This window comes from Heteronotia binoei, chromosome 8 (assembly GCF_032191835.1).
Source record: "Heteronotia binoei isolate CCM8104 ecotype False Entrance Well chromosome 8, APGP_CSIRO_Hbin_v1, whole genome shotgun sequence".
NCBI classification, from domain to species: domain Eukaryota; kingdom Metazoa; phylum Chordata; class Lepidosauria; order Squamata; family Gekkonidae; genus Heteronotia; species Heteronotia binoei.
In genome coordinates this window covers 10748459-11036816 of record NC_083230.1, presented here as the reverse complement: position 1 = coordinate 11036816, position 288358 = coordinate 10748459, and the positions used below count along the sequence as shown (strand labels likewise).

The following is a 288358-nucleotide window of genomic DNA, read 5'->3' as shown; positions in this document are numbered from 1 at the left end:
CTATAAGAAGCATCTGCCACTCAGCCTCTACGAAACAACTAACAGGAACATATATTTATATTGGGATTTATACCCCGCCCTTCGCACCGAAGTGTCTCAGGGCGGCTGTTTCTCCCCCTTTTGTTTACGGTTTGTAATATGTGCTGCAATACAAAAAAGGGACAAAGAAGAAGAAAAGAAAAATCAGAAAACATATTTAAAAACCTCCTCAGTGTATAACATACAGTGCAATCCATTGCAGAGTTAGTTCAGTCTGAGGTTATTAGTGAATCTGGGCTATACTTTTGTGCTGGACACTTGGCACAATTGGGTTTCTATGGTCGTTTTCGCACTCACCTCCAGCCGGCGCGACCCCCCTCTTCACCGCGCAGGATCTGCGCGGATTTCCCACTAAATGCCACGGAGCAGCCTTTTGCGCCGGAAACTCCCGGCGCAAAAGCCGCTCAAACGTAAACCTCCAAAAAGCAGTTTCCGGCGCAAAAGGCTGCTCCGCGGCATTTAGTGGGAAATCCGCGCAGATCCTGCGCGGTGAAGAGGGGGGTCGCGCCGGCTGGAGGTGAGTGCGAAAACGACCTATGTGAAAAAAATTTGCCAAGTTTGCATTCTGTTTTTCCAAAATAGTGCTTTAATTCCAGGCACATCACATTTTCTAAGTACTCAAGCATGGTTTCTAAGTACTCAAGGAAATGCAATATATCCCCCCATATGTGTATTTGCTTTTATTATAATGGTTATTTGGAATGGCGATGAACAAGTGATTTGGTTACCACAAAGATATTTTGCCTGTGACATATTTTGCCTGTGAAATTTAAAGCCTTATATGGCCGAGGACCTACCTACCTGAGGGACCGTCTCTCCCCGTATGAACCCCAGAGGGCACTGAGATCAGTTGGGAAAAATCTAATGACCATCCCCGGGCCGAGGGAGACTAAATATCAGAATACTAGGGTACGGGCATTTTCAGTCGCGGCCCCTACCCTATGGAACCGACTCCCCGAGGAGGTGCGGGCCCTGCGGAACCTTGACCAGTTCCGCGGGGCCTGCAAGACCGCCCTTTTTAAACTCGCATACCTGGACTGTTAAGAAGATCGGCAATTAAGCACCCGCCAATGCGGTTAAGACCACACCGCTGAATAACTGCACTTACTGGATTGTTTTAATGTTATTAAGTTAATATTTACTGTTTTATATTGTTAAATGTAAAAGTTTTAACCATTGTATGTTTTTATGAAATGTTGTTAACCGCCCTGAGCCTGCCGAGGTGGGGAGGGCGGGATAGAAATAAAATTTATTATTATTATTATTATTATTAGTCCCCAGAATGATAATTCTGGTTTGGTCCCCAGAATGATAATATTTGAAATGCAAATGCATTCATTTCTAAATAATATGGCAGCTTATTGATCACATTGGCATCCCACCTCTAAACAGCAACCCGTTTTATCCTCACAACAGCTCTTGCCATTTCCTTGGTGGGGTGGGGAATGCCTTGCACCCATCTCATGTTGCCCACTGCTCTGAGCAGAGGGAGAAGTAGGAGGAAAACTAGAAATAACAACAAAACATTGGTGTTTTTTGTGCTGTTTCATCACTTCTGGGAGAAACCTAAAAGTGACTTAGGGTGGCTTTAGGAATCTCTAGGAACTTTATGGTACACAACCATAGTTTTTCCTATGATTCCTAGTGCTATCCGGTCCAGGTTTTTCCTGGAAGTGATATAGTGGTGCACAGGATGTTACCCTCCCATTTCTTCACCCACAACCTTCCCACTGGTTTCCAAGCACTGCCTGGCAACCCCCAAGGCTGGTCCAAGATTGCCCAGTGAGCCAATCAAAGTCCAGCACTCTAGCCATCTCACCAGCTCTTGAATATGCATCTTCCTCTTCAAGGAGATTGTTTGGCAATTCAGTGGAGAATAGCTACTCTGAGGCTGATTACAGACCGACACTTTGGATCAACTCAGAGAAACCTCTGAAGTCGACCCAAAAAATCTGTACAGATGGCAACATCTGCTGGCTGTCCTCCTTCCGTCCTCACCCCATCCTCCAGGCTCCTGAGACTGACTCAAAAAGCTACCACTTTCAAAGTGGCAGCAAATCTTTGAGCTGACTGCCAGTTGCCTCTTCGCTGTCTGGAGGGGGAAGGGTGCAAGTGAGGCGACTTGGCAGTGTGGAACTGTCAAGCCGCACCAAGCTGTTCCTGGTTTTTTCCTTCAATAAACCATTCAGAGCGCTGGAGCACTTGTGTGCATTAGCGCTCCCCCCCCCCCCGGGGGGGGGGAAAGGGAATCTGGCTTCTGGGTTGCCTTCCCATGCGGAGGCTCCCAGCCACCTCACAGACGAGTTGCGGGCAGCATGTGGGTGAGTGTGTGAAGGCTCTGGGATGGCTCTTTTTGAGCCGTCCCAATTCGGGACACCTCCAAGCCGCCCCAGAATGTCCATCTCTTCCCAGCCTTACAGAGGAACAGCCTTTTAGACCCTTTCAAGAATAGGGACCAGATTCACACTTATTCAGGCATTCACACAACTGCTCTTATTAGTTCAGGATAGCTCAACACGTAGAGAGCAGAAGGTTGCATTTGTTAGATTTTAAATCACTATGCAGCTACACTCGAAAGATTTCTTAAACTATTTTACATTTAACCCATGTAAAAGAAGAGTAGTATTTTTAGTGCCTAATTTTCAGGCATTCTTTCTCTTCATTCATCCACCCAAATTAGGGACAATGGCTTGCAATTACGTTACAACCTCTCTGTCAAAGAAATCTCCATGTGTGTGACAGAACCAAGTGGTCTGTTTACAATCTCTATTCGCAGTCTCTGTGTTATTTAATCTTCTTCCTCTATAACAATAGAGAAACCTCTATCTGCTTATCTTACTCTGTGGACAACAGCTTTTTCTACTTCTTCATTTAAACAGCGAATACTAAGCACAATTTACTAAAATGTGTAAATAGATCTAAAGAACTATAATTAAAATTATATACCCCATAAAAGGTCTTTGATTACAACTGAGAGCCAAGTTCATGTACCATTTTATGTACCAACGTAAAAGTGCTCTCCTGTGGGAAAGAGATATCCGGGGGACATATTTTTACATTAATTAGATTGATTCTCTGAATTTGACAGCGCCTAGGTGGGAAACCTATATTATGCTGCCTTGAACACCTAGATGGGCTATGAAGACTAGTAAAGAAAATAATGACTAAAATGGCTGTTTTTCTTTGTTGCCACCTTATCATAACCACCTGAATTCCCATTTCCATAAATCTCAGCAGGATGGGGCAAGGCATTCAAGAATTCTAGTAGAAATCTCCTACTACACTACATGATAGATTTTGGCCATCAGTGGCAAAAGAATACTACCCTGTTTGTTTTTTTAGAAATCTTTCCTCCACATTCCAGGAAAATTTAGAAGAAAATTTGGACTGCATAGAGGTATGGCACTGTAATTCATCTGTGTATTTCCCTCATAAGAACATAAGAGAAGCCATGTTGGATCAGGGCAATGGCCCATCCAGTCCAACACTCTGTGTCACACAGTGGCCAAAAAAAAGGAGGTTCACAAGTAGGGCTAGAAGCCCTTCCACTTTGCCCCCCCACCCAAGCACCAAGAATACAGAGCATCACTGCCCCAGACAGTTCCAATAGTATGCTGTGGCTAATAGCCACTGATGGACCTCTGCTCCATATTTTTATCCAAACCCCTCTTGAAGCTGGCTATACTTGTAGCCACCACCACCTCCTGTGGCAATGAATATCATGTGTTAATCACCCTTTGGATGAAGAAGTACTTCCTTTTATCCGTTCTAACCCGACTGCTCAGCAATTTCATTGAATTGCCACGAGTTCTTGTATGGTGAGAAAGGGAGAAAAAGTACTTCTTTCTCTACTTTCTCCGTCCCATACATAATCTTGTCAACCTTTTGCAAAGGGCTACAAGGGTAATTCCTAAGCTAGCCAGATCCCTAACAAAATTCCTTTCTCCAAAAACCACCTGATTGAACTGCTTCTCTAGTACCCTCCCCCATGTCAAGCACGTTCTTCAGGCAGCCTCTGCTTCTGGTGGTGACCTCCTTAAGAACATCAGAAGGGCCCTGCTGGAACAGACTAGTGAGGGTCCATCTAGTCATAAGAACATAAGAGAAGCCATGTTAGATCAGGCCAATGGCCCATCCAGTCCAACACTCTGTGTCACACAGTGGCCAAAAAAAATTATATATATACACACACATACATATACACACTGTGGCTAATAGCCACTGATGGACCTCTGCTCCATATTTTTATCTAACCCCCTCTTGAAGGTGGCTATGCTTGTGGCCGCCACCACCTCCTGTGGCAGTGAATTCACATGCTAATCACCCTTTGGGTGAAGAAGTACTTCCTTTTATCCGTTTTAACCTGTCTGCTCAGCAATTTCATCGAATGCCAATGAGTTCTTGTATTGTGAGAAAGGGAGAAAAGTACTTCTTTTTCTACTTTCTCCATCCCATGCATTATCTTGTAAACCTCTATCATGTCACCCCGTAGTCGACGTTTCTCCAAGCTAAAGAGCCCCAAGCGTTTCAACCTTTCTTTATAGGGAAAGAGTTCCAGCCCTTTCATCATTCTAGTTGCCCTTTTCTGGACTTTCTCCAATGCTATAATATCCTTTTTGAGGTGCGGCGGCCAAAACTGCATACAGTACTCCAAATGAGACCGCACCATCAATTTATACAGGGGCATTATGATACTGGCTGATTTGTTTTCAATTCCCTTCCTAATAATTCCCAGCTTGGAGTTGGCCTTTTTTTTATTGCAAACGCACACTGTCCTGACATTTTCAGTGAGTTATCTACCACAACCCCTAGATCTCTCTCTTGGTCAGTCTCTGCCAGTTCACACCCCATCAATTTGTATTTGTAGCTGGGATTCTTGGCCCCAATGTGCATTACTTTGCACTTGGCCACATTGAACCGCATCTGCCACGTTGACGCCCACTCACACAGCCTCAACAGATCCCTTTGGAGTTCCTCACAATCCTCTCTGGTTCTCACCACCCTGAACAATTTAGTGTCATCCGCAAACTTGGCCACTTCACTGCTCACTCCCAACTCTAAATCATTTATGAACAAGTTAAAGAGCATGGGACCCAGTACTGAGCCCTGCGGCACCCCACTGCTTACTGTCCTCCACTGCGAAGACTGCCCATTTATACTCACTCTCTGCTTCCTATTACTCAGCCAGTTTTTGATCCGCAAGAGGACCTGTCCTTTTACTCCATGACTCTCAAGCTTTCTAAGGAGCCTTTGATGAGGAACTTTATCAAAAGCTTTCTGGAAGTCAAGGTAAACAACATCTATCGGGTCTCCTTTGTCCACATGTTTGTTCACCCCCTCAAAGAAATGTAACAGGTTACTGAGGCAAGATCTTCTCTTACAGAACCCATGCTGAGTCTTCCTCAATAACTCGTGTCCATCAATGTGCCTTCTCATTCTGTCCTTGATAATGGTTTCTACCAACTTTCCCGGTATTGAAATCAGACTGACTGGCCTGTAATTTCCCGTATCTCCTCTGGAACCCTTTTTAGATGGGGGTGACATTTGCTACCTTCCAGTCCTCAGAAACGGAGGCAGATTTCAATGAAAGATTACAGATTTTTGTTAGAAGATCCACAAATTCAACTTTGAGTTCTTTCAGAACTCTCGGATGTATGCCATCCGGACCCGGTGACTTATTAGTTTTTAATTCATCTATCAGTTGTAGGACCTGCTCTTTTGTCACCTCAATCTTACTCAGGTCTTTCAACACCCCTTCCATAATTAGTGGTTCTGGGGCAGGCAAAAAGTTCTCATCTTCCACAGTGAAGACGGAGGCAAAAAATGCATCCAGCTTCTCAGCCGTTTCCCTATCCTCCTTCAGTAATCCTTTTACCCCATGGTCATCCAAGGGCCCCACTGCCTCCCTGGCTGGTTCCCTGCTTCTAATGTATTTGAAGAAATTTTTATTGTTGGTCTTTATGTTTTTTGCAATATGCTCTTCATAGTCCCTTTTTGCCTGCCTGATCACAGTCTTGCATTTGATTTGCCACAGCCTGTGTTCCCTTTTATTAATCTCACTTGGACTGGTTTTCCACCGCTTAAAGGAGTCCTTCTTACCTTTTACAGCTTCCATTACTTTGTTTGTTAACCATGCAGGCTTTTTCTTATGCCTGTTTGTGCCTTTCCTAACTTGTGGTATGTATTTTATCTGAGCTTCTAGGATTATAGTTTTAAATAGTCTCCAAGCTTCCCCAAGGGTTTTGACCGTATTTACCTTTCCTTTCAGTTTCCTCCTCACATGCCTCCTCATCTCAGAGAATTTACCCCTTTTAAAGTCAAACGTGGTTGTGGAGGTCTTTTTGGGCAACTCCCTATTTATACAAACGGTGAAATCAATAACATTATGGTAACTGCTCCCAAGCAGCGCAATCACTTTTACATCTCTCACCAAGTCTTGGGCATTACTTAGGACCAAATCCAGGATCGCCCCACCCCTGGTAGGTTCTGAGACCATCTGCTCCATAGCATAGTCATTGAGAGCATCAAGAAACTCAATCTCTTTCTCTTGACCAGAACACATATTGACCCAATCAATCTGCGGATAGTTAAAATCACCTAGTACGACACAGTTTTTACGTTTAGCCGCTATCTTTAATCCTTCCATCACAGTATAATCGTCCTCTATCTTTTGATTTGGTGGGCGATAACAAACTTCCATAGTTAAATTTCCTTTTGGGCTCTCTATTTCAACCCAAAGCATTTCTAAAAGGGAATCTAATTCTCTGACCTCAGTCTTACTGGACCGTATATCCTCTCTGACATACAGAGCCACCCCACCTCCAACCCTTCCCTCCCTATCCTTCTGATATAACTTATATCCAGGAATCATTGTGTCCCACTGATTCTCCTCATTCCACATCATATGTGAGCACATTCTTTTTTTGTTTGAAGTCACATTACATGACTCTAGAAGCCTACCGAGAGTGGGAGGAAAGAATTTAATAGCACTAGGGTGGATCCTCCCCCCCTCCCCCCTCCCCAATCTTCCCACTCCATTGAGAAAAGTCTGAAGAAGAGCCTCTTAGAGGAAGGCTGCTTAGGCTAATGAAGGGCTCCTTGGAGGACAGTTTGGTTCACTCCATTCATACAGAAGAGCTGGATTTTTGAACTGCACATACAGTTGCCAGGTCCAACTCAGGGAATACCTGGGGACTTTGACGGTAGAACCTGGAGACTTCCCCATTCCCTAAAACAAATAAAAACACAGCAGTACAGTTCCCCTGAATACAGTCTTCTTTTCCTTATCCTCATTTTTTGCCTTCAAAGGATTCCTCAGAAGCTGCACTTCCACTAAATGAAAGTGAAATTTGTCATCCCCCAAGTCCCTTGCTAGGTTTTTATAGCATTTCCAAGTATGGCTTTGTTAAGGGACACACACAAAAAAGCCAAAATAAACACAAATAGTTTGCAAGACCACACTCTTGGGATCTCACTAGCAGTGTTCCTTCTAAGCTGAGTTAGTGTGAGCTAGCTCACAATTTTTTAGCCTGCAGCTCACACACTTTTGTCTCAACTCAGGAAAAATGGCCCTGGAGCAAACTAATTTATGCAGTAGCTCACAACTTTAATGCCAGTAGCTCAGAAAGTAGAATTTTTGCTCACAAGGCTCCACAGCTTAGAGGAACATTGCTTACTGGGACAATTTACTCATGGGAGTTGCTGTCTGTTGTATTTTAACCAATTTCTTCAGACTAACACAGGAAAACTAAAGTAAATTTGTTTCACTTTCCTTTTTTGAATATAGCACAACAATGCCATTTCCACAACATACAATGTGAACTCACAGTTTGGGTATTTTGCCTCCACATATCATAAATTACCATAAGAATTCCAAATGAAATTTACTTACCAAGAGTGGAACAGAGTTTCTGTCACCTTTCTTCTTAACCTTAACATTTTGATAGATGTACAGTCATCTCCAGCAGATGCATGATGGTGTGTTCAGTTAGTTCAGTTCATTTATTGTAATTAGCCATTGGCTGTTACATATCTACAAAAATCTCAAAAAAAGAGGAAAGTAAACAAGGTTAAAACATATGAAGTATCATGTAAGGTATAACAAGGGTATAGCAAAAGATGCATTACAATGGCAATAACAATAAAAATGTAGACATAAATCTAAAAGTTATCCCTTCGCATTGCCACCTTTGCACGTATTTTCTTTGTTGCAAGGGCAAAACCTGAAACTTTCTGGGAGATATAAGCATCAATATCAGAGAAAAGAAATACTATTTTTTCCTCAACCGAATAAGCACTTAGGCCTGGCAGAATTCCATCTAAAAATTTGTCCTTTGTACTGGAATAGAGTGAACAAAAAAGTAAATAGTGAGGTAAGTTCTCAATTGCATGAGAACAGCAAATGCATAAACATTGGACCATTGGAGTTTGGTTAAAACGACCTTCCATGACTGCTGTTGACGTTGACTGGAATTGTAAGAAGGTAAAGTTCGCTCTAAGAAGATGATTAGAAATGTTAAGTATGGAGATCTTGTGTATGGAGATTCCAGTTTAGTTAATTTGTACTATGGTGCTGTTTTCAATTTTAATATTAAGGAATGATCTATTCGGACATCAGAGTCAAATATCCATTTTCTAAGATGGGATTTGTCAGTTGTGGGACCCAAGAGGTCATCAGGGATAAGGTATCTTGAGCGCATGCTATTAATAAACTCAAGGCGCTGAGGGTCTTTAGCTAACAGAAGATTGAAAGACTGATGACTAAGGGAATTAGATCTTGAGTTTTCAACCCTTTTCCAATATCTAATGATTATTAAGTGTGCCCGAATCATAAGAGAAGGGGTACCAGTTTCAGATCTCATCAAAGCAGCAGGAGACCCCTTGGGAAGTGCTAAGATACTCCGTGTTCAGTTATGGTTAATTCATTGCAGCTTTTGGCATGAATAATATATAGACTCAGAAATAATAATGTCTGAGAGTTTACATTCACTTTTAAATAAATGGCTGGCCTCCTACCTTCAGCTGGAAAGGGATTGTCCCTTAATGATTGAGTCAGCTTTCCGGACTCCAAATGGAGGAGCCCACAAGATAGAATTGTGACTTTCACTAATAAAGATATGAGAAATAAAATTCTGAACTTGACAAAAGAAGAGGGTCATTTAAAGCTGCAGGATTTAAAGATACTGGTGTTTCCAAATATTCCAATGGAAGCATTGCAGAGGATAAGATCTCTTAAGCCAACAGTGTCAACGCTTCAAAGTTTGGACATTCATTATAAATGGTCTCCTGCAGGAAGACTTACGGTGTATCATCAAGGTTCTCTTTTTTCAGTGTGGGATGAGGCCTCAGGTGTAAAACTGCTCCAGTCTATCTGTCTAGAGGAAGATGAACTTATTGAAGCAACTGAGCAATTAAAAAAAGGCCAAGGCCAACTGGGACCACACCTGAAAAAAATGCTGTGAAGCAGAGTGTGTTGATGCCTTGAATTATTTTGATTTAGGCACCGAGCATGTTTTCTGGTCCATTTCTGGATTCCTTCGCCCCACTCAGCCTGGAGGAGGTTGACAGGATCCTTTTGGCTATATGCCCTATGACCTGTGGGCTAGATCCGTGTCCATCCTGGCTTATAAAAGCTAGCCAGGCGGTCTTACGGGAACCACTACAGGTCATTGTCAACAGATCTCTCACAGAAGGGATCTTTCAAACGCCCCTTAAAGAGGCTGTGGTCCGCCCCCTCTGGAAAAAACCATCTGCAGACCCAGTTGTATTGGCAAATTATCGGCTGGTGTCGAACCTGCCCTTCTTGGGCAAGGTGATAGAGCAGGCGGTGGCGACTCAGCTACAGGGATTCCTGGAGGACACTTCCACACTGGATCCATTCCATTCCAGCTTTTGGTCGGGTCACATGACGGAGATGGTTCTGGTCGCCTTCATGGATGACCTCATGCGACATCTAGATTGGGGTGGCTCAGCAGTGCTGTTGCTATTAGATCTGTCGGCCGCATTTGATATGGTTGACCATCAGCTACTGTCTAGCCACTTCGCCGACGCAGGGATCCAGGGGTCAGCCTTACAATGGATGGCCTCTTTTCTCCAAGGTCAGGGACAAAGGGTGATCTTAGGGGAAGAATCATCCCGAAGGCACTCGCTTATATGTGGTGTGCCACAGGGTGCGGTTCTATCCTCAATGTTATTTAACTTCTATATGCGCCCCCTTGCCCAGATTGTCAAGATGTCACCAATATGCAGATGAGACCCAGCTCTATCTAATGATGGGTGGCCAGTCCGACTGTACCCCGGATAATCTAGATCTGGCTCTTCAATCCGTAGCCTCTTGGCTCAGGCAGAGTCGGTTGAGGCTGAGTCCAATGAAGACGGAGGTTCTCTATCTGGGTTGGGGTGGCCCAGGAAGGGAGATCCCTTTACCAACTCTTGATGGGGTGCCACTAATACTGGCCCCTAAGGTCAAGAGCTTGGGAGTGCTTCTTGAGTCCTCTTTGACAATGGAGGCTCAAGTTGCAGCCACTGCCAAATCCGCCTTTTTCCATCTCCAGCGGGCTTGGCAGTTGGCCCCTTTCCTGGAACACGATGACCTAGCAATGGTAATCCATGCCATGGTCACCTCGAGAATAGATCACTGTAATTCTCTCTACATGGGGCTACCCTTGACCCTGACTCGGAAACTGCAGCTAGTGCAGAATGCAGCAGCACAGCTGTTAATGAGGCTCCCTCGATGGGAGCACATTCAGCCAGTGCTGAAAGAACTGCACTGGCTACCTATTGTGTCCTGAGTCCATTTGAAGGTGTTGGTATTGACCTTTAAAGTCCTATATGATTGGGGGGCTTATCTATCTTTGGGACCACCTTTCTCCACATGTTTCCCAGAGAGCACTGTGTTCAGGGATGCAACATCTACTCTCCATCCCCAGACCAAAGGAGGCCAGGCTGTGTTTTACACAGTCTAGGGCCTTCTCAGTGGCAGCACCTGAAATATGGAATGCACTCCTGGAGGCCATAAGGGCCCTGAGGGACCTCTCTCAATTCCACAGGGCCTGCAAAACCAAGTTATTCCGACAGGCTTTTGGCATTTAAACCAGGAAAGGACTGCCACCTACACTACTGAGATATTGGAACTACTCTGGGTTTAACTGTTAGTAAAGGACAATTCTGCCTAGGTAGTTATTTAACAGCTCCGTAAAATGGTTTTAAAATGTTTTAATAGTGTTTATTGTTTGAAGTTTGATCGTTTAATTGTATTTATTGTCTGAAATTTTGAACTGATTGTTAGCCGTCCTGAGTCCGCTTGCGGAGAGGGCGGGGTATAAATTAAATGTAATTAATAATAATATTATTTATAATGTATTAGGTAATGTAATCAGATTGGGCAGGGACTTCTGTAAGTTAAGGTAATAGTTCTGTTCATTTGGTTGATTATCCAATTTGTTTCTTGACTTAGCACATCTGTTAGAGAAGTTTGATCTTTATGATAGCTAGCGTTATTTGTACCCAAGACCAGGGACTATTCATTCTTTTCTATACCACATAACCAACATACCAGAATTGACTATTTATTGGTTTTGAGATCTTTACTGAATAATTTAATTTCCTTTGACTTAGCTCCTAAACCTCTTACAGACCATTCTTGGATTTATGGTATATTAAAGGGTTTCAATCATTCCTCAGCTTCTAAAAAGGGTTTTGTAGGAATTCAGAAATCACAAATAAAATATAAAAGGCCTTGCCTTTTTATTTTAAGGCAAATGGCACTCCAGAGACCTCTTCATTGATTGTGTGGGATGCTTGGAAAGCAGTAATTGGGGGGAGTTAATTAGCTTATCTAGTCATTTGAGGAAACAACAAAATAAGAAAAGAGATTCAGTTATGGAAAAAATAAAAAACTTAGAAAGACAACATAAGCAGGCAGGATCTAAAAAAAGATACATAGCAAGCTGGTGGCTGAACGTCGTCTTTTGGATGTGTTGGAATGAACAGTGATATTGGCAGAAATCGCAAAAGTCTCTTGAATTATTGTCCTGGAAAGTCTGTGAGAAAAAAACATGCTAGAATTAAGTATTTTAGGGATAAGTTGGGTCACATCTTTTCTCCTCAGAACAAATGGTGGGTGCTTTTTCAGAATTTTATTCTACATTATATGCCACTACAAATCCGGACCCTAAAGAGATAAAGAAATTTCTTCAAGACCAAGATTTGGCCCCAAAATTAAAGCCACCAGATAGAGATTTATTGGATGGTTTAATTTCAGAACAAGAAATTGATGATGCAATTAAATCGCTTAAAATAACACTGCCCCTGGTTTAGACAGCTTTCCCGCTGAATTTTATAAAAGATACTAACTATAAAGCCAGTGAAATCAGGAAGGGAAATTTCACAAGTCAGCAAAGTTTCCTGAAGGAGGGTAATATCTGCTTTACAAGATAATTGCATAACCTCTGGAAAAATTCTTTTCAAGGCCCATCCCACCACATTCCAAGTTCAAATACAGTTTATAATGTTCAGGTCATTCCTAGGCAGTTTGATCCGTAATGCTATCAGATGATAAAAAGTCTCTTTGGAAGCTGGAGTGTGTCAATTTATCACAACCATTTCTGGTTCAAGGGGTACAGGGAAGGAAATGGCAGTTGGACTAAGTCTTTGAAATGAGACTGAGCTAGAGAGTCTGGGGTATAAAATACTTCCTAAGCTATGCCATCTTCAGTTCTGGTTCTTTGCTGAATGGTAACAAGTTGCTATTGAAGAAACTGGAAACTTTGGATTAGATTATTTTGCTCTTTCTCAGGGAGGGTGGTAAATGAGGAAAAAAGGTCTTCCTCGACTTTATTGAAAGTCAGTTCTTTCATTGCCAAATCTTTTCTTACTTCTAGTGGTGATGACTCCTCAAGAGGATTAATAACTGCTGAGGGTTTCCTAACTTCCTTAGAGGCCTCCATGGCTCCACAGGGATAGGACGAGATGGGTGTAGGTCAACTACCATCACCTCCTCTTCTTCTTCTTCAGTATCAGAGTGGTTATTCCTTGAAGAAGTAACATCAGGGTTCAAATAATTTATACTCCTTTTGGAAACTTCTTTTTTTGTTTTAATTGAAGGCTTTTTTGCTGGAATCAAGGGTTTGACTTTTCCATTCTTAAGATATCTGGTAGGGAAGATTCCAAATTGCTGCAAAAAATACCGCTTTTCCAGTATTAAAGATGGGATCAATGAAGTGTTGTAGTATAACAAAATATGGTCATGATGGATAGGACCATATATCCTTTCAGCAGACCTAACGTTTGCAAAAAAATTGAAGTAATGGATCAAGTTTCTCATAAATTCTCATAAGGTAGCGCCAGAAGATCTGTTAAGTGCTTTCTTGCTTTCCATTTAGAGGACCAGTCTATCCATTGGTCCTGATATTTATAAATATCGAGGACTATAGCCTTTACGTCCAAGGTCAATGAAGCAGTAAGTCCAGGGGCCTGCAGAGTGGTGGATTTATTCTCTTTTGAAGGATAAGAAGAAGACTGCAGATTTATACCCCACCCTTCTCTCTGAATCAGAGACTCAGAACGGCTTACAATCTCCTATATCTTCTCCCTCCAAAACAGACACCTTGTGAGGTGGGTGGAGCTGAGAGAGCTTTCACAGCAGCTGCTCTTTCAAGGACAACTCCTGTGATAGCTATGGCTAACCCAAGGCCATTCCAGCAGCTGTAAGTGGAGGAGTGGGGAATCAAACCTGGTTCTCCCAGATAAGAGTCCGCACACTTAACCACTACACCAAACAGGCTCTCCTAAAATAAGAAATTTGTCTCCGATGCTTGTTTATGGAGCTGATTTCTTTCTCAGCCTGCTTTGAAAGTGGGGAATCCAAAGTACCAGATTGTTTGCAAAAAACTGAAGTAAATTTCTCATAAATTTTGCTCACTATTTGAGCTATTAAAAGTGTTTGGGAAGCCAAGAATTCAAAGTCCTTAGCACGAATTCTTATCAGTTGCTCCTCGGATGTTTCCATAGCTGGTAATTTGGGAGCAGGAGAAACTAAAGTTTTTGTCTCATTAGTAATGCTGGCATCAGCAGATTGTAACGCCTTCTCATTGAGTAGAAAACGGAAGTGCTGGCTGGAGCAAATAGCAGGTGAATTCTGGCTGGTGAATAGCAGGTGACCAAGAAGTCATCCATCCTACTCTGTTTTTTCTGGGATGCCAAAAGTTTATCGGGGGTGGTGGTTTCTTTTCTTGCTTAAACAATTTTATTGATAACATATGGTAATAATAATAAAATACTAACATTAAAAGGTACCCTTAATCCCTAAGAACTAAAATTAATATTCTTCATTCTTCTAAAGTTTAATCATTATCAAAAATTGTCCAATGTCCTTTTACTTTCCACTCGTCTTCTACATAACGTCTAAATGTTTTCCACTCCCTTTTAAAATCTTCTAAATCAGAGTCTCTTAAAATTCTTGTTAATTTGTCCATCTCACTCCATGTCATAACTTTTACAATCCAATCCCATTTTTCTGGTATTTTTTCTTGCTTCCATAACTGAGCATATAGTGTCCTAGCAGCTGAAAGCAAGTACCAAATTATAGTTCTATCTTCTTTTGGAAATTTTTCCATTTGTAATCCCAACAGAATAGTCTCTGCAGCTTTCTTGAATTCATATCCCAAGATCCTAGAAATTTCTTGTTGAATCATCTGCCAATACTTTTTTTTCTCTTTCACAAGTCCACCACATATGGTCGAAAGAACCTTCATGTTTTTTACATTTCCAACATCTGTCTGGCATCTTATTGTTCATCTTTGCCAATTTCTTAGGAGTCATATACCATCTGTTGCTACTCAAAGTCCCCCCACTGCTGTTTTGTTCACTCCATCTGAAATGATCACTCACGTCTCTTTTCCATCTGCTGCAATTTCCTTGAACCATTTCACAAGTTGGCACTTTTTTATTTTTCTTATTTCCCAATGAGATGAAAAAACAGAAAGCGATTGTCCATGAAGACTGCAGACAGACAATGCACAGATGCTACAGTTACAGCTACTTTGAAACTCTGTGAAGAAATGCAGTGCCATTCAGCTGCCTCCATTCTCAAGTAAAAAAAAAGGGGGGGAGGGGGTCAAAACATGCTGAAATTACAATCTGGGAAGCTATGCAATGCAATGCATTGGTATGTCATCCACGCTGAATGCTCCGAGCTCATTTCTGGTTTTGTGCCCATTTTGAAGCATAGCAAGGACCGTTTCGGTGTAGAAAAGGTGAACAAGAAAAGAAAGGGTTTGAAGTAAGAGACCACTGGACCTGGAGGAATGGGATGCCCATGCAGAGTTGCACAGAAACAGTCTTGCAAACAGTGTGATAATGTCAAGCCAATTCATACTTCATGGTGGGCATTGGCTGGATCCACAGCCCCCACCCTGTGAGCTAATAGTCAGACATGAGTTGCAGGTTCTCCTCAATTCTTACACGTGCAATACAGATTGCACCTGTTGCCCAAGACAGAAATGAGCTTCAAACTTTTTCCATACACCATTTCCTTGCAGTAGTCTGCGGAGCACCATTTGTCCTGTTGGGAAAACCAACAAGTGTACATATGAGTTTCCCAAACAGGCCACACGGCACACCCTGTGATGCGATTGCCAGCCTCCAGGTGGGGCTTGGAGATTTCCCAGAATTACAACTGATCTTCAGTTTACAGGGATCAATTACCCTGGAGAAAATGGCTGATAAGCAGCATTATACTGAGGGCTTTTCCCCACAGAGCTTACCTCGGAGCGACGTCCCTCTTCACCGTGCAGCGTCTGTGCGGATTTCCCACCAACTGCTCCGCATAACCAGGAAGTGCCGGACCTTTTGCGTCGCAGATGTAAACTGCTAAAAACCAGTTTACATTAGCGACGCAAAAGCCGCGGCTCTTCCTGGTTATGTGGAGCAGTTGGTGGGAAATCCGCACAGACGCTGCACGGTGAAGAGGGACGTCGCTCCGAGGTAAGCTCTGTGGGAAAACGCCCTGAGTTTCTACTCCTCCCCAAATCCCACCTTTCCTAGGCTCCATCCCCAAATCAACAGGAATTTCCCAACCTGCAGCTGGCATCCCTATCTTGGGGAGATACAAAAGCCCCAGCTCTACGCATGCAACCTGAATTAGGCGCCATGTGCCTAGGCCTCGAGAGGAAGCTGCTGTTATGATGAAGGTCCTGCAAAGTCATAGTTGCCCTGGGTTTCAGGAGATTCATTTCCAGTTTAACGTAAGCAATAGCCAGGTCAATAGAACTATTTGCCTACCCACTTGACAGGAAGAAGCAAGACAGATTATTGTTTTGGATATCCTAAACGATGGCAATAAAAGTTTGGGGATGTGCGTCGTGGAATGATTGGAGAAAAAGTGCAGGGCAGCCCACATGGGAACTTAAACCCAATTTCAGGATAGATCAGGGGAAACCCTCACAGCTGGCAGAGTAAGAATTAAAAACCTTAACACTCTCTGTAGAAGCATGCAAAGAGCTGAGGAATGTGGCCAAAATACAGGGAGATCTTTCTCCTCTCCATAAATGAAGCTACCTTACAATCAGGGCCAACTCGCCCACTAGGCAAATTAGGCATTTGCCTAGGCCGGGGCACCAGCAGAGTAGGGGGCACCAAATTCACCCCTCCCCCCTCCCCATGCCCGAGACAAATGGCTAGTTTGCCTCTTCCTCCACCCACCCCTTCCCTTTCTCTGTAGCTTGCCCATTCTGCCTCCTCCCCGTCGCTTCTCTTCCCCGGCCTGCCTCCTCCTCGTCACTTCTCTTTGTCCGCCTGCCTGTCCCACCTCCTCCCCATTGCTTCTCTTCCCCCCGCCCATGCCATCTCCTCCTCGTCACTTCTCTTTCCCTGCGTGCCTCCTCCTCGTCACTTCTCTTCCCCTGCGTGCCCGTCCTGCCTCCTCCCTGTCGCTTCTCTTCCCCTGCCTGCCTCCTCCTCGTCACTTCTCTTTGTCTGCCTGCCTGTCCCACCTCCTCCCCATTGCTTCTCTTCCCCCGCCCGCCCATGCCACCTCCTCCTCATCACTTCTCTGCCCCTGCGTGCCTCCTCCTCATCACTTCTCTTTGTCTGCCTGCCTGTCCCACCTCCTCCCCATTGCTTCTCTTCCCCCGCCCATGCCACCTCCTCGTCACTTCTCTTCCCCCGCGTGCCCGTCCTGCCTCCTCCCCGTCGCTTCTCTTCCTCCGCCTGGCCTCACCTCCTCCCCGGCGCTACTCTTCCCTCTTCTCTTCACCATGTGGGCGGTGGGGCAGCACCTTGGAAGGGGTTGGCGGGTGCTGAGCCTGCCTGGGGTGCCACACGCCCTATGGCCAGCCCTGCTTACAGTAAGTCAGGGCCACATCAGTATTGGCTACGCTGATTGGCAGCGGCTATCTGGGTCTCAGGTAGAGGTCTTCCACATCACCTACTAACAGACTCTTTTTGCTGGCAATGCCAGGTTTTGAACCTAAGACCTTTGGCATACAAAGTGGATGCTCTACCACTGTAAAGTACTGGGGTTGGCGCAGTAAGAGACCAGAGTCGGAAGTGATTTCAGCAAGCTTTACTTCAGGAACACACACTCTCTGCACACTGTTCAAACTTCCCGCTCTCTTTTTATACAGTTCTTGCCCCGTTCTGATTGGTCTTTAACTATTTACACGGATTGGCTATTTACAGGGCCCTAAGGGCCTATCAGGGAACAGTATGAGCCTGGATGTTGATAGGCTGCGTATGTTTCAATCCTTCCCCTGATTGGGCACGCTTAGGACTTCTGTGAAACCCTGGTGCGGTGCTCAAGCTCTGGCTAGTTCGGCTTCCCTCCAAAAGTAACAGTTCTCCCATTTGAGCCCAGGACACAACCACCACCATCTCACAGTTCCAGCAATTCCACCTTTTGGAGGGCCGGGAAAATCCAATCACAGACGTTGCAGGGGCTGATTTGGCCTTTAGTTACTCAGAAAGGAGGAGGAGGGGCTTTGCGGTCTAGACACTTTATCATAGGAAATCTTCCCAAGACCTTTCTCATCCCCCTCCTGTCTGCATTTTACTTTGCTCTGTATTCAGCATTAGCTTTCATTAAGTGTGATGGACAGGGTTGTTTTTGCCTCTCAGTCATGCCTAAGAAAAATGAGCCAGACGACAGTCCAAGGAGAATAGCACAGGATGAGAACTGTTCCAATTTATGCTTGAGAACATAAAAACTGTGACGTCATTTCTAATCAATAATTATACATTTTAGAGATTAAAAAAATGGAAAATATGCAAATTTCCTACACATATATACATCATAGATTCATATATATATTCATAAAACAAATCCTGGGATCAAAGAGTTAAATGTATAAGGATCTGGGCATGCCCATGGGATCAGCAGGATTCCACCTTTCACAATTTGCTTTCAATCCATTCTGTTTCTTAAGCAGATATTTATGAGGTATGCAGGGGGCGGAGGAAGGCTTCTGTTTAGAGCAATAATTCTGCAAGTCATTTAACCCCTTGCTTTCTGTTCCTTGTGAAAAGCAGTGGGGAGAAGAAAGCAGGGGTTTAAACTTTATATGGCTCATGAACCTATACAAACCAGGTCAGTTCATGAACAAACCCCACCCCGCTCATATGGATATTTGGTTCAGTTTGTGGTTCACTCATGAACCACAAATTGAACCACGAAAATGCAGCTTGTACCTATCCCTAAGGACGATGGAAACTGGAAGAAAGTGAGGTAGGAATGAAGTAAATAAATGAGCAAATAGAGTCTTAAAGGAGGACAGTGTGTTTATACCCTCACACAGAGAAAGGGAAGACACCTGTTCCCATTTGTCTGAACCTGAAAGACATATATATGTCACTGTTGTCTTTTTTTAGGTGGTTTCCAAAGGAATGCAACACAGACTTCTCAACCTGTCAGTTCTCTTCTGATACAAATTTAATTTTCAGTGCAGGGATGTCAGGCCCTAATATTTCTCAGCTAAGTCATATTGACCCAATGCATCCCTTTAGTTATTGGGGAAAGTGAGATGATGGTGGAGAGACACAATCTGTAGAATATGAGACAACACAGTATTATTCATAGAACAAAATGTCAACAGAGCATCTTGCATGGAAGGAGAAATGAAAACAACACAGGCTGCAGGTGGATTGCTACCGCTAGACGCAGAACTGCAATTCCCTCTGCAGGTGTTAGAACAATCACAGTAGTCATTCCGAAGGCATCCTCTGATCTTCCTGGAATAACTACTCATTGCAAACACAATACATTTGCATAACACTGTAGATCATCTTGTCCCATTCCTTTGCCCTGCAGTTGTTCCACCAAACCCCAATGAGTAGGTGTCCTCGGTAGTCAAACTATGATAGAGAGAATATCAAACCTAAACTAAACTGGGATGTACTCTGAGCATGTTTGACTGTTGGTTAAGCAAATCCTTGCAAGAGATAACAAAGAGGAAGGAGCAGTTTCAGGAAGAAGAGAAAGCTAATTACTCCTCTTTCAGTTCATGTTGTCACCAAATAACCCCATGCAGACTAAGAGAAGATATGCACAGGGCCACAATATGGGGGCACTAGAAGTCCTTTCAAAGATACCAGATATCTAGAAACAACCAGGCATGCCCAAATTTCACTGCAATTAATGATATGGAGGCAGCACAGTCTAAGATTTTGTGTACATGAAAGTTTCAACTACAAATTGCTCTTCAGTATACTGCAGCTGCTACATCCAGCATCACTTTTCAGCAGCTTTTCACAGACTTCTCCTCTGCCTGTCAAAAGATGACAGGAATCATTGAATAATTTTACCGCTGTCCTTGACCACTCAAAATGCCGTCATAAGCAGGTCCATTTAAGTCAATCGATTTCGACAGATGTCACTCTGTTTAGGATGACATTTTCAGGGCTACGGATTGTGTGTGGATCAGAGCTCATTCCCATACCTCTCCTATTTTCAACTCTTTCTCCCCTACTGTGCTGAGCAGAACTCTGGGCATGAGGGAAAGGCCGGGGCTGGAAAAAGTGAGAGGAGCCACATAAGAACATAAGAGAAGCCATGTTGGATCAGGCCAATGGCCCATCCAGTCCAACACTCTGTGTCACACAGTGACAAAATTTTTTATACATACACACACACTGTGGCTAATAGCCACTGATGGACCTCTGCTCCATATTTTTATCTAAACCCCACACACCTGCCCTGTGCCCTGTGGGTTTAAAAGTATGTTGGTTCAGTCTGTAAGTTGTAATAATAATAATAATAATAATAAGTTTTTATTTATACCCCGCCCTCCCCGCCAAGGCACGCTCAGGGCGGCTAACAGAGCATGTGCCATTATTTTAAAATGTTTACAGCAGAACATTTTCTGGTTTCAGCAAATAGCAAAACGGAGTGGCTGCAGAGCACCAAGACAAATTGAAGCTGCACAAGCCAGAAGTTCATTTTATGGATGAACCAAGATGTGTGATCTTAGGCCTCTTTGAATCCTCAAGAATCTTCATATGCAGGAGCTAATGGGCCACAGAGCTCTCTTGCCATCTATTTCATCCTACTTCTATAAAGCATGCATGTATTATTTTCCTCCTGCGGTTCTATTTTTTTCTGTGAAGCTGGCTTGCTCTCTGCACAAGGCCTTTAGAAAGATGAGCATTTAATCATTGACTTTGTTTTATTTACAAAGCTTGCCATTTAATTTTGACTGAATTTTGTTCCTGCCTTTTGAAGTCCATGAGCGATATTGCACCAAGGCATTTCCTAACGTTCTTAATAGAAAGGCAATCGAGTGTGAAATATTAATTCTAGGGGTGTGTGCCAAACTGAAAAAAAGATTCCTAAATGTCATTGCACATGACAGTGCCATTTTATCCAAACACAAACTCTGTTTGTTTTTGCCTTTGGGAGAAGAAAAACTGACCTGGTCGAACGAAAACCCCCTCAAACATTCAAAGAAACAGAGAAATAGTGGTGTGGAGTTTGTTCAGCACTAGAACTTGCTACAATTTGCACAGATTTGAGATTGCAAGAATAAAATGTATATACAGTAGCACAAACACTGACTGCACAGCCTCCATTCTGCTCTTTTCATCCTTCCTATTAGTGGGGACTGGACCAGTGTTACATCACTGCCCCTTCCTGTCTTTGTGCAGTTTTCAGCGGCAATGTCATTTCTGCAGGGAATTGCAGTTGTATTAGATTTCCTTCCTAGTCAGTTGGAAGCTATTGACTCTTCATATTACCTTCATAGTCTCATTTACCTGCAAAGTTGCTTGGCGCTTCCCGTTTTATTCTCAGGTATGAATGGCAGTCCTGAAGTTGAAACTCTGCTTGTAAGATCCCATCAAACCATACGTTCGGAAGCAAAGAAGCACCCCTTTGAAAGCCAGTGTTATACCATTTGAATTGGAAAGAAAACCCTTGCACCTGCTTTTTTCGATAGCGGTATGTGGACTAGGAGCAATGCTTGGAGCCTTCAAGGTAACAGTAGGCTGGAAGAGGACGCATGTTGCCTCTTACCATGCTGCTAGAGAATAGCAGAATACAACCTCCAAGAAATAAAACCTGGGCCATGCTTGTAACCAGTCCATAGCTGGGAGATCTGATCAGAGGCATAGATGTAACCTCAACAGTACATTCATTCATTCATTCATTCATTCATTCATTCATTCATTCATTCATTCATTCATTGATTCATTAATTGATTCATTCATTCATTCATTCATTCATTCATTCATTTATTTAATTCTTTCTATTTGTAGTCCATCCTTCTCTGCATTCAGGGTTCAGGGCAGCTTACTTCAGGATAAAACAACCTAAATCAATTATACAACATTTAAATACAGTCAAAATATAATTAATACTAACTCCATTTTAAAACAATGCCGGTAAGGGGAATGCTGCCACTCTGCAACTTCGGAAGGTAGGGAAGGGGTAGGAGAGCCTAGGAGCACCAAACTATGTATCATCCCGTTGCTGTTCTCAACCAAAAGCCTGGCGGAACATCTCTGCTTTGCAGGCCCTGTGGAAAGGTTAATAAATCCTGCAGGGCACAGATGTTCTCTGGCAGAGAGTTTCACCAGGCGGGGGCCAGGGCCAAGAAGGCCTTGGACCTGATCGAGGACAGCTGGATCTCTCTCAGGCTGGGGACTACCAAGAGATTTTTTTTTTTGGGGGGGGGGGGTACTTTATTGTAATGTTTTATTGGGAATGTATTGAGAGGCAGTCCCAGAGGTGTGTGAGTCCCTGACTGTGAGCTGCCTTAAAGGTTAATATCAGCACCTTGAATTTGATCTGGTGCTCCACCAGTAACCAGCGCAGTTTGCATAGCACCAGTTGTATATGTGCCATCCCAGGGGTCCCTGTCAAGAACATGAACCCTGGACCACCATGTTTACAGTCTGCATTACCAGTCATAGACAGTGCTACCCAGCGTATCTTGCTGCTTGGAGCAGGGCCAACTCTGTCCACCAGGCAAAGATCAGTGGATTTTTCTAATCAAATGGGAAACCTAAGAACATAAGTGGCCAGCTGGATCAGACCAGTTATCCATTCAGTCCATTATCCTGTCTCATACAGTGGCTAACCAGTTATTATGGAAGATCAACAACTGGGCATAGAGGCCAAGGTTTTCCCCGATGTTGCCTCCTAGCATTGGTATTCGGAAGTTTTCTGTCTGTGAATGGGGAGCTAATGTGTGTAATTAGTTGTCAGTAGAGGTGTGCAAACAGAACAATGGTATTTTCCCAGCTCCGTTATACCCTTGGGGGCCATTATATTCAATGGTCCCCATAGGTTATAATGGGGAATCAATCTAGGGTGGCTGGGGTTTTTTTTGTTTTGTTTTGTTTTAGGAAGAAGCACTAAAGTTGCAGCATAGCTGCTGGTTCCTCTCCTCAAAAAACCCCCCAAGTTTAAAAAAAGATTGAACCAGGAGGCCCTGTTCTATGGGCCCCAGAAGAAGGTGCCCCCTCCTCCTTTGTTTACAACGGAGGGGCAAACAGGTCCCTTCTGAATCCAGAGCAGGGAACCTTAATTTGTATACGGTGATGAACCAGTCAGCTGCAGCTCCCTCCAGCCATCCCCTGATGTGAATGACTTTTGCCTTTTCAGTGGGGAAGTTAGTCGCCCACACCATCAGGTGGCCGCATATAAGTACCATGAAGTACCACAATTTCACAGGGTCTCCATCGAATTGGGCTTCACGCACCTTGGGGCCTCCTGGCAGAGCCAGCTCAGGTGACTCCCCTGGGGCTCCCAGTGGCTGTATCAGTACTCGGGGTTGGCCCGGAACAATTCCAGCCAGGGGCCTTCTGGTGGTCCCCCTCCCCCAGCTTTGTTGTTTAGTCTTGAGGGAGGGGTACTGGTTGTGCAGGAGGGGTCCCAGTGACCTGAACAGCTAGATCCTGTAGCTGTCAGGCGAGATTTCTCACCTCCCGCATAAAGAAATCATTCGTGGTTAGCATCTCTTCATGCATTTGCTGTCCTTGGGCCATCATAGCATCATGGAACCACCCCGGTGGCTCCTTGGGCCACCAATCATGCTGAGTTAGGGTGGCCTCCTCCTCATCTGATCCCCAGGCTTGGTACGTACCATGCAGGGCCGATGAGCAGGGTCGATAAGCTGGGTCTCCAGGCTCTCTGACATCTCATCCAGATAAGCTCCCCGCCAATCTTTCCCTCCGCCATACTGTTATGGAAGGAGGCACTCGAATTGGGCCCATTGGGAGTTGAGGTTCCAGTTCCTCCAGGTCCATCTGTACATCTTCAGTTTTGACTTTCTCATTGTCCGACATTGTGGAGGTGGGTAGTCCACTAAGTATAATTAGGAGTTTCTGCAATATGTCAAGATCCCCTCGAGTTCAATGAGTCACACAGTTCATTTCAATGGCAGAGTTTATTCATCAATACTAGTGGAGGCAAAACATGGTTTTGCAGAAACTGAATCGCCCTTCAGAGCCCCCTTATATATGTTATCATAGCTGTTACAATAGTCAAGCAAAAGCGGGAATTAAAGGCGGGAGATTTTGGTGGGCAATGGACACCTTAACTCCTCTTCCCCCCTTCCTGGGAGTGCAGGTGTCCTTATCTACTTTACTAATTCTGCAACTGGCCTTGACTGTCTTGGCTGGCCTGACTTCAGTAACAAATAATACCGATAGCAATATAACAAGGCGGGAAGGGGAATAGCAAGCAATTTCTACACAGTGTAATTTTCAGAATATAAAACAAGGACTTGACAACTTGGATCAACAGGAGAAACATCTACAGAAATCTGTGGACAAACCAATTGTTCTACTTGACCATCTTCCCTCCTTTGTACCCATTCACAAGGAGGTGGAGGCAACTGCTCAAACTCTCTCTTGCCTGAGCAAACTCTATCCTGTAGCAAATTTTCCTGCTCTTGATCTCCATACTCTGACTGCTGCAAATCTCCCTGTCTCTTTAGACAACCCATTTTAGATAAAACCTTCTTTCCAGATCTCTTGAATTTATTTACAGGCGTTTCAGATTTTGCACGCAGTTTTCTTTTCTGTTTTAGGTTTCGCTACCATCACCCCTTCAGTGGGGTAAAGTCCACCCTGTGGCTAATTTTGGTTATTACCTTCCCTCAAGGGAGGAGGCGGAGTCTGTGAATGCACTCCTTTAAGATCTATGCTTGAAGGAGAAGCTGGCTTCATTAATTTGCAGTTTACCAAATGCGGTGTGGTTTGTTCTTAGCCTTAGAAAAGTTATACCCAGGGCTTTTTTTGTAGAAAGAGCCAACAGGAACTCAATTGCATATTTATTTATTTTATTTTATTTAATAGGCTTATATTCCGCCTTTTCCCATAAATGGGCTCAAGGCAGATCATAACATATAAAAATAACAATAAAAACCTACATATCAAAGTTAAAACATTAATTTAAAATTAACAGTAAAAGCAATAAATAAAACGTACCACTGGCGGACAGGGCACAGCATATCAATAGCCAGTTGTAGGCCCACCTTAAACGATGGTAATAACAATAGGATAGCACTGCAATAAAGCACGATGTCACCGCAAGGGAGGCCAAATGATGGAATAATAGGACGCCCGCTGCCTCAACCATAGGCCCGGTGGAACAGCTCCATCTTGCAGGCCGCATGAAATGGTAGTAATTCAGGTAGAACCCGGATCTCCACAGGGAGCTGATTCCATCAGGCAGGGGCCAGAGCTGAAACCCTGGTTGAGGCAAGTTGGACGTCCTTAGGGCCAGGGGTGGTCAGGAGGTGTCGCTTAGCCGATCGCAACGACCTCTGGGGCATATATGGGGAAAGGCGGTCCCTCAGGTATGTTGGTCCCAGACCGCATAAGGCTTTAAATGTCAGTACCAAAACCCTGAAGCGGATCCGGTACTCAATAGGCAGTGCAGCGCAGACCTTTATTAGGTCATACCCCCTGATGTCACTATTGTTTAACACAGAGCTTTTTTGTAGAAAAGGCCCAAAGCTATCTCATTTGCATATTAGGCCACACCCCCTGACACCTAGCCAGTCGGAACTGCGTTCCTGTATGTTCCTGCTAACCCCCCCCCCCCCCCGGTTGTACACCAGTGTAAAATAGCGGGGGGGGGGAGGAGGAAACTACAGCCTAGTTTCACAGCTGGTTTTTTATGGCTGGGTAAAGGCTTACCACCACTCTTCCTGCAAGCAAAGGGACTGCTATCTTCTGATCAGCTCACACCCTTTCCTGGAAAAGAATGCTGATTCATGCCTTTGTAGCCTCTGGGAATGACTATGGTACTTTGCATAAAGTTATCCCTAAACATTTTTCAAAAGGCTCAGTGGGTATAGAATGTCACTCTACCTGCTTGATATGGAGAAGTGGATATACAGTCAACTTGTTTTCGGAGCACTGAATTTTCCACTGCATACCTCTGGGCTGGTTCTGTTCCCCACGGACTGAAGCCCTTTACATTCAAAGACTATTTCCCTTCATACAAGCCCAGCTGCTACTTTATTTCCAGCAAGGCTGAACCTACTCCATGACTTTTTTACTATGGTGGCAAGAAATAAGCCCTTTACCATGATTACTCAAAAGTTACTGGCTAGTCTTTCCACTGTGGTTCTAAGCTGTAGCATCATGGTGTTCTTCAGAGAGGATGCACTTCTTCCATAAGGCCTACAGCTTTTGAATGGATATTTTGAGCCTGTGTTCTGTTCTGTGTGCCTAAGGGTGTTGTCCTTTAGTAAAGGTTGTTCAGACTTCTTCAGCTTCTGTAATTGGGAAGTGGCTGAACAGCCAGAGTTCAATGCTGTGTTGGCTAGGTTCTAAGGCAATAAATTTTGTTATTAATTAAAACCTGGAAGGCCCTCTTCTCTTATTGCTGCTAGATCCAGCACTTCATGTTTCTTTGGCCGTTTTCCCACTGACCTTACTCCGGAGCGACGTCCCTCTTCACCGCGCAGCATCTGCACGGATTTCCCACCAACTGCTGCGCACAACCTGGATAGGCTTCCCAACCCTCCCGCTCTGGCGGGGGACGCCAGGATTTCCACCCTCTTCCCCCGCTCCCCCAAAAAACGGAAGCGGGGGGAGGGGGGAAATGGTGCCACGAACATGGTGAGCCGCCCCATCCCGGAGCGGGCATGCCGCCCCCTCCCCCTGCAGCTGCTCCTCCGTGGCGCTGTTGGGCCAAAGGTTGCTGAGGGCGGGCAAGCCGGGAAAGGGGGCTCTGCTCTCAGCCAGCAGGGTGTAGCCGGAGACCAGCACGTTCTTCTTGCCCTGAGCGCACATCCGCCCCACCACCCTCCCGACCACCTCGCGGGGGCTGGAAACCTGCAAGGGACGGAAGCGGGACACGCGCTCAGTGGCCGACGGCGGGGCGGGCAGCCCCACGAGGCACTGGGCCAGCAGGCCGAGGTAGGTCAGCGCGTCTCCCTCCTGCAGCAGCCCCCGATTCCAACCCAGAGGCGATGCGGAGTGCGCGATGCCGCTGCGCCGCTGCCCCCCCCCCCGCAGCTGCTCCTCCGAGATGGGCCCAACTTGAGCCCATCTCGGAGGAGCAGCCATGCTCCCCGGCACCGTTTCCCCCCTCCCCCTAGCTCCACCCCAGTGTCTCCTGGCTCCACTCCCAAAGTCTCCTGGCTCCACCCCCAAAGTCCCCAGATATTTTTAAAATGGGACTTGGCAACCCTAAACCAGGAAGTGCCGTGGCTTTTGCATCGCAGATGTAAACCACTAAAAACCAGTTTACATCTGCGACGCAAAAGCCGCGGCTCTTCCTGGTTGTGCGCAGCTGTTGGTGGGAAATCCACACAGACGCTGTGCGGTGAAGAGGGACGTCGCTCCGGAGTAAGGTCAGTGGGAAAATGGCCTTTGTCTTTTGCTCCAGGAGACAAGGCTAGATCTATAACAGGCTTAAAAAAATGGTACTCAGTTCACAGTTTGTGAAGAGTCCCAGTTGCAATTATCATTGACAAAAAGAGCCACATGACCCACCAAACACGCCCATACAATAGTTTAAGATATAAATATTAATATTAAATATTCGCCTCTAACCTTTTAAATGACCAAAGTCCCTCTGCACACATTGAGTTGTCTCTACACCAGAGCTGCCACCTTAGCCAGCCCTCGTCCATCTGGAATAGAGAGTAAGAAGGCCTTTCTTTTTGCATTCTTCTCAGCACAAGGCATGGCAAGTCCGATGAGTATGCTGAATTGCAAGGGTGCCCAGAGGAGAGCAAGCTGACTATAGAAAAAGGGAAGTAAATCCACTCCACTGTGGCCAGATTATTCATTTTCCTGGGCAATTACCATGGTGGTAGTTTTACTCTCTCTTCTCTGCAGCCAGCAGAGGTTGTGAAGAAGGGGAGGAGTGTTGGAGAGAATGCTCTAGCATTCTTGTGTTGGGCAGGAGAGCGGTCCGGGTGCCCTGAATATAGAGGGCACTTCCGGCCTGGGACACCATCCCTCCCACCATCTCCCTCCCACTACTTGACAGAGTGGGTAGTTGGAAAGTGCCATCAAGTCACAGTTGACTTATGGTGACCCTGCAGCATTTTCAAGGCAAGAGACATTCAGAGGTGGTTTACTCTTGCCTGCCTTTGAGCAGCAAACAGATTCTGCAGAGCAGGCAAGTCCTTTGCAGCAGGTCTCCCATCCAAGTACGAACCAAGTTTCCCACATTCGATGAGACGAGGCCATCCATGTCATTCAACAGAGTGGTGGTGATGAGAAAATGTGGAGCAATTTAGTGTTGTCCCCATGCATGATGTCACTTCTGATGTGACACCAGAAATGACATCCTTGTGTCAGAGCAGCAATCTAGAATTCACCCATAGAGTTTTGGGTGAATCCTGGAGCATCTCCCTGACACTATGACATCACGTCTAGTTTTGCATCAGAAGTGATGTCACGCATTGGCGCATTGCCAAATAGCTTTTTCCTGTCACCCCAATTCTCCCACCAAAACAGCAGCTAGATTTGGCAACCTGACCTGGGCAACTCTACAACTATGCCGTTGAATGCATACTTTAAAATAATTACTGTTTATGAGATTAATATTTTAAATTGTGTTTGTTTTATTTATTTATTCTTGCTAGAAGCTGTCTAACGTCTTGGAGATCCATGACACAGGCGATTATGATAAATAAGACATTGAATAGATGTGTTTAGGAGCATCTGTAGAGTATGAGTTAAAATATGTTCTCCGCCCAACATGGTATAGTGGTTAGCATGTTGGGCTAGGATTTGGATTTGAATCCGCACTCTGCCCCAGACACTCACTGGGTGGCCGTTGGCCAGTCATATATTCTCAGCCTACTTCACACAGTTGTTGAGAGGGCAGAATGGAGGAGGTGTGAGGAAATGACCCCTCTTTCCCAAATATTATAGTCATAATCACGGTTGCCAGGGCGCCTGGAGAAGCGAGCTTGCACCCGTCTGGCCAGAGAGTGCGAGTAAAGCCATCCAGGAACCAAATAAGACTCATGTGTACAAGCAGCATAAGTGTGCAGGCATTCTAAACAGGCTCGGAGTGTTTGCTAACATGCACGAACGTTTCCCCTGTCACTGAGCGGGCCCGCCATGGTGAGGAAGAAGCTGCGCCGCCACGGAACTGTCCAGGCGACCGGTGTTGAAGCGCTAAGCATGGAAACCACTGTGTTTCGCTAACACCACTTGTAGCCATCTTCCTGCCAGGCTGGACTTCATTCCTTCTTAGTGGGAATCTCACGTACGCACCCTGAGTCATTCCTAGCCCGCAAGCAACCCATCCGTTTTTATGAATGGATTAATAGCTCGACTGTTGATCCTAATTGCTCAGTAATATCCTGAACAGTAGCTCTAGTCTAGGAGATGATGAGAAAAGAGGAAGGATCTCTCCTGTCACATCCAAGCCTTTTGTCTACACCGGGGATACCTAGGTCGATATCTGATTCCCTATTGTCACCTTCCCAGATAATCCCATCTCATCCCAAGCACACAGCCATTTCCATACTGATATCACTGGAGCCGCCCCAAGCCCTGTCGCAACCTGGAAGTTTCCAGGGTGCCCAGGACAAAGGTGAAGTTCATTGGTCAAAGCATGCACCCAATCAGGTGTCACCAAAGACTCACCATTGGTTCAGCTGATGTCCAGCCTTCGTGGTCATCAGCAGAACCTCCCATCTCTCCTCCCAGTCACCTCCCATCCCCTCGGGACTTAGGTGACTCTTTATAACCTGTGGACTAGCTACCCACAGGTGTGCTTCTATTCAGCAACCCATTTCCCGCTGTGTAGATCCATCCCCGATTCCTGATCAGTTTCGGGTCCTCCCCCATTCCCTCACTTGTCGCCATCGGAGTCTTCCCTGGAGTCTGCGAGAGGTAATTATTGCCCTATCTGTTTATCCATATATGTTCCCCTATCGATCTATCTATATTTCTTAGACCTGTGTGAATGTGTGATTGTTTTGTATTTTTATCCTTGTGTGAAAGAACTATTATTCTAAATAAATTACAATTGGTTTTTATTAAATTAGAGTCCTTTTATTGAGCATTTACTATCTGGATGGTTGAGCCTGGTATACATTTGGTAAAAAGATTCCTATTAAGCCGGGTGTCCACCTAACTAATTCCCCAACCTCGTTTTGAGGGCATTTCGGCTTACAGAGGAGAGAATGTTATCAAAGATTTCAGGTTTTCACAGCTGGTAACATCATTAGGGTTTGTAGAATCTTTCGGGCTCAAGTGCCGTGTTCTACTGGAGAAAGTTTTTCTTCCAGACGTTTCGTTCTTGGCTACGGAGAACATCCTCAGTGGCGTTGCAGTCGGAGCAGGCACTCTGACCTTCTTGGCTGCTGTGCATTGAGTGAGGCCAGGGCTGCTGGAGAGCTGCTATTTCTAGGCTGGAGGGGGTGTGGTGAAAGGGCAATAGGTTTGTGGATGTGCCCATTGGGGCTTCCTGGAAGGGTAGTGGTAAGGAGAGAATGATTTGGTAAGCCACTTGGGGTCTCCAGTGAGGGGGGGGAGTGGGTATAAATAACTAAAATAAATGCATAAGTATTGGTGATCCCAAACACTGGGAATCAAGCCTGTGCATAGCTGCAGTGAAGATTCTGTTTCTTGATCACATTGGGCATGAGAAAATATTGGGGGCAAGCAGCACAAGTTCTCGTTGCAAACACGAATTTTTTTAAAAAATGTTGCTTGCTACATTTTTAATATTAATATTCATATTATGTGCTAGACATATTCTATTTTGGAACACTAGTTTATATATAATTCAATGACTGAAGTCCATTGCACCGAGCCATCTATGTAATAATACAGTCCCTGCTTAAATGAAAATCTGCAATCTAATAATGCTGCTTCCATTAACTTAAATCTGCTTTGAGAATGTCACAGGGAAGTAATGATAATAATTGCTGTGTCTTTCTGGTTGTCATAGCTTTCTAGACGTCACGGAAACCAACAAGCAAAGAAGCAAAAGGGCTAGAGCTGATGTGGATGTTGCTATTACAGAAATACTTAACTGCCAGCGTTCCACTCAGTTGGCAAACAAAGATACCATCTGCTCAGAGGATATTTCACTATCTACAGAAGGAAGTGAATTGGTGGCTTTTAATGTTTGCTGTGCTTCAGTGGCAATCTTGGCATACTTTCAATCCAGACTATTACATATTGCAGAAAGAAAAAGTCCTTATGCTGTTAAACCAACATTTCGCATTCTGTTTGTAAACGGAAAGGTCTGTTATCTAGGGGAGGGAACCAGACTCTGGAGGCAGGTTTTTGAGATTGGCCGGGGGTGGGTGGGTGGGTGGGTGGTGCTCTGTCCTGCCACTTCCCAGATGCAGCTGGCTGGACAGCCTGGGACTTGTTACTTGGCCCTCCTCAGCAGTATCACCACAGTGAACACTGGCATCGCTACCAGCACAAAGGGAACGAGGGAAAGAATTCTTATAATGTAATGTACTGGGAGACGAGACGTGGTGAAGGCATAGGTCTTTATTGGCTGGTACATCACACGCAACAACTAACACGCGGCCGGGTCCGCTAATATATACATGCCTCCCGGAACATCCCCTTCGCTGGCCAGCCCAATCCTGGCCAGTTAAACTTCCCGCCCTTGGTCAGGATTGGCGGTGGCTTTTCCCGCGCTGCGCACGGCGACCCGAGGGTGGCTCGGGTCGCGCGCCGCTTGCGCTGAGTCCGATACACTACACTCCTCCCCTCCTAGTTTAAACTACATAGTCCTGTAGGTACGCTGGCGTCTTGCGTTCCCGTGTTGATCTCCTCGGGGTTGCCGTGGGTGCGGGGCCCGATCCCAACGTGGGTGGCGCCGTTTCTGGCTGTTGCCGGCCCGGGTCGGGTGCTGGCTCCGGTTCTGGGCCCGCGGCTGCGGGGGCCTCGTACGCGGGTAGCTCCTGTATTGGCGGGGCCCCTTCTGGCGGTTCCGTTGCTGGCGGTTCCCTACTCTCTGCCTCTTCTGCCTCCTCGGGTAGGGTGCGGCGGCGCAGCTGGTCGATGTGCCGTCTCAGCACCTGGCCTCCGGCGGTGGTTACCTCGTATGACCGGGAGCCTGTCACCCTCAGAACCCTCCCCGCCAACCACTCGGGGCCGCTTGCGAAGTTTTTCGCATACACGGGGTCGCCCGGAAAGAATCCTCTCACTGCTTCCCGGACCTCGGGGGACCCGCGGACATCCGGCGCCCGGTCCGGGTGTAACCTATCTAGACGAGTGGTCAGTTTCCTCCCCATGAGCAGTTCTGCGGGGCTGAAACCGGTTACAGGGTTTGGGGTGATCCTGTTGTGGAACAGGAATGCTGAGAGGCGGTGGTCCCAATCCCCCTGTACTATACGGCCGAGGGCCTCTTTGGTGGTCCGCACCATGCGCTCCGCCTGGCCGTTGGTGGCTGGGTGGAATGGGGCGGACCTTATGTGCCTTATGAGGTACCGGTCGGTGAACTCCCGGAATTCCCGGGAGGTGAATGCCGTGCCGTTGTCCGTCACCAGGGTGTCAGGGATCCCGTGTGTGCAGAGGACCCTTCTGAGCGCCCTGACTGCTGCTGCGGTGGAGGTCGAGGCCACCGGGATTACCTCTAGCCATTTTGTATATGCGTCCACAAGTATAAAGAAGATCTGGCCCTGATACGGCCCCGCGAAATCCACATGGAGGCGGGACCACGGCCGCCCGTTCGACTCCCACCTGTGGACCGGGGCGGACGGCGGATTGGGTCTGGACTCCTGGCATGGTTGGCACCTTCTTACCCACCCCTCTATTTCGTCATCCATGCCCGGCCACCACACGTAGCTCCGGGCCAGGGCTTTCATTCTCACGATGCCCGGGTGGGTCTCGTGGAGATCCTCCAATACCTGTCTGCGCAGGGGGGGGGGACCACCACCCGGCTCCCCCAGAGTATGCACCCCTTGTGTGTCGATAGCTCGTCCTTCCTGGACGCGAACGGCCGAAATGCTTCTTCCACCTTGCCCGAGGGCCACCCCCTTCCCACCCAGTCCCTGACCCGTGCGAGGATGCGGTCTCTCCCAGTCGCCCGAGCCACCTCATCCGCGTGCAGTGGGCGCTCGGGGAGCGACTCAATGAGCATCACCCCATGTGCCGGGGCGGGATCTGGGTCCGTTGTGGGTAGCGGCAGGCGGCTGAGGGCATCTGCGTGACCCATTGCTTTACCGGGGCGGTGTATCAGTGCGTAAGTGTATGAATTCAGGAACTGGTTCCACCTTAAAACCCTCTGCGACAGAATCTGGGGGGTCTGACGATCGGGGGCTAGGAGGCCGAGGAGCGGCTTGTGGTCAGTGGCGATGGTGAAACGCCTACCGTAGAGGTAGTCGTTGAACTTTTGCACCCCCGCCACGATCGCCAGGGCCTCCTTATCGATCTGGGCGTAGTTCCGCTCGGCAGGGGACAGAGTCCGGGAGTAGTAAGCGATCGGCGCCTCTCTCCCGTCCGGGAGTTGGTGCCCTAAGACCGCTCCTACTCCGTAGGGGGAGGCGTCGCAAGCCAGGATCAGGGGTAGGTTTTCATCGTAGTGATGCAGTACCGCGTTAGAGACCAAGAGGTCTTTCACTGCCTGGAACGCCGCGGCTTGGCGTTTACCCCAGACCCACGCGGCCTGTTTATCTAACAAGCGGTGCAAAGGTTCCGCCACGGCGGCTTTGTGTGGCAGGAATGCATGATAAAAGTTCAATAATCCTAAAAAACTCTGTAGTTCTGCCTTGCATTTGGGGGCAGGGGCCTGGACTATGGCCCTGGTCTTGTCCGCCGTCGGGTGAATTCCAGCCGCGTCCACGGCGAACCCCAGGAACTCCACTCGCGGAACACCCAACAAACATTTCTCCTTTTTGACTCTCAGCCCCGCCGCTTGGAACCGTCTGAGGACCTCTCGCAGGCGGCAGCTGAACTCTCCTTCGGTGGGGGCGGCGATTAAAACGTCGTCAAAGAAGGGTTGAACTCCGGGAATCCCTTTCAAGAGAGAGTCCATTATACTCTGGAATATTCCCGGAGCTACACTGACCCCGAACTGCAGCCGTTTAACCCTGAACGCGCCCCTGTGGGTCACGATCGTCTGCGCCTCCGCTGTCTTAGCGTCGACCGGCAGTTGCTGGTATGCTTGTGCTAAGTCCAGCTTTCCAAAAACCCTCGCCCCGGCTAGTGCTGCTAGGACGTGGCTAACCACCGGGACTGGGTAGGGGTTGTCTTGCAGCGCCTTATTGATCGTGCACTTGTAGTCAGCGCAGATCCTAACCTCCCCGTTGGGTTTGACTGGCGTTACTATGGGGGTCTCCCATTCCGCATATGTTACAGGTTCTAGGACGCCCTGGGCTGTTAGGCGGTCCAGTTCTGCCTCTATTTTAGGCTTAAGGGCGAACGGGACGCGCCTCGCTTTAAGCCTTATGGGCCTGACCGTTGGGTCTATCGGTAAAGTGATGGGCGGACCCTTGTAGCTCCCCAAGGACCCGTCGAAGACCTCGGGGAACTCGCGGCAGACCCCGTCGAAATTGCTGGCCTGCAAGTGGTCCACCCCCACCAGCTGGATCCCCAGTGGATTGAACCACGCCAACCCGAGAAGTGTGGTCAGTTGGCGCTTGACCACTAGGATGTCTAGGGGCCCCCTAAAACCCCCTCTTTCTACATGCACCCGGGCCCACCCCACGATGTGTACTGGGTTCTTCTGAAAGTCCCTCAGTACGAAGTCCGCTGGCCTCGTTTGGATGCGGCGGCGGGGACATAGTTTCTTGAGGGTTTCCTCCGAAATGATAGAGATGGAGGAACCCGAGTCTACTTCCATGATGCAGGGGGCGCCCTCGATTAGGACCGACATTTTGACCTTGTCTGGGGCCGAGAGGGGCAAGTTCAATACCTGCAGACTGGTGGATGCCGTCGTGTGTGTGTCCAGGGAGTCGTGATGCGCTGACGGTTGGCGGCGGCTGTTCTTGGCCCGGCAAGCCCGGGCGATGTGGCCTGTCTTTCCGCAGCTGCGGCAGTCCAGGTTGCGGTACGGGCAGTCCCGTCGCTCGTGGGGGTCGCCGCAGCTGGCGCACCTGGAACCGGTGGTGGCGGTGGCCCTCTCCGTCGCTCGTTGTCTCGCGGGGGCCCGTGTGTCCGTTCTCTGAGGCCTCCGGAGCTGAAACGCTTCTTCCTCTGCTCGGTCTTCCAGCTCTGTTTCTCCTTGGTGGACTGCTTCGCCGCGTGGCTGGCCGAACGCCTTGGTGGCCCTCTCGAACGCCGTCGCCTCGTTGAAGGCTTGTTGTAGCGTGAGCTCCTCCTTAGCGAAGAGCTTCTGCTGCAGTCGTTCGTCTCGGAGGCCCCAGACGAAACGGTCCCTCAGGGCTTCGTCCCTTTTGTCAAAATTGCAGTTCCCGGCGATCTGCCGAAGGGCCGCCAGGTAGACCGCCGCTGTCTCCCCCGACTTTTGGTCCCTCTTGTGGAAGAGGAATCGGCGGGCGACGATGGACGGTTGGGGCGAAAAGTGGCCCGTGAGGAGTCTCACGACTTCCCGGTAGGTCCTCTCGGTCAGCTTAGCTGGAGCGGAGAGGCCTCTTGCGATCTCGAAAGTTTCTTCTCCACAGACGCTCAGCAGGACGTCTCTCTTCCTGTCGTCATCTTCGATCAGGTTCGCCCGCAGGTAGCACTCGACCCTTTCTGTGTAGGTCTCCCATCTCTCGGGGTGCTCCGGGTTGAATTCCGCAAGATGGCCCGTCGTTGCCGTAGAGCTCGCCATGGTGGCGGCGGGCTGTGCGATCCTGCGGTCTCACGCCTTCCTCGTCTCCGGCCCGGTCAGGTTCCCCTCGGGGCGGCTGGACCTATCTAGATCCCACCTTCGTCGCCAGTGTAATGTACTGGGAGACGAGACGTGGTGAAGGCATAGGTCTTTATTGGCTGGTACATCACACGCAACAACTAACACGCGGCCGGGTCCGCTAATATATACATGCCTCCCGGAACATCCCCTTCGCTGGCCAGCCCAATCCTGGCCAGTTAAACTTCCCGCCCTTGGTCAGGATTGGCGGTGGCTTTTCCCGCGCTGCGCACGGCGACCCGAGGGTGGCTCGGGTCGCGCGCCGCTTGCGCTGAGTCCGATACACTACATATAAATACGCAAGAATCTCCCTCTGAATTCAGATTATTACTGGCCATTTTTTGCTCTCTTGTAAGTGGCGATGTGGATAAAGTGCTAGGAGTGCTGGCCCTCATAGAGGAAAATACAATAACTAACCAGCTAGTGATGGCATAGGTGCCCATAGAGAGTCGGAGTCGGAGGTGTATTGCCAGGAAAGACCCAGGACAACTACTGAGTGTTTCATACTTGCAGAATGGGTCAAAACGGAATGACAGCCACGGGTCAGTGGGCCATTCCGAAACACTCCCCCTATGTTTCAGACCATAAATGATTAAACCTAAACAGCCCATAGCCAGTTTGGAGAGCCAGTTTGGTGTAGTGGTTAAGTGTGCGGACTCATATCCGGGAGAACCGGGTTTGATTCCCCACTCCTCCACTTGCACCTGCTGGAATGGCCTTGGGTCAGCCAGAGCTCTTGTAGGAGTTGTCCTTGAAAGGGCAGCTGCTGTGAGAGCCCTCTCCAGCCCCACACAGCTCACAGGGTGTCTGTTGTGGGGGAGGAAGGTAAAGGAGATTGTGAGCCGCTCTGAGACTCTTTGGAGTGGAGGGTGGGATATAAATCCAATATCTTCATCTACCTCACAGGGTGTCTGCTGTGGGGGAGGAAGGGAAAGGAGATTGTGAGCCGCTCTGAGACTCTTTGGAGTGGAGGGCGGGATATAAATCCAATATCTTCATCTACCTCACAGGATGTCTGCTGTGGGGGAGGAAGGTAAAGGAGATTGTGAGCCGCTCTGAGACTCTTTGGAGTGGAGGGCAGGATATAAATCCAATATCTTCATCTCCCTCGCAGGGTGTCTGTTGTGGGGGAGGAAGGTAAAGGAGATTGTGAGCCGCTCTGAGACTCTTCGGAGCGGAGGGCGGGATATAAATCCAATATCTTCATCTACCTCACAGGGTGTCTGTTGTTGGGGGGGGAGGAAGGTAAAGGAGATTGTGAGCCAATCTGAGACTCTTCAGAGTGGAGGGCGGGATATAAATCCAATATCTTCATCTACCTCACAGGGTGTCTGTTGTTGGGGGGGAGGAAGGTAAAGGAGATTGTGAGCCGCTCTGAGACTCTTCGGAGCGGAGGGCGGGATATAAATCCAATATCTTCATCTACCTCACAGGGTGTCTGTTGTTGGGGGGGGAGGAAGGTAAAGGAGATTGTGAGCCAATCTGAGACTCTTCAGAGTGGAGGGCGGGATATAAATCCAATATCTTCATCTACCTCACAGGGTGTCTGTTGTTGGGGGGGAGGAAGGTAAAGGAGATTGTGAGCCAATCTGAGACTCTTCGGAGCAGAGGGCGGGATATAAATCCAATATCTTCATCTACTTCACAGGGTGTCTGTTGTTGGGGGGGAGGAAGGTAAAGGAGATTGTGAGCCAATCTGAGACTCTTCAGAGTGGAGGGCGGGATATAAATCCAATATCTTCATCTACCTCACAGGGTGCTGTTGTGGCAGGGGGGAAGGGAAAGGAGATTGTGAGCCGCTCTGAGACTCTTTGGAGTGGAGGGCGGGATATAAATCCAATGTCATCATCATCATATTAGTACTTATTATGAGTGATTTGAAGGCAAAATCACAATGAACATTTTCAAAAGGTTTTGGAACATATCTTAAATATATCATTGAATATATTTGAACCTTACCCTTGGCAAGATTTTTCTTATTTGTATTTTTGTAGCACAGTATTTATCCCATCCTTCATCTGATGAGCCCAGGACAGCGTACATCACTGTTCTTCTCTTCTATTTTTGTTCTCACAACAACCCTGTGAAGTACATTAGATTGAGATGGAGGTACTGGCCCAACGTCATCCCGTAAGCTTCCATTTCAGAGCTGGGATTTGAACCTGGTTCTCTCAGGCCCTAATATGGCAGGCTAACTGCTCTAAGCACTATACCACATTGGAGTTCTCTTTGTCACAGCAGCATTGTTTTCTTTGATTGATTGATTGATTGATTACAGTCAACTACCAACAGAAATAAACACAATGAACATTAGGATCAAAAATGCAATACTAGAAATCTAGACGACGAGGAGTGCAAATTTCTACCCCGCCCTTCTCTCTGAATCAGAGACTCAGAGCAGCTTACAATCTCCTATATCTTCTTCAGAGAGCACTGAGGTCAGTAGGAAAGAACAGACTGACTACCCCTGGGCCAAGACAAATTAAACTACAGAATACTCGCTCTCGGGCCTTTTCGGCCGCAGCCCCACATCTCTGGAACCAACTCCCAGAGGAGGTGCGGGCCCTGCGGAACCTTGATCAGTTCCGCAGGGCCTGCAAGACCACCCTTTTTAAATTAGCTTATGAATAACTGAAATCCGCCATCAACATCAACTAGAAGAGTGTCAAGGATAGCGTCAAAAATGTTTTAGTTAATTGTTTTAATTCTGGTTTTTAAGGTTAATTTAATGTTTAATTTAATGTTTTTAATGTAACTGTTTTATTGTTGGTGTACCATTGGTCACCGTATTGTTAGCCGCCCTGAGCCTGCTTCGGCAGGGGAGGGCGGGGTATAAATAAAATTTATTATTATTATTATTATTATTATTCTCCCCCCACAACAGACACCCTGTGAGGTAGGTGGGGCTGAGAGAGTTCTCACAGTAGCTGCCCTTTCAAGGACAAATCCCACGGGAGCTATGGCTAATCCAAGGCCATTCCAGCAGGTACAAGTGGAGGAGGGGGGAATCCAACCCAGTTCTCCCAGATAAGAGTCTGTACACTTAACCACTACACCAAACTGGCTCTCAGCTGTTTGTGTTTTTTTTTTGAGGTATTTTGCAATCCCTTTAAACTTTAAACTGTGAATGGAGCAGAAAGCAGGGGTTCTTTTCCCGCGAAAGCTACAAAAACAGCTGAGCAGTGGGAAGGTGCTTCCAGACACTCATCTGTTTCAGGCTGTCTTCTGCAGTCCTTTTAAACTTTAAAAGGACTGCAGAAGACAGCCCAAAAGGACTGCAGTGTGGAGAGTGCCTCTCCACTGCTCAGCTGTTTTTGTGCTTTTGCAGGATTATAAAGGGACTACAGAAGACAGCCCAAAAGAGCTGAAGTTCTTTAAACTTTAAAGCAAACTGCAGAAAACAGCCTGAAACAGCTGAGCAGTGGGGAGTGCCTCCCCACCACATAGCTGTTTTTGAAAAGATGTTTTGCAATCCCTTTAAACTGTAAAGGGACTGCAGAAGGTGCTCCCCACCACTCAGCTGTTTTGTTGCTGTTAATTTCTGAGTTTGCAGGGTCATGAACTGCACAAACCATCTTGGTTTGTGAATAGACCTTTCCGTTGGGTTCGTGGTTCAGTTTGTGGCTGAGTCAGGAACCATGAAGCGAACTTGATTTTTACAAAGCAGGAGTCAAGTGGCACCTTTAAGACCAACAAAGTTTTATTCAGAAGGTAAGTTTTTGTGTGCTAGAAGCACATTCACGCCCATCCCTAGATATGAGGTTTACTGGATAATTTTCTAGTTTGAATTGTTGTATTCTATATAGAAGCATTTCCTATCAGAATAAAAATGTAGCTCAGAGATGGACAAACTGCATCTCAGGAACCATATCAGGCTCTTTCACACATATTGGCTGATTACAGACCGGCACTCTGAGATCGACCCAAAAAATCTGTGCACATGGCAACATCTGCCGGCCGCCCCTGTCCTGAACTTACCCCGTCCTCAAAGACAATCCACCCGGCTCAAAAAGGGACCACTGCAAAAGTGGTCGCTTTTCGCTGGGGCGGCTCCGAGGCGGCTCCCGGCTGTCTGGAAGGCCGGAGAGCACCAGAAGAGTGCCTGGGGAGCCACGAGCGGGATGCGCGAGCATTCCAGATGCTCCCCGTCCATGGCCCGCCCCTTTCCTCGAGCGCCATCCGGAAGCTCTGGGGCACTCTGTTTCTGGCTGGCTGTATTTGAGGCAGCTGCCAGCCACCCCAAACTGGCCATCTGGTTTTAGCCATTGTGTGGTTCCTGGAGGTCAAGGAGGAACTTAATGCAGGCTTACTCTCAAATAAGCATGCATAGCACTGTGCCCTCAGACGGCCTCTGAGCACTGACCCATAGGTGACTATTTCCACCATGTGTGAAGCAGGGAAGGGAGGGGGAATAGGCAGGTTTGCAAGCTCTTCACCACAGAGGTCACCCACGGACCTAGAGCAGGGGAAAAGAGTGCAAGAGCCAAGGGAGAAAAATTAGTGCATAGGGGAGGAAAGCTGCCAGCTGCCAACTTGAGTCCAGGTGGACATGTACTCGGGATTCCTGACCTTCCTGGATAGATGGATGGATGGATGGATGGATGGATGGATGGATGCAGAGCTGGCGCATCCATCAGGCAACATTCAGCAGCTGCCTAGGGCACCGGCTCTTTGGGGGCATGTTGTTTCTGCTTCCTGAGGGGTTGGAGAAATCTTTCGACCCCTCAGCAAGCAGAAACAACACAGGGCTTAACTTTCAGTCCCGAGCACTCTCAAGTGCCCCGGACTAAAAGTGCCGGCATGTTTCTGCTTGCTGAGGGGTTGGAGAAATCTTTCAGCCCCTCAGCAAGCAGAAACAACGCGCTGGACACTCGAGAGCACGGTGTTTTAAAGGCGGCCGGCCGGCTTTGGGTTGAAAGCGACCAAGCGGCACCTTTCCATGAAAACCCGAAAGCTGCCGGTCACCTTTTAAAAACTACGCTCTTTGGAGGGTTCCAAGAAAGCCTCCAAATAGTGTAGTGAAGGGGGAAAGTGGTGGTGCAGCAGCACTCTCGTGCACCGCCCACCACTCTCTAGTCTCCCTTACGATGATGTCGCTTTTAGTGACTTTTAGTGATGTCATCGTGGCGCGCGCTATGCACATGCAAAAAAAACAACAACAAAAGGGAGCTGAAAGGGGGGCGCAGTGCGGGGGTCTGCCTCTAGTGGCAGATCCCTTAGCACCAGCCCTGGATGGATGGAGTAGCCTAAACATAGCCACCATCAAAAAGAGCAACAAGACCAAGAGCAAAGAGTGAGGGAAGGAATACAAGGGGGTGAGTGCCAGAGGCAGCCGTTGGCTCAGCAAGCAATGACATTGGCGGGCTAGGGGAGGGTGATGGCTGCCCTCCCCACTCCTCTGTGAGGTGCACTGTGATGACCAACAGCAGCCATTGCAGCCTAGCCAAGTGAGCTGTGGTACTGATAGAAGAGGCTGGCTGATGCAGGCCTGGGAGCTGGGGGATGTGACCGGCTGAGACCTGTTGTCTCCTGATAAGTTTGCAGGCCTGCTACAGGGGAAGTGCTGCATCCCCCTCCTGTGCTGGGCTTCAGAAGTAAGCAAGTTAACTAGTCTCCCACCAGGTTCTGGGCAGCTGCAGAAGTGGTGGCGAAGTAGTGGTGTCCCTTGGTTTGTCTGTGATAACACTTTGCATCTTTTCTCAGGTGCCTTCCCCCCCAGTTAGGCTGTCCCACTGGAAGAAGGGACATAATTAAAAAGGGTGACGCAGGGTTCTGCCTTAGTTTCATAGCTCCTGTAGGAGTTGCATATACTAACATTGACGCCAAGGCAAAGAAAGATGCATAATGCTGCAAATTTGCGGTCAGTGATTTATATGTTACATGTGTGTTTCCTTCTCCTACTGATGCCAAAAAATAATTCTCTAACCTTTCCTTATGAGCCCCGTGGTGCAGAGTGGTAAGGCTGCAGTACTAGAGTCCAAGCTCTGCTCACAACCTGAGTTCGAATCCGGCGGAAGCTGGGTTCAGGTAGCCAGCTCAAGGTTGACTCAGCCTTCCATCCTTCCAAGATCGGTAAAATGAGTCCCCAGCTTGCTGGGGGGAAAGTGTAGATGACTGGGGAAGGCAATGGCAAACCACCCCGTAAAAAGTCTGCTGTGAAAACATTGTGAAAGCAACGTCACCCCAGAGTAAAAAATGACTGGTGCTTGCACAGGAGACTATCTTTACCTTTTTAATATTTCCTTATGCTGTTATTCCCAGATATTTTTTTTAAAGTCTCCTTCTAGCATGGTCATGTTGTAAAGTGCTTACATTTTATCTTTCCGTGCAAAGAAAGTATTAAGAGTTATTTTTTTAAAAGAAAAGTGTATAATATTTGTTCATGTCTTATGGCTCTCGAACATCTGAAGTTTATTCTGTGTGACTCTTATGTTAGGCAAGTTCGGCCACCCCTGTTGTAGCTCTTTGGCTAATTTTGTGTATCACTCTTGTATCTCCTACATCCAGCAGGTTATTTGGTGACAGTCATATTTTCTGTAGTTTAAGTTCATAGACTTTTCCCATCTTCATTGATGGTGATCAGCCAACATTAATGGAGCTAAACCTATTGGGAAATAGTGTCTGTTGACCCAATAGCTGATTGCAGAAAGCCACACTTGAGCTTCAGTGGAAACCAGGCCTGTTTGTAGGCATAATGTTAAATTTGGTACCCAGGATGGCAAGGTCTGGATGGATCTTAGATATTTGGTTTGTATAATTTCCAAGAATTTAGGATTGGGATATAAACAGATTTGTGATCCGTACAGCATTTAGTTCATAATCTTTGCATCAAAGACTTTAATGACAGGTGGCATAGATTGTTTTCTGCGTAAAAGAACCTCAACAATGCTGTTAGAGTTCTTTGAGCATTTGCTTTGATGCGTTTTAGTTAAACCAGAAGAATTAAAAACCAGCCTTAAATATTTGTAGCATTTGACTTGTTCTGTGCTAGTTCCTTTAATCATCCATCTGTGCTTGGTTTTCCATCTAGAAAATGTATTTTAGATTCATTAAAGCTGATCGTTAGTTCTTTGTCGCAGAACTCACCAAGCACTCTCAACAATCACTTTAAATCTATAGAAGTTAAGGATAATAACACTACATTAGCTGCATAACGAAGAGTTGTGAGCAGACATGATTCCAGTTTAGGAGGATAATAGCTATTGTCTTCAAATACCATACTATCAAGTCAATATAAAAATTAAACAGAGTGGGAGCAAGAATACATCCTTGATTACCACCTCTGGAGATGCCTATGTTATTGGTCACATAGCCACCTCTGTTTCACACAACCTTTAGCCTAGAGTCCATGTAAAGTCATTGTATCAATAGTAATAATCATTTGTGAATGCATGTATTTTTTAAAATTTTGTCCACAGTTGATCTCTTGATAGAGTCAAATGTTGACTTAAAATTAATAAAGGCTGTGTATAAAGCTCCATTTATGAAAGGCTGTATTTATCCACAAGATGTTGAAGGATCAAAATCCATCCTGTTCATCAGCAACAATATTTTCTTCCTCTAGCCACACCAGAAGCTTCTCTAGTAGATGTTTCACATATAGTTTACTGATGACACTCAGGAGGTTAATTGTATGATAATTGGCAGGGTTTAATTTGGAACCCTTCTTGAAGACAGGACTAATTATGGCTAAACTCCATCTGAGTTGAGCGATCTATCTGGGTGAATAAGGCAACTAACATGAGGACCCACCAATCCAAGTTGTTCTTTAAGATTTCTAGTGTTATATCATCAGTTCCGGAAGCCTTCCCAATTTTCAGCTGAAGGACAAGACTTTTAATTTCAAGAAGGGATACTCTAGTTAGCCAAGGTGTTCAGATGAAGGGAGCTGAGCAGGGTCCAATACATAAAAACTCTTAAAGTATGTCTCCCAGACACTTGCTGAAATGTGTACCTCAGGGCCTAGAATGTGTACATATAGCCCTCTTGCTACAGAACTGAATCGTTTTGTTTTGAAGCTACTATTAATCTATGTCATAAATCCTGTGGTCGTGGTGCATGTTGACACCAACAATGTGGGGAGCCAGTGGTCGTGGTGCATGTTGGCACCAACAATGTGGGGAAATGCAGTTGTGAGATCCTGGAGGAACTATTTAGGCTGCTAGGCAGGAGACTCAAGGCCAGGACCTCCAAGGTAGCCTTCTCAGAAGTGCTACATGTTCCATGCGCAGGGCTGGAGAGACAGGCACAAATTAGAAGTCTCAAAGTGTGGATGAGACGATGGTGTAGGGAGGAAGGGTTTAAGTTTGTTAGGCACTGAGATGCTTTTTGGAACAAGCGGTAGCTGTACAAAAGAGACTGTCTCCACCTGCCCCAGAAGGAGCCAGGCTGCTAGCGCTTAAAATAAAAAAAGGTGGCAGAGCAGTTTTTAAACTGAATCTTGGCGGAAAGCCGACAGGAGATGAAATGTCTCTGGTTTGGGATGACTCATATCAAAGAGATGAAGGGTTAGCTGCTAATTTTCTATCAGGCAATGGATTAGAGTTGTCCACTGAGATTGTGACAAACAGTATGGACTCTCTGCCAAAGTCTCGAGGCAGCAGGAGGAAGGTTGCAGGCCTAGCTTGCCTGAGAAATTATAGATGTTTGTATGCAAATGCTAGAAGTGTCTGAGGTAAAACTGAGGAGTTGGAATGTTTAGTGTTTCGGGGAAAACATAGACATTGTGGGTATTTCAGAAACTGGGTGGAATGAGGAGAATCAGTGGGACACAGTGATTCCTGGATATAAATTATATTGGAAGGATAGGGAGGGAAGAGTTGGAGGTGGGGTGGCTCTGTATGTCAGAGAGGGTATGCAGTACAGTAAGATTGAGAAGATCAAAGACTTAGATTCCCTTCTAGAAATGCTTCGGGGTGAAATAGTGGGCCCAAAAGGAAATTTAACTATGGGAGTTTGTTATCACCCACCGGATCAAAAGATAGAGGGTGATTAAAATATGATGAAAGAATTAAAGATAGCGGCTAAACGTAAAAACTGTGTCGTAATAAGTGATTTTAACTACCCGCACATTGATTGGGTCAATATGTGTTCTGGTCAGGAGAAAGAGATTGACTTTCTAGACACTCTCAATAACTGTGCTATGGAGCAGATGGTCACTGAACCTACCAGGAGTGGGGCGATCTTAGATTTGGTCCAAAGTAATGCCCAAGACCTGGTAAGAGATGTAAAAGTGATTGCACTGCTTGGGAGCAGTGGCCATAATGTTATTGATTTCACCATTTGTATAAATAGGAAGTTGCCCCAAAAGACCAACACAACCACTTTTAACTTTAAAAGGGGTAAATTCCCTGAGATGAGGAGACATGTGAAGAGGAAACTGAAAAAAAAGGTAAATAGCATCAAAACCCTTGGGGAAGCTTAGAGGCTATTTAAAACTACAGTCCTAGAAGCTAAGATAAAATATATACCACAAGTCAGAAAAGGCACAAATAAGTATAAAACAAAGCCTGCATGGTTAACAAACAAAGTAATGGAAGCTGTAAAAGGTAAGAAGGATTCCTTTAAGCAGTGGAAAGTTAGTCCAAGTGAGGTTAATAAAAGGGAACACAAGCTGTGGTAAATCAAATGCAAGTCTGTGATCAGGCAGGCAAAAAGGGACTACGAGGAGCATATTGCAAAAAACATAAAGACCAACAATAAAAATTTCTTCAAATACATTAGAAGCAGGAAACCAGCCAGGGAGCCAGTGGGGCCTATGGATGACCAAGGGGTAAAAGGATTACTGAAGGAGGATAGGGAAATGGCTGAGAAGCTGAATGCATTTTTTGCCTCCGTCTTCACTGTGAAAGATGAGAAGTGTTTGCCCACTCCAGAACTGCTAATTTTGGGAGGTGTGTTGAAAGACCTGAGTCAGAGTGAGGTGATGAGAGAGGAGGTCCTACAACTGATAGATAAATTAAAAACTGATAAGTCACCAGGCCCAGATGGCATATATCCAAGAGTTCTGAAAGAAAAAGGTGAACTTGTGGATCTTCTGACAAAAATATGTAATCTTTCATTGAAATCTGCCTCCATTTTTGAGGACTGAAAGGTAGCAAATGTCACCCCCATCTTTAAAAAGGGTTCCAGAGGAGATCCAGGAAATTACAGGCCAGTCAGTCTGACTTCAATACCGAGAAAGTTGGTGGAAACCATTATCAAGGACAGAATCAGTAGGCACACTGATGAACACAAGTTACTGAGGAAGACTCAGCATGGGTTCTGTAAGGGAAGATCTTTCAAAGGAAAGCCCTTTCAAAGGAAGCTAAGGACAAAGAGAAATGTGGAGCCATGCTTGATCTCTGGAGATAAGCAGAGCAGAGCCAAATTGAAACTGTATCCCTTAGTGAGCTGCCTGAAGAAGGATTCTCTGAAAGTGGACAGAAGCAGCAGTCCAGTTGCAGCCACACCAGTTTGGGAACTACAATCACACATGCATTGGTGAATTGACTTCAGGAAGTCCTACTCCATTTTGACACAAATGTGATGGCCAGTCAAACTTACCATGATTGAACTCTCATGTTTTCATGAGAATTCAACCCCAATGTTCAGCGTTCAGTTCAAACATCATCCCAAGCAATGCTGCAATTGAGTGTGCGATAAAGTTAATCATCTTGATCCCAAGAGAAATAGGCTGTTCCTGATGATGCAAGGGGGTTGCGTTGCGTACCTTCTAATCGCAGCCCACCTTTATATGGAGTCTCTTAATGGATCCAAGTCTTGATCTCTAGTTCCTCTACCTCTTCGAAAACCAGCTTGAACTTCTGGTAGTTCTCAATCTACATACTGCTGAAGTCTAGCTTGTAGGATCTTTAACATGACCTTCACCCCGAAGCATGTGAAATGAGTGCAATGGTGCGATAGTTTGAACATTCCTTGGCATTACCCTCTTTGGGACTGGAATATAAACGGATCTTTTCCAATCCTGTGGCCACTGTTGCATTTTCCAGATTTGTTGACATAATGTGTGCTTCACTTTAACAGCATCATCTTTTAGGACTTTGTTGATAGTAATGCTTTCTAAGGCCCATTTGACTTCACACTCCAAAATGTCTGGCTCAAGATCAGTGATATCACCATCATGGTTGTCAGGGACATTGAGATCCTTCTTGTATAATATTTCTGTGTATTCTTGCCACCTCTTCCTGATCTCTTCTGCTTCTGTTAGGTCCCTACCATTTTTGTCCTTTATCATGGCCATCTTTGCATGAAACGTTCCCTTGATTTCTCCAATTTTCTTGAAGACATCTCTTGTCCTTCCCATTCTATTATTTTCCTCTATTGCTTTGCTCCTTCAGGAAGGCCTCCTTATCTCTCCTTGTTCTTCTCTGGAAATCTGCATTCAGTTGGGTGAATCTTTCCTTTTCACCTTTGCCTTTCACTTTCCTTCTTTCTTCAGCTATTTGTAAAGCTTCATCAGACAGCCACTTTGTTTTCTTACATTTCTTTTTCTTTGGGATGGTGCTGATTGTTGCCTTCTGCACAATGTCATGAACCTCCGTCCATAGTTCTTCAGGCACTCTATCAACTCTAGTTACTTAAACCTATTCTTCACCTCCACTGTATATTCATAAGGGATGTGATCAAAGTCAAAGCTGAATGGCCTAATGGCTTCCCCAGTTTTCTTCAGTTTAAGCCTGAATTTTGCAATGAGTAGCTCATGATCTGAGCAGCAGTCAGCTCCAGGTCTTGTTTTTGCTGGCTGTAAGGAGCTTCTCCATCTTTGACTGCAGAGTATATAATCAATCTGATTTCTGTGTTGCCCATCAGGTGATGTCCATGTGTAGAGTCGCCTTTTAGGTTGTTGGAAGAGGGTGTTTGCTATGCCCAGCTTGTTCTCTTGACAAAACTCTATTAGCCTTTGCCCGGCTTCATTTTGTTCTCCAAGGTCAAACTTGTCAGTTGTTCAGGTTACCTTTTGACTTCCCACTTTGGCATTCTAGTCCCCTATGATGAGGAGGACATTTTTTTGTGTGTGTGTGTTAATTCTAGAAGGTGTTGTAGATCTTCAAAGAACTGGTCCACTTCAGCCTCTTCTGCATTAGTGGTTGGGGCATAGATTTGGATTACTGTGATATTGAATGGTTTGCCTTGGATACGGACCGAGATCTTTCTGTCATTTTTGAGATTGTATCCCATTACTGCCTTCCTCACTCTCTTGCTAACTATAAAGGCCACACCATTTCTTCTACGGGACTCTTGCCCACAATGTAGTGATCCTCTGAGTTAAATTCACCCATTCCCGTCCATTTTAGTTCACTGATTCCCAAAATGTCGATGTTCAGTCTTGCCATCTCTTGTTTGACTACATCCAGCTTACCTTGATTCATAGATCTTACATTCCACATTCCAATGCAGTATTGTCCTTTGCAGCATCGGACTGTTCTTTCACCATCAGACACATCCACAGCTGAGTGTCCTTTTGGCTTTGGCCCAGCCGCTTCACTCTCTCTGTGATTACTTAGACTTGCCCTCTGCTCTTCCCCAGTAGCATATTGGGCACCTTCTGATCTGAGGGGCTCATCTTCCAGTGCCATATCTTTTAGCCTTTTGTTACTGTCCATGGGGTTTTCTTGGCAAGGATACTGGAGTGGGTTGCCATTTCCTTCTCCAGTGGATCGCATTTTGTCTGGGTTCTCAGCTGTGGCCTGTCCATCTTGGGTGGCCCTGCATGGCATAGCCCACAGCCTCACTGAACCACACAAGCCCTCTCACCACGTCAAGGCAGCAGAGGGTCTTTCAAGTTAGATATCCCCAATTTTTTAAGGCCTCAAGCACTTTGTATTGTGCCCAGAAACAGCCATGGAGATCTTTCAGTACAGGGATGACATGAACCCTATGACGAGATGCGCCATTGATGGGTCTTACTATATCACATTTGTCAAGCATAAATACTCCTGACTTTCTTCAATCTACTGTGTTGCTTTCGGCAGTGGTTTCCTCTTGAACAAAACAATTCAGATACTATAATAGCCCTCACAAACCAAGCTTGGCCTTATGCAGGAAATAAAGTTTCATTGCAAGAAGTATTAGTCATATAGAAGACTATGATATATAGCAATGCCAAAGCTCAAGAAATCAAAGGATGCCAGCTGAAACTTGTATCTTTTAGAAGGGAAAGCTTTAAACTCTTGCCCACTGATGTACAAGATGCAACTTTTTGTGGTGTGGTGATGTTTTAAATTGCAGAGAACGGTACACAGTTGCTGTGGTCCAGATGCCCAGATGACATCAAAGTATATGGCTTCATGAATGTAAGCTATTTTGGATGGAGGGTTCAAAATTACACATGCAGAGCTCATCCTCAGAGGGCATCCCATTCACTTGAATGAAAGAGTCAGATCTACGTACAATAGAAGGAGTGATTGGGCTAATCTCTTTCTCCTATTAAACTTAATGGGGAGAACCCTTCGATGGAAGCAAATTGTTCACCTGGAGGAACAAGATTTTCTAACTGATATTGCTTAGGAACATAAGAAGAGCCAAGTTGGTTCAGACCAGTGGTCCCTCTGGTCCTTCATCCTGTTTCACACAAGCCTGCAAACGGGGCATAAAAGCCAAGACTTTAGTGTTGCCTCCTAGTTGAATATACCCAAGATGCACAATCCACAGAGCCTTCATGCAATACCCATGCACCCAGAGCACAATTTGGGGTGGGGAAACAAGCAGTGACCCCTGGTTTCGGATCACACATATTTATCCCTCAGGATGTTTTGACTCTGTGTGTTTCCACTAGACTTCAGGTTCCCATTTATGAGACATGAGGGCTTCATGGGTCCACCGTGGGGAAGCGTCAACCATGTTAGGGATTAAATTCCCATTGTTTGCAAACACTGCAGGGGTATTGTGATGGGAACCATGGTGAGGGAGGTTCCTGTTCCTGCAATGTTGCTTTCAGGAGCCCAAGTCCCTGGTGTTTTGGCTCTAGAAAATGGCATGTGGGCAGGTGGAACAGAAGTCCTGGCTCCCTGGCTGTGGTCCCAGTCAAGTTCAGGCCCATGGTGTTTGTAAACAGTGGGAATTTCATCGCTTAGATGGTGGAGGTGTCACCATGGTGGACTCAGGGACACTGTCATGTCTAGTTTGGCTCTAAGTAAACTATCTGGTCAGATTGTTCCGAAGGAAAATATAGCAGTAGAACCTTCTGAGCTGCAGCTTCTGGAGGCATATGACGGGAGTTATCTGTTGCCTCACAACTTGTGAATCTCTAGAAGGAGGTAACTCTTGAGAACAGATGGTCCTTCAGTCTAATTCCAGCAGGATAGTTCATGCATTCTGATTATTAAAAATTCATGGTTTTGTGCAAATGTTGACAAAGATGAGGAAGATACAAAGATCTGAACCAGCGTCTTAGAACACTATTTTATGGGGATATACGATTATATATTATTGAAATATCTCTAGTTGAGATTGACTTATTTATGAGCACAGCTGGCAAGACACTCAGTTGTTTCAACTTTGCTAACAATGTTCTTTGGAAAGAGTCAGATCTAAGACAAGAATTAATGGTACAATTCTATCTCACCCAGCCCTTCTTTTCTGTGGCAGCAGGAAATAATGGTGTGAACACTAAAAATAGTGTTTTCTGCTGTGGGCCTCCACAGCAGCTTTGTTCATTATCCTGCTGAGGCTGACTTTAAGTATAGCTGACTGTTTGAGGTTATTCTTTTTTACCATTTTGCTTGGAACAGGTTGTCCATAGGATGAATAGGCCGTTTACCAAATGATTCAAGGAAAAATTAAAATGTAACAGAGAAAGAAAAGAAAGAAATATACAGTCTCAAATAGGAACACCATTGTTTGGATTTCTCAGCCCACACATACCATCCGGGACAAGCTGTAACACGACTTTCTTTCAGAGGAATGACTAATGCTTCAGCCTCCCAGACAGCAGGGGGCGCTCTGATCACAGTGGTGGACACGGCAAGAGTGTCACTGTAATAAGAGTGTCACTGTAATAAAACTCCCATGAGTTCTGGAAATAAAGATATCTTTATTTTTTTTCTGCCTCAACTATAGAAAAATGTTCCATAGGCTGTGACTCACCCACTTTGTAAGTACTACTCTACTGTGTCTCCACAACACTGTTTTCCCCCACAGCAGTCTGTGGGAGTTTGAGAAATCAAGTATTCAAATAAAAACCGACATTCAAAAAATACACCTGTTTACAGAAAACTTGTATAGAATGAAGATAAAGGATGAATTACTGATAAACTGATGACCTGTCAAGAGAAGTGTCCAGATTTCCATAGGAAAGCTGTTTCCTTCAATGAAAAAAAAATTACACCTATATCTTATTGCAAGGTATAATATAGTGGGTCCAATGCAAGGAAGAGGCAAGGTGGTGCCTCTTCCTTGCACCAGATCATAGCTCTTTATTGCAGTACAGCATAGTATAGAGCTGCACTATACTATGGAGAGCCAGTTTGGTGTAGTGGTTAAGTGTGCGGACTCTTATCTGGGAGAACCGGGTTTGATTCCCCACTCCTCCACTTGCACCTGCTGGAATGGCCTTGGGTCAGCCACAGCTCTGGCAGAGGTTGTCCTTGAAAGGGCAGCTGCTGTGAGAGCCCTCTCCAGCCCCACCCACCTCACAGGGTGTCTGTTGTGGGGGGAGGAAGGTAAAGGAGATTGTAGGCCGCTCTGAGACTCTTCGGAGTGGAGGGCGGGATATAAATCCAATATCTTCACCTACCTCACAGGGTATCTGTTGTGGGGGAGGGAGGTAAAGGAGATTGTGAGCCGCTCTGAGACTCTTCGGAGTGGAGGGCGGGATATAAATCCAATATCTTCACCTACCTCACAGGGTATCTGTTGTGGGGGAGGGAGGTAAAGGAGATTGTGAGCCGCTCTGAGACTCTTCGGAGTGGAGGGCGGGATATAAATCCAATATCTTCACCTACCTCACAGGGTATCTGTTGTGGGGGAGGGAGGTAAAGGAGATTGTGAGCCGCTCTGAGACTCTTCGGAGTGGAGGGCAGGATATAAATCCAATATCTTCTTCTTATCTTCTTCTTCACTCTGAGAGTGGCTGACTGGGAACCCTGACTATATACAACTCAGGGCTCCCGTGCAAGCACGTTATTGGATCATTCAAACCAGCAGGGGGCCCACGATTGGAGCAGGGCAGCAGGGATTTGAATCCTGCTGCCCATTGATCCCGAGTCCCCAAGCTCAGCCCTTCTGGCTCCAATGAGCCTGGCAGGAACACCCATATCAGTCTTCACCTTGGTCCGCATACATAACATCCCTCCCCCACCTAGTTCGCAAGCTTCAACAGACATAGTCCCTCAAGTAGGCAGGCTTGCGGTGCTCCCGCACAGACCCCCTGAGGGCCAGAGGCAGCGGAGAAGCTGTCGCTGCTTCTGGCGCGGCAAGTGGAGGGGCTGGCTCAGTCGGGAGTGCTGGCACCAGGGCCTCTGCTTCGGCTGCTTTGGTCAAAGGGGATGTCGGAATGGCTGGCAGGTCATTGGGGCTGTCCTCCTTGATCTTGTCCCTGGGGGCTTCACGTGACCTTAACTGGTTGATGTGCCACCTAATGGTGGACCCACCTTCGTGGTGACCTTGTACATAACTGACCCTAGTACTCGGGTAACCCAGGCCGGGATCCATGCAGGCCACCCCCAAAGTTCTTTCTTTAAACAAAGTCCCCTGTATTGAGCCCGTGGGGCACCTGGATTGCCTCTGGCATCTCATGCAGGTCTAGGGCTTGGTCTGGGTGCATCTGGTTTAGGAGTGTTGACAGCCGCTGGCCCATAAGGAGCTCATAAGGGGCTGTGGCCAGTGGCTTGCAGGGGATAGTATGCTGGGCCAGTAGGCACTCAGCAAGGCAGGCTTCCCCGTCCCCTTGGATGATGTGGCGGAGCAATTCTTTAGTTGACCACACCATCCTTTTGGCTTGAGCGTTGGTGCCTGGGTGGAAGGGGGCTGACCTAAGATGCCTAATTAAGTTTCTGGCACACAAGTCCTGAAACTCACCTGACGTGAATGCCGTTCTGTTATCGGAGATGAGGGTGTCAGGCAGGCCATGTGTTGCAAAGACCCTTCAGAGAGCACCTATGGTGGCCCGGGAGGAGGTGGATGCCATGTGGATTACCTTCAGCCATTTCAAGTAGGAGTCAACAATGAGGAAGGAAGTCTGCCCTTGGAAGGGCCCCACAAAGTCCAGATGCAGGTGTGACCAGGGGTTGCGTGTGGACTCCCACTGTTGGGCTGGTGCACGGGGTGGTGCCAGTTGGGTCTCCTGGCATGGTTGGCAATTGGTGACCCAGGACTCGATCACGTCATTGATCCCGGGCCACCAAACATAACTGTGGGTGAGGGCCTTCATGCGCACGATCCCCAGATGAGTTTTGTGCAGCGTGGTGAGGACTTACTGCCACAAGGCTGGGCGCACCACCACCCTACTCCCCCACAACAAACAACCCTTATGCTCTGAGAGTTCATCCCGGTGGGATGCATATGCTGTAAAATCTGGTGGGCCATCCCCTCCGCACTCAGTCCAAAACTTCAGAGGGTCTTGTCCCTGGCGGAGCATCAGGCAATGTCCTTCGCGTGCACCAGGCAATTCAGGAGGGTCTCGAGGAGTAGAATCTGGTGTGCTGGGGCAGGCTCTGGGTCCCCGGAAGACAGTGGCAGGTGGCTTAAGGCATCTGCATGTCCCGTTGCCTTCCCAGGGCAGTATTGGACAGCATATTGGTACCCCACAAGGAATATGGACCACTACAAGACCACTACAAGACCTGTGGCAACAAGTTGTTTTTGGCAGTTTACATTTGTGACGCAAAAGCCGCGGCACTTCGCGGTTCTTCCGGGTTCTGCGGAGCAGTTGGTGCGAAATCCGCGCAGACGCTGCCCGGTGAAGAGGGACGTCGCTCCGGGGTAAGCCCTGTGCGAAAACGCCCTGAGAGTAATGTGATCGGCCCAAGGTTACCCAGGAAGCTTCCACAGCATGACTAGGGATTCAAATCTGGATTTCCCAGATCCTAATTCAACATTTTAAGCGTTATACCACCCATCACTCTTGTGATGGAACAGCGTGTTGGAATCTGATTGGGGTTTTTTTACTGCCATGATTATATATACAAAGTTAAATACAAGAAATTTTTCAACGCTTTTTTGGGGGGGTCGTTGAATACGAAGTTTGGAACCAGCGGCACCTTTAAGACCAAACATTGTTCTGCTGCTTCGGACCAACACGGCTACCCACCTGAAGCTATTTCCTGGCCATTATTTATTTTATTTCATGATTATTAATGAAAATAATTTTGTTGTGCAGCGGAGGGGCCCTGACGTGGATGGCCCCAGCCTAGCCTGATCTTTTCAGATCACAGAAGTTAAGCAGGCTCAGCGCAGGGGCAGGCAATGGCAAAGCACCTCCAAATGTCTCTTGCCTTGAAAGCCCTAGAGCAGGGGTGTCCAACGGTAGCTCTCCAGATGTTTTTTGCCTACAACTCCCATCAGCCCCAGCCAGCATGGCCAATGGCTGGGGCTGATGGGACTTGTAGGCAAAAAACATCTGGAGAGTTACCGTTGGCCACCCCTGCCCTATAGGGTTGCCATAAATCAGCTGTGATTTGTTGGCAAAAAAAGTTTGAACAAAACTATCTGCTCCAGGTGCCATATAGACTAAGGACACCACTGGCTGACAGTAGTGCCTTTCCCTTGTCTGAGTGCAACCTTCTTGACTCCACTAGGGAACTAAAAAGTTGAGCTATTCCATATAACAGAAAAAGCTGTAGTCTTCCTAGAGTGATTGGAAACCTTGAAGTAGCAGTTAGTTTGCCTCAGGAGGACTCCAGCTTGTCAATAAAATATACATTAACTAGGAAAATGTATCCTCATCACCTCGTCATCATAGTCGTCATCACCTGCGACTCCTTGAGCGCTTTCATCAGCGCTGCCTTCGCACCATCCTCAACATCCACTGGAGTGACTTTGTGACCAACACTGAAGTCCTCAAGCGGGCGGAGGTTACAAGCATCGAGGCACTGCTGTTGAAGACGCAGCTGCACTGGGCAGGGCATATTTCCAGAATGGAAAACCACCGCCTTCCCAAGATTGCCCTGTATGGCGAACTTTCCACCGGCCATCGAAATAGAGGGGCACCAAAGAAGAGGTACAAGGACTCCTTGAAGAAATCCCTTGGCACCTGTCGCATCAACCATCACCAGTGGTCTGACCTAGCCTCAGATCGCAAAGCATGGAGGCATACCATCCACCAGGCTGTCTCTTCCTTTGAGAACGCATGCATAGCTGGTCTTGAGGACAAAAGGAGATTGAGGAAGAATCGCACTGCTACAGCACCAACCCCAAATCAGACTTTTCCCTGCAGCCACTGTGGCCGGACCTGCCTGTCCCGAATTGGTCTTATCAGCCACCAGCGAGCCTGCAGCAGACGTGGACTACTGCACCTTTCTTAAATCTTCGTTCGCGAAGTCAAGCCGAGAGAGAGAGAGAACTAGGAAAAGGCCTGCTGTGAAGAAAAATACAATGAGCTCTAGAAAGAGGCTCTGCGTGAGTGTCCCCACCCTTGCTGTCTATCCACCCACCCAAGTGAAGGCATTCACTCCCCCACCCTTGCTGTCTTCCCACCCCCCTCCGACTACCACCCACCCCAAACCACATCTTCCTCCCAACTACCACCACACAGTTGGCATTCCACTATTCACCCCACCCATGACATTCACTCACCCTATGAACCTATGAAGCTGCCTTATACTGAATCAGACCTTTGGTCCATCAAAGTCAGTATTGTCTTCTCAGACTGGCAGCGGCTCTCCAGGGTCTCAAGCTGAGGTTTTTCACACCTCTTTGCCTGGACCCTTTTTTGGAGATGCCAGGGATTGAACCTGGGACCTTCTGCTTCCCAAGCAGATGCTCTACCACTGAGCCACCATCCCTCCCCTGAATCAGACCCTGTGAGGTAGATGAAGATATTGGATTTATATCCTGCCCTTCACTCCGAAGAGTCTCAGAGCGGCTCACAATCTCCTTTACCTTCCTCCCCCACAACAGACACCCTGTGAGATGGGTGGGGCTGAGAGGGCTCTCACAGCAGCTGCCCTTTCAAGGACAACCTCTGCCAGGGCTATGGCTGACCCAAGGCCATTCCAGCAGGTGCAAGTGGAGGAGTGGGGAATCAAACCCGGTTCTCCCAGATAAGAGTCTGCACACTTAACCGCTACACCAAACTGGCTCTCCATGTTTATTTCTTTGGATGAAGGGTGGGGTAAAAATGAAAGTCAACATTGGATTAGAATGTCCTTTGTTGTCCACTGACCTTAGACATTATGAAGCAATATCTTAGGAACAATAAGTCTTACAAATAAAGACGGAACAATAAGTCTTTATTTGTTTATTATTTCATTTAAAGCCCACCTATCTCATGAAGAATCAAAATGGATTACAAAAATTGCTTGGTTAGCCTGATCTGCCCTGGCATTAATAACTTTCTGTGCTATTGCAACTAAACCAATCTTGGGCAAGAAAAGGTTCATCCATCCAGTTTCTGCTTGTTTTTTTTTTTTTTACTGTCTTATGTGTTCAGATGCCAAGGAAAAACACAAGATAAGCCCTTTAAAATTGTAAGCCCATCTGTAGGCAGCATATGGCTGATGACTGGCAGTGCCATCCAAAGCCAAGTTACACCCCTTAAAAGTCCACTGAAGTTCATGAGTTTAGTAGGGAATAACTCTGTTCAGGATTACACTATGGCCTTCTTTCAGGGTTGATGCTTCCAAAAACCAAGCTTCCAGGGTGTTACCTTTATGGAAACTGACAGGAGATTCCAGGCAGCAGCAAAGTGCATTTCTCATAACAACAGAGCGTTCGCTGAAGGAGTTGACTTTTCAGAAGAAGGAATGCAAATAATTTCTTCAAAATAGTTCACAGCTATCCTTTTGGCAGGGAACTGTTGCTGAGCTGACACTACACCATGTCTCAGTAGCATGTGTCAAAGCTCAAATCAGCAAAAGATGTGACATGACAAGTATTTTCTGCTTAGACAAGTCAGTGAAACACCTTCTAAGAGAAAAACAACACTGCAAACTCTCCAAATCACACAGAATTATGTATGCAGCTTAAACATTAGCTGAACACCTTTCAATACTGGGATGATTATACCAGCGCACCCTAGTCAACCACATGGTTTCCAGGCTAGATTAAGATTTCTGAAAATTTTCAAGGTTAGTCCCACGTACAACACAGTGCAGTAATCTAGTGGGCTATAGTAGTTCCCAAAACCTACTACGAATTCCTGGACCAAGAGAGGCCAGATTGAAAGTAACAAGAGAGCAGGCCTTCTCCACAATGGTTCCCAAATGGTGGAACCAACTACCAGAGGAGGTGCGAGCCCTGCGAGACCTAAACCAATTTCGCAGGGCTTGCAAAACCACCCTCTGTCAACTCGCATTTAAGATGGCACCCGGAGATGACACCTAGCTATCCTATACACATTCTGAACTGTGGCACTTTAATTTACACTTGATAAATTTTAATTGTTATTTAACTTAATCTGAATTGTATTTAACTATTTAATTGTTTTAATGTATTGATGGATTTTAATGTAATCATGGTGTAAACCATGTCATGTGAGCCGCCCTGAGCCCGCTTCGGCGGGGGAGGGCGGGATATAAGAATAAATTTATTATTATTATTATTATTATTATTATTATTATTATTATTATTATTATTATTATTATTATTATTATTATTATTATTATTATTATTACCAAAGTATGGATAACTGTGTCCAGGTAATCTCTTCCCAGAAGGGGGCACAGCTGACATGTCAATGGCAACTGGTCAAAAGCTTTCTATGTCACTTGAGTATCCATATGCAAACCTAGATTCAACCTGATCAATGGAAACTTCAGCCCAATTCAGTTCTGGATAAATGCTTTCCACAGAATCTCCATCTTCTCTCGTCTGCACTTTTGTAATATTAGTTTTCATTCAATCTGTTTCTGATTCCAGACACCTTCATCTGTATTAGGTGAATAGAAGAAAGATAGTGGGACTATTATGCATGATATCTCATTACAAATTTCTGGATGATCTCTCACCAGGGGTTTAATGCAGATGTTAAGCACCATAAGGAAGGATAAAGCAGAGCCCTATAGAACACAATCATAAATGCCAATGAACTGTGCAATAGTCTGCCAGCACCAGTCCCAGTACTCTCCAGCAAAATCAGATTGGAACTAATGTAGTAAAGTGCCTCTCAATGCAAATGAAGATTGGGTCACACTTCTACCATTTTATTCACATAATATTGGTCTTCCAGGGCCGGTGCTGGTCTAAGCACTTCCAGCTCACTTTCCCTTCCCTTCTCCTTCCACTGAGGCATTTTAAAAAACTGCCCCACCTACAACAGCAGGAAGCTACTGCCCCCCCCCCCCATTTGACTCATGGTGAGGCACGACAGTGAGAAGGTAATAGAAGAAAATGGCATGGCAGTGCTGTCCTCCTTCTGTCTCCCAAGTTCCCAGAGGAAAGGCATAGCAGCACCCAGCCTCTTTAGTTCCTTCCCCTACCCACTTACCAGAAGAGTGATGCAGCAGCCCCTATCTTTTTGCCTCCCCTACCAGGCCAGGGAGCTGTTGCATACCCTCTGCTTCCTCCATCACTGTAGGCCCAAGCCCCATCCTCCATCATTAATGGACTGTGTTTACTCTGGCCCTGGTCCAGACTCCCTGAACTCCTAGTTATTATCCTGATAAGAATATGCATCCTACTATAGTGGACTCTCAGCAATAATTGGGTCCAATCAATTACATGGGCATAAGCCCAATATGGAAATGTCACTCTGTGGGGTCAAGCAGCAAGCACTCCAACTTAGCTAAGAGGCTTCCCTGCTTGTTCCTGCCATTGCTTTGACTATGCATTCCACTGCATAAAAGGACTCTAGATCAGGCTTTCCCAAGAAGTTGCCAAGCCGTGCAGAACGTCACTGCAACCCTGTCTAATGAAGACAGCATCTAAGAGCAGCCCTTAACCAGAAGCCATGATGGAAGGGGTCCTGAATCCATCTTGTTCCTGTACAGCCATGAAGGTAAAACAACAGCAGCACATACTCCAGGTGGGTCGATGCAGATGCAAACGGAGTAGTCCTCTGTCAAACAAAAGAGCTTGCTACTACGCCTGCACATAATAAAGGATTGTTCCTGTCAGCTGTTGAGAAGATCACTGGACACAAAGAAGAAACCCAAGGAAGCAATTGTTGCTAATGACTTAATCCCATCGTGCAGAACAGCCCCATTGTGTTAGCTATGGTGTTACAGTAGATTACAATGAAGGGCCGTCTCTCCCCACATATTCCCCAGAGAGTACTGAGGTCGGGAACCCAAAACCTTCTTGCTATCCCTGGGTCAAAAGAAGCCCACCTTAAATCTACTAGGGACAGGGCCTTCTCTGTTATGGCCCCTACATGGTGGAACCAGCTACCGGAGGATTCTTGCTATTCATACTGTTATAAGGTTTGATGTTTTAAGGTTTTAAATGTTTTGATTGTTTTAACTGCTTATATATTTAAATGTTAATTTAATTTTATGTCTTATTATCTGTTGTGAGCCGCCCTGAGCCACCTTTGTGGGAAGGGCGGGATATAAATCATAAAATAAATAAATAAATAAATAAAATAAATGTGGCTCTAAACTGACCAATTTATTTTCTTTGTTTAAGGTAGTTTACAATAGGTAAACCCATCAAGTCCCATTGATCCTATCAAGCCTCTGAGAGCCTCCTCCTGTCCACCCCTTTTGGTGACCTAAGGAGTCACATGTACTGGTGTCATGCAGTGTCACAGGTCATCTGACCTCATCACCTGAGGGCACAGACTTTGCTATATCAAGGCCAGCACATAGCCAGTTCAGTGTGTCTTGTCTTATCCTACCACAGACTTGCACCCCCAGACTCTGTTTGGGCCATTCTCCACCTTCATGTCTTCTGCTTCAAGGATCCATGGACCAGGTAGAATTACCCCCTGCAATATTTCCTAAAAACCTCTATGCTTCACCACTTATTTCCTAGTCTCTTTTTATGAATGTTTGATTGCTTGCATATGTATGATTGAACTTTTGTTGTTAAAACAATTTTATTGGTAACATATGGTAATAAATCTATTTCTTACATCTTTAAAAACTTCTTTTGTCTACCCCATATATTACTTTCTAACCATGCCTCCCCCCGTTACTTGACCCCCGCCGGTGTTATTTACTTAAAATGCAAACATTTAAAGGTACCCTTAATTATTAAAACAAAAAATTATATTCTTCTTCTTTTTAAAACTTAATCATTATCAAAAATTGTCCAATGTCCTTTTATTTTCCACTCTTTTTCTACATATCTTCTAAACTTTTTCCACTCCGTCTTAAAAACTTCTAAATCATAGTCTCTTAATATTCTTCTTAATTTGTCCATTTCACTCCATGTCATAACTTTTATAATCCAATCCCATTTCTCTGGTATTTTTTCTTGCTTCCACAACTGCGCATATAATGTCCTAGCAGCTGAAAGCAAGTACCAAATTACAGTTCTATCTTCTTTCAGAAATTTTTCCAGTTGTAATCCCAATAGAAAAGTCTCTGCAACTTTCTTAAATTCATATCCAAGATCTTAGAAATTTCTTGCTGAATCATCTGCCAATACTTTTTTGCTCTTTCACAAGTCCACCACATATGGTAGAAAGAACCTTCATGTTTTTTACATTTCCAACATCTGTCTGGCATCTTATTGTTCATCTTTGCCAATTTTTTAGGAGTCATATACCACCTATACATCATTTTAAAACAGTTCTCTTTAATACTATGACACGTCGAGAGCTTCATAGAATTCTTCCACAAGTATTCCCAAGTTTCCATCTGTATTTCTTTATTTACATTAATTGCCCATTTAAAAAAACAAATAATCATTTGAGATTTCACTACTTCATCCTTCGTAGACCATTTCAAAAGTAATTTATATATTCTTGAAATTAATTTTTCATTATCTCCAAGCAGAACTTTTTCCATTTCTGTTTGTTCTTTTCTCATCCTTTCAGTTTTGATATCATTATCCACCAAGCTCTTTATTTGTTGCATTTGGAACCAATCATATTTATTATTCAACTCTTCAGCAGTTTTCAATTCTGTTTTGCCACTTTGTATTTTTAATAATTGATTATATAACCACTTTTCTTCACCTATCTCAGCCGTTATTTTTATTACTTCAGCTGGCACTATCCATAACCGTCTTCTCTCATCTCCATATTTCTTATATTTCATCCATGTATTTAGCAAATTATTTCTTATATAATGGTGAGAGAAAAAATCATCCATCTTCTTTTTTCCATAATACAAATACGCGTGCCAGCCAAATTTATTTCTGTGACCTTCCAGCACTAAGAGTTTTTTGTTTAACAGCATTATCCATTCTTTATGTATGATTGAACTTTTATATATTTTTCTAAGTAAACATTTTAAAATATATTTAGTCTGGAGTCTGCTTTCTGAAACTGCACCTCTGTAATTGGTAAAAGATCTCTCCTAAGCTTTACCAGGGTCTTCCTCTTGCTAATTCTCCCATCTAGAGAGGAGATCCCCAGCAATTTTGCTAACATCACAGTGGCAAGAGAAGAGAAAAGGGGCCAGTCAGACCTGAGCCCCTTCAATGGAGGGAGTTAGGGAGGAAAACAGCAGGCTCCCCACAGCCACCCACTGGGGGACACCTCCCAGGCTTCAGTTTGCTGAGGCAGATCCAGATGTTGGGAGGCCAGGAACAGGGGCTGGTTGGCACTCTTCCATTCCTCCAGCACCTATGCAATTGCCTATGGCTACCTAGTGGATGGGCTACCCTGATCAGGGCAATCACAACTATTTCAGCCCTCAAACTGGCTGGAAGTTAGATTGAAAAGGTTCTATAAAATCAGTGTAATCCAGAAAAGTATGACACTGAATCAATGCCTCTTGCTCAGGTACCTCTCTTCAATGGGGAGATTAGCCACAGACCAAGAAGATCATCCTTCTTGCCTTCTAGATCCTCTAGGCCACTCTTTCTTGGGTGGACAGTGCCTGACAGGATGGACAAGGATCAAGCACTTCATTCTCCAAGCATTTGGTCACACACAGTAACTGAAATTCATCACCTGTAAAACAGTTTCTAGCAGGCCATTTTTTAAAAATAAAAAGCAATCTACCCCCGCACAGAAAGCAATCTACCCACACAGAGAATGCTATTTTTCTTGTTCTGCATTCAGTTGGTGAAGTTCTCAAGACTGAAAACAGAGGATTTCTGACATAACTGAAGCTGACTATGTTGTGATTATTTTCTCCCACAGCCAAGATGCTTCAACCATGACTTAAAATACAGCATGCTGTGTACACCAGCGGAAAATTAGGTTTGGTGAAATCATTTGGTGGCTTTGACTTGGTGAGCATACCATTTTCTTTGTCTAAGTTCCAAATTCCTTTCCCCAAGCAGAGTGCAGTACATTTGGGAAGAATGGTTATATTTCTAGTTCAACAGGGTGCTTCTTAAATCTCTCATGAATGGCACACTGGAGACAAAATTATGTACTTTTAAGGACCATTGATTTCAACAGGATAATTCAGCAGATACATCAAATAACCATGATGTGCAAATACTTAACTGGGTTATGTCCTAGCTGGTTATGCCTGTCATTTAATCAAAGTCACACTCTTAGTCTGAATGCAGAGTAGGACTTCTTGCCTTCAGTGGGGCACTCCATTGCAACAGGCGCATGGGAAGGAGATGTGATACAGACCGTGGGCTCCATCACTTTGCTTGGGCTCAAGGTAGTTGCTAGGGTGTGTGTGGTGGAAGTATGGCTGGTCTGTGCTGGTCCTGGGGGAAGGGTGGTTCCCCAACTTCAGCCTTGTTAGGGCTTTAAATGATCCACCTTCCTTCTCTCAAGCTGCGAGAGCTTTCCCTATTGACCTCGTTAAAATCTGTGCTATGGATCTCATATGATAACCAGTTGAAGGAGGGCAAAAAGGAATTTCATCTGATAGCAATCAGGATTCAGACTTGCTGGGTATTTTCCCCGCTCATAACAAACATACCTATTACAAACCATTTCAAAAATGGGAGATACAATTTATTCTCTGTAATATACCATTTTCTCTAGTGAAGTTATGCTACATTTCATTGCAATTGCATTAGTGCCTACATTTGAGCAGGGAAAGCAGATGGGAGTGGGCTTCTCAACAGCTCCAATAAAAGGGGATGTTAAGGGTTCTAGAGGTGAGGCCTGGTGCTCCTACCCCCTCTGAATGGGGTGCATTAGTTGCACTCCCATATTGCTGGCGATAGCAGATAGAATACTCACCTGCAGCATCCCATCGTAGCCAGGCTTCTTTCCAGCAGATGGGCTGCCAACAGAGCTCATTTTCATCATTCACTATGTGAACTCATTGCTGCCCCAAATCCTACTGGAACCAAATTAACTTTATGAACCAATGCACAGAAAATGTCTACTTTTCAAATGTAGCAACTGAGCAAATCCTAGAGGGTTTCTTTCTACAAGGTTATCTTACAGATCTGAAAGCAAAATCCCAAACTAAGTAAGAGAGTCACTGCAGAAGGTACAGACATCCATGCCTTCAGCTATCAGATGGCACAGGAATGCAAGGGAAGGCCGTAAGTTGGCAGGGAAAAAGAGGAACCAGGACTCCTAAAGAAAGTGGACTTGTTATTAGAGTCAGGCCCAGCACGTGGGGTTCTGCCACCCAAGGCAGAACCCCAACATGAGTTCCCAAAGTAAAAACTTTTGCGCGCGCCTGCATGCCATGATGACGTCACCGTGATGTCATCACGCTGGGCACTCAGTGCCACTCTTTCCGCTCTGAGGAATCAGGGGAAACTCTTCTGATCTCTCAAAGCCGAAGGAACACTCGACCTTTCCCTTCCCCTGTGCCCTCAGAGGACGCGAGGGGAGGGAAACGCGGCTCTTTTGGCTCTGAGGGATGGGAGAAACTTCTCTAATCCCTCAAAGCTGAAGCAACACTCAGTCTTTCTCTTCCCCTGCACCCTCAGAGGATGTGGAGGGAGGGAAACATGGCTCTTTCGGCTCTGAGGGATGGGGGGAAACTTCTCCGATTCCTCAAAGCCAAAGCAACACTCAGCCTTTCCCTTTTCCTGTGCCCTCAGAGGATGCAGGGGGAGGGAAACACGGCTCTTTCAGCTCCCCTCAGAGCCAAAACAGTGGTGGAAGCTCAGGGTTGGCATGAGTGGGGAAGAGGCGCACGCCCCCCGCTCCTGCTGGGAGTTGGTGCCCTAGGCAATTGCCTAGTTCACCTACTCCCAAGCTCCAGCTCTGATTAGAGTGGGATTGATAGGAACGAGGCTGCTGCTGGTGTTTTCCTTTTCCTGCTGCTGTTTTATTCCTGACAGAAGCAGATGAGATGCCTGATGCCTACAATCATTTGGCTTTCATGATAATCATCATCATCATCTAAGCACTCTGTAAAGGGCAATGGCACAGAGCAGGGAATGGCAACTGGGACAAGCTTGCAAACTCATTAGAGTTGATGAACAAACTGTGAAGAGGTGCCCAGCCCTGCCAGATCTTTATGGCAAGCCTGAAATACAGAAATAGCCAAGCATGGCCTGCAGCAAACTCTACCCAGCCCTGTGTCTTCACATGTGAAACTAAAAAGTGCCTTTCAGCCTCTTTTGTTCTCTTTGTAACATGTGTAAATACCATGAAGGAGGGACAGGATAGAACTTGGATGTCTGCTGGTGCCAGAGGAGGTTTTCCATTGGCATTTTGGTTGAGATGCTCATTTAAATCTGAGGACTGAGGTCCATTTCACATGTTATGCTTTTAGATGTAAACTAATTGGTTTAGCTAACACTTAAAATGGACAGCAACCTCAAAACAGGATAAAAGACATGAGGTATCCAGATTCACAGAGGTGGGTGGGTGTGCATTTGGAGGAATTTGTGGCATGACTGGAACAGTGGAGTTTGGCAGGATAGTCAAGACTGGACCATTGTGCACTTTTAATCCACACAGATGCAGATGTAAGAAGCGGCTGCCTGCTTCTTGCCCCAGACCCACGGAGACTTCTTTTCCAGCAGATGATGGAGCAGCTTGGCAAGTGCAGCCTTAAGGGGCAGGAAGGAGTGGTAAAAGTTCAAGAGCCCCAAGAAAGCCTGTAATTGCATCTTGGAGGTAGGAGTGGGGGCATGCACAATGGCATGAACTTTCTCGGGCACTGGATGGATGCCAGCAGCGTTGACTGCTAAACCAAGGAACTCCACCCGGGGAACTCCTAAGGAACATTTTTCTCACTTTATCTTCAGCCTGACTGACTTGAAACGCAGTATCATGGTGTGAAAGTGGCAAGTGAATTCTTCTGCAGTGGGGGTGGCAATCTGAACATCATTGGAAAATTGACTGGACCCCAGGGATTCCTTTGAGAAGAGAGTCCATTAGATTCTGAAAAATCCCTGGAGCCATGCTCACCCCGAACTGCAATTGATTGACACTAAAGGCCCTCCGGTGGGTGACTATAGTTTGTGCCCTGGCAGTTTTGTCATCTACAGGGAGTTGCTGGTAAGCCTGCGGTAGATCAAAAAAATTTTCCGCCCACCAGTGAAGCCAAGATGTGACTGACCACCAGAACCAGGTATGCGTAGTCCTGTAGTGCCTTATTAATAATGCATTTTTAGTCCGCGCAGATGCAGACGTCTCTGTTTGGCTTGATGGGCATCACAATCAGGTTCTCCCAGAGGGCATGCGGAACTGGCTCTAGTACCCCCTGGGCTATGAGGCAGTCTAGTTTTGCCTCAATTTTGGGCTTAAGCGCAAACGGGATGCGCCTCATCTTCACTCTTATGGGCTGTACAGCTGGATTGAGTTGTAAAGACACTGGGGGACCTGTATAGAGACCGAGAGCCCCATCAAAAACCTCAGGGAACTCTTCAAAGATTCGTGTGAAACTGGAAGGCAGAGTCTGGTGCACCCCAATGACTTGTGAGCTTGCCCCGACCACCAACAAGTCCAGCATGCCATCAAAGTGCTTGTACTGCATCCAGAAATGGCCCCACCCCTTAATGTTCACTGGATTCTTTTGAAAATCCCTCAGGATGAACTCCATGGGCTGTAGCCAAGGGCCTCCCTTGGGATAAAGTTTCTTAAGGGTGCCCTCCAAAATGATGGATATAGAGCAGGAGTGGCCAATGGTAGCTCTTCAGATGTTTTTTGCATACAACTCCCATCAGCCCCAGCCATCAGTCATGCTGGCTAGGGCTGATGGGAGTTGTAGGCAAAACACATCTGGAGAGCTACTGTTGGCCACCCCTGATATAGAGGACCCAGAGTCTATTTCCATTAAGCAAGGAGCACCCTCTATCAACACCGTGATTTTAATTTTGTTGGGGGTGTCTTGGGGCAGATTAAGTACCTGGATATGGGCCATGGAGGTGGTGTGCAGCTCCATGGATCCTTGGTGGGTGGCTTGGCGTCTTTGGGTTCCCTTGGCCCTGCAGATGCGAGTGATGTGACCCATCTTGCCACAGCTCCTACACATGGTGCTCTGGAACAGGCAGGAATGGTGCTTGTGTGAGTCCCCACAACCCATGCAGGCCACCTGAGCCGGGGCGTTGAAAGGATATACGGTGGCTGCTGGTCGGCTCTTTCAGCAAGGGGCCTGTCAAATTTGGTGTGTCTCTTCCCCATTGGACACCTCAAGTATGGAGGATGTAGTGGCCTGATGCATGGCAGTCACATGGCAGTCCCTCCAGGCTTTCTCATAAGCCGTCATTTCCTTGATTGCCTTCTGGAGGGTAGCGTCCTCCTGGTCCATGAACTTCTATCACAGCTTTTCATCTCGTAGACTGAAAATGAAGCAGTCTAGCAGGGCCTCCTCCAAGCTGGGAAATGTGCATTGGAGGGCCAGTTTGTGTAAGGCGGTGATGTAGTCACTGCAGGCTCAGTGAGCCACTAGTTCCACTCAAATAAATAGAAACAGCGGGTCAGACAGGTGGGCTGAGGCACGAAGTGGTTCATCAGCACTGTGATGAGTGCATCGAAGGATACATCTTTGAGCGAGGTGAATGCAATGAGGCCTTGGGTGAGCTCCAAGGTGGTGATTCCTCAGGAGCTAAGGAGCAGTGCCTTCTTCTTGGCCCCCTCAATTTCGTGGAATTCAATGTAGTATTGCAGTCATTTCACCCATGACTCCCACAGCTCAGGGTGTGTGGGGTCATACTTGGAAAGCAGTCCTGGAGCCACAGCCATGATCCCAGCCACGATGCATTGCAAGTTGAGCACAGGGCACTAGAGCTCTGTGCGTGGTGCATGGTGTGGTGCGGCTGAGCAATAGGCTGACTCAACAGGATCCCATCCTCGTCGCCAGTGTTAAATGCTGTGTTTGATGCATTATTGTTCAAACAGGAACATACTCTCTTAATAACTACATCACAAAAAGATGGCAGGGGCGCAACCCTGCTTATATGCATGTCCCAGAACCACCCTCCAGATCCTCAAACCAAATCACAGCAGTCAAGCTTCACACCAGAATTGCTCATTGGTTCCCTTTTAAGAGTCCCGATCTTGGAGTATATCCCAGAGTCTCTAGCGTTCCCACGGTTGCCTGGGCATGCAAAAGCATCCCGCCAAACATAAAGATCCAGTACATAACAGCTGCCAATCTGGAGAAGCTGAGCCAGAGAGAAAGATTTAGGGAATTGATCTTCATGGACTTACCAGAAATAGATTTAAAATGTAAAAGAACAATGCAATCAACTATTCCAGATGGCATTTAAACTATTAACTTATTTATGTCCTACCCGTTGGAAGGGTGGGGAGATGAAAGAGGGCAGGCTCGATTTTAAACCACTATTGTTGTCAACCATAGGCCTGGCAGAACATCTCTGTCTTACAGGCCCTGTGGAACTGAGTTAGGTCCTGCAGGGCACAAATGAAATGGGGCAGAGGGTCCCACCAGGCCAGAGGGAAAACCAACAGGAACTGGGGAGCCTCCAGTTAAGAACAACTCAGTCCAAAGGGATGATTATATAAAAACTCAGGGTAATATCGATAGGGGCATAATAGAACTTGAGAGTGAGGGCACAATGGTGACTGAGGGCCATGTGTAGCAACTAATGGACTGAGGGAGGCGAGGGTTACTTGAGAGGAAAATGTCTATATGCCAGTGCTAGAAGCCTCTGAGCCAAGATGGGGGATCTCAGAAACATGGTGGAATGGGGAAAATATATGGGAGACAGTCATTTCTGGGTATAAGTTCCATGGGCAGGAAAGAGAGGGACAGATTGGTGGTGGTGGTGTTGCATCGTACATCATAGAGGGCATAGAATCAAATAAGTTATAAAATATCAGGGGAATTATCATCTCAACAGAAGTGATATGGGTGGAAATATTTGTGCCTCAAGGGTTACATAAAAGTGGGGGGGTGTACTATCACACACATGCCTTTGAGGTTGATCTTGAGACGGAGAAGGAGACAAGGGTGGTGACTAAAGCAGATAATATTATTATACTGGGAGACTTTAACTACCCTCAAATTGACTGGGCAAATGTGTGCTCAAGTCATGCTGTAGAAATGAGATTGCTTGATATCGTAAATGACTGCAGTTGCTCACAGAGGCAACCACGGGGGTTGGACTTGGTTCTGAGTGGGTCTCAAGATCTAGTGAGAGATGGCGAGATTGTTATACAAACTGAGAACAGTGATCACAATGCTATTAAGTTCAGCATTCAGGTCAGTAGAAAATTACCCCTAAAGCCCAAAATTGTCACATTTGATTTCAAAAGAAGGGACTTCCAAAATGAGGAGAATAGTGAAAGGGAAGATGAAGGGGGAACAAAAGAGAGTCAAATCCCTAAAGAATGCTTGGAAATTATTAAAAACCCCACTAAGTGGAAGTACAGATAGAAGTACAGGTTAGGAAAGGCACGGCCAAATCTAAAAGAAGGCCTTTGTGATTAACAATGCAAGTCAAGGAAGTTATAAAAAGTAGAGGCTTATTTTGAAAAGTGGAAGATCTGCTCCAATGAATTGAACAGAAGGGCCATAGCCTCTTGTAAATGAAATGCAAATCAATAATTACGCATGTAAAAAGAGATTTTGAGGACGGAGTTTCTAAAAGCATCAGTTGTTATGTATGGAAAACATTGCATAGGTGTTGGTTTGTTAGTTCCAGCTTGGCTCATTGGAGCCTTAAGGACTGAGCTTGGGAACAGTGAAACAATGGGAAGCAGGATCCAAATCTTTGCTTCCCCTGACCAATTGCAAGCCCCCTGCTGGTTCAAATCATCCAATGACATTTAAGGATGGGAACTAGAATTGTATATCGTTGGCCCCGTTGCCCAGTTCTCCAGTCTTAGTTTTACCAGTAACATGCTGTATCATGTAAAGAGCTTTGATCACTTGCAACAAGACTCCTCATGCATTGAACCCAGTATTTAACATCAGGACAATCAGTAAACATTTTTAAAATATATATCCAGAGCAGAATGTCAAGTTCCCACTGTTCCTTCAATAAAGATGACTCTCCATGTTATTGGATAAGCATTTATTGTAAGGCAGGGTATACTGACATTGACATTGCCAAACAGTGTCGAAAGTAAAGCACAGTAGTGCAGGTTCAGATTATATACCCTTGCAATGGTTGTTAAAAGCGCACCTGAAGTTCGGGCGCGAAGACGGTTCATATTTAGTGGCTATAGGTCACACACACACATCCACTACCAAAGGAGGTCTTAAGGCGCATGTATTATACACCCGGAGAAGCGCCTTAAGACCTCCTTTTCATCAACTGCCCCCATCATCACCCGCTTAAGTCAGAAATGATCACACAAGGTTATAAAACAAATGTCTTTATTGTAACAAAACTACCTCTTCCTCTTATTATTCATTTTATTCTTCTTTTTCTTGTTGCGCTGGGTAACTTTGGTACAGAAACACGACACACACGATAGATTCACGTCAACAGGGTTACCGATGTGAAGATTACTGAATGCCTGGATAAAATTCTCATCAAGCTATCAAAATAAAATAAAAAGAACAGCTCAGTGAAAAAGTCCATCACCAGCCTTCATTATACACCCATTCACAAACACTGCTTTACCTGATTATCTGTGAGTTTGACACCGCGGTCTCTTGTTCCACGGATTCATCTAAAACCTCTTCATTTGCACGCCCCTCTGGAGTTCCTTCATCATCTTCAAACTGCTCAGCAGGGTCCTGGTAAATACACCACAGTGGGTTGGGCATTCCCAAGTCCATCTCATCTTCAGGGCGGCTGGAAAGCGCCGTCCACACATCATGCTGGCTTCCCCATGCAGGCATCATCGTGTTTTCTGTTCTGCCATTTACCTCCGGAGTTGCGGAGTGCTCGGGCATCTCCGCAGCCTCACTGGAGACCAGGTAAGGACAGCGCATAGAGACAACTCCGCCAAAGTACATAGTAGATGCAGAAGGGATGTCAAATACCAGCTGCCTGGCAGAGCGCCAATGTTGTTGAAGCTAGGCCTCCCCAATGGTGGTGCTGTGGTGAATACCTGGGAGCTGGCAGGAGTTTCCATGTTCTCAGCAAGAGCCTGCGCACGTGTGTTCAAGCACAAATGGCTTCTTTCCTAAAATAACCTGGTGGGGGTGGGCCCCAGGCCCCCAGCTCATTTACTATTGGCCAGGGGTGACTGGGCGTGTTGTTAGAGGGGTCATATGGACCTACTCAGGCCTTCTCAGTGGCGGCCCCCATTTTCCAGGGTGGGTTGCCACAGGCTGAAGTTCAATGACGCTGCAGTGGGTGGCGCTGGAGAAGGGGACATGGGAGGGGGCTACACATGTGATTTCCGGCCTGCTCAATTAATAAGCAGAGTTGCTACGTCACAGAGGGGTGGACATAGATGCTGATTGGCCTGGCTACGCCATGTGGTGTGAGTCAGTAAGGTCATTTCCTGGAGGAGGTTCTTAATTAATTAAGTATGCGAGGTAGCTATGTCACAATGGGGTGGACGTAGACGCTGATTGGCCTGGCTATGTCTCGTGGTGTGAGTCAGTAAGGTCATTTCCTGGAGGAGGTGCTTAATTAATTAAATATGCGGGGTAGCTACGTCATGGTGGGGCATAGATGGTTATTGGCAGGGCTACGTCACGTGGGGGTGGGGCTAGACAGGACACCTCCTGGAGGGAGGCACTTAATTAAATATGCGGGGTGCCTACATCATGGTGGCACCCCCAAAATAGGTCACTTCTGTCCTCCATTTGATGCAGCTTCCTGTCACGTGACTCTGGGGTCATGACCTGGGTGACGTCATTGGGCTCATGACCCTGATGACGCAGTTTCCGGTGATGTCACCGAATGTGACATCACTGGCCACGCCCCCTTCATTAATTACGCATGGAGTTGACACAGTTTCCGGTGCTGTCACCGGAAGTGACGTCACTGGCCACACCTGCTTCATTAATAATGCATGGGGGTCTATTTACTACTCTGGTACTATTCAATGTATTTATCAATAATCTGGAACTAGTGTAATGGCCAAGTTTGCAGATGACACAAAATGATCCAGGATAGTGAAAATCAAGGTCAAATGTAAAAAGCTCCATGAGGACCTTGGTCAGGTGTTGGTCAGGTGATGTTGGTCAGGTGATGCACACAGGGATAAAAAAAAACCCAACTTCAAGTATAGGCTAATGGAGTCTGAACTTGCTGAGACTAAGAAGAAAAAATATCATAGGGTCGTAGTGGCTAGCACAATGAAAATGTCAGTCCACTGTGCTTCAGTAATAAAAAAAGGCAAACTCTATGTTAGGGATTATTAGTAAAGGTATTGAAAATAAAATGGCCAATATTGTAATGCCCTTATATAGAGAGAGAAGAAGAGAGAAGATATTGGATTTATACCCCGCACTTCACATGCAGTCTCAGGGTGGCTTATATTCCTTTTCCCTTCCCACAACAGACAACAACCCTGTGAGTTAGGTGAGGCTGAGAGACCTCTAAGTTATGACTGACCCAAGGTCATTCCAGCAGGTGCATGTGAAGGAGTGGGGAATCAAACCCAGTTTTCCCAGATAGGAGTCCACACACTGGCTCTCTGTGGCGCAGCCTCATTTGGAATACTGTGTGCAGTTCTGGTCACCATATCTTAAAAAGGACATGGCAGAGCTCAAAAAAGTACAAAAGAAGTCAGCCAAGATGATTAGGGGGTTGGAGCACCTTCTCTATGAGGAAAGGCTGAAGAGACTGGGACATTTCAGGCCTTAAGAACAGAGAGGGGAACATGATCGAAGTTTATCAAATGACTAGGAGTAAGGCCTGTTGTGAAGAAAAATACAAAGGGCTCTACAAGGGAGCTCTAGGTGAGTGCTCGCCACCCTTGCTGTCTTCCCACCCACCCCAGTGAAGGCATTGACTCTCCCCCACACACACACCTCAAGGGGAGCTGATCTCTGCCATTTAGAGAGCAATTGTAAATCTGAGTGATCTCCAGTGGTTTCTCAGGAGGAAATGGCATTGTACCTATCTGAGGTCCTATTCCTCCTCAAATCCCACCCCTTCCAGGCTCCACCCCTTAAATTTCCAGGAATTTCCTAACCTAGAGTTGGCAACCCTATCTCTTTTCCTTTAACTGCCCCTCTGACCAGGTTTCCATTATCTTCCCCCTCCCTGCAACATCTACATAGGAAAAGGACAGTCTTTCTTCACAGTGTGTGTGTGTGTGTGTGTGTGTGGGAGGGAACCAAAGCAGTTTACATTCTCCTCTCACCCCTTTGATCTGAACAACAACCGCGTGAGGCAGATTAGGCTGGAAGTCTGTGACTGATCCAAAATCACCCAGTCAGCTTCCACAGTCCTCACCTGGGAGTTTATATGTCAGGTGAAGAGAAGAGAAGGAACTACTACTGTTTTGTCTCATGAACATGTCTTTCACAGTTTATTGTTTGCTTCATGGTAGCATTGTGTGTGTGAGGTGGGGGGGGGGGGGGGAGACGGACTGTCCTGAATTTCCTACAACAGTCCCTGAGGAGAGGCAATAGTGATCAATAAGTCCTCAGGAGAACCTGTCAGCAGAGAACTGTCCCCCTCAAAGGTCAGTGGCCTTCTAGTGGGATTCTTGCCTGATGGGGCTGGTGCTGGGTAGGGGATAGCAGAATCAGCCAATAGCATGCCAGAGACAGAGTGCAAGCCAATCCTGCCTAAGCCACATCCAACCAATGAAAACCCTCAGATTTGCCACCGTGGTAGGGCTTTTACTGGTGATGATATGTGGGTAGAGAGAGTTTTCAAATAGAAATTTTTGTCCCTCTCTCAAAATACTGGTATTTGAAGTCCTCCAATGAAACTGATGGGTTGTAGGTTCAGAACGGAAAAAAAGGTGTGTGTGATTAAAGTGTGGGATTCGCTGCCAGAGGATGTAGTGATGGTCACAGGAATAAACATCTTTAAAAGGGGATTAGACAGATTCATGGAGGATAATTCTATCAATGGCTACTAGCCATGGTGACTGAGGGGAACCTCCACAGTGAGAGGCACTAATCCTCTGAATCCCAGAGCCAGGAGGCAATCTCAGGGGAAGGCCTCAGCCTCTATGCCCTGTTGCTGTCCATTCAGAGAAACTGGCTGGCCACTGTGTGAGACAGGATGCTGGACAAGATAGACCATTGGTCTAGCAGGGCTCTTCTTATTTTTACGGCTATCATACTGCTTTTGCAGTTCTTCGCATTGGGACCAACAGCGGAAAGGGCATAATAGTTAGCATCACCTCCGTTATCACCTGAGCCCTTAGAAAACCGGAGAAGCTGGGTTAGTAGGAGTGTGCAGGCTAGGAGCCAGAGTGCCTGACTGGCAGCTCAGTGGTATTAAACAACTGCTATTGAGGATAAGTCCTCACAGGGCCAGGATGATGGAGACTATGGTAGGTTAGAAACGTCGGTGTGCCATAATTCTTTGCACCCAATGGATGCAGATGGGCTGAGGATCAATGATGGGATATAAGCAACAGCTGAAATGCAGGCTGGTGTGGATGCAACACGTCTGTTATCTGATTTACACCATTCTGGTTGCTGACTGTGTTGTTCCCATGCCTCAGCTCTTGACCCTGTAAGTACTTGGTAGACTGTTGCCTTGGTAGATTGATTAAACAATGCTTGGGTTTGAAGTGTGCATCTGCTTTTCATTGGACAAGCTCTTCACCAAAGACTTCTTGTGTATGTCTACATAATGTTGATTTAGTGTACCAGCAGCAGGATACTAAATATGATTTGGAGAAGAATGCTAGATAACCAAAGGGCAGGACAAGGACCTCTTATTGCCTGATAATGTGTTCCATACTGTAAGCTGCAGCCTTTATCTCTCTCTCTCTCGGCTTGACTTCGCGAACGAAGATTTAAGAAGGGTGCAGTAGTCCACATCTGCTGCAGGCTCACTGGTGGCTGACAAGACCAATGCGGGACAGGCAGATCCGGCCACAGTGGCTGCAGGGAAAAGTCTGATTTGGGGTTGGTGCTGTAGCAGTGCGATTCTTCCTCAATCTCCTTTTGTCCTCAAGACCAGCTATGCGTGCGTTCTCAAAGGAAGAGACAGCCTGGTGGATGGTGTGCCTCCATGCTTTGCGATCTGAGGCTAGGTCAGACCACTGGTGATGGTTGATGCAACAGGTGCCAAGGAGTCCTTGTACCTCTTCTTTGGTGCCCCTCTATTTCGATGGCCAGTGGAAAGTTCGCCATACAGAGCAATCTTGGGAAGGCGGTGGTTTTCCATCCTAGAAATATGCCCTGCCCAGCGCAGCTGCGTCTTCAACAGCAGTGCCTTGATGCTTGTAACCTCCGCCCGCTTGAGGACTTCAGTGTTGGTCACAAAGTCACTCCAGTGGATGTTGAGGATGGTGCGAAGGCAGCGCTGATGAAAGTGCTCAAGGAGTCGCAGGTGATGACGGTATAAAACCCACGATTCAGAGCCGTAGATGAGGGCTGTCATCACAACCGCTTTGTAAACATTGATCTTTGTGCCTTTTTTCAGCCTTTATCTCTGGTTGTTAACATTCAGGATGCTGTTCAGGAACAAGAAACCGGTGGCTGTTGACAGTGGGGATCGAGGTTGCCATCCATAGGCAGCTGCTGTGTAGCAAGGGGGCTTTAAGACACGGTTGCTACAATAGCAGATTGTCGCTGGATGATGCACAGAGTCTGGATTATGCATCCAGCATAATTGTCAGTCTCTTGGAATAGGGAACGCGGAATGTTGTGAGAGAGCGGGAACCTTCAGGAGATATGAACAGCTTGTCATGCTCTCACAAAAGGGCCAAGGGGAATGCTGTCATCTATCCACTTCAGGATAAGAACTTGCAGGGGGACTGCAATGAGGGTGGCCGCCAATTAACTTCTTTCCTTATCAAAGGCCGTTGGTGCTGGGACATAGCTGAAGGGTGTGGAGACAAGGTGAGTGGGTGTGGCTTCAGCATTTAGATACTGTAATGGAGTGCAGTATCTGGGCTGAGTGTTTGCACCTGACTTCGCAATTCCAGCAGCCTCGCCTCTGCATAAAAGCAGGTCTGCTGCTTCTGCTGGACTGGAAAAGATCCTGACCGGGTCAGCCTGTATCTGGGACTAGTGAGAAGGCTGGGGTCTGGTGGGGAAGAGGACTGCTGTTTGGCACTTGGAGATCTGCTGCTGTGCCTTGAGATTTTTGACTGATGCAGCTGCCCCCCACCTCCGGTTTCCAGCTTTCTGCCTGGCCCAAGCAGAGTGCATTAGAGCTGAGTGATCACATTTGGCCTGCATGTCCAACAGCCTGCCTCAGCACAAAAGCAGGCCTATACTGCTGGACTGGAGAAGTCTCTGGCCAAGGCGCTCTGCACCTGGGTCAGGGACTAGTGTGGAAGAAGACTGTATCATGGCACTTTGGGATCTCCACTGCTGCAGCTCTCTCCGCTACCTCCAGCTTCCAGCTTTCTAGCTCTCCTTCCAGCCCCAGCACAGTCCCTTAGTGCTGAGTATTTATACCTGGGGTGCTGTCACACCTACCATTAAAAGTGGTTGTGTAGTGCTCAAATCTGAACTGCTGAATATTGATTCAATGCAGGGCAGTTCAGACGAGCATCCAAGAATGCGATTCATTCTGTTGTGCGCGATCAGACATCCAATACTATCACGCTCCTTTCTTGGAGCATGCGTAATCAGATGGTGATTTCTGGGAGGGGAGGGGGTCCATTGAACATGCGCCCAACTGTTTGGAGCTGAGAAATCAAAACTTTCTTCAGAGGCAGGGGGGAAGGGCGAAAGTTTCCAGAATTAACGTTGCCGATCCAAACCACGAACTGCCAGGAATTATTTTCCTAGAAATTGGCAGTGACAATGATATCTTGAAATCCTCCACACTGAAAAAAAAAGAATTTTTTCTTGTTCTGAGTAGTGGGATAACGCCCCCCCCCCCCCGATCCTGTGTTGATTGGAGAAGCAGAAGCGTCACCTCAGATTCCCGGATGATCTGGCAATGCGCATGTCTGCTGGGGCTTTTTAAAAAAAAAATGGTGAGAGGCAGTATCGCACGTGAGCTGTCCAAACAACAAAAAGCCGATCTTGTGCCGCTGTTTTGAAAAAGGGCCGGACTTTATGTGCTGTCAAATTAATGCGCCATTCATGCGTAGCAAGCCTGGATGAGCCCGGATGATGCTCGATTGCCAGATGTGGATGTCTGAACGAACACATTTAATCTGTCAGCCAGACGGAGCTGTGTCGTCACTAATGGTACGTGTGACCGCACCCCTGGTCTGGCAATTCCAGCAGCCCAGCTTCAGCATAAAAAGCAGGCTTGCTGCTGGGTGGTGGGCTGTCATGGGGGATGCCCCTTTGGGATGCCATGAGAGTGAAGACACCTTTGGGGCTTTCTGTCATCACCCCCCTGCTTTTGTGGGATGTTTTCTGGGGACCAATTGAGGGAGTGTCAGTGGGACCTAGTGGGGAGATTGTGGGGACCCCAATTAGCATAGTTATGGGTAGAGGGAGATATGGTGTTGGAGTATTGGCCAGGTAAGGGGAACACGGCCCAGATGACTAACAGCTGTGCTGTGTTCCTGTCTGCCCCCCACCTGTGGGTTTGATGGTTTTCATGTCAGCCAGCCCTTGGGTCTCCAGATGCTGCTTCTAAATGCCAGATCGGTGCAATATAAAACCTCCCTCATCTGTGATTTATTTGGAGAGGAGGCAGCCAGTGTGGCATGTTTAACTGGGTGGTGTCAGGATAACAGAGAGGTGTATAGTTTCTCCCAGTTGTGCCCTGCCTGTGTACTTGGTTCAGCACCAGGGTAAATGTGAGGGCTGGGGAGGGGGATGCCATATTTTATAGGAATCCCACCTCTCTCTTAAGGTGCCCTGCCCATCTGATGACTAGTCTGGAATGTGTGTACTTTGTGCTGGCCAGTGGGACAGATTGGGGATTCTGGTGGTGTATCACCCACCCTGGAACTCATCAGGCTCCCTAGCTGAGCTGATGGAGGTGATCTCGGATGTGATGTTGGAGTCTCTTAGGTTGTTGGTCCCAGGGAACTTCAACATTCATTCTGTCTGGGGTGGCTCAGGATTTCATGGCCACTATGATAACCTGGGACTGTCCCAACATGTCACTGGCCCAATGCATGTGGTGGTCATACTCTAGACTGAATCTTTTCAGCCGGACTTGAGGATGGTATGACTTGGTCTTTTCAGCCAGACTTGAGGATTGTAGGGGACTTTGATTTAGTCCCTTTGTCATGATCAGATCACTGCCTGCTGAAATTTAGGCTTACAGTGCCTTTTCCCTCTGCAAGAGTGAGGGATCTGTTAAGATGATCCACCCCAGAAGTTAATGAATCTGAATGGTTTCCAGAGTGCTCGGGGGGGGGGGGGGTTCTGGTTTACATAGTTGGTGCTCCTGTTGAAGCCCTGGTCACTCTGTGGAATACAGAAATGAACTGAGCAGCTGACACAATTGCTCCTAACCGTGCTCTCCTTTGTAGATCTCAGACCAGGCCCACAGCTACAGGGAGCATTTGGGGCCAATGCTTCCCAAGGATGAGTGCTGCCCTCGCAGATATATATATTTTTTAAAAACAAAACCCTTGCAGCCTTCCTCCAGGTGCCAATTCCTTGAGAGGCTTGGAGGGTGGCAACTAGGGGCAGGGCTTTTTCAGTGGTGGTCCTCTGCCTTTGGAACAACCTCCCAACTGGGCCCTGCCTGATGCCAGACTTACCATCCTTCGGGTGCCAGGTCAAGGCAGCCTTCTTCACAGAGGCCTTCAAAGATCTTTTCAGACTTTCAAGGATCCAACATGATCAGCGAGGTGGTGCTAGTAACTCTGTTTGCTGTTTTTACAGTTTGTAGTGTTTTTTTTAATGTTTTATATTCATTCCTATGTATTGTGTTTTACTGTATTGTATTGTTGGAAACCGCCCAGAAAGATTCAGCTATGGGCGGTATAGAAATAACAACAATACTACTACTATCACTACTACTACTACTACCACCACCACCACCGCTACTACCAGATAGGTCAAAGTCCTGCCCACTTCCTAAAAAGCTGCCAGTTTTCTTTAAACTGGGTTGGAATCTTCTCAGGAGGGGGTGGGGGCACAGGACTCGGCCTGAAGACACAGCACCGGGCCTGATTGGCCATCTGGATTCAGCCGTAATGTTTAACTAACCTTCATGAAGGAAGCTAAAGGGACAGATTGAGATTTCATTTAAAAGTCCTCTGGAAGTTCTGATATGGGATTTTGTGGAACAGGGTACAGTCATTCAGGGTGCAGTTTATCTCACAGCACAGATTGGCTGTTATTTTTGCTCACTCTCCTCAGTGTACATTGTTTTATTGGTAGTTCCTTCTTATGTTTTGTGTCCAACAAAATCTGAGAGCTATATTTTTAAATACTGTAAAGGCTTATTGCTCTTTCTAAGATTTTAACCCTTTCCAGGGAAAGAAACAAAAATGGTTTTAGGGCAGACAAGGTGTTTTCCAGAATAATAACCAAGACAAGAGGAGAATAAAAGATATATAATCTCAGTACCAATATTCATATAAGCACTTGGTTCATTTTAGATTAAATCACAGAGGGACTGGAGATGATGACTGCCAATAAAATCTGTATCAAGCTAGCCATAACAGTATGCCTGTATTACACCCACCCTATCACAAATCTCTCTCTCGGCTTGACTTTGCGAATGAAGATTTAAGAAAGATGCAGTAGTCCACGTCTGCTGCAGGCTCGCTGGTGGCTGACAAGACCAATGCGGGACAGGCAGGTCCAGCCACAGTGGCTGCAGGGAAAAGTCTGATTTGGGGTTGGTGCTGTAGCAGTGCGATTCTTCCTCAATCTCCTTTTCTCCTCAAGACCAGCTATGCGTGCGTTCTCAAAGGAAGAGACAGCCTGGTGGATGGTGTGCCTCCATGCTTTGCGATCTGAGGCTAGGTCAGACCACTGGTGATGGTTGATGTGACAGGTGCCAAGGGATTTCTTCAAGGAGTCCTTGTACCTCTTCTTTGGTGCCCCTCTATTTCGATGGCCGGTGGAGAGTTCGCCATACAGGGCAATCTTGGGAAGGCGGTGGTTTTCCATCCTAGAAAATCACAAATAACTAGAAGTAAATCCTGTTAAAATGAAGATTGTAATATACTGGCTGTTTTAGAGCAGGTTGGAAGCGTTATGGTTGGTTACCGCTTTGAGCTTTTAGGAAAAGATAAAAAATATATCAAATATTTACATAATTTCCAAATTTACACATTCATCACTAATCATGACGGGGTTTTGTACATTTTAGATTGTATAAAGGAAAGTTATACAACTAAATCTCCTGAAGCAGTTTGATTTGATTTTAGAAGACTTGTTTAACCTGGCTGTCCTTGCTGCCCTGTTAGGGAAACAAAACAGAGATTTTTAGGAAGAAATGAAAAAGGCAAAGCAGTTGGAAGGGGGAATAAAGAAAGATAGGAGACCCATGACCTGCCTTTAATGAGAAGTACTGATGTCTTTACTTTGGCAGATTTCTGCTGTGAGGATGGCAGGAGAGGGTCTGATAGAGCATTTGTATGAGCAAAGGAAATAATGTCTGGGCAGCATCTGATTTTTGCCTCAGCTCAGCCCGAGTGCTCTTGTTTTTTCATCCCACTGTGTTCTTGTTATTTTCTATACAGAGAAGCATAACTGCTGTTTTCTTGTCTTAGCCGCCCTGAGCCTGCTTCGGCGGGGAGGGCGGGATATAAATAAAACTTATTATAAATAAAACTTATTATTATTAAAGAGGAAACTGTACACTCAGAGATGCAAAACTCCAGGCTGACTGATTGGATGCCTTTGGTTTGGAGCAAATTGAAGAGTAAGTAAGAGTTCTCCTTCCAATGAATGATTAAAGCAAAGGCCACTGCTGAGTTAAAATATGGCCTTAGGCTCACCATAAAGGCAGAAGTTTGAGATGCTCAGGGGAGACCAGATGCTTCTGCAGTTGCAGTAGACTGCTGGTGTTGGTTGATGTAACAGTAGAATGTAAATTCCATTTATGAGAGACAGCAGTTTTAAGAATTCCCATAGCACTCTTTGCCACTCACTTGTAGTGTAGCATAGTAATCATGACCTAGCTTATTTGAAGGCTGTTCTCTCAGCCAAGAAGCAAACGGATCAGGAGATACAACTATCGCCAAGGAATATAAAAAGGAAGAGTGAATGGTAGGATTTTATTTTAAAAAAAATACACATACAGACTGATTTGTCAGTAGTTTCTATGTTTGATTTTAACTGTTTGTTTTGGCTGTGGAATGAAGTGGTACCTTGCAATGACTAAGGGGGTGGAGAGAGAGCTCCATCTGGCTGTATGACAACATGCACACGTGTAGGGTTCCCAGCCTCATTTGGAGTACTGTGTGCAGTTCTGGTCACCGCACCTAAAAAAAGATATTATAGCATTGGAGAAAGTCCAGAAAAAGGCAACTAGAATGATTAAAGGGCTGGTACACTTTCCCTATGAAGAAAGGTTGAAACGCTTGGGGCTCTTTAGCTTGGAGAAACGTCGACTGAGGGGTGACATGATAGAGGTTTACAAGATAATGCATGGGATGGAGAAAGTAGAGAAAGAAGTACTTTTCTCCCTTTCTCACAATACAAGAACTCGTGGGCATTCGATGAAATTGCTGAGCAGTCAGGTTACAATGGATAAAAGGAAGTACTTCTTCACCCAAAGGGTGATTAACATGTGGAATTCACTGCCACAGGAGGTGGTGGCGGCCACAAGCATAGCCACCTTCAAGAGGGGTTTAGATAAAAATATGAAGCAGAGGTCCATCAGTGGCTATTAGCCACAGTGTGTGTGTGTGTGTGTGTGTGTGTGTATATATATATATATATATATATATACACACACACATATATACATATACATATATATATATATAAATTTTTTGCCACTGTGTGACACAGAGTGTTGGACTGGATGGGCCATTGGCCAGATCTAACATGGCTTCTCTTATGTTCTTATGTTCAGCCTCCCGCTGGGGGTCGGGTTCCTTTGATTTCGGGGCCTCCAACCTGCTGGCACAGGATTGGCCAGTGGGGGAAGAGCTCCGGTGCCTCTCGACAAAACACCTTCCAAGTTTCAAAAACCCTGGATCAGGGGATCCAATTCTATGAGCCCCAAAAGAAGGTGTCCTTATCCTTCATCATTTCCAATGGAAGGTAGGCACTGAAAAGTCGTGCAGTCCTTTTATATGTAATGGCCAGAACTCCCTTTGGAGTTCAATTGTGCTTGTAAAAACTTTGCTTCTGGCTCCATCCCAGTGTCTTCTGGCTCCACTCCAAAGTCTCCTGGCTCTACCCCCAAAGTCCCCAGATATTTCTTGAACTGGACTTGGCAGCTACAACTAAGCAGCTGAATTGGACTAGGCAGCTACAACTAACATGAACTGATTTCTAAGCATATAACAATATTATTGAGGCTTACTTTACATGGTGTTTTTTTCGGATAAAAAGTTATAAAATACTTTGACAAATTTGAAATGCTATTATAACAGTTTAGAAGCTGCAGGGATCACATGATTAACATGGCTATCCTTGCCCTGTTTTCATATGCGATTTCCCCTCCTTCAGTATCCTGATCTTTTCCTTTGAATTTTTTTCAGTCTGCCATTTCACTCAATTTGCCATGGATAGATTTGTAATGAGAAAGAGGAAAGTCCTTTCTGATGCTGAAGATTCGTATTGCATACCTACAACATCCTGAATGAAAGGCCTGGCGCAATCTCCACTACATCTTCCTTGACAACAAACCTAGTCGAGGGGGAGGGAGACTCTGCAGAGAAGAGAGCTCCTAATGAGAAGCAAAAGACAGGACAATTCAAAGATAGTTGGAAAAGAACATATGAATGGCTCTCTTACAACGCGGCAAAGGAAAAAGTATATTGTGACATCTGTCACTTAGCAGCAAATGTCATGAATGTTCCTCTTCCAAACACATCAAACATAAGAGCATAAGAACATAAGAGAAGCCATGTTGGATCAGGCCAATGGCCCATCCAGTCCAACACTCTGTGTCACACAGTGGCAAAAAAAAACTAAGTACCATCAAGAGGTCCACCAGTGGGGCTAGAAGCCCTTCCACTGTGCCCCCCCCAAGCACAAGAATACAGAGCACCACTGCCCCAGACAGAGAGTTCCAATGATAAGCTGTGGCTAATGGACCTCTGCTCCATATGTTTATCCATTCCCCTCTTGAAACTGTCTATGCTTGTAGCCGCCACCACCTCCTGTGGCAGTAAATTCCACATGTTAATCACCCTTTGGGTGAAGAAGTACTTCCTTTTATCAGTTCTAACCCGACTGCTCAGCAATTTCATTGAATGCCCACGAGTTCTTGTATTGCGAGAAAGGGAGAAAAGGACTACTTTCTCTACCTTCTCTATCCCATGCATAATCTTGTAAGCCTCTATCATGTCACCCCGCAGTCGACATTTCTCCAAGCTAAAGAGCCCCAAGCATTTTAACCTTTCTTTGTAGGGAAAGTGTTCCAACCCTGTAATCATTCTAGTTGCCCTTTTCTGCACACTCAGAGAAGCAAAACTCCAGGCTGACTGATTGGATGCCTTTGGTTTGGAGCAAGCTAAAGAGTAATTAAGAGTTCTCTTCCAATGAATGATTAAAGCTGAGGCCACTGCTGAGTTAAAATATGGCCTCAGGCTCACCATAAAGGCAGAAGTTTGAGATACAAGGATGCACATGAAACTTTTGTTCAAAATGGCTTCTCAAACTGGAAGAAGACACCTGAAAGATTTCACCGCCATCAACATTCTAACTTGCACTGTGCAGCTGTCCAAGCTGTAGCTTCTGTTAAAGCAGTGGTAAATGTACATTGCAAGTTATTAGAAGGCCAGCAGAAGCAAATACAAGATGCTAGGAAGGCCCTGCTGACAATTTTATCATCACTAATGTACCTTGCCTGTCAGGGCTGTGCAATATACAGCCATGATGAGAAAGAGTCAAACCTGAAACAGCTCTTGCTGCTACATGCTACAATTATTCCACAGATGGAATCATGGTTGAGTCGTACCCACTACAAATGGATTTCACCTGCCATTGTGAACAAAATGATTGAGATCATGGCTCATAACGTTCTACGTACACTAATGAAAGAGATTAAAGCGGCTGTTTATTACAGTGTGATTGCTGATAAGACTACAGATATCACTACTCAAGAACAGGTTTCAATTTGCTTCCGCATTGCTATAAAGGATATGTTTGTGGAGGAATTCTTTTTTTGGTTTTTATGAAACTGAATCCACTACTGCTAAAAATCTCTTTTTTATTTTGAAGGATGTATTCTGTCGCTTTGAACTTCCTCTTGACAGATGTCGTGGGCAATGCTATGATAGAGCATCAAATGTTGGTGGACATATTAGTGGCGTACAGGCTCTGGTAAAGGCTGAGGAGCCAAGAGCACTATATGTTCATTGTTTTGCACATGTTGTAAACTTGGTGGCACAAGATGCGTCAGAAAATGTTACAATGTGTAGACATTTTCTGAGTGAGTTATCTAACATGATTACTGTTATGTATTGACTTTAAAGTGTACCGCATGGCGAGCCCTACAGAAGGAGACCCCAGGGTCCCCGGATGTAGCTCGCCATTCACCCCGCCCACCAAGACCTGTGGCGGGAAGTTTAGATGGACCAGGATTGGCTGGGTCAATCCAGGGGGGCAGTTCCGGGCAATGTATATAAGCGGGGCCTGGCCCGCGTGCTCCCTCTCTTGTAATGTGCTCACAATAAAGAATGTTGCCTTCCAACCGTCTCGGTTTGCAGTACATTACAATTACCTTTGTAAAAACTTCACCAAAACGTCTTGCTTGGTTTAAGCACGTTCAACAGGCAGAGAACATAAATTTGAGACAATTTCCCCTCACTAGGTAGACTGTTAGAGCAGCCTCCTTACAGTCCCCTTGAGGGGGATCAAATCAAATTATGGAGAGTTGATTCAGTTCTTTGAGACGATATCTTCTGAGGAGAGAGGAGATCCTGGGGCAAAAGTAGATGGATATATACGAATCTTATTGAGATTTGCTTCTTACTTCACGCTACAGTTATTGCTGCTTGTGTTTAGTCATTTGGACACATTAAATACCTCTTCAAAAAAAGTGATCTACAGTTCCATCAAGTAGAATCTCTTCTTGCTTCTGCAAAGGAGAGTACAAAGCAACTGAGGAACAACTTTCAGCAGTTCTGGGCACAGACAGTCACAGCAACAAAAGGTTTAGATTTAAAGAGCCCTACTGCTCCCAGGTGCAGAAAGCCTGCGCAACATGTTGGTGCTGGTTGTAATCCTTACCAGTTTCCATCTCCTGAGGATTTCTACAGGGAAATTTTGAATGAAATCATTGATAATACCTACAACAGTTTACACAGCTTTTCCTCAGATACGTCCCAACGCATGAACAAAATGGAAAAGTTTGCCGCAGGGGAGGATGATGGTACGTACACTCTAAATTTCTACAAAAGTAAGTTGGATGCTGCCCGACCACAGCTTCATTGGGATGTTTGTGGACACTGCAAGGCAGAGGAATGTTAAACTTCTAGGCCTTTGTGATGTGATCGATCTATTCAGTGGAGAACCAGGGGGGGGAAAAAAAATCTGCGTCAGCCACTACCAGAATTAGCTAAACTTACCAGAATAGGCCTTGCTATACCTGTTCCCTCCTGCACCTCAGAGAGATCATTCTCATGCCTTTGGGCGTTTTCGCACTCACCTTTAGCCGGCGCGACCCCCCTCTTCACCGTGCAGGATCTGCGCGGATTTCGCACTAAATGCCGCGGAGCAGCCGGAAGAGCCGGAAACTCCCGGCGCAAAAGCCGCTCAAACGTAAACCGCCAAAAAGCAGTTTCCGTTTGCGCGGCTTTTGCGACGGGAGTTTCCGGCTCTTCCGGCTGCTCCGCGGCATTTAGTGCGAAATCCACGCAGATCCTGCGCGGTGAAGAGGGGGGTCACGCCGGCTGAAGGTGAGTGCGAAAACGCCCTTTGTAGAATAAAGAGTTTTCTACGGTCAAGCATGAGACAGGATAGGCTCAGTCTCTTCATAGATATAAACATATTTCTCAGGATAGTGATCTTAACGTTATAATTAATGAGTTCATTCAAAGAGCATCCATTAGAACAAACACATTCAGTGTCAGTTAAGTAGAGGGGTTTCTGAATAGCTGCACCTTAACAGATGTGTTGTACTTAGATGAAGAAATCTTTAAGGTTTGCCACAAATCATGCAGCACATGGGAACTACTGGGGTGGGGAGGTGGGATATGGCAGGAGAGGATGCTTGTGAGAGCAGAAGGGGTAACAGGGCATTGGGAAAACATTTGATTGTACTGTAATTTCTAAAGAAACAGTTTGCATTGTTAATGAAAAGCTAAAGCTGTATTTTAGCTCACTGAAGATCATTTATTGAAGCCAAATGTGTTTTGCAAGTTGAACCTAAAGAGCAGAAATTTACCATGTATAGGAATGCAGTCATTTCCCATAAATTGAACCGTGTGATTTTCATTAATTATTTGTTCTGAATATCTATGTTTTTCAGGTGGAATTTCTAAGCAGTGTTCTAAGAGGGCAAAGTATATAAAACCCTAGGTGGTATGGGGTCATGGGCCATGGGCACTGTTCTGAATTGCCTCAAAATGTACTTGCACTCACTTTGTAGGATATGAATTTGAAGTGAGAATAACATTACCACTAACTCTGAACTTTGTACGTTGCTTAGAAATTGAGCGCCCAGAAACTGTTTTGTATTCTGCCCTGGGTCAGAGACCCATGAATTTATCAAACAAAGGTATCTTTGCTTTGTCTATTTCAGTACAATGGTACCTTTATTAATGAGGCAGAAACAAGACACCTGTAAGTGGATGTCCAGGAAAACTTATAAAATGTTCCCCTAAAGCTTTCTGTATTGCCTTTTATTGTCAAATTTGTGACCACTGTTTTGTCCTATGCACATGATATGTATATTTGCAGATCTTAACTTGACTATTCTAAAATTTCAAAAACAGGACACAGCAGGAGATCTCTGAGATACCCACCTTTTCCTGGCTGTCTCCCACCTTTTCCTGGGTTTGGCCTGGCCCATGGGCATTGGAGGGGGGGGTACTCCCTAAATTTATGGGGAGGGAGCTTCTCCATAAATTCACAGGTTGTGATAATGGAGGCCCCTCCCTGTGATGTCACTGGCTCCTCTCTATGATGTCACTGGATCCAATGCCTCTGGATGGGCCCCAGCCCCTCCCCTGGAAAATTGAAAAGTCTATGCCCCACCTGTATCACACCTGCGCAGTAGGTTATGGAGCCTTTGAGCCAAAAGTGAGCTCCCATATGCGGAGTATTTTGACATAGAACTATATAAAGCCTCAAATATGATTCAGTGGTAGAACATGAATATCAAGTTGCTGTTTCAGGAGCATGCATACTTTGGTGAACTATCATGGTTACTTCAAATTGCCTGTCTGAGAAAAAAGAGTAAGTAGAAAGGACACGTCTACAGAATCACATGAGCTCTTCAAGAGTCTTCAGTGGTCATTAATCAGAATGCCATGTTCTCCTTTGCCCCATACAACAGAACGCAAATATTTCACTGCAGTTTCCCCACAATTTGGCAGTTCCCTGCTTGGATTTCAAGCCAAATGTGTTGTTTTAAGGGCTTCCTTCAGAAGACTGTGCAAGCCTAAACTTGAACAACCAAACTACTGTCATTGTTCAGAATACTTATGATTGGGGCGGGGGGGGGGGGATCTTTACAGAATATCACAGACACTCTCTACCTGAAAAGAAGAAACTACAAGTGGGGACCTGCAACAAAATGTTGTGTGATGTGTTGAGGTTTGCTTTAAGTTGCAATTGCATTGTTTTGAAACTGCAGTGCAAGATTTGTAGTTACTAAATGTATATACTCCTTGTGATGAGACCCGGTGAATACAGCACACAGAAGATATGCAAAACACTCGTCCTTTTGTTTCCTTGTCGGTTTTGTGTGTTTCTGTGTTAATTCTAAATGCCACGGTTCTTTTTATTTCTTTTCTTCTGTTGGTTGTAATATTTGTTATTGTTGTGACTAGTTGAAGTATTTATTTGAATATCGTATTAGATATAAATGTTTCTCAGTTGTCATGTGATTGGGTTGGGCTTGTGAAAAACAGACTCTCTCTCTCTCTCACACACACACACACACACACACTTCAGATTCTCAGTACAGAGTGTCAGTGGTGAGATGGGGAAGTCCTTGGTGCAAATGTTGCTTCAGCCAATAATTCTGAGGTAGCCTCATGTAGCGCTCTCTCTCTCTCTCTCTCTCTCTCTCTCTCTCTCTCTCTCTCTCTCTCTCTAATTTCAGCTGCACTGTGGGAGAAATAATACCAGCCTTTGTATAAAAATGATTGAAGACTTGTTAACATGCAGGAGAGCTTTAAAAACTTGAAATGTGCTATCTCAGTATTAAGTACTGCTGTTTTAAGCTTCCTCTGCTTTGAAAATCAAGTGTGTTCCAAATCCCATCCATTTACATACAGTGTGTTTTGAATGCTGTACAAGACAAACACCCAAGATTTAGCAGCACCACCCTGAACAGGTGTGCAAAGAAGATGCAGCATTGGAGACACACACAAAGAGCAGCAGGAGCCCTTGCAGGCCTTGGGGTGAAAGACTATGCTCCCTCTATCTGAGGAACTGGACAGCAGACCGATTGCCCTGTAGGAATGCTTCTTTGCCCCCACCTACATGTTCTTGTATATCTGTGAACAAAGCAAATGCTACAAAGACGTATCCTCTCCCTGCAAGGGAACTAACTTGGATCAATGCTAGCCTCAAGAACTCACCACTTGCAGAAGTGGAATGAATGTAACAGGATGTCCACGTAACATGCCTAAAAGAAAGATGTTGCATAGGTGGCTGATTGTATTACTTGAATGCTTTGGGTAAACTTCTAACTGTAGAGCAGGTAGGATTGACTTAAAATGGTTCTAGAGGGGAGGAAGCAAAAGCAGAACCGGAGCTTTGATGGGGGAGGATTCCTCCTGCTATTTAGCCATTCATAGTGCGGGAGGAATCCTCCTTAGTCCTAACTCTAGTGCTTCGGAGAGCCAGTTTGGTGTAGTGGTTAAGTGTGTGGACTCTTATCTGGGAGAATCAGGTTTGATTCCCCACTCCTCCTCTTGCACCTGCTGGAATGGCCTTGGGTCAGCCATAGCTCTGGCAGAAGTTGTCCTTGAAAGGGCAGCTGCTGGGAGAACCCTCTCCAGCCCCACCCACCTCACAGGGTGTCTGTTGTGGGGGAGGAAGGTAAAGGAGATTGTGAGCCGCTCTGAGACTCTGTCCTTGAAAGGGCAGCTGCTGTGAGAGCCCTCTCCAGCCCCACCCACCTCACAGGGTGTCTGTTGTGGGGGAGGAAGGGAAAGGAGATTGTGAGCCGCTCTGAGACTCTTCGGAGTGGAGGGCGGGATATAAATCCAATATCTTCATCTACCTCACAGGGTGTCTGTTGTGGGGGAGGAAGGGAAAGGAGATTGTGAGCCGCTCTGAGACTCTTCGGAGTGGAGGGCGGGATATAAATCCAATATCGTCTTCATCTTCTTCTTCTTCTCTCTCTCTCTGGCTATCATCAGCCAGTCTACCTCTCACTGTCAACGCAGCAGGGCCTGGAGCAGATTCCTGTGGCAGCCGTTTCAAAATGTATTGAGGGGGGGATTCAACCCTCCCTGAGTTTTTAAAAAACTTATTGGATTTTTCTGCAGACCTGCAGAGTCCCCCGAGTCTGTAGAAAAACCTGTTAGAGGAGAGTGTGCCCTTCGTTTGAAGTATCTGCATGCAGAGGGGACTGTTGAGAATTAGATATATATAGACAGGGAATTGTTTTATCCCACTTGGATCCTACCTTTGCATGTAGAAGGTCCCACATTCAATCCCTGGCATCTCCAATTCAAATGGTCAGGTAAAATGATATGAAAGACCACCACTTGAGATCCTGGAGATCTGCTGCTAGTTAAAATAAATAGCAGTCCTGATAAAGAGAGTAAATAGTGATTCTGAAAAGTATAAGACAACTTCATATGTTCATACGTGTTCATGCATTCACCTCTTGCGTTTCATACTCTACAACACAATTAACTGGTGCAAGATGCAAGCCCCCATTATATATGGAGAGTGAAGTTTACTTATAGAAGCTTAATCCTTACATTCGGAAATCAGACACATCCAACTGACAGCCTTTTCAAACCAACTTAATACAGACTACCAATGTTCCTTCTCTTATAAATCCTTGATAAGAGAAGGAAAATCTAGAATGTGTTTGTATCCCCTCTAACGGCATAGATGGAAATCACCCGACATCAGTGTCATGCAGATGAGAACATAATAGATGCCTTTGTAGAAGGAGTAACTGGAGCAGATGTCCATGTGATAGATAAATGGCTTATTTCAGAAGTCTTTGTGGAAAGAAGCACGCAGGGCAGAAGTGGCAGGCAGATGACTATAAACTGAGTTGAAGGTGTCAGGGTGGAATTCCAGTTGGAAAGTGGTTGACGGTGGAGGGATGGTGGCTCAGTGGTAGAGCATCTGCTTGGGAAGCAGAAGGCCCCAGGTTCAATCCCTGGCATCTCCAAAAAAGGGTCCAGGCAAAGAGGTGCGAAAAACCTCAGCTTGAGACCCTGGAGAGCCGCTGCCAATCTGAGAAAACAATACTGACTTTGATGGACCAAAGGTCTGATTCAGTATAAGGCAGCTTCATATGTTCATATGACTGTAATCAAGATGGCTGGTGAAAAAGCTGACAGTTCAGATACAGGGAGGATTTTCACAGTAGTAGCAAGCAAAGGACTTGGGCGAGGGGATCTATTTTTTCCTATGGAGGGAAACTTTCTGGGGATCCATAGTTGGTATCTGCGGAGAAAATAGTACAAAAATTGCAGAGTATTAGGTCCTTCCTCTTTCCTAAAGACTTTTCTAGGTTTAAGAGGATAGGACAAATGGATTCAATTTTACAGACCCCTGAACAAAAAGTCCCTGGCCATCCTGATCTCCATTGTTTCTTATGGGAGGAAATCTCACGCTTAAACCCTTCAATCTGATCTATAAAGCATCCTCCGGTCCATCCACAATCACAAGAGTATCCCAAAGCTCCACCAGCAAACAGCAAACCAGCACAAACAACTCCCCGCCCCCCAAAGATCCCACACAGAATAAACTGAAAACACCAAACGTCTATTAAAATCCAGACTAAAAACCAAAGCAGGAGGCAATAAAACCAAATGAAACAAAGCCAGGGAAACAGTAGAAAAATCACACACATACACAGATGTGAGATTCCCCACCTTAACACAGAAATTAATAAGGGAAACAAAACACTACAGAACCAGAATTTTACAAGTCCCTCCTAAGAACTCCAAAGTCCTAGCACTAACACTTACACAAACACACACACACACACCCGCTAACATAAAACAATAAAGCAGACACAAAAACTGGAACATCAACCAGACCAGCTGAAATTCCCACATTGTTTCAGCAGATCACAACAGTCATAGAATCATAGAGTTGGAAGGGACCTCCAGGGTCATCTAGTCCAAGGCCCTGCATAGGGTTGCCAAGTCCAATTCAAGAAATATCTGGGGACTTTGGGGGTGGAGCCAGGAGACTTTGGGGATGGAGCCAGGAGTAGGGTTGCCAAGTCCAATTCAAGAAATATCTGGGGACTTTGGGGGTGAAGCCAGGAGACATTAGGGGTGGAGCCAAGAACAAGGGTGTGACAAGCATAATTGAACTCCAAGGGAGTTCTGGCCATCACATTTAAAGGGACAGCACACCTTTTAAAATGCCTTTCTTCCATAGGAAATAATGAAGGATAGGGGCACCATCTTTTGGGGCTCATAAAATTGGACCCCCTGGTCCAATCGTTTTGAAACTTGGGGGGTATTTGGGGCAGAGGCACTAGATGCTATACTAAAAATTTGGTGCCTCTATCTCAAAAGATAGCCCCCAATACCCGCGGATCAATTCCCCATTATTCCCTGTGGGAATCGCTCTCCACAGGGAATAATAGAGTGCCCAGTAGACATTTCCCTTCCCACCATGCTTTCTAAAGGATGGGGGGGAGGGCCTCCAAACCAGGGAATCCCCTGCCCCCTCCCTCTCTCACACACACAAATACTTACTGGATCTTGTTCCTGCAGAACTTTACTTGCTCTGAAAACTGAAAGCAAAAGAAAGGGAGGGGCTGTTCTCCTATGAAACTGTTAATGTCCCTTTCCCATGTTTCCTGCTCAGCCTTAAAGGCGCACAGACCTGTTTGCAGGTTTCTAAACATGCAGGAGCTCTAAAACTTCATGGTGACTGTGGGGGCGGGGAGAAGCCTGTAAAAACGGGGGATCCCCCGTTGGGACCTGGGGATTGGGAAGCCTAGCCCTGCACAATGTAGGAATGTCACAAGTACCTCCTCCCCCACACACCTAGTGACCCCCTTCTCCAAGCCCAGATGATGGTTAAAAAAAAAAAATCTCTCCAGGATCCCTGGCAAAACTGGCCTGCAGAAAAATTGCTGCCTGACTCCAAAGTGGCAAACAGCACTCCCCTGGGCATGTAAGAAGGGGCCACGAAAACTAAGCATTGATGCAACCCTTCCTGCCCTCCTTCTCATGATCTGCCTAAATTTACAGAAACAGCATTGCTGTCAGAAGGCCATCTAGCCTCTGTTTAAAAACCTCCAAAGAAGGCGAGCCCACCACCACCTGAAGAAGCCTGTTCTACTGAGGATCCACTCTAACTGTAAGGAAGTTCTTCCTAATGTTTAACTGAAAACTCTTAATTTCACCCCACTGGTTCTGGTCCGACCTTCTGGGGCAACAGAAAACAACTCCGCGCCATCCTCTAGGCAGGCACAGTCATCTTCTATTCCACATATTTCAGTGAGGCCAGAACTCAGGAAAATGGCTGTCTCTATCCCAGTCAAGGAAATTTTATTCTCTGTTTCAGAGAATTCACCTCCAAGGCAGTAGGGAATTCCTCCAAGGTTCAGTTGTACTCAATGCACAGCAGCCAAGAAGGTCAGAATGCCTGCTCCAGCTGCAACGCCACTGAGGATGTTCTCCGCAGCTGAGAACGAAACGTCTGGAAGAAAAACTTTCTCCAGTAGAACACGGCACTTGAGCCTGAAAGATTCTACAAACCCTAATGACGATGCCAGCCATGAAAACCTGAAATCTTTGGTAATAATACTATATAATAGACATTTAGCCATCTTAAATACATCATTTTAGCACCTATTTTTATATTTTATATGTTTATATGTTTTTATGTATTTTAAATAATTTATTGTAATTAATGTTTAAGTTGTTATGTTTTATGAATCACGGGACTCCCATGTCTATTATTGTTTAATGTGAATCATGAGACTCCCGTGTCTGTTAGCCGCCCTGAGCCCGCCTAGCGGGGAGGGCGGGATATAAAAATAAAATATTATTATTATTATTATTATTATTATATGTAATTTATTATCAAAACAATCAGAATATCAATATACAAAATGACAGGGCCTTCTCTGTTATGGCCCCTACATGGTGGAACCAGCTGCTGGAGGAGGTGAGGGCCCTGCGGGACCTTGTTCAGTTCCGCAGGGCCTGTAAGACAACCCTCTTCCGGCTAGCTTATACCTAGCTTACACCTAACTGATATGGGAAATTAGATGTAGCTTTACCAGATTCCTGCTATACATGTTGTTGTACTGTTTAATGTTTTAATGTTTTAAATGTTCTGAATGTTTTATATGTTTATATATTTAAATGCTAGTTTAATTTTATGTTCGACTACCTGTTGTGAGCCGCCCTGAGCCACCTTCGTGGGAAGGGCGGAATATAAATCATAAATAAATAAAAAAAATAAAAAAATGAGACTCATTCATTAATAATAATATTCTGCAAGAAACTTGAAAGTCCATTGAAGATGATATTCTGATATCTGAACAGTGCAAATTCAGTTTTCCAGTAATCCCATGAAGCAATAGATGTGCTGCAGTTATGACATGGAGTGAAATGGATAAGTTAACAAGAACTTTAGAAGTATTTAAGATGGAGTATTTAAGATGGAGTATTTAAGATTTAGAAGTATTTAAGATGGAGTGGAAGAAGTTCAGAAGAGATGTAGAAAAAGAGTGGAAAATAAAAGGACATTGGACAATTTTTGATAATGATTAAGTATAAGTGGGAGGAGGATATGAATTAGTAATTAAATGTACCCTTAATATTAATATTTTAAGTTTAGTACACCGGCGGGGGTCAAGTAACGGGGGGAGGGGTGGGAAGAAAGTAATATATGGGATAGAGAAAAAAAGTAGTTATTAATGATATAAGAAATTGAATACATTGCCATATGTTACTAATAAAAATTGTTTGGACATAAGCAATAGATGTGCTGCTGCAGGACCGCTGACTTCCTCTTCCTGTTTCAAATCTTTTGTCAGGCACGGGATTACTAAAACTACAAAATTAATATACAGCATCACCATACACATCAAAACTTACAAATTCCATTAAATAAGAACAATACCTACAAATTCAAATGTGTCAATAAAGACATAAAATTGAAAACACACTCTTAATGGGACCGCAGGTCTCCAATGAATTCTCCAACAGGCAAATGCTCAGCAGGCTCAAGGCAAGAGACTACTGTTATTTCCCAAACTATAAAGGTATAATTGGTAACACCTGCTAGTTCCTTAACGTACCCAAGCTTGTAAGCTATATACACAGAAGGAATTTTTATAAAAAGCACAATAAATCCATTAATATATTCATCTCATATGCAACAACACTATTTAGTCTATGTATCCACATACACTCCTGCTGTAATAGTATCTTATGCACATTCTCACTTGTATCCTTGTTGAAATATTTATACAATACAAAAAACTGAAAATCATCCTCTGTATGTATCTTGTCCATAAAATGACTCACCACAGGCGCATCTGTAACTTTATTTGTAATGTGACTTTTGTGCTCCAAAATACAAACTCACAAAAATCGTGTTCTATTTCCAGCACCAAATTGAATATAAGAACATGAGAAGCCATGTTGGATCAGGCCAATGGCCCATCCAGTCCAACACACAGTGGCCAAAAAAAACAAGTGCCATCAGGAGGTCCAGCAGTGGGGCCAGGACACTAGAAACCCACCCACTGTGCCCCCCCAGCAAGCACCAAGAATACAGAGCATCACTGCCCCAGACAGAGAGTTCCAACAATACGCTGTGGCTAATAGCCACTGATGGACCTCTGTTCCATATGTTTATCCAACCCCCTCTTGAAGCTGGCTATGTTTGTAGCTGCTACCACCTCCTGTGGCAGTGAATTCCATGTGTTAATCACCCTTTGGGTGAAGAAGTACTTTCTTTTATCAGTTCTAATCCGACTGCTCAGCAATTTCATTGAATGTCCACAAATTCTCGTATTGTGAGAAAGGGAGAAAAGCACTTCTTTCTCTACCTTCTCTGTCCCATGCATAATCTTCTAAACCTCTATCATGTTGTCCCTCAGTCGACATTTCTCCAAGCTAAAGAGCCCCAAGCATTTTAACCTTTCTTCATAGGTAAAGTGTTCCAACCCTTTAATCATTCTAGTTGCCCTTTTCTGCACTTTTTTCAATGCTACAATATTCTTTTTGAGGTGCGGTGACCAGAATTGTATTCCAAATGAGGCCACACCATCAATTTATACAGTGGCATTATGATACTGGCTGATTTGTTTTCAATTCCCTTCCTAATAATTCCCAGCATGACGTTGGCCCTTTTTATTGCAATCGCACACTGTTTCGACATTTTCAGTAAGTTATCTACCAGGACCCCAAGATCTCTCTCTGGGTCAGTCTCCGCCAGTTCATATCCCATCAACTTGTATTTATAGTTAGGATTTTTGGTCCCAATGTGCATTACTTTGCACTTGGCCACGTTGAACCTCATTTGCCACATTGACGCCCACTCGCCCATCCTCGACAGATCCCTTTGGAGTGCCTCACAATCCTCTCTAGTTGTCACCTGAACAATTTAGTGTCACCCGCAAACTTAGCCACTTCACTGCTTACTCCCAACTCCAAATCATTGTTAAAAAGCATTGGACCCAGTACTGAGCCCTGCGGCACCCCACTGCTTACCATCCACTGAGAAAATTGCCCATTTATAGTCACTCTCTGTTTCCTATTCATTAGTCAGTTTTTGATCCACAAGAGGACTTGTCATTTTACCCCATGACACTTGAGTTGACTTAGGAGCCTTTGATGAGGAACTTTATCAAAAAGCTTTCTGGAAGTCAAGGTAAGTAACATCTATTGGATCCCCTTTGTCCATATGTTTGTTCACTCCCTCGAAGAACTCTAACAGGTTAGTGAGACAAGATCTTCCCTTACAGAACCCATGCTGAGTCTTCCTCAATAACTTTTGTTCATCAATGTGCCTACTGATTCTCTCCTTGCTAATGGCTTCCACCAACTTTCATGGTATTGTGGTCAGACTGACTGGCCTGTAATTTCCCGGATCTCCTCTGGAACCCTTTTTAAAGATGGGGGTTGTATGAAACTGTTGTATTTCCCAAGATTGGGGCTATACTCGACATTTTCTTCATGGATAATGTCCTATTAAAGAATTCTGTACAAAACCACTGGATACCAGTCTAGAGTGAACCAACAGATATTTAAGATTGCTGATTTTTCTCATACCAATAATAGGAGGACGTTCACACCTGAGAATCTCATTGACAATATGCCATTGTCTTTGAATGACATTATTAATCCTATATGACATCCTTGTATATTCAAATCTACATCTGATTCTGTTCTCCACAGACCTACTCTTAGTAGCAAATATCCACTGCCTATTCACTGAGTCTGCTCTCTGTCTAACTGCAGCTATTACATCACGTGGATAATCCCTCCAACGGAGTTGCATCATAAATTTAGCACTGTCATTCCTATAGTGCTGTATTTCCGTGCAATTCCTACAGATCCTTATATATTGGCTGTAAGGTAGATTCTTCCATAGATGCACGGGATGAAACGAAGTGTAATAGTGAGTTCTTGTCAGTTAATTTACAATAAGTTCTAACTGCTAGCCTATTAGATGGCCATCTATATACAATAGTATCCAGAAAAGAAATAGAACTCTCATTCATGTCACAAGAAAATTCAATACAATCATGCATACTATTCATCCAATTTACCGAAGACTCCACACGCATCCTATTCCTTACAAGTAAAAAGCAGTCATCAATATATCTCCTGTAAAATGATATTTCCTTGAAAAAACAATTGGTCTCCACATTACGCATCTTATCCTTTTTCAAATGCTCCATAAACAGATTAGCCACACTCAGGGCAAAGCTAGATCCCATAGCTATCCCTCTAGTTTGAAAATAGAATTTATCTCCATATTGAAAATAATTTTCTTTTTTGTGAATTATATCAACTAATTCCATAATAAAGTAAGCAGGAGAATCTCTTTCAACACCATAAATCAACAGCATAACAACACTTCTGGATTTGCCCTGGAAATTATATCACACCATTGATGTGATGGCAAGTTTTGTCTAATCCCCCCACCCACAACATTCAACCCTCAAGAGGTATCCTGTTGTAGCAGGAGTCCTTGCAGCCCTGTTGGTCAAGGTCCGTTGTTGTTACCAGGTTGGATGTTTAGGGGGATTGCTCTGTTCTGATGGGGGGTAGCTGTTGCTGTTTGATAATGCTTTAGAGGAAGCATGGCATTTTCTCCCACAGGCACATAGTCTTGTATATTCAAATCTACATCTTATTCTGTTCTCCACAGACCTACTCTTAGTAGCAAATATCCACTGCCTATTCATTGAGTCTGCTCTCTGTCTAACTGCAGCTATTACATCACGTGGATAATCCCTCCGATGGAGTTGCATCATAAATTTAGCACTGTCATTCCTCCTCAACCTGATCTGCTTGGTGATGCCTTAAGAACAAGGAAGGGCAGGAAGGGGCAGTGAGTGTCTACCTGGGCAGGCACTTTCCTAGTGAGGGTTGACTCCTGGGGTCCCACCCCCACCAGTCCTGTAGCTACAGGGGGGCCTGTGGGGGCCCTGCCCCTGACTTCCTGTCAGTTGACCCCAACCTTCCCCCTCTCCCTCTGTTACTACCATGGGGTGAAAGCTGGGAGGCTGACTCTCCCCCCCTCCATGATTTAAATTGCATGAGAAGGGTACCCAGGAGCAGCTGCTGCCCCTCCCATGCCATTTAAAGGGCTTGTTGGTGTGGGAGGGCAAAAGCTGCTCCTGGGTCCCCCTCCCGTGCAATTTAAATCATGGGGGGAGGAAGGGGGCGGCCCCCAGTCTCTCAGCTTTCATTTGTGGCCCCTCAAGTGGTGGCAGAGGCAGGAGGGAAGGTCAGGCACCCTGAGTCAGGTACTCTGAGTCACGGTGATGGTGCCGATCAGTGGAAGGGAGTCACTAAGTGCCCCCCAACTTCTTAACATGTCCCCAACTTTTAAAATCCTGGCTATGGGCCTGCCTCCCACCCTCCTGGAGATGCCAGCCTGTTCCTTCTCACCTGGTGCTTCATGACCCACTCCTTGGCCGAGGCAAAAGTGGCAAGTTGCATCGCCAAGCCCACCATAACCCAGGGCACCACTACACTCACTCCCCCTTGCCACAAGCCCAGCAGCCGCTGCTTCTTGTTTATACTCTGGAAGGCTCAGAAGATGCTCTGTGGAGGGGGCAGCAAAAAGACCCATCTCAGTTCTTGTGATGGGGGGAGGTGCTGAGCAGCTGCTTACCTTCCATAGGAGAGGGGGGGCTCTCACTGTGCTTTCACCCCCACAGAGTAAGCCTGAAAAAGTCACCTTGGAGGGAAGATGCAGCTTCATGACCACCCTACCCACAAGGAACGTGCCGGCCTTGCCTGATTTCTCTCAGGGTTGTAGGAAGCCGGAGCTTGTAGGACTTCAGGGGTGGGGTAGGCACCAGAGCACAGTCACTGCTCACTTCTTTCCTCCCCCTGTGTGGCAGAGGGGGCTGAAGGAGTGAGGGGAAGAGAAGCCTTGGGCGGCTTCCACTTTTATTTTTTCCCAAGAGAGCTCAAATGCTGCAGGCCAGGCTGATACACTTCTTCCCCACCAGAATTGCTGTCCCAGATCCTTTGGGCAGTGACTCTTCTGCACTTGGCAAGGCTTTCCCAGGAGCCTCTATCTGGCCTTCTATGGCTGTGTGGACTGGGTGCTTGCTCAGATGGAGGGCTGGCACCGCTAGCCAGTGCCAAACCGCAGCCGGCAGCAGAAAGGGATCTTGCCATCCTGCAAGGTTTGCAGCCTCAGCCTCTTCCCTTCTAGTGAAGAAGGTGAAGCACGCATAGTGGCAGTGGTTGGCTGCTGTACAGATTGGAGGGGCCATACGGATGGAATGGGAGTTTAATTGGAGGGGGTGTCGCCCCCCATAGCTACAGGCCTGCCTACAGGATGCAATGAGAACCAGGATGGCTGGAGAAACCTCTTTCAGGGGTCTGTAAAAACTGGATCCCTTTGTAGAATCCCCTTACAATCCCCTGAAAGACCCCCTATTTCCCCACAAAAAACAATGACCCCATAAATCCAGAAATCTTGAGGCAGAGGAAAACAGGGTTGCACTTACCTGTAACTGATTTTCATATATCAGGTGCACACTGGGACTTTGCATGTGCAGGTCTGTTTGGGAATGCTTTTCTTAGCTTAAAAATTCCACTAAGAGTGCTGGACCTTCACTTGGAGCCATTGCAACCATTTCCCACCCAAACAGTCACATGCTCTGAGAGTTCATAGCATGGCAGGTGGGAGGGAATGTGTGCCAGCACAGAAGACACTCAAGTGAACATCAATTACAGGCAAGTACAAGCCTATGTTCAGCTTCAGTCTTCTGTGCAGTCCCATGCTAGGATTTTAGCAAGATGGTGGGGAGAGCATTCAGGATTTCATCACTGGAAGATAGTTTGGAGCACAGCCTTTTCAACCAATGTTCGTCTTCTTGCATGCAGATCCAAGGAATAGTGTTTTACAAACATGTCAGTGGAAGATCATGTCATGGCCATGCAAGTCCCAGATTGGAACACCTCTAAGAAAACCCACCGAAGACGCTTGTGCTCATGAAGTGAATGTACACCAATCTGGCCTGGTAGTAATGTCTTTATTGTGGAGGCAATCTATTGCAAGTGGGCTTGTGAAGAAACCCTCTTCACTTTAGAGGAACTTCAATAACAAACAGTGCATCTTTCCTGAAAGTCTTTGTTCTATTCAGATAAAACAATTAACCCCTTCTCACATCTAACATATGGAGTTTTCTTTCTGCATCAGAAGTAAAGGAAGGAAGTTGACAAAACAATTTATTGAGTTTAGTGGAATTTAGAGATCACCTTCGTTAAGAAAATATTTGGTCTCAATGCAATTCTTTCATTGAATATTTTGAGAAATGGCAGGTTTAATCTTAGTGCTGCAATTTCACTTACTCTCCTGGCTGAGGTAATAGCTACTAGGAAAATACGTTCATAGAAAATAGGGCCAATGAGTAGCTAATGATCTGAACAGCTGTGACATCAATTTTGTAAGAGCTAAGAAAATAAGATTTTTTTAAAAAACTGAATACTACTCTTAGGTATTTAAGGGAAATAAAACAATCTAAATAGCACCTTATCTAACGGGGACTGCACCTCAGGGTCAAATTGGGGAGGGGGAGTTGTCTAATGGTGAGGCAGCTGCTTGTAGTGGGGGCAAGTCAGTAAACTCCAGTTGGTAATCAGATTGCATTACTGACAGCATCCACAAATCTGAGATAATAAGGTGCCATCTGTGGGGAGGGTGGGGACAGCCAGCCTGTACATGAATGTAGGAGAGGAGGAAGAGGCTGGCAACTTTAACAGTCAGAATGGGTTTTGGCCTTGTGAAGTCTCTTTAGTAGAGAACTGATGCTATGACCTGGAGCAGGATAAGGACTCCTTCCTAGATTGATGGGGCAAATGCGGAAAGGAACTCTGCAGAGGATACTGTTGAGGCTGTTGAGCAAGCAATCATTGATCGCTGTGATAAGGCCGGTATCTCTGCTACCATGGCTTGGAGAAGGTGGCAGAGCTCTGCCAAATGACCTAGCAGTCTACTTGATTTGTGATAAAAAGACATCAATCTGGACTGAGAATAACAACATACCCTCAAAGGGTAAATTCTCCACTGTGGACTTGGTCTCAGAAGGAAGAATGGTGGAACGATGCCCTCTGCTCACAATCTGAGTTCGATCCCAGCAGAAGCTGGTTCAGGTAGCTGGCTCCAGGTTGACTCAGCCTTCCATCCTTCCGAGGTCGGTAAAATGAGTACCCAGCTTGCTGGGGGGGGGGGCGGAAGTGTAGATGACTGGGGAAGGCAAACCATCCCGTAAAAAGTCTGTCGTGAAAACATTGTGAAAGCAATGTCACCCCAGAGTCGAAAACAAGTGGTGCTTGCACAGGGGACTACCTTTACAAATCTATGGTGTAGTGTCTTTTGGAATACTGTGTAGAGTTCTGGCCACCACATCTCAAAAAAGGCATAATAAGCATTAGAAAAGGTGCAGTAAAGGGCAACAAAACGATTAAGGTGATTGATGGGCATGAACTGAGAAAATGGTGGTTTATGTTGGTTGATGGTTCATTTGATTGCCTGAACTGGTGGTTTGTGTTGGTTCATGGTTAATTTCATTTCCCAAACTGGTTCATGGTTTGTTTAGTTAATTTGGTTCAAGAAATGTAGAACAGCTCCCATGCAAGTTAGAGATGCCAAATTCACCAGAAGCCTTCAGCAGGCTCTCCTCCACTTGCCTTCCAAGTTTGGTGAAGATTGGATTTTAAATGTCTGTGTTATAGCCCCCCCAAAGCAGGTGCCCCCAGAAAAGCTCGTCTTCAACTCCCTCATGACAACTAACTCTTCTCTCTTCATGCCACAAAGAGAAAGCAGCTGGGTCAGGGTGTCTGCTCCCATAGAGCAGAACAGGAGTTTGTGATTGGATCCTAGAGCTGTCAAGCAATGGACAACTGTTTTGGCTGTTTCTAGGGCTCCTAGAAGTCCACTCCCAGCACTGTCTAGGAATTTATTGAATTGGTACCAGGCAGTCTTACAAATGAACTGTGGAAACAAATGATACACTGCAAAATAAATGGCTTTCATTTTTGGATTGGGGATGGTGCAATTCCATAAATCAGTTCTAATAATGATTCCTTTATTGGTTTGTGCCCATCCCTAAATGGAACACCTTCTCTATGAAGAAAGGTTAAAGAGGTTATAGCTCTTTAGCTTGGAGAAAACTGAGAGGTGACATGATAGAGGTTTACAAAATTATTCATGGGACAGAAAAGGTAGGGAAAGAAGTACTTTTCTCCCTTTCTCACAATACAAAAAATCAATTTCCAGCCTGAGGTCATTTTAAGATCCTTTAATATATTTAAAAATGGAAGATTCTGTGTTACATAGGTGTAATATACCATTGATACCATTATATAAGCTTTTCCAGGGGAAAAATACTTTCATGCTTTAAAAAATGCAGAGTTTAATTTTGTACAGTATAACATATATAATAGTAAATAAAGTAGTAAACAGGTTATGTGCCAAAGAAGAGAGCTACACATTACAAGGCAATTACTATTTTGACACAAAGTAAAACGTATCTTCCAGTATCTGAAGGCATTTCACAATGATTCCAAGATACTTGTGTGAGTTAAGGCCATTTGTTCTAATTAAAAGTTTTGACACACATACTCACAAAACTGTGAATTTCTTGTAAAAACTGTACATGCAAAAACATTTGATAAAGATAAGAACAGGCATATCATAAAATATTTTGTGTAGATCCATACACAAAATTGTGCATAAATCGACATATCTGTGCAATTTTGATCCATAATATTAATAGACTATTTACCTGTGTGCTTTACATAACACTGAGGCAGTAGCCAACTCAAAACGAGTCAGCATCCCTTTGAATGGACAATCTAGACAACCTTATGGCAACTGGCAATTTAAGATTTTTGTATCACTCTTAATAAAATATTCAGCTGCAGAAAATAATAGGATGCCAAAGCCTGACTGTTGTTATGCAAGATACTCTATAATTTTCATACACTGTGTAAACTGAAGTATAAGACTCAAACGTTATTGAATGCAGCTGCATCACATTATGTATGTAGTTCAAATTTATTATGCCAGCATAACCATTCTTTAAAAATGTAAACACAAGTTATTTCAGAAACTGGAATATCTTTCAAAATACATATTCTTACAGTATTCACATCTTGGAAGCTTGTTTTCAATTATGCTATTTTGAAAAGTGTATCAGATTAATTTATTACTGAGCACATGAGTGAGGTGTTTCCATTACTGAAACTTGTGAATGTCTCTGTACCCCCCCCCCCCCCCCCGGCTTAGTCTTGTTTATATTTGTCCGGACAATCATTCAAAGAGATATTGCTTCTCTTGTGGATTTAACTATTGCAAGCTAGAAGACAATTCGATATTCCAAATTCTTAAGATTAAGAATAATAATTTAAAAAGTAGTTTTAAAAAGTAGTAACATGTAAACGTAGATACAGAGGAGTTGCATTCTTCCACATTTGTATGTACATATTAAGTCAAGGAGGATATTGACTTCTGAGTTGAACCTGTGACTTGTGCTGTTTCTGAAAAACATGTGACGTTAGTTTTTCTTTCCTGTCAGAAAGAAAAGAGAACTCAGAAATAAACACGATAATTTTGCTTCCTGTACATAAAAGCTTTTTTTCAGTTGCACATGCAACCAGATTGGCATTTTGGTATTAAAAAGTTAACTTATTTTGCTTAAAAGCCCACCAGAAACTTCTACTGCATATAGAGGGACACTTGGCCTCAGCTCATTGGCTCTTTAAAGTGCACCACAGTACTGGACTGAGCACTTTTTTTCTTTTAGCCGTGCTCGATGGTCTATGAAAAGAAGTAAACATCTGGAGTACTCATATTTGAGTCTGCAGTACAGGAATAGGAGGTGTATATGGAGGAGGTGCAGGAGATGGCTTGATTCCTCGGACTCTCATGTAGGAGAGAAACTGGTCCGGTATCTCAGCTAAGACATCTTTCGCAAGTCTGGCCATACTTAATATGTGGTTTCCAGTTCTGTCAATATAATCCCGAAATGGCACAAACTGAAACAAAATGTTTAAAAAAAAATTAATCATGGCTACCGTTTCATATCCTTAAGAACAATGTTATTGATTTGATATGGTACCTTATCTTCTGTACCATGCCAGCATTAAAGACAATGTCCAGTGTCACATGTTACACTACTTACAAATTAAGCTCCATGTACCCACACTCTTTCTTGACCTTTGCACTTGATATTAGGCATGGGGGATGTGACTAGACAGAATTTCAACAGGTGCACCTTTCTCAAACATTTGGTATATATACATACCTAATCAGTTTCTTCCTGATGCACCAATAAAACAACTGTAGTGAATGCCTGGACCTAAATGTTACATATGTAGCTTCCATAACAACTTGTTACATATGCACAAATGGTATATATTTACGTATGTCTTTTCTGGCATGAGAGATAAAACATGACTTAACCTTTGACTTGAGATGTCTCTGACTTAAAGTTAAGACTCTTATAGATTCACCTGTGCTCTAAGAAGTATGAAAACTAGAATTAATGTCCGTAGTGGACTTATCCCATTCTTCCACCAAGACTGAATTTGTCTTCTATACATTCTTCTCCTCTCATCTGCCATGTGAGAGGAGCAACAATTCTTCATCTCTGAAAAGTACTGGGTTCGATGCATGAGGACACTCATGAGAGAGTGATTTCAGCTCTTTATTTAGTGATTACAGCATTGCCAGAGAGAAACTGAACTCCCAGGGCCAAGGCCCTGCTTATATACATGCAAATAACCCCACCCCAAACCCAACATACATAACTATAGATACAAGGGCTGGCTCAATGACTCCTGATTGGCCACCACCCAGTCCAGGTGGCTATTGTTCTGCAGCCTCAGGCTCAGCAAAGTCTCTGGTAGCACACCCATGAAAAACCCAGTGCCAGCACATAACACTCTCCCTGACCTACCCCAGTTCTAGAAATCCACAGTGCCTCTTTACTTTTGAAGTCCTACTCAGACTGGCCCCATTGCCTCTTTTTTCTTTGCTTTCTGTTTAAGACTCTGCCACCTTCTTCAATGATAAAATTAAAACTATCAGCTCTGCTCTCTCTACCTTTCTTTCTTACCATACTGCTTATCTTCAGCACACTGCAGAGCATTACAACAATAAAGCAGTATAAAGGTAAAGCAGTATGCCAAATAATAAAATCATAGAAATGGATGGGGAGGGGGAACATTAAAATATCAACAAGAACTGAGCAAAGATGAGATGAGATGGTATTGGGGCATGATTCATTGGTATTGGCGATTTTGAAGCCACGAGCAAAAGAGGTATAGATTTTCCTGCCTATTCCATGGCCCTCTCTGTAAATAGTGGTTGAATGCTGAGTGCCTTTATTTTCCCCTTCGGTGTAGTCTGTTACCAATGACTTGGCAGTGGGGTGTTGGAAGAAGAAACAGCATCCTTCCTGCTTGATTCTGTATAGATTTTCAATATGTTTCACAAAAAGCAGCACTGCTGCTGGATGTAGCTAAGGACCAGCAGGGACCTCAAGTAGACCTTCCATGACTGGAAATGAGAAGAGACCTGTATTACTGGGATGCATAATTCTGACTCCTGGATCCATCACTCTCAGTGGGGTACACAAACATTCATTTCGAACAATCTTGTCATTTGGACGAGTTGTTTGTTATAGATGTGATAGTCTTCCCTCAGTTAGTACATGGATGATTCTGCCATGATGTCTTCTGGCATAATCTGGTTTCCTATCTTCAAAACAAGGATCAAATTCACTATCAAACTCCCCTAGTGTGTTCATCTCTTCATGGGGTTCTTGTGGAAGACCTGGATCATCCATGTGGTATAGGTTTGCTTCTGCTTGATTGGAACCGAGAAGAGCATATGGATCCCAGCCTTGGTCACAGTAGTCACATAAGGTTTGGCACAGTGATCAGGACAAAGTCAAATATAATTCCATCAGAACCAATTGGGGAAGTGGGTCCAAACGGTGAAGAGGGAGGGGTGTTTGACGACAGGATGGATGGTTCCAAATCCTAGACTCTGCCCTCCAAAACAGAGCGGGATGGTCAGTGGCCCAAAGTTTTGCTTTATGCTGACAACATTCTTATTTATATCTTTTCACCAGTCAACTCTCTAGAAGCAATCTTGCATATCTTATAACTGTTTAGCTCAATTTCAGGTCTAGTAGTTAATCAATCTAAATTGGAGTTGTGTCCCATTAACTTGGCCCTTAGCTCAGCAGCCAGGATGCAAACTGGATTTATGTTTAAGTGGGTTACTAAGAAGATGAGATACCTAGGAGTTCAAATCCCTTTAATGACATTGTCTGGGTAAATTTTTCTGTTTTAAAAGTTTTATTAATTTTTCATAAAGACAAGAATAAAGGGAAAAGGGAAATCAAAATTATCGAGGCCATTATGGATTCTTCTTATCACTATCCTTATCCTTATTTTGGGATCATGTCAGATATTTCTTAGCTCCATCTTGCTGCTCTTCCTCCAAAGATTCTTCATCATCACCATCGTTCTCTTTATTGTCATCTTTCCCATCAAATTTCTCCAATAAGTTTTCAGCTTTAAAAATTGAATTAATCCTGTATCTTTTATCCTCATAGGTAAAAAGTAGGCCCTCAGGCATTAGCCAAGTGTATGGAATTTCTATCTCTGTTAGGAAAGTTATCAAGCTTTGGTACTCTTTTTTCTGACCGACCATGGTACCTCTTTTAAAATTTTTATCTCATTTCCTGCTATTGTCACTGACTTGTCCCTTGCTTGTTTCAAAATTATATCTCTGGTTTTTTTTCTTGTAAATTTCACGTGTATTTCTCTGGGTAAAGCATGCTTTCTCGTAAAGCTCGATGAGACACGCTTAACTTGATCAGTCTCTTCTTCAATTTTCGATGAGGGGACCTGTAGAACTTCTGCAAACGTTTCACTTAATATTTTCTGTAGATCCTCCAATTTATTCTCTGCACACTTTGGAATCTTAACTTATAAGCTGCTCTATCCATCTCTAACTAAAGAAACCTACTATCAAGGGTTTTTTGATCTTTCTCCAGTTGTTCCACCTTTTGAGTATTAGTTACCATTTTACCATTTGGGTATCTAAGGGTATTTTAAGGGGGTTTTTTTTGGTGCACTAATTATTACAGAAAATACTGAAAAGACAGATCCAATTTAAACCAGAACTATTTTTATTGAATATATATTCCAGTGAACTTACAAAAGAGACAAGACATTTTTTGGCACATTTTAATACAGCAGCCAGGATATTGTTTACGCAGAAATGGAAACTTCAATAAGTACCTACTAAGCAAAAGCTGATTGGGAAGATATTGGAGACAGCTGAGATGGACTATTTATCTTCACTAGTGAGTGGCAAATCTAAGGAAGAAGCAAGAAAATATTGGGGACCATTATATGTCTGGCTGGACGCTACTAGTGAATCCTTTAATTGTGATTAATTGATGTAATGTGAAATTATCTACTACCTGTTATCTATTAGTGTATTTGTTATCGAAAAGGTGACTGAATTTTGAGAAGTATTGGGGAGAACGTATGACGTTTAGCTAATAGTGATTGTGCAGCTGTTATTCTGAATTTTTTGAAATATGTTACAGCCCTTTTCTCTATGATGAATGGTTTATCAAAATGCAGAATGTACTGCTTTTGTGTTTTATCTATACACTGTTTTTGTACCCATCTTTCCCTTTTGTACCCATCTTTCATCTTTCTCTAAAAAGGAGGAAGACTTTCATATATCTATCAGAATTGAATGTGGATATAATTTGCTTACAAGTGACACACATATCAGCAAAAGATCAGTACCTTTTAAGAAACAAAAAATTTGGCACCCTTTTTTTAGCAGCCGATTCTAGTAAAAAGAAAAGAGGTTTAACAACTTATGTAAATGATAAATTGAATCCACAGTTGCATTTTACATCGGAGGATGGAAGAATGTTATTACTGGAGATTGCTACTGAAGGGGAAAAAATCCTTTTGGCAAACATCTATGCTCCAAGTGAACAGTAAGATAAATTTTTCAAGGAATTGAGTCTCAAACTAACAAATTTGGACTGTGCAGATTATTGCTTAACAGGAGACTTTAATGCCATGTTTGATGTCCAATTAGATAAGAAGATGCCCAAACAGACTAAAGTTAAAGGATTACAATTGCCAGCAAGCTTTATCAAATTAGCGGAAGAACTGGAACTTCTGGATGCATGGAGAACAAGATACCCAAACTAAAAAAAATTCACATTTTATTCCTTTTTATATTTTTTTATTGAATTTTTAAAAATATATACAAGTTAATATCAATATTAATATTCATATACAATTAATTAAACTTATGGAATCAGGTTGTAAACAAACATAAATACATGCATACAATAAAATATCGAGTAAGGATTTTAAGTTATAAAGATGTATCTAGATATGTAGACCATTTTCTATCCAAGGAGAGAGGTCAAGATGAAAACAAAAATTAAGATTAAGACAATAATTCCTGTATCAAAACACAGTTAATCTAATTGAACCCATATTATTGTTAAACTATTAATTATGCATTGCTATGAATTCTTAACTGCCTAAATATACTCTATGCAACTATTACAAGTTATTCCAAAATTTACTATCTGGTAATTATAATTATAATTAGGTGCGATCCACAACTAGCACAGTAAAAGAAAAGGAATGTAGAAAAAAAGAGAAATAAAAGTGGTAGTAAATAGAAAAGAAACAAAAAAACACAACTGAAGGAAAATATTAAAAGCTTAGCAGTAGAGAAGATCAAGATATTCTGGTTTGTGTGGTTGAATGTCATTTGCTGTAATGAACTCAATAAAAGGAAACCACTTCTCTGTGAATTTCGAGTTGTCATTGTCTGAGTTTGAATGTTGGATATGATCTGTAATTTTTTCTAGTATGAGAATGTCCCAAACCTTGGATAACTGGAGATTGATGGAACTTGAGGTGATTTCCATTTAATAAGCTGCAGTCTGTCATGAAAAGATGTATTAAGTTTGTTCCATTTGTTTGTCGTTTGCTGGATTTCTTGAGAGATGCGTAGGTGGTTGAATTTTAGAATACTGTTGAGATTATAAGGAATCTGAACTCCTAGCTAAGTGATTTTGATGGCCATTGGTATCTATAGTGTTGACGAATATATAGTTCCGTATCTGAGGTAAGTTGTAGAGGTAGAATAGAAGATTTAGATTGATTAATACATAAGCCCGAAATATTGCTGAAACGTTTGAGAGTAGTTTCCAGATTCTTCAGTGATGTCTTAGGATTTGTTAAATATAACAGCATATCGTCTGCAAATAAACTAATTTTGGATGTGCAGGAGCAAATTTCTACTCCATGAATCTTAGTCATTATGTATTGCTGATGCCAACAGTTCCAAAGCCAGAGCGAAAAGGACTGGAGATAGTGGGCAGCTTTGTCTGATTCCCTGATGCAGCTTAAATGTTTCTGATGTTAGGCCATTTATGTGGATTTGTGCTGAAGGTGTGGAATAAATAGTTTTGATCATTCTCAAGAAATTCTTACCAAAATTCATGTGATGGAGAAGCTCCAAAAGGTACAACATTTCAAGAGAATCAAAAGCCTTCTCTACATCTAAGGACAGCAGAAGTGCCTCCAAATGTTTCCAATTAGTATTAGAAATAATATTTATGGTTTTATGTATATTGGTTGTTAAGTCTCTTCCAGGTATAAAATTGTGTTACAAAAGAATTTAGCCTCTTGGTAATTACTGCCGTGAAAATCTTGTAGTTTTGATTTAAAAGGGAGGATGGGTTAGTTAAGTCTTTGCCTTGTTTAGGTAGAACAATTATCGAGGCTGAGTTCCAGGACGGTGGTAGTTTGCCATCAAAGAGTATTTTGTTGCAAGCTTTGGTGAGTGGTGGAGCTAGTAGATGTACAAATTTTTATAAAACGCTGATGGAAGACCATCTGGTCCAGCAGATTTGTTATTTTTTAGATTTTTAATAGCAGCAATGACTTCTTGAGGTTCAATTGGTTGTTCCATAATTGAGCGATGTTGCTCCTTAATTTTCTTGATGTCAGGGTGTGAGTTCAGATAATCAATATTGTCATCTGTCGAAGGATTTTTAGAGGAATAGAGGTTATAGTATTGAGAAAAAAATGTCATTGATTTTTCTGGAGTTGTGATGAAGAGTTCCCGTTTGGTCTTGAGCAGTTGTCACATATCTTGAAAATTTCCTTTCGTTAACTTTCCAGGAAGTTTTTGGAGACTTTACCCAATATTTCTGTTTGACAAAAAGGAGATTCTTGCTGCTATTTTGTATTAGTACTAGAATGGCAGTGATAGTTGAGCAGCAACTTAAGAGAAGAGTTACTTTTATCTGTAAAAAAAAATGTTATTGCGTAGTGAAAATTGTAATATAATATTATAGTTGAAGGTGAAGCTATTGGTGTCACTAAAGCTGATGTATTTAATATTACCAATAAATATGGAGCCAATAAATAAATGAATTTGTTGCATTTGGCTGTATTAAAATACACACAATGAATAGGAGTAATTACCGTATTTTTTGGACCATAAGATGCACTTCCCCCCCAAAAAAAAGTGCGGGGAAAAGTGTGTGTGTCTTATGGAGCGAAGGTACGTACCTTCCGGGGGGGGGGGGCGATCCGTTGCCTCCGCCTCTGATCCCGGCGCTTCCCCCGCGCCTGCCTGCCTGGCTCCAGCTTTTTCCAGCAAGCGCTGGGATCGCTCCACACTGCCCCCACTGCAAACCAGCGCTTCGCGAGCACCAGCTGCGGAGGGGGCAGCGTGTTTCCTCCGTGCTTGTCTGCCTGGCTCCAGCTCTGACGCTTACAGCAAGCGCCAGGATCGCTCCCTCTGCCCTCTGATCCCGGCGCTTGCTGTAAGCATCAGAGCTGGAGCCAGGCACGGAGGAAGCACTCGCCCCCTCCGCAAACCCAGCGCTTTGCGAGTGCCGGCTGTGGAGAGGGCAGCGTGCTTCCTCCGTGCCTGTCTGCCTGGCTCCAGCTCTGACGCTTACAGCAAGCGCCAGGATCGCTCCCTCTGCCCTCTGATGTATTATTAGGTACATGTATTATTAGGCACAAACCAGCCTATATGAAATGTTATCTTTAAAATATGAAACACATATGTCAATTGTAAAGTGTCAGTCATAAGTATTAGATTAATGCATTTATTTAATGTTCAGTTTGGTGTCTTTCATTGGTGATGCTGGCATTATCCGTTTGTGTGAAGGCTTGGAGGAATCCATCGGTACTGAAACATGAATAGAGTTAAGTAGTGCATAACCAGCTTCTAAACTCTCAGCATAATACAGTCTGTCCTTAAAGGTGACTTGCATCTTGTTGTGAAGCCATTTATAGCGAATTTTAGCTGCACGTAGGGCTTCTGTGATGGGTTTCATCTTGTGTCTCCAGTTCAATATGTCCTGTGGTAAGTCTGGGTATACATGTATAGAGTCATTTTTAAAAGGAAGGCCACCCCGACTCCTTGCTAACTCAAGTATTTTTTGTCTGACCCTCTGATCTGGAATGGTTGCTAATATGTCTCTTGGGCCTCTGATCGCCGCTCATGAGGGGGAACCAAGGCGGTAGGCAGCAGAAATATAAGGAGCGACATCGACTTCCAGATCTAATACATTTGCTAGCCATCCTGCAATAAAGCTTGGGAGATCTTGTTTATTATTTAAGTCCTCTTTCAAACCCCTAAATTTCAAATTGGAACAGCGTGAAGAGGATTCTAGTGAGACTTTCTCTTTAAGAGTAATATTTTCAGCCTTCAGTGTTTTTACATCTTCCTGTAAAGCCAGCCCGATTTCCCTTGCACTACCCGCAGCTTTACTTACATTTTCGAGCGCAATCTGAAATGAGGCAAACTGATCTGTCAGAGGTTTGATTATTCCTGACATGTTATCTGTTATTTTCTTTTCAAAATTGCTAAACATCATTTCTAGGGTCATCTTGTTAGGAACAGGGGTGGGCAAGAAAGAAGTTGTTCCCTCAGCCGCCATTTCGTCTTCGCTCCTCAGGTCCATGTTCTGAGTTGTCACTGGAGTTTTTATTGTAAAGAAGTCCTTGATCCCCTTATAATTTGCAGGGGTTGTTGTGGACTTTCCAGTTGATGTTTTACTCATGTTTATTAGAGGCGATATACTGGTTTGTGTGAGTTAGATGAGTTGAGGTAAAAGGGGGAATCAGAGCATGTACTCTAGGCATCCGTCTTAGAAGGCTCCGATGCCACGCCCCCACATTTTATTAATCTAGACACCAAACATGGCCGAGAATTGATATGTGTTTGCTGTCTGTTGGTTTGATAAAAGATCTAGTGGGAAACTGAGATTCTTCCAAGAGTGATATCAGACCACAGTCTGTTAACAATAAAGCTAAAGGATATGCAAATAGGAAGAAGATGGAGACTAAATACCCAAATTTGAAAGGATAAGAGTTTTTCTACAGGAAGCAAAAGTGGAAATGGAGGGGTTTTTTGAGTAAAATACAACACAGGAGGTGACGATACAAACAATGGGGGATTTATGACACACAAGACATGCCTTTCATAAAGAGTACTTTTTATGCCATTCCATAGGCTACAGGCTGCAGATAATCAATGAGGTAGGCTTATCAGCAGTGGTTGCTGGTGGAAAGAATGGAGCATCTCTAAATGGACCTCTCTCAATCTAAGGCATAAATAAGTATGCACTGCCTCCTCTATATCATGCTTGAAGAGGCAGGAAAGTGTGAGGGAGGGGAATGGAGTGTCTCTCGATGTTTTGAGCTTCAAAAACAATCCTCTCCACGGCAGAACTGCTTGTACCCATACGTGACTGCACATCGCAACACAGGGTCTTGAGCCAAGGGGTGGGTCTGTGGCTCAGTGGTAGAGTATTTGCTTTATGTGCAGAAGGTCCCAGAACTTCCAATCAGTAGCTGAAGTGAAAAACTTCTGCTTGACATCCTGGAAAACTGCTAGTGGTCCAGCACTTACTGGATAAGCCTGTGGCCTGACACAATATAAGACAGACTTCATTTGGGTTTGTAGAATCTTTCATCAATGCACAGCAGCCAAGAAGGTCAGAACGCCTGCTCCGGCTGCAACGCCACTGAGGATGTTCTCCGCAGCTGAGAACGAAACGTCTGGAAGGAAAACTTTCTCCAGTAGAACACGGCACTTGAGCCCGAAAGATTCTACAAACCCTAATGATGATGCCAGCCGTGAAAACCTGAAATCTTTGATAACAGACTTCATTTGTTCGGCTTTAAACCTCTGTAAACACATATAGGAAGAAATATGCCTCTAGATATTTATAATTTACTTGTGGACCAAACTTCTTACACAAGGATATGTTCTCTCCACTGTGTCTGGAAAACCCCTTAGTGCTCTATCAAAGAAGCAGTGAAACATTTTATAAAATATTAATATATGATGCTGTGGTTGTGTTCTAATATGTTATGAAGTGTATGTAGACATATTATCGACAGAAATTAGCTTGTGACATAATTTACAACACTTGACAACGTTGACAAAACAACAGCCAAGTGTGCTTTCTCTTAATTTCGAATTAAAACCATGCCATTATCCATTGTAGAAGGAGAAATTTGAAATGGACGTTCTCTGTTGTAGAACTTAATGAAACTCCATATGCAACACTAGAAGTTTTACTACACTATACGTATATTGTCTATAGACTGAAACTATTTATTACATTGTTATCCTACCCCGCCTGCTTCAGGGCAGCATATTGTTATCCCCTCCGCTGCCATGTTATCATCTCAATAATCCCTCTCAGGTAGTTTAGGCTGACAGAGAGTGAACTGGTTAAAGAGTTTCACGGCTGAATGAATAAATCAAATCCATATTTCCAGTCCAAATCTGATGAGGACTAGCTCTGGACTAGCTCTCTAATAGTATGATATGTACAACTGAGAAGCATCTGATTTTTTTCCCTGGCATGCTCAAAAAATCTATACAGTTTTCAAAGTCAGAATTGCATGATATGGCGCCGGCATTCTGACAGATAGATTTCTTCAGTTTCTTTATAGTTCATACTTTAACTCTGTCCTATATTCCGTATCTCTAGAACTACAGTTTATCTAAAATAATTATTTAAAGGCATCCGAGAAATGGAACATGCTCATTTGCCAGTTTTGGTTCCTTCAGTTCACTCCCCACCCCGCTGTGTTACTGATGTGCAAATAAAAAGCAGCAAGAATCCAGTAGTACCTTAAAGACTAACGAAAATTATGGCAGGGTATGCGCTTTCATGAGTCACTGCTCGTTTCTTCAGATATGCAAAGGTGCACTATCAAAAACAGCCTTAATGTGATTTTACACGGGACTGCATCAATGTTTTTTATAACGGTGTCTCACCAATCCCAAGACTTGCAAAACAGAATCCTGATCCAAATGTACATACTATCCTATCAAGGTTGTATTTATCGCAATTGCAGATGAAGGAAGAGACAAACTAATCAAACTTTATCAAACTCCATATATACATCTGGAAACAATATACGGAGCAAAAGAGAGATACTCATCTGCTGCACTTTGGTAACAATACAAACTGCATTGGAATTTCAAAATCTGGGTGAGGAGAATTATAGAGATTTGGCGGAGGAGAATCGCAGAAGCATCCCTATTTCCCAAGAACATGGAGACGACAGCATTTTATACTCTCTAAAAGACTCAGTTCTGAAACTACTGAAAAGCTACACGCTGATAATGTCTACACCATGCAAGCTGCTGGCCTTTTCGTGACAGCAATGCATTAGGGAGTATGGAAAGAAGTCAGCGCCATAAGGTCACACGTTACATCAAAGCAGTGGTCGCTTTGCAGAAAAATAGGCGGTGGAGCTCATCCAGGGATTGTTATGCAGCTGCACCTACTATTCAATGGACAAGGTGGGGAGGAGGAGGGGGTACACCCAGAAAGGTTCAGGAGTTGTGCTCCTGTGAGCTCCTGCTGAATCCGAGGCCTGCATCCAAGTATAACAAAAACGTTGCTCTGAGACATTCCTGGTATCCTTTCTATCTAGATACAAAAAACGGTTTTGAACAGTTGGATAGTTCTATGGTTTTGTCATCTGCTTTTATCACTGTCGTAGCATCCTGGTCTAATGCAGCCATTAGAGCTTCCTTCTCTTAGAATTGCCCTTAATTTGCTTTCATAAGCCTTTTTTTGCCACACTTCATGCAGCACTTAAGAGGTGTGTGCTTGATTTCCTCACTCAAGTAGGTAGGAACCAATTATGCCATCTCTTTGCACTGACAACACCTTTAAAGTCATAAACTTGTGCCAGCTTATGAAACTCTTGCAGAAGAAGGGAGAACAGAAATCAGTGAAATAGCCCATGGAAAAAGAAATTCCCTTATGTATTAAACCCTTATGAAACAAAATGAACCACCACACAGTCTAAATGACAATTTCTTTGTAACTCAAAAAACACAAGTCACAACTCTGAACAATACTAATGCAGTTTCTCAGTTTCTCCATAGCTCTCCAAAATTTCCCAGTATGCTTTGCCTATATCCAATGTGCGACTCCATGAGAAAAACAAGTTGCTTCCTGTAACTGATGATCTTCGAGTGTTCATCTGTGTATTCACATCTATGGGATGAAGCACCAGCGCTGATCCCCAATTGGTAGTACCAAGTCTGGGATTTTTTCGAGCCAGCTCCCATGAGCATGCGCAGCAACCCCAATGCGCATGCTCCAGGAGCGGGCGCAACAATCCTGCCAGTTCCTTCGGACCGCCACCAGTCTTAAAGAGAGACCAGCAGCAGAGGGGAAGGAGGGCGGGAGGTGTGAATGCACAGATGACCACTCAAAGATCATCAGTTACAGGTAAGCAACCTGTTTATCTTCTTTGTGGTCTCTGTGCTTCACACCCATGGGAAATTCGAAAGCTAGGCTTACCTGGAGGTGGGAGATGACAGTCAAGCCAAAAGAATAGACTGAAGAACCAGGTTGCCCAGCTGCGCTCTATGATGCTTCCAAACATCTAAGGTGTAGTGCCTCATGAAGACATGAGGCGAAACCCATGTGGCTGCGTTACAGATGTCAGTCAGGGAAGCACCTCTAACGAATGCCGTGGAAGTGGCCACGGCTCGAGTGGAATGAGCATGGATTGGCCCCGGCAGAGGCCTTTTCGCTAACAGGTAGCACAACTTGACAGTTTCCGAAATCCATTTTGAAAGCCTCTGAGCCGAAATCTTTACGCCCGGGTGTGGGGGGGGGGGCGTAAGAGAGGAACAGATTTGGGTCCTTTCTGGAACTCCTGGTGTGCTGCAGGAAAAACAGCAGCGCTCATTTAACGTCCAAAAAATGAAGCCTCCTCTGCCATAGTCAGGAAGGGGTAAAAGGTGGGGAGGTTAACCTCCAGATTGAGGTGGAAAATTGAGACCATCTTAGGAAGGAATGAGACATTAGGAGACAAGGATACTCCGCCTTCATGGAAAGTGATGTAGGGGGAGTCACAGCGCAGGACTACAAGTCCCCCCCCCCATGCCTTGCCAAGGTGATGGCAACCAGAAAAGCCATCTTCCAAGCGAGAAGATGTAATGGACAAGAGACTAATGGTTCAAAGGGCCGCTTTGTGAATTTGTCAAGGACCAACGGAAGATCCCAATATGGAGGAGATACCCTGGGGGGGGGGGTATAACCTCAAAAGTCCCTTCAAGTACCTTTTGGTATGTGTGTACATGAACACTGACTTGCCCTCTATGCCACAGGAAGCTGAAATGGCCACAAGATAGACCCTACTGGACAAGTAGTTGAGCCCTGCATCCACTAAAGTCAAAAAGACTTCAAAAATGAGTTCTAGACCAGTCTCCTCAGCTATTCAGTAGGACATGTCTGACTCTGCTTGAGAAGTCTGGAAACTGATCCTCCAGGCTGTCAACTTGAGGTGAGGTATATTGTGATGAAATAGAGAACCCCCCTGTGTCAGCAAGAGCTCTGGTACTGGAGGAAACATGGTAATGATCCTTCGCCAATGCAAGGAGGATCGGAAACAAATTCTGCCATGGCCACCAGGGGGAAATTAGAATACATTCTGGTTGTTCCCTCGACAACTTGTGTATGACTCTGGTCAGAAGAGGCAGAAAGGGAACAAAGTACAGAAACCTTCCCGTTCATGGGAGTAGAAGGTTGTCCCCTAGGGAACCGCAGCTCTTCCCTCCCCTGGAACAGAACTGTTTGCATTTCCAGTTCTCCATGGTAGCAAACACATCTATGGTGGGGTGGCCCCAACTATTGAAGAGGGGAGATAGGTAAGACCAGTTCAGCTTCCACTTGTGGGGCAATGCTGCCCCCCTGCTAAAAGAATCCGCTTGGACATTGAGTTCTTCTGGAAGATGTGTGGCCACCACAAATATCTGTGCCTGCAGACTTCCCATAGACTCATTGCCAGGGTGCACAGTTTCCTCGATATTGTCCCCCCTTGGCAGTTGACGTAGCTCACAGCTGTTGTATTGTCTGTGAGGACAGCCACAGTGCAGTTCTCAAGCAGGGGTTGGAACGAACGGAGGGCCAGCTGTATTGTTGTGAGTTCCAGGAAACTGATGTGATGTTGAGCAAAAGATGGAGGCCACGGGCCCCCAACATTCAATTGTCCCAAGTGGGCGCCCCATTCCCAGAGAGAGGCATCCGTCATGATGGTGACTGAGGGAGACAGTGGATGAAAGGGAGCTCCCTGACAAAGATTGGTCTTTGATCTCCAGCAGTCTAGTGAATTTAGGACTAGCGAGGAGATGCTGAGTGACTTCCTTGGGGAGTCCACCAGCAGACTGAAATGAGGAACCACAACTGCAGGATCTGCATCCTCTGTTTTGCGAGCAGAAGAACACTCATCATGGCTGCCATTAATCCTAAAAAGCATTGTATCTGCAGCATAGTCCTGTGTTTCTGAGTCTGTAAGAGGCAAACTAGGGAGATGATGTCCCTTGCTCTGCTGTCCGGGAGCAGGACCAAGTGACGAATGGTTTCTAGGATCACCCCAATGAACTGGACCTTCCTGGACAGGGTCAAATGCGATTAGCAAGCACAGAATGGTGTTGAGATGCTCCAAAAGACGATCCCTGGAGCTGGCGATCACCAGCCAGTCGTCGATGTACAGAAAGAGGATTATTCCTCGGAGATGCAGGTAAGCCACTACGAGCACCATTGTATTTGTGAAAACTCTGGGGGCTGTAGAAAGTCCAAACAGAAGGGCTTTGTACTGGAAATGGAACTGTCCAATAGCAAACCTGAGGAATCTCCTGTGGTGGGGAAGAATGCTTATGTGGAAATAAGCGTCCTTCAAGTCCAAAGTTGGCATCCAGTCCCTTCTTTTGATCAGTGGAAGGATACTCTGTAGGGTTAACATCCTGAACTTTTGATAGGTTATAAAAATGTTGAGATCCCTCAAGTACATAATCGGGTGAAGCACCCCATCCATTTTGGGAACCGCGAAGTACCTTGAGTAGAACCCTTGGTCCCTGAGATAAAGAGGGACTGGTTCTATTGCTTGTTTTTCCAGCAGGTTCTGAACTTCTTGCAGCAGTACCTGAGTCAGATGGGTGATCACTAGTTTGGAGTGTGAAGGGGCCTGATCACGTAGCCCTCCTCTATGATGGACAAGACCCATCTGTCGGTGGTGATACGTCTCCATGCTGGTAAGAAGTTGTGGAGACGGGTAGGGCCACAGGAGGGGAGGGGGGGAGAGGAAGGATGGCCCATAGGCCAGAGTCAAAGATCCTGCTTAGGGTTGTGTGCTCCCTTGGTCTTAGGTATATGAGCTGCCAAAGGGGGGAACTTAGATTTGCCCCCAGAAGAGTAGGAGCTCTTACTTTCATGCTGTGGTGTGCAAGGCTTCCATGCCCTGTCAGGTGACTTGGATTGCCCATAGGATTTTTTAGGCCACTGCTTAGACCAGGGTCGAGGCCTGTTGGTACAGAAAGCAGAGGGGACACCCAAATTCTGAGAGGTTTTAATGCTCTTGTCCATTTCCTGTAAGACAGAGTCTGTAGTGGAACTGAAGAGCCCTTTGCCATCAAAAGGCAAGTCCACAACCCAGGACCTAGTATCTGCATGCAGGGCTGTGGTCCTAAACCAGGAGTGCCGTCTCAGGGTGATTGCAGATGTTAGAGTCTTGGCTGCCGTGTCCACCATGTGTTTTGAGGCTGCCAGCTGTTGCTTTGCCAGGAGAAGACTTTCCCTATGCGTCTTGTTTGCTAAGGCTCGTTTCTCCTCAGGGAGTGAGGCCAGGAGAGGTGAAAGTTGCTCCCGGAGGGAGTATTAGTATCTAGCCATGCAAACAGCGTAATTGGAAATCTTTATCCCTAGTGCTCCCGCCAAGTAGAAACGCCTGCCAAAGTTGTCCATCCTCTTGCCCTCCTTATTGGGAGGTGTGTAGTGTATTTTCTTGGCTTTAGATGAGGAGGAAACGACCACAGAGTTCGAACAAGGACGACTAACTAGGAACGCCGCACCCTGTTCTTGGATCCAGTACATGCGGTCCACCCTTCTAGAAGAGACGGGGGAGGAAGCAGGCTTCACCCAAGGTTCTTTGATGGCTTGGAGAATCACCTTGGTTATGGGTAGAGCTATTGCCGTAGAGGTATCCCTTTGCATGATGTCAAAGACAGTGTCGTCGATGACAGGGTGTGGTTGCACTACTGGCAGGGAGAGAGTCTGTGCCATCCTCTTGACAAAGTCTCCATATGATTCAAGGACCTCAGACGGAGAAATAGGAAGGTCGTCTGCTGTTCTAGGATCGGGAGAAGACTTGGTGAATTGCTGGTCAGACTGGCGTTTGGACTCAGAGGCAGACTGAGAGGAGGAATCGCTACCGACGGCCCTTTCAAGTAAGCGGGGAGAATTCGGAATGTATTCCAGTGTGTGAGGTTGAGCTCGAACCTTGCGGCCGGCATTGACGTCGAAGGTTCCTGTTGGTTCCGAGGGCATGAAGATCAAGAGCGATGGAAGGCCTCCAATATTTGATCCTAGTCTGGGTTGTGAGGGGAGTACCATGAGTAAGGCACCTGGTAAGGAAAACCCCTGAATGGGTAGGGCCATGGTCTTGGGTCCCAGCTAGGTGATGAAGGTGGGTGGTGGAAGGGGTCAGGAGGCTCCGGAACCCTATCCTGTGGTGTCGCAAGACGAGGAGTCAGCTTTGGCCGGTCTCGCTATTGCTCGGTATCGAGTTTCGGTGGCGAGGCTAAATTGCTGTCTCTGCAAGAAGCTGCCTTCGAGGACGCCGATCTCTGCGCTAAGTCAATCTCCAGGTCGGATTCGGAGAGGGAGATCGGTTGTGAGTCCACTGGGTCTGAGGGGCTTTTTGACCAAACTGGGGAGGCTAGAAACTGCCTAAGTGGCAACGCCAGGACAATCGTCGGGTCCGGACGTTTCTTCAGTGGTGGAGAAGAGGTGCGCCTTTCTTGGTGCCTGTGCTTCTCCTTTTTTACGTTTCTTTGATTCCTGCGAGAGCTCACCTTCCCCTCTAGCTTTTTTGGCCAGGGTGGAACGTTGGAAGCTTACACCAAGCCCATACTCTTGAAGGGGGGTGGTTTGGTGTGAAACTGCTGAATCGACTGACTCACTGCTGATAGTGATGTCGGAATCGATGTTGCGGATGTTGGCACTGCAGGAGCTGCCAAAGTTGAAGCCGCCATTTGAGGAGATAGAGCCGGTTTCAAAAGGGCCGCTGAAAGTCTAGCTGCTCTATTTTGCCTGGTCTGCTTTGAAAACTTCAAACAATGATGGCAGGAGTCCAGCCTATGTACCTCCCCGAGGCACAGTAAGCACAGCGAGTGTCCGTCTGGGAGCAGGTTTTTGCTCCCACAATGAAGGCTGCACTTGAAAAAGCCCCAGCATTTTCCCATAGACAACATTCGGGGAGGATGGGCAGGGAACCCCGAAGGGTGGGAAGAACTACTAACAGTCTCTCTTTTTTTTTTTTAGGTAACAAGGAACGATGGCGAGGAAGAAACACCTGGAGAGATAAGAAGAGGTAAATACTGACCGGAGAAGAAGGAACTGGCGGGATCGCTGTGTCTGCTCCTGGAGCATGCGCATTGGGGCTGCTGCGCATGCTCACAGGAGCTGGCTCGAAAAAATCCCAGACTTAGTACTACTGATCGGGGATCAGCACTGGTGCTTCATCCCTTGGTTGTGAAGCACAGAGACCACGAAGATCTACAGAAATAATGTACACACAGGCATTGAACATTTAAAAGATTTGCTGGCAGGAGGAACTTTTCATCTTACCTGTACAATATCTCGTTCTGCATATTTTCCTCTTGAGGAAAGTCTGACTATGTCACCATCTAATTCTTCCATAGCTTAAAAAGAATGGAAGAAATATCATTTCACTACATTTAAATTTCAGCTCCTCATACAGAACGCAATATTTTTGCTGTTACCTGTTTATACAGCAATTTTATCACCTGATCCTGGGATCAGATTAGCCCACAACAAGCAATTAAAATTCCTAGGATTCTTGTTCTACAACATCAGAAAATTCACTTGTGATCCTGGAAAATATGATCCGTTCTTTGTTATCCTAGCAAGAGTGCGGGCAAATATGCAGTTTTTATCCCCATTTTACATGCTGGTTACTGAAACTTGCACAGCCAAGGATTAGGCCAGGGGTGTCGAACTCATTTTTTTTTTTATGACGGCAGGATCTGACATAAATGGAACTTTGTGCGGCCAGGCCATGCGCATCATAAAATGTAATGGCGGATAGATGAAACATAATTAAATATATTTTTTAAAAAACTTAAAAGTTCAAACATGCTCAAAACTCTTGTGGTGTTCTATTGAAAATCAAAATGTGGGGGAATAGTGGGATTCGGCAATGCAATTTTAAAAATAAAACATCAAAAAAAAGCACAAGCATCACAGCAGAAACTAAAATATAAAATGCTCCGGGCTTAGGAAAACATGAAATGCCTGGCCATTGCAAGCTTCTCCCCTGCCCCCAGGTCTTCTAAGATTGGCAATGGTTCTTCAGTGTAATATTCTGCTTTGGCTGTGAGTTCGCAGTTTAGAGTACTCACTAGGCAGCATTTCTAAGGTCCATTCAGCAGAGACATACTGGTTCAAACATCAACCCTTTATTTGCAAGGGCAGACAACTCCAGTAAGAAAGTTTCTAACTGGCCATATAAACGCTGAAAAGTGAAACTGAGCTCCACTCCATTAAAATACATTGCAGCACAGACAAAGCTGCAAGGAAAACATGGAATGCATTTTCCATTAAGGTTTCTGTGCCAGGATAGACTACTCTGGAAGTAGTCTATCTGGGCACAGAGACCTTAATGGAAAGTTGATTCCACATTCTTGTTGGTTTTGATTTTGCATTTTCTTTGCAGCTTTGCAACCCCAGAATTGCTTCAGCCTGCAAAGAAGGAACTGGGAGCTTTGGCAGCCTCAGAGCTTCAGAAAGTGAGGACAGGATGGGGCAGGGGGAGAAAAGAGCCCCATGGACCTGATCAAAGCTCTGGGTGGGCCTGTTCTGGGTGGGCCAGGGATGGACATTTGATACCCCTGATCAGGACTTTTATTGTAGAAAAAGGGCAGCAGGAACTCATTTGAATATTAGGCCACACCACCCTGATGTCCCTATTGTTTTGAATAGGAGTTTTTTTGTAGAAAAAGCCCAGCAAGAACTCATTGGCATATTAGGCCACACCTTCTGACACCAAGGCCGTTTTCGCACTAGCGTTTACTCCGGCGTAGCACCCCATTTACCTCCGGATCTTTTCCTGGTTTTCGCACCTGTTGCTCCGGCGCTGCGTCTTGCTCCGGTGCTGCAGGGGTTTCACGCCGGAGTATCTAGATCCACCTCCTTCCGGAGTTTTTGAAAACCTCCGGATCCACACCGGATCCACTCCTCGGAGTTTGCCGTGGGAAATCCATCCACGCCGGATCGACTGCTTTGTGGGCGTCACCCTCTCCCTTTCCGTCCTCCCACCCCATCCACCCCCTTGGCCAATCATCAGCCGTTCGCGGCGCTTCCCAAAAGTGCCCGCACGGCCATTTTTTTTAAAAACTTCATCTTTCTTGCGTAATAGCGATATTTCGAAATTAACAAATAGAAAAAAAAAACCCTCCTGAAGGCGCGGGTATGTGAGGTTGCTTTTCCGCTGTTGCGTTATTTCGCAACTTCGAAATTGCATTATACATTATACATTGTTGGGGGGGGGGAAATCTAGTGCCGGTGTGGGCCAAAGCGTTCATGTGTGTGTGTTTTAAAAAGGCAATGCCTCCCTCAGCTGTGCCACCAGCATTTCTGGACCTGCACAAAATCGCCATGTATAAAATGGGAAGTTGGAGTCCTGCATTCTCCTCCCTGGCTACATTCCGCTCGGTTAGAAAACAGACACGAGCTCGCTCTTCACACGCGCCACAGAAGGGGAAGGAGAGAATGGGGCGGGGGGGGGGAGCTCTGGCAGCAGGAGTCAGTCAGGTCCCCGTTGCAGCTGCAAGCGCCAGCCGGGGAGGGGGAAGAGCGCGGAGGAAATCCCAGCTTCACCACCCGGGAGGGAGCGAGGCTGGGAAAGGAAGAAGCTGCCACATACACACACACACACACGCAACTCTGGAATTTGTGTTGGGGGGGGGGGAATCTAGTGCTGGGATTCTCCACTGTGAATGCTTCTGTTAATACATAAAGGGCCGTGGAGGATACTACAGCTGCAGCCACTCCATAAGCAGAAGCGGCACACGTGATGCGGTTTACGTTGTTACGCAATTAGACTTGCGCTTAAAAAAAAAATGATTGACAGGGCATCGAACTCAAGTCGATGCTAGTGCAAAAACGATTTGAGCCGGGGCTTCATGGAAAGCGACTCCACTAAAGAGGCAATGTGCGAAAACGAGGAAAATGATCCGGACATAATTGCGCCGAGGAATAAGGGGAGCAAACGCTAAGTGCGAAAACGACCCAAGTGTTCCTGCTCAAAAAAACCCCCCGCTCCTGATCTAGACAGTAAGGAACCACTCATTTCACTGTTAGTATCAGATTCTTTTAAACCTGGATGAGTTCACCAGTTCACAGACAGCCTGAACTCACTCAGTTTTGGATTGTGACTCTCTTCCGGCCTTAGGGAAGAGTTGTGCTAATGGTTTGGCTAGTAGCCAACTTGAGGCAGAAGAATGGTGTGGTCTTCAGAAAGGAAAGTGGCATATATGTTCACCCATGTACTTAGGATATTCATACTTTAATCAATACCAGTTATCATATCATTTCTACAGTATTACGGTACCATGGTATTTTTTTTCTTGCAAGAATGAATTCACTTCCACTTGCTGTCTGACATGGACAATTTATAGGCCAAGGATGGGGATCTAGAGTTTGTATCTGTGATAGGTCCAGTAGAAACAACTGAGCATTTTGTCTTTTCCTATGTAATTTATTCAGACCTCAGAAGAACATTTCTCTTCACTCTTCTAACTATAATTTAATGACTTAGTGGACCTGGATTTTAATATAAATTAGATGTGTGTAAATATAAAGCTTCTGCAATTAAATGTTGCTTGTTTTTGATGAATTTTGAGCAGCAATGACTTTTTTTGATATATTGCTATCTTTTTCTGGTCAAACAGCCTATTGGCTTTAAGTCCTAAATGAGATCATTTTAAATACATGTAAGTCACAAGAATAGTCTTGACTTATGTGATATCGGTCTTTCTTTCTTCTCCAGTACTGCCATGGGCATTTTTTTTTGAACCTAGCATCTGTAAAGGCTATTTTAAGTTTAGCAGATTGCTGCATTAATGTTATTATGTTGTATTATATTATTGTATTACATTATAATGTTATTATATTATAATATTATGCATTAATGTTATCTGCATTTTATTCAGACAGGTATGCAATACTAAGCTGAACAGCACAGCTATAGAAAATAGATCTCAAATTACTGTGGACATAGCAATGCTTTTATGAATAAGACAGATAAGTCATTATTTTAATTAAGCTATCAGACATCTTTTTTTTTTGGAAGCTCCTTTCAAAAGATTCCTGACAACAAAAATGGGGAATTATTGCACTCGTTACAAAGCACCACTACTTGTCTCAAGATGCTTTCAACATTAAAATAATGCAAGAAATCACACATTTTAAATGTTTAAAATAAACACTGTACAAAGAAGCAGAAGTAACAGAAGAACACTGAGGCTTTAAATAATGGAATATCACTACCTTTCCCAACATTTTAACACAAAAATGCACAAAAATAAGGTGTGTAATCTGGGGAAAGGCTGCATCATTTCTGAACTGACCTCAACCTTCAGAGCATACCACAAACCTGGCAGTGTGTTGCAATTTTAAACATCAAAGACCCCATGATGATGATTCCACTAACATCACAAATGTCTCTCGAAAACCCGTGAACCTGTACAGTGGAATTTTCCATGCAAGCAAGAAAGAACTATAAATATACAGGGAAGCTCACCATCAAATTCTGCTGGCCCAACTCCTACTATTATTATTGACATTGGAAGCCTTGAAGCCTTCAAAAGAGCAAGAAAAACACAGGTATCATTCACAATTTGCAAATATTACATTAACACAATTTTTAAAAGGAACACTCATGCTTGAAGATTCTAAAAGGGCTGCACAATAGAAAAAATGTATTCATCCTTTATTAATGTATGCATAAATTGAATTAATTGGCCAAGCATGCAAATGATTATTTCAGCAATGTTAAAAGAAGCATTACGTACCCCATCTTTCAGTTGCCTCATCTTTGCATACCCCATCTTTCAGTTGCCTCATCTTTGCGTACCTCATCCTTCAGTTGCCTCATCTTTGCGTGCCCCATCTTTCAGTTGCCTCATCTTTGCGTGCCCCATCTTTCAGTTGCCTCATCTTTGCGTACCCCATCTTTCAGTTGCCTCATCTTTGCGTGCCCCATCTTTCAGTTGCCTCATCTTTGCGTACCCCATCTTTCAGTTGCCTCATCTTTGCGTGCCCCATCTTTCAGTTGCCTCATCTTTGCGTACCCCATCTTTCAGTTGCCTCATCTTTGCGTGCCCCATCTTTCAGTTGCCTCATCTTTGTGTACCCCATCTTTCAGTTTGGAACTCCACCATGGGGAGGGAGTAAGGGTTCTTGCCTCCTGCCCCAGCTGTTTCTGCACCAAAATAGCACGGGGGGGGGGGGGAGTTGCTTCCCTGTTTTGGCTGTTCCACATGAACAGAATACTCCATGTGAAGCAACAAAATTGGGAAATAACTCCCACCCAGCACTTTTTCATCACAGGAAAATGGGGCGGGGGGAGAGCACTTTCTCCCCCATGGTGGTGTTCCAATCTCAAAACATGCTCTGCTTTATTTTTTAAATAGCCATTCCCTGCAGCTGCTTGAGTGGCTGTGGAGCATCCAGACCTGTTAAATAGTGTGTTCGATACATGAAGGGGTCTGGTTGCAGTGATCAAAGGTCTTTCTTCACTTACAGCATGGTAACTGTTAAAACTAAGACTGTGGTACTAGGTCAACGGGGCCAACTATATATACACCAAAGTTCCTGTGCTCGAACATCATTGGGTCATTTGAATCAGCAGGGGGCTGGTGATTTGGATCCTGCTTCTCATTGTTCCAGGGCCCCCCAGCTCAGTCCTTAAGGCTCCAATGAGCCAAGCAGGAACTGCTCACACACATAAAGTCCACATACACAAAAAGATCCAACTCTCTCTTTTTTTAAGACCCACTCTTTACAAATAACATCACAAATATCTAGTTTGGTTCCCGGAGGAAGATGTAAAAGTTTGCTGAATGCAATTGCTGTAATAAAACAACACTCATGGCCCTGGATATGGTCTAAGGGCCTATGATGCAGCTTGAGTCTAGGTATATTTGAACCTCAAAAGTACCTGCATGGGAAACTCTTCTATATTCCATTAACTTACATGGTGAAAAAAGACAATATAATACAAACATTTCAAAATATAGCTGCGCATATGCTTCCTTTGCATATTCCATCTTGTTTGAAGACACATTTTGGATCTTTTATATTTGATGTACTACTCATATAACCAAAAGCCATAATCAAGTCAGTTATTTTAGATCCTAGTGATTTCAGTGAAAAAGAACTAAGCATGTGCTTGTCTCTAAGTTCAGCTTGTGTTTGGCAAGGGTTAATAGACCTCGCACTTATCTGGTCGCACTATTCATAATCTACGCTGCTACAATCCAAGAGCTTTGAAAGTGCATAAAAGGGTACGTCCTGGAAATGTACGGTTCCTTTCTGCCCTATTTACCTTAAACCAGAATTATGGGAGAAGCAGTGAATGTGAAACTCCAATTGGCCTTCATTTTCCTCATAAAGCTCTATGTTCTTCAGGCTAGATCTGCTCTGAATGCCTTTGCAGCACAAAGTGAAGAATAATATGCAGAAAACAGCAATGGCCTGAGGTATGGGGGTGTGACTTTCCCGATTAGGTTCAAAGCTGTTCTTCTCCTTTAGCCTTTTGGAGGAAGTGTAACTCTCTCTTGCTCCAAAAGGGCTTTTGCTATCTGACTCCTGGTGAGATTTTTTTTGCTGCTATTAACTTTCTGCTTTGTATTGTGGTGTGTGGATGTGCATATATAGCACCAGGGAGGGAGATGATTGAATTATGACTTGGTTTTAAATTTTGTAAATTGTTTTAGGGTTTTGAAAGGTGGCATGCAAATATTCTACTTGCAAAAATAAAACTCTATCTTAACACCTACAGGATTCAGAACACAGGCAAAATTTGGGGCACGAAGACAGTATGGTAGCATACTGGGTAGAAGAGCAGAAACTGAAAGCATAGTCATACATGAAGAAAAGATCTGTGAACAAGAAAGATGGATAGGTGGATAGATAGCTGATGGTTATAGTTCGTAGTTTGAATGACCCAAACATTTACTCTCCAATGTTTTGCAAAGCTAACCTATATTACTTATTTTTGTTTTAAAATGCATTGTTTTCATTGAAAGCCAAGTTTAAATACTGCTTACATTCACTATGGACTCCTTTGTTTGAGCCATGTCAGAAATTACCCCATCTGTAATAACTAGAAGAACAAAATACTGGGAGCCATCTTTTACTGAGGCAGCATATCTAAAAAAAAAACACATACAAAAACCACAGTTTTAGTGTGAGTGAATAAAACACTACTAATGCCTTTCAATCTACACTTAAACACTCTTGAAATGAAGATTTCAAAACAGTAAGCATATAAAGCAAAGCATGAATTCCAGCATGTACATTAATTCTGATACTGAAGGTAAGGGTATTTGTTTATTTTCAGCTTTTATGGATATTTAAGGCACCTAATACAATACAGCAATAGTGACATTACAGTTTGCAACACCACTTCAGAGACGTCTATAAATAATATATGAACCAATCTTCTAAAGAAGTTGGCATGAAAAATGTGAAACGCTATATTGTTATGTTGTACTCTTGGCAGTTGAAATGATTTAGAAAGATTCTCCCATTCTTGTCAACTTAATCTGCTTTGTCAGTCATGAAAACCTATTTCCTGTGTGATGCAATTGCCCATAAAAGTAAAATCACCAGTCATCCATGTGGCGACAGCTACAAAGATGGAAAAACCTAGTGATAATTAGGAAAGGCAGCTCATGTATGGCAAGCAACCCATGTACTCTCAGCAGAGAACAGGCTCATGGGCAGGCCTCAGATTCAGTGGGAGCTCACAAGAGCGCAGCTTCTGAACCTTTATGAGAGTTCCTCCTCCTCCTTCTGAGAGTTCCACCTCCTTGTCCATTGAATAGTAGGTGCAGATGCATAACAATCCCTGGATGAGTTCCACCACCTATTTTTCTACAAAATTACCACTGCTCATGGGAGCATACAATTTAGGGTTGCCAAGTCCAATTCAAGAAATATCTGGGACTTTGGGGCTGGAGCCAGGGGACTTTGGAGGTGGAGCCAGGAGACACTGGGGGTGGAGCTAGGAGCAAGGGTGTGACAAGCATAACTGAACTCCAAGGGAGTTCTGGCCATCACATTTAAAGGGACAGCGCACCTTTTAAAATGCCTTTTCCATAGGAAATAATGAAGGATAAGGGCACCTTCTTTTGGGGCTCATAGAATTGGACCCCCTGATCCAATTGTTTTGAAACTTGGGGAGTACTTCGGGGAGAGACACTAGATGCCATACTGAAACTTTGGTGCCTCTACCTCATAAAACAGCCTGAGAGCCCCCGATATCCCTGAATCAATTCCCCATTATTCCCTATAGGAATCGTTCTCCATAGGGAATAATTGCCCAGTAGACATTTCACTCTCCCCCCTGCTTTCTGATGACCCGGGGGGGGGGGGGAGCAAAATCCTGGGGATTGGCACCCCCTCCCCCCTCTCTCTCACATTCACACACACACACTAGGTCTGGTTCCTGAAAAGAACAGGGGTTGGGCTGCTCTCTCTCTCTCTCTCTCTCTCTCTCTCACACACACACACACACACACAAACCAAGTGTTGACTAGGACTGACCTTTCTTAGCTGCTACTCTGGGCCATTCAGGTCTGGGCATTCCTATCATAGAAATACCTTACGGCTACACACCAGTGAGAAAGAATAGCTCTTAGCAGCTTTGAATCTAAATTTTCCTAGAATGTGGACCTGAAATCAATGATCTAAAAAAAAAAAAAAGAGTGACAGAAGGGTGTAACTCTGCTTAAGACTGCACTGTGAGATTCATTTTATGATGCTCGACTGCTGTAAAGTCTAATGTTAAATCTGTTTCTAGACTGAGGAAACATCAAATGCAACTTTAACTTCCAAACTGATACCCCCCCCCCCCTTATGATGGACACAGCCAAGTCCATCCCTTTTCTCAATATTTTCCAATCCCAACTGTACACTTGGGCAGCAAGAGCCAATAAGGGCCCTTGGAAATTTTGGAGGGCAAAGGGAGGGGGAGAAACAAAGAGGAGAAAAGACATTTAATGGCTGTTTTACTCAGAGAGAGCTTGGAGTAGGGCTGCCAAGCCCCCAGTGGGGGCCCTCAGATCCTGTTGCCACTTGGAGCGGTGGATGTGCATGTGGCATTATGTCACTTTTACTAAAAGCCCAGAAGTGACAGAGTGGACCAAGAAATTGCTGGAAACCCTCTGGTTTTACTACTGAGTTTCTGGCAATCCTTAGAGCTACCCTGCATCACTTACGGGTTTTTGCCAAAAGTGATGTCGCACCACAGCCAGCATCACAGCCCACCCCATGTCTCTGCCCACAAACCTCCTGCTGGTTGGAGGTTCATTAGGCAGATTAGGCATCTTTCTCCATCTGGGGGGAGGGACGGTGGCTCAGTGGTAGAGCATCTGCTTGGGAAGCAGAAGGTCCCAGGTTCAATCCCTGGCATCTCCAAAAAGGGTTCAGACAAAGAGGTGTGAAAAACCTCAGCTTGAGACCCTGGAGAGCCGCTGCCAGTCTGAGAAAACAATACTGACTTTGATGGACCAAGGGTCTGATTCAATATAAGGCAGCTTCATATGTAGGAGGGATGGTGGCTCAGTGGTAGAGCATCTGCTTGGTAAGCAGAAAGTCCCAGGTTCAATCCCCGGCATCTCCAACTAAAAGGGTCCAGGCAAATAGGTGTGAAAAACCTTAGCTTGAGACCCTGGAGAGCCGCTGCCAGTCTGAGTAGACAATACTGACTTTGATGGACCGAGGGTCTGATTCAGTAGAAGGCAGCTTCATATGTTCCTATCACTTCAAGTGGAAGCAAGCTGTGTAGTGTCATGGCCTAGTGAGGCATGTACCAGAGTGGGTTCTTTTATGTGTGTGTGTATGCGTGTGTGTGTGCCTGCACCTGGAAGTCATGGTGACTTTTGGTGACTGACCCCTACAGGGCGCCTAGAGATATTCAGAGAAGTGGCTGAATAAAGCCTGCCCCTTTCCTCCTGGCTGCTGGTATTCCAAGGAAGTACTTGCCGGAGTTGATCCTGCTTAGCTTCCAAGATCTGACAATATTGGGCTTGCCTGGGCTGACTGGCAGGGCCAGCACACAATAATTGATGGTTTCTGTGTTATTAGGAGGCTACAGGGCAGATGTGGTCTAAAAAAGCTCTCATAATTTAAAGAGAAACAGCTTTTAAAGTTCTCAGTTGTATGGCAGTTACAGGCATTCTCTCCCAACAACACACTGTATATTTTCTACCTTCATTTCTCTCTCTCTCAGTTGTGTTTGCATAAAGTTGGTACGGAACAGCCAAAATTTACTTTCTCCTTACTGTAAAATAAACCTTTATCTTCTTGTGGACAGATACACTGTCAACTGCCCTTATCTTTGTTTTTTATGGTTTTTTTTTCATTTTAGCTTCTTTACATCGTTTTCCATCTTTTAACAATCTCTAGGACATACAATTTTTACAATAAATTTGTTAGTATTCGAGATTGTCTCCATTTATCTATCTTATTGTATTAACTAAAACATCTATTTCCTGTTTCAACTTAAGGTCTTCATCCATTTATATAATGGTTCCCAGGTTGCTTTACATTCCTGCATGTTACCCTCCTTCAATTTAACAATTAAAAAATCAATTTCTGCGGCCTCCAGTAATTTTTGAAGAAATTCCTCCCTATTTGGGATCTCCTGATTTTTCCAGTTCCTGGCATATATCAATCTAGCTACCATTACAGCATGGAGTAAAAATCTAATAATTAATTTTGGTAACAACTTCGGGCACATATTTAACAAATACAACTCAGGTGAAAACTTAACATTCATTTTCAGCATTTTCTGAATCCAACTATTTACCTGACCCCAATATTTTCTAGCCTTCTCACATTGCCACCAACAGTGATAGAAAGTGCCCTTTACCTTTTAACATTTCCAACACACTTGTTATGTTCAGGAACATTTTTGACAATCTCTCTGGAGTGATATACCATCGATATACCATCTTATAAATGTTTTCCTTGAAGGAGGCTGATCTTGTAATTTTTATATTCTCTCTCCATAGTTTCTCCCATTCTATCAATTCTATATTATGACCAATGTCTTGCAACCATTTTATCATATTCTCTTTAACAGTTTCATCTTACATTTTCTCATTCAGCAAAAAATTATAAATTTTTGAAATCAATTTCTCATTGGTTCCTAAAATTATCATATCAAAATCATTCATTTCCCCCCAAATCCTAGTTCCTTATCCTTTTTATATCCAGACATGACATTTTGGTCCACCAATCTAGACTCCTATTTTCAAGTTATTCTTAATGTCTAATAACGTTTCGTATGAATTCACCTCTTCCCATCTATATACATTAGGATGCACCGAAGATTCTACTGGGGATACCCACTTTGGTGTGACTTTATAAAAACGCATTCTAATTTCTGCCCAAATTTTATATACCGATTTTCTGATTTCGTGTCTAAGAAATGGGCTATTTTTGGTTGGAGGTCTATACCAAATGTAAGAATGCCAACCACTAAGTAAATCTGCTCCTTCCAAAATCAAAAGTCTTTTATTCTCTAGTAACATTCACTCTCTTGCCCACACCAAAATACATGGTTTGTAGTATATTTGCCAATCCGGCAACGCATATCCCCCTCTTTGCTTAACCTCTTGCAGAATTTTCAGTTTAATTTGGGGTCTTTTATTTTGCCATATAAAATTAGCCACTATTTTATTTAGCTGTTTAAAAAAGGTTGTTGGTATCATAATAGGAATTGTTTGGAACAAAAATAAAACTCTAGGTAATACATTCATCTTTATCGTCACGATTCTACCTAGCAGCGACAGTTGTAAATCTTGCCATCTAAGTCCATTTTTATATCTGTAAATATCTTATCATAATCATCCTTTTTCAAGGTTTTCAAATCAGATGTTAAATTAATTCCCAAATATTTAACCTTTTTCCCATGTCCAAATCCAAATTTTCCCTCTAATTCATCAATCTGTTCCTTAGTCATGTTTTTTGCCAAGAATTTCGTTTTGTGATAATTTACTTTAAAACCAGCAACCTCTCCAAACTGTCTTAACCTTTCTTTCAAATTGTCGATTGAGTTGAACTGATCCTCCAATATAAACAACAGGTCATCAGCAAATGCTTGAACTTTATAACTTTCCCCCTTGATTTTAGTCCCTCTTATTTCTTTATCTCTTCGAATAGGATCAATTAAATATTCTAACATTAAAACAAACAATAAATGGGAAAGAGAACATCCTTGCCTTATAACTTGTTCAATATTTATTAACTCTGATAGTTCCCCGTTAATGTTTATTCTAGAATTTTGGTTTGTATAGATAGCTTTAACCAAGCTTCCAAAGTATTCCCAGCAACCAATATCTTTTAGGCATTTTATCATAAATTCCCAATTAACATTATCGAATGCCTTTTCTGCATCCAGCATGATACAAACCATTTGTTTATCTGGATGTTCCTGGTAAAATTCCAAGATATTTAAAATAATTCTTATATTCTGTCTCAATTGTCTTTTTGGAATAAATCCGGATTGATCTTCCTGTACCACCTCTGGAATAACTCTCTTAATTCTCTGAGTCAAAACGGCTGCGAAGATTTTATAATCTGAGTTTAACAGAGAAATTGGTCTATAATTCTTGATATTCAATGGATCCGACCCCCTTTATGTAGCAGCGATATCAATGCTTCATTCCATGAATCGGGAATTTTGAGTGCCTGATGTATTTCCTCTATAACTCTCTTATAAGGAAACAAAATCTCCCCCTCAAAACATTTAAAAAACTTGGCTGGCAGTCCATCTGGACCCGGGGTTTTATTATTTTTTTGTATTCTTATCCCATCTACAATCTCTTGTACTGATATAGGACTATCTAAAATTTTTTGTTGTTCTTTCGACATTTTCTTCACTTTAGCCAATTTTATATAATCTCCTTGTTGTATATTGGATTTCTCCTTTCTTTTATATAAATTTTGATAAAAAATTCTAATAATCTCCTCAATTTTTGTGTAATTTCTTCCAAATTTTCATTTTTCAGGGATTTTATCATTTTCTTTTCTCGTTCCTTTCTTAATCTATATGCCAACCATCTATTAATTTTATTGGCATTATCAAAGAAGTTTTGTTTGGTCCATTTCAATTTTTTCTCTAATTCTTCGTTTAACAAAATATTAATCTGATGTTGTATATTTTGAACTTTCATTTTAATGTCTATTGTATTTTTCTCCTTTTGCAATTTCTCTTGTCTATGAAGCTGGTCTATTAATTGATTATATGCTTTCATTCTCTCCTTCCTCCAGGAAGAAAATCTAATTGCTAGTCCCCTAAAAAAAAGCCTTAAAAGCATCCCATATCATTTGAATAGGTGTATCTTCTTCCAAATTTTGCTTAAAAAACATTTTAGCTTCTTTTTTTGCTTCTTCTATGAACATTTCTTCCTTTAAAATCTGTAAATTCAATGTCCATCGGGTTCTCTTTACTCAATTTTTAAGTGTAATTTGTACTGGATTATGGTCTGCGAATATCTTTGGCAATATTTCCGCTTCTTTTAGTATTGGGAATAAAGAAGAAGAGATCCAGCACATATCTATCCTGGACCAAGAATCATGTACTTCAGAGTGAAAAGTATAATCTTTAGTTTTGAGATTTTTTGTCATCCAGGCATCTATTAAGCTTAATTCTTCTACCATCTTGAAAAAAGCTCTTGGCAACTGACTACGATGTTTCTTTTTTGGGGGGGGGTTTGTCTTTTTTCGAAATTTCTCATCCATATCTATATCAAACACTTCATTGTAGTCACCTATAATACAATGCTCTTCATAATTAAGTTCAACAATTTTTCCATGTTATTTTTGAAAAATTCCTCTTGTTTTTCATTTGGGGCATATATATTTCCAAATAATATTTTTTTCCCATTGAGTATTACTTCAATCGATAGTATTCTACCATTTTCATCTGCATAAATCAATCTAGAATCAATCTGTGCTTTTATATAAATTGCTACCCCTCTCTTTTTCTTTATATCTGCCACTACATACAGTTGTCCTAATTTTTTTATTTTGCAGATATTTTATAGCTTTTTTTGCGATATGTGTTTCTTGCAACAGATTATGTCAGTAGATAATTTCCTTAATTGTAAAAAAAAAATTCTTCTCTTTTGTGGAGCATTTAAACCATTTACATTTATTGATGTAATTTGTAATCTAATTTTACCCATTATTCCGTTGATGTATTACTATATTCTATTTGCTCTTGTTCTTTCAGAGCTTGCGATCTTGTTTTTATTCTCTCTCTTTTTCCCTTTAGGTTTTTCTTCTCTATCCTTTACTTTACTTCCTTCGTCCTCTTGTCTTTCTCCCCCTCCTTCTTCCTCCGACTCTGATTCCTGGCTATCTTCTTCTACATATCTACTCATAAATTCTTGCACTTTCAACATCGATGTTATGTTGAATCTGTTATTTTTATAAGTAAAAAATATACCTTTTGGTACTAGCCATCTAAATGGGATCTCCTTTTCATTCAGCCACCCTGTCAATTTCTTACAGCTACTTCTTCTCTGATGTATACTCCACGGTATTTCTTTTAAAATTCTAATATTTTTATCCTCCCATTTTAAATTAGTTTCTTTTGTGACTCTCAGTATCCTTTCACATGTCGAAATTTTTGTAAATCTGGCATGTACTTCTTGGCAGATTGTATTTCCTTGTATAGGCTGATGCCACTCTTTTTACCCAATCTATTTCTGGAGTAATATCATTCATCACCTTTACTTCACGTATCGTCGAGAGATCATTAATTCTCTCATATATATCTTCCCCCTTCTCTTCTGGGAGATTCTGAAATCTCAAGATATAAAGCTGCATAGCTTTGTCCATTTCTAATTTTGCTGTCCTATCTTCTATATCTGAACATTTGCTCTTATACTCTTGTACTGTTGCCAACGTTTTTAACATTTTCTCATCCAATATTTCCACTTTAGATGCCAACATATTTGTTTGTTGATTATTTAAAAGAATTTGTCTCTGAAATTTCTCAACTTTCACATTAGTCTTTCTTATTTCTTCTTTTAACTCTAATTTAATCTCTTCTAACCCCTCCTGATTTTGTTTAAAACCCGTCATCATTATATTCTGCAATTTCTCCATAGCATTTTAATTTAAAGTTGCTACCACTGACTTACTCACACCTGGCGATGTACCTTGGTCTTATTTTTTAGCTTTAGTATCCATATTTCTCACCTCTTTTCGCCCTGCTACCTTAATATTGAAACAAATTCAGAAATAAGCCACTGTTCATTTATACCCCTGTTTTCCAACAGAACTCTCCTTATATTTTCCTGTCTTTAATACTTCTTCAATAGTTCTTATTTACCATATACCTATATAGCAATATTTCTCTTTCATGTATCTCCACCAATATTCTTTACCACTTTACCACTCTAGTTCATTAATTGATTAGTTAAATAATTTCATTTATACATTTAAATTAACATCAATTAGAAACAAAAAGAATTCATCTATTCAGTCATTGATAACCTTGTTAGTCCTTTCAGTTAATTCTCTTGAGTTCTTTTGCTTCAATTCAGGTTCCCCACCTAGTTTCTTACTCCCTCCTCCACGACGACAAGTCTCTCTGCTAGAGCATTCCAACTCTTATTGTTTTGCACTTCCTTCTTTTACCCAGTTACTTAATTTCCACTCTGATTTAGCTCGACTCTATACGAGGTTACCACGTCTCACCTATCACTACACAAGACCACCTAATGATTAGAATCTCTCACATAATCATCCCACCGTTCAAAAGCACTGTCCAGAAGCTTCACCCATTCTTCAAGAAAGAGGCAGTCGCGACTGCGCTAAAAACTGCCTCTTTCTCCTTTCTTGTAAAGTGTTCCTCTTCTGTGCATCCTAAAGTCCCCACTCCGTCTTCTTACTTCACTTTTGTTAATTTTATCAATTTATATCCCTTAACTTTCTTCTTGGTAGTCTTTTATTTTGTAAAAAGTCCACGCAGCTCAGTCCCTCCTCCACCCGTTCGCTCTCTCTTCCGCTTTCTGCCTTCACCCACCATCTACCACTTCGTCCTCTTTACTTCTTTCCTTCTTGCTTAATTTTTCTTCCTTTCTTTCCCCCTCTCAGTCTCAATGGCAGTCTTTTCTCCACTTACTTTCCCGCTTTAGATATTCCAGCTTACACCATTGTTGTTTTCATTTCTCCGTCTTCCTTCATGCTCCGCCTCCCTCCTCCAGTCCTCGCCGCTTCATGACTCTCCGCCGTTTCCCTTTCAAATAAGCCTATATCCTTATACTTTTAAACATGTATCCAATTGTCCAAATTTAGCTTAACCATCAAACAGGATAATAAATGGTATCTTGTAGTCTCCTTTCTGCTTCTTTTCTGGCTGCCCAGTTAAAACGCCTAAGCGTTTGTAAGCCCTGGCACGGGAAAGACAAGAGCCAGTGGGAAAGCCTCCACTTCCCCTCCAACGTTCCTGCCAATTCCCTATGCTTCAGGGAACTGGCAAGCCCTCCATCTCACCACGCCATTTTCCTGGAAGTCCCAACTGCCCTTATCTAAATGTTTTCCCAGGACATCCAAAAATGTCTGTGGTAGCATTCTGATTTTGCACTCTTCTAGAGAGGAATGGTCATATCCAGACATGTCTTAAATAGATAGCAATCCAACCATGACAATGGATTAAACCTCATTCTGCCTCCAACATCTGGCTTGAGATCACTTCGACCTACTCAGCCAGGGATTCAGGTGAATGGCAAACCAGCACAATTCCAACCTGTCCTTAGAAGCAAACACAGGGAACATACAAGTAATGCCTGCTAATACCTGCACTCAGCATTATGTGTATTTTCACAATACACATAAGCATCTAGTTGTTACATCAATTAAAGTAGTTTATACTGATAATATCAAACCAGGGGTGATTCCATATTAGCCTTTGCTCCTGCCTCGGTGCTTTGTTTTCCCCGGGGTAGACGTTGGTTTCTGCATCTCTTGACCCAGAGTGGCAGTTTGACCCGCCTCTAAAGTGGTGTCACCCCGCATCTAGATCGTCATTTTGCGAAAAGTTTATTTTTGATGCGGTTTCGGGGCTCGAAATTTATGTGCGGAACTCACACCAATGCGCTGTCAAACTTCTTGCATCAGTAGAACGCACCCACATAACTCCACGCCCATGATTCTGCCCAGTTATTTCATCATACTTCCTTAATTTTACTCCCTTTGAAAATTATCCAATATTTTCCTGAAATAAAGTAATTTTTTTAAACAAATCACGTTTCGTGTTACAATGTGAAAAATATATAACGATGTAACGCGATTTTCTTTTACTGAAAACATCCCTTGCTTCCACCCGTCCCCATTTTTTATGGTATTCCATGTGATTTTGATAATGTGTCATTGCATTGTAATTACTTTCTTCCCCCTTCCGATTAATATCACTCCTGACTATTATATATATATATATTTCAAATAAGATCGTTACAACGCAACTAAATAAATAGCGATGTTACACGAACTACTTTAAAGATGCGCGATTGCCACCTTTATCGATCCCTCTCCCCCAGTATGGCCTCAAACGGGAACGGGAATTTGATTATGTTTATAGGTTTATATTTTTGATAGGTTGGGGAAACTCTCTCCCTTAACCCCTCAGCATAAATCCCCCCCCACCTTCATGCATCTATTTGTAATTTGTTATAGCTTTTAATGGAAAACTGTGTGCTTAACATTCAGCGTGTGTGGATAAAAATGGTGGATCGCCGACTCAGATTTCCCGGGACTTAGATAACCTGCCAACGGCAGGGCAAAAGGAAAACACGTGACTTTGCCAGTATTATGCCTCTGGCATTACGTTGTAACGCAAACAAAGACGATCGCGTCGTAACGCGAACATGCATGCATGTTAAAAAAAAAAAGGGAAATGTATGAGGGAGGGGGAAATTGCTACGATTGTGGGGGAAACTCCGGGAGTAGCAGCAATGCTGAATCAGAACACACGGAACAGATTGGGAATTGAATCTGGGAGAAATCCTCTAGTGCGGAATTGGGAAATCACACCCGCATGGAACCATGGAGCAAAAGGGAGGCAAACGACAAATGCGGAATCTGCCAAATACTGGCAAGAAAACTCATTAGAAGTACAAATGTTCTACTTTCTATTCTTCATTAACTATCACATCCATATGAATAGCCAAAGAGAGGCACTTATTCAAAGGCAATATGCACCTTGTGCCTGAAAATGTATAAGCTGGAACACAAATGCTTGAATAAGGAAATGATAAATTTTGCCTTTTGATCACCACTGAATAATATTCATTTTTAAGATTTCAATATAATTATATGGGCAATGAAAGTTCAGTGCACTAAATTTTCTCTGAACAGATATCAGAATCATTACCTTGCTACATGATTAATAACAGGAGCAAAGTTTGTTGGTCCATAAAGCTGTACAGATTTCAGACTCCTGTAGTATGCTTCCATTACACCATCTATTCCATGACAGTAAGGATTTTGAGGCTTTCCATTCTGTAAGTAGTAGAAGAGTGTAAGAAACTAACTATTGTGATTACTTTACATTTACATGAGAGTCCAATATACATTTACATGAGAGTCCAATGGTGCCCTTGAGGCAGCCAAACCAGGCTGTTTGGTGAAAAAGGCCAAAGACTAGGCTGCGGGTGGTTCAAGGAAAACAGCAAGAGTTTATTTTACATGCCTGGTCTCCCAGAGGACTAGCGTCCTGGATTATCTGGGAGCCCTGATCAAAACAGGGTTACAGGTTTTATACTCCAAATAACTGCTTGCAAGATCATTACAATAAATGACCAACCCCCTTCCTGAACATCATCATAAGTGTCATTTTACCAAGGGAAGCAAGGGGTAGGTCAGCATAGCCATTCCATACGTGGTATTTGGCCACCAGCATCATATGCAATATCTGTTATCATAAACATGTTTTTGCTGTTTTGCACTTTTGACTCGCTCTTGAGCAACATCTTTCTAAATGCTTATGCCAGTAAAGGTAGCTGGTTCTAGTTCCTCTTTTTGCTAGCTGCTACTCAGCAAGCCAAGTTCCTCTTTTTCCTGGTTCACTCCACTGGTTTTCCTGGTTCACACATACTGTGTGGCTCCTGAACATTGAGGAGGAACTTAATGCAGTCTTAATCTCAAGTAAGCACGCTTCGCATTGGGACCTCAATCAGCCTCTGAGCACTGACCCATAGGTAGGTGACTATTTCCGTCGTGTGTGAAGCAGGGAAGGAAGGGGAAATAGTCAGGCTTGCAAGCTCTTTTCCTTCACCATAGAGGTCACCTGGGGACCTAGAGTGAGACAAGAGCTGAGGGAGTCCCTGGAAGGAGGGACTGAATTAAACAAGTCTGCACAGGATTCCGTCTTAGTTTCATAGCTCTTGTAGGAGCTGTATTTACTAAGCCTTATGTCAAGGCAAAGGAAGATGCATAATGATATAATGATACAATAATACAATGATACAATGTTTTAAATGTTTGAATGTTTAAAATGTTTAAATATCTTAAATACCTAACTTAAAATTTTATGTTTGATTTACCTGTTGTAAGCCGCCCTGAGCCACCTTGGTGGGAAGGGCGGGATATAAATTATAAATAAATAAATAAACTGCTACTTGGAAGTGGGGGCTAAGCGGGGGAGAGGCCAACTTCCCTTTTCTTAGCAGCAAGATTTCACATATTTAATTATTGATTATCTCCCAGGCCCCCAGCCCTGCTAAACCCTTACACTACACTAATGCGTTTTACATTCAGATTTTTGCTATTCTTACATAGTAAAATCCGGATGCAAAATACATTACTTAGTAGTGCAGTGTGAACACACCAAAAGACTGACATCAAGCTCTGAACACAGAATTCAGAATTCTCAATGCAGGAAAGAACCCCAACATGAAGCTTATTGGTCTCCATGATTTTACCTATTAGGAAGTAAGAAATATCCAGACTTATTTTTTTCTTAAAAAATGTATAATCAGATAATGCTACAACATATTGGTGATAAACCTTTGGCACAATGAAATCTCATATTAAACAATTTGGATTTTGCCTGCTTCTACCACAGAATGGCTGCATGGCTTCCTTCTCTCCACTAATTTTCTCTCCCAAATAAAAACAACTTGTAATTTGTATATAGTATCCACTGGTGGTGAAAGAGGCAAATAGTAGGACCTAGAAACTATGTGAAATCAGTCAATGAAGATGGTGACCAGAAAATGAGGAGCTAACATCATGAAATGGAGACAAAAGAAAAATCAATATTCTTGGAAAATGCCAGTTCACACAACTGGGGTGAAACAGGCCTCTGCTGAGGTGGAGGAGGATCAGGAACTGTGGTTGCCGAGGTCATCAGGGTATCACAATGATGTTGTAGGGGGAGTTGCTCATGATCTTGTGGCTAACCCTCATGATGAGTGGAATTGGAGGAAACATGTAGAGATGAAGACTGGACCATGGAAGGAGCAATTTGTCCCCCAGAGACAGAGGATCTCTGCCATTTCTGGAACAAAACTTCGGGCATTTCTTGTTGGATCTGGTTGCAAATACATCTATGAGTGAATGACCTCATTTCTGGAACACTGGGTTTAGCTACATATCATTGAATTCCCATTCATGTAGTATCTTTCTCCCACAACTTAGGAAGTCTGCTTGTGTGCTGAATTATCCTGAAAGGTGAGTGGCATGTTGGCTGCACCAAGTCCAAAGGGAGATGGCAAGATGGCATATAGCATTTTGGAGACTGTGCCTCCGATGGTTGATATAATTGAGAGCTGTGATGTTGTCTGTGAACGCTGCCACTACTTTGCCTCGAAGGATAAGAAAGATTAGAAGGGAAACTGGATCATGAGTAGCTCAAGGAAGTTGATGTGGTGAGCTCAATGGTGGGCATCCCAGATCGCCCCAATTGATATACCTTGGAGATGTGCCCCTCAGCACCATAGGGAGGCATTTTCATTAGAGTCTCTGTAGGGGCTGGATGGTGACAAGGGACCCCTTCTAGAAGGTTCCTATGTCCACCAGGTGAAGGAGGAGAGGACATGGTCTGGCAGAGAGAATATCACCTGCTGAGACTATCTGAGAGGGTTGAAGTGTGTCAGGAACCACAGCTGAAGTGGCCACATTCTCAGTTTTGCAAATATTATGACCGACATCATAAGTCCTAGAAGCTATTGAATAGTGAAGGTGGTTGCCTTCTGAGACAACTTGATGTCGTGAACTAGCATCTGTATAATTGCCGCCCTGGATGCAGGGAGAAAGGCCTGGGCTACAACAGAATCTAAATCACTCCTATGAACTGTGTGCCTTCTGTTGGGGTCAAGTGAAATTTTTTCAGGTTCACCTGGCACTCCAGTTTTTGTGGGGTTTTTTTGCATTTTCTTTTTTTTAATTAAAGGAAGAATTTAAAAATTAACAACTCCAACAAAATCTTTTACATTATACAAACTTAGTATCACATAAACATTATGTCTTTACTGGCGCTTCAATTCTGATAGCAAGTGTAAAGCCAGTGAGATATTGAAAAGGAGCTGAGCTTCCGAGTTGGCCACCAGAAGCCAGTCTTCTATGCAGGGGAAAAGAATGACATCCTGAAGTCAGAGGTATGCCACGGCCACTACCATGATCTTTGTGAAGACCCTCAGAGCAGTGGAATTCCTGAAAGGAAATGCTGTGTATTGGTAGTGGTTGGGGCCAACTGCAAACCTCAGGTAATGTCTGTGATTGGGTCAAATTGTTCAGATGGAAATATGCATCCTGAAGATCTATTGTTGGCATCCAGGTGCCCTCAGACAGTAAGGTTAATAATAATAATATTTTATTTATATCCCGCCCTCCCCGCCGAAGCAGGCTCAGGGCGGCTAACAACATATCAATCCATACAATAGGTTATACATAAATTTAAAATCAACAATCACTTAAAACATTACAATTTAAAATTAACATTTCTGGTGCTATTCTGTTAAATGTAAGTAAGTTAAGATCTGGGTCAGGGTTGTCACGTGGAACTTTTTGGGAGAGATATATTCATTGAGTACTCACAGGTTCATGATAGGTCTTAGCTTGCCATCTTTTCTTGGTACCGTGAAGTAGCGGGAATAAAAACCCTGACCCCTTTCCTGCTCTGGAATGGGTTCTATTGCTCCTTTGATGAAGAGGGATTGAACTTTTTCCTTGAGAGCTGTAAATGACTGAGTGACAATGTACCGCTGAGAGAAGTGGAAGAAGAACGAACTTGATTGCATATCCCTTGGTTATAATAGAGAGCACTCATCTGTCTGTTGTGATATGCTGCCAAGATGTTAAGTAGGGGTAAAGACAGGTGGATGACTAGTGGTGGAAGGAATCCGGTGGGCCAACTCCAACAGCGTCAAAAATTCTGCTTCAATGACTTAGGAGGTTTTGGCCTAGATTATGGCTGTTGTGGACTGGAGAATTTTGACTTCCCATGGTTTAAGTGGGGGTTCAGTGTCTGAGGCTCAACTTGGGCTGCTATCGCCACTTGTCGATGCTGACCTAGAAGGTGGAAGGCTATGCTGTGTTAAGTTGATGTCGTCTGTATCTGCTGTGGTAAGACCCATCAACTGGCCAGTTGATTGAGTGAGCATTGAGGAGTCCAAGCGATGAATTGGTAACTGAAGGATTTTCAGCCTCACTTTGGCAGGAAAAGTCGGATGCAATGCACTGGTCAATATCATCTCCAAACGACGCATAGAGCTTGAAGAAAGACTCTTTGGTCATCATTTCTTTTTGGAATGTGAGTCCTTCCTTAACACTTGACTCATGGGGTTTGTTTTAATTCCTCTTTTTGCAGGTGAGGCCGAGGAAGATAAGGAAGTTGATGCCGATGTTGATGCCCCAACACTGGTTGGTGTTGCTGGGGACGATGGGACTGATTTAGCAGGCGTATTATGGTGGGGAGAGTCTACCACCAATGCCATTATGGTCTTCAGAGTCGAAACATCTGCTGAGGGTCTTGGAATTAGAGCTGAGGCTTGGAAGACCATCTGGAGTCTGGTCACTTGGTTTTTTCATGTTTGTCAGCTGAACTTTAGACAGTGGGGGCAGGTACCTGTCCAATGAGCTTCCTCCAGACACAGGAGGCACAGAGAGTGTCAGTCAGGAGGGGTTAGCTTTGCTCCCATAGCAGTAACAACAAGCACCCCCACCTAGGCCAAGGGCCCAGGGAGGAGAAAGGGGAAGGGGAAGAACTTGGAGCAAGGCTCAAACTAATCTACAGCTAACCAAATTTAACTTTCTTTTTAGGAGCTAAAGAAGAAGAAGAATTACTGATCACAGAGCCCAGGGAAATATGTCCTATTGCACACATGGTCAGAAGAGAACCGGAGGGATCCTAGCGCCCTCCTCTGGGCTTATGCGATTGAGTCCTTGAGTATGCTCAGAGGGGAGCACAGAAATCCTCGCTGGAGCTTGAAGATTACCATCAGGGTCAGCGCAGGCACATAATTCCAAAGGTGTGAAGCACAGATACCACAAAGGAGATCCATGAATACAAGAATCACTCGTGCCTGGCTTTTGACCTTTAAGTTTTGGCTGCGCCTTTTATTTAATTCTGATCAGAATTCTTTCACCTTTTTGATGCTGATGGACCATCATGCATCCAAATGGTTGACCCTGATCCAAAAGAAAATCACATCCATAGGAATTTCCTTGGATGCATTTTATCTATCCTCTGCTTCTGTGGTATTTCAATCCATCAAACGTAGACTACTATATCCAGTTGCAACGTCTAACTGAGGCAGCTCGGAAAACTTGCTCCCCAAGCTATCTGGGTTTATCCCAGATTCCTGGGCTTTTAGCTCCCTATTTCCTCTTTTTAACTGATCCTCACCAAAGAAGAGCATTCATGCTGGCTAGATTTAATGCATTACCATCGGCCATCCTTTTCGGAAGATACCACAGAATCCCCCGCAACCTTAGACGATGCCCTTGTAGTCAAGGAGTCATCGAAACGGTCCCTCATGTTCTTTTGGACTGCCCTTTTTATAGCAGTCCACGTGCAAGATATCTAGATGCACTGCTTTCTGACCACCAAGACCTTTCTGACAATGCCAAGGTTTGTTTTTTACTCCACGGGAAACACAACTTTGTCACTACTCACGTTGCTTGCTTTTTACAGCTTGCGATCCAAATCAGAGAGGCTTTTACTCATGCATAGCCTACTGCTATTTTATGTCATTTAACTTTTGCTGGTTTTTTCTAAGGTTTTATTATATTCTATAGTGTCACTGTTGGTTTTAAAGTATACTGTATTTTTGTATTAATGCCAATAAAGGTCTATGGTATGGTATGGTACAAGAATCATAAAGTAGAAGCATACAGATGAAAATAAAATGATATATCTAATTCTTACCAAAGCAAACTCATGGGATACTCTTCCATCTGGAGGCAGTTTTGCACCAAAACCTAGAGCTGGAAACATTTTGTCACTATCGTAGTCCTGAATGATTTCCCCTACTGCTCTTAAGGCCATTCCATATGCATTTAGCTGGTATGGATTCATATAGTGGAGGGAGGTTGGCTGTGCAGGATTGCCTGTTGAAAAAAAAGGGCACGTTTGCTATGACCTTATCTGGACCCAAGTTTTGCACACAAGGATAAAAAAACCCACTTAACAGGACACTGAAGTAGAACAGTTGTAAGCTTAAAAAAAGATAAACTTGGGATTTTTTAAAACTCCAAATAGTATTTTAAAACAGCTTAATCAATATCTTCAAGATTTATTGCGTATACCCATGAAAGCCCACACAGCAATGCAGGACATCCCACATGGATTCAGAGTCTGACCTTATTAACTTGTTTGGCCAAGCAGGAACTAATGAATAAAGATGCTAACATAGGACACACAATAAAATTAATGGAAACGTGGTTTCTTAATTTAGTAGATTCTAATCTAAAATACTCACCATTTGAAGCTGTGAAATCAATAGCCACAGTGAAATTGATTTGAGTCCTGTGAGAGAAACAAACATGAACTACTTTAAAGTGATTGTTCCTTAAGGGAGACGGAAACACAGAAAACAATTAACACACCAGACAAATAAAATATGCAAGTTACAATATACAGAATTCTGAGCAAAGTTCATCCACTTCAAACTAGGCTTGCTAGTCTAGAGGTCCCAGCAGGGGATCCCTGGTTTTGCAGGCTCTCACCAGCCAGCTGGCCAGCAGGGAAAAGCCCTGCCCCAACAGCCAACATGTGCCTTTAAACTTTGGAAGGCTTGGAGGATACTTGCAACTTTTTGTGCTTTGGAATGTTTGTGTGCCTTTAAATCTCAACTGCAGGAAAGCAGGGGGCGAGGTGAGCAGGCAGAGCCACAAGTGTATGAAGCTGTGAGAAAGGCAGAGTCCCTCTGTTTTGCATTCGCTTCAGAAGGCATTTGGGATAGCAGAAAACTCCAACCCCTAGGGCTGCTCTCCTTTCCTGTTCCTGTCCAAAGAAGCTGGCTGAAGTACAGCAGATTGTTACATTCAACAATTCCCATGAGTAAATTGCCCCAGTGAGATCTCAAAAATGTAGGCTTGCCAACTCTGTTTATTTTGGCTGCTTTGTGAGTGTGTGTGTCAAATGCATAGTTGTAGTAATTCACACACTCATGATAGAATTCCTAGTTATCTCTACTGTTCCCTTTGATGTACCCCTTAAAGCCAGATACCATATACTGAAATGTATCACTTTCAAGTTGTTCCATCTCTGAGCACAATGGATTATCAATAAACTAAGACTTTGTTTCAAATCATTGCTTGGTTTTTTTGAAACTTCCATGCTTGACATTTATGCAGCAATTATTATTGTTTGTGCATATAACATCAGCAATAATTTCTTTAGAAAACCTCTTTTATATCAAAATTATCACTTACCCGCCTTTAATATAGTCAAGAAATGAAACTTCTGTTTCCACTAGGAAGGAAAGTAATGTTACCTGAGAGCAAGTGACACAGAATAATTTATGAACATTATCTTTCAAAAAACTCAGACGCATACAAATACAGTATTTTATCAGTTTAGAGGCATTATTATTATTTCCCAATAAGCTAGGAGATAAGTATTTCATCATTTGGAAATTACACATTTATATATATATATATATATATATATATATATATATATATATATATATATATATATATATATATATATATATATATATATATATATATATTAAATCCCCCCTTCACAATATCTGTCCAGAAACAATTCAGTCCCTAACATTCCTTCCCTGACTCATATGATGTTCTGCATATGTGATTCCCTCTTTCTAGTCTATTATCAGCTCCTTTGTATGTACAGAACTATCACCATGTGTTCAAGGCACTGGACACACATAAACAAGGCTGTCATTGGTGAATCAAACACATTTAGCAGTAGTATGATCTACAGTGCACCATGATGCAATCAAATTTGTTGCAAAGATTGGAAAGTTACATGGTCAGCAAAGAACACTTTGGTCATAAAAACCAACATTTTCTCACGTTATTGTATGACTCTGATCTGTGAACAAAGCTACAAATGCTACGGAGTAATCTGTTCTTGCCAGATGTCTCTTTCTGGCATTGTAAACAGGAAGACTAACATTTATCCAAAGGATTTTCAGTTATCCCCTTTTCTTCTTTCAGCAACGTAAGCAAACTATCTTAGCTTCTAAAGTGTTTTGAGGGACCTAGTTGATTTCGGTTAAATCAACACTATCCATCCCATGGCGTCCAAGCATTCAAATATGAGCCAGATTACTGGCAATTTAATTCACAGGGAATCTGAAAGGTCATTTGGTCAGTAAATTAATCAACCCAAGTCATCTAATAAAAATAAACTTCTCTGATTCTGAAATTGGCCCCCACAGTGAGGATAAAGCCCCCCCACACTATGAGGACCGGTACAGCTAAGAAAGCTTTTTCTGCACACCTGGGAGGAACCTCCAGGCTTAGAGAAAAACCAAACATTTTAAAAAGAGTGATTTAACTGCCCCTCAAACAAATTGTTACTAACAAAATTTCAAATGGTGTCTCGCATATAGAAAGACAGGAGCAGAGGTGCTTCATGTTCTCTCCCCCCCACCCCCAGATGACTGCAATCTGTGCTTTGATGAGAGCCAGGCCAGTGGGGGGAGCTGTTCGAAGCCTTCTGCTCTCATTGCCCAACTGATAGGCATCTGTACTTGAGCACATATCCCAATCAAATGAGCAAGGGTGGTGGAAAGGTACAGCAGGAAGAGGAAAGGGATACAGAAGAGACACACAGTGGCACAGTGTTGGGGGAAAGAGGGGGATGACCACTAACTTGGCTGGTGGTGGCCTGGGAGTCTTGGACGCGGACTAATACAATATCCACCCGAGACCCAGCCATCCAGCCAATCAGGGATCTGGACTTGGGAAAGGAGGAAAGCATGGACATGGACAAGGAAGGGTACAGGATGTGCTTTCTGCCCCAAACTCCTGTTTCCACCACTCCAACAATTTGTCATGGGACCCCAAATTTGTTATGTCAGAACATTTTACTCAGGTTCTTCAGAGAATATTTAGCAGAGATACTGCTAAATTAAAGAATAAATATCTCTTACTCTTAAGATGAACAAGAATAAATGGGAAATCATGTACTTAACTGTTCCTGAATTAATGTATTTTTTCTTTTTCCCCCTTTTCTTTGGATTTATTACCTAGAAAAATAAACAGAAATATGTAAATTTGTATGCATGCAATGGAGTGAAATCTTTAGATATTTTGAAACAATTTCCCCCAAATTTTTCAACCCAGCTTCCCCATTATAAACTCGCTTCAGTTTCAAGACACAACCCAACTCTGCGCCATTTGTTTGGTAGCCAAACACATAATGACCTTTTATGCATCTTGCTGCAGCATATTACAATCTACAGAACAGACTAGGCGAGGGACGGTGGCTCAGTGGTAGAGCATCTTCTTGGGAAGCAGAAGGTCCCAGGTTCAATCCCTGGCATCTCCAAAAAGGGTCCAGGCAAGTAGGCGTGAAAATCCTCAGCTTGAGACCCTGGAGAGCCGCTGCCAGTCTGAGAAGACAATACTGACTTTGATGGACCGAGGGTCTGATTCAGTAGAAGGCAGCTTCATATGTTCATATGTTCACTAAAGATGTAGTAAAGTTTTCAGCAGGAATTTATGGAAAGCTGATTTTAAAATGGCATGAACTGAATGTTTTTTTTCCAAAATGAAAGTGTTGAACCCTATAAGAACGTGAAGAAAAGGCTCAATATACTGTCCTCTGTGTTGGTCCCAATGCATATGAACCATCTTTATGAATCTAACCAGTCTCTACAGCTATACAAAGTGCAGAGTTCCATTTCAAAGAAACACCTAGTCAGAGACTCCCAGAAGCCCACAAGCAGGTTATCCAAACTTATGACCCCAAACCTATTACAACAATAATTAAATTCCATGGGTGTCAAATAGGGATGGGCACAATTCAAAGCATGAATCTTGATTTGTGCCTAAAATAGCTGATTCATGGTTCATCCCAAATCAGTTTGAACACTCGTGCTATTCACGACAAAGCATCTTGGTTTTTTGGCAGTTTGTGTTGTTATTGGTGGGTGATCCTCCTCATGCTCTGCGATGTGCCCGGCATGATGATGTCACCCGGAAGTGCTGTTATGGCACCAGGCATGTTGCCCCAGTGTGATGACATCACTTCTGGGTGACATCATGCCGGGTACGCTGCCGTGCACTCGTGCTTTGTAGCCCTCTTGGGGGCTGTTCCATGCCTTCCCAAATCAAAAGAAGCAATGAACCACAAGTTGTTCAGAAAATCAAAAAGCACAAAACAAAATGAACCAACAAACAATGAAACGAAACAAACCACGATTTTCACATTCCTTGCCCACCCCTAGTGTCAAAACAATTATTTACTTCAAAGAGAGAGAGAATATTTTAAGACTATGTGCATAACAGATGAAGAATCTGGCTTACAGTGCCCAAATAAAAAGGAAAAATCCACAGCATGCATTTCTACATCACTTTCTTCTTGAAATCTTATGGCTTACTAATTATTCAAGCACACAGAACAGCTGACTTGAAGCATGAATTCATAGACAAGTTATCAGTCAAATATAAAATTTATTGAGGGATGATCTCTTGTAGGCTAAAGCCTATTCATATCTGATGCAATGTTAGAAATGTTGCAGAGCCCCAAAGAATCATGCCGCTCCAATCCCCTCTGCATTCATGATTTAATTCCATAGAAACAATGGAATTAGTAAGTCAGGCCTAACCCAAATACCACTGCTTTCAGTGACACTCCTGAAACCATTTACTGTTTTTTGACTGTAGTCCACAGAAATAAATTTATAATAGTCAAAGAATCACAACAGTAGGCGAGAGCAGGAAGAAGCAAAAATTTGTATCTGAGGGAGTCATTGGAGGAAGCTCTGTGACTTTATCCAGAACAGGTTTAAATGACATACTCAGAGGCTTAATTTTACTACAAGGATTACTTGACCCATCAATATATTTAATTCTGAATATATTCCTAGAATGCAGATTTCAAAATCTACATGTATAAAGCAGTATGGACAGAAAATGCAGATTTTCCAACAAACCTGGGACAACCCTCAGTTTTGCAGAAAAATCTGAAAAGAGAAAAAGGGAGGGGTTGCTAAGATCACATAACCCGTCATGAACCATGTGGGTTGCCACCTTACTCTGCCACCACTCTGGAATGCCTAGAGTACCCCTCCAAGCCCAACCAAAAGTGCCCCTTTTAGCCGAGAAAATACAGGCATGAGGACCAGGCAGAGAACATTAAAAAGATAAAGGTTTATTTGTACAGGAATGGGCATTTAAACAAGACAAGGTGCTTAATATATATGTAAGTGTATAAAGATAAATAAAAATAAACCCTAACGCGGCTACCTATACTTCCCTTAGCCTATTAGTTTTCTTTTCTTTCTTTTTTTTGTTTTAAAAAGTTTTATTGGTTTAAACTACAAGACAGAAGCATTGCAGAGTATTCATAAAAGAAAGGAGAAAGAGAGAAAAAGGGACATACAGAATGGGAGAAACAGAAAACAGAAACCACTACAAATGTATCAGTTATAATTCCACCTCTCAATATAATACTCTAATCTTTCTACCTACAAGTATGAAAATCTCCATTTAATGTTACCTTCCTTTCTTCTTTTACCAGGACAAGAAAAAAAAAGAATAATTCTTTTAGTAAACTAGAAAAGCATTGTACAACTAAACAATTCTTCTTACACACAAATCAGACTGTCTCATCATCATATTTTACTAAATTAATTTACAGAAGAAGAATTGAAGAAGAATTGCAGATTTATACCCCGCCCTTCTCCCTGAATCAGAGACTCAGAGCGGCTTACAATCTCCCATATCTTCTCCCCCACAACAGACACCCTGTGAGGTAGGTGGGGCTGAGAGGGCTCTCACAGCAGCTGCCCTTTCAAGGACAACCTCTGCCAGAGCTATGGCTGACCCAAGGCCATTCCAGCAGGTGCAAGTGGAGGAGTGGGGAATCAAACCCGGTTCTCCCAGGTAAAAGTCCGTACACTTAATCACTACACCAAACTGGCTACACCAAACAGCTATAACAAGCACAAATTAGATTATTAATTTAGCCAAAACCCTATCATAGAAAGCACATGCATTTTCTTTATTCATAGCAGATTGCATAAAGTACCTCAAATGCAGTCAATTACTTTATCAGTCTCTATCTAGAACATTTCTCCTACAGGCATGTTAAAGCAAGTCTACCAAATTACCAAGTTGTTCAAATTCTGCAGCCGTTATGTTATCTAGCTTTCCACCATTAATCCTATTTTCACCCCATTAGCAACAATCTATCTAAATAGGCAGACTATCAATATTTACCTATTCACCGGGGAGAGAAGAAAGAGAATAGAAAATAAAAAAGACCCAAATTCCAAAGTCCTTCTTCCCCAGAGTTAAAAACTTTTAAGTTCCTTTAGTTTCTACGTCCAAGTTATAGCCGAGGCAGCCCATTTGTCCATAGCTTGTCTTCTAGTGTCATCTTCTATTTCTTAGTCAGAGTTCCTCGTTCAGCTGTTCACCAAAGCAGAAAAAAAGATCCAAAATCCTTTTTGCGGATGGCTTTCCAGATCCAGATTTGACTGTTGGAAGTGCAATTTTCCTCTTCTCAACATGGTCCGCCTCCTCAACCACCAAAGAAAGAGTTCTTTGCCATTTCCCTTTCTCCAGTTGATCTTTTTAACGGTCTGCATCCGGTGAAGAATTAAAAATGCATCAGACGGGGCCATTTTCTTTTCCCTTCGTTTGTTTTGCATAATCCCAGTTTCCTCTTCTGTTTTCACTGCCACTGATTCACTCTTTTTAATGCAGGGCTCCTGTAGATTTGCCTTTTCATTAGCTGTTAAATCCTCTTCACTCAAATAGTTGCTGTAAACATGAAGTAACCTTTAAGAAGCTGTGTGGGTGAAATAAAATCCTCCTTTAGAGATCTGAAATCTGCTCTGATATTTTTTCCGTGTGCCATTTAATTAAATGATGCCATTTTAAAACTCAGATTGTGCATAAACTCAGTCTCTTAAATCAGATTATTTTTTGCTTCTCTCTTATTAATTCTCGTTCCACAGCAGCTTTAACAAAAGTTGTTAAGAGACATTCTTTCAGCTACCGACAGATAAAGGAGACAGAACTTTCTGTATTTCCCTTTTGCATTCAGATCATATTGCGAATTCTTGATAATCTTTGTAGTATATGTCCAATTAAAGTCCGGGTCAATTTTATTGTTTCTATTCAAGCCAGTTTGAATAATTAAGACTGCTCATCACGTTCCAAGGCCTTTTGAAGTAATCCTTGAGCTAGTCTATTGATGGTATGTTAAGTGACCCATCGGGGGGGGGGGGTAGGGTTAGAGAAAAAAAAAACACCTACTTGCTAGGCAGAGTTGTTGCTTTAGATGTGGAGAAATGTTGCTTTAAAGGATGTACTGGAGAAAAAGAAAGCTGAAGCAATCGGGAGTTCTTTCATTGCTGACTTCAGCGTTCATAGCCGCCGAGCTTCAGGAGGCACAACGGGTCTCGGGGGCCGTTGCCTGTGCCCCCCCCCCGTGGAATTCCCATGCCAAAGAGAAGGCTCTACAAGCCCCCCCTTTGGGGGTATCACTTCGGTGATACCCCTCCGACCAGATTCAAAATTGCTGCAGAGTGAGGGATCCTTCTCTCAGTTACAGACTGCCCTCTCAGCATGACTCTGTGAGAGAAAAGAACGCAGTTCCATAGCCCACAAAGTTTGTATCTGTCTCCTCACACAATCCCTGCACACTGATTGGTTACAGCGGGAACCAAGCATTGTGGGGCTTGTAGGCTATGTCTGCTTTCTACTCCCACACTCGTGTCTAAGCCTAGGCCTCCCTAGGCCTTGTCTCCCAGTCCTGCACAGATCATGACCAGTGTTCCCTCTAAGCTGAGTTAGCGTAAACTAGCTCACAGATTTTTAGCCTCCAGCTCACGCATTTTTGTCTTAGCTCAGGAAGGATGACCCCAAAGCACGTTAATTTATGCAGTAGCTCACAACTTTAATGCCAGTAGCTCACAAAGCAGAATTTTTGCTCACAAGACTCTGCAGCTTAGAGGGAACATTGATCATGACACCCCCAATGGAGAATGCCAACTGAGATCTTACAAAACATCATGAGATCAGAGTTGGCATTGAGGACTGCCTTCCCAACAGCTGTCAATCAGCCCCACCAGAACAAAAGGCTTTCTGCCTGGAAAGGCGATGAAAACAGTGACCAGACTGCACAGAATATAAAACTTCATAGGCAACGTCATTATTTGAACTCTAAGACATGAATGGATGCATTGGTTTACCTCATACACATTAAACTGTGATTGTCCTCTGGACAGCTCTCTATAACTTGTTGCGAATTCACCAATAAAATCATGACTACAAATGGGGAAAAAGGAGATTCAGATTAGTATATGCATGTTGTAAATGTTAAGGTGGAAAGACAAGATTATCTGATAGTTCCCAAGAACCCATGCAGTGGGATTTATCTTTTGGAGTAGAAGGCTTTGCTATTTAATCATCATCTCCAACTATTGATCTTACAGGCAATCACTGGGACATTTAGGAGATGCCAAGTGATATACCCACCCTTTACAAGCCCAAATCCATCTGATAAGGTCAGCTTATAAAACTTAAGAGGCTGGAAAATTCAAAATTGTTCAGCCTGACTGATCATGTTCTTATCCCTTTTCCTGATCCATCTAAACACATCTAATGGAAACTACTAAATATGGCAAAAAAGCCCGTAACTGAAATTCGTATCATCTTAAAGAGATCACTTATCTGTATGATAAAATATTTAGCATGGCTACTTGTTATGGACTTAACACTAAATCAGACTCTCTAATATAGTTAATGCCACAACAATTTTCACGATAGAGAATTATGACATTCATTATCATTTCAATGGCAACTCTTGGTCAGGCCTACTTGGGGGCTTATTAAAAGCCTGAAGGAAACTCGCACACCTTGCTTCTGGAACTGATCACAAGTTTAGCTTGGGATAGTGTAACGTATTAATATAGATCATTTCAGCAGACCATGGCTATAGAAAGAAAATAAAGATGTCAGGGGCTAAAATAAAGATCCTTTTGTGTCACTTTCATGGCTACAAGGAGAAGAAGTCATGGGAGAAATCCACACTCGATTAAAAATAAAAGAAATATTATTCTAACACTCCAAACTTACACAGCCTTAATTGCGAAAGCAGCCAGCAAAGTAAAAATATTTTAAATATTTATGGGGCAAATACTTTGCTGTAGATTCTTGGACTTAAAAGGATTTAGTCATAAAATTCTTTTCAGTACTGTTAAATAGTAATGCACAATAAGATAATTACCTTCCATCTCTATCCCAGTCGTACACCTCTACCTTAATTGTTCTGTAAAGGAAAAACAAACAAGCAGAAAAGCTATTCAGAAATAAATAAGAAAAATCTGAACAATAGAAATAAATTGTATTTAGATAGTCGAAAGCAATGTTTTATTAAGAACCTAGTGTGAAATATATAGCTACATTAAACCTAATGATTTAGTAGGAAGCTCAAAGCCATTTTCCTCTTTTCTCAAAAGCAATCAATAAAGTTGATGGGTTGGATCCCATGAAAAATCTCTGATTGAAGGGAATCTTTTCAGTAAAGTGGGATGTCTCTGCCTACAGCACAAAATGCCCCCTGAAACAGACAGGGCCCGCAAGGACATGGGGAGGTGGAAGTGGGGGTCTGCTGCTGGGAGGGGCAATCAGAAAAAAGTGTCTCCCTCCTTCACCAACAGCAACTCCTGCTGGATCTAACTTAATGGCAATGTATAGTTAAGGTAGAACTATACTAAAAAACAAGGTTATATGTACCTGCAATTTTGGCTCATCAAGTGGTCGTCTGTGCAGGCACACACTGGGACTACATATGCAGCTGCAGAAAAAATGTTCAAAGCTTTCTAGTAGACTAGGAGCGCTCCTTCTCTTTCTTGTGCTTTCCCACCAAAACCATCACATGACCAACAGGAAGGGTGCTACTCCCTCAGTTCTCTCCATTCTGATAGAGACCCCAAGAAACTAAGGTTTCCGCAGCAAGGCAAGAGGGAGGGACATGTGCCTGCACAGAATACTCCTCAACGAGCAACAGTTACAGTAAGTGTAACCCAGTTTTCATCATCAGGTTTCTGTGCAGTTGCTACACTGGGAGTCTAGCAAACTTACTGAGTAAAGAAGGTGAATGTGAAGCTCTCTATGGAGCAGGACTGCTTTCCCAACAGTTGTTTAGCATCCCATACTGATATTCACCCAGAACTGCTTTACAAAGGAGCAAGGTGCTCTCTACAAGTGTCCTAATCGAAATACGTGCAAGAACGTGGCAAAGAAAAACAGCACTCTGTTGGAGAAAGCCATAATATGTAAAGAGGCATTGAACATCATACACTCAAGACAGAACTTGACAGCATTTATCAATCCACAAGGACAGGTTGTGCAAGGATACTGACCAGTCCTTCTGGGAGCTTGAAAGACCATACAAAATAGTGTTGGGTCTCTAGCAGACCAAAACCCTAGAAAAGTCATATTCAAGAAGTAGAAGGAGTGCAAAGATGTTTGGTGTCAGAAATAAGTGTAAGGACAGTATTGTCAGACAGGAGCTAAGATAATCCCTAGTAGAGAATGTCTTTAGAAATCCAGTAAGGGAAAGGAAGACTTAGAGAGGTTGAGTCCCATCCAGTGGTCAAAACATAATTGGTAGCATAAGAAGTAGGGTCCAAACCCTTTAGCAGAGACTCTCTTACACTTAGAGGTGCAAGATATAGTATTAAAGGAATGCCACTTGCCACTCAAAAACTACTGCTGCAATGCAGGAAAGGAGCTGATCAGCGCTACCAAAATTGTCAGCAGAAAGTGAGAATAAGCAGCTCTGTGAATCATAATAATGAAAGCAGTGAAGCAGGCTCAATGTGACCAAAGAAAAGACAGCAAGCACAAGAAATGAACCATGTGCAGCTTGCAGAGCAATAAGCATGGCAAAATGGCCAGGAAAAAAAACATAAAAACAGATTACCTTGCCAAAGGATCAGAAGGGCACTAACTTCTAGAGGTTCAGAGACAAAACGAATACTAAGAAGAAGAAGAAGAATTGCAGATTTATATCCCGCCCTTCTCTCTGAATCAGAGACTCAGAGCGGCTTACAATCTCCTGTATCTTCTCCCCCCACAACAGACACCCTGTGAGATGGGTGGGGCTGGAGAGGGCTCTCACAGCAGCTGCCCTTTCAAGGACAACCTCTGCCAGAGCTATGACTGACCCAAGGCCATTCCAGCAGGTGCAAGTGGAGGAGTGGGGAATCAAACCTGGTTCTCCCAGATAAGAGTCCACTCACTTAACCACTACACCAAACTGGCTCTAAAAGGAAAATGCAGTGCTGAGACCATCAGAAGGATACACATTAGCTCTGTCTTGGAAAGAATCAAAAACAAATCTTGGCATGCCTTGAAGGGTGAAATATACCTCAAAAACCAAGCTCTGTTATGGAGTCACATACAAGTATCTAAAAATGCCAGAGCTTCCAGCTGTAGAAGTTTAAAAAAACTAACAATATTAGCAAAAAAAGAAAAAAAGAAAAAGGATTGACTCAGTTAATAGGATTAAAAGAGTTGTCCTGAAAAGGATCAAGAACCAATCATCAACCGAACATGAAAAACAATTTAGCTGCTTTGCATGGGCTACCCTAATCACCATGCATTTCACAGAACAGCCAAGGCATAATTCCAAATGAAAGGGAATGCTGGAATTCTTTGGAGAGGCTGCAGACAGAGAGAGGGTGGTTCTCTCTGGAGCTGGAGGCAGGTTGCAGCCAGAGAGGGATCCCTCATCCAAGGAGGGTGAGTTGGTTTGGAGTTAGAAGGGAATATATCTAGTTAGTTGCATCAGGGTTGTTTATTTCTTTGTACCAACCTTTACGCAGGGGTGTCAAACATACGGCCCATGGGCTGGATTGGGCCCCCAGAGGGCTCCAATCAGGCCCTCCAGCAACTGGCCATTGTCTACTTCCTTCTCCCTTGGCTGCTGTGTCTGATTGCCATTTTGTGCTTCTCCTCAGTGATCAGTCAGCCAGCAAAGCAGCCTCTCCTGGCTCTTTCCCTCTCCCCTTCCTTTTTCCCAAAGGGAGGAGGCGAGAGGAGGAGCATCAGCCAATGAAGGAGCTTGGCTCTATAACTCTGCTGTGTTTATTAAGTTTGCCAGGCTCAATCAATCACACTTCAAAGCTACTTAGCCAAGCCTCTCTTCCTTAGTTGCTAAGGCTCCTCCCTCTCCTTGTCCCCTGGGGGAGGAAGGTATGAGCTTTTTGCCTTGCTACACACACACACACAGAGTTTCATTGGGCTTGTTAGGAGTGCAGCTGGTTTCCCCTCCTCTTTTTTCCTATATTCATGCCCTCCAGTCTTTCTCAATAGGAAAGCATGTGAACTATTTAGTGTCAAGCATATGGTTTATACTCAGTATTAAATGCTAAGTTGATTTTTCTTGTAGAATGCTTTCCCATGTAATTGCATATCAAAGCCAAAGAGCCATCTGGCCCTCTACCCTCCCTTTTCTCTTTCCCACCTTTGAGTAACAAATGTAGGAATGTATACATTGATAACGGGCGCCTCCCGGAAGGTTTCCACACAGTAGCCATCAACTGTATGCCTCAGACCCAGGAACCACAAAAATAGCTATGTGTAGATATGTAGTAATTCACACGTTCTTGTTATGTCTTTGAACTATCACCCCCAAAGCGCTTTGACATAACCCTTAAAGCTTTATGCCTTGCAATACTTTGTATCACTTTCAAGGTGCTCCATCGATGAGCAACAATGAATTATCAATAAACTAAGAATTTGTATTAAACAATTACTTGGTTATCTGAAACTTCCATGCTTGACATTTAGAAGAGCAATAACAAGCCAAGGGTTAGGCATAGAGCGTGTGTCCAACCCAGGTTTACCCAGCAAATTTCTCTTGATTTTCTTTCGCATTTTCCTTTGATTGCTGATCTTAAACTTATTGGGAGATAGGTATGTAATAGATTCATTGGAAAAAAAACATATCTTTGAGATTCTTCTGGGGTGATTTTTAGAATGTGCATAGCTTGTTGAAGACATTTAATAAGATCAAGATAAGAATATGGTTTATTAGACTTAGAGAAAAGAAGTAATACTTTATTATAGAATTGTTTTTAAGGACCAGTATACCTAGACATTATAATATAAAGTCTGTAACAGAAATAAACATATATTGTCTGAAAAAGTGTTGGAGGTCCAGAAGAAATATTAGAACTTGAGATAGAGATGTTTTACTAAATATTGAAAATGTGTGCAAAATTTATAATGACATGATTAAGACTTACTGGTGATGATTTTAAGAGAAAAGATTATATGTAGAACTTATAATGCTCTTGTCCTATCCTGTATCCCACAACCCTTTCCCTTATTGTTCATAGTATGTAGAAAAAAATTAATAGAACTTATCTTTAAAAAAAAAAAAAAGCCAAAGCCAAAGGCGTTTTAGGTACCAAGGATTTAGGAGCCGAGATCAAAGTTGAGGCAGGTGAGTGCATGTCTGGCAATGGGCGAGACTTGTGTGGCTTGGAAGACAACTCCAAGAGATGACACGACTTCTTGGATGGTTTTCGAACAGGATCAGAGGTCTTTTTGAAATGTTTGTCAGTCTTATACTTCCTGGAAACCGAAGCCACTGAAGCAGCCGATGAAGCCAAGTCCCTATGTTGATCAAGGGAAGATGGCAGGAAAGTAGTCCTGGAATTGTGGGACATTGGAGGGCAAAGGGAGGACTCCAGAAGGTGGATTTTCAGCCTAGCCGTTTCTCATCTGCTTTCCAAAATGGCTACAATGAACACAGGTCTCAATGTGGTGGGATTCCCCGAGGCAGAAAAGACACAGAGAGTGCCCATCGGTTGAGGGAATTTTGGCACTTTTTAAAAGTAGTTTTCCTGTCCTTTCTTTCCATACGCCCAGAGAGCAGGGGAGGGGGAGGGGAAGGGGGAGAGTCCAAAAGGAAAAAAGGTTTGGGGTTTGGGTTTTTTTAAGTTTTTTCCAGGAAAGAAAGAAGATAAAGGAGTACCTAAACCTGGAGATTGAAGAGAGTAAAGATGATGTCAGGCCTGTAGAAGAATTGAATGGAGACACGACGAGAGGTGTGATCCAAAGGACAGCTGAAAAGAAACTGAGGGGGTGGAGTGCCTTCCCCTCACCCTGGGCATGCACAGTAGATGCCTACTCCCCAGAGCGATGGGGAAAGCATGCCAAAAATTGCCTGAGGCTTGTTAATTGATCTCTGAGGTGGGGATCATGGCTCAGCGTAGAACCCATGTGCAGGACTGCACAGAGATCACGATGAAGATTAATTAGATCCTTGTCTCAGAACACAACTAAAACCAAGAACAGGAAACTCCATCCACTTCAGCAACTCTTCATAACTACAGGGGCTGAAGAGATCCAAACAACTCTAACAAAAAGGAACAATACCCTCCTGATATACATGGCATTTTCCACAAAAAACTGCATGGCTGTTGATCCAGTCTCCAATGATTTCATCCTGGAAACTGAGGGCAGCCAAAGATGGGGAAAGGGTTCCTTCAGCCAGGCAGCCTGTCATCAAAACCTTAGAGTCAGGCTGAATCCAAGGCTGAATTAAACAACACCTACAGGTTTCTCCCCTCAGAGTTGACACAGCCAAGGAATATGCCTTTATTCACACTGGTACCCAGTCAAACCCTTTGAAAAGAGCCAGTGAACCTTGGGTTCTGTCTGACCACACCTTGCCAGGGAGTGGGAAGGTGCCTTTGTTCAGGCTGATGTGTGGCCAAAGCCTTTGAAAAACAGCCCTTTTGAATCCAGCTCTATCAAATCATGCCCTCAAGGTAAATTGGTGACAGAGATGGCAGCTCTGTTGTGTGATCCCCTAGGCAGACAAAGTGCAGAGAATGGGTGCACAGTTTTAAAGCCACAGTTGGCACAATACTGAGAAGGTCTCTTTTGGGCCATAACAACAAAGCAGAAAGTCAGAAACCTTTCTTAAATGTAGTTTACCCCTCACTAATATGAGTATCGATGGGGGGGGGGGGGAAATCAGAAACAAGAGAACAGCAGTGGAGATCCTCTCTTCGCAGTGGCAAAAAGAGAAATGAGGAAGTGGTGTCCCTCCTTCTGGTAATGGTTTTGGAGGGAAAGTGCAAACAGGAGGGGCACTCCTAATCTGCTGGAAAGCTCTGAGAATCTTCTCCACAGCTGGCCTGCACACATGCAGTCCCAATACGTGCCCGCACAGAAGCCACAATGATGCATGTGAAAGTATTAGAAGAAAACTCCGTCAATCAAGTTGACATCACTAGTAGCTCCAACAAGTGCAGGACATTTAGATTTCTTCCGTAAAATGCATTTTTGTGAATGCAGGTCCACTTATCCAAACTAACAATTTCTCCATCCACAGGTGACTGACAGGCAGATATAACAATAAGGCAAGAGTACCGCTGCTAACACCCTCAGTTACTCTGAGAATGACTTCAGTGAAACGCTGAACAGAACAATTTAAACAAAGGCAGTGTTTTTTGCAGGCAGAAACAAATCGTTTGCCATTGCAAAAGTTCCAGTCAGTCCCTTGAGTAAACTGTAGCCGCCACGGGTGGAAAGAAGGCCATTTACTGCTATATATACTTGCTTGATTATGGGTAAGAATTAACAGTATTTTTAAAATGTGAGTAAAGTTCTCTATTGTGGTGATTCAGAGATCTCTTCAGAAAAGGCTGCTGTCTGCTCTAGTTCTGAACTGAATTGATTGTGATGTGATGAAAGGCAGCTTTCCTGAAGGAATGCTTCACTTAATTAACCATCATCACTTGCAAAAATCAGCACTTTTGACACTACTTTGATTCTCTGCCCAGGTCTATATCAAATGAGAGCATCAACTTGTCTGGCTAGAGTTTGTAACACATCATTTTCAATTGCATAGTAAGTTCATACATCTCAGGTACAAACTATGTCTACTCCTAAGGCAGCAGAAGCTGGCATTAGATACACTTCATTAATACCTATCCAGAGGAAACCTGTTAAGAAATTTACAAGGAATAGAAGGATTCTTGCCTTAATAGCAGTTTTTTCTATGAAAGAAAAACACCGAAAGAAAACTATAATGTTTGCCCCTCAGAAGATACATTTTGGTCACAGGCTTGAAACTTCAGGAAACGTATTGAGTTACTGTGCCTATGAGGGGTTTTTTGTAATATCCTAGAAAATAAATATAGTCACTTTTTAATTTTCCAAAGCAAATGTGAACTGAGCATTTGCCGAAGCCAAGTACATACTTACATCCAGAAGCCTGCAGCAGCACTATTTAAATAATTGCGAATAGTAATAAAAGAATTCTTATCCTTGCTTGGATTGCTCTACAAACCGCAGAAGATATCAAGTCAGATCTTAAAATTATTTTATTTGAGAAGGTAAAGTTTGGGGATATTAACGAAAAATGGAGCCAAATCGTGGTAGCTTCAATGGGACATACACAAATGGGGCAAATCTCCATCAGAATCCATGCAGCCCAACTTCTTATTTGTCAGGCCAAATAATGAAACACTGCAATTAATCTTGAAGATTCTATAAGAGCTGGACTTATAAAATTTATCTAGCACAATCTATAAACATCTTGCTCTATAAAAGAGTGTTATAATTTTACTATATTTTGCAAAAGAAGTTTTCCACTCACAATGAAAAAAGGAGGAGGAGGAGAGAGCAGCCATTAGGCTAACAAGAACATAAGAATTCTACCCATGGTGCCAATTCTTCTGCTTAGTTCTTAGTGCTTTGGTTTGATTGAGTAAGATACAGCCTGGTCAACATACTCTGAACGTTTTGTCTTCCATTAGCTGGCTTATGGTGTGGCCTGCAGCTTCCCATCCAAGCTGGCAACAAGGGAAGAGGGAGAACAGTTCAAGAAGATATGGTAGTAGCAGTGGCAAGTAAGCATTCTAGTGAGTGCAATTATATGTAGAAAAACAGAACTGTATGTGAAGTAGACAAGATGAGGAATATGGTTTCTTATAGGAAATTGTTCCTTATAGGGTAGGGGAAACCTCCAGTATATGCTGCTAGATACTTCTTAGGATGATATTACCCCATGAATTCTATGCCATGTTAAAGAATACAGGCAATGCTTTCGGGCAGAAAAAATGGCCATCAGTGTTTGCTTTTCAGTGACACAAAGAAATAACTGCTTTCTTACTGCATTAGCAGCAGTAATTCCTTGTATTCAGAAACTCTGGGCGTTTTCGCACTGACCTCCCTCTTCACCGCGCAGCGTCTGCGCGGATTTTGTACTAATTGCTTCGCAGAACCCGGAAGAGCCGCAAAGTCGGCTTTTGTATCGCAAATGTAAACTGGTTTTTGGCGGTTTACATTTGCGACGCAAAAGCCGCGGGACTTTGCGGCTCTTCTGGGTTCTGCAGAGCAATTAGTGCGAAATCTGCGAAGACGCTGCGCAGTGAAGAGGGACATCGCTCCGGCGTAAGGTCAGTGCGAAAACGCCCTCTGCTTTTTATCTGTTTGTCAATCACTTACAGAAGGAGTAGGACATCTTAGTATACTGAAAATACTACTGTACTTTCTGTATCCCCTAATATAAACATTCATCTAAATAAACTATAAAGATGTTAACATATACTTTAAATTTTGGACTATTACTATATGTGTCAAAACGATTACACTAAATCAAGGGATCTCAAATCTTACAAAGCTTTTGCTTATATGATTTCAGGATAACAGAGTCATACTTGCATAAATGTTCAGTCTTTACCTTACCTGTCATAATCTCCATTGCAAAGTGCTCTGACAGATATTTTAAATGCCTGCCAAACTGGATTCAGTGTATTCTTTACAACTTCTGTCTTGTGGCAGATTGTAAAGCTAAAATAAAAACAAGAAAATATCAACAAATTTTGTAAAAATTATTTAAGTGCAGAATATTAGATAGGGTTCATTACAGACAAGACATTTTTGAGGCTGATCTACGTACATTTATTTAAAATATTTAAACCCCATCTCCACATACAGATTTGAAAGACTGGGCGTTTTCGCACTCACCTTCAGCCGGCGCGACCCCCCTCTTCACCGCGCAGGATCTGCGCGGATTTTGCACTAAATGCCGCGGAGCAGCCAGAAGAGCTGGAAGCTCCCGGCGCAAAAGCTGCTCAAACGTAAACCGCCAAAAAGCAGTTTCCGTTTGCGCGGCTTTTGCGACGGGAGTTTCCGGCTCTTCCGGCTGCTCCACGGCATTTAGTGCGAAATCCGCGCAGATCCTGCGCGGTGAAGAGGGGGGCCGCGCCGGCTGAAGGTGAGTGCGAAAACGCCGATTGATTACTACAGTAATTATAAACAGCAATAGTATAGCAATAATACAATAAATTCAACAGCAAAATCGAAAGGGTTCTCATAGGGACAGGACTCACAGCAAAGAAGCTCGTTCCCTCTGTTCTGCTGTCTGGACATCAGCCATACAGACATCCCCATCTGCCATTTGCCTCACTGAAATATATCGGCAAATGGTATGTTTTCTCCAAAAGGGGTCACGTAGGGATAGAGTTAAAACCTTTTACTATACATAGTATTACCCTGGTCTAAGGTGGGGGACCATGGGAACATTATTATTTTTAAAAAATGTACTGCGCTAGAGTTTTCTAGAATGGGTTTTCTAGAATCTCATCTAGGTTTAACCCTATAAACACTGACTTTTAAAAAGGGATGTAGGGAGGTCAGTACCACAAGGATCTGCACTGGGACAGGTAACATTAAACTTATTCATACATGATTTGAAGTCAATCATGAGCAGAATTATATAAGTTTTTAGATGTTTTTAGATGACACAGAATTATTTACGATAAGGATTTATACACAGTAAAAGAGATATAAAGAAGGCCCTGCCAGGGATTTTGGTTTCGACATGACGGAAGGCTGATGCTTCCTGTAGAGCTTCTGCAGAGTTGAGGCCATCCTGCCTGATTTCGGGGGGGTTTGCTGTCTGAAAACCCAAAGAAGTCCCTGTCGTGGGGACCTCTAAGCAGGGGGAGCAAGTGAAAGTGGGAGACGCAACTGGGTAAGTTGGCCGTGGTCTCTTCAACTCCCAAATCCCTGAAGCCCGAACAGAGGCGGACGCCATTTCGGCGAGTCAGCCGTATTGCCGGGAAAGGTGAGAGGAAAGCAGTGGTGGAAGCAACAAAAAGAGAAGACTGCTCAGAAAATAAATAAAAGGAGGATGCTTAGAATGGGACTCAATAAGATAAAGTAAAACAGCTAACAGGAGTGAAGTGGAGCAGAAAGGAGTGGAGACAAATAGTGAGGGGGAAAAAAAGGGAGATGAAAGCTGAAGAACGGGAAGTGCACAAGCGAAAACTGCAGCGAGAAGGGACGAATTGCAGTAGAGGCGTGTAAGTGCAGAGGGGAGAGTCGACAGGGACAGTGGGAAGGAGAGACGGCTGAATTAGTTTACTTGTGAAGAAAGGAGGAATATTTCACAGCTGGAAAACAATAGCAGTGTGTATAGCATTGAGGAGTAGCAAGTTGGACAATGGAATCTTAAAGGTGCAGGACCAAACGAGGTATTCTGTGACTGTGTACCTGGCTTGGAGAGAGTATAAAGCACTGCGGTGGCTGAGAAGAAGAAAAGAAGAAGACAGAAAACTGGGAAGGACAAGAGGAGGAGGAGAAGAAAAGAAGGTGCAAAGGACTGTGGTGGAGAGATTGGTGTGCTTAGTTGCATGAATATGTGTATGTGGGAGTAAGAGTAAGTAGGGAGTGAAAATAGATGCGTGTATGGTTAAAGGAGTGTAGGAAGACTGTAGGAAGAGTGCAGTTAAGGTGTGATAGTGTGACTGTAAGGGGGTGAGAAAGTAAAACTGGAAAAAGGAGAAAGTTTGGACACTTGCAGCCTCCTATGCTACTGTTGTTGGGGCAGATGCCATCTGATTAATGGGTAACAATAACCTGGAAGGTTAATAGTATTTAAGGAGCAAGAGGGAAAACATTCTATAATTAACTTCTTGGAGTGGGACTAGTGTCTGGATATTATATTGTTGTTATCACCTTTCCCCCCCCTCTCTTACTTTTCTCTTGTTGCATAGTTTTCTTGTGTATAATAAGCAAATAATTAAAATCATATATTAAGGTGTGGGGAGAACTGGAATAAAGTGGAAGTGCAGAAAGTAATAAGTATATAATTTAATTTAATTGGAATAGTAGATTAATAGAGGTACAGTAGATTAATAGAGGTATATTAGTTGATGTATGAATTAAATTGAATGAATTAATGCGATTCTAGAGTTTGATAGAGCTTGATTAGTGCCTGATTAGTGTTTGATTAATGTCTAATTAAGGAAACTACAAAAGGGATTAGGGTGCTTTGTTTATTTATTGTATTTACTGAAGGGGGAATGAAATACCAAAACAGTTGCGTGTATAAAGAATAACCCTTGAGCAAGATATTTAAGAAGGACTGCAGGGAAGATAAAATAAGGGGAACTGTAAAAGGGGAAAGACAATTAAATAAATATTAGAGAGTGGCAACAATGAAGAAACAAAATAAAGCAGCATCCTCGCCGGGGATACCTCAATGAGTGGGGGCAGCCCTAACCCAGGAGAGCATGGAAGAATTTTACGGCTGCACTGACTCAGGTGCTGCACTGCCTTATGGCTGCACTGACTCAGCATTTCATTGCAATGAATGCTGAGAGACGGAGAAAGAACAGTAGCATTCTAGTAATGAAATCAATGAGAGAAAGCCTGGAAAGCAGTGTATAGTAAAGAAATAAGGCACCATCAACTACTGCATTCAAAATCAAAAAGACGGTCCCAGAGGAAGGATCATAACGAGAACGGACCAGTTTTGCATCGTCGGACTGCGTTGTTTGGGAAAAAAACCTGATAACATCTTATGGACAGTAGTGAAGTTGCGCGCTTCGGATGGTATTTGTCACTGGAATTGATATTGCAACACAATGTTGTAAATGGAAAGTATTGTAATTATATTTTGATATTGTTTTGTAACACGGAGAGTATTTTTTCTGTCATTTCCTGATTGTTGAACCTCCATGGTCCTGGCATTGTTTGACTCAGGTGCAGGCAAATTTAACTGAGCAAATATGAGGCTTAAGCTTGACGTCAGATAGCCTGCAGGAACAAATCACGGAAATGAAGGAAGAAATTGCAAACCTAGCCAAGACAGTAAAAGTATGTGACATCAAAATAAAAGACATCAGTCAGAAGGTGGAAAGTCTAGAATTAGTGCAAAAGAGAGAGGAGGAACGGGTAACAAAATTGGAACTAGAACAGGCGACCCACATGCTAAGGCTACAAGATGTACCAGGATAAAAGCAGGAAGAACTGATACCTATAGTAATCAATGCATTAGCCGCAGTATTGGAGATGAACCCTGAAGAGGTAGAACGAGAAATCGATTTTACACAAAGAAGGAGTTCAGCGTACACTAGGAAGCATGCATTACCAAGAGAGGTCCATATAAGATTTAGCAGAAGGCAATTTAAGGAATTGGTGTGGGAAGCAACCAAGAACCAACCAGTGAAGATAAATGACCAAAAGATTACAGTATTAAGAGAAATGCCATGGCTGGTAAGGAAAAAGAGAAAGGAATATAAAGAGCTGGTGACCTTCTTACAAGAAAACTCAATTCAGTTTAGATGGATACTCCCAGAGGGAGTTCAATTTACATATAAAGGTGAGAGATACAAAACTGACTCTACCTTCAAAGCGAAAAACTTTATGAAGGCTCAAGGAAAAAGGGGGCGAAGAGATGACGAAAAAGAGGAACACAAGGAAAGAGAGAACTTAAATAGGGAAGAGGACAGAGTATCACAGAAAGGAGACAGCTCAGACTCAGAATCAGAGCGGGATACAGAGGAAGAAGCTAGAGGAGGTACCGTGATGGAGACAAGACTGAAGAAAACAATTTAAAAAAATAAGGCAGATAACAAGAATATACAAGCGTGATGGCAGGAACTCCGTTAAGATTACTATCACTTAACATCAATGGATTAAACTCGCCACAAAAAAGAAAATGTTTATGCAATTACGTAAATTAAAGTTAGATGCAATATGTCTACAGGATATGTATGTAAAATGGAAAGACAAGCATCTCTTAGAAAATAAAAAGTTGGGGATGATTTACAAAGCATCAGATAAAAAGAGTAAAAAAAGAGGTGCGGCAATATATGTAAACACAAAGTATGAATCTAACTGCTTATGCAGAGCACATGATGCAAGATGTATCTTTGTGGAAATCCAGAGAGGAGACAAAAAGATTTTGATAGTAAACATCTATGTGCCAAACACCAATCAGGAAGCATTTTATATGGCTTTGCAACAAAGCATACAAAATTTTGAATAAGATGAGATATATGTGGTGGGGGACTTCAATGCCGTCTTTGATAACGAAATAGATAGGAAAACAGCAAAGCAAATGAAGAAAAAGAAAGGCCAATTACTGCCAAGGGAATATATGATACTAGCAGAAGAACATTCACTAGTTGATGCGTGGAGGACTTGAAATCCCACAAGTAAGGACTTCACTTTCCACTCAAATAGGCATAATTCATGGTCCCATTTAGATATGGGATGGCTCTCAGCAAATATGATGAAAGATCTAGATGAAGTGGAGATTCTGCCAAGAGCATTTGCAGACCATAGTCCATTGTTAATAAGCTTGAAAAGTGTAGCTAGGAAGGGCCGATGAAGTTTAAACAAGCAGATATTGAAAAATGAAGGTTTTGTGGCAGAAACATTGGAAGAAATGAAATTCTTCTTTGATTTAAACACACAGCCAGAGATTCCATATAGTGCTATTTGGGATACAAGCAAAGTATATTTTAGAGGGCTCCCTGTAAGATATGCGGCGAAACAGAACAAAATGAAAAGACAAAGATATGAGGAGATAATGACATGACTGAAAACTAGAGAGATAGCATTTAAGAAAGACCCAACAACCAGTTAAAAATAGAGATTAAAACACTTCCGCACCAGTTAAATGAGTTGTATCTTGACGAAATGGCAAAGAAAGTTATGTATGCAAAACAGAACTTCTTTGAATGGGCAAACAAACCAGGAAGATGGCTGGCCTATAAAGTGAAGAAAGAAAAAACAAAAAAATCAGATATTCTCACTGAAGGATGGTGATGGAGAAGAAAAATTCAAGCTAGAGGAATTGAAAAGAATAGTAACAGCCTTTTATGGAAAGTTGTACCAAAAGGATGAAATTGAACAAGAAAAACAAACAGAATATATACAATCACAAAACCTGCCAAGATTAAGTGAAGTACAGAAAAAGGTGGTGAATGATCCAATAACGCTTCAGGAAATTAAAGACGTACAAATGGAAATGAGAAAAGGGAAAGCACCAGGACCAGACGAACTCCCAGCGGAGTATTATGTGACATTTAAGGAATGCCTAATGCTGCCATTTAAAAAAGTAATGGAAGAAATATGAAAAGGAGCACATATTCCAGAGTCTTGGAGAGAAGCAAACAGCACGCTAATACCCAAAATTGAGACGGAGCGGAAAGAAATTAAGAACTATAGGCCAATTTCGTTACTAAATACAGACAATAAATGGTTTGCAGCAATTCTGGCAAGAAGACTAAAAAAGATTCTGACCCAGCTAATACATCAGGATCAATCGGGATTTCTACCACGAAGACAAATAGGAACAATCTTAGAAATATTATGTGTGGAATTGCAATGTTCTAAGTTCCAGTCGTTACAGGGTTAAATGTGTTTACCTGTTTCTCAATTGTCTGCCTGACCTAGGAAGAGGATTATGGCTCCCTGCGAATAAAGAAGAAGCCCAGGAAAAGGACTGTTTGTTTGTGCTACTGGTCAGTTAGTCAGGTGACTCTTTTGTCTAGACAGGCAAAGGTCAAGAAGAAAGAGGAAGTACCCACTCTTAGCCATGTGTCTTCCATAGAGATAAGATGTAGTTCTTAGTGCTTTCTTGTTCCCCATTCCTGTAGTAATAAAGTTATGATTTTGCTTTATACTAAAAGGCTCTCAAATCTCATTTCAATCCAACAATCCATTGAACTGTTTGGGATATAAAGTTAACTTTCTAACTTAAAACAGGTGGGTGCTGAGAAAGAGCTAAGTGTGTTCTCCTCAGCATTTCATTCAGAACCAGCCCTAGTATGCCAAAGAGGTATTAATTATGGTAGATGCTTAATAAATATAAAAGGTACACTGTAAGTTAAGAAGGGGATACATGGAATCCATGAAAAGCAGTTCCAGAAACTGCCATCATGGCACAAAGGTAAAATATCTGTAAATCTTGATGACTGACCAAGGTAGTGCTCCTTCCTTTGCTGGTCAAAGTCAGATGGGGTTGACAGAGGACTACCCTCTCTCAACCTGGCTGGACTACTCTGGTTTTAAGAAGCCCTCCAGCCATCCTCCTCCTCAGCAATTACAGGAATTCATCTTTTAAGAGCCCTCCCTCCTCCCTCCAATTATCCCTGATCCAATCCCCTGCCAACCCACCTGCACCTCTTCACCCCTTCCCCTCACCCACTTCCATCAGTCACTTTTAGCCAGTCTGTTAATCAAAACAGAGAAGGGAAGGTGGAGCCTCAGCCATCTCCCCATCCACTGTCCTGGGTGTGTGACCCCTTTCAGCAGCACCTCAACTCCATCTGCATTGGGCTGATTCTGAAGGCTGCCAGGTGTATTTCTGGGCCTGCTACCCCTGCTCATTTTCCTGAGGGGGATGGTCCACAATCTGGGCTACTTCCAGTCTGTCTGCACTTGTGAATACTCACAAAGCTACTGTAATGGAAAAATGCGGAAGACCTTTGTATCTCGAGGAGATAGGGATGGTGATCTACTCATTCCAGACTTGTGTATGGAAGCATTAAGCTACAAAAGGGTTAATGCCCTTAACAGAGGAATTATGTTTGCTTTAACTGCCGCAGAGCCCTGTAAATCAGTCCCAGCTGAGGCTGATAACTAAATAGGGTAGGGTTATGTTAAATTAAGCCTGAACTAGTTAGTTTGCTGTTCTGCTCTGCCCTGAGCTGAAGAAGCTGCTGCTTGATGAACAGACAGTTGTGGTGAAGACAGAGTCCCCCCAGCCACAGCAACAAGCCTTCTTGGGAAGTATCTTTGTACTGGAACTCTGATTTCATGTTGTAACCTTTAGTTTACCTTTGGGTTAGTGTTATAAAACTGCTTTCTGTTCTTGAACTAGTGAAGAAAACTGCAAACTGTTTGCAAACTGCATTGATCTGAAATCAATTAAAGAACATGCATATTACAGCTACTCCCTCATCTTTGGAGTTGTCCTTGGTGCTGCCCTTTGCAGCCTCTGAAGCCATGGCTGGACTGTTTCATGGCACCTCCACCTTCTTCCCAGCTGGGTAAGTGCCTTTGCTGGTCTTTGCATTTTCCCCTACATTTTCCAGCTCTGGAACTGACAGTGAGGGTGTGGTGGAATTCAAACTCCTGACGAGCCCCAGACATCTATTTATCATCGAAAACTGGCATGTCTAAAATAAAGAAATATCTACCTGCCATCTTCATTGCTGCGAAAAAATACCAGGAAGGGATCCGATTTTCCGAAGAAGTCTTTCTTGTCTAATTTATTTGCACAAAACTGCATCAGTACAGCATCCTAATGAGAGAAGCATGCAACGCACAGATTACTATATCTTAAATAAATAAAAGCCCTACTGCGGTGGCAAAACTGAGAGTTTTCACTGGTTGGATGTGGGCTACACACAGGATTGGCTCGCGCTCTGTCTCTGGCATGCCATTGGCTGATTCTGCTCTCCCTCGTCCACCGCCAGCCCCGCCAGGCAAGAACCCCACCAGATAGCCACTGTCCTCTGAGGGAGACAGGTCTCTGATGACAACTTCTCCTGGGGGCTTACTGATAACTAATGCCTCTCTTTAGGGCCCATTGTAGGAAGTCTGTCTCCCCCCCCCTCCAAGAAACCAATGCTACTGCAAAGCAAATAGTGAAGAAAACAGCAAACTGTGAGAGAAAACATGTTCATGACACAAACAGTACCAGTTGCTTCTCTTCAACTGACACAAAAAGAACATTCGTTCACAGCAGGGAGGAGCCAGTTCAACAGCAGCAGATAAACAGACTGACACTATCAAGCCCCCTTTCCACCTGCAAAAACTCTTCACTCATTCTATTCAAATTAGGCTACAGTGGCCTCATATGATAGAATGGACTCTATTCTGTCCTATGGGCCCACTGGACAGATTGGAGTCCATTCTGTACTATGAGCCCATTGGATAGAATGGACTTCATTGTATCCTATGGACCAATAGGAAGGAATGGACCCCATTCTGTCCTATGGGCTCATAGGATACAATGCAGTCCATTCTGTCCTATGGGCTGATAGCATAGAATGGAGTCCATTCTGTCCTATGGCCTCATGAGATGGAATAGACTCCGTTTTACTTTCCTGATGTCTTCAAGCAGGCAGGAGCAAAAAGGAGGCTTGCAATGGCTTGCCTCTTATAGCCACCAGTAGAGCAGATCCATCTGTCAGCTGTTTGCTTTAAGCGATGGGGAGCCATTGGAAGGCTCCCTTTTGCTTCCCCCACCTGTAAGTGGGAGGGGGTGAAAGGGAGGCTTCTAATGGCTATCTGCCCTGCCTGTCTTTCTGTCATTTTTCTGTCTCCCTGTCTTCCCTCCGTCCTTTCATTTTCCTTTCTTTCACTCCTTTCTCCCCAATGTTTCCCTTTCTTTCTTCCTCTCATTCTTTCTCTGTCTCTCTTCATTCTATCTTTATCATTTTCTTTCTCTCACTCCTTTCTCCCCCCTTTTTACCTCTCCCTTCAGTTCTTTCTCTCATTCTTTCTCTGTATCTCTGTCTTTTTATTTCATTCTGTCTACCTTTCTTCCTTTCATTTTTCTTTCTCACACTTCTTTCTCCCCAGCATTTCCCTACCACTCTTTCTTTGTCTCTGTTTCTCTTTTTCTTTCACTCTGCTTGTCTGTCTTCCTTCCTTCTTGCCACTTACACATTCTGTACACCCCTCCTTAATTTTTTTCTAGGGCCCGTTGTATTTCTTCCTACAGTGGGCTTTACTTCTAGTATAATATAAATAACATGTCATAAAAATGGTATCAAATTCTCAAGTTCATTGTTTTACTTTTAAGTAACTTTGAAAGAAAAAGATACTACTAATGGTTCTTTCCATCTCCCTAGCTACTCAGGTGAATATTACATCTTTATTTGTCATTTTCACTCTGCATATCAATATTTTAATCTATCATTACTGTAGACTTCTTAAACCATACAAAATTTGAAATACAAATTAAGGCAAGGATTTCTTTTGCAGCTACAGTTCCATTGCCTTTACATTAGAGTTCATATTCATAAACGAAAGATTACATTAAATTTGAGCGTTAAAATTGTGATACATGAAAAGCAGGAAATAACATGAACTCTCTGCTTTAAAAACCACTATTCCTTCTAACAGTGGGCTAGTCTCACGCCAGTCAGTAAACTAGCAAAACAGAGGAACCCAGAGAGAAAGGTACCCTTTTCTGTAAAACTGGAGGATTCTCTCTCCATCTTTTTTTTTCATAAAAAGGAAGCCCATCTGCAAATGGGGGCTGAGCATGCATATTGATGTCTAGCATGGAGTCCTAGCAGCATGAGAGAAGAATGACAGTTCAAACCCTCAGTATGCCAAGGGGTCATTATGCTGAAGAAAAACAAACAGCCTGCAACTTATTTCCTTTCAGCATACAGCTAAATGCCAAATTACCAGACATTTGGTCCTGAACTGGGACAACGAATGTTACATGCACAGTCCCACTATGGGACAAAAAGCACACTGAATTTCAGCTCAAAAAAATAATGCTGGTAGGGCAGAGGCCATCCTCCCATGGTATCATGGTCCTATAGCACTTAGGTAAGTAAGTTCTTTGCAGCTACCATGGCATCATGGCCAAACATATTATGTAGTTCAGCCCCACTGTGGGAGAATGACAGCTAACATCCTCCAACCCAAAAATGTGAACAGTTCGCAGCACCCTGCAACAAAATGCGAACAGTACCCTGCAGCAGTTCAGCTCTTCTGCTGTCAGTATTATCGTCCCACATTTCTTCCCAGGAATTCCTCTGGAACAAAACAGTATTGAGATGGGATTATACCACTGAGTGAAATACAAAGCTTTCTTTATTATTTAAATTAACTAACCAATCATCAGAAGTCAAACACCCCATACATTTACCATACATTTATACACTTTACTATATACTTCATGACATGTGCATGTAATATTTAAGATTTAAGATAGTACAGCGGCTCAGTGGCAGAGCATCTGCTTGGGAAGCAGAAGGCCCCAGGTTCAATCCCTGGCATCTCCAAAAAAGGGTCCAGGCAAGTAGGTGTGAAAAACCTCAACTTGAGACCCTGGAGAGCCGCTGCCAGTCTGAGAAGACAATACTGACTTCGATGGACCCAGGGTCTGATTCAGGGGAGGGACGGTGGCTCAGTGGTAGAGCATCTGCTTGGTAAGCAGAAGGTCCCAGGTTCAATCCCTGGCATCTCCAAAAAAGGGTCCAGGCAAATAGGTGTGAAAAACCTTATTTTGAGACCCTGGAGAGCCGCTGCCAGTCTGAGTAGACAATACTGACTTTGATGGACCAAGGGTCTGATTCAGTATAAGGCAGCTTCATATGTCCAATATAAATAATTACACATCTTATACAAATCTATCACAGTCAAATTCAGAATAGGTATCACTAGATAAGAACATTGTCATCCTTCAGTGGGTGTCCAGAATTCTCATTTGTCAAACATCACAGCATGCAAGGAGCTATGTATCTCAAAGGAAAGGTTGGCAGTCCCTTGTTAAGGGTAAAGAGATACGTTCTGCATTAACTTGTTTTTAAAAATTTACTTACACAATTGGTTTTTCTAATCTGCTTCCCTGTGATCCAACAATCTCTCCAAGGGTGCAGAACACTTGTCCTAAGAAATCCTGAAAACCAACAACATATAAAATCATAAAGCTTCAATAAGTTTTCTTTAGTCAAGATTTCTTCAATGTACCCACCATTTGTGTTAAGTGATTTATGGCTATGGCAAATGGACAAAAGGATTTAGGAAGAAGAATTTAATTTGTTTGATAAAGCCCAGTGCAGATGTGAAGCTGAACATAACAATGGAAATTCTTTCCATCTCTTTCTGCTCTGGAATATTTGTCCTCCTTACAGTTCTGTGTGGTCCTCTGTCCATGCACACTCATGGGAATAGAGCACCTGCACTGATCCCAATCAGTAACTTATCAAACTCAAAGGATTTTTGCATCCTTACCCTCAGTGGCATGCACAGAAGCCCCACTGTGCATGCTCACCAGGGTGGGTATGGACATCCGGCCAGTTCCTTCTAGCCACTGTATCATCCAAAGATAAGGAGGACCAACAGCAGAGGGGAAGGAGGGGTGGGTGATGTGAATGCACAGATGACCACTTGAATATCATCAGTTACAGGTAAGCAACCTGCTTATCTTCTTCATAGTGTTTGTGCATCACTATAGGATATTAGCAAGCTGAGGTCTACCTGGAGGAGGGTACTGGTGGGAACTTGGGTACAAGCAGAATTCTCATTTGTCAAAAATCAAAGCATGCAAGGAGCAAAACCAAATGTTCCATCATGGAAAGCTGATGCAGATGTACATCAAGGACATAGGTGGCACACTCAGGTGGCAGATTTGCAGATCTCATGCAGAGGGGTGTGCCTTTGAGGAATGCCATCGATGTGGCCTGCGCTCTAGTGGAATGACCACGCACCAGTCCAGGAAGCTGTCATTTAGCCAAGAGATAGCAAAATTTGATCATCTTGGTTAACCCACTTAGTCTCTGGGAAGATATTTTACAGCCCAGTTTCAGAGATGTGTAGGAACAAAAAGATAGGAGTCCTTGTGATATCCTCTGGTTCACTGCAAGAAGAAAAGTAAAGCTCTCTTGACATCCAAAGAATGTAATCTTCTCTCATTTCATCCTTAGGTGGGGGGGAAAAGTCCAGAGAGAAATATCAGAGTGAAGGTGGAATTCCAAAACCACCTTAGAGAGAAATCTCACATCTAGGGCCAAGGAGACACCATCATCATGGAAAGGGAGGTGAGGGGGGTGTCACACTATAGACCCATGAGCTCCCCCACTTGCCTCACAGAGGTGACAGCCACCAAGAGCATTGTCTTCCATAAGTTCTGGAGAGAACACATCGCCATAGGTTGAAAGTGCCTCCCCATCAACTTATTCAGGACCAACAGGAGGTCCCATGGCAGAATAAGTTGGAATGTACAAGCAAAGCAGGCCTTTGAGAATTCACTTGGTGCCCAGATGGGTGAACACTGAATACCTAGCTACAGTATTGTGGCAGGTAAAAATGGCAGCCAGGTATATCTGGATAGATGAATGATTCAGTCCAGAACCCACAAGAGATAATAAAAAGTCAAACACAGTCGCCAGTTCCTTCTGGATGGGGGATCTCAATAGTGGGGCAATATAGTATACAAACTTGGTCCATTTATACTCTTACAATTTCAAGTAGACAGTTTTCTGCTGTTCAGTAAGACACGTTGTACCCTGATGGGGAAAGAGGGAAGTCTATCTTCCAAGCAATTAGTTTGAATTGAAGTACACTGTGTTGCAGTACCCTGCCCCCGTGAGTCAGTAGAAGGTCCACAGCTGGGGGAAGCAGTGAAGGGTTCCACATGAGAGTTGTAGAACGATTGGGAACCAATGCTGGTAATAATAATATTTTCCTCCCAGCTGTGATGAATGGGTGAAATCCTCTGACCTCAAAGCTCCACAATTACTTAAGCAATTTTACCTACTGCACCCAGACAAACCCCGAGCAAGAGCTTAGGGGGGGCAGTATGTCAGACTATGCTTCATTGACGTCACTTTGCTTTATGAATGTATTTAATCCCTGCTTACTAATGTCATTACTGAATATAATTCTATGCTACTAGCACATGTGCCCTGCAAGGAAAAGAGGAGGGGTGGGAATGGAAGTTGCCAAGACTCCAAAGGCCAGTAAGGCCTTTGAAGTGCAGAGCGCTCAGCTAGCCTCGCTGGCCCCTCCCGAGCAAAGCAAGGGGGGGGATGTAACCATCACCGGTAAAAGATAAGCGGGCGTGTGAAAGTGTTACTAGCAGGAACAACTGTAGTTTTATTATGAGAAGTAGTTTAAAGCCCAAAGCCTTTGAAGTGTATTCATAAATGCCAATGGTTCAAGCTATCTGTTATCAGTTTCAGTGAATCCATGTAGAGAGTAACATTGTTGTAATCAATAAATGAAACTTAGTTTTTAACAAAGACAAGTCTGATCATTTTGAAACTTCAATGAACCCTTTGCTGACACAGGGGAGACCCTCTTTCCCAAGGAGGCCTTTCTACAAGAAACAAACAGATTCTCTGTAATACGGAAGGCTTTGGTCCTGTCCAGATAGAAACTTAGGGCTCTACAGACATCTAGGCAATGCCACAATCTTTCTTGGCCATGAACTGGTTTTTTACAGGATGCCTTGGTTGCCTGGAGCACTATGTTGGTAAGGCAATGGCTGTAAACATATCCAGCTGGACAATGTCAAATACCGCATCTGTGATGGTAGGTTGTGGTTAGACTGAGAGGGGGTCAGTGTGTGGGCCATCTGTTTAATGAGTTCACCATAGGATCTGAGACCCTTGGAAGGTGATATGGGAAGATTGCCTGCTACGTGAGGCCTGGGAGATGGCTCATTAGGAGACTGCTGTTCCGAGTTGATCCTGCCTGATTCGGTATCTGTTGCTGTGGAAGCTCCCTTGGTGCCAGAGTAGTCCAATACATGAGGTGTTGTAAGTTGTTGATATTCAAGGCTGAAGGTGAAGTCAGAGACACTTTCGGTGGGAGTTTATCAATCAGGTTGGAGTGATGGTGGTAAAATTGTCCCTACTGGTGTTGATCAGTCGAAGAGGCGGGTTTGGAGGCAGTCATGGATGGTGGCTGATGAGGTGGACAGTAAGATGTCCTGGAGTGATGAGAGAACTCTGAAAGTTGGTCTTAATCCTGGAGGCCTTGAGACTCCATGGGAAGTCTGACTGTAGGGGATACACTCTGTAGAGGTACTGCCATTTGCACTGGTCCCAAGGCATGGATGGTGGCAGTAGCAGTCAGAACAAGGGAGATTGGTCCCTGTCACAATCATCGTGAGGAGATCTCGAAGGCAGATATTCGTCTGCTGATGACTGCCAGAGGATGTCTGATGACCCCAGTCTGATGGCGAGCTGTCCATGCTCCGGGATCAGGAGCATGATGAACACTGATTCAGTCTATCTCTTGTTCCAATTCAGTTGTGTTTGGAGTGATCCCAGTGTCAGAGGGCTTGGCCAACAAACTGGTGATGCCACAGGTTGTATCGGAGGTATGCCTGGAACAATCATTGGCTCCAACACTTGGTGCTTCAGGGAGGCAGATCCAGTGTGATGGGAGTGATCTTGTTTCGGATGTTTCTCCTTGTCTTCCTTATATTTCTTAGGCTTGTCTGCCTTTGACCCCATGTCCTCCCTGCTTTTCTTGGCAAGTGTGGACAACTCCAATTTAGAAGCCGAGCTCAGTCATTTTGGAGGGTAACTGGCACTGGAATGGGCATGGCTCAGGGAGCTATGGTCACCCACAGTTGATTTGTCCGTCAATGCTGATGTTGACGGTTGGGTTTGAGTACTGACTGGTGTAGAAGATATGAAGGCCTTTGGAATTGGTGAAAGTGTCAGTTCCATAAGTGCTGCAGGAAGGCAGGCTGTTTGGGTTTCTTTGCTTGTTTGTTTGGAAAATTTAGCACAATAAGGGCAGGAGTTGATGCAGTGTATTTGCTGCAGCACAGCACACACCAAGTGTGGCCACTGGGTAGTGGAATTTTACTTGTACAGCACTTAAAGAAACCCCACCGCTTTCCCATAAGCCAGTTTAAGAAGTATGGGGGGGAAGGCCCTGAAGGGTGAAAAGGAAGCTCCTCAGCAAAAGTTCCTCCTTTTTTTTTTTAGGCAAAGAAAGGGGCAGATGAGCTTAAAGGAGGAGGATCACAATGACATATCTAAGAAATAAACAAACAAAAAGATAAGGTTTACTGATTACGAAGATCAACTGATCAGAGTGGTGGGGTCATAAGAGAACTGGTGGGATGTCTGCACCCACCCTGGTGAGCATGTGCAATGGGACTTCTGCACATGCCACCAAGGGTTAGGGCATAAAAATCCCTTGAGCTTGATAGGTTACCAAACGGGATCGGCGCTAGGCACCCTAATCCGATGGGCGTGATGCACGGAGACCATGAAGAAGATCCTGTAGTTTCAAAATCTAATTACAGTATAACTTTTGTTAGCATTAACCATGGTTAACATAATGCTAAACTGAAGTTAAGTCGGACAAGAGTAGAGAAGACATAATTCTTAGAAGAGAATAGGGACAGAAGAAAATGTAGACATGAACAAAAGCAAGCATTTGATGGAACATTTTAATAAAACAAGACAGATGTTCTATTGTATTTTGCCCGTGTTTCAAGTTGGTGATTACATTTCCTTATAAATAAAAACAGTCATAAAAAAGCTATCAAATTCCCACTGAAATACAGAGCTGTGCAACCTTCTAACAATACAGAAATCAGAAGATGTACATACTTTCTTAAAACTCTAACACAATAAGATCATGAAATAAGCTCTTGCACTGTTATGAATGCCATCTCTAACCATGAATATTTTGATATGCCATTCAGCCATGAGAAAAGACAAATGCAGGGAAGGAAGTTGTATGAACTACAGTTCTACCTTGGATGCATTCCTAAAACGTCAGGAAATGAGGAAGTGGGCAATGATTTAATTACATTCATATCTGACTCCAGTTTGGCCTAAGTATAGTCCTCAGCTGTCCTGTTTAGATGGGCACGAGTGACAGCTAATTCACTGGCATAACTGGTAGGAGATAGGCTGGAGCACTTTCCATATGAAGAAAGGTTGAAACGCTTGGGACTCTTTAGCTTGGAGAAACGTCGACTGCGGGGTGACATGATAGAGGTTTACAAGATAATGCATGGGATGGAGAAAGTAGAGAAAGAAGTACTTTTCTCCCTTTCTCACAATACAAGAACTCGTGGGCATTCGATGAAATTGCTGAGCAGACAGGTTAAAACGGATAAAAGGAAGTACTTCTTCACCCAAAGGGTGATTAACATGTGGAATTCACTGCCACAGGAGGTGGTGGCGGCCACAAGCATAGCCACCTTCAAGAGGGGGTTAGATAAAAATATGGAGCAGAGGTCCATCAGTGGCTATTAGCCACTGTGTGTGTGTGTGTGTGTGTATGTATATGTGTATATATATATATATATATATATATATATATATATATATATATATATATATATATATATATATATATAAAAATTTTGCCACTGTGTGACACAGAGTGTTGGACTGGATGGGCCGTTGGCCTGATCCAACATGGCTTCTCTTATGTTCTTATGTTCTTATGGTAACACAGTAATTGTGAATTCATGTCAGATGCAATATTTAACATAGCACATGATACTGATACTGGTGTAAATCTCCTGTGCTCTCCTCAGGGTGTATACTGCACAATCGAATTTTAAAAAATCATCTTTAAATACCAGCATTCATACAAGGCCTCTAACATGCATTTAATATGGACCATCACTTTATACATAGCCATTTGTTCTTCTGTACAAATATAAATACATGTCCAGTTAAAGAGAAATGACACAGAAGGAAACAGTTTGTTCTAATTATGTCTACTGACTTTCACTTGGCAGACTAATTTGTTGCTGCTGCTGACATATCTCACCTTTCAGAAAGGAGGGTTAGCACCTTGGTGAAAGAGTAAGAAATCCATTCAATGACAACCCACATCAACGGAAGGAAAAGAGAAGCAACTTAATCCAGCACTTTCAGCAATACATTTGCTGAAGGATTGCTTGTAATATTATAAAATAACTTAAAAAGATCCACTCTCTTTGACATTACAAGCAATTACCAATTTAAAAATATTTCTAGAGTTTATGGTGCCTTTTTATCACCATTTGCCAAATTTGTTGTTTTATCTGAATATATTTCAAGAAATGCCCTGAAGAGAATATAGATTTTAGTACCACATAGCATCTGTTTGCATTCATTCCAAGATGGGTGTATTAGGATCAAAACCACATTTTAAAGAAGACAATTTCAAACTCTGGCACTGACTGTCATCAACACATGAGTTTTTGTCTCTTGGTCATTTTTCAAGTTTTTGCTGGGAAGTCCTTAGCATAATAGTATAGAGTGTGATATCTATTTTCCTATGTTTTCAGTTACTAAACCTATTGATTATGAAGCATTCTTTTTTGCTATATAAGTTATTTTTGTTGCAGCTCACCTAATATTAATATTCTCAGGTTATGTAACCCTTTGGGTTTGTCCTCTACTAGAGTCTGGGGAAAAGGTATTTTATCCCTGAAAGAGAGCCACTGGAAAAAATGCAGAAAAGGGCAACTAGAATGATTACAGGTTTGGAGCACTTTCCCTGTGAAGAAAGGTTAAAACGCTTGGGGCTCTTTAGCTTGGAGAAACGTCGACGGCAGGGTGACATGATAGAGGTTTACAAGATTATGCATGGGATGGAGAAGGTAGAGAAAGAAGTACTTTTCTCCCTTTTTCACAATACAAGAAATTGTGGGCATTCGATGAAATTGCTGAGCAGTCGGGTTAAAATGGATAAAAGGAAGTACTTCTTCACCCAAAGGGTGATTAACATGTTGAATTCACTGCCACAGGAGGTGGTGGCAGCTACAAGCATAGCCAGCTTCAAGAGGGGATTGGATAAAAATATGGAGCAGAGGTCCATCAGTGGCTATTAGCCACAGTGTGTGTGTGTGTGTGTGTGTGTGTGTGTGTGTGTATATATATATATATATATATATATATATATATATATATATATATATATATATAAATTTTTGGCCACTGTGTGATACAGAGTGTTGGACTGGATGGGCCATTGACCTGATCCAACATGGCTTCTCTTGTGTTCTTATGGGAGACAGTGCTCTGAGGGTGGGGGGAGACAGGAGGCACCTGGGTCCAACGACAAAGAACACAGTGACCTGAGGAGCCTCAAGAGAGTTGCAGTCTCCAGAGATCTGCAGCAAAACAAAAAGCCTGCAGAGCAGCATCAGCAACAGCACCACCACCAACAAAAACACAGAGAGCCATGAAAATGTGGAAGATACATTGTGGGGCAGACGGAGGACAAGAGAATTTGCATTACATCTGGATGAGTCAACAGGCAATAAAAAAAGAGCAAGAATCCAGTAGTACCTTAAAGACTAACAACATTTGTGGCAGGGTATTTGTGGTAGGGTACTCAGGTAACTGAAGAAGTGAGCAGTGACTCTCAAAAACTCATACCCTACCACAAAGTTTGTTACTCTTTAAGGTGCTACTGGACTCTTACAGACATACTAGGGCAGCAGAGGGGCAGTGGCTCCTGATAGGCAAACCTCTTAGGCAGTGGGGATGAGGCCTGTTGGCGTACGCAACAGCACCCACCACTATAGTGCCCACAGGCCCCAGCTAAGGGTGGGTGGAGCCAGCCCACAAGGACCTGTGCTCTGAGCTGAAGACTAGAGATCTGCGCTGGTTAGAGGGACCCCTAAGGTTGCCAGGTCTTAGAGTTTTTACTCAAATACTAGAGAGCTCCCACGTGATGTCACTTTTTGGTAACATCATTGCTCCAGTCACCGAAGGAGCTCTTCAGGGGCAGGGATCCCTCCACTAGCCAACTCTGTTCCCAGAGTAAAAGGAAAACTGGGGGAGCCCCCACCCCCAGTGGGAGGCTGGGAAGCCTAAGACAAACTAACACAGCTTCCTATCTTCATCTATCTGCCAGGCAATGAATCTTCTCACTTATGTGCACTGCATAAAAGATGAAAGTTTAGCTCAAGAGTTGTTATTTGCAAGGTAACTAAGAACATACTAAAGGGGAGTCAATATTTCAAGTTATTCAGCAGTTCTTCAAAGAAAAGGAAATTCCACATACCAGGGGTGGAATTCTATCAGGAGCTCCTTTGCATAGTAGGCCACACACCCGATGTAGCCAGTCCTCCAAGAGCTTACAAAAAAGAGCCTTGTAAGCTCTTGGAGGATTGGCTACCTCAGGGGTGTGTGACCTAAAATGCAAAGGAGCTCCTACTAGAATTCCACCCCTGCTGCATACTAACATAACATAGACGTCTGTTCCCAGAGTAAGAGAAAAAGCGTTCCAAAAAAGTCTGAGGCTAGCTATTAAGAGTTTCTGAGGCAGGGTTTGTGATTGAGCACAGTACCCATGTCTGGGATTGCACAGAGACCATGAAGAAGATCTGATGGAGTACCATCAATGACTATTTGCTACTGTGGGTGTGTTGCTTACCTGAAAAAAAAGTGCCAAAATGTCTTTACCATTTACTGTGTCATACATCACCAACAACTGGTTGCAAAATTCGGTCGGATCTAACGTTGTTTTCTTCAGGAGGGGACGGACCACCGCCTCTTTGAGCGCCGATGGAAAATGTCCCTCCAATAGGGATCTATTTATGATATCCCGTATAGGATATCTTAGCTCCCTCTGGCAGGTCTTAATAAGCCAGGAGGGGCATGGGTCCAATTTACAAGTTGTTGGGCGTGCAGATAGGAGGATCCTGTCAACTTCTTCCAGGCTGAGCGCGCCGAAACCGTCCAGGACACACTCCGAAGACAGGCACGGAGCCTCAGGTTCGCTAACTGTATCTAATGTGGCAGGGAAGTCGGAACGGAGCGATGCGATTTTATCCGCAAAAAAATTCGCAAAAGCCTCACAGCCAATTTCCAATTCATTAAAATTTGGTCTGCCCTGTGGCAGCGTTGTAAGAGTCCGAATTGTATTGAACAGTTGTGCCGGGCGCGAAATTGCGGACGCAATCTCTGCCGCAAAGTAAGTTTTCTTTGCGGCCTTGACTGCCACCTCATAGGACTTCATAACCTCTCTATAAGATGTTCGAGTCGCTTCATCTCGGGTACGCCGCCATTGCCTCTCTAGTCGTCTGAGTCCTCGTTTCAACTGCCGCAACCCCTGGTTATACCAGGGTGTCGGCCTTGAACGAGGGCGCAGAGGACGCCTAGGCGCGATCTCATCGATGGCCCCGGTGAGCCTATTATTCCAAGACTCCACCAGGTCATCGAGGGAATCGCCAGGGGGCCAGGGATCCCGCAGGGCCGTCAGGAACCGTTCCGGGTCCATCAGGCTCCGCGGGCGAGCTAAAATAAGCTCGCCGCCCAAACGGGGTTGGGGTGGGACGTCCACACGAGCCTTGAGGGCATAGTGATCCGACCATGGCACTGCTATAGAAGCAAGATCGTTCACTAAAACTCCTGACGCGAAGATCAAGTCTAACATGTGACCGGCCTGGTGAGTGGGTGTCGTAACTATTTGGGAGAGTCCTAGTGTCGCCATGGAAGACACTAGGTCCATCGCCTGATTGGAGGTCACGTCATCGGCATGAACATTGAAGTCACCCAGGATCAGAAGCCTCGGGTGCTCCAATGCCCATCCTGCTGCGGCCTCCATCAGTGATAGTAAGGCGCTGGCCGGTGCGTTAGGCGGTCGGTACACCAGCCAGATCGCCAACCCCTCCCCAACATCCCACGCCAGGCCGGCACACTCAATGCCCTTGATCTCCGGAGCCGGGAGGGCCCGGAAGGAGTAAGCCTCTCGAATGAACAGGGCCACCCCTCCCCCCCGCCCGCTAGTCCGCGACTGGTGAAAGACCGAGTATCCCGGGGGCGCCATCTGGGAGAGAGCTACGGTCTCTCCATCGCGAACCCAGGTCTCGGTCACGCATGCCAGGTCCATATCCTGCTCAAGCAGGAATTCCCGGAGGATGGAGGTCTTATTATTAATGGACCTGGCATTACATAACACCAGTGACGGAGGCGAGTAATTTCGCCTTGCCCCGCTACCTGTCACCATCGGGATGGGACACAGGCTGGAAGGTGGTCGAGCACTATCTCGTCTCGATCTCCTTCCCCTCCATTTCTGACTGTTCCCACCGTCATACCTTCCCCTCCCCAGGAGTACCGGAATCCCCAGGCCAATCATCTCTCACTGGTGCTACCAACCCTCCACTGACAGATGTTCAAATTTGTCTCTTCTCAGCCGTCCCACCTCCAATTGGCCTATCAATAAATACCCACTAATATCTAATAGTTATTTAGTCTAATAGTTATTTAATCTACCCCCACCCAACCAATCCAATTCACCAGCTAACAGTAATACTTTATAATTCCAATTGGCTTCTTAATTAAACTCTACAGTTATTTTCTCCTTCTCTCCAATTAATTTGCCATAAATAATTCAATTAAATTAGCTAGTCAATAACCAATTTTAAATAACCAATAATCAATCCAGTCTTAACAATTTAAATAACCAATAAATTACATCAATCTTAATAATTTGGGAGATAGGATCCAGTAGGTAGGAAGGGACAGTTTGTACCAGCTAAAGTGCCGGGGGCAATAAAGTGCAAATGATCTTAATAGTCTTTTGGCTAAAGTGCTGCTGTTTCAATCCAGATGTTTTTAAGGTGCTGGTGACGAAGGAGTGCAATGGTCTTAATTTAAAGTGCAGTAGTGTCTTGTAAAGTGCAGGGCCTTTGGAGTACAATGGTCTTAATTGAAAGTGCGGTAGTGTCTTATAAAGTACAGATGACTTATAAAGTACAGATGCAAAATATCCTGGATGAAAAAATGTATCTATAGGCCGCCGGTTTTTACTCTATCTTGTTTTTACTAAATTATGGTTTAATGGTATTTTAATTGTTTAAACTGAAATTGTTTTAATTATTGTGTTGTAAGCCGCCCTGAGACACCTAGGTGAGAAGGGCGGGGTATAAATCTTAATATAAATAAATAAATAAATAAAAAACCTCGGCAATCACCTGCACAAGTCATCGCAGTAAATAAAATTAGAGGCCATGACCTCAATGATTGACTATTCCGGGAGCATTGTGTTGAAAATAATTAAGAATTTGAACATCTGCGTCTTCATCCTGAAGTTCATTGGCTATGAACAGGCAACCGGATGAGATGCTTTTATGACCATTTTGACACTGTTGTGGCATTTTTTGAAGACATGAATGCTTTGCTTAGGCCGTTTTCCCACTTACCTTACCCCGGAGCGACGTCCCTCTTCACCGCGCTGCGTCTGCGTGGATTTCGCACAAACTGCTGCGCAGCACCAGGAAGAGCCGCGTAGTCCCGGGGCTTTTGCGTCGCAAATGTAAACCTGCTTTTTGGCGGTTTACATTTGCGACGCAAAAGCCCCGGGACTACGCGGCTCTTCCTGGTGCTGCGCAGCAGTTTGTGCGAAATCCGCGCAGACGCAGCGCGGTGAAGAGGGACGTCGCTCCGGGGTAAGGTAAGTGGGAAAACGGCCTTAGTGATGAACTCAAGTATTAGGCATGACAGTGCTTATTTATCAGAACTATCTGCAAAGTTCAATTACATGAATTTGCAGTTGCAAGGAAATGAGGTCTTATTAAGGCCAAATCTGTCGTCTCTACATTTATTTCAAAGTTAACTCGGAATAAGTCGACATACATCTTGGATCTTCTGCAGATTATAAATCATGTATTTATGGCTTTATTGCATATTTTGTTTTTTAAATTTATATCATTTTTATTTGCTGTTAGCCGCCCTGAGCCCATCGGGGGAGGGCGGGATATAAATGTGATAAAATAAACTCTACTCAAATGCAATACAGGCCTCTGCGAGCTGTACCACTTTCCAAGCCTGTCTGAGATAGAGGTGGGATACAAGATGATCTGCAGGTTTTTTTGTGACCATTTGGATATGCTCCATAAAGATATGTTTTAGTGATCTCAGGATCTTTTAAAATGGAAGCTCCAGATTGTGTGATCATATACTGAGCAAATTTTGGTAGTGGAGGAAGAACTCAATAAGCTACAAACTGACCCAGAGTTTTGGTCACAGAAGGAAATTTCTGATTGCTATCCAGCACAATGGCAGTGGTTGAGAAGCCCCATGTGGCATTTCAAACATATTTTGCGGGATGTGGTTTTAGAGTGATCATCCAAGCTTTCTAAGCAAAGAAATAGACTCCAGGTGTTGAGAAACTGGTATTGCTTCATCAAGACCAACCATCACATTAAGCATTTACTGAGCAGTGAAGCAGTTACTAAATGTGGCACCTAAGATTCTTGCTAAATGACTATCAGGCTTTGAAAAGCTAATATCACTTGATCAAGTTCATCAATTTTGTTGAATAAAGCTAAAAAAGTTTTAATTGGATTTTAAATAAAATGTGCAATTAAATTGCTATAGTTTTTAATTTTATTGTTACCTTCCTCAGTGGGTTATGCAAATTCCTATTCTGAATAATGCTCTTTAAAGGGTAAGGTAGAGGATACTGGGTATGAGTTTATGGAGCCAAGGGGGCAATGCCTGAAGAAGTTTAGGAACCATTGGTTTAATGGAAGCACTAGCATTTGCTTATGACTCCAATACATGCATTCCAAGCACAGAAAGTTTCCTTGCTCAACCAAAGCAGAAATAACCTGTATGAAATAAAACTAAGTGAAGTCCAAAGGTGCGCATTCACTATGAAAGGTGCCAGAAATGACCAGCCCATTCCTGTGGTGCTGCAGAGTCGCTGGCTACTCTATCTTATATGAAGAACCCAAAAGTAAGTTTGTGGCCTAATATCTAACATATGCAGAGAGGAACATCGCCATCCCCTCTAATATTTTTTTTTCCCTCATCTCTTCCCTTTGCAGTTTATGAGCATGCTAGTATCAGTGGAATGGGTTTGTTGATCCCATCTAGCACACAGCTGGGAACCAAGAAGGGCCTTCAACTGGCTGCCACCACTCTGGTAAGAGTCTGAATGGGAGGGCCCCTGTGCACCCAACCCCTGTGTCTTCCTTTATAGCAAAACCTTTTAACCGTGACCTAACAGACATGAGTACCCAAGCAGTTTAACAATAACAGATTTGTTATAAGTGCTCAAACAACAGTGGGTAGTGGAACATTTAGTGCAGCAGTGAACTAAGAAAGAGCAAAGGTTGGTATAAACAAAAGCCCTGACACGTCTTACTAGACCTTCCCCCTCTATAACGCCAAACAGACTCATTCACTCTTGAGTGAGGGCATCCTCCTGCTGCAGCTTTCCCTGCAACCTCTCCAGAGAGAACAACTTTTCTTTCTAGCTGGGCCTTTTATGCTTTCCTCCCAGGTCCCACTCCCTCTGGGCTAGTTTTCCCTCCAAAACTCTGCCACCCAATCAGAGGGACAGAAGGGATACTGGGAGATGTAGGCCCACTAGCAACTCCTAGGCAGACTTCTCCGGAGCCCGTAGGCCGCACTAGGCCTAGGATCATGACACGTCACTGTATTACATTGGATGGTGTGTGTCACAACATTATACTTGTTTGTCCTCTGTGAGGATGATTTAAGCTATGGGATTGGACAGCTGGTAGTCATGTAGCACCATCTGAATTGATGCAATGCCTTGCAGCCACAGCTTGCAGGAGATTCATGACACAGCAGCCCTCGCTCCTGAACCTCTTCTAAAGATAACAATATAATCAGGTCATACAGATTTGCTAGACAGTAAAATCAATAAGTAATAAAATGCTCCCATATACCATCATAGACTTTACCGACATATTCTACACACACATGTATAGTTCATATACATATATAGTTATATGTAGTTTACATAGTTATATACATTTAAATGTTATATATTTTTAAATTTTCAAGATAATAAATTGGCACTTACATGCTTTGACAGGTTGGGACTCTTGGAGTCAACATCATACCTATAATGAAAAGGAACACATTTTCATGTACAAAATAAATGCACAAAGGCCCTCATAAAGCTAGTCTAATCAGTCAGAAAGTACTCTGGGCTTAAGAAGATGATGAAGAAGAAGATATTGGATTTATATCCCGCCCTCCACTCCAAAGAGTCTCAGAGTGGCTCACAATCTGCTTTACCTTCCTCCCCCACAACAGACACCCTGTGAGGTGGGTGGGGCTGGAGAGGGCTCTCACAGCAGCTGCCCTTTCAAGGACAACCTCTGCCAGAGCAAGTGGAGGAGTGGGGAATCAAACTCGGTTCTCCCAGATAAGAGTCCGCACACTTAACCACTACACCAAACTGGCTCTAGCCTCAATACTATGCATTCAACCATCAAGCAGCATCTGAAATCAACTGGCAGACAGCTCTCTCTCAGATACAGCCCCTCAATATTCTGAGTAGAAAAAAGAACACCTTGGCAGAGAGGACAAGAAAGATTAATAAAGATCAATACTGGGCATCCCAAAAGTGAGGCAGATATAACAGCCTAGAAAATTACCTGAGGCTGAAGTTAACTGATAATCTTATCAGGATTGAAGTGCAGCCGACAGGTTAAGCAGCGTATGTGAATTCTCACAATGAAATTGTTAAAACTGATTCCCGCCCCTCCCTTTGCTTAATGTTCTAACCATTCTGAAAGAAGGAGGAAGAAGAAGAGGAGGAGGATGGATTTATACCTCACTCTTCACTCAGAGCCTCAGAAAAATTTACAATCTCCTTTCCCTTCCTCTCCCCACAACAGACACCCTGTGAGGCAGGTGGGGCTGAGAGAGCTCTGAGAAAACTGCTCGAGAGAGCAGCTCTTTCAAGAACTGTGACTGACCCAAGATCACTCATTAGGTGCATGTGAAAGAATGGGGAATCAAACCTGGTTCTCCCAGATTAGAGCATGTGCATTTAACCACTGCACCAAACTGGTATCGGTCAAGTCTATAATGCACATATGAACATATGAACATATGAAGCTGCCTTATACTGAATCAGACCCTTGGTCCATCAAAGTCAGTATTGTCTTCTCAGACCGGCAGCGGCTCTCCAGGGTCTCAATGCAATATATATCTATACATTCACAACAAAAATGAATTCACAGTACCAAAAAGATTCTCCATTTTTTAAAGGAAGGTAGGTCAGAATGAAAGTAACAGGAAAACTCTGTGTAGAATACAGAAACTTCTAACAGAAACTAAAATAGTTCAACAAGCAGAGAGTCTTTGAATTGCTATATAAACAGTGGGACTGAAGAGTCCATCAGTATGACAACTCGTTTAATTCTACAACGCTGAATAGCTCCCATTAACATTCACAGAAAAAAAATTAACAGGGCTCCAGCAGGCAAAACCATTAAGGTTCTCTTCATTCCTGAGAAGACTCTTGAGTGGAGAGGGGGGGGCAGGTCCTTCCACACACAAAGAAATTTTCCCCGAGCACTGCATTACTCATAGTTTCACTAAAGTCAGGGAACACGGCAGAGATTGCGTTCAGCTCCTGACAATGATGACTGAGGAAAGAGGGCAAAACTTGATGAACAGAAGTTATTGTTACTGAGGAACAAATGTTTACCTTGACTTCCAGAAAGCTTTTGATAAAGCTCCTGATCAAAGGCTCCTTAGTAAGCTCAAGAGTGATGGGGTAAAAGGACAAGTGCTCTTGTGGATCAAAAACTGGCTAATTAATAGGAAACATAGAGTGGGTAAAAATAGGCAATTTTTGGAGTGGAGTGTGGTAAGCAGGGGTGCCGCAAGGCTCAATACTGGGTCCAGTGCTTTCTAACATGTTCGTTAATGATTTGGAGTTGGGAGTAAGCAGTGAAGTGGCTAAGTTTACGGATGACACTAAATTGTTCAGGGTGGTGAGAACCAGAGAGGATTGTGAGGCTGGGCAAGTGGGTGTCAACATGGCAAATGAGGTTCAATGTGGCTAAGTGCAAAGTAATGCACATTGGGGCCAAAAATTCTAACTATAAATACAAGTTGATGGGGTGTGAACTGGCGGAGACTGGCCAAGAGAGAGATCTTGGGGTCGTGGTAGATAACTCACTGAAAATGTTGAGACAGTGTGCGACTGCAAGAAAAAATGCCAACGCCATGCTGGGAATTATTAGGAAGGGAATTGAAAACAAATCAGCCAGTATCATAATGCCCCTGTATAAATCGATGGTGTGGCCTCATTTGGAGTACTGTACAATTCTGGTCACCACACCTCAAAAAAAGGTATTATAGCACTGGGAAAAGTGCAGAAGAGGGCAATTAGAATGATTAAAGGGTTGGAACACTTTCCCCATGAAGAAAGGTTAAAATACTTGGGGCTCTTTAGCTTGGAGAAACGTGGAATGAGGGGTGATGATTGAGGTTTACAAGATCATGCATGGGATAGAGAAGGTAGAGAAAGAAGCATTTTTCTCCCTTTCTCACAATATGAGAACTCGTGGACATTCAATGAAATTGCTGAGTAGCTAGGTTAGAATAGATAAAAGGAAGTACTTCTTCATTCAAAGGGTGATTAACACATGGAGTTCACTGCCACAGTAGGTGGCGGCGGTTGCGAGCATAGCTTCAAGAGAGGACTGGATAAACATATGGAGCAGAGGTTCATCAGTGGTTATTAGCCACGGCATATTGTTGGAACTCTCTGTCTGGGAGGGTTTCTGGCCCCAGTGATGGACCTCCTGATGGCACCTGGGGTTTTTGGCCACTGTGTGACACAGTGTGACACATAATACTGCACTGGATGGGCCATTGGCCTGATCCAACATAGTTTCTCTTATGTTCTTAAAAACTTTCTTAATACATTTCTCCATTATAATCGGTGGGTTCTACTTAGTTCAATGCAAGAGGAGATAATGGACAGGAGCTATGATAAAGACCTCAAAAGTGGAAAGGACAGGAGGAGAGCTCTGTTTCCCACTGCCTATTGTCATCCTGCCTACATAATAATCATCAGTGGATTTCTGGGGAGTGCTTTCTCCATACAACAAAGACCAGCAGTCTGCATCACAAAAAAAGTTCAAAAAGAGACATTTATGAACATTATTACCTTAATGTTCAATTGCTATTGATCAGGTTGCTATCAGATCTTATATTTTTGTATATGTACATCCATTTCAATTGAGGTTCAATAGAGTTCTCTGAGGGCGTGAACAAACATGTGGACAAAGGGGACCCAATAGATGTTTACCTTGACTTCCAGAAAGCTTTTGATAAAGCTCCTGATCAAAGGCTCCTTAGTAAGCTCAAGAGTCATGGGGTAAAAGGACAAGTCCTCTTGTGGATAAGAAACTGGCTAATTAATAGGAAACAGAGAGTGGGTAAAAATAGGCAATTTTTAGAGTAGAGGGTGGTAAGCAGTGGTGCCGCAAACCTCAATACTGGGTCCAATGCTTTCTAACGTGTTCATTAATGATTTTCTCTTAGACTGTTCTCTTAGACATTTTCTCTTAGAGTGTTCATTATATTTGCAATTTAGAGAATAGTTAACCTCAGCATTGGAAAAATGCTCCACATGTACATTATGACAAAAATGGCTATTTTTTGCTAAGAGACAACGATCTAGATATTACCAGAAGTGGGACACATTAGGTTGTAACTGAAATGAGATTACAGGTGATAAAAGGGTTATGCACATTTGTCTTTATATGGTTTTCCTCTATGGGCAATATTATTTTTTCTGTTTTGTGTATGATCTTGCATGTGCAGTTTGGTAAATGTATGAATAATGCCATGGCCTGTGGCTATGTATAATAAAATGTATACATACAGACAGATTGAATTAACAGGGAACATGCACTGAATATAAAATGCAAGCCTTTACAATGAGCTTGAATCGTCACTGTGTTAACTATTTTCACTATGCTACCATAATGCTATTTATGGAAGTTAAGTTAATTAATAAACTTACAAGTCAAACCGCAGGTTCTCTCTCTCTTCAAAAAAGTAATCCATTATAAACTTTCTTACAAAATCTGGGTTCAAAGTATTGTCAATTACTTCTGTTCTCCCAAACTGAAAGAGAAAAATGTCTTGTAAAAGGCATATAATCCACCCTATATTGTTGGTTTACTAATAGAAAGCAACATATTAGGCAACTGCTTGCACCAAGAGGAAGTATGAATTACAACATATAAAACTGCAGTTTTCAAGAAAAGAAGACCATAATGAACAGCAAGATTGTCAAGATCCAGCAAAAGGAACAGTTGCTGGAAATTATTTATATATTTAAAAGCATGAACATTATTATTGGAGGAATGATGCAGATCCTGTGACAATTTATCATGATTCAGAAATAACCCTACAGAAATGCACATTTTTATCAACCTGTTGCTAAAATATATAGCTTTTCATAGGCATTTGAAACTTACTATAAATATGGCCATACCCTTGCTAAATCTCTCAACATATAGAGATACCCTTGCCTAACAAGCAAACCACCATCCTGCTAAAAGTAATCCTACACAAGACCAGACTTCTTTGGCCAGCCAAAGGCCATATTTGCATTGTCTCAGCACATATATGGTTCCAATTTCACATTTGCTAATTCAGTGAGGAAAATGGAGGCTTTTAAATGAGAAGTAGGTATTTTTAAGGGAGGAAGAGTAGATGAGAAGTATCTATACCTCATCCCACACCTGCCAATTCTCCAATGCAAGTCACCCCCTCCCAGAAGCTCCTTCCCCAGTAGGGCTCACTTCCAGTTTCACAAGCGAGGGGGGGGTCAGAATTTACAAGAGGAGGGCAGGGAGTAATCATTGAGCAAGAGAAGGATTAAGCTTCCTCACCAACCCAACACTTATCCCCTTTAAACCCCCTTTTTCTTCCCTCTATTGAGGGAATGGGATTGGTAACCTGGGTTTTCTTGATAATGTCTACTCTGGCCTTAACCACCTAATTGTACTTGGAGTTAGGCACACCCTCTCACAGTGAAGTCAGTAGGCATGTTTCGTTATAATAGGGTCAAACTGCATTCTAACAAGTGCCATGTCCCCCTACCTCCATGTTAAACTTAAAAAGTAGTCTCCTGTACAAGCACCAGTCGTTTCCGACTCTGGGGTGACATTGCTTTCACAACGTTTTCACAGCAGACGTTTTATGGGGTGGTTTGCCATTACCTTCCCCAGTCATCTACACCTTCCCTCCAGCAATCTGGGTACTCATTTTATCGACATTGGAAGGGTGGAAGGCTGAGTCAACCTGGAGCCAGCTACCTGGAGCCAGCTTCCACTGGGATCAAACTCAGGTCATGAGCAGAGCTTTGGACTGCAGTACTGCAGCTTTACCTAGTGTTGCCAATCCCCAGGTGGGGGCAGGGGATCCCCCGGTTTGGAGGCCCTCCCCCCGCTTCAGGGTCGTCAGAAAGCGGGGGGAGGGGAGGGAAATGTCTTCTGGGAACTCTGTTATTCCCTATGGAGATTTATTCCCATAGAAAATCATGGAGAATTGATCTGTACGTATCTGGAGATCTGGGTCCTGCAGGATCTGCTCCAATAACGCAGGGCCTGTAAAACAGAGCTCTTTCACTCAGCTGAGGCAGTGGGCATCACTTGTTACCAGCCTCCCCCTTCATTCCATCCCAGTGCTACAAGATCTGCTGGACCTGGACAATAGGCCATGTCTGTGAGGCAGAACCTGCCATTTTAGTCTCTATCGTCATTCTGTAGTTTTAGATTTTATATATTTTAAATTGATCTTTTATTGTTTTATTGTTGATTGTTTTTAATGACGTAACCCGCCCTGAGCCTGTCCTACAGGAAGGGCAGGCTAAAAATAAAATAAATAAACTATAGCTGACAGGCTATCCACGGTTGGAATCATAGGCACTCCCCTCTCTCAGCCTTACCACCTTCCACCAAACACAGTGGCCGCAACTACAAAGCCACGGCCGTCACTCTGTCATTGAGCAGCAGCAACAGAGCAGCCATGGTAACAAGCGCAGTGGCACCGCTATACACCCCTGCTATTCGCTTAGTCCCGGAAGCCAGCTCATGGCATCTCACCAAGGTCCCCTCAAAGCATGGAACTAACCCTTCATGATCAGACACAATCATGTCTTAGGGTTTGTAGAATCTTTCGGGATCAAGTGCTGTGTTCTACTGGAGAAAGTTTTCCTTCCAGACGTTTCGTTCTCAGCTGCGGAGAACATCCTCAGTGGCGTTGCAGCCGGAGCAGGCGCTCTGACCTTCTTGGCTGCTGTGCATTGAGTCAAGAAGGTCAGAGCGCCTGCTCCGGCTGCAACGCCACTGAGGATGTTCTCCGCAGCTGAGAACGAAATGTCTGGAAGGAAAACTTTCTCCAGTAGAACACGGCACTTGATCCCGAAAGATTCTACAAACCCTAATGATGTTACCAGCCATGAAAACCTGAAATCAATCATGTCTTAGATTAGACACATGATTAGACTATTCATATATCAACATATGCAGTCAGTCTCCACAAAAAAATAATACTGTCTTATAACGGAGCTAGCAGTGCAAAACTTAATCAACAGGATTGGGAGCAAGCGTGTATTTTCAGAAACATGATTCGGAGTCTCGTATGAAACCTATGGCTTTCACTTAGTTGGAATTAAGCCACACGTTTTAACTATTATCGATAAACAATTCCTATACATGTATATTAGTAACAACATATTTACCTCTCTCCATTCTTTATTTCCCATAGTTTGAATATACAAAACACAGACTGTGAAAAAAGAAAAGAAATAGGAAGCCAATTTAAGTTTCTTCTACCAAGCTGTTCGAAATATTACAATAGTTTTTTCTGAACAGTTACATTGTTTTTGAAAGCAAACGATATTAGACAGAACACTGAAATATTATAAAGACAAGCAACCCAGCTTATGACATTTTTGAGTAAAACAAACAAAAAAAGGTCTCAACGTTCCAAGTGGGTGCAAACAGAAGGACATATAATCTACATGACCATATGTAGGATGCCGAACGAAAGGCACTTTCCTGGGATAATATGCCTAGATACTATTCATACTCAAATTTTTATTATAGACTCATTACAATTACTACCTGTTCCAACAGGTAGGTGTACCATAATAACAAATCAAAAACAACGCAACTTAAAAATATCTCATATGTTACCATTCCACACCACTTAATATATATATGTGTCTATTTATATTTTCTATTTTTTTATAGCAGAGGAATAATTAAGCTTAACAATGCTGCTCTCCCTAACAGATTTTTTAAAACTTAATACCACAAGCATTCAATATAATTTCTTATTTTCCTTCTTCTTCTATATCTTGATTATTCCTTCTACTCTAAAAAAAAATCCATAAAGAATCCATAGATACTATTCATATATCAATATACACAATCAATCTCCACACAAAAAAACTCCACGTCCCACAGCAACAGTATTTTTCATTCTATTGAGTAAAACTCCTTTGACTAGATGATGTTATGTTAGGCTTCCCAATCCCCAGGTCCCAGCGAGGGATCCCCTGTTTTTACAGGCTTCTCCCCGCCCCCAGCCAGCTGGCCGGCAGGGGAAGCCCCGCCCCCCACAATCACCATGTCGTTTTAGAGCTCCTGCAGGTCCGTTTTTAAAATATGTGTCTTTAAGGCTGAGCAGGAAACAGGAAGGGCTTTGGAGAACGGCCCCTCCCTTTGTTTTGCTTTCGTTTTCAGATCAAGTAAAGTTCTGCAGGAACAAGACCCAGTAAGGATTTGTGTGTGTGAGAGAGGGAGGGGGCAGGGGATTCCCTGGTTTGGAGGCCCTCCCCCCTGCTTTAGAAAGCGTGTGTGGGGGAGGGAGGGAAATGTCTACTGGGCACTCTATTATTCCCTATGGAGAACGATTCCCATAGGGAATAATGGGAAATTGATCCGCGGGTATTGGGGGCTCTGTTTTGAGGTAGAGGCACCAAATTTTCAGTATAGCATCTAGTGCCTCCCCCCAAAATACCCCCCAAATTTCAAAACGATCGGACCAGGGGGTCCAATTCTATGAGCCCCAAAAGAAGGGGCCCCTATCCTTCATTATATCCTATGGAAGAAAGGCATTTAAGAAGGTGTGCTGTCCCTTTAAATGTGATGGCCAGAACTCCCTTGGAGTTCAATTATGCTTGTCACACCCTTGTTCCTGGCTCCACCCCCAATGCCTCCTGGCTCCGCCCCCAAAGTCCCCAGATATTTCTTGAATTGGACTTGGCAACCCTACGTTATGTTCTGAGGCTAATTAAGCACATGTAAGACCACCAAGAACGTAGGCGCAGCTTTTTCTGTATAGACAAGGGTCAGGAACACAGCAGCAGCAACAGATTATGTTCAGTTTCTGCATTCAGTGGATCTGGAGAGAGGAACTCCAGGAGGTAAAACCTGGCATTTTGTGGCATTTGGGTTGTACAGCATGTGAAAAAAGGAGAGGGCCTGAGTTTATGCAGGGGCAACTGCACTCTTCCCTCCCCACTTCCTTGACAGCATAAGGCTATGTTTATTTATTTATTCATAAGTAAGCCTTATAAAATTCGACTGTGATTACTGTAGTAAATGGAACCTATTTCTTTAAGAGACAGAGGGTGCATTCACACTACACTAACTAATGCATTTTACATCTGGATTTTTACTGTGTAAGAACAGCAAAAATCCAGATGTAAAACGCATTAGTTAGTGTAGTGTGAATGCACCCAGACTTAGGTCCTATGTGGGATTCCCCCTCTTTACATGAATGGGTGTGTCTTCTGGAATACACTAGTTGTTGGTAGTTACAACTCCAGTCCTTGTTAAGTCTGTGCCCAGCTATTCTGCACATTAAAGAAGATTTTGAAGACATCCTGCCTGCTGCGTCTCTCTAAGGCAGACCATTTACCCACCTCCATGGTAAATGCACTTTACAGAGGAGACAAACGCCGACATTCATAAAGCTAGACTGCAATCCTGCAGACCCTCACTTGGGAGAAAGCCTTGTGAAATCCCATTCTGAAAAAACAAAATCGTGGGGGGGGGGGGGGTTCCCTGGTTTGGAAAGCTTCAGTGCTATCAGAAGGGGGGGTATGGTCATGGGGTGGCCCTCTCCACTGGGGAATTACCCCCCCAAACAACATGCCTACCTTATCCAGAAGTGACATAGCCACGTTGGGGGCCATGCTCTGGTTTCTGGGCAAAACTCTAAGGTGTGTGTGTGTGGGGGGGTTTCCCTGGTTTGGAAAGCTTCAGTGCTATCAGAAGGGGGGGGGGGTATGGTCATGGGGTGGCCCTCTCCACCGGGGAATTATCCCCCCAAACAACATGCCTACCTTATCCAGAAGTAACATAGCCACGTTGGGGGCGATGCTCTGGTTTCTGGGCAAAACTCTAAGATAGAATTAGCTTCAAGCCATAGAGTTTTGCCCAAAACCCAGAGTGCTGCCTCCTGATGTCATCAATGTGCATACGCCACTTCTAGGTGACACAGGCAAGTTACTCCTGATGTCCTCGATATGTATATGTCACCCAGAGGGGATGCAGGAAGTCACACTTCTTCCCTTCCCTGTCCTGGAATCTCCTGCTAAGTCCCCTGCCAGCTTGTTGGCCAGACTTGGAAACCCTACATAGAGGATTGCTCTGCAAATACAGTGCTAAGCTGTTCAAAACATTTGCAATGAGGAGAGCAAACCTGTTCTATAAGCATCCTATACAGAACGTTGCAAAACAAAATGAAAACTATACGTTTTGCAGCATTTCTTGGGGAAACGTCTTGCTTGTTCACATTGGCATGCATAGTGGTATAGCCAGCGGGTGACCCTAACTAGCTCGAGACAGAACCCAAATGACTCAAAGAGCCACAATTAATTATTGCACAATTAATTTATTTCATTCCCAGGCCGCCCACGATGATCACAGTGCTCCTCATCTAGCACTGCCATAAAAAGTACTTAATTTTGCGCTATCGGATATATTATTAAAATTTAAATGAAAATTGTTGCAAAAACTAGGGGCTAGGCCTGAATCGTTCTTTATCCACTCTGCCAGCTATGAGCATAATCTCGGTGAGCAATATTCAAATAAGCAACATCCCACTTGTACGCTTAAGTGGCACAGTCCCACAAGGGCTGTATCATGTGTGCCTCCTGAACAGCATTAGCGGGCCATGGTTTGTAACCCACAGTAAATATCCACTTATGTAAAGGATGGGATTTCTGTCAGTCAGTGCCTCTTTTCTCTCGTGGCAGCCCAATATGTTTTCCAGAATGCTGCTCATGGGGGACAGGTGATCCCCAAAATAAAATAAAGGTGGAATCAGATCTGTGGAGAGAGGGGGCAACTGGCTAAAAGGAAGCTTTCAGTGGGATACAATCTTATAATTAGAAGGTGAACTATTTCAAAGTATAATATTCTGGATTTTTAGCTCTATTAGATAGGGTACTTGTGAGGCAAAGCACCCCGATTCTCCTCCCCCCCACAATGGTTAACACGAATATTAACAGGACTGCTCTGGCTTGCAGGTGTCTCCCTGTCTACACCATCCTTATCTCCTTCAAGGCCGGATTCAAGAATGTGGTTGTTAGCTATTGTGAGAACCTGTGTTCTGTTCCGTAACTAGATGGAAGGGGTAAAACAAAGTAGGAGTCCAGTAGCACCTTTAAGACCAACAAAGTTTTATTCGGAATGTAAGCTTTTATATGCATGCATACTTCATCAGACAATGGGATGGGGTACGTGAGCAGAGCTACTTATAGCTGGTGGGCAGAGGTTAAGAATGCAACGTGGTACGAATTTGGAATCCAATGGCAAAATAGTGAAATTAACAAACCGAAAGACCCAATGTTCTTTCAATTTGTTAATGTCACTATTTTGCCACTGGATTCTAAATTTGTACCACGTTGCATTCTTAACCTCTGCCCGCCAGCTATAAGTAGCTCTGCTCACTGTACCCCATTCCATCGTATGATGAAGTATGCATGCATACAAAAGCTTACATTCTGAATAAAACTTTGTTGGTCTTAAAGCTGCTACTGGACTCCTACTTTGTTTTACTGCTTCAGACCAACATGGCTGTCCACCTGGATCTATATAGATGGGAGGGGGTAAGCAGGAGTGGAAGTCATCATCTTCTGGAAGGTTCCATCAAGTGAGATCCCTAATTGGGTTGGGTGCCACATGGCCAAAGACTATAATTAGGCCATAGACTAGAGGGAAGCCATGCTAACTTCATGATTTGACTAGACAGCGGCTCTGACTATGCCAAGCCCCATTGCAATGGACTGCTATGCAGACAACATCCTCTAGCTTGGACTCCCATTTTCTAAAAGGTGTGCCATCTAATACCAAGTATGGAAGAATTAGAGAAGTTAGCTTTTCTTATTTTCTTGCTGCAGGATTGTCAAGTCTGGGTTGCCTAGTGATATCTTATTTCTTAAAGTATTTAATACATTGTCATATATTTTACCAAGGTCTGGTTTCTTGTGTGCAAATAACCTTGAGCAGAGCTTTTTTTGAGCAGGAACACTCAGGAATGCAGTTCCGGCTGGCTTGGTGTCAGGGGGTGTGGCCTAATATGCAAATTAGTTCCTGCTGGGCTTTTTCTACCAAAAAAAAGCCCTGACCTTGAGGATTCACAGGTCTGTATGCTGCTCATTTGTCCAAGGGGTAGTGATTCTGAGGGACTTAGGGTGGGTCCTTTACAGTACTAATCCTTTAATTTTTAGGCTTTCCCTCCAACTGACCTTTTTTTCAATGTGCAGGAACTTTAAGGCCAATGAAATCTGAGAGGAAACAACTCATTTGCCTTCCAACTATTTCATTCAATGGAATAAACATGTCATCTCTCTCAAGTTCAAAACACTGTTATTACCACAGAGATGCACAGAACGGTACTCAACATCTATAAATTTTCTCCTGAACTTCTCAGTAAAAATATTTACAATTAATTATTCACTACTTATGTGCATATCAAAATGTCCTTTAACAAAATGTTAGCGGTAAGCCACCAAGAAAGCTAACCCTATTACAGCCATGGCTTTTAAGTTCTGGAATGCAGATTTGTTTACCCAAGAGTTACAAATCATGATCACAATGATTATTGAGTAATATAGCATATTCAAAATGAGACCTTTCATCCAGCTCCTTGCAAAGTTTAGACAGAAGCATTGGAAAACATTTAACCGTGAGAAATACGAGACAACAAGCTGACAACTTTAGCCCATTATTACCAAATTCCAACGATCGAGAGTAAAAAGAAAATAATACTCACTTGGATCGGATTTTGAAAATGTATCTCTGTCCAAAAGGTTTCTGTGAATGAAAAAAAAACACACTGAAATTATATTTAAGTTAAAATAATAATTAAAACAAAAGCATTACATAAATAAGATTTAAATTGTAAGGTAATTTTAATTTTTAAGCAAATATATTATATTTCTCTCGAGACCATCAGTAGGTTCGTACACTTCGACATTTAATAAGAAATAGTTTTATACAGTGTTATTTAAGGTTGCCAAACTCCTGGTGGTCTCCCACTATTACAATCCATCTCCAGGGGAAAATGGCTGCTTCGGAGGGTAGACTCTGCGGCATTACACTTTGCTGAGATCCCTCCCTTCCTCAAACTGCCCCCCCCCCCAAAAAAAAATCTCCAGGTATTTCCCAACTCCCAGCCGGCAACCCCTAATTATGATACGTCTTTCACATGTCATGGACTAGCCAAGTTGTCTTGCAAAATAAAAAAAAAAAAAGTTTCAGTGAACTCAGTAGAATCAATATCTGAGCAGAACTGTAGAAAATGAGAACTGTGTTTGTACCCTGCAGTTCATTCTTTGATGTTATTGCATAATAACAACAGTAAAAGCAACAAAAAAAATCAATAAAACCAGCAGGAGGTTTTTTTTCCCATATGCAACAGACCAAAGTTTCACATGAACACATGAAGCTGCCTTAGACTGCCCTTGGTCCATCAAAATTAGTATTGCCTACTCAGCTTAGCAGCAGCTCTCGGAAGTCTTAGGCAGAGGCAGGTCCGTAGCTAGGATTTCAAATTTGGTGGGGCTGGCAGACAAGATCTTTGTTTGGAGGGGCTCAGGGGGCCGCCAATAACCCCCTTGTGGCAGCAAGGGGTGGGGGTTATTTTTTAGGCAGAAAGAAGCGTGCACACGCATGCACACACAAACCTTAAAAGCAAAACTATGCCCCCCCCCCAAAAAAAAAATTAAATGAGCACCATCAGAAGTCCTTGCCATGATGCTTCTCCCGTGGGCCTCATCCACATGCCCCACTGCCAGCCTTGGCACAGGTGGAGCGGTGGCACACAGTTGCACCCTCCTTTGTGCCTGCCTTCTCCAAGCAGAGAGCCAGTTTGGTGTAGTGGTTAAGTGTGCGGACTCTTATCTGGGAGAACCGGGTTTGATTCCCCACTCCTCCACTTGCACCTGCTGGAATGGCCTTGGGTCAGCCATAGCTCTGGCAGAGGTTGTCCTTGAAAGGGCAGCTGCTGTGAGAGCCCTCTCCAGCCCCACCCACCTCACAGGGTGTCTGTTGTGGGGGAGGAAGGTAAAGGAGATTGTGAGCCGCTCTGAGACTCTTCGGAGTGCAGGGCGGGATATAAATCCAATATCATCTTCTTCATCTTCTTCTATCTCACTGAGGTGGGCAGGTGGTGCACACGGAGGCTTGGCCTTTTGTATTGCCCGCCCGCCAGCCACACATCTCAACCAGAGCCAGCCACTCTGGAAAGAGCTAGCCACTGCACCTTTCCACCTGGGTGTGCCACAGCAGCCAGGAGTTCAGGGGGATGTGGTGGTTGGGGTAGCACCTCCGCCACGATTGATGGAAGCAATGGAGAGACCAGGAGCCCATGAGTGTGTGGTGGGGTACCGATGGCAGCACTGCCACCAGGCTCAATAGGAGTGACAGGGAGCAACAGGGGCATTGGGGGCAATGGGGCCTGAGAATGGTGGGGCCAGAAATTTTGCAGAGCAGTTAAATTGGTGAGGCTGGGACCCCGGGGGTCTCATTGTAGCTATGGGCCTGGGCAGAGGTCTCTCCTACACGGTCCTTTGAACTGGAAATGTCAGGGATTGAATCTACGACCTTCCGCATGCCACGCGGAGAGTCTTCCCCTGAGCCACAGCCCTTCCCTAATCAATATGTACCTCATGTATCATCAGTATAAAACAACAAAAAACATTAAAAGGAGAAGGGTCACAAAACACAGTCAAAACCCACAGGAAACAGAAAACTGCAATTAAGATGCCTGGAAATTCTCCTTTTAAGATTTCCCCCTTTGAATAACAAGGACATTTATCACCAGACTTAGAGAAGGTGCCACAACAAAAGAGGCACTAAACTTCATAACTCACCAAACCCACATTCACAAGCAGGGGGAACACGAAGAAAGGGATGTGATGAGAATTTGGAGTTCAGGCATGATCATATGGGAGAAAGTGACCCTTCTGGTACTCTAGTACCAGGCCATTTAAAGCTTCATATTAAGATCACAGCCGCTTATGCTGAGCTTGAAAATAACAGGCTGGCAGAGAAACTGGGTATTATTCCAAGGTATGTTGAGAGTAGTCAACACCCGACAGCAAAAATAAGCTGCTTGCCCTGTAACTGATAATCTTTGAGTGTCATCAGTATAGTCACACGCATGGGTACTGTGCCTACACTGGATTCAACCTTGGAAAGTTCTAGAGCTAGCTTCAAGCCTTTTGACATGTTTTTCTCCCTCATTGTGGGCAGCAGGCTGTGACTGCACATGCCTGGAGCTGAGGAGAAAGCAGTCTTCCACTCAGTTCCTTTCGTCCATGGCTGGTAAGCCAGAAAAATGAATAGTGGAAAATCGGCTTCAGAACTGCCTGCCCAAATGAAGCATCCCAATGGGATCTCACATTGAGGGCATGTGAGCCACAGAAGGTGAAGGGGAAGACCAAGTAGCAGCCACACAGGTGTCTTCAAGGGAGACACCCCCAATGAAGACAGAGAAAGCAGATACTGCCCTGGTCGAGTGGGCTCGTAGGCAGGTAGGTAGTCATTGTTAGGCCAATCCATAACAAAGAGAAATGGCAGCTGTTACCTATTCCACCAGTCACGGAAGCGAAACTTTCTGTCACTTACTGAGTTTCCCCATAAGTAATGAAACACTGAGGGTCTTGATGAAATGCCCAAGTTCTGTCGAAGCAGAATGAGAGTGCCCTTTGAATGTTGAGGGAGTGCAGAGCTGACTGAGCTGCATCTTGCTGTTGTGGGGGGAATGTTGGAAGCACTGTTGGTTGTGAAAGGTGAAAAGGTGGAACTACTTTTGGCAAAAAGGAAAGGTCAGGTCACAGCACAGTCTTATCGTTGTGGAAGATAATGTAAGGAGGGTCAGCTCTTAGAGCACAAAGATCACTGGCTCGCTCAGCCAAAGTGATTGCCACTAAACAGATTTGTATTAAAGGTGAGAAGATGTAAATCGGTAGTTGCAAAGGGCTTCCCCATGAACTTTGCTAGAATGAGGGAGAGACTCTATTCTGGTATAAGCCATTCACAAGGTGGGTTGAGCTTCAGCAAACCCTTCAAGAATGATTTGGTTGTACGATGGAAGATGAGGTACTGCCCACAACTGGAATGAATGAGTCCAAAGGAAGAGAATATTCTTTCTACGCCTGCAGAAGAAGCTACTGCTGTTAAAAGTGAAATCATTATTTGAGTAGTCTCTAAATCCAAGTGCTTAAGTGACTTCCACCAGTTCACTGGTGTGACTTTCTTTAAAACATCTTCAGCAAACATATATTTCTCGAATGGTTCCCTTTTAGCTCTAAAGTTTATTAAAGTTGGCATTATAGATGGATGACTGCTGGATACCCATGTCATAGCTAACTCCTCTTCTTCAGCACTTAAGTTTTGACCCTGATACCAGATATTGACAATATTTGCCAGAAAATGAGCTGGAGACGATGCTTGTCCCATTTGTTTCTTTAATGCTTGTAATTTAATTCTGTCAGTGTGTAGTTCTTTTTTTAAGTGCTCACTCAGTTCCTTCCACATTTCAACAGCATCAGCAATAAAACAGCTGTTTTTCTGTATTTTGTTTAAAGCTTCAGAAATGGGTTTCAGGATGCTCAGCATATGTTCAGCATTTCTCTTAAGCCCAATGTTGAGGATTTTGGCCGTGACAGTGCCATCTACTTTATCTCGATTTTGTTCACAAATTGTCATCAGGATAGGCCAGCTTTTGATATACTGCTCAAAACAGTCCACCACAGAGTTCCATCTAACATCTTGTGGGAGCTTGGTCCCACCCATTCTTTTCAGAGCTGCTGCAGCAAAATGATTGTTATGGAAGTATTTAGCAATATTAACAACATTAGTCTTTATTTCTGGAACACTGAAGTCTTCAGCTAGAAGGTGCAGCAAATGAGCACTGCAACCATGTTATTAGCTTTGTATTCCCTTCCTGCTCTTCTAAATTTCTCCTCATCTTGGATACATTTGCAGCATTGTCTGTGACCAAACTGCATACTAGACATCTGAATTTTTGTTCTCATGTTATTATAGCTTTTGCTGCCACTTCTTGTAAGTATTCTGCTGTGTGTGCATTTCCTGACATATCAGTCATTTGTGCAAGGAAGACTTTCCCTTCTTCTGTTGTTATACAAGCACATACAACTGGATCATTGTGGACATTACTCCACCCATCAAGACTTAGGTTAACAATTTTACTCTCCAGAGCTGTTGTACATTGCTCCATTTCTCTATCATACACTTTATCCAGCAGTTTCCCTGCAACATCTGCTCTGCTGGGTGGACTGTATCCTGGTTTCAGTGACTGAACTATATTAATGAAGTGTGGGTTCTCAGTCAGGCGGAAAGAAGAATTTGCTGCATAAACTGGGCAATTTTTTCGTCAATTAACTCTTTTTCTAATCTGCTGGTTTTTATCAAAAACTTGTCTGTGGTGGTTCCAGGAGGGAAGGGTTTTTTCTTTCTTTTAGATGATATACTGCGGGTGTCTGATGATGATGTATATGGTGCAACTGAAACACTATCCTGGATAGATAACTCTGAAACTGTAGAACAGGAGGATGGTGATCTTGAAGGTGGATAGTTTCCAGAATCCTTAGTGTTGATGATGAATTCTCCTAAACAAAACAAAAAAATCAGTGCTGTTATTTTATTATTTATACAATTTCTGCTTATTGTATTCATTGCCATGCAGGACTGCCCAAAAAGGAATATTTGCTTTTCTTCATAACTGTATCAAAATGACAGTAACATGCAGTAATAATAAGAAATATAATTTTGCTCAAACATGTCAATTCAAGGTGCTCTTTAAGAAATATGATTAAATAAAAATTTTTACCAACCTGGAGATCCTGCCTGTTCAAACATGTTGCTGTTGTCATCTTCATCATAGCACTCCTCATGATGTTGCCTCATTCGGGTCACCAGGCCTTGCATTTCTGTATTGCAGTGTTTGCATTTTGCACGCATGCCTGCCTTACCAATAGGTAGAGGAACTTCATTAAAATATTCCCAAACTGGGTCTCTTTTACGGCCTGTTGCCATTATAGGTTTTCTCCTCCAGGGAAAGAATAATGTGATAAACCGCAAAAGATCCAAAGTCTTGTGGAGCATTCTGCTCAAAAAGTTTCACTTTCATTTTTACTGCTTGCCCCTCCCTTCCCACACTTAAGTTTCTTCTTGTGCAGCTCTGTTCCACTCCAAGCAATCTTTTTATATTCATTGAACTTTTTGAAACTTAGCACTTAAGAGGTTGATTCTGTGTACATAGGTTTGTAGAACAATGAGATAGATGAAGGTCTTTTTCTCAACTCTGTTCATTTTATAACATTTTTGCTGTGTACAAGAGGCATGTGATCTCTGCAAACACAAATTACGGTTTTGAGAACTGCAAAACCAAGCATCTTTGTTCTGTGATAATATCTTGTAGACGGAGAAACTGCCCAGTAATCTTACAGAAACCTCTGGAAGAGCATGACATTGTGAATGGATTTAATAGAATTTATTACCAAAAAATTTAAACACTGCATGACTATACAGCCTTATGCTTCAGAATTAAAAACTAATCCTTATTTCATGATGGAATAACCTTTGGTTGATAATATCTTTTTCTCAAAAAGCATTTTATTTTTAAAAATCCGATTTAAATAAAAAAAATCCAATTTAAATTTATATATATATATATATTTAAAACATTGATGTTTATCCACCCTGCCAGAGAGTGAGGAGACTGCCCTGGGCATAAGGCTGGTGGCTGTGTGGAATGAGGTAATAAAAAGGTACTGGTCAGCACCCTCCACATCTCCACCTTGGAACGATGGAGTCCCACCCAACCGCTATTCTCTTGAGGGTGCCCATTTTACCAGCGCCCCAGCCCAGCAGCAACAGCCATATTCACAGCAACCAAACCTTCTATGCCAAGTCTAAATCACAAGCAGGAATTAAGTGGATCTAGATAGTACCGCCAAGTCACAGCCAACTTATGATGATCCTGCAGGGTTTTCAAGGCAAGAGATATTCAGAGAGAGTTTGCCTTTGCCTGCCTCTTGTCCCTGGGCTTCCTTGGAGGTTCTCCATCCAAATATTAGCCAGGGGCAACACTTCTAAGATCTGATAATATCAAGCTAGCTTGACAAGCTCTACATGGGGCTGTCATTGAAAATGATCCAGAAGCTGCAGGTGGTGTAAAATGCAGCATCCCATTTGCAATCTCAGGTTAGCTGGTAGGACTGTGTTACTCCTATACGGCAGTCCCTTCACTGGCTGCTGATCCGAGTCTGGGTCGAATTCAAAATGTTGGTCATCACCTTCAAGCCCCTTCACAACTTGGGTCCTCAGGCTTGAAAGACCACATATTTCTTTATGTTCCCATCAAGCTCTACTGTCAGAACCACCAAGGCACTTGGTGGAAGAAGTCAGGGTGTGGGGGGCTCTACTTTCCTGAATTTCTATAGCAAGGCTGCAACCCCCCCCCCCCGCTAAATATTCCAGACAGCTTTGGGGGCAGTATGAGCCCAGGTAAAGAGGTAATAGCCTGTAACAGGGCTGTAAGGTGCTTTTAGATTAGTTTTAAGCGTAGTTTTTGTGTAATTTGTACGTTTTAATGTTTATCATTTTATCTAATTTTTAATATTTTGTATTGTTGTTAGTGGTCTTGAGTCCTGAGATTCTGGAGAAAGGCAGTTATTTTAAAATAAATAGGTTAGCAATTCTTCTCAAAGAACTTTGTGCATATCCTCAGTAATGATGGGTGACACCACCCCCATCCAGACCTCCCCCCCCCCAAGAGAAAGTGTGTGTACAGAGGACATGCAGCTGCTTGGGGATGAAGAAATGAAGACTGTATTCAGGGGAACTGCCCTACTGTATTTTTACTTATTTATTTTAGGGAATGTTAAAGCTTCCTGGCTCCACCCCCAAAGTCCCAGATATTTTCTGAGTTAGACTTGGCAACCCACTCATGGATGCATGGAAGCACACACACACACACGTTCTTTTTCTTTCCATCTCCCCATGTTTCTCAGGTAGAGGACCAAGACAGAACACATGACCAGTGGCTGCAGTGGCCTCAGTCCCTGCCCCCGGACAGCTCCCCAGATGGGCTGGTGGTAGTGTTATCTGCCGCCCTCACCCACCCATCCCCAAGCACCAAATGGCTTCAAACGGTGCAGCATGTGGCACTATCACATGCGCCTGGGCCGGGGGATGGGGGGAAAGCCACCCACGGCTGCAATGCTGCTCAGGAGCCTGGTCTGCCCACATAAGAACATAAGAGAAGCCACGTTGGATCAGGCCAGTGGCCCATCCAGTCCAACACTCTGTGTCACACAGTGGCCAAAACAACATTTGTATATATACACACACACACACACACACACACTGGCTAATAGCCACTGATAGACCTCTGTTCCATATTTTTGTCTAACCCCCTCATGAAGCTGGCTATGCTTGTAGCCGCCACCACCTCCTGTGACAGTGAATTCCACATGTTAATCACCCTTTGGGTGAAGAAGTACCTCTTTTTATCCGTTCTAACCCGACTGCTCAGCAATTTCATTGAATGCCCACGAGTTCTTGTATTGTGAGAAAGTGAGAAAAGTACTTCTTTCTCTACTTTCTCCATCCCATGCATAATCTTGTAAACCTCTAGCATGTCACCCCGCAGGCAACGTTTCTCCAAGCTAAAGAGCCCCAAGCATTTCAACCTTTCTTCATAGGGAAAGTGTTCCAACCCTTTAATCATTCTAGTTGCCCTTTTCTGGACTTTTTCCAATGCTATAATATCCTTTTTGAGGTGTGGTGACCAGAATTGTACACAGTATTCCAAATGAGACCGCACCATCGATTTATACAGGGGCATTATGATACTGGTTGATTTGTTTTCAACTCCCTTCCTAATAATTCCCAGCATGGCGTTGGCCTTTTTATTGCAATTGCACACTGTCTAGACATTTTCAGTGAGTTATCTACCACGACCCCAAGATCTCTCTCTTGGTCAGTCTCTGCCAGTTCACATCCCATCAACTTGTATTTGTAGCTCGGATTCTTGGCCCCAATGTGCATTACTTTGCACTTGGCCACATTGAACCTCATCTGCCACGTTGACACCCACTCACCCAGCCTCAACAGATCCCTTTGGAGTGCCTCACAATCCTCTCTGGTTCTCACCACCCTGAACAATTTAGTGTCATCTGCAAACTTGGCCACTTTACTGCTTACTCCCAACTCCAAATCATTTATGAACAAGTTAAAGAGCATGGGATCCAGTACTGAGCCCTGCGGCACCCCACTGCTTACCATCCTCCACTGCGAAGACTGCCCATTTATACTCACTCTCTGCTTCCTATTAATTAGCCAATTTTTGATCCACAAGAAAACCTGTCCTTTTACTCCATGACTCTCGAGCTTACTAAGGAGCCTTTGATGAGGAACTTTATCAAAAGCTTTCTGGAAGTCAAGATAAACAACATCTATTGGGTCTCCTTTGTCCACATGTTTGTTCACCCCCTCAAAGAAATGTAACAGATTAGTGAGGCAAGATCTTCCCTTACAGAACCTAAACTCTCTGCCTGGATTAAGAAGACGACGACGACATTGGATTTGTATCCCACCCTCCACTCTGAATCTCAAGAGTCTCAGGGTGGCTCACAATCTCCTTTACCCTCCTCCCACACAACAAGCACCCTGTGAAGTAGGTGTGGCTGAGAGAGCTCTCACAGAAGCTGCCCTTTCAAGGACAGCTCTGCAAGACCTATGACTCACCCAAGTCCATTCCAGCAGCTGCAAGTGGAGGAGTGGGGAATCAAGCCTGGCTCTCTCACAACTTTTAACCACTACACCAAGGGTATAATTCTGTTTAGAAGTGCTACTGTATTAGCAACCATTGCAATATCGCTATTTGTGCACAATAATTTCCCACCTACAAGCATTTAGCATTTCAAGAATAAACCCCCTTTAAACAGTGTTAACAACATCCATCCAGCTCTTTAACGCTATAACGCTAACTGCTTTTGTACAATGAACTACTGTACTGAAAAGCAATGCCTCTATTAAAAAAAGGCTGAAAAATCGTTCCAGACTTGGGATTTGCACGGACTTCATAGTCTATGTTTGGAAATGCTTCTCAGACAGTATCAGCTTTTACAAAACAAATGCTTCCAACTGTGTGCTTGTGTATAAATATGAAACACGGACAGGCAGAAAATGTCAATGAAGGGCTGCAATCAACATATACTTTTCACCAGAACTAATAGGATTGTGGGCACACCTAAGCATATAAAGATCTCTCAGCCCCATCGCTCTTTGGCCTCTGATTAATTCATAGCCCACAAAAGGGTTCTGAGATCTCCTTTAATAGATCTCCTGAAAAAAATATATCTTTTGAAACATGCAATCCCTATTAGGGCACCTTAACATGCATGCAGGCATCCCATCAATGTTGGAGAATCACCAACAGTATAAAGGACAACCTGCAATGCAGACTTCTCCTTTCCTTCCAACCACACCCTCTCACCAGATTTCAGTTCATTACAGTGACAGACTGGCATGACAATATCTGTTTACTAGCTCTCATTCAGGACCACAGTGACTACTTCATCGTTCTGCTAAGAGTCCTTCAACAGGTGCGTTCATTTGTTTCCACGGCTTACATCCATCCACAATGTCTAGATAGTCTCTAGCTTGCTTTATTTCAGTTTAAGGATGAGCCATCACTCATTAGTACAGCATCTGCTTCACCTATAGAAGGCCCCAAGTTCAGTTCCCAGTATCTTCAGTTTTGATGTGAAAGAGCTCTACCTACAACCTTAGAGAGTTACTGCAAGTCATACACAGTACTGACCCTGATGGACTAAAGGTCTGATTCAGTTTGTTTGTTTGTTTCGATTCCTAGCCCGCCCTCCTATAAGGCTCAAGGCAGGTTACAACAATTTAAATCAGTTAAAACAGTTAAAGCAAATTTAAAATATACGTAAAACCATTTTAGTGCATGACACAGACAACATGCTCCCAGGTTAAGACTCTCGCACAGTAGCTAATCCAATCCCCAATGAAATATAAGGCAACTTCATGTGTTTATGTGTGCATAGTCAGTGTCCACTGTGGATTTGTAAGCACCCATTAGGAAAAAAGCCCACCTCATTAGGAAAAAGAGCCTTATCTGATCCTAGCAAGGAAGAGGTCCCCAAATGGCTCAGCTGCAGTCCAGAGTGTGGCGGCAGTGTGGCTGCTGCACAGCTTACCTTGTTCTGAGGCCTCAGGTCATGCACAGGTCTTGGAAGACCCAGCAATGGCTAGCAAGCAAGTTGCCTACCAAATGAGGGCTGCCAGGACCAGGGGCGCCCTTATAGGTGGCTGCAAAGGAGGGCGGGCTGAGCCCAGTGGAGCTCACTCCTCAGAGCCAGAAAGCGCCTGCTGACACTCTACATCTCTACAGCAAACTGTAGAGGTTTTAACAATCCTGTCAAGAGGAAACGCCTTGGAACAGCAATATTAAAACTAAACCCTGACATCATAGGTCTCCAAGAGACACACAGCTGCTCACAACATCTTTAAATCCAAAAGGTTTACCTAACAATTCCAAGCCTGCGGCACATCTAAGGCAAGAGGTGTTGCCATCATAATTTCAAACAACTGCTCCTTTTCACTTCTAGACTCCTATTATGACCCTAGATGTCAATATGTGTTTATCAAAGGAACGATCAGGGGCCAACTGACCACAATAGTCTATATACGCGCCAAATGGCCAGCAGATAAGAAGAAGAAGAAGATATTGGATTTATATCCCGCCCTCCACTCCGAAGAGTCTCAGAGTGACTCACAATCTCCTTTACCTTCCCCTCCCCCCCCCACAACAGACACCCTGTGAGGTAGATGAAGATATTGGATTTATATCCCGCCCTCCACTCCGAAGAGTCTCAGAGTGACTCACAATCTCCTTTGCCTTCCTCCCCCACAACAGACACCCTGTGAGGTGGGTGGGGCTGGAGAGGGCTCTCACAGCAGCTGCCCTTTCAAGGACAACCTCTGCCAGAGCTATGGCTGACCCAAGGCCATTCCAGCAGGTGCAAGTGGAGGAGTGGGGAATCAAACCCGGTTCTCCCAGATAAGAGTCCGCGCACTTAACCACTACAACAAACTGGCTCTCCATTCTTGGAAGAGATTTTTACTCACCTAACTACTTTTGCCGAATCAAATATTCTAATTGGTACTGACTAAAATTATATAGTTGACCAGACATTAGACAGATCTAACCCAAAGACACGTAAAGAGGCAAAAACGAAACACCGCACACAAAATTATATTTTCTTCAAGATAAATTTAAGCTTTTTGATATTTGGAGATCATGCAATCCACTTATTAGAGATTACTAACATTTTTCGCCATGTTTTCAACTATACACCAGAAGTGACTTTATCTCAGGTTCATCCAATCTAGCAGCCAAAGCCATGACATCTGAAATAGGATCCAAATATATTCCGACCATACATGGGTCAGTTCAAAAATTAGATGGTCTGACTTTTTTAAAACATCTAGACAGTGGACCCTAAACCCTGCTCTCCTTTCTCATGTCCCAATTAAAACCAAAATTGAAAAAGTTTTATTACACCACTTTCAGAATAATGATATAGATGAAGTCTCAAATGCTACACTCTGGGATGTCATGAAACCTGTGGTTAGAGGTCATATTATTTCCACAGTATCCTACTATAACAAACAACAGAACACCTTAAAATCCCAGATTTTATCTAAAATAAAGCATCTATTAGACTTTCATAAGCAGACCTGCTGTCCAAAAATCTTACAACAAACGAATACTCAATGCAAGGCTCTAGAAGCCTTGGAATTGGCTGATATTAAGAAAGACTCATATAAATCCAAATTTAAGCACTTAATCCGTAACTTAAACTTGATTCGCAATTTAGCCCAAATAATTAATCTCAAGGCACCCCTTAAACACATTCAATTAATTCAAATCAATCATGGTAATCAACATACAAACAACTCACAAATTCTTAATCAATTTTTTAACTTTTACAATTCATTATACAAATCAAATAATCATAATACTGATCCAATTAATCAATTTTTACACTCAATCAAAAACCTTCCCAGCCTAGAAGCATCTCACTGAAATCAACTTGATGAGCCCATTTCTGAACAAAATATCCTAGATGTCATCAAACGTCTGAAAAATGGCAAATCCCCAGGAAAGGATGGCTTCTCTAGTGAATTCTATAAGGTTTTTCCTCACATCTTTCCCAAATATCTTATGAGAGTCTGTAATGATGTCCTTGATAAAGGCATGCTTCCAAAATCCTGGTCAGAGTCAACAACAATCATCATCGCCAAACCTGGTCACAATCCAGCAAATGTAAAGGCTTACAGGCCAATCAGTCTTTTGAATGTAGATTTCAAGATTTTTTTCATCCATCCTCACGCATAGACTAAACCTCTTCATATCCTGTTACATCCACAATGACCAGGCAGGGTTTATTCCAGTGAGAAATATCATGGATAATATTCACAAAACCCAAAACATAATTAATCATTGTCACACATTAGGGGAGGACAGTGGCTCAGTGGTAGAGCATCTGCTTAGGAAGCAGAAGGTCCCAGGTTCAATCCCCGGCATCTCCAAAAAAGGGTCCAGGCAAATAGATGTGAAAAACCTCCGCTTGAGACCCTGGAGAGCCGCTGCCAGTCTGAAAAGACAATACTGACTTTGATGGACCGAGGGTCTGATTCAGTATAAGGCAGCTTCATATGTTCATGTTCACACCCCAAAAATAAAATCAGCCCTCTTATCGTTAGAAAAGGCCTTTGACTCTATAGAAATCAATTATTTATCACATCTTCTTAAAGCTATGGGCTTTGGTGAAAAATTCCTCATGGCAATAAAATCGATTTATAATTCCCCCCAAGTCAAACTCAAAATTAATGTCACTTATTCAGATTATTTCTACCCAACTAGAGCCACCTGTCAAGGCTGCCCTCTTTCCCACCTATTATTTAACATTGCCATAGAACCGTTGGCCTTGCTAATTCACTCACACTCAAATATTACAGGAGTTATCATCTCAAATTCAAACTTCAAAATGTCCATGTTTGCGGATGATGTGGTCCTTTATTTTACCAATCCCTAAGTCATTACAACATATCAGCCCTTTAATATATGGATTCAGTCAGATCTCAGGGCTTCATCTAAATGATAACAAATCAGAACTGCACCCCATATTTCTCCACAATTCAACACAACTTGTACTTAAATCACAATTCAACTACAAATGGATCACAAAAACCTGGCGATATCTAGGTTTCCAGGTTCCCCTTCACTTAGATGACCTGTGTACAGCTAACTTAACCCCCACAGCAGCAGGAGTCAATGCAAAACTTAAAACATGGAGCAAGTTTAATCTCTTATGGCAAGAAAAGCTTGATCTAATCCGTTCGTTCATTCTCCGTAAGTTTTTATTTTTATTTAGAGCACTGCCTTTAGAGATCCCTAGAAAGGAACTCTTGCAGAGTCACAGGATGCTTAAAAAAATTTTGAATGCAAAACACCCAAGAATTGGTTATAGGACATTGCGTAAAATCCCTCAAGATGGAGGCTATGGATTTCCCAACCTGACACTATACCACGATACAACCCACCTAGCCTCACTGGCAAAGGTCTTAAATTCAAACTCCCCTCCAGACTGGTCAATAATAGAAGGGTCCACTATTAACTATCCTCTCAAGAACATTATTTGGAACTCAGCAAAATCTAGACCAAAATCAACTTTGCAAAATCAATTTCTAACCAGCACCCTAAAGATATGGGACAGATACAGAAAAAAATTGCACCTGATATATCTCCCATCCACATTTCTTGATCAACACTGCTTCATGCCAGACAAAAACAATGCAAATTTCAAAATATGGCATAATAGCAACCTTACTCACCTCATAGATATCTCAAAAAAAGGAAAAATCTGTGACAAACAAACTCTTGAAGATAGAGACAAGCTCAAAATCCCATGGCATCAGTACCTCCAATTAAGTCATTTATTTTCATTTTCCTCTCTTGTAAAAAGACTATCTCTCCCTCTGATGCCATCTGAATCTTATTTAAAAGTTCCCCACTTAGTAAAAAGGAATACAATATCAATCTTATACAAATGCATATTACAGGCAGTTGACATAGAGGAACCAAACTATATCAAAAAGTGGTCTAAAGACTTAAAAATTGATATACCCCTTCAACACTGGCAAAGCCTCTGGTGTTCAAAGCTTTTTAAATCCCCAAACTCAAAAATCAGGACACAAGTATACAAAACCTTTACCAGATGGTGTCTGAGACCCATAAAATCTTTCCACATGCATTTCTTATCTAATTCACTATGCTGGAAAGGATGTAACTTGTAGGGCACATACTTTCACTGCTGGTGGACCTGTCCTCAGGTACATCAGTTCTGATCATCAATACAACTATTCATGGACAAGATTCTCAAAATTTCTGTCCCTCTATCACCGGAAACTTTCTTACTAAACCTATGGTCTCTGAGCCGACATAAAAACCCCAAGCAGCAACTTTTAGAATATTTCAGCGCGGCTGCCAGAATGGTGATTGCCTCCTCCTGGAAATCGTCAGCACCATTAACAATAGCATCCTGGCTCCTTACACTGCAAGAATTTTGTATTTTAGATAAGCTATCTGATGCTACTTCCAGTTCTGAATCTACAAGCTTTAATTCTCGGTTTAAAAACCATTTGGTTTCCCTTCTTAGAGAGTTTGGCGCCATATAAAGAATATGCTACTTTCCTTGATGCAGTTGATATAATAATAATAATAATAATAATAATAATAATAATAATAATAATAATAATAATAATAATAATAATAATAATAATAACAACAACAACAACAACAACAACAACTTTATTTTTATATCCCGCCCTCCCCCACCAAAGGCGGGCTCAGGGCGGCTCACAGACATGGACTTCCATGATTCAAGTAAAACAATATAGACAGTTTAAATATAATTAATTACATAATAAGTTTTAAAATAGATAAAATATATAAATTAGGTGCTAAAATACAATAAGACATATATCCACCAGATGGCTGGGTGGCCACACGTCAAGTTAATCAGGTTCTATCTCAAAAGCGAGCTGGAAAAGAAATGTTTTGCAAGCCCTGCGGAATTGATTCAGGTCCCGCAGGGCTCGCACCATCTCTGGAAGGTGGTTCCACCAACGGGGGGCCATTACCATATTATTTATTAGCAATGTAGTGAACAGTTCTTATTTACTGCTACAACTCTGTATAACCATTTGATACAAGTAACATATTATATATTAAGAAATAGATTGTATAGTCAAGTTGTTTAGTGATTTACCTTTTGTAATCCAACTGTTTTGTCAAATTGTATCATCCTACTACAATAAAGGTTGTCGAAAATGAAAAAAAATTGTTATTGTTAATGATTATTTTCTCGTTTTAATAAAGTACAGCAAAAAAGCTGTCCAAACATGAATAATGAACCTATTAAACTGGAGAAGTTCACATTGTAATGGTTTCATAATTATTTATTTCAAATTGTAAATACCCAAACCATCATTAATCTTCTGATATAACTGTTAAACTAACCTGAGAAATTATTATTCTAAAAATTAAACCTTTGTCTGGTTTGTAAACATTAAGGCTATAAAAAGCAACAAGAATGAGTCTTTATGTAGAAAACAATGGTTTAAATCGAGTCTTACTGACTAGTGATTTAAATCATGATTTAATTAAAACTAAAACCATCCTGTCTGGATCCCATGCATGAACCATTAAAAGATTCTGGTCTGAGTAGCCTTATGAGCTGTCTTGGTCAACCAGGATGACATATTTGCTGGCGATGCAAGGATTTCAAAGCCATTTGTGAGCTGCTTGAGCTCCTTAAAAGAGATTCATAAGAGAAGGGCTCCGCCTAGTGACTTTGAGGGTGTATCTGGGAGAGGGCAGGGTTTGGGGAAAGGAAGGGTCTTAGCATGGTATAATGCCATAGAGTCCACCCTTCAAATCAGCCATTTTCTCCAGGGGAGCTGATCTCTGTTGTAAAAGTGAGGGATCTCCATGCCCCACCTGGAGGTTGGCAACCCTACCTGATCTCATTAGATCTTGGAAGCTAAGCAGGGTCAGCTTCGGCTAGTATTTTGAAGGGCGACCTCCAAAGTCACCTTTCCCCATATGTGCCCTGGAGATCATTACGATCTGGTTCTCAACATCTGCTGACCATCCCTGGCCTGAAGGATGTCCGGCTTGCCACAACTAATGCCAGGGCGTTTTCGGCCTTGGCCCCAGCTTGGTGGAATCAGCTCCCTATAGAGATCCAGGTCCTTTCTAACTTGTTGCCATTTTGGAGGGCCTGCAAGATGGAGCTATTCTGCCGGGCCTTTGGTTGAGGCAACAGGTGTCCTATTCCATCCATTGGCCATCCTTGCTACCATCATTAGGGGAGGGACGGTGGCTCAGTGGTAGAGCATCTGCTTGGGAAGCAGAAGGTCCCAGGTTCAATCCCCGGCATCTCCAAAAAAGGGTCCAGGCAAATAGGTGTGAAAAACCTCAGCTTGAGACCCTGGAGAGCCGCTGCCAGTCTGAGAAGACAATACTGACTGTGATGGACCAAGGGTCTGATTCAGTATAAGGCAGCTTCATATGTTTATATGTTTATCATCCATCTATTGCATTTTTCAGATCATCAGTATACTGACTGTAGAATGTGCCCAACTGAAACGATCATCTATGGTCCATTCTCTTAGTTATGGTTTTTATTGTATTGTTATGTTTTTAATTGCAAATTTCATTGTTGCTTAACCTATGATGTTATCTGCCCTGAGCCCACTTGCAGAAAAGGGCAGAAAACAAGTTAACTAAAATAAATAAATAAATAAATAAATAAATAAGAAATCCCAGGTCAAGATGTAGAGGTAGGCAATGGCAAACTACCTCTGAAAATCTTTTGCCTTAAAAAACAAGTCTGGCTTGCTTCCCAGTGGTGCATAATGCTAAAAGAGCTAGAACTTTAGGCTGCCAGGCAATCTTAGGATCTCCTGGCTATCCTACACACAACGTCATATGATAATTATTATTAACTCTCCATCTGTCATGTGAAGCTTGTCCATCTGACAGTCCAGAGGTCAGCTCTTAGAGACAATGAAATGCCATAGCCATCCCTTCACCTCTCAGCTCCATAGCGCAGGCATCCCCAAGCTTTTTGAGCCTATGGGCACCTTTAGAATTTTGAAACAGTACAAGGGCAATGGGCACAAGCACAAAATAGCCTGTCACAAACAGAGGACTATGGAGGGCCTTCTATTGGCTGCCACTACTCTAGTAAGGGTCTGTGGGAGGGCCCAGGGCACCGTCTTCCTTCTCAGAAAGCACCTTTTATCTGTGACTGAAGAGGCATGCAGACTCAGGCAGTACAACAACAGCAAGTTTATTGTAAGTGCTCCAGAACAAACAAGTGGGTTTAATTATTTAGTGCAACAGTGAACAAGGAAGCAGTAAAGAGGATGCAAAAAATAAATAAATAAAAGCCCTGACTCAACTAGCTATAAATTCCCTTCCTCTAATTCCAACTGCCTCACCACTCTTGCATGAGGGAACCCTGTTTTTCTTAGGACAGTCTTTTGCCACAGTGAGGACCAAAGCAGGAGTGAAGCAACCCCAGCAGGGTATAATGACACAGAATCCACCCTGCAAAGCATTAGTTTTCTCCAAGGGAGCTGATCTCTGCCATCTGGAAAGCAGTTGTAATTCTGAGTGATCTCCAGCCAGTAGGACATGGCTGGTTTGGAGGGTGGCCTATGGCACTGTACCTGCCACCCCTCTGTAAATTCCACCTTCTCCGAGCTCCACGCCGCAAATCACGAATTTCCTAGCCTGGAGCTGGCAACCATATCTCCTCAACCAACCATCAGCCTACCTTGATCTGGTCTGCGGTTGACAAGAATGATTTCAGAACAGGAAGAGGTTGATCACAACTGACCACCACTGCCGATGCTGATGAGGGACGGCTGAAAGCACAGAGCATATTGCTCCCAAGGTAAGATGGGCCAATACGTGTGCAATGGAACAATGGGATAGAGAAACTACTGATCCTGAGGTGGAGCCCAACCAAATGGAACCAATGGGGCAAATGGATCCAACTCAACCAACTTCTTCACCAGAGCAGGCTCAGGTGATGGTGGTTAGACTTCTGCCACCTCATCATCACAGGATGCTTGGCTAGCTGCTATGAAGGAGGTGGCAGTGGAATATGAAGCTGAACTGCTCAGTGAATACCAGCCTTCTAGTGGCAGAGTGTTTGGAAGAACATCCTTAGACTTAGGTTTAGCTTTGCCCTTGGATTTTTTAGATGGTGGCTCCAAATAACTCCTTGAAACTGGTAGTGGCCTTGGAGCCAATAAGGTTCCTGGTTCTGACAATTCCTGAGAATGTTGACCTCACTAAGGGAGTATGGACCTGCGCCTCTGATTTCTCAACCCTCTAAGCAGGCTGGTCTTGTTCCATGGCTCCTAGCATTCATTCCATAGAAAAGCTATTAGGTGAGCTGCTCTTTCTTGCTGAGAACTGGTGTAAGATGGAACAGGCTGCCACATTATGGAAACTCACCGAGGCATGTAAGACAGTGCCCTCTTCGTCTCATACTCCCCATACTTCTTTAAAAGGGTCTCATTAGCAAAAAAAAGAAGTAGCAGCAACTCTCAACAAAAACTGTCATATGTCAGTTTGGGTAGGAAAACACCAGAGCACACCAGAGGAGAGGGGGAGCACTCCATGACCTATGGAAAGAGCTAGAAATCTCTCTGAGGCTGTCCTGTGCATGCACACTGTGTCTCCAGCTTATTTCTCTCTTGGGGAATCTAAAGCTCAATAAGAATCCTGTGCAAAATTGTTGAAATTTCAGAATGAAAGCCTGATCAACTTCCCTTTTGATTTCCAGAATCCTTAGGTTTTACTTCTAAGTGACCGTTCCGCAGTACAGATTTACCTCTCATACACCTTGCCGCAAAATACTGCAAATCCAAGCCACTCGTTCCACAATTCAGCTTTTCCTACAGCGTTTCCTACAGCATTCTCTAATAGTATTCACCTTACTCCATGTTTTCTATAGTTAGCACAAAAGGGAGTCTCCTATCATGCACTTTGTTATGAACGGAGCCTCTGTTTAATTCTCTGTGTGTATATGCATGCATAGTTACATAAGAATGTTGCTGTTTGTTGTGTGTCTCTTGTGCTCAACTGATATGCAGAGCAGGGGATGTTGTGGAAGGGATACCCCTTCCAGCCCAGCTGGGTTTATGTTTCTTCCTCCTCTTCTTTTGCAAACCACCCCTTTTTTACCCTAAAAAATATCTCTAGCTTTTTTGCTTTTGCATCAGATCTGAATGATGGTTCCGTCCCAGGAATCTCTTTTCAATGCCAAACTCTGGCCCTATAAGCCCAGGCCCCCTCTTCCGTCTTTAATGGACTATGTTCACTTTGGCCCTGGTGCCAGACTCCCTGGGCTCTTAGTTATTATGGACTACATATCCTTATAAGCACATGCATCCTGCTATATTGGACTCTCAGCCTTACTTGAGTCCAATCAATTACATGGGCACCAGCCCAATATAGACATTTCGCTCCGTGTGCGGCCAAGCAGCAAGTACTCCAGCCAAGCAAAGGAAAACTTCCAGGCTGTTCTTGACATTGCTGTGTGTATATCCCCTGCATAGAAGGAATCCAGATCAGGCTTCCCCAAGAAGCTGCCAAGCCACGCAGAACACACCTGCACTCCTGTCAAATGAAGACAGCACCCAAGAGCAGCCTTCACTAGATAGATCCTGTATCCATCTTGTTTTTGACCAGCGCCATGAGGGCAAAGCAAGAGCATCACATACTCTGGGTATGTCAATGCAGATGCAAATGGAATAGCCAGCAGTTAACAACAGAGCTTGCTGTTACGCCCACACATGAAACAAAAGACTGTTCCTGTCACACACTTAGGAGATCGCTGGATACAAAGAAGAAGCCTAAGAGAGAGATTGTAGCTGAGGACTTAATCCTGTCACCCAGATCACTCCATTGTGTTAGCTATGGTGTTATGAAGGAAAGGTCAACGGTCTGGCAAACCAACCTTGTCCTGAATTCATCTATAGACTTAGAAGGCAGGCTTAGGCCTTTATGTACTTTGCCCTATGCAAGAATGCTGAGGGCCTTGGAATGTTCTGCCCTTTCACCTCCTTCCTGGAATACACATTTGGGGTAAACAGCTAAGGTAAACATCTGTTTCCTTACTCTGCATACTTCTAGTAAATGATTGTGTAAATAAGAATGTATAAAAATAAAGCAACGCAACCACTGACACACAAGCAGAGACAGATTGGTGCGAGATCCTCAACCCTCAGTGGTGACATTCCTAAAAGTGGCAAAGTGAACAGGGACCCCTCTCATCAACACCTGGCACAGGCCCCTTGAGCGCACTCCATCATTCTCAACGACCCCTTCATTGGTGAGTATGGGAGGACAGTTCTCGCAAACCCAGAGCAAACATTTGGAGAAGCTGCGGTTCCTCACCAATTCCCCACTCCTCCACTTGCACCTGCTAGCATGGCCTTGGGTCCGCCATAGCTCTGGCAGAGGTTGTCCTTGAAAGGGCAGCTGCTGTGAGAGCCCTCTCCAGCCCCACCCACCTCACAGGGTGTCTGTTGTGGGGGAGGAAGGTAAAGGAGATTGTGAGCCGCTCTGAGACTCTTCGGAGTGGAGGGCGGGATAGAAATCCAATATCTTCTTCTTCTTCTTCAAAAGTCCGGCGGGTCCGTGACTTCTGGCCAACTTAAGACTCTGTTACAAGAGATCAGTAAGCAATGCCCCTGGTACCCAGAGGGAGGTTCTCTTAAACTTCGGGACTGGGAGAAGATAGGGAAGACCTTTTGTACAGAGCCCTGAGCTTCTGTCAAGCTTCTTCAAGCCTGGCATCAATGTATTTTTTATTTATCTGGGATTTAATTACATAAATACATAATACATAAATACATAAATACAAATACAAAATACATAAATGTAGGTATTTATGCCCGTTTCTAACACAAGCCAGCTCTCCAAAGATTGTCCCCTAAAATGCACTGGTGTCCAACTTGTGCCCCCTGCCCCTCTTCTTCCTCCTCCTTTTCCCCCTCCTCTGCCAACTGATCCACCCATGGGCCCACCATCTAACGCCCCGGGACGCATGGTCTGTGAAGTTCTGGAGAAGGAACTTGATCAGGCTAAATTGGAAAATGTTCCAGAATTGGCAGAAATGCTGTCTATTTGCCCTGTACAGTTGACAGGGGAAGAGTTGCCTGACCTTTTATCGGTATGCCCAGTAACATATGCACAGAATGAGAAGAGGCAACAGGTTGTGAACTATACTGCGTTGCCCCACTCTGTTTTGAGTGAAATTCAAAAGGCTATCAGAGATACGGGCATAGGGGGAACCGATGCGCAAAGTCTTTTAGAAGGACTCTCTAACAGATACACTGTGATTCCTCAAGATTGGAAAAATATGATGAGGATGATGTTAACTCCTGGACAGTATGTGGTATGGGACAGTGAATATTGTAATTTGGCTGATGTTCAAGGGCGTGGCTCCAATGGGGTTTATACTGCTGAACAACTATATGGATCTGGACAGTTCAGCACTATTGAAGCACAAGCTGTGCTCCCTGTTGCAACCCTTGCTATAATATCTAAATGTGTTTTACAGGCCTTTGCCAAGGTACCTACAGAAGGGAAACCAGCCCATGGTTTTGCAACTGTCTGTCAAAAGCCACAAGAGCCCTATTTAGACTTTATCAACCGTCTTCAGGCAGCGATTAGAAGACAGGTTGATAATCCTGATGCAGCAGGAGAATTGATGATGAAATTGGCTAAGGAAAATGCTAATTTGGATTCAGAAAGAGTCCCGTGGTGCAGAGTGTTAAAGCTGCAGTACTGCAGTCTTGAGCTCTGCTTACGGCCTGAGTTCGATCCTGGCGGAAGCTGATTTCAGGTAGCTGCCTCAAGGTTACTCAGCCTTCCATCTTTCCTAGGTTGGTCAAATGAGTACCCAGTTTGCTGGGGGAAAAGTGTAAAAGACACACTTTACTTTGCAACAGCGTTCAGTGCAGCAAGCTGAAATTGCTGCTAGAAGAATGGTCTGTCAACTCTATTTACAAAGGTCTTTCAACTTAATAGTTGACACCTTATATGCATTGAATTTGATTCATCAACTTCCTGGTGCATGTATCACTCTCCAAATTGACTCTAATTTGATTTAAACTTGCAGTTTTTAATTTCTTGCTGTGAGTTACTTTTTTCATTGCTCACATTCGAAGCCATTCTAATCTTCCTGGCTTGATTGCTCAGGGCGATGCATGCTGATAAGGAAGTGACATTTTGTACCATCGCGTGATTTGACTACCAGCGAGAACGGGACTTGGAGGCAAGAAAAGCAGGAAGTAACCATTGGAAGAAGGTCAAATTGCAAGTTAGCCAGTCTACTCTAGGACTGAAAAACCATAGAAAAACATTGGCGGCCATTAAAAGAAGGGTAAAATAAAAAAAAATTAAGTGCTTGGGACTTTAAAAATTGGCGGAACTGGTATATTTGGACATTATAAAGTTAATCCTACTGGACAGTACTGTTGGAAGCAACTATAAAGGCCTAAAAAGGAAGAAAATATTTGAAAACAGGGGTAAGAAAAGCCGCAGCCACCATTTTGGATTTTTTAAAAAATTGAAATATTAATATCTCGGCTTGGGGGGGCCCTAGAGCGGCAATTTTAGGCTCATTGGAAAGAGCAAGTCCTGCTCTTTTAAATCTGATACATAGTTTTCAATTTGAGATCAAATTTTTGAGCATTTTTTTAATGTCAGATCACAAGCCAATACATACAAGGGCCATCTCAATGGAAAAGATGCAGGAGCAATTAGAGGCTATGGAAGCAAGGCTGATGAAAGGAATGAAGGAGCTCAAGAAAGAACATTGAAGCTAGTACAGTAGCTCTAGAGAAAAAATTTGAAGACCTTAAAAATGAAACTGTAGTAACATCAAAAAAAGTGGATGAGGTGGAGAAAAAAAGTAAAAGAATATGATTCCACCTTAAAAAGTGTGCAAGAGAAAGCTGTATTGCAGGACTGTAAATTGATGGAAAACCTGGTACATCTGAGAGGGGTACCTGAAAATGAACATGATCTAAAGGACTATATAATAAAAATTATTGTGGATTTTTGAAAGATGATTTAGAAACATCAAAATACCAATATGACTATGTGTATAGAGTCAATTCCCTTTATTCCAAGAAGAATAAATTACCAAGAGACGTAGTAGTAAAATTTGTGACACGGGACATGGTGGGAAGAATTATAGCCAAAAGCTTTGAAAAGAACTTTGTGGTGGAAGGCAGCATAGTAAGGATTATGAGAGAGCTGCCAAAAGAAAGTACTGTCTGATAGAAAGACTTATAAAAAATTAACAGGAAAACTATGGGGCAATGATATAAGGTATAGATGGATTTTACCAGAAGGTTTGAGTTTTGAACTCCAAGGCAGAAGGATTATAATTACAAGTGTACAAGAACTGAGAAGATTTTTGAAAGAACATAAAGAATTTGGCGACACAGCTTAAATAAGAAAACATAATGGATTACAAATTATTATCTTGGAATGTAAATTGACTAAATTTACCTCAAAAAAGAAAAGCAACATTTCAGTGAATTACAAAACAAAAATGCAACTTAATTTGTCTACAAGAAGTTCACATTAAACAATTGGACTGTAAATTTTTATGGAATAAGCAATTGGGTTTGGAATTTCATTCATTGGCTAAACAAAAAAAAGAGGTGTACTTTTTTATATTTAACAAGAATTGGAGCCAAAAGAAATTTTTAAAGACAATGATGGGAGATATTTAGCAGTGGAAGTAACATTAAATGCAAAAAAACCCACTGCTGCTGGGACTACTTGCACCAAATGGTGCGAAAGACTCTTTCTTTAAAGAAATAATGCAACAGCTTGACCAAGTGTCATATGAACAAGTTATGATAATGGGAGATTTTAATGGTACAATTAAAAATACATTGAATAGATCGGGGAAGGAAAAAAATAATAAGGAAGGGAAACTGCCAAAATCTTTCTTTTAATTAGTCAAACAAGAAAACTTGGAGGATTTATGGAGGAAGTTCAACTCTGAGGTACAGGACTATACCTTATTCTCAGCAAGACATAACACTTTTTCAAGAATTGATATGATATGGTGTACAAAAGACTTAGGACTTATAACTAAAAAAATAGAGATTCTTCCTAAAGTAAGAGCAGACCACAACCCATTAATGTGGTCAACAAAGTCGATTAAAAAAAAAACAGAAGGTGGAGGTTAAATGAAGATCTACTACAAAACAAAGAAATAGTGACATCTCTAGAAAAAGAAATTAAAGTCTTTTGTTCAAATAGATAAAACTGAGGACATGAACTTTTTAACGGTATGGGAAGCATATAAAGCAGTGATGAGAGGTATTTTAATTACATTGAATAATAAAGATAAAAAAACAAAAGAAAAACAAATGTTAGACATTCAAAATGAAATAAAGAAAAAAAGAAATGGAATTAAGGAAAAAATCCGGGAAGAAAAAAATTATTAGGGAGATTACAATGCTACAGACACAATTGGGACATCTGTTAAACAAAGAAGTAGAGTGGAACTTGAAAAGACTGCAACAGAAATCTTTTGAAGGAGCAAATAAACCTGGTAAATATTTGGCTTGGCAATTGAAAAAAAGAAAAGAGAAGTTAAAATTATAAGCAAAATAAAGGTAGGTGGAAAAGAAATTGTAGATCAAGAAGGAATGAAAAGGGAATTTTTAAAATACTATGCCAAATTGTTTAAAAAATCGAAAATAAGTAAAGAGAAGTTGGAAGTATATCTGCAAAGAATTAATGTGACTCCACTGACAGAAAACATGGAAAAAGTTTTAAATGATCCAATAGAAAAAATGGGGAGGGACGGTGGCTCAGTGGTAGAGCAGCTCCTTGGGAAGCAGAAGGTCCCAGGTTCAATCCCTGGCATCTCCAAAAAAGGGTGCAGGCAAATAGGTGTGAAAAACCTCAGCTTGAGACCCTGGAGAGCCGCTGCCAGTCTGAGAAGACAATACTGACTTTGATGGACCAAGGGTCTGATTCAGTATAAGGCAGCTTCATATGTTCATATGGAAATTGAAGCAGCAATAAATGTAATGAAAATGGGGAAAGCATCTGATCCAGATGGATTTACAGCAAAATTTTATAAAGTCCTCAGAGAAGGGTTAACACCCAAACTGCATAAATTGATTAATATTATAAGAATGGAGGGGAAAGTACTGAATACGTGGAAAGAAGCGGTAATTTCTTTGATTCCAAAGGAAGATAGAGATGTCACTGGTGTAAAAAATTATAGACCAATTTCATTGTTAAATGTGGATTATAAAATATATACGAGAATACTAGCAGAAAGACTTAAATAATTTTTGATGAAGTTTATTAAAGATTTCTTCCAAGGAGACAAATAAGGGTTAATATTAGAACTGTTGTAAATCTTGTAGAATATTATGAAAGACATCCTGAAAAAGAAGTGGCGCTACTCTTTGCGGATGCAGAGAAAGCTTTTGATAATTTAAATTGGGACTTTATGTTTGTGGTGATGGAAAAATCGAGGTTGGGAGAGAATTTTATTAGAATGGTGAGAGCAATATATACTGAACAATGGGCAAGACTTTGTATTAATACAGATTTAACCGAGTATATGATGATCAACAAAGGAACAAGACAAGGTTGCCATCTATCTCCGTTGTTTACAATGACTTTAGAAATTTTGCTGATGCAAATACAGGAAGATAAAGAGATAGAGGGACTGAAATTGAAAGGATTTTCCTATAAATATAGAGCATTTGCTGATGATGTTATGTTCATAAATGAAAACCCATTAAAAGGAACGCCACTGCTCTTGAGTAAAATACAAGAATATGGAGAATTGGCTGGATTTTATATAAATAAAGAGCAATCAAAAAATTTGTGTAAAAATATGAGAATTGAAAAACAGAAAGAATTACAGAGCTCAACGGAGTGTGAAGTTACATCTAAAGTAAAATATCTAGGTGTGGAAATTACCATGAAAAATATTGACTTGTATAAAAATAATTATGAAAAGTTATGGCAAAAAGTGGAAGAAGATATGTTAAGATGGAATAGACTCAATTTGTCGTTATTAGGAAGAATAGCCTCAATAAAAATGAATATTTTACCAAGAATAATGTACTTGTTTCAAACTATTCCGATTATGAAGGACAATAAACAATTTAGTAAATGGCAAAGGAGGATTTCGGAATTTGTGTGGGCTGGGAAGAAACCAAGAATTTAAATGAAAGTGTTAACAGATGCTAAAGAAAGAGGTGGATTTCAACTACCAGATTTAAAACTATATCATGAGGCAGTGTGCTTGGTGTGGATAAAAGAATGGATAATGTTGTTAAATAAAACACTTTTAGCATTAGAAGGACATGGAAACAAATTTGGGTGGCACACATATATGTATTATGGTAAAAGTAAAATGGACAGCTTCTTCTCACACCATTATATAAGGAGAAATCTGTTAAATACGTGGATAAAATATAAAAAAAATGGAGATAAGAGAAAGCCGTTGCGGATAGTGCCAACAGAAGTAATACAAATATATGCTGAAGGTGAAGGAAAGTGGCTATCATATGGTCAAATATTGAAAATCCACGGTGGTAAAATCGAATTAAAGATGGAAGAATTAAGTAACAATGATTGGTTTCAAATTCAACAAATTAAGAACTTGGTGGAAAGTGACATTAAAAGTGAAGGAATAAGAAAAGAGCAAATCGAATTGGAAAAAGTTCTGCTTGGAGACAATGAAAAGTTGATTTCAAAACTATATAAACTATTACTGAAATGGTCTACTGAAGATGAAGTAGTAAAATCTCAAATGATAAAATGGGCAATTAATGTTAATAAAGAAATACAGATGGAAACATGGGAATATTTGTGGAAGAACTCTATGAAAATTTGAACAATAATGAACAAAAATGAACAATAAGATGCCAGATAGATGTTGGAAATGTAAAGAGCATGAAGGTTCTTTCTACCATATATGGTAGACTTGTGAAAAAGCGAAACAGTTTTGGCAAAGGATTCAACAAGAAATTTCTAGAATCTTGGGATATGAATTTAAGAGAACTCCAGAGACTTTCCTATTGGGATTACAAATGGAGAAATTTCCAAAAGAAGATAGAACTGTTATTTGGTACTTGCTTTCAGCTGCTAGGACATTATATGCGCAGTTATGGAAGCAAGATAAAATACCAGAAAAATGGGACTGGATTGTAAAAGTTATGTCATGGAGTGAAATGGACAAAATGACAAGAATCTTGAGAGACTATGAGTTAGAGGGATTTAAAAGGGATTGGGATACATTTAGAAAGTACATAGAAAAAGAATGGAAAATAAAAGGACACTGGGTGATTTTTGAGAATACCACTTAGGTTTTCAGAAGAAGAAAGAAGATGAATTATAACAACTGGGTGAGACTTTATAAAGAATAAGAAATGGTGTTTTTTAATTTCTTTGCAAAATGAATTTTTTTCTTTTCTTTTTTCTTTTTATTTCTTATTAAGATTCTTTTAAAGTTAAAGATACCTTTTGATATTAGAAGTTTAGGTAACTGACAGCAGCGGAAGTCAAGATTTGGGGGGAGGGGAGGAGGGGAAAGTGTAATGTATGGGAAAGGTAGTAAGTGTTAATATTTTATCAGAACTGGATATAATTACCATATATTACCAAATAAAATTGTGTTTAAATGCAGATGTTTAAAAACATTTAAACTAGCCTTGCTTTGCAAATGCTACAGGCAGACCTTGGAAATCATGCAGGGACAGAGGTCAACAAACACATTAGGCTGTTGGTTGCTGGGGGTGGAGCTGAGAAAAAAGTGGCGCTGGGAAAGGACATAATTAAGTTTTACTTATATTCTGCTACTTCTTTATTCCAGTTGCCACAAGAACAGATCATGCTCTTGCAGCAGCAGGTCAAAAATCCACTGCTTGAATATATTTTAATCATAATTTCCCTAACTTTCCCTGACTTCAGACCAAGTTCCCTGACTTTCCCTGACCAATTTCCATTTCCCTAACTTTCCCAAAAGTGGCAACCCTGTATTCACTACTGGTAACCAAAGGAAAGGCTATTTACATGCCTTATTAATAATTCTTATCATTAAAATTCTAAGATTATAATGTTTTGGTTTTAACCTTCAAGACTCTAATCGGACAGGGACCAACATACCCGCAGGACCGCCTCTCCCCATATGTTCCCTGAAGGGCTTTGTGATCAGCTGACTAATACCTGCTGGTAGCCCTTGGCCCAAAAGACATCTGTCTAGCCTCAACTAGAGCTAGGGCTTTTTCAGTCCTGGCCCCCAACCTGGTGGAATGAGCTCCCCATTGAGGTTAGGGCTCTGCAGGATCTGTTGCAATTCTGCAGGCCTATAAAACAGAGCTCTTCCACCAGGCTTTCAGTTGAGGCAGTGGACATCTAATACAATCGACCCCTCCTATCTCAAGCTGGCCTGGATAAGCTGCTCATTCTGTTCAAATTCTCATGAATGGAAAATTACACTATGGAGATTTATGGAGCAGATCTAGGGAACGATATTGCCATCTTGCTAATTTGATGTAAATTGTTGCTTGATTATTTAATGAATTTTAATGTTGTAGTTTAATGATAGTTTTATTTTATTTTATGTTGAAACTCACCCTGAGCCCGCCTCAGCAGGATGGGCAGGACAGAAATTCCATAAATAAATAAATAAATAAATGTACAACATAAAAATACACATGGACAGTTCCCTGAGCATTAAAAACACACTAGCCCGCCTGCAACAGGCCTTCTCTATCGCAGCTCCACACCTATGGAACCAGCTCCCGGAAGAAGTGCGAGCCCTGCGGAGCCTTGACCAGTTCCGCAGGGCCTGCAAGACCACCCTTTTCAGGATGGCCTTTGCCGGCTGAGCGACTGATGTTGGGTGACTTCTGTCACCATTATCTTATGAACAGAATTAGCACCTGGAATTTATTTGTATTTATTTCTATTTGTATTCGGTTTAAATTGGAATGTTTTAAAATTAATGTGATTTTAAACCTTTGTATAATTATATGAATATGGTGTTAGCCGCCCTGAGCCCGCTTTGGCAGGGAGGGCGGGATATAAATAAAATTTTATTATTATTTATTACTAGGACTATGCTTGTTTTTTATTGTCTGTTCCTGTTAAATCACTGTGTCTATTTTGTCTTTGTGGAAATTTGTGAGTGCCTTCTAAATATTCATTAGTATTCCTTACTGTCCACATCCAGACAGTAAATGTTGCTAAATATGTTTGAATGGCAGCTGTTCTAGCTGTACAACCAAATCTATTTTTTTTTTTAATAGGCATATATTCCACGTTTTCCCGTAAACGGGCTCAAGGCGGCTCTTATGAGATTAAACACTGTTGCATTTGGGAATTAAGTATTCTTTCAAGGAAACTGTATGATGCATTTGCTAATACCCACTGCCACTGCAGGACAAGACACTGGTGAGTAAATTAATATAGTATACAGGTGGAGAAAATTGGTCAGTAATGTGTAACAGTGAGGGAAGACTTAGAACTGAGGAAGCAAAGCTAACTTTTTAAAAAATGCTACAAGCATGGCCTGTCCTGCATTCTTAAATGAAATACTAGAGGACAGGTAAGCTTACACAGATGAAAATAGAAGTACAAGATTCCTCTTAAAACAGGCCTCTACCATAGGGTTGCCAAGTCCAATTCAAGAAATATCTGGGGACTTTGGGGGTGGAGCCAGGAGACATTGGGGCGGAGCCAGGAGCAAGGGTGTGACAACCATAATTGAACTTCAAGGGAGTTCTGGCCTTTTAAATCCCTTCCCTCCATAGGAAATAATGAAGAATTAGGGGCACCTTCTTTTGGGGCTCACAGAATTGGACTGCCCGGTCCAATCTTTTTGAAACTTGGGAGGTATTTTGGGGAGAGGTACTGGATGCTATGCTGCAAATCTGGTGCCTCAACCTCAAAAAACAGCCCCCCCCAGAGCCCCAGATACCCGTGGATCAATTTTCCATTATTTCCTATGAGAATAAGTCTCCATAGGGAATAATAGAGTTCCCTCCCCTCCCCCTGTTTTCTCTCTCTCACTCACACACGCTTAACTGTCTCTGGTGCAAGCGGGCAGCCGTGTTGGTCTGAAGCAGTAGAACAAAGCAGGAGTCTCTGGTGCCTCCACAACCAGGTCTGGAAAGTACAGAGGCTACGCTGCTCTTTTACACACACACTCACTTGTCCGAAAGGAAAGCAAAACAAACAGAGGGGCTGCATTCTCACGAGGTCTGCTGTTGCTAACCCTTCCCCATGAAGTACTTCCTGCTCCAATTTAAAGGCACACACACATTTTTAAACTATACTTGTTTGCAGGTCCTGCCCAAGATCTAGAGGTACAGGGTGGCTGTGGGGGAGGAGCTTCCCCCACCGGCCAGCTGGCTGGGGAAAGCCTGTAAAACCCGGAATCCCCGGTTGGGACCTGCGGATTGGGAAGCCAAAGGGGAAGGGGCAAACAGAAGCTGCTGAGATGGGGCTGGGTGGGAGGGGAAGGGAAGGGGCGAGGAGAAGCTGCTGCGATTGGGGCTGGGTGGGAAGGGAAGGGAAGAGAAGACGCTGCTGCGATGGGGCTGGGTGGGAAGGGAAGGGGCGAGGAGAAGCTGCTGCGATGGGGCTGGGTGGGAAGGGAAGGGGCAAGGAGAAGCTGCTGTGAGCGGGGCTGGGTGGTAAGGGAAGGGGCCAGGAAAAGCTGCTGCGATGGGGCTGGGTGGGAAGGGAAGGGCCGCCATTTTTCCCCTGCTTCTGGATTTTTGGTGAGTGGGGGAGGAGGCCCCAAATCAGGGGGTCCCCCGCCCAGGGCAGGGGATTGGGAAGCCTACTCTACCACCATGACAGAGTAATTAACCAAAAGCAACTCCATTTTTGTAATTTAAAACTTAAAATCTTTGTATATCCTAAATTCCTGAACTGACTGAATTCTGCTAATGCCATAAAAGGCATCAGCATCATAAAGAAATGTCAGATTAATAATGCAACTTTCCTGCTTGAAGTGCTGTACATTCAAGATCAACAAGTGCCATACTAGTGCTGTGCTCAAGATAAACAAATGCCTGGTGATGTCTGTCCTGAGCCCGGTCTCAGAATAAGATACAGGTTAGAACATGAAGACACAACCACAAACAGTTGCCTGTTATCCTTCAGATTACTGTGCCTTTGTAATTAAGTGCTAACGGGGCTTTTCAGATAGAAAAAGCCCAGCAGGAACTAATTTGTATATTAGGCCAAAAAAGCCCTGAGTGCTAAAATGTGCAATAAAATATACATACCTGCAGGACTGCCTCTCCCCATACGCTCCCTGAAGGGCTTTGTGATCTGCTGATCAATACCGGCTGGTAGTCCCTGGCCCAAAAGACATCTGTCTAGCCTCCACTAGAACTAGGTACATGGTGAATGTTAATTAAAACACAGTGAATAGGTCAGAGGATAATTGGAAATGAAAGATGATACTACATAATGCATTGTGGGTCTGTTAGAACTTTGGAGACTTATTTTCAGTATCTGGATTGGCTATCGCTCTGTAGTTTGAACTACTTAATAAAATAATTTCTGCTGAAGTCCAGCGCCTCTATTTGAATCCCTTGCTGAAAGCTGTCACAAGTACCTGTAAAAAAATTATTTTATTTCCGCCAATTTAAATTTTCATTATTACTAAAATTCCAAAAATTTCGGCGATTAAAACCAAACCTTTTAGAGTTGTCTTATAAAGTAGCTGCAGTTAAGAGGATGAAAAAATAATAATAAAGTTACTAAGGTTTAAAGGCAATGTATGTGAATAATGCATAAAGTGATAAAATACTGTTCTAGATAGTCTAGATCATTTATGAGCAAATTAAATGGTACTGACCCCACTACCAGCCCCTGTATGACCCCCACTGTTTATTTCCCTCCATTGAGAGAACTATCAAAATATTCCTACTTTCTGCTTCCTAACGCTTAACCAACTTACAAATATAATTTCAAGAATATAAGCCCTGTCTATACAAAAAAGGCATTAGCCCTCACTATATTTTAATGTTGGATAATTTTAAGCAGCTGAATCATTACTTAGAACCTTTGTAAAAACCAGTGTCATAGTGCTTAATCATTCTAACTTAATTCAGCTGATGGAATGAATTTTTTCCACAGGAGATGTCATTTATTAAAATTTGCTATCGTGGTACATTCGCGGTTTATCAGTACTATATACAGATGCTAGCAGTACAGCAGAGACCTAAACTAAGACAGCAATTTAAATGTTACTGTTAGATAAATTATTGAACGACACAGAAGTAACAGATTTAGCATTTGAAAATAAACAGGTACATTCTGAAACTAGATCTGAAACACAAAGACGGAAGGACACAATGGATGTGATTAGATGAGCAGTTTGGCCAGCCACAGCCACCCCTCTCCTCCAGATAGGCTTCCCAATCCCCAGGTCCCAGCGGGGGATCCCCTTGTTTTACAGGCTTTCCCCCTCCCCCAGCCAGCTGGCTGGCGGGGGAAGCTCCACCCCCACAGCCATTATGCACCTCCAGGAACGATTCCCATAGGGAATGATGGGGAATTGATCCGCGGGTATCGGGGCCCTGGGGGGGGCTGTTTTTTGAGGTAGAGGTGCCAAATTTTCAGTATAGCATCTAGTGCCTCTTCCCAAAATACCCCCCAAGTTTCAAAAAGATTGGACCAGGGGGTCCAATTCTACGAGCCCCAAAAGAAGGTGCCCCTATCCTTCATTATTTTCTATGGAAGGAAGGCATTTTAAAAGGTGTGTTGTCCCTTTAAATGTGATGGCCAGAACTCCCTTGGAGTTCAATTCTGCTTGTCACACCCTTGCTCCTGGCTCTGCCCCAATGTCTCCTGGCTCCACCCCCAAAGTCCCCAGATATTTCTTGACTTGGACTTGGCAACCCTACCTCCAGATTAAATGATACAACCACACACACAGATCTGGCCCCTATGCTCCACTCATCTTTAACTCACACTTAAACAATTCCCACATGGATTAAATAGCCACGGGCAAATTCCAATGGCTTCCCCAGCAAAGCGCTTCCATGTAGGGTTGCCAAGTCCAATTCAAGAAATATCTGGGGACTTTGGGGGTGGAGCCAGGAGACTTTGGGGGTGGAGCGAGGAGACATGGGGGGCGGAGCCAGGAACAAGGGTGTGACAAGCAGAATTGAACTCCAAGGAAGTTCTGGCCATCACATTTAAAGGGACAGCACACCTTTTAAAATGTTTTCCTTCCATAGGAAATAATGAAGGATAGGGGCACCTTCTTTTGGGGCTCATAGAATTGGACCCGCTGCTCCAATCGTTTTGAAACTTGGGGGGTACTTTGAGGAGAGGCACTAGATACTACATTAAAATTTTGGTGCCTCTACCTCAAAAAACAGCTCCCCTAGAGACGAAGCTATCAGGAGTCTCGCTGTTGACTCTGCTAATAGACACCTCTGTGTAAACAGGGAGGGATTCCAACAGAGATCAGAGCCCTTTTCTCTTTCATGAAAAATTAAACATTTTTTTCAAACTTTTGGGAACTCACACCCACACCTTCCCTGGACAGTAATTAACTTCTTCCAGTTCTGTCGACAGCCCAGTTTTCCAAAAAAAACAGAGTGGGATGGATTATTTTTCAAAGGAAGTGTTATTGAAACACTTCTCAGCCATGTCCTAAGAACGGGGAGGGGGGAACTGTCACAGTGTGACCTAGGAAGTGTGGTTTGAGGACATGGGCATTCATCCAGGACAGCTAGGCCCTCGCGGGGTCCTCGCAGGGTACCCAGAGGCTGCCCCATCCCCCCCTCCTCCTCCTCCCAGCTCTGAAAGGCGAGGCCCCGCGCCCTCGGAGCAGCCGTGCGGGCGCCCACTCAGCCTCATCCCTGCACATCCCAGCCGCCTCCTCCTCGCTCGCCCGCTGGAGAGCCGGCGGACGCACGCCAAGCTGCCCCGGCTCCGGCAGCCTTGGCGAGGTAGACGAGGAAGGAGGCGAGATGGCCGAGCTCAGCCACCCAAGGGAGGCCCACCCCGGTCCCGTGCGCGCCCTCCCGCCTGGCACTCACCACCTGGCGCGCAATCTCGGTGGCCGCCACGGCCCCTTCGCCGCCGCCTCCAGAAGCCAAGCGAGCTCCTTGGCGCCGTTTCCCCCCCTTCCCCCCCCCGCTTCCATTTTTGGGTGGGGCGGGGGAAGAGGGTGGAAATCCTGGAACCCCCTGCCAGAGCGGGAGGGTTGGGAAGCCTACTTCCATGACAGTTTTCCAGCTGTCTGGTTGCCCTGGTGTGCCATGGAAACGCATGAGACTGTTCCACTGTTCCCAGCAAATTATTTTTCCCCCCAACCCCAGTCTGAGGTGCACCAGCGCCCCCATATAACCAGCCAGGAACGTGTGTGCACTTGTCTGCTTCTGCGCATGCACTGCAGGAATTTGGGAAAAAATCCCCAACCCAGCCGCAGGTCTGTGGTTATGGTGTGTTAGCAACGTGAATGTCCGACTACAGGCCGTGCCACTTTGATGCCTGCTTAGCAGCTGCTGTCTTAGCAGCTGATCGATGTGAAGCAGTGCAAAATCAAGCCGCTGTTTAAAAGCTGAGTTCCCGCTGCGGTAACCTGCCCATCTGATCGTATCCAGTGATAGGTTTACCCATATGGATAGCTTTTCACCATACCATACCATACCATACCATACCATACCATACCATACCATACCATACCATACCAAACCTTTAATGGCATAATAGATAGCTTTTCACACTGTACCACATAGAATCTTTCAATAAAATAGCCTTATGGAGTTGCTGTGAGAGTTCAATATCTTCCCTCAAGAAAACACTTCTGTTATTTTCTCATCACTCAAACTGTAATATAATGTTTTGGGGGAAATGTGATTATTTCTTCACCTACCAGAACCGCTTTGATTTGAAATATCCCAAAACTGATTTAGGAACTGTCACTGGAGAGTCCCAGGGCATCACTGATACGAAACGACACTATTTTCCCCATGGCCATATCATATTACAACCCTAACAACTGCACTTGGCCTGCAGAGAAGCACAACAGTAAACTTGAGTAGCGTCAACAGAATTTCACCTCACCCTAGCAGCGAGTTTTCAGATTTTGCTTTGGACTTCTGCCAGAATGAGAAGGTTGCTTTGCAACTGCCTTGAACCATTAAGGTTCAGCCCCTTTATAGGCTCCCATTAAATACACTGAAGCATATGTTATCCAGTTGTTGCTGATGTTATATTATCCCTCTCACACACATACATGTAGGTATCTAGACAATGGCTACCCTTCCACAATTTGAACTAGTACTGCTGAAGTATCCAATTTCTAAAATGTAAAACAAGCATATTTTGAACTAATTATCTGGATATCTCAAAGTAATCTGCAGAATCTAACAAGACAGCAAAACCTCCGTTAAATGCTTAATAGTAAATTGAGAACAACAGTTCATCCATACTACACTAGTAAATAAAGCTTGTACATAATCATAAATATACACTTCTGTGGTTATAAATGGAAATGTTCTCCCCGTAACTAGCCAAACCCAAATCAAGTATGTAAACGAGCACAGAAATTCCTCAAATATTCCACCCTGCCTTTGACCTGAGAAACTGAGCTGGAGTATTGCCCTCCAACGTGAGCTAAAACTTGTCAAGAATTTGTACCAAACAAAACATCATTTTTCCTGCTTTTCCCCTAGTAATCAGCAGATGACGTATCACCAAATTTCACCATTCTACCTGCTATGGAAGTAAAAAAATTTTCCCCAATGTAAGGATGTGAAAAGTTGCATTTTTGACTTCTCAAAACTGGCATACTAAAATTCAGCTTTGCAGAAAGCAGACAAATATCCTAACAATTCTGATATCCTGTCAGAAAGCTCCTACAATATTAATTTTAAGAAGTTTTAAGAACTGAAGACCTATAAGAACCACCATAGTTACAAACAGTAACAAATTTAGTATGCATGCTAGATAAAGTCAAAACAGGAACATTTCATATAGTACAAAATAAGTTAAGAAAAAAAACTATTACTACTTGTACCATAAAGGTAAAGGTAGTCCCCTGTACAAGCACCAGTCGTTTTCAACTCTGGGGTGACGTTACTTTCACAACGTTTTCACGGCAGACTTTTTACGGGGTGGTTTGCCATTGCCTTCCCCAGTCATCTACACTTTCCCCCCAGCAAGCTGGTTACTCATTTTACCGACCTCGGAAGGATGGAACGCTGAGTCAACCTTGAGCCAGCTACCTGAATCCAGCTTCCACTGGGATCGAACTCAGGTCGTGTGCAGAGGGCTCCGACTGCAGTACTGCAGCTTCACCACTATGCGCCACGGGGCTCTGCTCAAAAAGGCAAAGGTAGTCCCCCGTGCAAGCACCAGTCATTTCTAACTCTGGGGTGACGTTGCTTTCACATTTTTACAGCAGACTTTTTATGGAGTGGTTTGCTATTGACTTCCCCAGTCATCTAGACTTCCCCCCCCCCCCGCAAGCTGGGTACTCATTTTACCGACCTCGGAAGGATGGAAGGCTGAGTCAACCTGAAGCCGGCTACCTGAACCAGTCTCTGCTGGGATCAAACTCAGGTCGTGAGCAGAGGGCTCTGACTGCAGTACTGCAGCATGTACCATAGAATCGGCTCAAATCAGGATTCCCTTTTCACTCATAAACCTGAATTTTAATGTTGAAGACTACATTCTTTAAGTCACCAGTGTTAAGGGATGACTAATCATTAGAACGTCAAATTGGGATGTGGGAGACTCAGGTTCAAATTCTCACTCTGCAATGAAAGCTTGCTAGTGGGCTAGTGACTCTCAGTCTAACCCACCTCACAGGGCTGTTGTGAGAATAAAGGAGAAGAGTGGGAAATGATGTAAACTGTTTGGGTCCCCACTGGGGAGAAAGGAAGGATAAAAATGAAGTAGATATTTTGACATCTACATGTGGAGGCATCCATATTTACCCAGCTCAGCTTTGAGCGGATTTGTACTATTATACCCAGGTCCACAGGCAGGATTTGTAAAGTCAGGGGGGGGCATGTATAGAGGCTCCCCACCTACCCCCCCCGCCATAACTCAGGTGCCAGACCTCCCCTTCCCCCCCCCCACTGCTGCTGCTGCCAATTGAGGGGCTGTGGGGGTAAAAGCTGAGAGGGTGGAGGCCACCAGTGCCCTCTCTGTCCCCCACAATTTAAATCACAAAGGAGGGACATCTAGGGGCAGCTGATCAGCAGGGCCTTTAAATGGTAAAGAAAGGGCAGCAGCTGCTCCTGGGCATCCCTCCTGCTGTGGCAGCAGCCGGGAGGGGGGGTGGGAGGGAAAGTCTAGGGCACCTGAGTGGGAGCACCCCAGCAAGAAGTCATGGGGTGTTTCCCCCACAGGCCCCCAGTAACTACAGGCCTGGTTATACCACGATACTAAGACAACACTAGGAAAACTACTTACCGGCAGAAACAGTGAAATAGTGTAATGGCTATTGGCTACCATTTCAAAAACTAAATTTTAAAAATGGCAACCGTGGCAAGCAGCTCAGAAGTTAACAATCAGAACTGCAAGCGCCAAAGGTGAAACAATTTGGTCCCGCGGAATAGGTGCCTGTCGCTCACATTCAAAGCTGATCACCACAAACTTTGACAATGATCAACAGCAACTGAATTAAAAAAATCACCATGTGTCTGCTCACAGGAGTTAAGCAAAGTAAGTTTGCCTGGCGGACGTGTTTGTACTGAGGTTCACAGAATGCCTACGGGCTAAAGGAGAGTTGCAGTTGTGGTAACCCCAGAAACAGAGCAAGCAAGGTAGTACACATGCATTCTAGATGTGCTTCTGGCACTCACTAGCTCCAGCATCAGAGGCAGATGCTGAGGATGGAAGGAATAAACAGGGCTCACCCCAGGTAAATGGAACATGGGCCAGGCAAAAAGCGGCTAGTATAAACAGGCATCGGGGATCCAAGCGAAAGGTCAATTCACGAGGCACCCAAGCAAACCCTTCATTCCCCACCCCCTGAAGTCAAGAGTGTGTGGAAGATGCCAACAGGAACAGGGAACTGGTTGGCCATGCAGCCACGCCTTATCAAACACCCAGGCTATTCCTCTCAGAATTGCCTCAGGTGACAGGAGCACACACAGAACACGATCTCGTATTGCAACCGCAGAGCAAGTCAGAACAGGCTCTCCGCACAAACACACACAAATCAGCCCTTTAAATAAATGGGAGGGCAACAAGGAAATATTGAAAAGCAATCACTTAACAATGACATCATCGGTTTTTTTGGGTGATTCTCAGGAATCCAAACATCAGCTGCAGACAGAAAAACTAGTGAGGAAGAAACTTAAGTTACATTGAGTATATATCCATATTGCAATTCAATCAACTGAGACATATTCAACACCTTTTGCTCCGTGAACAAGCAGCCAACATGAAGAATCATAAACTGCAGCCGGTAAGAAAGAAAGAAAAAGGATGACAAATTCTATCTTGGCAGAAAATGCCTGCATGAATACTTATCAAATTTCCAAACTGAAAGCAAGTTGCTTACATTCATTGGTATTTGCCACACCCCAAAACATTCCATGGTGCCAGTGCTGAAGTGATCTTCACTAGCTTAGTGGGTATTATGGCACATCCTAAACATTTAGTAGCAAGAACAACTTAACTTACAATAGCACAAGTGCAGTGCACAAGTCTGAACTGTTCATTCAGACTCATAGACTTTCACATTTTAAAAAAATCATCAGATGTGCAAAGAGTTTAATAAAAGTGAAAACTAGTCCTCCATGAGCCCTTTCACATCACCTTTCCAAACCAGATGGTACTCGTTATTGGCCCATCATTGTGTAAAACAGTTCCGGACAGCAATTTTCCTTCTGGTAATGAGCCATATCTGAAGTGCTGCATCATTTCAAACAGCACTACTTTCTTTTCCCGCTCTTTTTTTTGCAACACACGTGATCTTCCTCAGATGTGTTTGTTTTCGTTGGATGTTCTCTTGGGAGCACTATGGTGGACAAACAGTATCACAGATCAGCGGAATGGTTCCACCATTGGGATGCCTGGCTTCCACAGTCCTGTTTCAGGACCACCACACTCCAGGACCAAAGCTATGAAGGGGCGTCTGGGGGCCCTGCCCCGACTTCCTGCTGAGGCCCCCAACTGAGGGGGCCCCTGACCCGGCAGAGCAGGACAAGAGGGTGAGAGGTGGCAGCAGTACGTCTTTGTGCACTTATAGCCACCCAGCGGTGAACAAACAAAATCCCAGCTTGCTGCCTCTGCCTCCTTGCCCTCATCTCACCTTGCCCCAAGCTCACCTGCCTTCCTCCAGCAGCCTTCACTGTTTGCCACCTTGCCAGCCAGCCCCTCAACAGTCACACATCGATACACCACCTTGCCATTCTAGTCTGCTTGCTTGCCTTCCCTTTGTGGCTGCTGCCACACCATTGCTAGCCGCCTTGCCCATCAGCCCTGCAACAACCACACATCTGTGCGCCACCTTGCCATCCCAGGCTAGCAGCCATGCCACCTTGCCATCCCAGGCTGCAGCCATGCCATTGTTCACCACCCTGCCAGCCAGTCCCTCAACAGCTGCACTTCTGTACACCACCTCGCCATCCCAGGCCAGCCTGCCTGCTTTCCCTCAGCAGCGGCTGCACCCTGTCATCATTCGCTGGCCAGCCCCTCAACAGCGGCGTGTCCATGTGCTACCTCACCTGTCAGCCGGCCTCTCAGCAGCCACACATCTATGGTCTGCCTCGCCTGGCAGCCCCTTCTTGTGTGCAGAGACTCCCGCCTCTCCAAATACAAGAGAGAGCCGCCTGAACCTGTTTGTTTCAATTTGGTCACCCTCAAGGTAGCTCCTCATGGCAGGGGGGGGGGAGACTAGAGTGTGGGCATGGGCACTCCCCAGAGGGAGGGAGGGAGGGGAGTCAAGCCTGGCAGGGTCAGATAACTTAAATCAAATTACCTTTAATTAAATCATACTTTATTAAAATTATTAAATCACCTTTAATTCGATTAGCCGGTGCCCTCTCATAAATTAAAATGCCCCGATTAAAATAATCCCAGCTACAGTACTCTGGGGCATTTTACACAGCACCCCACAGTGATTCCGAGGAGGAAGGAAAGGATTTGAAACCAGAAGAAATCAGTTTTCATCAAGAACAGCTGAGGCACCCTTCCCAAACAGGATAAAAGTGGGATTGTGTGAAAAGGTAACAAAATTCTACTAGCAGCCAGCTACTAAAACGGATCTGTCTGAAATGACAGGAAAAAACCATTAGTAGCCAGTAACAAGAACGAAAGATAGGCTGACTGAAAAGGGCTCACATCAGGTACATTTCTGTTCAGCATCAGTCCACACTGGCCAATAGTCCTTCATATGAGGCACAAAATTTCCACAGCATTATACACTTCAGCACAGTAAACAACAAAGGATACATTATTAGACATTTGACTTTCCAAACAAACCTGGCTCCAGAAGTCTAGATTTAGCTGGATCATACTATATTTTGCCAGCCTCCTAAGTTTTTACCATGACATGAAGAAGATACCTACCCACTGTTTATTGCAAGCACCTACAATGTGCTGTTTCTGGCAAATATTTTACAAAACAATGTGACATAAATATGTTATGAGAAAAGGAACAATATTGTTTCCCTCTGGTTTTCCCTGCTAGCAAATGCCTCTGAAAATTTGCTAAAATTTCTAAATGAACTGTTCCCCAACTAATAATTCCAGAATCAAGAATCAATCCAACAGAATCTGGAAGCAGTAAGTTAAGGTGGGAGGGGGTCCCCGTGTTTCTGAACATAAATAACATGCATATTAATAGGATTTTGTTTCTCTCCAAGCATGAGCAAAACTACAATTATTCCAATCAACGTACTAAGACTTAAAAATTCTATACAGCTTCCTATAAAATAAAGTGGGCAACAGTAGCCAACAGATAACACTGACTTTCATTGCTAATATTCACTATAAACTTCTTTTCTCCACCCTTTTGTTTACTCATTCCCTTCCTTTAAACATCAATACCCCACTCATAAAACAACCATTTCAACGAGCAAAATATTTGTGGTGCAGCAAGGTGGAAGGAAAGATACCAGACTAAATGGTTAATTCAGCTAATTTCAAACCAATTTCTTCAGAATAAAATGTGGTTGAGACATCTTATTGCCATCTTCTTTGTCTCCACAAGTAAACAACGGTAACACACACGGCTCTTCCTGAGTTTGAACGGAGCGAATTAAGTCAACATTTTCATACCATTTACTTCTGGTGGCAGAGAGCTGACAAGAAAGACACTGAATACTAAGCTGCTTTGTACCCAAGCTTTACAGGTTCTCAACTGACCCATTCCTTAAACAAAAACGATTTCTGATATTGGGCAGACATAAATCGCTGTAGTACCCTCAATATCCAGTGGGCGGGGAAACTTCTAAAATAAAGCACCCTAAGATTAAAAAGATTTTGTTTCCGCCTCTGAGCATTACACAACGGGGACCATCAGAGGCAAAAGGGTTATTTCAGAATTGGATCCCAGTCCCTCAGTCTCAACGAGATTTCCCCATTCTAATCCACTACAGGAAGAGAGTCTGGTCCCATCTAGCAACTGAGGTGATCACCGCAAGAAATTCTGTGCTCTCCACTCACATGTAGTGGAGACAGGCACTGCGTGATTTAATATTCAAACCCTCACTCACAATAACCCTGGTAACAGAAATTGGGCAGAGAAAAGCAAAGCAAAACAGAAGGGATGTCTGATGCTCTTCTGCTGTACAGGCAAAAACAAATTGTCCACAGACAAACCTAGGGAAGCACGAGAAGGTAAATTATATCAGCAAGACAGGCAACACAGGTGGAATAACTGAAGGAGGAATTCACATCTTACTACATCCAGTGAAAGGGAATGCTAAAAGGGAAGAGACCATGTGTGCTTTTATCTCTCTGTATCACACAGAAGAAAGACATTTCACAACTTTTCAACATGGAACAAGGAAATCCACCACTGTCAGGAGACCAGATGTGTGTGTGGAGGGAGAGGAATAACACTCTTACTGTTACTGAATAACACTCTTACTGTCTTTCAGGAGACCAGATGTGTGTGTGGAGGGAGAGGAATAACACTCTTACTGTTTGCAATATTTGTACATGTCTATTTTTTCCTCTCTCTGCCCCTCTCCTTCCAGCCATTCTGTATTCGTTAGTCACGTTAAATGATGGGTTTTTATTGTGGCTCACTTCAGAGATAAGAACCCATCCATACAATTCACAGCTACGTACAGGAAAGAAATTCCACACACACGCAAGCGCACTTTCCCAAAGAAATAAGAAAGCAATGCTGAAAATTGCTGTCATTTCATATACCTCCTCTGCAGCATATCCATTCTATGGTCATGCCCCCCTCTCAAAAAAAAAAAAAATCCCAAAAGGAATCATGCAGCATCTTAAAAGAGGAACAATATTTGTATTCCAGGATAAGCGTACGTGGACTGTTAAAGGCACCACAACACTCTGGTTTGTGGGTGGTAATGATGCTCTACTCCGATGCAGGGGGGGGGGGGGGTTTGAAGGAATTTCCATATCCGTATGAAGCTGCCTTATACTGAATCAGACCCTCGGTCCATCCAAGTCAGTATTGTCTTCTCAGACTGGCAGCGGCTCTCCAGGGTCTCCAGCTGAGGTTTTTCACACCTCTTTGCCTGGACCCCTTTTTTTGGAGATGCCGGGGCTTGAACCTGGGACCTTCTGCTCTACCACCGAGCCACCGTCCCTCCCCAAATTTCATGCACCAGGAATCGGATCCTAGTATACCAGGAGCTGCTATAGGGGGGGCATCACAGCAGGGAAGGATTTCCTCCCCCTGCCACTATCCCTGGCTCAGCCCTTAAACATGCACCACGAAGCAAGCGACACGGCTCCGTCCCCACGTTCCTCCCCCTGCAGAAGCCCCTCCACTCCGACCTGGCTGCTTCTTCTCGCTCACGCCCAAAGGGGACTTTGCAAGCACGGCAAGGGGGGAGAGAGGGGATCCGTCTCCTCCCAAGCGGGCACCCCGAGCCCCCACTGCTCACCTGCACGACACCGACAGCTCCACCTTGGTCGCGGGGATGCTGGCGCTGAGCGGGTTAAAATCCCCCACGGTCGCCATGTTCCCGTATCTGTCCAGCTTGGACAGCTGCCCCAAGAGTTTGTCCGGGCCGAACATGGGGGGCGAGAAGCGACAGCAGGGAGGGGAGGAAGAGGTGGCGCTAAGGGAATCTCCCGGAGCCGCGGCCCGCGAGAGAGCGGGGGGCAGGAAGGGAGCAAGCAAAGCAAAGCGAGCGGGGAAGGGAAGCAGCCAGCAGCGGGCGGGTCGCTCGAGGGGGGGGGCGCTGGCGCGAGGCGGAGGAGCCGGCAGGGCGTGGGCTTTCGTGACGTCACGGAACTCGCGCGTGGGACCCTCCTCCCCTTATAACCGACCGCTTGGGGCCAACGGCAGGACCGCGGCCAACGCTGAGCCCGCAGCGGCGCCAGGCAGTTCGCTTCTGGGCCGCGGAGGAGAAGGCGTGGCTTAGCAAACTTCCTTGACGCGCGGGAGGCGGGAAACGGCGGAGAGGGGCTGCTAGGCGGGGTTACTCTCGGCGCGGCGTGCCTTCCTTCCCCGCTGGCAGCCCTTACTTGCGCGTGTCGGCTGAACGCCGATCTACAGCTGGAGAAAAGGGATTGCGGGAGGGAGAGCGGGACTGTGGCTCGGTGGTAGAGCATCTGCCTGGGAAGCGGAAGGTCCCCGGTTCAATCCCTGGCAGCTCCACAAAAAGGTCCAGGCAAATAGGCGTGAATGACCTCAGCTTGAGACCCTGGAGAGCCATGAATGGGGCTGTGGCTCAGTGCCAGAGCATCTGCTTGGGAAGCAGAAGGTCCCAGGTTCAATCCCTGGCATCTCCAACTAAAAAGGGTCAAGGCAAATAGGTGTGAAAAACCTCAGCTTGAGACCCTGGAGAGCCATGAATGGGGCTGTGGCTCAGTGGCAGAGCATCTGCTTGGGAAGCAGAAGGTCCCAGGTTCAATCCCTGACATCTCCAACTAAAAAGGGTCCAGGCAAATAGGTGTGAGAAACCTCAGCTGGAGACCCTGGAGAGCCATGAATGGGGCTGTGGCTCAGTGGCAGAGCATCTGCTTGGGAAGCAGAAGGTCCCAGGTTCAATCCGTGGCATCTCCAAAAAATGGGCCAGGCAAATAGGTGTGAGAAACCTCAGCTTGAGAATCTAGAGAGCCATGAATGGGGCTGTGGCTCAGTGGCAGAGCATCTGCTTGGGAAGCAGAAGGTCCCAGGTTCAATCCCTGGCATCTCCAACTAAAAAGGGTCCAAGCAAATAGGTGTGAGAAACCTCAGCTTGAGACTCTAGAGAGCCATGAATGGGGCTGTGGCTCAGTGGCAGAGCATCTGCTTGGGAAGCAGGTTCAATCCCTGGCATCTCCAACTAAAAAGGGTCCAGGCAAATAGGTGTGAGAAACCTCAGCTTGAGACCCTGGAGAGCCATGAATGGGGCTGTGGCTCAGTGGCAGAGCATCTGCTTGGGAAGCAGAAGGTCCCAGGTTCAATCCCTGGCATCTCCAACTAAAAAGGGTCCAGGTAAATAGGTGTGAGAAACCTCAGCTTGAGACCCTGGAGAGCCATGAATGGGGCTGTGGCTCAGTGGCAGAGCATCTGCTTGGGAAGCAGGTTCAATCCCTGGCATCTCCAACTAAAAAGGTCGAGGCAAATAGGTTGAGACCCTGGAGAGCCATGAATGGGGCTGTGGCTCAGTGGCAGAGCATCTGCTTGGGAAGCAGAAGGTCCCAGGTTCAATCCCTGGCATCTCCAACTAAAAAGGGTCCAAGCAAATAGGTGTGAGAAACCTCAGCTTGAGACTCTAGAGAGCCATGAATGGGGCTGTGGCTCAGTGGCAGAGCATCTGCTTGGGAAGCAGGTTCAATCCCTGGCATCTCCAACTAAAAAGGGTCCAGGCAAATAGGTGTGAGAAACCTCAGCTTGAGACCCTGGAGAGCCATGAATGGGGCTGTGGCTCAGTGGTAGAGCATCTGCTTGGGAAGCAGGTTCAATCCCTGGCATCTCCAACTAAAAAGGGTCCAAGCAAATAGCTGTGAGAAACCTCAGCTTGAGACTCTAGAGAGCCATGAATGGGGCTGTGGCTCAGTGGTAGTGCATCTCCTTGGGAAGCAGAAGGTCCCAGGTTCAATCCCTGGCATCTCCAACTAAAAAGGGTCCAGGCAAATAGGTGTGAGAAACCTCAGCTTGAGACCCTGGAGAGCCATGAATGGGGCTGTGGCTCAGTGGCAGAGCATCTGCTTGGGAAGCAGAAGGTCCCAGGTTCAATCCCTGGCATCTCCAACTAAAAAGGGTCCAGGTAAATAGGTGTGAGAAACCTCAGCTTGAGACCCTGGAGAGCCATGAATGGGGCTGTGGCTCAGTGGCAGAGCATCTGCTTGGGAAGCAGGTTCAATCCCTGGCATCTCCAACTAAAAAGGTCGAGGCAAATAGGTTGAGACCCTGGAGAGCCATGAATGGGGCTGTGGCTCAGTGGCAGAGCATCTGCTTGGGAAGCAGAAGGTCCCAGGTTCAATCCCTGGCATCTCCAACTAAAAAGGGTCCAGGCAAATAGGTGTGAGAAACATCAGCTTGAGACCCTGGAGAGCCATGAATGGGGCTGTGGCTCAGTGGTAGTGCATCTCCTTGGGAAGCAGAAGGTCCCAGGTTCAATCCCTGGCATCTCCAACTAAAAAGGGTCCAGGCAGATAGGTGTGAGAAACGTCAGCTTGAGACCCTGAAGAGCCATGAATGGGGCTGATGCTCAGTGGTAGTGCATCTCCTTGGGAAGCAGAAGGTCCCAGGTTCAATCCCTGGCATCTCCAACTAAAAAGGGTCCAGGCAAATAGGTGTGAGAAACCTCAGCTTGAGACCCTGGAGAGCCATGAATGGGGCTGTGGCTCAGTGGTAGAGCATCTGCTTGGGAAGCAGGTTCAATCCCTGGCATCTCCAACTAAAAAGGGTCCAAGCAAATAGGTGTGAGAAACCTCAGCTAGAGACCCTGGAGAGCCATGAATGGGGCTGTGCCTCAGTGGTAGAGCATCTGCTTGGGAAGCAGAAGGTCCCAGGTTCAATCCCTGTCATCTCCAACTAAAAAGGGTCCAGGCAAATAGGTGTGAGAAACCTCAGCTTGAGACCCTGGAGAGCCATGAATGGGGCTGTGGCTCAGTGGCAGAGCATCTGCTTGGGAAGCAGAAGGTCCCAGGTTCAATCCCTGGCATCTCCAACTAAAAAGGGTCCAGGCAAATAGGTGTGAGAAACCTCAGCTTGAGACCCTGGAGAGCCATGAATGGGGCTGTGGCTCAGTGGCAGAGCATCTGCTTGGGAAGCAGAAGGTCCCAGGTTCAATCCCTGGCATCTCCAACTAAAAAGGGTCCAGGCAAATAGGTGTGAGAAACCTCAGCTAGAGACCCTGGAGAGCCATGAATGGGGCTGTGGCTCAGTGGCAGAGCATCTGCTTGGGAAGCAGGTTCAATCCCTGGCATCTCCAACTAAAAAGGGTCGAGGCAAATAGGTGTGAGAAACCTCAGCTTGAGACCCTGGAGAGCCATGAATGGGGCTGTGGCTCAGTGGCAGAGCATCTGCTTGGGAAGCAGAAGGTCCCAGGTTCAATCCCTGGCATCTCCAACTAAAAAGGGTCCAGGCAAATAGGTGTGAGAAACCTCAGCTTGAGACTCTAGAGAGCCATGAATGGGGCTGTGGCTCAGTGGTAGTGCATCTCCTTGGGAAGCAGAAGCTCCCAGGTTCAATCCCTGGCATCTCCAACTAAAAAGGGTCCAGGCAAATAGGTGTGAGAAACCTCAGCTTGAGACCCTGGAGAGCCATGAATGGGGCTGTGGCTCAGTGGCAGAGCATCTGCTTGGGAAGCAGGTTCAATCCCTGGCATCTCCAACTAAAAAGGGTCCAGGCAAATAGGTGTGAGAAACCTCAGCTTGAGACCCTGGAGAGCCATGAATGGGGCTGTGGCTCAGTGGTAGAGCATCTGCTTGGGAAGCAGGTTCAATCCCTGGCATCTCCAACTAAAAAGGGTCCAAGCAAATAGTTGTGAGAAACCTCAGCTTGAGACTCTAGAGAGCCATGAATGGGGCTGTGGCTCAGTGGTAGTGCATCTCCTTGGGAAGCAGAAGGTCCCAGGTTCAATCCCTGGCATCTCCAACTAAAAAGGGTCCAGGCAAATAGGTGTGAGAAACCTCAGCTTGAGACCCTGGAGAGCCATGAATGGGGCTGTGGCTCAGTGGCAGAGCATCTGCTTGGGAAGCAGAAGGTCCCAGGTTCAATCCCTGGCATCTCCAACTAAAAAGGGTCCAGGTAAATAGGTGTGAGAAACCTCAGCTTGAGACCCTGGAGAGCCATGAATGGGGCTGTGGCTCAGTGGCAGAGCATCTGCTTGGGAAGCAGGTTCAATCCCTGGCATCTCCAACTAAAAAGGTCGAGGCAAATAGGTTGAGACCCTGGAGAGCCATGAATGGGGCTGTGGCTCAGTGGCAGAGTATCTGCTTGGGAAGCAGAAGGTCCCAGGTTCAATCCCTGGCATCTCCAACTAAAAAGGGTCCAGGCAAATAGGTGTGAGAAACATCAGCTTGAGACCCTGGAGAGCCATGAATGGGGCTGTGGCTCAGTGGTAGTGCATCTCCTTGGGAAGCAGAAGGTCCCAGGTTCAATCCCTGGCATCTCCAACTAAAAAGGGTCCAGGCAGATAGGTGTGAGAAACGTCAGCTTGAGACCCTGAAGAGCCATGAATGGGGCTGATGCTCAGTGGTAGTGCATCTCCTTGGGAAGCAGAAGGTCCCAGGTTCAATCCCTGGCATCTCCAACTAAAAAGGGTCCAGGCAAATAGGTGTGAGAAACCTCAGCTTGAGACCCTGGAGAGCCATGAATGGGGCTGTGGCTCAGTGGTAGAGCATCTGCTTGGGAAGCAGGTTCAATCCCTGGCATCTCCAACTAAAAAGGGTCCAAGCAAATAGGTGTGAGAAACCTCAGCTAGAGACCCTGGAGAGCCATGAATGGGGCTGTGCCTCAGTGGTAGAGCATCTGCTTGGGAAGCAGAAGGTCCCAGGTTCAATCCCTGGCATCTCCAACTAAAAAGGGTCCAGGCAAATAGGTGTGAGAAACCTCAGCTTGAGACCCTGGAGAGCCATGAATGGGGCTGTGGCTCAGTGGCAGAGCATCTGCTTGGGAAGCAGAAGGTCCCAGGTTCAATCCCTGGCATCTCCAACTAAAAAGGGTCCAGGCAAATAGGTGTGAGAAACCTCAGCTTGAGACCCTGGAGAGCCATGAATGGGGCTGTGGCTCAGTGGCAGAGCATCTGCTTGGGAAGCAGAAGGTCCCAGGTTCAATCCCTGGCATCTCCAACTAAAAAGGGTCCAGGCAAATAGGTGTGAGAAACCTCAGCTAGAGACCCTGGAGAGCCATGAATGGGGCTGTGGCTCAGTGGTAGAGCATCTGCTTGGGAAGCAGGTTCAATCCCTGGCATCTCCAACTAAAAAGGGTCCAAGCAAATAGCTGTGAGAAACCTCAGCTTGAGACTCTAGAGAGCCATGAATGGGGCTGTGGCTCAGTGGTAGTGCATCTCCTTGGGAAGCAGAAGGTCCCAGGTTCAATCCCTGGCATCTCCAACTAAAAAGGGTCCAGGCAAATAGGTGTGAGAAACCTCAGCTTGAGACCCTGGAGAGCCATGAATGGGGCTGTGGCTCAGTGGCAGAGCATCTGCTTGGGAAGCAGAAGGTCCCAGGTTCAATCCCTGGCATCTCCAACTAAAAAGGGTCCAGGTAAATAGGTGTGAGAAACCTCAGCTTGAGACCCTGGAGAGCCATGAATGGGGCTGTGGCTCAGTGGCAGAGCATCTGCTTGGGAAGCAGGTTCAATCCCTGGCATCTCCAACTAAAAAGGTCGAGGCAAATAGGTTGAGACCCTGGAGAGCCATGAATGGGGCTGTGGCTCAGTGGCAGAGCATCTGCTTGGGAAGCAGAAGGTCCCAGGTTCAATCCCTGGCATCTCCAACTAAAAAGGGTCCAGGCAAATAGGTGTGAGAAACATCAGCTTGAGACCCTGGAGAGCCATGAATGGGGCTGTGGCTCAGTGGTAGTGCATCTCCTTGGGAAGCAGAAGGTCCCAGGTTCAATCCCTGGCATCTCCAACTAAAAAGGGTCCAGGCAGATAGGTGTGAGAAACGTCAGCTTGAGACCCTGAAGAGCCATGAATGGGGCTGATGCTCAGTGGTAGTGCATCTCCTTGGGAAGCAGAAGGTCCCAGGTTCAATCCCTGGCATCTCCAACTAAAAAGGGTCCAGGCAAATAGGTGTGAGAAACCTCAGCTTGAGACCCTGGAGAGCCATGAATGGGGCTGTGGCTCAGTGGTAGAGCATCTGCTTGGGAAGCAGGTTCAATCCCTGGCATCTCCAACTAAAAAGGGTCCAAGCAAATAGGTGTGAGAAACCTCAGCTAGAGACCCTGGAGAGCCATGAATGGGGCTGTGCCTCAGTGGTAGAGCATCTGCTTGGGAAGCAGAAGGTCCCAGGTTCAATCCCTGGCATCTCCAACTAAAAAGGGTCCAGGCAAATAGGTGTGAGAAACCTCAGCTTGAGACCCTGGAGAGCCATGAATGGGGCTGTGGCTCAGTGGCAGAGCATCTGCTTGGGAAGCAGAAGGTCCCAGGTTCAATCCCTGGCATCTCCAACTAAAAAGGGTCCAGGCAAATAGGTGTGAGAAACCTCAGCTTGAGACCCTGGAGAGCCATGAATGGGGCTGTGGCTCAGTGGCAGAGCATCTGCTTGGGAAGCAGAAGGTCCCAGGTTCAATCCCTGGCATCTCCAACTAAAAAGGGTCCAGGCAAATAGGTGTGAGAAACCTCAGCTAGAGACCCTGGAGAGCCATGAATGGGGCTGTGGCTCAGTGGCAGAGCATCTGCTTGGGAAGCAGGTTCAATCCCTGGCATCTCCAACTAAAAAGGGTCGAGGCAAATAGGTGTGAGAAACCTCAGCTTGAGACCCTGGAGAGCCATGAATGGGGCTGTGGCTCAGTGGCAGAGCATCTGCTTGGGAAGCAGAAGGTCCCAGGTTCAATCCCTGGCATCTCCAACTAAAAAGGGTCCAGGCAAATAGGTGTGAGAAACCTCAGCTTGAGACTCTAGAGAGCCATGAATGGGGCTGTGGCTCAGTGGTAGTGCATCTCCTTGGGAAGCAGAAGGTCCCAGGTTCAATCCCTGGCATCTCCAACTAAAAAGGGTCCAGGCAAATAGGTGTGAGAAACCTCAGCTTGAGACCCTGGAGAGCCATGAATGGGGCTGTGGCTCAGTGGCAGAGCATCTGCTTGGGAAGCAGGTTCAATCCCTGGCATCTCCAACTAAAAAGGGTCCAGGCAAATAGGTGTGAGAAACCTCAGCTTGAGACCCTGGAGAGCCATGAATGGGGCTGTGGCTCAGTGGTAGAGCATCTGCTTGGGAAGCAGGTTCAATCCCTGGCATCTCCAACTAAAAAGGGTCCAAGCAAATAGTTGTGAGAAACCTCAGCTTGAGACTCTAGAGAGCCATGAATGGGGCTGTGGCTCAGTGGTAGTGCATCTCCTTGGGAAGCAGAAGGTCCCAGGTTCAATCCCTGGCATCTCCAACTAAAAAGGGTCCAGGCAAATAGGTGTGAGAAACCTCAGCTTGAGACCCTGGAGAGCCATGAATGGGGCTGTGGCTCAGTGGCAGAGCATCTGCTTGGGAAGCAGAAGGTCCCAGGTTCAATCCCTGGCATCTCCAACTAAAAAGGGTCCAGGTAAATAGGTGTGAGAAACCTCAGCTTGAGACCCTGGAGAGCCATGAATGGGGCTGTGGCTCAGTGGCAGAGCATCTGCTTGGGAAGCAGGTTCAATCCCTGGCATCTCCAACTAAAAAGGTCGAGGCAAATAGGTTGAGACCCTGGAGAGCCATGAATGGGGCTGTGGCTCAGTGGCAGAGTATCTGCTTGGGAAGCAGAAGGTCCCAGGTTCAATCCCTGGCATCTCCAACTAAAAAGGGTCCAGGCAAATAGGTGTGAGAAACATCAGCTTGAGACCCTGGAGAGCCATGAATGGGGCTGTGGCTCAGTGGTAGTGCATCTCCTTGGGAAGCAGAAGGTCCCAGGTTCAATCCCTGGCATCTCCAACTAAAAAGGGTCCAGGCAGATAGGTGTGAGAAACGTCAGCTTGAGACCCTGAAGAGCCATGAATGGGGCTGATGCTCAGTGGTAGTGCATCTCCTTGGGAAGCAGAAGGTCCCAGGTTCAATCCCTGGCATCTCCAACTAAAAAGGGTCCAGGCAAATAGGTGTGAGAAACCTCAGCTTGAGACCCTGGAGAGCCATGAATGGGGCTGTGGCTCAGTGGTAGAGCATCTGCTTGGGAAGCAGGTTCAATCCCTGGCATCTCCAACTAAAAAGGGTCCAAGCAAATAGGTGTGAGAAACCTCAGCTAGAGACCCTGGAGAGCCATGAATGGGGCTGTGCCTCAGTGGTAGAGCATCTGCTTGGGAAGCAGAAGGTCCCAGGTTCAATCCCTGGCATCTCCAACTAAAAAGGGTCCAGGCAAATAGGTGTGAGAAACCTCAGCTTGAGACCCTGGAGAGCCATGAATGGGGCTGTGGCTCAGTGGCAGAGCATCTGCTTGGGAAGCAGAAGGTCCCAGGTTCAATCCCTGGCATCTCCAACTAAAAAGGGTCCAGGCAAATAGGTGTGAGAAACCTCAGCTTGAGACCCTGGAGAGCCATGAATGGGGCTGTGGCTCAGTGGCAGAGCATCTGCTTGGGAAGCAGAAGGTCCCAGGTTCAATCCCTGGCATCTCCAACTAAAAAGGGTCCAGGCAAATAGGTGTGAGAAACCTCAGCTAGAGACCCTGGAGAGCCATGAATGGGGCTGTGGCTCAGTGGCAGAGCATCTGCTTGGGAAGCAGGTTCAATCCCTGGCATCTCCAACTAAAAAGGGTCCAGGCAAATAGGTGTGAGAAACCTCAGCTTGAGACCCTGGAGAGCCATGAATGGGGCTGTGGCTCAGTGGCAGAGCATCTGCTTGGGAAGCAGAAGGTCCCAGGTTCAATCCCTGGCATCTCCAACTAAAAAGGGTCCAGGCAAATAGGTGTGAGAAACCTCAGCTAGAGACCCTGGAGAGCCATGAATGGGGCTGTGGCTCAGTGGTAGAGCATCTGCTTGGGAAGCAGGTTCAATCCCTGGCATCTCCAACTAAAAAGGGTCCAAGCAAATAGGTGTGAGAAACCTCAGCTTGAGACTCTAGAGAGCCATGAATGGGGCTGTGGCTCAGTGGTAGTGCATCTCCTTGGGAAGCAGAAGGTCCCAGGTTCAATCCCTGGCATCTCCAACTAAAAAGGGTCCAGGCAAATAGGTGTGAGAAACCTCAGCTTGAGACCCTGGAGAGCCATGAATGGGGCTGTGGCTCAGTGGCAGAGCATCTGCTTGGGAAGCAGGTTCAATCCCTGGCATCTCCAACTAAAAAGGGTCCAGGCAAATAGGTGTGAGAAACCTCAGCTTGAGACCCTGGAGAGCCATGAATGGGGCTGTGGCTCAGTGGTAGAACATCTGCTTAGGAAGCAGGTTCAATCCCTGGCATCTCCAACTAAAAAGGGTCCAAGCAAATAGGTGTGAGAAACCTCAGCTTGAGACTCTAGAGAGCCATGAATGGGGCTGTGGCTCAGTGGTAGTGCATCTCTTTGGGAAGCAGAAGGTCCCAGGTTCAATCCCTGGCATCTCCAACTAAAAAGGGTCCAGGTAAATAGGTGTGAGAAACCTCAGCTTGAGACCCTGGAGAGCCATGAATGGGGCTGTGGCTCAGTGCCAGAGCATCTGCTTGGGAAGCAGGTTCAATCCCTGGCATCTCCAACTAAAAAGGGTCCAGGTAAATAGGTGTGAGAAACCTCAGCTTGAGACCCTGGAGAGCCATGAATGGGGCTGTGGCTCAGTGGTAGAACATCTGCTTGGGAAGCAGGTTCAATCCCTGGCATCTCCAACTAAAAAGGGTCCAGGCAAATAGGTGTGAGAAACCTCAGCTTGAGACCCTGGAGAGCCATGAATGGGGCTGTGGCTCAGTGGCAGAGCATCTGCTTGGGAAGCAGAAGGTCCCAGGTTCAATCCCTGGCATCTCCAACTAAAAAGGGTCCAGGTAAATAGGTGTGAGAAACCTCAGCTTGAGACCCTGGAGAGCCATGAATGGGGCTGTGGCTCAGTGGCAGAGCATCTGCTTGGGAAGCAGGTTCAATCCCTGGCATCTCCAACTAAAAAGGTCGAGGCAAATAGGTGTGAGAAACCTCAGCTTGAGACCCTGGAGAGCCATGAATGGGGCTGTGGCTCAGTGGCAGAGCATCTGCTTGGGAAGCAGAAGGTCCCAGGTTCAATCCCTGGCATCTCCAACTAAAAAGGGTCCAGGCAAATAGGTGTGAGAAACATCAGCTTGAGACCCTGGAGAGCCATGAATGGGGCTGTGGCTCAGTGGTAGTGCATCTCCTTGGGAAGCAGAAGGTCCCAGGTTCAATCCCTGGCATCTCCAACTAAAAAGGGTCCAGGCAAATAGGTGTGAGAAACCTCAGCTTGAGACCCTGGAGAGCCATGAATGGGGCTGTGGCTCAGTGGCAGAGCATCTGCTTGGGAAGCAGAAGGTCCCAGGTTCAATCCCTGGCATCTCCAACTAAAAAGGGTCCAGGTAAATAGGTGTGAGAAACCTCAGCTTGAGACCCTGGAGAGCCATGAATGGGGCTGTGGCTCAGTGGCAGAGCATCTGCTTGGGAAGCAGGTTCAATCCCTGGCATCTCCAACTAAAAAGGTCGAGGCAAATAGGTTGAGACCCTGGAGAGCCATGAATGGGGCTGTGGCTCAGTGGCAGAGTATCTGCTTGGGAAGCAGAAGGTCCCAGGTTCAATCCCTGGCATCTCCAACTAAAAAGGGTCCAGGCAAATAGGTGTGAGAAACATCATGTTGAGACCCTGGAGAGCCATGAATGGGGCTGTGGCTCAGTGGTAGTGCATCTCCTTGGGAAGCAGAAGGTCCCAGGTTCAATCCCTGGCATCTCCAACTAAAAAGGGTCCAGGCAGATAGGTGTGAGAAACGTCAGCTTGAGACCCTGAAGAGCCATGAATGGGGCTGATGCTCAGTGGTAGTGCATCTCCTTGGGAAGCAGAAGGTCCCAGGTTCAATCCCTGGCATCTCCAACTAAAAAGGGTCCAGGCAAATAGGTGTGAGAAACCTCAGCTTGAGACCCTGGAGAGCCATGAATGGGGCTGTGGCTCAGTGATAGAGCATCTGCTTGGGAAGCAGGTTCAATCCCTGGCATCTCCAACTAAAAAGGGTCCAAGCAAATAGGTGTGAGAAACCTCAGCTAGAGACCCTGGAGAGCCATGAATGGGGCTGTGCCTCAGTGGTAGAGCATCTGCTTGGGAAGCAGAAGGTCCCAGGTTCAATCCCTGGCATCTCCAACTAAAAAGGGTCCAGGCAAATAGGTGTGAGAAACCTCAGCTTGAGACCCTGGAGAGCCATGAATGGGGCTGTGGCTCAGTGGCAGAGCATCTGCTTGGGAAGCAGAAGGTCCCAGGTTCAATCCCTGGCATCTCCAACTAAAAAGGGTCCAGGCAAATAGGTGTGAGAAACCTCAGCTTGAGACCCTGGAGAGCCATGAATGGGGCTGTGGCTCAGTGGCAGAGCATCTGCTTGGGAAGCAGAAGGTCCCAGGTTCAATCCCTGGCATCTCCAACTAAAAAGGGTCCAGGCAAATAGGTGTGAGAAACCTCAGCTAGAGACCCTGGAGAGCCATGAATGGGGCTGTGGCTCAGTGGCAGAGCATCTGCTTGGGAAGCAGGTTCAATCCCTGGCATCTCCAACTAAAAAGGGTCCAGGCAAATAGGTGTGAGAAACCTCAGCTTGAGACCCTGGAGAGCCATGAATGGGGCTGTGGCTCAGTGGCAGAGCATCTGCTTGGGAAGCAGAAGGTCCCAGGTTCAATCCCTGGCATCTCCAACTAAAAAGGGTCCAGGCAAATAGGTGTGAGAAACCTCAGCTAGAGACCCTGGAGAGCCATGAATGGGGCTGTGGCTCAGTGGTAGAGCATCTGCTTGGGAAGCAGGTTCAATCCCTGGCATCTCCAACTAAAAAGGGTCCAAGCAAATAGGTGTGAGAAACCTCAGCTTGAGACTCTAGAGAGCCATGAATGGGGCTGTGGCTCAGTGGTAGTGCATCTCCTTGGGAAGCAGAAGGTCCCAGGTTCAATCCCTGGCATCTCCAACTAAAAAGGGTCCAGGCAAATAGGTGTGAGAAACCTCAGCTTGAGACCCTGGAGAGCCATGAATGGGGCTGTGGCTCAGTGGCAGAGCATCTGCTTGGGAAGCAGGTTCAATCCCTGGCATCTCCAACTAAAAAGGGTCCAGGCAAATAGGTGTGAGAAACCTCAGCTTGAGACCCTGGAGAGCCATGAATGGGGCTGTGGCTCAGTGGTAGAACATCTGCTTAGGAAGCAGGTTCAATCCCTGGCATCTCCAACTAAAAAGGGTCCAAGCAAATAGGTGTGAGAAACCTCAGCTTGAGACTCTAGAGAGCCATGAATGGGGCTGTGGCTCAGTGGTAGTGCATCTCTTTGGGAAGCAGAAGGTCCCAGGTTCAATCCCTGGCATCTCCAACTAAAAAGGGTCCAGGTAAATAGGTGTGAGAAACCTCAGCTTGAGACCCTGGAGAGCCATGAATGGGGCTGTGGCTCAGTGCCAGAGCATCTGCTTGGGAAGCAGGTTCAATCCCTGGCATCTCCAACTAAAAAGGGTCCAGGTAAATAGGTGTGAGAAACCTCAGCTTGAGACCCTGGAGAGCCATGAATGGGGCTGTGGCTCAGTGGTAGAACATCTGCTTGGGAAGCAGGTTCAATCCCTGGCATCTCCAACTAAAAAGGGTCCAGGTAAATAGGTGTGAGAAACCTCAGCTTGAGACCCTGGAGAGCCATGAATGGGGCTGTGGCTCAGTGGCAGAGCATCTGCTTGGGAAGCAGGTTCAATCCCTGGCATCTCCAACTAAAAAGGTCGAGGCAAATAGGTGTGAGAAACCTCAGCTTGAGACCCTGGAGAGCCATGAATGGGGCTGTGGCTCAGTGGCAGAGCATCTGCTTGGGAAGCAGAAGGTCCCAGGTTCAATCCCTGGCATCTCCAACTAAAAAGGGTCCAGGCAAATAGGTGTGAGAAACATCAGCTTGAGACCCTGGAGAGCCATGAATGGGGCTGTGGCTCAGTGGTAGTGCATCTCCTTGGGAAGCAGAAGGTCCCAGGTTCAATCCCTGGCATCTCCAACTAAAAAGGGTCCAGGCAGATAGGTGTGAGAAACGTCAGCTTGAGACCCTGAAGAGCCATGAATGGGGCTGATGCTCAGTGGTAGTGCATCTCCTTGGGAAGCAGAAGGTCCCAGGTTAAATCCCTGGCATCTCCAACTAAAAAGGGTCCAGGCAAATAGGTGTGAGAAACCTCAGCTTGAGACCCTGGAGAGCCATGAATGGGGCTGTGGCTCAGTGGTAGAGCATCTGCTTGGGAAGCAGGTTCAATCCCTGGCATCTCCAACTAAAAAGGGTCCAAGCAAATAGGTGTGAGAAACCTCAGCTTGAGACTCTAGAGAGCCATGAATGGGGCTGTGGCTCAGTGGTAGTGCATCTCCTTGGGAAGCAGAAGGTCCCAGGTTCAATCCCTGGCATCTCCAACTAAAAAGGGTCCAGGCAAATAGGTGTGAGAAACCTCAGCTTGAGACCCTGGAGAGCCATGAATGGGGCTGTGGCTCAGTGGCAGAGCATCTGCTTGGGAAGCAGGTTCAATCCCTGGCATCTCCAACTAAAAAGGGTCCAGGCAAATAGGTGTGAGAAACCTCAGCTTGAGACCCTGGAGAGCCATGAATGGGGCTGTGGCTCAGTGGTAGAACATCTGCTTGGGAAGCAGGTTCAATCCCTGGCATCTCCAACTAAAAAGGGTCCAAGCAAATAGGTGTGAGAAACCTCAGCTTGAGACTCTAGAGAGCCATGAATGGGGCTGTGGCTCAGTGGTAGTGCATCTCTTTGGGAAGCAGAAGGTCCCAGGTTCAATCCCTGGCATCTCCAACTAAAAAGGGTCCAGGTAAATAGGTGTGAGAAACCTCAGCTTGAGACCCTGGAGAGCCATGAATGGGGCTGTGGCTCAGTGCCAGAGCATCTGCTTGGGAAGCAGGTTCAATCCCTGGCATCTCCAACTAAAAAGGGTCCAGGTAAATAGGTGTGAGAAACCTCAGCTTGAGACCCTGGAGAGCCATGAATGGGGCTGTGGCTCAGTGGTAGAACATCTGCTTGGGAAGCAGGTTCAATCCCTGGCATCTCCAACTAAAAAGGGTCCAGGCAAATAGGTGTGAGAAACCTCAGCTTGAGACCCTGGAGAGCCATGAATGGGGCTGTGGCTCAGTGGCAGAGCATCTGCTTGGGAAGCAGAAGGTCCCAGGTTCAATCCCTGGCATCTCCAACTAAAAAGGGTCCAGGTAAATAGGTGTGAGAAACCTCAGCTTGAGACCCTGGAGAGCCATGAATGGGGCTGTGGCTCAGTGGCAGAGCATCTGCTTGGGAAGCAGGTTCAATCCCTGGCATCTCCAACTAAAAAGGTCGAGGCAAATAGGTGTGAGAAACCTCAGCTTGAGACCCTGGAGAGCCATGAATGGGGCTGTGGCTCAGTGGCAGAGCATCTGCTTGGGAAGCAGAAGGTCCCAGGTTCAATCCCTGGCATCTCCAACTAAAAAGGGTCCAGGCAAATAGGTGTGAGAAACATCAGCTTGAGACCCAGGTGAGCCATGAATGGGGCTGTGGCTCAGTGGTAGTGCATCTCCTTGGGAAGCAGAAGGTCCCAGGTTCAATCCCTGGCATCTCCAACTAAAAAGGGTCCAGGCAGATAGGTGTGAGAAACGTCAGCTTGAGACCCTGAAGAGCCATGAATGGGGCTGATGCTCAGTGGTAGTGCATCTCCTTGGGAAGCAGAAGGTCCCAGGTTAAATCCCTGGCATCTCCAACTAAAAAGGGTCCAGGCAAATAGGTGTGAGAAACCTCAGCTTGAGACCCTGGAGAGCCATGAATGGGGCTGTGGCTCAGTGGTAGAGCATCTGCTTGGGAAGCAGGTTCAATCCCTGGCATCTCCAACTAAAAAGGGTCCAAGCAAATAGGTGTGAGAAACCTCAGCTTGAGACTCTAGAGAGCCATGAATGGGGCTGTGGCTCAGTGGTAGTGCATCTCCTTGGGAAGCAGAAGGTCCCAGGTTCAATCCCTGGCATCTCCAACTAAAAAGGGTCCAGGTAAATAGGTGTGAGAAACCTCAGCTTGAGACCCTGGAGAGCCATGAATGGGGCTGTGGCTCAGTGCCAGAGCATCTGCTACGGAAGCAGGTTCAATCCCTGGCATCTCCAACTAAAAAGGGTCCAGGTAAATAGGTGTGAGAAACCTCAGCTTGAGACCCTGGAGAGCCATGAATGGGGCTGTGGCTCAGTGGTAGAACATCTGCTTGGGAAGCAGGTTCAATCCCTGGCATCTCCTACTAAAAAGGGTCCAGGCAAATAGGTGTGAGAAACCTCAGCTTGAGACCCTGGAGAGCCATGAATGGGGCTGTGGCTCAGTGGCAGAGCATCTGCTTGGGAAGCAGAAGGTCCCAGGTTCAATCCCTGGCATCTCCAACTAAAAAGGGTCCAGGCAAATAGGTGTGAGAAACCTCAGCTTGAGACCCTGGAGAGCCATGAATGGGGCTGTGGCTCAGTGGTAGAGCATCTGCTTGGGAAGCAGGTTCAATCCCTGGCATCTCCAACTAAAAAGGGTCCAAGCAAATAGGTGTGAGAAACCTCAGCTAGAGACCCTGGAGAGCCATGAATGGGGCTGTGCCTCAGTGGTAGAGCATCTGCATGGGAAGCAGAAGGTCCCAGGTTCAATCCCTGGCATCTCCAACTAAAAAGGGTCCAGGCAAATAGGTGTGAGAAACCTCAGCTTGAGACCCTGGAGAGCCATGAATGGGGCTGTGGCTCAGTGGCAGAGCATCTGCTTGGGAAGCAGAAGGTCCCAGGTTCAATCCCTGGCATCTCCAACTAAAAAGGGTCCAGGCAAATAGGTGTGAGAAACCTCAGCTTGAGACCCTGGAGAGCCATGAATGGGGCTGTGGCTCAGTGGCAGAGCATCTGCTTGGGAAGCAGAAGGTCCCAGGTTCAATCCCTGGCATCTCCAACTAAAAAGGGTCCAGGCAAATAGGTGTGAGAAACCTCAGCTAGAGACCCTGGAGAGCCATGAATGGGGCTGTGGCTCAGTGGCAGAGCATCTGCTTGGGAAGCAGGTTCAATCCCTGGCATCTCCAACTAAAAAGGGTCCAGGCAAATAGGTGTGAGAAACCTCAGCTTGAGACCCTGGAGAGCCATGAATGGGGCTGTGGCTCAGTGGCAGAGCATCTGCTTGGGAAGCAGAAGGTCCCAGGTTCAATCCCTGGCATCTCCAACTAAAAAGGGTCCAGGCAAATAGGTGTGAGAAACCTCAGCTAGAGACCCTGGAGAGCCATGAATGGGGCTGTGGCTCAGTGGTAGAGCATCTGCTTGGGAAGCAGGTTCAATCCCTGGCATCTCCAACTAAAAAGGGTCCAAGCAAATAGGTGTGAGAAACCTCAGCTTGAGACTCTAGAGAGCCATGAATGGGGCTGTGGCTCAGTGGTAGTGCATCTCCTTGGGAAGCAGAAGGTCCCAGGTTCAATCCCTGGCATCTCCAACTAAAAAGGGTCCAGGCAAATAGGTGTGAGAAACCTCAGCTTGAGACCCTGGAGAGCCATGAATGGGGCTGTGGCTCAGTGGCAGAGCATCTGCTTGGGAAGCAGGTTCAATCCCTGGCATCTCCAACTAAAAAGGGTCCAGGCAAATAGGTGTGAGAAACCTCAGCTTGAGACCCTGGAGAGCCATGAATGGGGCTGTGGCTCAGTGGTAGAACATCTGCTTAGGAAGCAGGTTCAATCCCTGGCATCTCCAACTAAAAAGGGTCCAAGCAAATAGGTGTGAGAAACCTCAGCTTGAGACTCTAGAGAGCCATGAATGGGGCTGTGGCTCAGTGGTAGTGCATCTCTTTGGGAAGCAGAAGGTCCCAGGTTCAATCCCTGGCATCTCCAACTAAAAAGGGTCCAGGTAAATAGGTGTGAGAAACCTCAGCTTGAGACCCTGGAGAGCCATGAATGGGGCTGTGGCTCAGTGCCAGAGCATCTGCTTGGGAAGCAGGTTCAATCCCTGGCATCTCCAACTAAAAAGGGTCCAGGTAAATAGGTGTGAGAAACCTCAGCTTGAGACCCTGGAGAGCCATGAATGGGGCTGTGGCTCAGTGGTAGAACATCTGCTTGGGAAGCAGGTTCAATCCCTGGCATCTCCAACTAAAAAGGGTCCAGGCAAATAGGTGTGAGAAACCTCAGCTTGAGACCCTGGAGAGCCATGAATGGGGCTGTGGCTCAGTGGCAGAGCATCTGCTTGGGAAGCAGAAGGTCCCAGGTTCAATCCCTGGCATCTCCAACTAAAAAGGGTCCAGGTAAATAGGTGTGAGAAACCTCAGCTTGAGACCCTGGAGAGCCATGAATGGGGCTGTGGCTCAGTGGCAGAGCATCTGCTTGGGAAGCAGGTTCAATCCCTGGCATCTCCAACTAAAAAGGTCGAGGCAAATAGGTGTGAGAAACCTCAGCTTGAGACCCTGGAGAGCCATGAATGGGGCTGTGGCTCAGTGGCAGAGCATCTGCTTGGGAAGCAGAAGGTCCCAGGTTCAATCCCTGGCATCTCCAACTAAAAAGGGTCCAGGCAAATAGGTGTGAGAAACATCAGCTTGAGACCCTGGAGAGCCATGAATGGGGCTGTGGCTCAGTGGTAGTGCATCTCCTTGGGAAGCAGAAGGTCCCAGGTTCAATCCCTGGCATCTCCAACTAAAAAGGGTCCAGGCAGATAGGTGTGAGAAACGTCAGCTTGAGACCCTGAAGAGCCATGAATGGGGCTGATGCTCAGTGGTAGTGCATCTCCTTGGGAAGCAGAAGGTCCCAGGTTAAATCCCTGGCATCTCCAACTAAAAAGGGTCCAGGCAAATAGGTGTGAGAAACCTCAGCTTGAGACCCTGGAGAGCCATGAATGGGGCTGTGGCTCAGTGGTAGAGCATCTGCTTGGGAAGCAGGTTCAATCCCTGGCATCTCCAACTAAAAAGGGTCCAAGCAAATAGGTGTGAGAAACCTCAGCTTGAGACTCTAGAGAGCCATGAATGGGGCTGTGGCTCAGTGGTAGTGCATCTCCTTGGGAAGCAGAAGGTCCCAGGTTCAATCCCTGGCATCTCCAACTAAAAAGGGTCCAGGCAAATAGGTGTGAGAAACCTCAGCTTGAGACCCTGGAGAGCCATGAATGGGGCTGTGGCTCAGTGGCAGAGCATCTGCTTGGGAAGCAGGTTCAATCCCTGGCATCTCCAACTAAAAAGGGTCCAGGCAAATAGGTGTGAGAAACCTCAGCTTGAGACCCTGGAGAGCCATGAATGGGGCTGTGGCTCAGTGGTAGAACATCTGCTTGGGAAGCAGGTTCAATCCCTGGCATCTCCAACTAAAAAGGGTCCAAGCAAATAGGTGTGAGAAACCTCAGCTTGAGACTCTAGAGAGCCATGAATGGGGCTGTGGCTCAGTGGTAGTGCATCTCTTTGGGAAGCAGAAGGTCCCAGGTTCAATCCCTGGCATCTCCAACTAAAAAGGGTCCAGGTAAATAGGTGTGAGAAACCTCAGCTTGAGACCCTGGAGAGCCATGAATGGGGCTGTGGCTCAGTGCCAGAGCATCTGCTTGGGAAGCAGGTTCAATCCCTGGCATCTCCAACTAAAAAGGGTCCAGGTAAATAGGTGTGAGAAACCTCAGCTTGAGACCCTGGAGAGCCATGAATGGGGCTGTGGCTCAGTGGTAGAACATCTGCTTGGGAAGCAGGTTCAATCCCTGGCATCTCCAACTAAAAAGGGTCCAGGCAAATAGGTGTGAGAAACCTCAGCTTGAGACCCTGGAGAGCCATGAATGGGGCTGTGGCTCAGTGGCAGAGCATCTGCTTGGGAAGCAGAAGGTCCCAGGTTCAATCCCTGGCATCTCCAACTAAAAAGGGTCCAGGTAAATAGGTGTGAGAAACCTCAGCTTGAGACCCTGGAGAGCCATGAATGGGGCTGTGGCTCAGTGGCAGAGCATCTGCTTGGGAAGCAGGTTCAATCCCTGGCATCTCCAACTAAAAAGGTCGAGGCAAATAGGTGTGAGAAACCTCAGCTTGAGACCCTGGAGAGCCATGAATGGGGCTGTGGCTCAGTGGCAGAGCATCTGCTTGGGAAGCAGAAGGTCCCAGGTTCAATCCCTGGCATCTCCAACTAAAAAGGGTCCAGGCAAATAGGTGTGAGAAACATCAGCTTGAGACCCAGGTGAGCCATGAATGGGGCTGTGGCTCAGTGGTAGTGCATCTCCTTGGGAAGCAGAAGGTCCCAGGTTCAATCCCTGGCATCTCCAACTAAAAAGGGTCCAGGCAGATAGGTGTGAGAAACGTCAGCTTGAGACCCTGAAGAGCCATGAATGGGGCTGATGCTCAGTGGTAGTGCATCTCCTTGGGAAGCAGAAGGTCCCAGGTTAAATCCCTGGCATCTCCAACTAAAAAGGGTCCAGGCAAATAGGTGTGAGAAACCTCAGCTTGAGACCCTGGAGAGCCATGAATGGGGCTGTGGCTCAGTGGTAGAGCATCTGCTTGGGAAGCAGGTTCAATCCCTGGCATCTCCAACTAAAAAGGGTCCAAGCAAATAGGTGTGAGAAACCTCAGCTTGAGACTCTAGAGAGCCATGAATGGGGCTGTGGCTCAGTGGTAGTGCATCTCCTTGGGAAGCAGAAGGTCCCAGGTTCAATCCCTGGCATCTCCAACTAAAAAGGGTCCAGGTAAATAGGTGTGAGAAACCTCAGCTTGAGACCCTGGAGAGCCATGAATGGGGCTGTGGCTCAGTGCCAGAGCATCTGCTACGGAAGCAGGTTCAATCCCTGGCATCTCCAACTAAAAAGGGTCCAGGTAAATAGGTGTGAGAAACCTCAGCTTGAGACCCTGGAGAGCCATGAATGGGGCTGTGGCTCAGTGGTAGAACATCTGCTTGGGAAGCAGGTTCAATCCCTGGCATCTCCTACTAAAAAGGGTCCAGGCAAATAGGTGTGAGAAACCTCAGCTTGAGACCCTGGAGAGCCATGAATGGGGCTGTGGCTCAGTGGCAGAGCATCTGCTTGGGAAGCAGAAGGTCCCAGGTTCAATCCCTGGCATCTCCAACTAAAAAGGGTCCAGGCAAATAGGTGTGAGAAACCTCAGCTTGAGACCCTGGAGAGCCATGAATGGGGCTGTGGCTCAGTGGCAGAGCATCTGCTTGGGAAGCAGAAGGTCCCAGGTTCAATCCGTGGCATCTCCAAAAAAGGGGCCAGGCAAATAGGTGTGAGAAACCTCAGCTTGAGACCCTGGAGAGCCATGAATGGGGCTGTGGCTCAGTGCCAGAGCATCTGCTTGGGAAGCAGGTTCAATCCCTGGCATCTCCAACTAAAAAGGGTCCAGGTAAATAGGTGTGAGAAACCTCAGCTTGAGACCCTGGAGAGCCATGAATGGGGCTGTGGCTCAGTGGTAGAACATCTGCTTGGGAAGCAGGTTCAATCCCTGGCATCTCCAACTAAAAAGGGTCCAGGCAAATAGGTGTGAGAAACCTCAGCTTGAGACCCTGGAGAGCCATGAATGGGGCTGTGGCTCAGTGGCAGAGCATCTGCTTGGGAAGCAGAAGGTCCCAGGTTCAATCCCTGGCATCTCCAACTAAAAAGGGTCCAGGTAAATAGGTGTGAGAAACCTCAGCTTGAGACCCTGGAGAGCCATGAATGGGGCTGTGGCTCAGTGGCAGAGCATCTGCTTGGGAAGCAGGTTCAATCCCTGGCATCTCCAACTAAAAAGGTCGAGGCAAATAGGTGTGAGAAACCTCAGCTTGAGACCCTGGAGAGCCATGAATGGGGCTGTGGCTCAGTGGCAGAGCATCTGCTTGGGAAGCAGAAGGTCCCAGGTTCAATCCCTGGCATCTCCAACTAAAAAGGGTCCAGGCAAATAGGTGTGAGAAACATCAGCTTGAGACCCTGGAGAGCCATGAATGGGGCTGTGGCTCAGTGGTAGTGCATCTCCTTGGGAAGCAGAAGGTCCCAGGTTCAATCCCTGGCATCTCCAACTAAAAAGGGTCCAGGCAGATAGGTGTGAGAAACGTCAGCTTGAGACCCTGAAGAGCCATGAATGGGGCTGATGCTCAGTGGTAGTGCATCTCCTTGGGAAGCAGAAGGTCCCAGGTTAAATCCCTGGCATCTCCAACTAAAAAGGGTCCAGGCAAATAGGTGTGAGAAACCTCAGCTTGAGACCCTGGAGAGCCATGAATGGGGCTGTGGCTCAGTGGTAGAGCATCTGCTTGGGAAGCAGGTTCAATCCCTGGCATCTCCAACTAAAAAGGGTCCAAGCAAATAGGTGTGAGAAACCTCAGCTTGAGACTCTAGAGAGCCATGAATGGGGCTGTGGCTCAGTGGTAGTGCATCTCCTTGGGAAGCAGAAGGTCCCAGGTTCAATCCCTGGCATCTCCAACTAAAAAGGGTCCAGGCAAATAGGTGTGAGAAACCTCAGCTTGAGACCCTGGAGAGCCATGAATGGGGCTGTGGCTCAGTGGCAGAGCATCTGCTTGGGAAGCAGGTTCAATCCCTGGCATCTCCAACTAAAAAGGGTCCAGGCAAATAGGTGTGAGAAACCTCAGCTTGAGACCCTGGAGAGCCATGAATGGGGCTGTGGCTCAGTGGTAGAACATCTGCTTGGGAAGCAGGTTCAATCCCTGGCATCTCCAACTAAAAAGGGTCCAAGCAAATAGGTGTGAGAAACCTCAGCTTGAGACTCTAGAGAGCCATGAATGGGGCTGTGGCTCAGTGGTAGTGCATCTCTTTGGGAAGCAGAAGGTCCCAGGTTCAATCCCTGGCATCTCCAACTAAAAAGGGTCCAGGTAAATAGGTGTGAGAAACCTCAGCTTGAGACCCTGGAGAGCCATGAATGGGGCTGTGGCTCAGTGCCAGAGCATCTGCTTGGGAAGCAGGTTCAATCCCTGGCATCTCCAACTAAAAAGGGTCCAGGTAAATAGGTGTGAGAAACCTCAGCTTGAGACCCTGGAGAGCCATGAATGGGGCTGTGGCTCAGTGGTAGAACATCTGCTTGGGAAGCAGGTTCAATCCCTGGCATCTCCAACTAAAAAGGGTCCAGGCAAATAGGTGTGAGAAACCTCAGCTTGAGACCCTGGAGAGCCATGAATGGGGCTGTGGCTCAGTGGCAGAGCATCTGCTTGGGAAGCAGAAGGTCCCAGGTTCAATCCCTGGCATCTCCAACTAAAAAGGGTCCAGGTAAATAGGTGTGAGAAACCTCAGCTTGAGACCCTGGAGAGCCATGAATGGGGCTGTGGCTCAGTGGCAGAGCATCTGCTTGGGAAGCAGGTTCAATCCCTGGCATCTCCAACTAAAAAGGTCGAGGCAAATAGGTGTGAGAAACCTCAGCTTGAGACCCTGGAGAGCCATGAATGGGGCTGTGGCTCAGTGGCAGAGCATCTGCTTGGGAAGCAGAAGGTCCCAGGTTCAATCCCTGGCATCTCCAACTAAAAAGGGTCCAGGCAAATAGGTGTGAGAAACATCAGCTTGAGACCCAGGTGAGCCATGAATGGGGCTGTGGCTCAGTGGTAGTGCATCTCCTTGGGAAGCAGAAGGTCCCAGGTTCAATCCCTGGCATCTCCAACTAAAAAGGGTCCAGGCAGATAGGTGTGAGAAACGTCAGCTTGAGACCCTGAAGAGCCATGAATGGGGCTGATGCTCAGTGGTAGTGCATCTCCTTGGGAAGCAGAAGGTCCCAGGTTAAATCCCTGGCATCTCCAACTAAAAAGGGTCCAGGCAAATAGGTGTGAGAAACCTCAGCTTGAGACCCTGGAGAGCCATGAATGGGGCTGTGGCTCAGTGGTAGAGCATCTGCTTGGGAAGCAGGTTCAATCCCTGGCATCTCCAACTAAAAAGGGTCCAAGCAAATAGGTGTGAGAAACCTCAGCTTGAGACTCTAGAGAGCCATGAATGGGGCTGTGGCTCAGTGGTAGTGCATCTCCTTGGGAAGCAGAAGGTCCCAGGTTCAATCCCTGGCATCTCCAACTAAAAAGGGTCCAGGTAAATAGGTGTGAGAAACCTCAGCTTGAGACCCTGGAGAGCCATGAATGGGGCTGTGGCTCAGTGCCAGAGCATCTGCTACGGAAGCAGGTTCAATCCCTGGCATCTCCAACTAAAAAGGGTCCAGGTAAATAGGTGTGAGAAACCTCAGCTTGAGACCCTGGAGAGCCATGAATGGGGCTGTGGCTCAGTGGTAGAACATCTGCTTGGGAAGCAGGTTCAATCCCTGGCATCTCCTACTAAAAAGGGTCCAGGCAAATAGGTGTGAGAAACCTCAGCTTGAGACCCTGGAGAGCCATGAATGGGGCTGTGGCTCAGTGGCAGAGCATCTGCTTGGGAAGCAGAAGGTCCCAGGTTCAATCCCTGGCATCTCCAACTAAAAAGGGTCCAGGCAAATAGGTGTGAGAAACCTCAGCTTGAGACCCTGGAGAGCCATGAATGGGGCTGTGGCTCAGTGGCAGAGCATCTGCTTGGGAAGCAGAAGGTCCCAGGTTCAATCCGTGGCATCTCCAAAAAAGGGGCCAGGCAAATAGGTGTGAGAAACCTCAGCTTGAGACCCTGGAGAGCCATGAATGGGGCTGTGGCTCAGTGGCAGAGCATCTGCTTGGGAAGCAGAAGGTCCCAGGTTCAATCCCTGGCATCTCCAACTAAAAAGGGTCCAGGCAAATAGGTGTGAGAAACCTCAGCTTGAGACCCTGGAGAGCCATGAATGGGGCTGTGGCTCAGTGGCAGAGCATCTGCTTGGGAAGCAGAAGGTCCCAGTTTCAATCCCTGGCATCTCCAACTAAAAAGGGTCCAGGCAAATAGGTGTGAGAAACCCCAGCTTGAGACCCTGGAGAGCCATGAATGGGGCTGTGGCTCAGTGGCAGAGCATCTACTTGGGAAGCAGAAAGTCCCAGGTTCAATCCCTGGCATCTCCAACTAAAAAGGGTCCAGGCAAATAGGTGTGAGAAACCTCAGCTTGAGACCCTGGAGAGCCATGAATGGGGCTGTGGCTCAGTGGCAGAGCATCTGCTTGGGAAGCAGAAGGTCCCAGGTTCAATCCGTGGCATCTCCAAAAAAGGGGCCAGGCAAATAGGTGTGAGAAACCTCAGCTTGAGACCCTGGAGAGCCATGAATGGGGCTGTGGCTCAGTGGCAGAGCATCTGCTTGGGAAGCAGAAGGTCCCAGGTTCAATCCCTGGCATCTCCAACTAAAAAGGGTCCAGGCAAATAGGTGTGAGAAACCTCAGCTTGAGACCCTGGAGAGCCATGAATGGGGCTGATGCTCAGTGGTAGTGCATCTCCTTGGGAAGCAGAAGGTCCCAGGTTCAATCCCTGGCATCTCCAACTAAAAAGGGTCCAGGCAAATAGGTGTGAGAAACCTCAGCTTGAGACCCTGGAGAGCCATGAATGGGGCTGTGGCTCAGTGGCAGAGCATCTGCTTGGGAAGCAGAAGGTCCCAGGTTCAATCCCTGGCATCTCCAACTAAAAAGGGTCCAGGCAAATAGGTGTGAGAAACCTCAGCTTGAGACCCTGGAGAGCCATGAATGGGGCTGTGGCTCAGTGGTAGAGCATCTGCTTGGGAAGCAGGTTCAATCCCTGGCATCTCCAACTAAAAAGGGTCCAGGCAAATAGGTGTGAGAAACCTCAGCTTGAGACCCTGGAGAGCCATGAATGGGGCTGTGGCTCAGTGGCAGAGCATCTGCTTGGGAAGCAGAAGGTCCCAGGTTCAATCCCTGGCATCTCCAACTGAAAAGGGTCCAGGCAAATATGTGTGAGAAACCTCAGCTTGAGACCCTGGAGAGCCATGAATGGGGCTGTGGCTCAGTGGCAGAGCATCTGCTTGGGAAGCAGAAGGTCCCAGGTTCAATCCCTGGCATCTCCAACTAAAAAGGGTCCAGGCAAATAGGTGTGAGAAACCTCAGCTTGAGACCCTGGAGAGCCATGAATGGGGCTGTGGCTCAGTGGCAGAGCATCTGCTTGGGAAGCAGAAGGTCCCAGGTTCAATCCCTGGCATCTCCAAAAAGGGGCCACGCAAATAGGTGTGGGAAACCTCAGCTTGAGACCCTGGAGAGCCATGAATGGGGCTGTGGCTCAGTGGCAGAGCATCTGCTTGGGAAGCAGAAGGTCCCAGTTTCAATCCCTGGCATCTCCAACTAAAAAGGGTCCAGGCAAATAGGTGTGAGAAACCTCAGCTTGAGACCCTGGAGAGCCATGAATGGGGCTGATGCTCAGTGGTAGTGCATCTCCTTGGGAAGCAGAAGGTCCCAGGTTCAATCCCTGGCATCTCCAACTAAAAAGGGTCCAGGCAGATAGGTGTGAGAAACCTCAGCTTGAGACCCTGGAGAGCCATGAATGGGGCTGTGGCTCAGTGGCAGAGCATCTGCTTGGGAAGCAGAAGGTCCCAGGTTCAATCCCTGGCATCTCCAAATAAAAAGGGTCCAGGCAAATAGGTGTGAGAAACCTCAGCTTGAGACCCTGGAGAGCCATGAATGGGGCTGTGGCTCAGTGGTAGAGCATCTGCTTGGGAAGCAGGTTCAATCCCTGGCATCTCCAACTAAAAAGGGTCCAGGCAAATAGGTGTGAGAAACCTCAGCTTGAGACCCTGGAGAGCCATGAATGGGGCTGTGGCTCAGTGGCAGAGCATCTGCTTGGGAAGCAGAAGGTCCCAGGTTCAATCCCTGGCATCTCCAACTGAAAATGGTCCAGGCAAATATGTGTGAGAAACCTCAGCTTGAGACCCTGGAGAGCCATGAATGGGGCTGTGGCTCAGTGGCAGAGCATCTGCTTGGGAAGCAGAAGGTCCCAGGTTCAATCCCTGGCATCTCCAACTAAAAAGGGTCCAGGCAAATAGGTGTGAGAAACCTCAGCTTCAGACCCTGGAGAGCCATGAATGGGGCTGTGGCTCAATGGCAGAGCATCTGCTTGGGAAGCAGAAGGTCCCAGGTTCAATCCCTGGCATCTCCAAAAAAGGGGCCACGCAAATAGGTGTGAGAAACCTCAGCTTGAGACCCTGGAGAGCCATGAATGGGGCTGTGGCTCAGTGGCAGAGCATCTGCTTGGGAAGCAGAAGGTCCCAGTTTCAATCCCTGGCATCTCCAACTAAAAAGGGTCCAGGCAGATAGGTGTGAGAAACCTCAGCTTGAGACCCTGGAGAGCCATGAATGGGGCTGTGGCTCAGTGGCAGAGCATCTGCTTGGGAAGCAGAAAGTCCCAGGTTCAATCCCTGGCATCTCCAACTAAAAAGGGTCCAGGCACATAGGTGTGAGAAACCTCAGCTTGAGACCCTGGAGAGCCATGAATGGGGCTGTGGCTCAGTGGCAGAGCATCTGCTTGGGAAGCAGAAGGTCCCAGGTTCAATCCCTGGCATCTCCAACTAAAAAGGGTCCAGGCAAATAGGTGTGAGAAACCTCAGCTTGAGACCCTGGAGAGCCATGAATGGGGCTGATGCTCAGTGGTAGTGCATCTCCTTGGGAAGCAGAAGGTCCCAGGTTCAATCCCTGGCATCTCCAACTAAAAAGGGTCCAGGCAAATAGGTGTGAGAAACCTCAGCTTGAGACCCTGGAGAGCCATGAATGGGGCTGTGGCTCAGTGGCAGAGCATCTGCTTGGGAAGCAGAAGGTCCCAGGTACAATCCCTGGCATCTCCAACTAAAAAGGGTCCAGGCAAATATGTGTGAGAAACCTCAGCTTGAGACCCTGGAGAGCCATGAATGGGGCTGTGGCTCAGTGGTAGAGCATCTGCTTGGGAAGCAGGTTCAATCCCTGTCATCTCCAACTAAAAAGGGTCCAGGCAAATAGGTGTGAGAAACCTCAGCTTGAGACCCTGGAGAGCCATGAATGGGGCTGTGGCTCAGTGGCAGAGCATCTGCTTGGGAAGCAGAAGGTCCCAGGTTCAATCCCTGGCATCTCCAAATAAAAAGGGTCCAGGCAAATAGGTGTGAGAAACCTCAGCTTGAGACCCTGGAGAGCCATGAATGGGGCTGTGGCTCAGTGGCAGAGCATCTGCTTGGGAAGCAGAAGGTCCCAGGTTCAATCCCTGGCATCTCCAACTAAAAAGGGTCCAGGCAAATAGGTGTGAGCAACCTCAGCTTGAGACCCTGGAGAGCCATGAATGGGGCTGTGGCTCAGTGGCAGAGCATCTGCTTGGGAAGCAGGTTCAATCCCTGGCATCTCCAACTAAAAAGGGTCCAGGCAAATAGGTGTGAGAAACCTCAGCTTGAGACCCTGGAGAGCCATGAATGGGTCTGTGGCTCAGTGGCAGAGCATCTGCTTGGGAAGCAGAAAGTCCCAGGTTCAATCCCTGTCATCTCCAACTAAAAAGGGTCCAGGCAAATAGGTGTGAGAAACCTCAGCTTGAGACCCTGGAGAGCCATGAATGGGGCTGTGGCTCAGTGGCAGAGCATCTGCTTGGGAAGCAGAAGGTCCCAGGTTCAATCCCTGGCATCTCCAACTAAAAAGGGTCCAGGCAAATAGGTGTGAGAAACCTCAGCTTAAGACCCTGGAGAGCCATGAATGGGGCTGTGGCTCAGTGGCAGAGCATCTGCTTGGGAAGCAGAAGGTCCCAGGTTCAATCCCTGGCATCTCCAACTAAAAAGGGTCCAGGCAAATATGTGTGAGAAACCTCAGCTTGAGACCCTGGAGAGCCATGAATGGGGCTGTGGCTCAGTGGTAGAGCATCTGCTTGGGAAGCAGGTTCAATCCCTGGCATCTCCAACTAAAAAGGGTCCAGGCAAATAGGTGTGAGAAACCTCAGCTTGAGACCCTGGAGAGCCATGAATGGGGCTGATGCTCAGTGGTAGTGCATCTCCTTGGGAAGCAGAAGGTCCCAGGTTCAATCCCTGGCATCTCCAACTAAAAAGGGTCCAGGCAAATAGGTGTGAGAAACCTCAGCTTGAGACCCTGGAGAGCCATGAATGGGGCTGTGGCTCAGTGGCAGAGCATCTGCTTGGGAAGCAGAAGGTCCCAGGTTCAATCCCTGGCATCTCCAAATAAAAAGGGTCCAGGCAAATAGGTGTGAGAAACCTCAGCTTGAGACCCTGGAGAGCCATGAATGGGGCTGTGGCTCAGTGGTAGAGCATCTGCTTGGGAAGCAGGTTCAATCCCTGGCATCTCCAACTAAAAAGGGTCCAGGCAAATAGGTGTGAGAAACCTCAGCTTGAGACCCTGGAGAGCCATGAATGGGGCTGTGGCTCAGTGGCAGAGCATCTGCTTGGGAAGCAGAAGGTCCCAGGTTCAATCCCTGGCATCTCCAACTGAAAATGGTCCAGGCAAATATGTGTGAGAAACCTCAGCTTGAGACCCTGGAGAGCCATGAATGGGGCTGTGGCTCAGTGGCAGAGCATCTGCTTGGGAAGCAGAAGGTCCCAGGTTCAATCCCTGGCATCTCCAACTAAAAAGGGTCCAGGCAAATAGGTGTGAGAAACCTCAGCTTCAGACCCTGGAGAGCCATGAATGGGGCTGTGGCTCAATGGCAGAGCATCTGCTTGGGAAGCAGAAGGTCCCAGTTTCAATCCCTGGCATCTCCAACTAAAAAGGGTCCAGGCAAATAGGTGTGAGAAACCTCAGCTTGAGACCCTGGAGAGCCATGAATGGGGCTGATGCTCAGTGGTAGTGCATCTCCTTGGGAAGCAGAAGGTCCCAGGTTCAATCCCTGGCATCTCCAACTAAAAAGGGTCCAGGCAAATAGGTGTGAGAAACCTCAGCTTGAGACCCTGGAGAGCCATGAATGGGGCTGTGGCTCAGTGGCAGAGCATCTGCTTGGGAAGCAGAAGGTCCCAGGTACAATCCCTGGCATCTCCAACTAAAAAGGGTCCAGGCAAATATGTGTGAGAAACCTCAGCTTGAGACCCTGGAGAGCCATGAATGGGGCTGTGGCTCAGTGGCAGAGCATCTGCTTGGGAAGCAGAAGGTCCCAGTTTCAATCCCTGGCATCTCCAACTAAAAAGGGTCCAGGCAGATAGGTGTGAGAAACCTCAGCTTGAGACCCTGGAGAGCCATGAATGGGGCTGTGGCTCAGTGGCAGAGCATCTGCTTGGGAAGCAGAAAGTCCCAGGTTCAATCCCTGGCATCTCCAACTAAAAAGGGTCCAGGCAAATAGGTGTGAGAAACCTCAGCTTGAGACCCTGGAGAGCCATGAATGGGGCTGTGGCTCAGTGGCAGAGCATCTGCTTGGGAAGCAGAAGGTCCCAGGTTCAATCCCTGGCATCTCCAACTAAAAAGGGTCCAGGCAAATAGGTGTGAGAAACCTCAGCTTGAGACCCTGGAGAGCCATGAATGGGGCTGATGCTCAGTGGTAGTGCATCTCCTTGGGAAGCAGAAGGTCCCAGGTTCAATCCCTGGCATCTCCAACTAAAAAGGGTCCAGGCAAATAGGTGTGAGAAACCTCAGCTTGAGACCCTGGAGAGCCATGAATGGGGCTGTGGCTCAGTGGCAGAGCATCTGCTTGGGAAGCAGAAGGTCCCAGGTTCAATCCCTGGCATCTCCAAATAAAAAGGGTCCAGGCAAATAGGTGTGAGAAACCTCAGCTTGAGACCCTGGAGAGCCATGAATGGGGCTGTGGCTCAGTGGTAGAGCATCTGCTTGGGAAGCAGGTTCAATCCCTGGCATCTCCAACTAAAAAGGGTCCAGGCAAATAGGTGTGAGAAACCTCAGCTTGAGACCCTGGAGAGCCATGAATGGGGCTGTGGCTCAGTGGCAGAGCATCTGCTTGGGAAGCAGAAGGTCCCAGGTTCAATCCTTGGCATCTCCAACTGAAAATGGTCCAGGCAAATATGTGTGAGAAACCTCAGCTTGAGACCCTGGAGAGCCATGAATGGGGCTGTGGCTCAGTGGCAGAGCATCTGCTTGGGAAGCAGAAGGTCCCAGGTTCAATCCCTGGCATCTCCAACTAAAAAGGGTCCAGGCAAATAGGTGTGAGAAACCTCAGCTTCAGACCCTGGAGAGCCATGAATGGGGCTGTGGCTCAATGGCAGAGCATCTGCTTGGGAAGCAGAAGGTCCCAGGTTCAATCCCTGGCATCTCCAAAAAAGGGGCCACGCAAATAGGTGTGAGAAACCTCAGCTTGAGACCCTGGAGAGCCATGAATGGGGCTGTGGCTCAGTGGCAGAGCATCTGCTTGGGAAGCAGAAGGTCCCAGTTTCAATCCCTGGCATCTCCAACTAAAAAGGGTCCAGGCAGATAGGTGTGAGAAACCTCAGCTTGAGACCCTGGAGAGCCATGAATGGGGCTGTGGCTCAGTGGCAGAGCATCTGCTTGGGAAGCAGAAAGTCCCAGGTTCAATCCCTGGCATCTCCAACTAAAAAGGGTCCAGGCAAATAGGTGTGAGAAACCTCAGCTTGAGACCCTGGAGAGCCATGAATGGGGCTGTGGCTCAGTGGCAGAGCATCTGCTTGGGAAGCAGAAGGTCCCAGGTTCAATCCCTGGCATCTCCAACTAAAAAGGGTCCAGGCAAATAGGTGTGAGAAACCTCAGCTTGAGACCCTGGAGAGCCATGAATGGGGCTGATGCTCAGTGGTAGTGCATCTCCTTGGGAAGCAGAAGGTCCCAGGTTCAATCCCTGGCATCTCCAACTAAAAAGGGTCCAGGCAAATAGGTGTGAGAAACCTCAGCTTGAGACCCTGGAGAGCCATGAATGGGGCTGTGGCTCAGTGGCAGAGCATCTGCTTGGGAAGCAGAAGGTCCCAGGTACAATCCCTGGCATCTCCAACTAAAAAGGGTCCAGGCAAATATGTGTGAGAAACCTCAGCTTGAGACCCTGGAGAGCCATGAATGGGGCTGTGGCTCAGTGGTAGAGCATCTGCTTGGGAAGCAGGTTCAATCCCTGTCATCTCCAACTAAAAAGGGTCCAGGCAAATAGGTGTGAGAAACCTCAGCTTGAGACCCTGGAGAGCCATGAATGGGGCTGTGGCTCAGTGGCAGAGCATCTGCTTGGGAAGCAGAAGGTCCCAGGTTCAATCCCTGGCATCTCCAAATAAAAAGGGTCCAGGCAAATAGGTGTGAGAAACCTCAGCTTGAGACCCTGGAGAGCCATGAATGGGGCTGTGGCTCAGTGGCAGAGCATCTGCTTGGGAAGCAGAAGGTCCCAGGTTCAATCCCTGGCATCTCCAACTAAAAAGGGTCCAGGCAAATAGGTGTGAGCAACCTCAGCTTGAGACCCTGGAGAGCCATGAATGGGGCTGTGGCTCAGTGGCAGAGCATCTGCTTGGGAAGCAGGTTCAATCCCTGGCATCTCCAACTAAAAAGGGTCCAGGCAAATAGGTGTGAGAAACCTCAGCTTGAGACCCTGGAGAGCCATGAATGGGTCTGTGGCTCAGTGGCAGAGCATCTGCTTGGGAAGCAGAAAGTCCCAGGTTCAATCCCTGTCATCTCCAACTAAAAAGGGTCCAGGCAAATAGGTGTGAGAAACCTCAGCTTGAGACCCTGGAGAGCCATGAATGGGGCTGTGGCTCAGTGGCAGAGCATCTGCTTGGGAAGCAGAAGGTCCCAGGTTCAATCCCTGGCATCTCCAACTAAAAAGGGTCCAGGCAAATAGGTGTGAGAAACCTCAGCTTAAGACCCTGGAGAGCCATGAATGGGGCTGTGGCTCAGTGGCAGAGCATCTGCTTGGGAAGCAGAAGGTCCCAGGTTCAATCCCTGGCATCTCCAACTAAAAAGGGTCCAGGCAAATATGTGTGAGAAACCTCAGCTTGAGACCCTGGAGAGCCATGAATGGGGCTGTGGCTCAGTGGTAGAGCATCTGCTTGGGAAGCAGGTTCAATCCCTGGCATCTCCAACTAAAAAGGGTCCAGGCAAATAGGTGTGAGAAACCTCAGCTTGAGACCCTGGAGAGCCATGAATGGGGCTGATGCTCAGTGGTAGTGCATCTCCTTGGGAAGCAGAAGGTCCCAGGTTCAATCCCTGGCATCTCCAACTAAAAAGGGTCCAGGCAAATAGGTGTGAGAAACCTCAGCTTGAGACCCTGGAGAGCCATGAATGGGGCTGTGGCTCAGTGGCAGAGCATCTGCTTGGGAAGCAGAAGGTCCCAGGTTCAATCCCTGGCATCTCCAAATAAAAAGGGTCCAGGCAAATAGGTGTGAGAAACCTCAGCTTGAGACCCTGGAGAGCCATGAATGGGGCTGTGGCTCAGTGGTAGAGCATCTGCTTGGGAAGCAGGTTCAATCCCTGGCATCTCCAACTAAAAAGGGTCCAGGCAAATAGGTGTGAGAAACCTCAGCTTGAGACCCTGGAGAGCCATGAATGGGGCTGTGGCTCAGTGGCAGAGCATCTGCTTGGGAAGCAGAAGGTCCCAGGTTCAATCCCTGGCATCTCCAACTGAAAATGGTCCAGGCAAATATGTGTGAGAAACCTCAGCTTGAGACCCTGGAGAGCCATGAATGGGGCTGTGGCTCAGTGGCAGAGCATCTGCTTGGGAAGCAGAAGGTCCCAGGTTCAATCCCTGGCATCTCCAACTAAAAAGGGTCCAGGCAAATAGGTGTGAGAAACCTCAGCTTCAGACCCTGGAGAGCCATGAATGGGGCTGTGGCTCAATGGCAGAGCATCTGCTTGGGAAGCAGAAGGTCCCAGTTTCAATCCCTGGCATCTCCAACTAAAAAGGGTCCAGGCAAATAGGTGTGAGAAACCTCAGCTTGAGACCCTGGAGAGCCATGAATGGGGCTGATGCTCAGTGGTAGTGCATCTCCTTGGGAAGCAGAAGGTCCCAGGTTCAATCCCTGGCATCTCCAACTAAAAAGGGTCCAGGCAAATAGGTGTGAGAAACCTCAGCTTGAGACCCTGGAGAGCCATGAATGGGGCTGTGGCTCAGTGGCAGAGCATCTGCTTGGGAAGCAGAAGGTCCCAGGTACAATCCCTGGCATCTCCAACTAAAAAGGGTCCAGGCAAATATGTGTGAGAAACCTCAGCTTGAGACCCTGGAGAGCCATGAATGGGGCTGTGGCTCAGTGGCAGAGCATCTGCTTGGGAAGCAGAAGGTCCCAGTTTCAATCCCTGGCATCTCCAACTAAAAAGGGTCCAGGCAGATAGGTGTGAGAAACCTCAGCTTGAGACCCTGGAGAGCCATGAATGGGGCTGTGGCTCAGTGGCAGAGCATCTGCTTGGGAAGCAGAAAGTCCCAGGTTCAATCCCTGGCATCTCCAACTAAAAAGGGTCCAGGCAAATAGGTGTGAGAAACCTCAGCTTGAGACCCTGGAGAGCCATGAATGGGGCTGTGGCTCAGTGGCAGAGCATCTGCTTGGGAAGCAGAAGGTCCCAGGTTCAATCCCTGGCATCTCCAACTAAAAAGGGTCCAGGCAAATAGGTGTGAGAAACCTCAGCTTGAGACCCTGGAGAGCCATGAATGGGGCTGATGCTCAGTGGTAGTGCATCTCCTTGGGAAGCAGAAGGTCCCAGGTTCAATCCCTGGCATCTCCAACTAAAAAGGGTCCAGGCAAATAGGTGTGAGAAACCTCAGCTTGAGACCCTGGAGAGCCATGAATGGGGCTGTGGCTCAGTGGCAGAGCATCTGCTTGGGAAGCAGAAGGTCCCAGGTACAATCCCTGGCATCTCCAACTAAAAAGGGTCCAGGCAAATATGTGTGAGAAACCTCAGCTTGAGACCCTGGAGAGCCATGAATGGGGCTGTGGCTCAGTGGTAGAGCATCTGCTTGGGAAGCAGGTTCAATCCCTGGCATCTCCAACTAAAAAGGGTCCAGGCAAATAGGTGTGAGAAACCTCAGCTTGAGACCCTGGAGAGCCATGAATGGGGCTGATGCTCAGTGGTAGTGCATCTCCTTGGGAAGCAGAAGGTCCCAGGTTCAATCCCTGGCATCTCCAACTAAAAAGGGTCCAGGCAAATAGGTGTGAGAAACCTCAGCTTGAGACCCTGGAGAGCCATGAATGGGGCTGTGGCTCAGTGGCAGAGCATCTGCTTGGGAAGCAGAAGGTCCCAGGTTCAATCCCTGGCATCTCCAAATAAAAAGGGTCCAGGCAAATAGGTGTGAGAAACCTCAGCTTGAGACCCTGGAGAGCCATGAATGGGGCTGTGGCTCAGTGGTAGAGCATCTGCTTGGGAAGCAGGTTCAATCCCTGGCATCTCCAACTAAAAAGGGTCCAGGCAAATAGGTGTGAGAAACCTCAGCTTGAGACCCTGGAGAGCCATGAATGGGGCTGTGGCTCAGTGGCAGAGCATCTGCTTGGGAAGCAGAAGGTCCCAGGTTCAATCCCTGGCATCTCCAACTGAAAATGGTCCAGGCAAATATGTGTGAGAAACCTCAGCTTGAGACCCTGGAGAGCCATGAATGGGGCTGTGGCTCAGTGGCAGAGCATCTGCTTGGGAAGCAGAAGGTCCCAGGTTCAATCCCTGGCATCTCCAACTAAAAAGGGTCCAGGCAAATAGGTGTGAGAAACCTCAGCTTCAGACCCTGGAGAGCCATGAATGGGGCTGTGGCTCAATGGCAGAGCATCTGCTTGGGAAGCAGAAGGTCCCAGTTTCAATCCCTGGCATCTCCAACTAAAAAGGGTCCAGGCAAATAGGTGTGAGAAACCTCAGCTTGAGACCCTGGAGAGCCATGAATGGGGCTGATGCTCAGTGGTAGTGCATCTCCTTGGGAAGCAGAAGGTCCCAGGTTCAATCCCTGGCATCTCCAACTAAAAAGGGTCCAGGCAAATAGGTGTGAGAAACCTCAGCTTGAGACCCTGGAGAGCCATGAATGGGGCTGTGGCTCAGTGGCAGAGCATCTGCTTGGGAAGCAGAAGGTCCCAGGTACAATCCCTGGCATCTCCAACTAAAAAGGGTCCAGGCAAATATGTGTGAGAAACCTCAGCTTGAGACCCTGGAGAGCCATGAATGGGGCTGTGGCTCAGTGGCAGAGCATCTGCTTGGGAAGCAGAAGGTCCCAGTTTCAATCCCTGGCATCTCCAACTAAAAAGGGTCCAGGCAGATAGGTGTGAGAAACCTCAGCTTGAGACCCTGGAGAGCCATGAATGGGGCTGTGGCTCAGTGGCAGAGCATCTGCTTGGGAAGCAGAAAGTCCCAGGTTCAATCCCTGGCATCTCCAACTAAAAAGGGTCCAGGCAAATAGGTGTGAGAAACCTCAGCTTGAGACCCTGGAGAGCCATGAATGGGGCTGTGGCTCAGTGGCAGAGCATCTGCTTGGGAAGCAGAAGGTCCCAGGTTCAATCCCTGGCATCTCCAACTAAAAAGGGTCCAGGCAAATAGGTGTGAGAAACCTCAGCTTGAGACCCTGGAGAGCCATGAATGGGGCTGATGCTCAGTGGTAGTGCATCTCCTTGGGAAGCAGAAGGTCCCAGGTTCAATCCCTGGCATCTCCAACTAAAAAGGGTCCAGGCAAATAGGTGTGAGAAACCTCAGCTTGAGACCCTGGAGAGCCATGAATGGGGCTGTGGCTCAGTGGCAGAGCATCTGCTTGGGAAGCAGAAGGTCCCAGGTACAATCCCTGGCATCTCCAACTAAAAAGGGTCCAGGCAAATATGTGTGAGAAACCTCAGCTTGAGACCCTGGAGAGCCATGAATGGGGCTGTGGCTCAGTGGTAGAGCATCTGCTTGGGAAGCAGGTTCAATCCCTGTCATCTCCAACTAAAAAGGGTCCAGGCAAATAGGTGTGAGAAACCTCAGCTTGAGACCCTGGAGAGCCATGAATGGGGCTGTGGCTCAGTGGCAGAGCATCTGCTTGGGAAGCAGAAGGTCCCAGGTTCAATCCCTGGCATCTCCAAATAAAAAGGGTCCAGGCAAATAGGTGTGAGAAACCTCAGCTTGAGACCCTGGAGAGCCATGAATGGGGCTGTGGCTCAGTGGCAGAGCATCTGCTTGGGAAGCAGAAGGTCCCAGGTTCAATCCCTGGCATCTCCAACTAAAAAGGGTCCAGGCAAATAGGTGTGAGCAACCTCAGCTTGAGACCCTGGAGAGCCATGAATGGGGCTGTGGCTCAGTGGCAGAGCATCTGCTTGGGAAGCAGGTTCAATCCCTGGCATCTCCAACTAAAAAGGGTCCAGGCAAATAGGTGTGAGAAACCTCAGCTTGAGACCCTGGAGAGCCATGAATGGGTCTGTGGCTCAGTGGCAGAGCATCTGCTTGGGAAGCAGAAAGTCCCAGGTTCAATCCCTGTCATCTCCAACTAAAAAGGGTCCAGGCAAATAGGTGTGAGAAACCTCAGCTTGAGACCCTGGAGAGCCATGAATGGGGCTGTGGCTCAGTGGCAGAGCATCTGCTTGGGAAGCAGAAGGTCCCAGGTTCAATCCCTGGCATCTCCAACTAAAAAGGGTCCAGGCAAATAGGTGTGAGAAACCTCAGCTTAAGACCCTGGAGAGCCATGAATGGGGCTGTGGCTCAGTGGCAGAGCATCTGCTTGGGAAGCAGAAGGTCCCAGGTTCAATCCCTGGCATCTCCAACTAAAAAGGGTCCAGGCAAATATGTGTGAGAAACCTCAGCTTGAGACCCTGGAGAGCCATGAATGGGGCTGTGGCTCAGTGGTAGAGCATCTGCTTGGGAAGCAGGTTCAATCCCTGGCATCTCCAACTAAAAAGGGTCCAGGCAAATAGGTGTGAGAAACCTCAGCTTGAGACCCTGGAGAGCCATGAATGGGGCTGTGGCTCAGTGGCAGAGCATCTGCTTGGGAAGCAGAAGGTCCCAGGTTCAATCCCTGGCATCTCCAACTGAAAAGGGTCCAGGCAAATAGGTGTGAGAAACCTCAGCTTGAGACCCTGGAGAGCCATGAATGGGGCTGTGGCTCAGTGGCAGAGCATCTGCTTGGGAAGCAGAAGGTCCCAGGTTCAATCCCTGGCATCTCCAAATAAAAAGGGTCCAGGCAAATAGGTGTGAGAAACCTCAGCTTGAGACCCTGGAGAGCCATGAATGGGGCTGTGGCTCAGTGGCAGAGCATCTGCTTGGGAAGCAGAAGGTCCCAGGTTCAATCCCTGGCATCTCCAAAAAAAAAGGGTCCAGGCAAATAGGTGTGAGCAACCTCAGCTTGAGACCCTGGAGAGCCATGAATGGGGCTGTGGCTCAGTGGCAGAGCATCTGCTTGGGAAGCAGGTTCAATCCCTGGCATCTCCAACTAAAAAGGGTCCAGGCAAATAGGTGTGAGAAACCTCAGCTTGAGACCCTGGAGAGCCATGAATGGGTCTGTGGCTCAGTGGCAGAGCATCTGCTTGGGAAGCAGAAAGTCCCAGGTTCAATCCCTGTCATCTCCAACTAAAAAGGGTCCAGGCAAATAGGTGTGAGAAACCTCAGCTTGAGACCCTGGAGAGCCATGAATGGGGCTGTGGCTCAGTGGCAGAGCATCTGCTTGGGAAGCAGAAGGTCCCAGGTTCAATCCCTGGCATCTCCAACTAAAAAGGGTCCAGGCAAATAGGTGTGAGAAACCTCAGCTTAAGACCCTGGAGAGCCATGAATGGGGCTGTGGCTCAGTGGCAGAGCATCTGCTTGGGAAGCAGAAGGTCCCAGGTTCAATCCCTGGCATCTCCAACTAAAAAGGGTCCAGGCAAATATGTGTGAGAAACCTCAGCTTGAGACCCTGGAGAGCCATGAATGGGGCTGTGGCTCAGTGGTAGAGCATCTGCTTGGGAAGCAGGTTCAATCCCTGGCATCTCCAACTAAAAAGGGTCCAGGCAAATAGGTGTGAGAAACCTCAGCTTGAGACCCTGGAGAGCCATGAATGGGGCTGTGGCTCAGTGGCAGAGCATCTGCTTGGGAAGCAGAAGGTCCCAGGTTCAATCCCTGGCATCTCCAACTGAAAAGGGTCCAGGCAAATAGGTGTGAGAAACCTCAGCTTGAGACCCTGGAGAGCCATGAATGGGGCTGTGGCTCAGTGGCAGAGCATCTGCTTGGGAAGCAGAAGGTCCCAGGTTCAATCCCTGGCATCTCCAACTAAAAAGGGTCCAGGCAAATAGGTGTGAGAAACCTCAGCTTGAGACCCTGGAGAGCCATGAATGGGGCTGTGGCTCAGTGGCAGAGCATCTGCTTGGGAAGCAGAAGGTCCCAGGTTCAATCCCTGGCATCTCCAAAAAAAGGGGCCACGCAAATAGGTGTGAGAAACCTCAGCTTGAGACCCTGGAGAGCCATGAATGGGGCTGTGGCTCAGTGGCAGAGCATCTGCTTGGGAAGCAGAAGGTCCCAGTTTCAATCCCTGGCATCTCCAACTAAAAAGGGTCCAGGCAAATAGGTGTGAGAAACCTCAGCTTGAGACCCTGGAGAGCCATGAATGGGGCTGATGCTCAGTGGTAGTGCATCTCCTTGGGAAGCAGAAGGTCCCAGGTTCAATCCCTGGCATCTCCAACTAAAAAGGGTCCAGGCAAATAGGTGTGAGAAACCTCAGCTTGAGACCCTGGAGAGCCATGAATGGGGCTGTGGCTCAGTGGCAGAGCATCTGCTTGGGAAGCAGAAGGTCCCAGGTTCAATCCCTGGCATCTCCAACTAAAAAGGGTCCAGGCAAATAGGTGTGAGAAACCTCAGCTTCAGACCCTGGAGAGCCATGAATGGGGCTGTGGCTCAATGGCAGAGCATCTGCTTGGGAAGCAGAAGGTCCCAGGTTCAATCCCTGGCATCTCCAACTAAAAAGGGTCCAGGCAAATAGGTGTGAGAAACCTCAGCTTAAGACCCTGGAGAGCCATGAATGGGGCTGTGGCTCAGTGGCAGAGCATCTGCTTGGGAAGCAGAAGGTCCCAGGTTCAATCCCTGGCACCTCCAACTAAAAAGGGTCCAGGCAAATATGTGTGAGAAACCTCAGCTTGAGACCCTGGAGAGCCATGAATGGGGCTGTGGCTCAGTGGTAGAGCATCTGCTTGGGAAGCAGGTTCAATCCCTGGCATCTCCAACTAAAAAGGGTCCAGGCAAATAGGTGTGAGAAACCTCAGCTTGAGACCCTGGAGAGCCATGAATGGGGCTGTGGCTCAGTGGCAGAGCATCTGCTTGGGAAGCAGAAGGTCCCAGGTTCAATCCCTGGCATCTCCAACTGAAAAGGGTCCAGGCAAATAGGTGTGAGAAACCTCAGCTTGAGACCCTGGAGAGCCATGAATGGGGCTGTGGCTCAGTGGCAGAGCATCTGCTTGGGAAGCAGAAGGTCCCAGGTTCAATCCCTGGCATCTCCAACTAAAAAGGGTCCAGGCAAATAGGTGTGAGAAACCTCAGCTTGAGACCCTGGAGAGCCATGAATGGGGCTGTGGCTCAGTGGCAGAGCATCTGCTTGGGAAGCAGAAGGTCCCAGGTTCAATCCCTGGCATCTCCAAAAAAAGGGGCCACGCAAATAGGTGTGAGAAACCTCAGCTTGAGACCCTGGAGAGCCATGAATGGGGCTGTGGCTCAGTGGCAGAGCATCTGCTTGGGAAGCAGAAGGTCCCAGTTTCAATCCCTGGCATCTCCAACTAAAAAGGGTCCAGGCAAATAGGTGTGAGAAACCTCAGCTTGAGACCCTGGAGAGCCATGAATGGGGCTGATGCTCAGTGGTAGTGCATCTCCTTGGGAAGCAGAAGGTCCCAGGTTCAATCCCTGGCATCTCCAACTAAAAAGGGTCCAGGCAAATAGGTGTGAGAAACCTCAGCTTGAGACCCTGGAGAGCCATGAATGGGGCTGTGGCTCAGTGGCAGAGCATCTGCTTGGGAAGCAGAAGGTCCCAGGTTCAATCCCTGGCATCTCCAAATAAAAAGGGTCCAGGCAAATAGGTGTGAGAAACCTCAGCTTGAGACCCTGGAGAGCCATGAATGGGGCTGTGGCTCAGTGGCAGAGCATCTGCTTGGGAAGCAGAAAGTCCCAGGTTCAATCCCTGGCATCTCCAACTAAAAAGGGTCCAGGCAAATAGGTGTGAGAAACCTCAGCTTGAGACCCTGGAGAGCCATGAATGGGGCTGTGGCTCAGTGGCAGAGCATCTGCTTGGGAAGCAGAAGGTCCCAGGTTCAATCCCTGGCATCTCCAACTAAAAAGGGTCCAGGCAAATAGGTGTGAGAAACCTCAGCTTGAGACCCTGGAGAGCCATGAATGGGGCTGTGGCTCAGTGGCAGAGCATCTGCTTGGGAAGCAGAAGGTCCCAGGTTCAATCCCTGGCATCTCCAACTAAAAAGGGTCCAGGCAAATAGGTGTGAGAAACCTCAGCTTGAGACCCTGGAGAGCCATGAATGGGGCTGTGGCTCAGTGGCAGAGCATCTGCTTGGGAAGCAGAAGGTCCCAGGTTCAATCCCTGGCATCTCCAAAAAAAGGGGCCACGCAAATAGGTGTGAGAAACCTCAGCTTGAGACCCTGGAGAGCCATGAATGGGGCTGTGGCTCAGTGGCAGAGCATCTGCTTGGGAAGCAGAAGGTCCCAGTTTCAATCCCTGGCATCTCCAACTAAAAAGGGTCCAGGCAAATAGGTGTGAGAAACCTCAGCTTGAGACCCTGGAGAGCCATGAATGGGGCTGATGCTCAGTGGTAGTGCATCTCCTTCGGAAGCAGAAGGTCCCAGGTTCAATCCCTGGCATCTCCAACTAAAAAGGGTCCAGGCAAATAGGTGTGAGAAACCTCAGCTTGAGACCCTGGAGAGCCATGAATGGGGCTGTGGCTCAGTGGCAGAGCATCTGCTTGGGAAGCAGAAGGTCCCAGGTTCAATCCCTGGCATCTCCAAATAAAAAGGGTCCAGGCAAATAGGTGTGAGAAACCTCAGCTTGAGACCCTGGAGAGCCATGAATGGGGCTGTGGCTCAGTGGTAGAGCGTCTGCTTGGGAAGCAGGTTCAATCCCTGGCATCTCCAACTAAAAAGGGTCCAGGCAAATAGGTGTGAGAAACCTCAGCTTGAGACCCTGGAGAGCCATGAATGGGGCTGTGGCTCAGTGGCAGAGCATCTGCTTGGGAAGCAGAAGGTCCCAGGTTCAATCCCTGGCATCTCCAACTGAAAATGGTCCAGGCAAATATGTGTGAGAAACCTCAGCTTGAGACCCTGGAGAGCCATGAATGGGGCTGTGGCTCAGTGGCAGAGCATCTGCTTGGGAAGCAGAAGGTCCCAGGTTCAATCCCTGGCATCTCCAACTAAAAAGGGTCCAGGCAAATAGGTGTGAGAAACCTCAGCTTCAGACCCTGGAGAGCCATGAATGGGGCTGTGGCTCAATGGCAGAGCATCTGCTTGGGAAGCAGAAGGTCCCAGGTTCAATCCCTGGCATCTCCAAAAAAGGGTCCAGGCAAATAGGTGTGAGAAACCTCAGCTTGAGACCCTGGAGAGCCATGAATGGGGCTGTGGCTCAGTGGCAGAGCATCTGCTTGGGAAGCAGAAGGTCCCAGTTTCAATCCCTGGCATCTCCAACTAAAAAGGGTCCAGGCAGATAGGTGTGAGAAACCTCAGCTTGAGACCCTGGAGAGCCATGAATGGGGCTGTGGCTCAGTGGCAGAGCATCTGCTTGGGAAGCAGAAAGTCGCAGGTTCAATCCCTGGCATCTCCAACTAAAAAGGGTCCAGGCAAATAGGTGTGAGAAACCTCAGCTTGAGACCCTGGAGAGCCATGAATGGGGCTGTGGCTCAGTGGCAGAGCATCTGCTTGGGAAGCAGAAGGTCCCAGGTTCAATCCCTGGCATCTCCAACTAAAAAGGGTCCAGGCAAATAGGTGTGAGAAACCTCAGCTTGAGACCCTGGAGAGCCATGAATGGGGCTGATGCTCAGTGGTAGTGCATCTCCTTGGGAAGCAGAAGGTCCCAGGTTCAATCCCTGGCATCTCCAACTAAAAAGGGTCCAGGCAAATAGGTGTGAGAAACCTCAGCTTGAGACCCTGGAGAGCCATGAATGGGGCTGTGGCTCAGTGGCAGAGCATCTGCTTGGGAAGCAGAAGGTCCCAGGTTCAATCCCTGGCATCTCCAACTAAAAAGGGTCCAGGCAAATATGTGTGAGAAACCTCAGCTTGAGACCCTGGAGAGCCATGAATGGGGCTGTGGCTCAGTGGTAGAGCATCTGCTTGGGAAGCAGGTTCAATCCCTGTCATCTCCAACTAAAAAGGGTCCAGGCAAATAGGTGTGAGAAACCTCAGCTTGAGACCCTGGAGAGCCATGAATGGGGCTGTGGCTCAGTGGCAGAGCATCTGCTTGGGAAGCAGAAGGTCCCAGGTTCAATCCCTGGCATCTCCAAATAAAAAGGGTCCAGGCAAATAGGTGTGAGAAACCTCAGCTTGAGACCCTGGAGAGCCATGAATGGGGCTGTGGCTCAGTGGCAGAGCATCTGCTTGGGAAGCAGAAGGTCCCAGGTTCAATCCCTGGCATCTCCAACTAAAAAGGGTCCTGGCAAATAGGTGTGAGAAACCTCAGCTTAAGACCCTGGAGAGCCATGAATGGGGCTGTGGCTCAGTGGCAGAGCATCTGCTTGGGAAGCAGAAGGTCCCAGGTTCAATCCCTGGCATCTCCAACTAAAAAGGGTCCAGGCAAATATGTGTGAGAAACCTCAGCTTGAGACCCTGGAGAGCCATGAATGGGGCTGTGGCTCAGTGGTAGAGCATCTGCTTGGGAAGCAGGTTCAATCCCTGGCATCTCCAACTAAAAAGGGTCCAGGCAAATAGGTGTGAGAAACCTCAGCTTGAGACCCTGGAGAGCCATGAATGGGGCTGTGGCTCAGTGGCAGAGCATCTGCTTGGGAAGCAGAAGGTCCCAGGTTCAATCCCTGGCATCTCTAACTGAAAAGGGTCCAGGCAAATAGGTGTGAGAAACCTCAGCTTGAGACCCTGGAGAGCCATGAATGGGGCTGTGGCTCAGTGGCAGAGCATCTGCTTGGGAAGCAGAAGGTCCCAGGTTCAATCCCTGGCATCTCCAACTAAAAAGGGTCCAGGCAAATAGGTGTGAGAAACCTCAGCTTGAGACCCTGGAGAGCCATGAATGGGGCTGTGGCTCAGTGGCAGAGCATCTGCTTGGGAAGCAGAAGGTCCCAGGTTCAATCCCTGGCATCTCCAAAAAAAGGGGCCACGCAAATAGGTGTGAGAAACCTCAGCTTGAGACCCTGGAGAGCCATGAATGGGGCTGTGGCTCAGTGGCAGAGCATCTGCTTGGGAAGCAGAAGGTCCCAGTTTCAATCCCTGGCATCTCCAACTAAAAAGGGTCCAGGCAAATAGGTGTGAGAAACCTCAGCTTGAGATCCTGGAGAGCCATGAATGGGGCTGATGCTCAGTGGTAGTGCATCTCCTTCGGAAGCAGAAGGTCCCAGGTTCAATCCCTGGCATCTCCAACTAAAAAGGGTCCAGGCAAATAGGTGTGAGAAACCTCAGCTTGAGACCCTGGAGAGCCATGAATGGGGCTGTGGCTCAGTGGCAGAGCATCTGCTTGGGAAGCAGAAGGTCCCAGGTTCAATCCCTGGCATCTCCAAATAAAAAGGGTCCAGGCAAATAGGTGTGAGAAACCTCAGCTTGAGACCCTGGAGAGCCATGAATGGGGCTGTGGCTCAGTGGTAGAGCGTCTGCTTGGGAAGCAGGTTCAATCCCTGGCATCTCCAACTAAAAAGGGTCCAGGCAAATAGGTGTGAGAAACCTCAGCTTGAGACCCTGGAGAGCCATGAATGGGGCTGTGGCTCAGTGGCAGAGCATCTGCTTGGGAAGCAGAAGGTCCCAGGTTCAATCCCTGGCATCTCCAACTGAAAATGGTCCAGGCAAATATGTGTGAGAAACCTCAGCTTGAGACCCTGGAGAGCCATGAATGGGGCTGTGGCTCAGTGGCAGAGCATCTGCTTGGGAAGCAGAAGGTCCCAGGTTCAATCCCTGGCATCTCCAACTAAAAAGGGTCCAGGCAAATAGGTGTGAGAAACCTCAGCTTCAGACCCTGGAGAGCCATGAATGGGGCTGTGGCTCAATGGCAGAGCATCTGCTTGGGAAGCAGAAGGTCCCAGGTTCAATCCCTGGCATCTCCAAAAAAGGGGCCACGCAAATAGGTGTGAGAAACCTCAGCTTGAGACCCTGGAGAGCCATGAATGGGGCTGTGGCTCAGTGGCAGAGCATCTGCTTGGGAAGCAGAAGGTCCCAGTTTCAATCTTTGGCATCTCCAACTAAAAAGGGTCCAGGCAGATAGGTGTGAGAAACCTCAGCTTGAGACCCTGGAGAGCCATGAATGGGGCTGTGGCTCAGTGGCAGAGCATCTGCTTGGGAAGCAGAAAGTCGCAGGTTCAATCCCTGGCATCTCCAACTAAAAAGGGTCCAGGCAAATAGGTGTGAGAAACCTCAGCTTGAGACCCTGGAGAGCCATGAATGGGGCTGTGGCTCAGTGGCAGAGCATCTGCTTGGGAAGCAGAAGGTCCCAGGTTCAATCCCTGGCATCTCCAACTAAAAAGGGTCCAGGCAAATAGGTGTGAGAAACCTCAGCTTGAGACCCTGGAGAGCCATGAATGGGGCTGATGCTCAGTGGTAGTGCATCTCCTTGGGAAGCAGAAGGTCCCAGGTTCAATCCCTGGCATCTCCAACTAAAAAGGGTCCAGGCAAATAGGTGTGAGAAACCTCAGCTTGAGACCCTGGAGAGCCATGAATGGGGCTGTGGCTCAGTGGCAGAGCATCTGCTTGGGAAGCAGAAGGTCCCAGGTTCAATCCCTGGCA

At 45.0% G+C, this 288358-nt stretch overlaps 2 protein-coding genes across 2 annotated transcripts; both read right to left on the bottom strand.

Moving 5' to 3' along the window:
- Window positions 1–32081: 32081 nt before the first annotated feature.
- LOC132576705 (uncharacterized protein K02A2.6-like) lies at window positions 32082–34549 on the bottom strand (the record flags this gene model as incomplete). The annotated part of the gene is given in 5 exon segments (XM_060246079.1): window positions 32082–32233; window positions 32327–32857; window positions 32860–33299; window positions 33888–34051; window positions 34124–34549. Coding segments are annotated over 5 exon segments (1713 nt in total), but the record flags the coding sequence as incomplete, so codon positions are not given.
- Window positions 34550–101745: 67196 nt separating this feature from the next.
- CPNE8 (copine 8) lies at window positions 101746–243814 on the bottom strand. Its single transcript, XM_060244762.1, has 20 exons — window positions 243681–243814; window positions 200143–200183; window positions 194591–194637; window positions 191861–191964; window positions 187886–187925; window positions 173941–174017; window positions 173088–173151; window positions 170569–170672; window positions 162812–162916; window positions 154320–154361; window positions 153283–153358; window positions 148048–148101; window positions 146309–146370; window positions 145354–145400; window positions 144801–144982; window positions 138804–138931; window positions 127456–127558; window positions 124926–124983; window positions 120731–120804; window positions 101746–103496 (listed from the first exon to the last, which is right to left on the bottom strand). Exons 1-20 carry the CDS (start codon window positions 243812–243814, stop codon window positions 103308–103310), a joined length of 1731 nt encoding a protein of 576 aa, XP_060100745.1. The 3' UTR covers window positions 101746–103307.
- Between the last annotated feature and the right edge of the window lie 44544 nt (window positions 243815–288358).

What these genes read in the sequence shown, in the direction of transcription:
- CPNE8 (XM_060244762.1), bottom strand. Translation starts at nt 243,814, where the DNA reads ATGTTCGGCCCGGACAAACTCTTGGGGCAGCTGTCCAAGCTGGACAGA. An exon ending in AAGAGCTGAACTGCTGCAGG is followed by an intron (nt 170,673 to 173,087) that starts GTACTGTTCGCA and finishes TTCTCTCATTAG; the next exon opens with GATGCTGTACTGATGCAGTT. An exon ending in CAGAACGAGATATTGTACAG is followed by an intron (nt 103,497 to 120,730) that starts GTAAGATGAAAA and finishes ATTTTGTTTCAG; the next exon opens with TTTGTGCCATTTCGGGATTA.